The sequence below is a fragment of the Caretta caretta genome, chromosome 2 (genome assembly GCF_965140235.1).
Source record: "Caretta caretta isolate rCarCar2 chromosome 2, rCarCar1.hap1, whole genome shotgun sequence".
Lineage (NCBI taxonomy): Eukaryota > Metazoa > Chordata > Testudines > Cheloniidae > Caretta > Caretta caretta.
In genome coordinates this window covers 127,616,968-127,905,325 of record NC_134207.1, presented here as the reverse complement: position 1 = coordinate 127,905,325, position 288,358 = coordinate 127,616,968, and the positions used below count along the sequence as shown (strand labels likewise).

General features: G+C 39.8%; 1 protein-coding gene across 2 annotated transcripts; it reads right to left on the bottom strand.

Annotated features, from left to right (window-relative positions):
* Nucleotides 1–123,922: 123,922 nt before the first annotated feature.
* CDH9 (cadherin 9) lies at nt 123,923–252,210 on the bottom strand. Of its 2 annotated transcripts, XM_048839668.2 has the most exons (13): nt 251,916–252,210; nt 249,353–249,450; nt 215,751–216,074; nt 175,102–175,396; nt 152,646–152,765; nt 151,175–151,342; nt 147,142–147,329; nt 144,478–144,731; nt 142,002–142,138; nt 140,522–140,643; nt 129,320–129,437; nt 128,839–129,090; nt 123,923–124,934 (listed from the first exon to the last, which is right to left on the bottom strand). In XM_048839668.2, exons 3-13 carry the CDS (start codon nt 215,976–215,978, stop codon nt 124,447–124,449), a joined length of 2,370 nt encoding a protein of 789 aa, XP_048695625.1. In that variant the 5' UTR covers nt 215,979–216,074; nt 249,353–249,450; nt 251,916–252,210; the 3' UTR covers nt 123,923–124,446. The 2 variants fall into 2 exon arrangements, with proteins under 2 accessions (XP_048695625.1, XP_048695624.1); XM_048839667.2 differs by lacking the exon at nt 249,353–249,450.
* Nucleotides 252,211–288,358: the final 36,148 nt, after the last annotated feature.

Below are 288,358 nucleotides of genomic sequence, written 5' to 3'. Positions count from 1 at the left end.
TTTTTACCGTAAAAGAAAAGTCCTATACCATTAAATGAAGATGAAATCACTAGATCTGTAGAAATTGCTGTAAAACCTATTAAATTCAATAGCTAAATGATGTCCTTTCTATATTTAATCAATTTATATAATTTTATCACATGGCTATTGTTGTCTAATACGTTCTATAGAATGGTTAAAAAAATTTAAAAGGTTGCCACTCTATAAAATTCCATAGGATGCTTTTATAAGAATCATTAATCTTTGTTCAGATAGTTTTCAAGGTACATTGACAGCTATATAAACTATTCATAAACTATTCTTTCTTAACTTCAAATAATGGTAATTAGTGTATTAATATTAACAGATTATTACAAAGGAAAAAAATTAAATTCTGATTTACAGTACTTCAACCATTTTTGCTCATTGTTTGTTTTTTTCCATTTCATTCAATTTGGACTTAAAAATAATACTAGTTTAACTTTTCTAAATATTTTCATTTGCAAGTTAATAGCGCTGCAGCTTTTGGATTTCAGTTTTCTTTAAAAACTGTTTTCATGGCACTTGTTAAACATTTTCTTATCATTTCTGTTGGACTTGGATTTTACCAAAGCTCGGTTTTACAAAATTTAAATTGTCCCAAACTTTATTAAATTAAATGCCATTAAATTTAATGCAAAATTTAAATTTACATTGTCCTTTTAAATACCGATCCTTATCATTCACGTGCAACTCCTGCATTGCTCAGCTCCATGAGAAACACTGTCATATAAATAATTGACAGGGGCAGATTTAAGGGTCAGATCATGGTCAGCAAACATGCAGCATGGGGCCCAATGGTCACGTCACATCATGTTACATGACCTGAAGAAGGGCATTTGACCAATGTGGCTAGTATCTGTGGTTGCATCTGTAATATATAGTAGTATATTTTCTAGTATAATTTTAGTATAATTTTCTACTCCTGCCATATCATTATTTGTATACTTTATTTGCAGCTTGTTGAGGTTGGGTCCATGCCTTTAGTTTATGCACTTTTGTCATTTTTGTGTATTATGTACCTAACAGCAGACCTTAATGATAGTAATGACAAGACTCCTGGTCCTTATAGTGCATAGTTGGATCCATGTAGTTAGTGATGGAAAAGACATGTTAGATCATCTTATTTTGCTTCCCTGGTCCCCTCGCTTCTTCTGGGACATTGGCTTAGATTAAATTTCATTTCAGTTTAGTAGCCAGTATATCTCATGGATTTTAGCCAAACAGCCCACAAGAAGCAAGGGAATTAGGGATTAAAACTGGGAGAAGAGAAAGGAAAATACACTTGTTTTTGTGTTGTTTTATTATTTGATACTGATCATACCAAGACTGTCAGATTTTAATTTGATTTATTACTATTACTTTGTTTATCTGTTCTCAACCAGCAATTTAATATTTCAGTTGGCCAATGTTTTCAAAAATAGGTGCCTCAAGATTGACTCCTAAAACCATACTTCAGTATGCAAACAGATGGCCTGATTTTCAAAAGTGCTGAGCACCCAATAGTTGTTTGTGACTTCAGAGAGAGATACTGGGTATTAAGTGGAGCTGAGTTAAAATTGGAATTGCTGTTCCTCAGAAAATTCTGATTTGGCACAAGCTCTGGTAGTGACGAAGTTAAATGTAGTGCTCAAATAGCCAACCTCTCATGTAACATGGGCAGTGGGGGATTAGTAGGCGCCCTGGCCAGGCATGCATCAGCCTCATTAGCAGCGTACAGTTGAGCTGCTGTGGGGAGGGGGAGTGATATATAAAGGAGCACAGAAGGGCTTATCAGGCAAAGTCTGTTTGAGGGGAGTGGAGAATGGTGAATGACACAAAAAGTAGCTTATTGTTAAACATCCAGTGAGGGAAGAGGAACAGTATCATATGTTTAGATGACTGTTTGCACGATGAGTAATGCATAGTCAGTACCTGAAACAAACTGGTTACAAACAATTTACAGGCTGCAATTTCTTTGCTAAATGATTTAGCATGCTCTTAAAGTTAAGACATATGTTCTGAGACACTGGGATTGGTTTGCAGACAGGAGAAAAAAAGGCTAACTGAGTTGTATGATTTAATTTTAAATGAACAATTAGACCACCTCCAGAGCTAAAAGAACCACCAGGAGATTGTTGCATCTTCTCTGATACAAGTTATACCTCAAACTGTTTCCTCTGGATTACAGCTGATAGAAGCTCGTTTGTCTCTGAGGCAGGAGGAAAAAACGTAAATTCTTACTTTTTCAGCTAATTTGAAGTAAAAGTCTAATGAAGATGAGACAGTGTGTAGCAGGTGTGGTGGAAGGTCCTTAGAAACGATGTGGGGCACCAGTGCCTGAACTGACTGTGGCCCTCCTCCTTTCCCCTACCCCCACCACCCGAAGCCCTGTCTCCTTCCCCTTCACTCACCCTTATGGCCAGTAAAAGTGGCCTCTTCCCTCCTGCCCTCCTCCACCGCTACTGGTCCAATGCCCCTAATTTTCACAAAAGTTACCTAGTCAAGTTAAAGACCATGATGGATCCTAGGGTTTATCTTAACCTGTTAACTCATGTGAAAAATACTGCCATGCTGCCTTGTCTTGACTAGATTTTACCTGACATTAAGTACCAAAAGTTCGCTAATTCAAAATAAGAATACACCTTTGCTTCTAGTGAAGATGTACCCTGAGCCTACACTGGGCAAAATATTTATAGATATAAATGTTTAACTTGCATTTATTTGAGGTCAATAAAGTTGTGCACATGTCTTTAACTAAGGCTATGTCTACACTAGCACTTTTGTCTGTGAGAAAAACATTTGTTGGGGGTGGTTTAATTATGCAGGCAGAAAAGCCCTCTTCCCATCAGCATAGAGTGGCTACATGGGAGACCTTACAGTGGCACAGCTGCAGCGATACAGCTGTGCGCCTCTATAAGGTCTGTAGTGTCACCATAGGCTAGGCATATATCTCTGGCCTGTCCAGCCCATGTAACACTGACCCTTCTTTGATACATAGTGAAGTATGATGAAGTGATAATAAAATATGGATAGGATATAGCTCACTCACAGTTTTATTTTAATGACAGTATTTACTGATATTTTTAATGTTCCTCAATTTTAATAGATGCAGGAAAAAGTCAACCCACCTAAATTAACATGACTTTAAGAGGAATATTACATAGTACAGGTCTTCACCTCAAGTCTCTGAATATATTTTGCTTCACATCTGAGGTTTTTTGAGATGTTTATGCTATGAAGAGTGTAGCTAAATTTCTTCACTCATTAACTGAGTTCTAAGTATGTGTCAATGTTAATTCTAATTGGGAGTGCTTAGCGATAACTAGTTATGAATACATATTTATAAGGTCAGTGATAGGCCAAAGGTACAGGCAAAATGTAGTCTGGAGTCACTTGTATATGATATTTTGTGATTACTCAGCTGCAAAGTAAGTGCATGAATTTAAATGAAGCCTTTTAGCCTACTTTATTAACCACTGATTTAGACCTAGTTGGTTCTATTTATCTAGCATATAGAAATGTTGGTCAACTTTCAGTTCTCTCGTTTTAGCACTTGTGTAATAGAAGTATTCTTCCTGCTCCTGATTTCATGGACATTAATGGGAAGTCTACCATTGACTTTTGTAGGAAGAGGATTGGGCCTCAGTTGTAAAGTATGGTATGCAATTCCTTAAGTTATGGCTCAGAATTTGTTTCGACTTTTGTGACTTCTTTTGGGAAAATTCACCATCAAAAAGTTAGAGAAAAGAGTCTGTAATTGCTAGTTCTTTTCATCATTTAGAATTCAGGGATCAGATTAAACTTTCAGTTACCCCAGTGTAGTTAGCCTGTCTTACATTAGTATTAAGAGAAGACTTTGATCTTTCCATTTTAAGGGAATCTGCTTGCCAAGTCTATATTCCTGATCATCTATTTTTCCGTTTTATGAACAAGCACATAATCAGTGTATATCCAAGCATTAATTAAAGTGTCTAGTACAATTTGAGTTGACTTTAATTATCTTGTGTTTACACTTTTAAATGTCATAATTGTTCCATGTGGCTAACCCTATTGCCAACCTGTTCCACCTGCTTCTTCTGTTTACACATTATGAAGCATGTCACTAAGCTCTTTCCAAGCAACAAATAATAAAATTAAAACACTTCACTGCATCAGTGAAATAAGAAAATGCAATAAATGCTAATAATATTTTGCACTTTTGTTTTGTTTCCCATCTCAGAATGTCAGAGCACTTTATTAAACCTTAATTCATTTTTACACTAGCCCTGTATGGTGAAATGGCTTGCCTGAGATTACAAGCAAAATCTATGCCAAACCTTGGAACAAGCTCTACATCCCTGGTCCTCTAATCTTACTCTTTAGAAACAAGTCACTTGAGTCATGGCCTCACAACAAGTTCAAGATATCAAATCCAAACTGTGATTTAAGTATACCTGATGTGCAAACAAAGCAATACCGTTCAGACCAAAAGCCATTTAAATATATATATTTTATAAAGGATTTGTTCCATGCAGCAAAGTCTCTTATCGAGTCCATCACCTTCTTGATTTCATTACTACAATATTCTCTTCTTGCCTCTCATGGGGATCCAGATCACCCCATTCCAAACAAAATGCAGCTGCTGAAATCTCTTCCAAGTTCATAAAAAGATACAGCCAGGTCAATCTTGAATCCTCTCCATGAAACAAAATTCAAGTGTCTTGTTGTCTTCAAGGTCCTCCCTAATTCTGCATCTCCCTACTCATCCAGCTCATCCAGCTCCTTAGTCTGTTATGTTATGTTGTATTCCCCCCTCCACCATTTGATCTGTTAATGAAACCAACTTTGATGCACTGTTTGTTGCCTCCGTCCCTATATCTATATCTTCCCAAAAACTATATCTGTTTTTATCTTTTACAGTGTAAGTTCTTTATTTCTGGGTCTGGACATTCCTTTTTCTATAGAGTGAGTCATTCATTTTGGAATGCTAATGTATTAATAATTGCTGCTACTTTGAATTGCATATTTCCTATTTTGTTATAACTGATGTGCTCTCGGATTTGCAACAATACATTATGGAAATAAATCAAAATATTATATTGTATAAATCCACCAAACTTTTTTACTATTATATATACTTTATTTTTTATTTGTTTTATGATTTTTTCAAGATAAAACAAATATATCAAAATATCAGATTCATCATAATACCCCACATAAGTAAAGAGGGTTAGGATAAAGCCAGGAAAAGGGAAGCAATATAACACATTAAGCATAGGTCTTTAACAGTCAGCCCAAATCACTTTGAATTTTTTTGGCATTCCCTTTCTATGGAATGCCAGTTGTTCATGAGCTGCAAGATCCACCATATCACTCAGCCAGGTATCAAAGTTTGGTGAGAATTGACTTTTCCAGTTTTACAGAACTGATTTTTTAGCACCCAAAACTGCACTTTGGAACCATGCCGCCTTGTTACCAAGTAACATCCAAGTATCAGGAATATATCCAAGAACAAAACTTAAGGGGGAGGGTTCCAACTTAGCATCCAATATCAAATTGGTCCTTTGACCCATTTCATACCAGAAATTCTGGATACGGGGCACTCCCAAAACTTATGAGCTAATATAGCGCCAAGAGTTACATTTCTAACTGTGGCCAGAATTGATAATTCCCATTCAAATTAGCCTATGTGTGGACCAGAATATTCAAAAAGTGTATTTTAGGTCTATAGTTGCTTTTTTAATATTAGCTATAATTGTATTACATTGGATCAGAGATAGTTGAGTATCCAAATATCTGTTCCAAAAAACTCTGAAGTTATCCATCTTTGCCAGAAGTGTTTTTTTTTTTTTTTTTTTTTTTGCCAAATCATGAAAGGATGCTGCTGGTCAAGTAAATCCAGGAAGTTTCCTCCAGAATAATTAAATTTCTGGAGGTTCTGGAGCTCCCAGTGCGTCTAGTCCAAATAGATTCATAAGCCTTAACTGGAGATATTTCCATGCTTTGGAGCAGAGCAAAGCAAATTGTTGCTGAAGATCTACAAATGGTTTTAATTTATCATTGTCAATTAGCTGGCAAACAGACGTAATTCCTCTGTTTTCCACAAATTTTAAGGATAGGATTGCTCCACAGGATCATGTCTACATGGAAGGATGGATGGAAGCAGAACTTTCTAGCCAAGTTTGACGAAGCTTGCCTCACAGCCATTATTGTGGGCACTCTGGAGCCATCAAATCTATAATTATTTGCCACTACAGTGCCTGAAGGGAAGAGAGGGTATATCAATTCTCATTCAATCTAAACCCAAAGGTGAGGTTTCTGTGATCATACCTAAGATCCACAAAGATGCCTGGTTTAACAAAAAGGAGATATGCTATTTTTTTTTTCAAATTAGGAAAATGAAATCTGCCAGAAACAGGGGAAGCTTTAATTTTGTTCAGATACAGTCTAGATTTCTTACCCTATGCCCTCAAAGGAACATTCTGAAAATATTATTGAGTATCTTAAAATAAGAGTGAGGAATAGAAAGAGGGGGACCCCTCAGGACTTACACATTTCTGGGATTGACATTTATTTTCAGTATATTAATTTACCTCACAAATTGAGGATTAACAAACTCCATTTCCCCAAATTGTTAACCACTTGGGCAATAATGGGTTCTATATTTATCTGTAAGATGTCATGATTATTATTGAGAATCAGTATTCCTAAATATTTCATGTCAGAGGTTTGCTATTGAAAGTTCTAATATGAGAAAAGGCCTTCATGAGCATATCTGTGAATGCCTCAGATTTCTGATTTACTCCCAAATCAAACAAAAAAGGAGAAAGGGGAAAGTCCTGCCTCAGATCTCTCTGTAAGGGAAATAGGGCAGAAATAATGCCATTGGTAACTACCTTGGAAGTTGGGTTAGAGTAAAAGCTCAATCTAAGGAATAAATTGGTTACCAAATCCAAATTTTTCTAACACACGAAAAAGATAGTCCCAAACTATGTGACCAAAGGACTTTGCAGGATCTAAAGAAATATCAGCAAAAAGGGTTCTTTAGAATCTCTTGAAGGGACAATAATATCAATCAGTTGGCATATATTATCTGAGCCATGTCCATTATGAAGGACCTAATTTATGTGTATCATGTGTAAGAGAACTTTGTCCAATCACATAGCAAGAGCTTTAGTTAAAATGTTAGCATCACAATTGACTAAAAAAACTGGCCTTCAATTATCACATAGTCCAAGGTCCTTCTCAGGTTTAGGAATAAGAGAATTTATAGCTTATTTTAGAGTAGGTGGGAGCGTTTGGTCATTCTTGGCCTCATTGTATGTATTTAATAATCTAGGTATTAAAGTTTCCCAGAACTTTTTGTAAAATTCACTTGGGAACCTGTCTGTGCCAGGAATCTTTCCAACCTTCATTTCTTTTATAGCCTGAGTCATCTCTGTGATTTTTAGAAGGGCATCTAATAGTTCCTTCTGAGAGTCAGAGATCTGTGGCAGGGACAATCCACTTAAAAAGTTTTTGAAGGTGTCTTTACTGATTCCCTCTTCATCTAAATACAGTTTTGAATAAAACTGTTGAAGATGATTTATAATATCTGACTGTGTTGTTTATAATTTATTGCTACTGTCATGAATAGCAGCAATCTTATTTTTGTTAGCCTTCTGCTTAAGTCTATATGCCAACCGATAGCCAGCTCTCTTGCCAGATTCTCAGTAGTTTTGCTTCAAACAGAACAAAACAAGCAGCCTTTTGAGTCACAACTTTGTTGATTTCATATCTTAGATGATTTAGGGTTCTGAGTTTCTCAGTGTGGGGGACAGAAGCATAGTCTCTATCTAAGATCTTAATTTCTTTCACAAGGATATCAATTCTGTTATCTCCAGTTTTTTTAAAAGGTGTCTTAAGAGATATTACAGCCTCTGATGAAGGCTTTAAAGACTTCCCAAAATGTGGCAGCTGATGAAGCAGTGGAGGCATTTGTTTTTTTGTTCTTGTTTTTAATTCTAATTAAAAAATGATGATGTATCAAAAAGGACAGGTGTGAGTCTCTGCATTTTCATTGTGGGTGCATACCGGGGGGTCTTCAAGACACGTGTAGAGGAGCATGGTAAGACATAGCATTGGTACCAATATCACAATCAGTGCCAGAATTTATCAAGTCTTGTGATACTAAGAAATAGTCCAATCTTGAACATGTTGAATGAGCTTCAAACAAGAAAAGAAAAGAAAAGAAAAGAAAAGAAAAGAAAAGAAAAGAAAAGAAAATTCTGTAGTCTCTTGCTGTAGGATTTCCAAATCTTCACACATCATGTAAACCTAAACCAGGCATGTATGAATGATGTACCTGACACGTATTAGTGTTTCCATGTGGCAATGAAGAAGATTTATTCAGGACTGGGTCTAGAGTTTTGTTAAAATCTTCAGCTATAATAATAGGATGGAGGCCTATACCGTTTATAATTATGATCATCCTGGTTTGGCCTGTAAAGATTGACAAAGACAATTATAGAATTGCCATTTTCAGCCTTTAGAATAGTAAATCTACCCTTACTTTCAGACTTTGTACTCAAAATATTAGCACTCAACTTTGTATGTGTTAGTATAGCAATGCACCTCGCTTTAGAATTAAAGCCACTAGAAACTGAAAGGCCTACTCAATATTTATTCACTTTACAAGCTTTAAGTTTTGTCAGACATGTCTCCTGGAGCATAGGAATGTCACCGTTCAATTTTTTAAAACATTGAGTATATATATATTTGTTTAATAGGGTTATTAAAACCCTTTTAAGCCAGGAGACAGGTTTAATTATTGTAGCCATCATTATTAAAATGTACTGGATAAAACATCAAGTCGCTTTGTGAATAAATGAGACATTGCAGATTTTCTTCTGCAGCATACAGTTCTTGAATATGTAAGCAGCAAATATTATATAATCCAAGGGTAGGTGTCACTTCCTGATAAACACTGTATAGATGTGGGAGGGGGACAGAAAGGGGAATTGAATAAGTATTAAAAAAATAAAAGGAAAAGAAAGCAGAAAGAGAAATACGTAAGTACCATATAATCAAAAAGAATTTGTTAAACAGACCAAAAATACACACTTGACACGGGGGCAAGGGGAGGGAGAGTGGCTGGATCAAGTGAAACATGGAGATCCTCGCAGGCCTGGAGACACAAAGATTACAACTCTACTGATCACCTATTACCAATAGAATCTTGATACATTAGTTCAGAAAAAAATCACCATCTAATAGAGCAATGATAAAAACAAATTACTAATCAATTGATTGATTTTACACTGGTACTTCTTTCTTGTGAGTCAAGGCAATAGGAAGTAAATTGATAATAACCCTTCAGCCCCAATGAGAGAGGGGGGAAAAAGACAATTAACTGTCACCCATCATAGAGATACAATATCATATCTCAGAGAGCAATACATAAATGCCATAAGGTTGCAGCATTCCATAGATGTTCTCCACTTGTGAGGGAGAAGTTTGCAGAATTTTTGAGGTATTCTTCTGCCTCCTGAGGGGAATGGAATGATACTATCTTCTTGCCATTCTTAATATGGAGCAATGCTGGGAGTTTTAATTAAATTCTTGAAATCCATCTTCCTGGCCAAATGTTTTGCTTGGTTAAAAGCTTCCCTCATTGCAACCATATCACAGGCTTAAACTTAAAAAAGCAGTATTTTAATTGCTGGTTCTCCCATAACAGCTCTTTCCCCCTACATGCCACTTCACTTCTGTAATATAAGCTCCTTAATGGTAAACTTCAGGAATTTCACAATGAATGTTCTAAGGCCGATTTCCTGGAGCTGGCTTGCAGGTAAGGGCCAAGAGTGCCCGTTCTATATAAAAAAGGAAAAAAAAATCTGGCAGATCTAACAACTTATTTAGCAGTGAGTACTCTGTGAGTAATTTCCAGAACAATTAGCTTTGTCTTAATAGTCTTGATATCATTAAAGTTCTCTATAACCTCTAATTTGTTCTCTTTGAGATCATCTTCCACTTCATAAATTATGTGTCCTGCTTCACCTATCTGTCTGGATAGAGCTTGTGTATTCTGAATCTTACTCATGGTGGTTTGTTAGGTGGAAAGTGTAGATTTTCTTTCAGCAGTATTGTTACCGTGGTTCTTAAAACCCAAAGCTCTTAGTAAGTATTACTCTTGGTAAAGTGGTGACTGGAGACAAATCAACGGAGACACAGCCGGCTGATTGATAGGTGGCTGGCACAAACAGTACAATACAAGAGTGCCTTCACTTAAATCTACATTTTATTTTAGTTTCAAACACGTACACATCCGCAACAGGTTCATAAAACACCCCAAAAATCAATAATTACCAAAGTCTTTGAGTGGTACAACAACAGCCATCTGACTGGAATGTCTTTCAGCTGCCACTGGGGACCCTAAACTGTGTCCATGAAGTGTCTCTAAAGAGTCATTTTCTCTCCTTGGTTAGTGTAACAACAACATGTCAATAAAAATATTTGTTCAGCAAACAACTTCAAAGTTTAAGCAAGAGGTTTCCCCAAATCATTCATTAGACAGATGTGTTTTTGCAGAGTCCACATGTCTTGAGGGCCCTGATATAGATAATCTTCCTGTTTTTTTCCAAAAGACATACCTCAGAAATTTCGACAGATCTTATCAGGAAGGACAGAGGGTCAGGGTCTCCCTTCGATCCCCTCCCCTCCTGGCTTCTTGCTTAGATATGCTAAGGCCATTCTAGAGACCTGCTAAGACCTACTGATTTAGCTGCTTTTGACAATAAGGATGATAATCAATATTGCAGTTATTGGAAGCAGTCCAGGTTTTTTGCTGGTCCACCAAGATCTCCCTGTACAGTATCTGTGGCTACCTGTTATAGTACAACCACCAGCTGTGTTTCATCAGGCTCAGGCATCATTTTGTTTGTGGAAGGTGGGCGGGCAGCTCTCTGTTTTTGTTCAGTGCTTTCAGATTCAGAGAAGAAGATGTAGAGCTAGACAGCTTCTTGGGGGTTTTAGCAGTTGGACGCAATATTTCTCGGTGCTTGATGGTGGAATTTAGGGGGGGATGTTTGGGGTTTCCCCGTGGGCCACTTCAGAGCTCAGCAATATACATCTACCTCAGACACAGAGCACTCTGGTGTCCCTCCTATATACTTTAAAGGTAGTGTCCAAATAACAATGTTATCAAGCTGGGGATGCATCAATTAGAAGTAATGGAGGAGGAGAAGGACCTTGGAGTATTGGTTGATCACAGGATGACTATGAGCCGCCAATGTGATATGGCTGTGAAAAAAGCTAATGCAGTCTTGGGATGCATCACGAGAGGTATTTCCAGTAGGGATAAGGAGGTTTTAGTACCATTATACAAGGCACTGGTGAGACTTCACCTGGAATATTGTGTGCAGTTCTGGTCTCCCATGTTTAAGAAGGATGAATTCAAACTGGAACAGGTACAGAGAAGGGCTACTAGGATGATCCGAGGAATGGAAAACTTGTCTTATGAAAGGAGACTCAAGGAGCATGGCTTGTTTAGCCTAACTAAAAGAAGGTTGAGGGGAGATATGATTGCTCTTTATAAATATATCAGAGGGATAAATACTGGAGGGGAGAGAAATTATTTAAGCTCAGTACCAATGTGGACACAAGAACAAATGGATATAAACTGGCCAAAAGGAAGTTTAGACTTGAAATTAGACAAAGGTTTCTAATGATCAGAGGAGTGAAGTTTTGGAATAGCCTTCCAAGGGAAGCAGTGGAGGCAAAAGATCTATCTGGCTTCAAGATTAAACTCGATAAGTTTATGGAGGAGATGGTATGATGGGATAACATGATTTTGGTAATTAATTGATCTTTAAATATTTATGGTAAATAGGCCTAATGGCCTGTGATGGGATGTTAGATGGGGTGGGATCTGAGTTACCCAGGCAAGAATTTTCTGTAGTATCTGGCTGGTGAATCTTGCCCATATGCTCAGGGTTTAGCTGATTGCCATATTTGGGGTTGGGAAGGAATTTTCCTCAAGGGCAGATTGGAAGAGGCCCTGGAGGTTTTTCGCCTTCCTCTGTAGCACTGGGCACGGGTCACTTGCTGGATGATTCTCTGCTCCTTGAAGTCTTTAAACCACGATTTGAGGACTTCAATAGCTCAGACATAGGTGAGGTTTTTCGCAGGAGTGGGTGGGTGAGATTCTGTGGCCTGCGTTGTGCAGGAGGTCAGACTAGATGATCATAATGGTCCCTTCTGACCTTAGTATCTATGAATCCTCTCAAAACATGAGCCAGACTAGTGTTAACTTACTTCCATGAAAAAAAAAAAAATAAAGGTAGGGATGCAAATAAAAATGGTGTAGAATAGGCAAAGAAAAGGGATTTTTTTTACCCATTTCATGAAGAAGAATGGTATAAAATATTCAAATAGCACAAAAAAGAAAACAATTTTGATGGGAATGGAAGAATCTTGTGAAGGTGGTGGTTTTTACAAAAATCTTAGAGTTTATTAAATGTTTTTACAAAAATCTTAGGATTTATTAAATGTGTTGTTTCAGAATAACAGCCGTGTTAGTCTGTATTTGCAAAAAGAAAAGGAGGACTTGTGGCACCTCAGAGACTAACCAATTTATTTGAGCATAAGCTTTCGAGAGCTGTAGCCACAAGTCCTCCTTTTCTTTTTATGAAATGTGTTCACATTTGCCAACCTTTTTTACTTGTACTTTGAACTGTGTGGGTTTAAGTGGTGATTCAATTTAAAAGAAACAAACTTTTATTAATAGCTTAAAAGTACTCTCCCATCTACTGTATGTATTAGTAATATGTTCATATGATGTTCCAGTGTCCTAGGAATTTCATTCATGATACCTGAATAGTGCTGTTTGAAAACTTTCCATTAAAACTGTCTTCCAACAAAATTACATTTAATTAACGCCCCAATTTTCCACTGAAAGTGTCTGCTTTTGATGGAAAATTTTAAACTTTTCATAAAGAACTAAAACATCTGAAAATTAAAAAAAAAATCTTTTGGCTGAAAACCAAAAACTTTTGGCTGAACTCTTAAAAAAACCCAAACAGAACAGTTTGGAAATGTCATGGGGTGACTCATGGATAAAGTGTTAATGGTACATCGTGCCCCACTCTCCCCTATTTGCTGGGCTTCCTGGCTGGACTATATATGTCATGATGCACCATGGCTATAGGACTCCCATGATGCTCTATGGTAGCTCTGCAAGTGGGAAGGCCACAGTGCACCATGGGAGATGTAGTTTGGTAAAGGAGCATTGAAGATAATAGGGAAATAAGATACTCAAACTACAACTACCAAAAGGCACTGCGATGGCATTTCTAAATTGAAAGTTTGCAGTTTTCAGCCACAAAAAATCAGTTTTAATTTTTTTGCAAAAAGTGTTTTTTTCTGTGGGAATTCCTTCCCCAATTTTATGTCGAGCTCTACACCTAAAATTTTCAGGAGTCAAAATGTGTAGGGTATAATAAAATGCTTGTGCAAGATTCATTGCCATTCTGAGTAGAATTCAGTCTGTTTATCAGGACCAAAGAAGTCAGTGGAATGAGTGTTAAATGTGATGAATAGTGTTTGGAGTGAAGAGAAAAGTCAAAAAGCTGTTCTTTTGCTTATTCAGATGTCTGTTACTGAGGGGGGAAAAAATCCTCCACTCTCAGAAATATACGTGTGTTGCTGCTGTGTCCGAAGCTGGCAGGAGTAACACCAGCAACCATTTTTTCAATGTACCATTTTCTTTTGTATGGGTATTTTGTGATGCCCTAAAAGTATAGTAGTTTTTTTAAATTTTAAAATATGGTCACTGTATATATTAGAGATAGAGGAACCTCTGTCTGTAAGCACCCTACAAGTGGGTGTGTATGTATTGTTCATTAGAACTATTCTCTCTCTTCCTCTCCTTGTGTTCTCAAACTCTATGCATGTGCTTTTCACCTTATTTTACTTTTTTTCTTTTCATCCTCTCCAAAGCAGAATGCAAATACAGCAAGGTTCAAGTCAAACTTCCAGACCCAGGATCTTTGAATGGGTTTGAAATGAGGCAAAATGAGGGTTCCCATCTCTAACTTCCAGTTTATAAGAAAAAGCATGCCGAACAGCTGGAAAAAATCCAACAGCCAAATGATTTTCAGAGTGATATTTTTTGTCTAAAAGGATGGTACAGAATTAACAATTAGCAACTCTTGTTTATTTGGCAAGTTTAATTCTATTTGGGTGCATATAGAAGAAAAAGCCTATAACAGGAACTATGTACTTAACAACAGTTTGGAAGACAAGTAAGTTATTTTTATAGATCTCAAAAAGCAGGTTTTATGGTTCAAATGTCTGGATTAAATAGCTTAACATTTTAATAGTAATTTGAGAAAAAAACCCAGGAATTTGCAAAACTGTAAAAGAAGCTAACGAGAAGACAGATTTACAAAATATAATCCACACCATCTGGGACGCCTATGCAGCATTGTCTGCTAGATTCAGAGTGATTATGTTTGTGAAAGGTGCTGAATTGGCAGCACTGGGTATTATATAGTCACCATCCATCCTGAGGTCCTCTGTGTGTCCAAAGGAGAGTGATAGTGTGGTCTGGAGTGATACAGCCTCTGTGTTGAGCCAACGGTATGACTCAATCCTATCCTACAGTGACCAGCTGTAAGGTGAGAGGGATAGTCCAGTCTTCCGTCTCTCTGCCTCCATCATTGTGGTGGTGCTTTCCATGGTGTAGACCCTCGTTATTTTCTTAGACATACTGTCTTCACCAGAGCAGTACTCATTTCATTTTACCTGTGTTTGATTACCATTGAATATTCTAAAAAAAAAAAAAAAGTAACTTTTTGTGGCATTAGAAAATTAGATTGTGTTTTATATGGCATATATGAATGCAAAATAAAATGTTTTAAACAGTTGTAACTCACCCTTTGTCAGTGCTCTTGAGTTACAAGTCTTTCTTTTAGATCATATCCCATCACACACAAAGTCAATGAAATCCTTCTGGAAAATCATTTCACTATGAGTGGCTGTTGTTCCAGAACTGGTCTAAATCCACAGAGTACTGAAACACATACCTTGTTGCACCCACCCACTCCCCCACAACCAAAGAAATTCAAACTTAGATCAGCTGCACAAAATCAAAATGTGCAAAGTGATATGGCATCTAGTGCTAAGAGAATGTCAAAAGGTTCAGAGAGCAGGTAAAATTTGGATATTATTTTTGGCTGGAAATAATCCAAGAACAGATTTTTTTGATCATATTTCAGCACTTCATATGCCATGTGAAAATGAATAAGTGTACCAGAATGAAAAAAAAAAAAAAGGTACCAATTCAAATATTACAGACTCTCAAAATTTAGTTTAGGTTTTCATGTAAAAATGGGAAAAGGTGCATGGCTGAATGGGTTATAGTTCACATGTAGGTAGATGTTATAACGATAGGTGCTACCAAAAGAGAAAATAAATATATGTCCCTAGTGCATTAAGGCCTTTAACCTGAAAATCCTTGTATGACACATTTAGTGTAGTTACAATTATTTTATTTATTACTGTAGTACCTAGGAGCTCCGGTCATGGACCAGGACCCCATTGTGTTAGGCACTGCACAAACTGAACAAAAAGACAATCCCTGACCTAGTTTGTGCCATAGTGTAAGGGCAAGAGGCTACATATTAATAAAAGCAACACATATAGTCCTCTACATTGAACAGAAGTAAATGTCAACCACCTTCTCCATCTTCTGCCTTCCTCACAAAGCAAAAGAAGAGGCATGGAAGGTGAGTTGAGAAAGGCCCATACATTATGCTCACAGTGTGATTCCCTTCAGAATGTTTTCTCTTTATCGTGGCCCCATCACTGGACTATGTCAGCTCCTCCAGGTCTTTTAAAAATAATGACAAGAAATGAGGTGCTGAGATATGTGCGCCTGTCTTTTGGGTTTCATTTTTGCTATGGGGCACAGGACCACTGAAAGCTGTGCAGTAGAGCTTTCTTAATGCAGCATCAGGTTTCCCTTGGACTTCATTGCTCTGCACCCACAGGATAAGATCAAGCTCTCCATTATCTATCATTTACCTATAATTTCCTTCTTCTTTGTCAAAACCTCAGCAGTTGAAGTTCTTTGTTTAAAAATGAACACATAAATTGTTGATGCTGTCTTAATTGTAATAAGATCCAGTCTTTGCTCGATCCTAAATTAAGTTGATGAGAACTAGAGACAGCTGCTTGTCCACTGATTGAAACTTCTGTATGATTTTAAAATGATAGGTTTTTTTTAAATGACATGTGTGTAAATCTAATTGTAGTTATGCATAATTTTCAAACAATATATTTATTTGGAGTGTGGCTATGCAGCCACGCTGCCATCAGAGACCCTTATTCTGCAGAATGTACATCATTCTAATGCAAGAGCTATAATAGGAGGGTGCATGCTAACATCAAAACTTCACATCAGAGTGTGCATAGACAAAAGTTATGAGTTGATTTCCAGTTTGAAGATTTAGAGATTTGGCCAGTACCAGTGACAATGGTTTGCTCACCACTTGTTTCCAATTTTCCAGTCCCCGTAATGAAAAGGAGATAGGAGATAGGAGGAGACACTAACAGTGGTATTGAAAGATAAATGATTGAGGGAAGTGATGAAGGTCCTCAAAAGTCATACTGAGTTAACAGCTCACTCTTAACTCAACCTGCAGCTTCTTTGCCTCCTTTCATTCCCCCTTCAATCCAGACATGAATTTAGCTGTCATAATCCCCTGAAGGTTCCATAAACTGTGGATAAGCACTCATGTCAAAGTCATTTCTTTTAAACTTTCCAGTTCCTGGGATAAACCCAGACAGCTTTGATGCCTGGCTTCAAAACCTATTCTATGTAAGGATCCCTACTATAAAAACAATGCGGAGGAAAATTGGAAATTTGTTGGTGACTCTTTCATACTGGGGTCAGTCAGCAGCAGCAATTCCATGAAATCTGCTAATGGCTCACTATGGGGGAAAGAGAAAATGTTATTGCCTGCAAACTGTGTTACCATAAACCAATACAGAAAACCTTTTTAAACAGAAAGATTTTGATGGAAACCTACTGAATTTCACTGTTCCTTGGTAGTAAGTTTTAAGCTTTCAAAAACAGCTTCTCTGATATCTACTGTCTGTGTTTTCATGTGTATAAGCTTGAGCTACTAATTAATATGTGACTGATGCCACATTCTGAAAAAGGAAAAAACACCCCACATACTATACCCACCATTCCTTGGTTCTCTAACAATCACTTTCGTTCCCCTTTCTCTTCTCCCCCTGAAATCACATTTTTCACCTGCAACTCATTTTTCCCCCTCAGCCATTGTCCACTGCTCAATTACTTTGGATCCCCTTTCTGTGGTTTTCTTCTCTTTATTCCTCCACCCTTCCTACCCATTTGTCTTTCCAATTCATTGTACTCCTTTTCTGCCACTCGTAAACCACTTCCCTGCACCATGTTCCACTGGCTTCAACTTCCTACCATGTTAGCTCTTTAGGCTGCTTAGAATAGGTTCCTTTTCAACAGTTGCCCCAGTTCAGTATGGGTTCCCAGCCATAGACTTTCCAGCTGGCAGACTCTCTACCTGTCTAAAACTCCAAGTCAGCTCTCATCCTAACTGTCACCCAGCTCAAGAGAAGTGGACACCTCCTGCATAACTCTTATTTTAAAGAGGGCTCCTCAGAACTGTTATAGTCAGTATGTCACATTGGCAGAAACTGGCAGAAGCACATAGGCCCAAATCCTCAAATGTATTTAGGCACATAACTCCCATTGATTTCAATGGGAGGTAAGCACTTAAATACATTAGAGGATCTGGGTTACACTGACTACAGTGTCCCAAAATAAGGACTGGGATGGATCTTTGGTCTTTATACCATTTTGTCCTATAGCATTTGTATGTTTTTCCTAGTGTTCTTCTGACAGCCTTTGTGTATCTAGCATTTTTTCAGTGAAATTCAGAGCCTGAATGTAAAGGACCAGCAGTGGGTGTCCAACACACTAGCTATACAGTGTAGCTCTTTGAAAAGATGTCCATTGAAAAGATGAGAAATAGATGTTACATTTTGCTTTTTCATGGTCTTAATTTAGAACTTCAGTGCTGATGAGACTGAGAGAGCTTATTTTCTTAATCTCCTGAGCTTATTTTACAAAGGGCTGGAGAATTTGCAAGACATATGTCTGTTCAATTTCTGTCTGTGCCTGAGTCAGCACCTTGGTTTTAGGTTCCTTGGAATGAAAACCAATCGGAGCCTACTTGTTCCCTATAAGCTATCATTATTTATTTTAATTATGTCAGTAGCTCCATAACTTTGCATTTTGCTTTACAGAGATTTTTAAAAGACATGCTTCCTTGCACCAAGCAGAATACACCAGAGACAGATAGATGAGGAAGATAAAAAAGGAAGGTGAAGGAATGGGGGTTAAAACAAATAAAAGTATGAGTCACATTATATTCAGAGTGAATTTTATGTCTGATTTTAAAACAGCAGATAACACAGAAATGGAAGTTGGCAATGATAAGATGTGAATTTTGAGAAGGGGTCTGAAGGACGAGAGATGTCATTCCAGGTGTGGAAAAGGGCATGAAGACGACAATTGATGGAGAAGACAAAGGGAGGGACTAAGTGAGAAGAGTGGAGACAGTTCAAGGCATGAAAAAGGAGTGATGGAATGCAATAGAGGAAGGGTCACAGCCTTAAAAGAGAGGACAAGGGATTTAAACTTTATGCAGAAAGTGCCAGGGAGTTAGACAAATGACAAGGATGGTATGGTCAAAATGGCAGTGCAGGGAGATTATGTCATTTATGACTAGATAGAAGGAAGAGGTGAGTGTCCAGGAGGCTGGAAAGGAGTGGGTCACAGCATCCCAGTAGAGGGAGCCATTATATGAACCATGCTTTGGGGACAGAGATGGAAAGGAAGGGGAGGAAATATATCAAATTATGAAGCAGGTCCTCAAGGGATCCATTCTGAAGCACTTGGAGTAGAGGAAGGTGATCCTGAATAATCAACATGGATTCTCCCAGGGCAAGTCATGTCTGATCAACCTGATTGCCTTCTATGATGAAATAACTGGGTCTGTTATGTGGATATGGGGAAAGTGGTGGACGTGATATACCTTGACATTAGTGAAGCTTTTGCTATGGTCTCCCACAGTATTCTTGCCAGCAATTAAAAAAAAGTATGGATTGGATGAATGGATAGAAAACAGGCTAGATAGTTGGGCTCAATGGGTAGTGATCAACAGCTCGATGTCTAGTTGGCAGCTAGTATCAAGCAGAGTGGCCTAGGGGTCAGTCCTGGTGCCAGTTTTGTTCAACATCTTCATTAATGATCTGATGGATGGGATGGATTGCACACTCAAAAAGTTTTCGGATGATACTAAGCTGGGGGGAGAGGTAGATATGCTTGAGGGTAGGGATAGGGTCCAGAGTGACTTAGGCAAATTGGAGGATTGGGCCAAAAGAAATCTGATGAGGTGCAACAGGGACAAATGCAGAATCCTGCATGTAAGACGGAAGAATCCCATGCACTGGTACAGGCTGGGAACTGACTGGCTAAGTGGCAGTTCTGCAGAAAAGGACCTAGAAATTACAGTGGATGAGAAGTTGGATATGAGTCAACAGTGTGCCCTTGTTGCCAAGAAGCCTAAGGGCATATTGGTCTGCATTAGTAGAAGCATTGCCAGCAGATCAAGGGAAGTGATAATTCCCCTTTATTTGGCACTGGTGAGGCCACATCTGGAGTATTGCATACAGTTTTGGGCCCCCACTACAGAAAGGATGTGGACAAATTGGAGAAAGTCCAGCAGAAGGCAACAAAAATTATTAGAGGGCTGGGGTACATGACCTATGAGGAGAGGCTGATTTAGTCTGCAGAAGAGAAGAGTCTGCAGGCTTATTTAGTCTGCAGAAGAGATGATGGAGCTAGGCTGTTCTCAGTAGTGGCAGATGACAGAATAAGGAGCAATGGTCTCAAGTTACGGGGGGGGGAAGGTCTAGGTTGGATATTAGGAAAAAACTATTTCACTATGGGGGTGGTGAAACACTGGAATGGATTACCTAGGGACGTGGTGGAATCTTGATAAAGTCCTGGCCTGGATGATTTAACTGGGGTTGGTCCTGCTTTGAGCAGGGGATTGGACTAGATGATCTCGTGAGGTCTCTTCCAACTCTAACCTTTATGATTCTATGAAAGGCAGCAGAGAGACTGAGGAGAATGAATATGTAGAAGAGTCCCATAGACTTGACAAAGAAGCGGGCACTAGTTACACAGTCAAGTTACATCTTGCCACTATATCTTCAGGTGCTTGACTTATGATGAGACCCATTTGTAATATTCAAACTTATATCCAATTTTGTTGCTGTTTTTCTAAGGTCCTTTAAATTTTGTTTTTTACCTGCATGTAAATCACTTCTTTAATCTCATGAACAGTTTCTCTTGGACAGTTTCCCACACTGGAGCCATTCATATACAAAATTTTCTCTTTGGCAGCAGAAATACTAAGAAAAGTACACAGATTTGATTGATCTGGACATAAAGAAGTACCAAAAGAAGTGGAAATGGATGATAATACAATTGCCCCAAGAAGTAGATTTAGAGTGGAGTATAGTTATGAGATAAGATCCCATATATACCATATCTGAGGAATGTTTCAATCTTGACATTGTAATGAGGATGATTTCCATTTGTGCCATTTCCATTTCAGTTACAATAATTGTCTCACTGGGAAGTTAAAGATGTCAACTTCTGTAATTGATACTTGTCTTTGACACCTGAGCATGACACTAGAATTGGCATTGTCCAAATATTCCATAAAAGACTATTATTATTCACAGGCTAAATACTGCTCTAACTGAATTTCTGGGACCACATTACCTGCTGGAGTAAATAGGTGAAACTCAGTGGAGTTGTGCTTATTTACACTACCGTATGATTTGGTCCAGGTGGCATTTTGCCATCCAGTTCTTCAGGAAATTGCAGCACCCAGTGTTTAAAATATTCAGGCCTGATTAACCTATCATTCACACCAGTGGAGCTCCATTGAGTTTGATGAGGTTAGAACCCATTTGTAAGTGAGGGGATAATCCGGCCCACTTTTTAAAAAAATTACATTAATTCTCATTAGAGAGGATCCAGCCAGATTTGGAGAACTGAATGTTTGGAGTCTCATAGGTAGCAAGGAATAAACAGTTACATTTGCATTTTGGGGGTGGATACATATTTTCTACTTGGACCTGTGACATTTCATTGCTGAACTTTCAGCCTTTCATTGCTGAACTCATAATAGATTTTACAACTTGATCTCCACTGCTTTGGATCATATATGGACATCTGCAAAGGTGGTATAAAACACTACCATTCTGATCTGGTAGCATTTTATACTCCTTTAGCATTAGTATAAAGAACTGCACACTGTGTAAAGTAGTGAAAAAATGCTTTCAGTCTTACCACTAGTGAATTGTACACACTCTACACCTTGAGATGATTCTCCTTTTCTGCAGAGTCTGTATCGCTAAAGTTAAACTGGCTTGCTCTGGGAGGTGTAAGCACAAAACTGGGAGGAGGATGGTTAAGAAAAAATACACACAGCACATATTTTCAGTCTTGGTGCCTTGGTAAAGTTATTGTAAGTGGCTGATATAAAGTACAACTGCACTGAAGCGGCTGTAGCTACAAAGGCAAAGTTGTTGTATGAGAACCTCCCTTGGTAACAACATATATCAAGGCCACATTCTGCCTCTGCTCCTCCGATGGTAATTCACAGCAAGTCATTGCTTTTCATGCTCTCTTCCTTGCACTGCCTATGTTTGTGTTAGTTCATTGTCTGGATTATAGACGATGGAAAATGTATTCTCTTTGCCTTTATGGAATGTGGAAGGTCACCTTCCCAGAACACATTTGTACAGAGACAGTGTGTATTATTGTAGCTGCATTGGTCTGAGGATATTAGAGAGATAGGGTTAATGAGGTAATATGTTTTATTGGACCAACTTCTGCGGGTGAGAAAGATATGATTTCAATTTTCTTTAGATCTTTGTGTAAGCTCAAAAGCTTGTCTCTTTCACCAACAGAAGTTGTTCCAAAATAAAACATATTACCTCACCCACCTTGTGCTCAGGCTTTGGGCAGACAGGAACTGGGAGACAGAAGAGAAGGTGGCAAAGCAGCTGAGGTGATTGCTAGCAAAATAAGTGGGCAAGTGTCACTTTGCAGGCTAATAGGACAGTATTGTACTAGCACAGACTTTAGGTAACTTTTATTACAGTGGCTGTAGCATGGGAATGAGGACTTTTCCATTCAGTATTTGCTTTATTTGGCATTTGCCTGTACCTGTTTTCACATAGTCAACTGAGATTCTTTTTTACTCATGTACTCTACAAGTTCTCCCAGTAGCAGTGATGGGTCCATTTGTTCAGGGATCAGAAATACACCTGTAAGATACAGAGACAAGGGAACAAATAGAAGGAAATGGGGTTATCTAATCGTAGTATAAAACAGACACCGAAGCAGATGTTTTTTCTCCAAGAATCACTTATTTAGTTGATTACCACATCCCTGCTAACTCTCCCAAATGCAGGGTTGCCCTATTATAAGAACTTTTTCCTCAGCATGCCTTTTTGGAGACTGCCCTTTAAATTTGCCAGAGCCAAGCAGCTGCAGCCCTAAGTAGCCATTTTGCAACTGTTCTGGCTTGCTGTAAGTCTCTCTCCTTCAGCCGGGCAAGTATCTTTAAGATTGTTATCTTTTTCCTTTATTATTCCTTTGGAGATAATACATTCTTGCAGGGTATAGTTGCTGATTGCTCAAAGGAGCTCATGTCAGCATTTGTACATTTTTTGTTGTAAAAACTATTGGAGAATCAGGTTGGTATAATTTTAGTCAGTTGCACCAGAATTACCGGTGGCAGTTTTCACATATGTCCCCCAGACTCAATCTCCAAGGGCTTATTTTTAACCTGGAGGTATATTTGATTGATAAAAAGTTATGTTATTCTGAAAGTTTCATCTAGACATGGGGCTGGGTTTTTATTGCAAGGTTATATCAACTGTCTTCGCCTCATGGGAAATTGATTTAATTAGAATAAAGTCTTCCAAGTTGAAGAAATAATAAAGATTCCTGTCCTTAACACTTTGCTGCTCTGTGGATATAGAATCTATAGGCACCCTTCAAAGTATTTTGAAGGATTCTACCATTCCTAGTAGAATACCCTGTTATTCTTTCAAAATTGTAGAAATATTTGTGTGCCTGCTCTACATTTATGAGGCCCGTTAGTGTGTATGGTTTATCCTTTTGGTAAGTTTTATGTTTCTGATCATGAACAGAGTGATGACACTGAAGAGGTTACCTTAAAGGAAATAAATAAAGGAACATAGGAATTGCCATACCAGTTTAGCCAAGTGGTCTATCTAGTTCATTATCCTGTCTCTGGCAGTTGCTGATGCTTCAAAAACCCTACACTGGACACTTATGGAATAACCAGCCCCTGGGGGAAGCTTCTTCCTAACCTCAAGCATTCAGTGACCAGTTAAAATGCATTTGTTGGTTTTGTTTGGAAATATAAGCTTGTACAGCAGGTGGGGGGAGACAGCAGTGGAATCCCTATGTGTAATTTTCACTATTTCAGAAATTGTAGTAGAGGCAGCATCTCAACTTTCTCTCTCTTCTGGCTACTAACCTGAGTCAGCACCAAGGCAGCAGCTAATTCTCCCGGCTTCTTCTTATGCACCAAGTTGTTTTCCCGCTTTCATGTGCAGCTGATAAGCTGCTCCTTTCAAAAACTAGTCTCTAGAGTATGCGGCCACGTTGTAAACAGCACACACATCATTCACAAAGTTCAGTGATCCTTATAGATTCTGCTTACTTAAGAGATGCATCAGCAGTTTGCTCTAGTAGCGGTCTTAGGTTATCAAATGAATAAAGGATGTACCCCAGCGGTCCTATGCACAGATTGTGTAGACCTGGATTTTAGAAACAAAGGCCATGTCTAGACTAGGAATAAAAAGGGATGTTTTGAAATGTGTTGGGGGAAAACGTTTTAACTAAAATTTTAAAAGGATTCTGGCCAGAGCAAGTTTTTTTTTTATTACATCTGTTAGCTGGTCATGATTAGCCCGAACAGGCAGAGCTAAAATGTAGTCACAGGAAACAGAAGCGATAGCTTCACTTAAGTTACAATGGACTTAGTGTGCTTTCTTCTGGATGTGGAACTTCATAAAAAAGCCATCTGCAATAATGGAAGAATATCTATTAGATGCTGACTGTTTGTGATGTGATAAGTGTGTAATGAGGGGAGGGAAATTCATCTGAAGTGGTTGAGAAGCTAACATGTTCTATATCTTTAAAACTCTACCTAAAAATGTTCTCAGAAATTAGAAATGTCAGAAGCATCACAGCTGCTCATCTCAAGCTGCCTAAAACAGTAGCCACTTTGCCATTGGTGGTGGCTGTTGTTGCTAGAGGCACCTGCTATTTTGATTCTTTTTTAGGTATAGATCATTTTAAAATGCAAGCGGTGTAAATGCCAAGAGGCTGTAATGCTGATAGTCCTCATTCCATGACCTGAAGTGCTGTTTTTTTGCTTTCTACTCAGAGATCTCTCTCATCTGTGTAAAAAAATCGGGGACCTGAACTGAGAATGTTTGCTCATCTGATTAGGCCTTGCAAGTAATGTCACTGTCTTCACATGAAAAAGAGTTTATAGGCATGAGCCTGAGATCTAGGAGGTGGCTCTCTGATTCACCTCTTCAGATGCTTCTGTTCAGTCTCATAAGTCACTTGCTCTCTGAGTTTTATTTTGGTTTTATTGGGGTGGGGTGGGGGAAATGAAGGTGGAGGGTCACTGCTGCTCTTACCGCCCATCTATTTTCCTTGTGAAATTATCAGCGCACACAAGTAAACCCCTAAGTTCCAGTAAGCTCCTCTCACTCTGCCATAGCAACACCTTGCTTTCTTTCTGACTTCATTTTTTTTATTCACCGTTTAAATGTACAGTGCTACATTAGATGCAATTTGAGGAGAATGCATGATTTTTAAGGGAAATGCACATAATATAATACAGAATGTAAGTGAAATAACTGAAAAAAATAATGGGAAATTGGCTGAATGGAAGGAGAATCTCACCCTAAAACTTTCTGATACATTTGCAAAATGGGTTTTAGTTTTACTATTGATTTTCTGATATTTGGCCAGCTCTAATATCTGCCAAAAATAGCTCTTCACTTTATTGCTAGCCCAAGTTCAGTCCAGATTTCATTTATTTATAACACAAAAATAAAACACTACACAGTGTCTGTGGAATTGGTTATGTTTATTCTACATCTCAGTAAAATCTCTGCTCCACAAACCCAAGGCAATACGATTCTAGTTTGGAACCAAGTTCAGCCTATGGGCCCATTTCTTTCTCTCAGATGCATGTGCATGACTCCTATTGATTTCATTGGGATCAGCCTGTGCTCATTCAAGCACAAAATTTGGCCCTGAATGTAAAATCTAATGGCACAGTCTTAAAGGGGATATTTGATGGCTGCAACAATGATAACTGTGATCCCACTGCCAAAGGCTGTGTAAGTTAGTCTGGTTCATCAACCAGCCCTGAGTTACAGTGACATGTTCAGACTTGTGTTTTTTTAATATTGTTCCTTTGTCCTTTGGTATCATTGGGAAAGTAGCTGGGGAAAGAACACTAAAATTACGCGGCTGGTGTGTATAGCTACATGGGATCAAAATGGCTCAACTTCTCTCTCAAAAAGTGGATCCAGGGCAAAATGAGACATCCTACTGAAATAGTGGAGCTTCACTCAGAGCACAACACATTGTTGCCAAAGAACTGCACTGGCTGCCTAGTTCTTGGTAGAAGTGGAAGGGTTGTATTTGTAAGCAGTGTCAGGATGAGCTCCACCCTGACATCTGGTGGTGAGGTGTGGCAGGTTGTGGAAAAGAACTTCAGGGACTGATCTCATTTGCATAGGCACACTCACCCCACCTAGAATGAGGCCATAGCTGCCCAAATGGTCACTTTGGCTGCTGTGGGATCCCCAGTGTCTCTGTTATTGGGGCAGGAAGAATAAATTGTTATTACCCTGATTATGGACACTGTGCTTGGAACTGTACTTGGCCTTTTGTTATGATGGAGGGACTCACCATCAACTAAGTAGCATTCACTAGGCAAGGGACATGGGTTCCAAAACTCTGTGAATGGAGAGAGGCTGGGGACAAGTATTAATACTTGGTGGCATGGACCCCTTGGTGAGGGCCTTACATGCTAATTGCACTTTCTCCTCTCTCCACTGTGGAATATCAGAGCTAATTTTGATTCTATTAGGAGTCTAGTTACAGGCTGCTGAGCTCACTTTGGGCTAATGGTGCACCAGCACTGAGGCTCCCCTACTACAAACTGAATTCACCAATGAGCTGAACTGCCTAAGAGCTGAAATCACTGAGCGTTGTGTTAAGTAGTGGGGGAGCCTGAAGATATATTGTGGAGCAGTTTGCAGGATGGCTGGAGTGCCTTGTGGACAGGCTGGTGGAGCAGTTCATAGGACGGCGGGGGCTGCTTGTGGGCCGCTGAGCGAACCAGTTCGTGGGGCAGTTGGTGGAGTGGAGCGGAGGCCTATGGAGCTGTGGGGCAGTCAGATTCAGATCATATAAGGTGCCCCTTACCTCTCTCTCTCCACCCCCATCTCCACCCAGGTTGGGAGGTAAAGCTCTGCAGATAAATTTTCGAACTCTGGGGCTGCCCTGACAGGGACAGAGACTTTTGGGTCATTGAACTTTTGGGACTTTGGGTGATTTGGGGTTGCTGGACTCAAGAACCAAAGGGAAAGGGCATGCCCCAATTTGCTTGGGGTAGGTTTTTGCTCATGGGTTGTGTTATGAATCCTGTTGGTGGTGTTTCCCCAACAAAATGCCACATTGTTTCTCTCTGTTATTAAAAGGCTTTTTGCTACACTCAGACTATGTGCTCGCCAGAGGGGAAGTATTGCCTCTTGGAGGCGCCCAGTGGGGGTGGTATATATTTGTCCCAGGTCACTGGGTGGGGGCTCGAGCCGGTTTGCATTGTGTTATTGGAATGGATCCCCTAGATATTGAACCTGGCCTTTGTTGCTGCCAACTCTGATGGGCAGAAGGGTTACATATTTAAACCTTTAAAGCTTAAATGCTTTCACACCAAACACCTGAGACAGTTTCTTTCTCTATTATATCATTCTTCTGCAATTGTAAGCTGGTGCTTGAGCTGGAATCTCATCCTATATGGGAGGAAATTGCTGTCCAGGTGTTATCTGCCATGACTTCTCAACTCGGTAGTTCTCTTCCCCCTTTATCATCATGATTTGTTCTTCTTGACATTCTGCAAAGCTTTTTGTTTTTCTTCAGGGATTTAGGGAAGAGAGACTGACATTGGGTGGTTGGAAGGTGGGTACTGTGTTTGTCTGATGGTAGATGGTTATTAGACTGTGTACTGGCAGCACTATTGATTTTGAATTCTACTTTAATATAATTAATTTTAAAAGGGTATTAAAGGCACGGGTGTAGATGAGTATTGATGGTTTCCTAAATTAACTTATTAGAGCCAAACTTTGTCTCATAGGTCCTATACTTCTAATAACTTATGTGGATTTCCCCTCATTTGTGATTTTGGTCAGAAAGACCTGATGTTTACACCTTTTGTTGCTAGAAGGCTCTGAGTGGCCATAATTTTCAATATAGTGACAGCTGCGATATCCTGGATGGTTGCAGATTTTTTATAATATCTACAAAAGAGCTAATGTCACACCAACTTTTAAAAAGGGCTAGAGAGAAGACCCTGGCAATTACGGGCCGGTAAGCCTGACTTCAGTACTGGGCAAATAGGTTGAAACTGTACTAAAGAAAAAAATAGTCAGACACATAGATGAACATAATTTGTTGGGGAATAGTCAACCTGGTTTTTGTAAAGGGAAATCATGCCTCACCAATCTACTAGAATTCTTTGAGGGGGTCAACAAGCATGTGGACAAGAGGGATCTAGTGGATATAGTGTATTTAGATTTTCAGAAAGCCTTTGACAAGGTCCCTCGCCAAAGGCTCTTAAGCAAATTAAGCAGTCATGGGACAAGAGGGAAGGTTCTCTCATGGATTGGTAACTGGTTAAAAGATAGGAAATAAGGGTAGGAATAAATGGTCAGTTTTCAGAATGGAGAGAAGTAAATAGTGGTGTCCCCTAGGGGTCTGTACTTGGCCCAGTCCTATTTAATATATTCATAAATGATCTGGAAAAAAGGGGTAAACAGTGAAGTGGCAAAATTTGCAGATGTTACAGAACTAATCAAGATAATCAAGTCCCAGGCAGACTGTAAAGAGCTAAAAAAGGATCTCTCAAAACTGGATGACTGGGCAACAAAATGGCAGATGAAATTCAATGTTGATAAAAGCAAAGTAATGCACATTAGAAAACATAATCCCAACTATACATATAAAATGATGAGGTCTAAATTAGCTGTTACCACTCAAGAAAGATCTTGGAGCCATAGTGGATGTTTTCAGAGAACTATCCACACAATGTGCAGTGGCAGTCAAAAAAGCGAACAGAATGTTGGGAATCATTATGAAAGGGATAGACAATAAGACAGAAAATATCATATTGCCTCTATATAAATCCATGGTATGCCCACAATACTGCGTGAAGATGTTGTCGCCCCATCTCAAAAAAAAAGATATATTGGAATTGGAAAAAGTTCAGAAAAGGGCAACAAAAATGATTGGGGTATGGAATGGCTGTCATATGCGGAGAGATTAAAAAGACTGGGACTTTTCAGCTTGGAAAAAAAAACAACTAAGGGGGGAGATGATAGCGGTCTATAAAATCATGACTGGTGTGGAGAAAGTAAATAAGGAAGTGTTATTTACTCCTTCTCATAACAGAAGAACTAGCGGCCATCAAATGAAATTAATAGGCATTAGGTTTAAAACAAACAAAAGGAAGTATTTTTTCACACAACGTACAGTCAACCCGTGGAAATCCTTGCAAGAGAATGTTGTGAAGGCCAAGACTGTAACAGGGTTAAAAAAAAAAAAACTAAATACATTTATGGAGGATAGGTCCATCAATGGTCCATCAGGATGAGAAGCAATGGTGTCCCTAGACTCTGTTTGCCAGAAGCTGGGAATGGGCTACAGGGGATGGAACATTTGATGATTACCTGGCATTGGCCACTGTCGGAAGGCAGGATACTGGGCTAGATGGACCTTTGGTCTAACCCAGTATGGCCATTCTTATGTAGTGTCCTACCCTGAGTAATACTTGAGCTACTGAAATGCTGTTGGCAATGTTCCCTATTCCTCCTCCTGCAAATAAGTGCTTAGAAATAATTGCTTAAAAATTGTTGTTGAGTTTATAAAGAACAAACCACTCAAAACCCATCAGTACAACAAACTGCTTATGTTTTATCAGGAGGCTGTACTTCTTAAATGTTGCCTCACCTTGCTGGCTGAGATTCTCCTCAGAAGTAGGGAGAGATATTTTGTTTTGGACTTTACTTGTACGCTCTTCACCATGAGCTCTCCTGTTCTGCTCCTTTTTTATAAGTAACAGGCTCTGCATGTATCTTTTATTCTTCTCTAAAGTTATAGGTCACTTGTTGGTCGAATATATAATTGGTTGAAAGGTACAGGAATATGTAGTTTATTAATTATTTTGTTGTTTTGCTCAATCTGGAGCCTGGCATGGAAAATAATACCTATAAGGATAACTTTAGACCAGAGTTCTCAAACTTTTACCTGGTCTGGTCCACAGCTCAGAGCACACACAGCACTTCTCCCAGAACCTATATTAGCCTACTACACCAGTTTATCCCATGGACAAGTAATGTTAGGAAAATATACATTTTTAGCTGTCAATGCTACAGTTGCCAACCCTCCAGGATTGTCCAGGAGTTTCTGGGAATGAAAGATTAATCTTTAAGTGATGAAACCACCAAGAATACATCCAATCAAAATTGGCAACACTAATTAATGTGACTTATGTGCTGCAAACAAGGAGCAGAGGTTGGCACCATGTGACAAGTCACTCTCTATGGAACACCAGTAATCCTCAGTCCAAGTCAGAGAGCCATTGGCCCCGGCAATATGGTGTGCTGATTACTGGGAAGTGTTTGAAATTCTGGAAGTACAAATTGGTTTCTGTATTATGAGCATATCCTCAGTGCAGAGGAAAGGCCTAACAATTAACTTTACTTGTAACCATGCATATCTTCCCACTTGCAGACTTTTTCACGTTTTGGTGTGCTCCATGCAAGGATTTACAGGATCAAAGGCATAGCATGTACAACACTTGGAGAACCTTCAGGGACTAGAGCAATGAGATATTTTTCTCACTACCCTTTTTGCACAGAAGAAGGGTCTGCTGCTGTTCCAGATACCGACATAGCTTTTGACAAGTAGAAATGTAGTGTTCAACTGTTGCCAAACAAATCGAAAAACAAAAACCACATACCAACTTACGATAGTGTTTCCATCTCTTCTCCCTCATGTTAAGCTTTTCTTGGTGAGAGATATAGTTTATAAGCCATAAGATGTTGCAAAAGTTAACCTTCTGCCATTGCCATAAGGCAAGCAGTATTAAAGTATGGGGAAGCTATTATAAATAAAGAGGAAGAGAAACTCGATCTGATGTGCACATGCTATGAAGACACGTCTAAGATCTATCAGAAACTAGCAGCTAGATCAGGAAAGGCAACTGGTCTCATCAATGTTATTATACAACTTTTCAGTCTCGCCAGTAGCTTGGCAGGTAGCATATGACTTAAATGAAATGAAATTTGGAGCTAACCAAAACAACAGTGGTGCAAATGAGCATGCTTATGTGGAATCTGAAAGGAGAGCTAAATGTAATGGAATTGCTTGATATTAATGTTGTTTACGTAGAGGCTTCCATCAGATGTGGGCCCCATTTTACTGGGCACTGTATGAATGGAGAGTCAAATTTTCAAAGGGGCTTGACACGGACAATTGGGGACAGGTTTTCAAGACAGTTTACTCCTATTTAGGCATCAAAACAAGTGGCCAAACTTTCCAAAGAACTCAACACATTGGGTGCTGAATGATTTGGAAAATTTGGCTCAATTTATGGGTACATGCCCCCTCCCACCCTTGATAATGTGGTCCTGAGCTTTTTTAAATATCTGGGCCATAATAAATGACGCTCCCTGCCCCAATGAGCTTACAAACCATATAAGATATCACTGAGTGGAGGTATTACAAGAGCAATGCTGCTACAGCAGTATGTAATGGCAGGCTGCATTAAGCCTAAGAGAATGTGAGCAATCTATGCAATAGTAAATGAGAAATGACAACATTGAGGTTCTGCTTTAAAACCTAAGCTAATGTTCTTTAAGTTAAGAACATTAATGAAAAAAGGAGGAAATAAAGCTACAATGCAGAACTACATATATTGCATGTTCTTTGTACATGCCAAAAAAAATCTGTCTTTGCTGTATACAGATACAGATGGCAAAACTTAAATACTCAGTCTTTTCCTTAACTCACCTAAATATGTCACCCAACAGGTTCTATTTAACTAAAGAATTAATTGAGAATTGTATTTCTCTTACAGAGAGGAAATGACTCTGGATTGCTAGAGAGACATCAAACCTTTGGTGAATTAACAAACAGTGTTTATAATGAGCACTGTTGCTAGCTGGTGGAAATATGATATGTAGTTTACAAATGATCAGATAAAATGGGTGCTTCCATGTTCTGTAAATGATAACATTAATTGAAGAATTTTCATTTATCTCCAAACTAGTAACAGCCAGCAGCTATTCAGCTGTCCTTGAATACAGGAAATGCAATGCATTCAACCAGTTTGTATGATATATTGGGGCACCTTTCAGTCTCCTCACCTGGAAGTGAGATCATGTTAAATCTCATAAGTTAAAAGGAGGGTTAGACTGAAGGTAAACCCAGGGTGTTTGCAGGAAGATTATGTAGGTGGCGTTCTTGCACTCAGCAGGCCATTTTTCTCAGCTATAGTATTTTGACACTGCATATGCCAGGCTCCCTCAACCCATCTGTGGTCACTCTGGAGTGCCTCAAAGATCCATTTGTTCTACTTCTTCCAGGTATGGTACAGTGACTTTTAAGTTCCACATATGAGGAGCTTCTGGAAAGCAAAGGGTTGAGGTTATTTGTCCATTCCTTCTCTTGCATACAGAACTATAGAGTAGAGGATGCCAGAAGAAAAAAAAAAAAACTCTTGGTTTCATTCCCTTTGTCCTGGCCCATTTAAAGCATACTCCATTGCCTTCTAGAGTACACTAGTCTCAGGTCAAAATATTTTTGTAAAGCCTAAATTTAGGCTATTACATCTGGATTTAGGAATTTGCTTCACTGATTTTTCAAAGCAACTACAACTGAATTCATATCAGAATTCCAATGGGAGGATTCAAAGAAACAGCATGCCTTATATTCTGTTTTCCCGAAGCCTATATAGTCATATATGTCAATGTAAAAGTGGATGTAAAATGCTACCAAATGAGATTTTTATACCCGCTTTGCTGTGGTGCCTTTGTCTAAACAAGGTGCACATAGAGTTAATTAGGCCCATTTTTTCTATTTGACATCCACATGATATTTGTGATGCCAAATAGCCATACTTTTCACTCTCAGCCACCAAAGCACATGTATTTGACTAATATAAATCGGAAAAATGAGACGCAATGTAACAACTTACAGACTTGTTTGAAAATTCTATGGCTCTTATGTCTGTGAAAGGCTCATATAGGTGGAGTCACTTGTGGTGTGGAATAAGCAGTGTGTGTCCTCAGCCATGCATAGATTGGGGATACACAGGAAATGACACTGGACATCCTGAAGGTTTGTATCCAAATATAAATGTTTGTATGCTGCCTCATAGCACCCCCACAACCTCTTGCAGCCACTGACTTCCCTCACTGAAACCTGCATCTGAGACTTTAATGAGGAGGTCAGAAAGCAAGCCGTGTAATTAAGGCAACTTAGGTCATCAATGACTCACAAGATTGTTTTGGTGTCCATTGTGTATCACAAGAGTAGTTGTTCCCAAGCTCTGTCAGTTTCTTCCGGTCATACTTTTTTCATCCTGACATAAGTGCTCTGCTGAATGGAGGGGTTAATAGCAGCTATGCAATGGTAGGGGATCTTTACTGAATACTAAAATTGTGCTTGGCTTCTACAAGCACATTGGGACAGGGAACCTGCTTTCCTTTGTTATTGTTTCCCTTGATTACACAGTGCAGTTCTGCATGAATTTTACCTATGTGCTCTCCTCTGCACAGAGCAACAGAGTGGAGCAAATAGACTGTAGACAGTTAGTTTAAAAAAATGCTTGCTGAGATGAAGATTTCAGTTCTCAGTTTTTCATGTCCTCTAGCAAGCCTGTGCTAAGAGATGACTGCTGAAGCATGACCTGCATATTCCTTTTAGGTCATCATAGCCGAATGATCTCCACACAGACTATTCAACTTTCAGATTATGCATTGGTCAAGTGAATACTGCCTTTGAAACCATGTCAGTTAAAAAGGTTAAAATTTTCTCTCTTCGATTAAGACTCATATGTCCCTAGATTTAGATTTCCACCAGTACCATCAAGTATTCTGTATTCATCATATGTAACTGAAGATTTTTTTAATAAAGTTTGGAAGCAGTCTTTCTTAGTATAAGCTTATCCCTCAGCCTAATATAACTTTTTCCCTTTTTGGTGGTGGTTTTTTGTTGTTGTTGTTGTTTTGACTACTACTTCTAAGCTTGTTTGTATGAAAGTTTTGTATAAGCACAACATTGTTAATACAGTTTTTCAGTTTCAACTATTTTGAAAAATTTATTTTCGCTTTCAACCATCTAAAAGATGCATGTGCATCCTTGTTACTTTTCATATGCCCACAAAATCCCTATCCTCATGAAAATGTGCACTTAGATGTGATAACATCAGCTATTTTCCTATGCAATAGTTAATAGAACCACATCATAAAACTGAAAGTTTTTATTTATTCATTTTACCATTTATGTGTTCACATAAAGCTCCCTTAGACTACTCTGGACCATTGTAGTGGTAAATGACAAATGAAATTACGACACCCTTTTTTTATTGGTGCATGTTAACCAAACTAGTACTAAAGCTGTAAATTTATCTGTTACGTTCACTGACAACCATCTCAGTAAACAGTTCTTTAAAAAAAAAAAAAAAAAAGGCAAGAGAGACAAGATAAATTATTAATATTTTATTTTGTGGCAGTAATAAAAATCATTAAAATAACAAACTGTGATACTTATTTATATTTATTGCTCCCTTCCCAACCTATAAAAAAAGTTCCTTGGTTTATTTGTCAAATTAAAAAAGTGTTTTTAAGGCTGCTCTATAGAGTAGGTTTGCAGTCTCAGCATAATGTAGTGTTTAGATATGTCAGTACATTTACAACTGCCTTTAAGTTGGGCATTAGCAGAGCTCCATTTCATGTACATCAGGATAAATAAGCATGAGAATGGGTTACAAAAATAGTAGAAGTACGGTCGGATGTCTATTTGGCAAGAAATGGAAAATACTTAAATATAATAGAATCCACTTAATGGTTTTTATATGTCCATCAAATGGTTCTGCGTCACTTGCCAGTTGAGACAATGCCAGGTTTAGAAAATCTTGCTGGCATTTGTCCTTTGAGCTCAGGAAGAATGACTACACTGAAAACTGCCTATAGCTTTCTTTTCAATATTGTGCATGCATGCACGTGCACATGTGTATATATAATAGTACATTTAGTACATAAACATTTTGGCGTGGCTGATTTCTCCAGAACTGAAATCATTCTTTGTGAGTCCTGAGCAGAAAAAAGACATTTAGTGTAAATACTTTTGTCTTTTTGTTATTGCTATAGATTTTTCCATAGTCTTGCAGATTTGGATAGCTAAAAGACAGACAGGAGGAAGCGAGCTTGCCAGACAGATTGCTCCCCTGCACTGGAGATTATAAACTAAATAGGATGTGGTGTTTTAATGGGATATAGCACATTTTATCTACAGGTCATTAGTTTGAATTTAGGCCAGGATGCTAGTGACCCAAGGTAATTTTCATCAGACAATTGCTCGGTGACCTTTAAATTGGTGTTTTCAGCCCATTTTCTTACAAACGGGGTTGTAATTCAAGATGGTCAGTAAGTGCCATACTTAATGGCAGTCTGAAAAAGTGTAAGGTTTAAGTGGGCATGGAGTGAGAGCTACCCTTTCAACCCTAAAGTTTGTTCCTCAAGGTTACATTTGAAGTGCGTTGGCTGAGAAGTGATTGTGTACCTTGCACTGCCAATGCTGTAATCTTTTTGTGTGTGGCTGAAAGATTTCAGTCTCTAGTCTTGTCATTTTAACACTATTCCTCCCCCTTCCCTAAAAAAAATAAATGCAGATAAAACTTTAAAAAGTCAACTCAGCCCAGTCTATATTAAATAAATGTATTAGTCTCAGTCCAGTTCATAATGGATAGTTGTCCATGTCAGAAAGTCACCATCCCAATTGGCATTAATTATGACCCTTTTCAAATGACTTGGCAGTTCATCAAATGGCTTTGAAAATTGACTTGCACTCTCTGCCCTATACCCGAGCTGAGACACGTTAATGGGGTACTGGGGGGAAGCTTGCCTAGTTGTTACCAGTGCTGAGTAAGGGCTAGATTCCATTACTCTTAGAAGGAAATTGATGGGAATGCATGTGGCTTAAAGTGCCACTCATTGTGAGGAAGAATGGCCAAATCTGACTTTAAGTAAATTGCACCTGATGTCCATCTTCTCTTACAAGTATTTAATTCATGAACAAACAGTGTTTCAATAACAAATTTTAATATAATCTAAAGAAAAAATCCATACAAGATTGACAAGTATCAGCCTACTAAATTGAACAAATGAGATGTTTATAAGCACAAGGGGCCAGTTTCTGTTGCCCTCATTTTGAGAAATGCCATATTTCCCTGGTGGTCCTTTTGAATTCAGTTGTACTACCCATACACTAAGTGAGTAAGGGTGTCAGAATGTCTGTCTATATACACAACAATTTCATTTGTAATGTATTTAGAAATGACAGTGACTTTGGATTCCATTATTTGGAGAGAAAGAGAGAATCTCCCAGGAAAGTTTAGGAAATTTCAGTTTAGCCTTTTGCTTAGGTACCCTTGGTCCATTTTAAGGAAGTGTAACCCATGGTGCTGTCTAGGAAACACCTCCCTGCCATAATAGTGGAACATGATTTGATTAGACACCCCTCTCATTAGAACAGCGTGTATAGAATGTTTAGACATTCAAGTAGGATGCTATTAAATTTTAAAACTGTGTCTGATTCACAAAGATGCGGATTCAAGCAACCTCATACTGTTCTAAAACAAAAGAGTATAATTTTGAGATGGAACTCATAAAAATGCATGTCTTAATTATTCAGAAAAACAGAAAAATAAATACCAATAAGAAGCTTGCAAGAGAACCCCCATTGGCTGTGTACCAATTTATTTGTGCTCCTTGGTAAAGTATAACTTGAACACTGATGAATCTGTTGAGCCCACACTGGTGATTAATACACTTTTGTGAAGACCAGTGGCCCAAAATGACTTTCCACAGTAGAACAAGATTAATTCTCTATTCAGGGTGGAAGATCGCATACAGTAAACATGTGGTGGTGATGAGGCATGAGTAAGGGAAGAACTGAGGGATTATCTTTATCATCACTGTTGACAGCTCATCCATGTACTGCTTAAAAATAGATTTAAAGCCATAGCCAGCATTTAGGTGAACAAAGCTGCTGCACAATAACTTTTTCTTATATTTAAATAGTTCCCATGCTCATCTTAATGGTGACTATTTTGTGTTTGGTCTGCATCTGTTTTACTCTCTAATTTTCTGCAACCCGAATCTTTTGAAAATATGCGTTAGAGCTGGGTTTGGCCTTTTATATTGTTCAAGCTTAGTCAGCACTTTAGGAAATTATGTCCACAGAATCACTGCAATCGGAGATGAAAACTGTACTTGATCATTTGTGTTAACTCATTTTATGGAGAGGGCTGAATTCCATTTTGAATTATTCTCCGCAGGCTGCATTGCAAATAGAGGATCAATCAACATGTGTTAAATAACTATTAAATGCAAAATTCATTCCAAAGACCACTATCCATTTTAGTGCAATGTTACTTTTATAAATGAAGGGCTCAATCTAGAGGCCACTGAAATCAAAGAATGTCTTTCCATTGATTTCAGTGGGCTTTGGATCAGGCCCTTAATGAACAAACAGGGAGTTAAGGCTCTCATAGTAACCTTAGTTCACCACATTGCATCATAAATGTATATCCAAAGCTATCTAGTAGATAAGTTCATTGTGTTTATGGCTCAAGTGCAACTCCACAGTTTATTAACAATGTATTTATGGGTACACTCATTAATAACATATCGTTATCACTCTCTTGTTTGGGACAGGAAACCATTTGGAACTTGATAACATTTGATGTGCAAGACTTTTTTTTTATAGCTTTACATCTGCATCATTTGATTTCTTTATATTGGATATAAGGTATGTAAACTAATATTAATGAATGGTAAATGTACTATATGTTGGGTTATTGATTTCATTTTCCACTTTAATACCTTTTCTAGTAGAGAATGTTTATACAGATACTTGTCCCATAAAATTATAATGAAAGTTATTGCTTTTCTTCCTAGATATGAAGCCAAATTCTGGCATTAAGATAAAACAAATAAATGCTCATGTGTGCAACGGAATATGTATCTTATATAGAGCTTGATCTTGTGAGGTAGTGCCCAGTTCCCTCAATTCTGTGACACAGCAGAAGATGCTCAGTACTTTGCATGTCCATGCCCATGCCCACAGTGCATATCATAGCACATTTTCAAAGTATGGGTGAACTTGTTCAGGTTAAAATAAAATCCAACTCAAACCTTGAGCAGAACTCAAATCATGTCAGGAATCAGGGCCTTCCACAGAGCCAATCTCCAGACAACCTAACATGTGCATCTGGCATGTAGTATCTACCTGATTGCCTATTCTGCCTGACTGGTTGGAAGTGTCAGAAGACCAGCTCTTAAACTCAACAACAGCAGCTCAGTGGCTGATCAAAGCATTCAGCCACAGCTGTGATAACTCTGACTCCTGCCTTGTTCCTGTCTTGGACCCAACCCTGCCTTGCATCATTCCAGGTGACAGACCCTCAGCTCTGATGTATGACTTCTGATTTTGGCTCTGACCCTTGGCTCTGGCATTTGGCCTCTGAATCTGGCTATGACCCATGGCTCTGATTCCCGACTATTGACTCCTGCTCTAACCACTTGGCCTGACTCCTTCTCTAACCACTGGAGAAAACTGCCCATGTACTGGTCACTGACAAATGGAACCTTTCATGAAGGTTCAAAATATTCAAAGTATTATTTCCTCATTATTGTTCATTTTCATGAATATCCAGATTTCTTCTAGCCAGGTTTGGAAGTGAAAGTCTAAAATACAAGAAGAGGGATTTCCAATCAGACTGAGAACAGGGAACATCTTGGCAATCTCAGAGAAGAACCTGTTTGGTCCCATTAAATTTATAGCCCAGTCTTGTAGGGAGACATTGATAGGTCGGATAAGGTTCACGTCAGCATCCTTACATGAAAGCGCTTTTCAACCCCCTCACTCTCTATGGTTGGCTTTTTGTTTTTGTATTTTCATGTTGAAAAAGGATTCACAAATGTATGTTTTTGGAAACGTTTGGTGAAGATATTAATTATTTCTTTAGCTATTTCACAGAAATGCAGCATAATCTGCTTACAGTTTTAAACCACAGTGATTTAATGCCTGGAATTAACAGTAAGAAGACAGTATAGCTATCAATAACATTAAGATGAACATGGATGGGTCATTGATGAGGGCTATAATTCACAGACTAACATCCTGTCAATGGTGAAGAAAGAAAAGTGGGAAACTATTTTACTTCAGATAGTTAATCTATCAACACCCTAAATTTTATAGAGAAAAATAATACAACTGAACAAAAGGGAGAGAGATATTCAAAGTATGAGGGGAAATTATGTTAGAAGAATTTTAGTGGTATATTCAATGAGTTATGCAGATGCAATATTAGACTAGGACAGATATATGGGATGGGGAAATACTTCACAATCTTCCTAATCGTTTTTATTAGTTTGTATATGTTTTGGAATGAGCTTTTAAAAATGAAAGCCTGTTTGCCCTATATGAATGCTAAAGACCTCATTTTTGATATGAATAGGGTTTTTATTTTATTTTATTTTAATTTAATTTTATGTGTCTCCTTAGCTAAATGTTCCCTTCCTCTACTGCTGAGCAGTGTGTTGTCTCCTGGTTGGTTTCCATCATCCACCTTCGTGGTGTTGATACAGTAGTTGGGATATAAAAGAGATCGGAATACTTTGGGATTAAATGAATTCTACAAATGGAATATATTTTATTTTAGTGTTGTTTTAAAACTCTGTCGTCTTAACTTGAAATTACTTCAGACCCAGAAAAAAATGTAACATTTGTATTACTTTGATTTATGTTTGTAGCATAATATAAAATTCAAAATTTTGCTGGTCACAAATTTGGCTGGCAAATGAATGGTTTTTTGTCTGTACCTGTGCTCTGTCATAGGTCTCTCTCTCCCTGTGTGTGTGTGTGTGTGTGTCTTCCACTCCACCTTGGGACCTCCTCTGTGTTGCCAGCAGTCTTCTCCCTCTCTATTTCTGTTTCATCTGGACACATTGTTTTCCCTTGACAGTGAATTGTAATGACTGAGAGAACTGTCAGAGTTGTATTAGACACTGAAGTTCTCTCTGGTGCTTCTGAGAACAATCTAAAAAAATATAAGAATTCCTACTGAGCTCAATGGTGTGAAGAGTACAATAATACTCCATCTTAACTATGATTCATATCCCGTCCTTCGCTCATTTGTTGCACTTTATGGCAATACTGATATGCATATGTAAGCAGATAAACATAGACAAATGGTACTCTGATATGAAATTGTAAAATTGGACTGGAAATAGATTGTTCAGGAGAGCACATCTGTCATCATAAAAAAGATCTCTTGAAATGTAGTATAACAAAGCCATAAAACACTGAAGTTCCACAGGGAGCCGAGAGGCACTCACATGCCATGATGATTGGCTCCAGCATAAGAACCTTGGTAGGTATGTAAAAAGGAAAAGATTTATTGTTCACCCTGTATACAAGAGCTTTTTAGCATTGTATGTTCCAGGGTTACCTCTAAGAATAATTACATCCAAATAGTATCTGCCTACACACCTTTGAATGGAATACATAAAAGCCCTTTGCCATTTACTAGTATGTAAAGCATACAGTACAACAAACACAAGGCAAACCGGATCTGGCTTTTAAAAAGCTGGAGCGTGACTGCTGCATCTTGTACAAGGATCTGTATGCTTGCAAATACTTTACATCAGATCCTGGTTGGAAGCTGGCATTTTCAAAGGTCATGAAGCTCCTCAGCACTAGTCAATTACTGAACAAAGGGTACCACTGACAGTTTTAACACTGTGGCTGAATTAGCTGAGCACTTGCTGAGACAATCAAACCTTTTCACCAAAAGCAGCCTGACAAACTCTACAAGATTTCTGCCAAAAGTTTCAAAAATCAGACCACCATCACCCATAAACTTTCTTTTGCTGCATTTTCAAGGTTTTTTTTTTTTTTTAAAAAGGAAAAAATCACAATAAACAATGAGAAAACAGCAGTGTTCTCTATTGGCTTGCACCTTGTAAAGTTACGTACAGCTGTGTTATCATTCTGACCTGGTGGTATTTTATCAGTTCCTTGCACAAGTGAACTATGGAGCCTAAGCACTGATGAAAACATCCAACATTTCTAGTACTGTACATTGCTGTAAGTCGCTGGCTCAGAGGGCTATGGTATGCTACTTACAATCTTTCAATGGAGAGTGCATCATAATTACAAGGGGCAAAAGCAAGACAAAATGTTCTTTTAGGGGGGCAGGGGGCAGGAAAGGGGGAAAAAGTGAAGGAGATAAAAGGCCCAGTATTGGGGTTTAGTTTGTAGCACTGGATGTGTTTGCAAGGAAACATTATCAACTAATAGAATACGTGTATACAGATCATTGTGTGGTATTTATTTATTTGCACTAGAGATAGTGAAAAGGGGAAGCAGGAAAAGTCTATTAAACTTACAGTAGCACTTTTTATTTTTACTTATCTATGTTTCACCACCAAGCAGTCAGCTGTATGAGGAAATTGTTTTTATTGTTTTTTCCATCTGAGTTATATAGCTGACGCAGACTGACACAGAGGCTGATTCTGTGTTCTAAAAGCTAACTCTTGGCTATCAGTTTGTCATGGGTATGGGACACCAGATCCTTTGTATCCATGAGTAACCCATAATATTCAACACAATTTACATTTTGCTTGAAACATTAATGATGATTTGCACATGCATGTTTTCACTAGTTTATTAAACATACCTATTGCATGCATGTAAATTATTATTATTTGCATTCTAGTAGCACCTAGAGTCTCAACTGGCTCTAGGAATCCACTGTTCTAGGTACTGTGCATATACAAAGTAAGACTTTCCTTGCCTGTAAGAGTTGACATAATCTAACTCTTTCTGTTATATACAGACACATCCATGTACACACTCAGACAAATGTTGTTTTAGGTATAATAATTATCTAGAAGATGGTAACCATTTGTTGGCTTCCTCAGACAGTGGGTGATGTAAAAAGTTCATTCAATCGCTAGACAGATTTACCAGTTATATATTCCCCATTTTAAGCACAGAGAATATCTCTAAAAACAGAATGGATTTTTTAAGTCTACCCGCAATGTCTATTCATTTGTCTATAACTATTCATATAAGTAAAAATCAAAATTATATAAGAAAGACATTTTTGAAAGCACTCAAGCTAGTGAATCTGTCTACGAAGTAAGCTTCTTGTGTGCATGAAGTATTTTAAATGTGTGAACACAAAGAGGCAGGGAGGGGATAGGGTAGACCAAAAGGTAAAACCAGAACTGTTGCAAATTTTTTCATAGATGCCAGAATTCACCTGAAATCAAAGTGAGTCTGAATTCTATTTTTTTCCCACAAACCTCTGCCCATTTTCACCTTGAACCTGGGGTGATGGTGTTCAGACAGCCCTTTACCTCCTATGTGACTCACCCCTCCCAAGTATCCCCATCCCTGAAAGGCCCTTTCTATTATTTGTCTTTGGAAGAGGGATCTAGATGTCAAGCTGTCTGGAGTGGCTCATGACCATGTGTGCCAACCTCAGGGCAGACTGTTACACATGAACCCCAAACTGGCTGAGTGTTCTATAATTATATATCACCAACCAAGTATCAAGTGTGAACTCCTTAAGCACTATAACAGCCTTGACGTGGAATCACAGACAGTTCCCTTGGGCACTCCAGTCTATCCTGCCACATAGGCTAGCTATGCTTTGTGATAGATGATCCCTTATCATCCCTTATCCCAAAAATCACATTGATATTCAGGTTACTCCCAGTCCCAAAGAACTAGTCACTTACCCCAGGTCAATAACACCCTAGATGTCTCAGCAATGACAACACTTGTAGCCAATCCTATAGTAAACTCACTAAAGATTTATTAACTAGAAAAATGAGTTATTTACAAGTTTAATGTAGGTAAACTTACACACACACACACACACACAAATGAGTTGGACTTGGTTCCAAAAAGTAATGGAAACTGCTGTAATGTGCAAGTTTTGTATGTTCTTGAGACAGGACACTATCAGTAACATCCAGATCACTGATATTGCTACAGCCTAAAGACAGCTGCAGGCCCAGCTGGAGGCAGTTAACCTTTCTTTTTGGGGATTATGACCACCAGCATGGTAATCAGTGGACAAGCAATGTTAATGGGAGTATATAAGTAGACGGAAGAGGAAGCAAGGGGAGAGCTCAGAAAGAAAACTCAGAGGATGAGCTTGGGCTGAAAAGTGAAGTCTTCAGGGGAAGCCCCCCTTGCTCTAAGCCTGTATTATACTGTGATAATTTGTAAGGAAAAAATAAATACATAAATTGGTGAAAGGATAACAACCTGGTGTGTGTTTGTGATTGTGAGACCGTGCAAACGGGCCAGGCAGTGGAGTACACCGAGTAGTGAAGAGGCACCTTGTGACAGTCCTTTAGGGCTACCCCAAACTAAGTAGCTTGGGGTTCCTTTGCTTAAGCTTAGAAATACTGCCCTTTGCAAATTTCAGGCAGCATAATAATACAGTTCCTTCTTTTCATGGATATTTATTCCCTTCTCCCAGAGTTCAAACTGTGATGAGATGAGAGTTTGTGCATGTCCCCTCTTTGTGGGTGTGGGAGGACCAATCAACCAAGTCTTTTGTCCACTGATGTTTCACAATGGTTTCTCCAGTGTCTATAGGCCTTCTTTGGTAGGTCAGGAAACGACACCTCTTGTAGTAAACTAGCATTTCACATTTGGTAATGCCTCTCTCCTGACTGTCAGGGTTTCCAGTTACATAGCAAACACTTTTATAGTTACAAAGCAAACACTTTTAATGTTACCTTATAATACGGGCTCAGATATTATAAGCGAGATCAATTCTTGCAGATACCCATGAACATTTCATAAAGTCCAAACACTAAACGTATTCATACAAACTGAACATTCATTTTAACAATGGTAGCACACAGGTGTGCCAGACTTGCTTCCAACTATACACTTGTCAGTGTTCAGTGAGGCCTAGGGGCCTGGGCATGAGCTGTTGTCTAGTCTGCTAACATCACACCAAGCTCTACCCTTCTCCCATGCAGTCTTCCTGAGCCGCTGGCTCACTACTTGCTCTTTGGGGACAATGGGACACTTCCCTCTCAGAGTCTTTGGGTAATAACTGGTTTTCAGGTACTGCTCACAGTTCTTGCAATATCTTTGGAAGAGGGTCATAATGTGAACCCCTCTACCTTTGACCCTCTTACAGGGCAGGAGAAGAACAGGGACATATTTCGAATCACACTGTTAGCTGTTGAGGAATGATCCCTGACTATGGCAGAGATGACCCATAATCCTCAGTGCACAGTTGCTAGGGAACACATCCCCTCTAACATATCAAATGTTAAGGATGGTGGAATTCAAGATGAGGCAGAAGGCAGGGGCTACTGAGGACGAAGGCATTTTGCTAGAGGTTTGAGTTCATGCAGTGGCTGAGTTAACACATTTGTTTGTTCCATTGTCATTGTCTTTTAAATGGATTTTTAGTTCAGTTATTAAAATCAATAGGGATTGGAATAAACCAATAGAAATTATATCTGAGGATTTAAGAACTTGGAGCAAAAACAAAATCTCTATTTTGGGGGAGTTAGGTGCGAATTGTTTCTGAACATAGTAGTGCTCAGTTGTCCCTCCCCTTTATCTTACCTTGGCCTCTCAGTTTCTTAGGTGTCTTCTGAAAGTAATCAGCCCTGTCTGTGCCTCTGGTGCAGCTACCATGCCAACTGCAAAGCAGGGGATGGATCCTGTTCCCACTGAGAAAATAGCAAAACTCACATTGGCATATACTCTATACATCACACTCGGAATAAAAGCCTTATGCACTCATCTCATTTTGATTTGTTGGCTGTTCTCTCTTGGGTCTGAGTCTGCTGATTCATAAGACGTGAACTGAATCTCTTCACTGACATTGTATGGAAACACAGACATCATGATGACCTCCATAGATATCTATCTCATATATATCCCACCCATGCAACAAAGATATTGGACCTGGCCTACAGTTCAGTTCACTATTAGTACAGGGCACTGTCCTTAGGGTTACTGAGTACCCTTGAATGTTTAAATCTGTGACAACTCTCACTTCACTGCAGGGTAGACATATGTAGCTATTTTCAGCTGACATAATTATTCAGGATCAGATCAGATCAACCAACCACGCTTCAAAAAATCTGTCTCTCCTTACACAGCAAGCCTATATATTCATCTTCAAATTTGAGAAGAGCAATCTATCTCACACTCAGCTGATTGCTCATTTGGCAGTTGTCACAGACACAGTAAAAAGTACAGCATCTGTGATGGAGAAATGATTCTGGAAGCTCCATTCAGTGATCATCCAGGTGGTGTCCAGCAGGAAACATACATTTCTACTTTGCCTTCTTAAGTGTGATGGCATCAGGTAATGAGGCATTCTCATGAGTAAAGTGAAAAATGGAGTACTTGAAAAGAGTCATACTGGATAAATGGCTGAGACAACAGCTCTTTATGCACCATTAAGTCAGGGCTCTAGACCATGTGAAAGATACTTTGAAGTGGTGGATGATAAATCAAAGAACAGCAGCCATGCCTGGTACTAGACTCACAGACTGGAAAAGGATGTGAGGGACATCTCAATTTAAGGCATTTGTTCCAAAGAAGGGGTAGTGGAGGGGGGAAAACCAGCATAGTTTTCCTGCTACTCAGCAGTCTGACATGTCCTTCTGAAAATGCAGTCTGTTTTGAAAGAGCAACATATCCTAATGACAGATAGCATTAAACCAATGGCATCCCAACAGGAAATATGGGAACTGGAAGGATATGCAAACTCCAGAAAGCAATGATGCTGTTGCAGTGGGCAAAAGCCTGCTCTATACATTTGACAGAGTACAGTTTGTCCAGTGCCTCTTTTCTGTTGACAATGATAAAATGAGAAGTTGTCCCATTCTGTCTATAACCACCATAGGTTTTCTGAGCCAGTGAAAACATATTTCCATCCATCCCTTCAGGTCAGAGATAGAGCTGATATTTCTTTGAAGGTATTTGAGTACTTCTATTGGGACCACACTGCTTGATTTTTAAAATGTAATTAATTAATTAATTATTTTAAATAAAAAGTCTGCCTATTGAGTAGGAAACTACGAGGAAAGAAGGTCTTGGGACAGTTTTACACACTTTGTGGGTTTCAAAAGCCTCTATCCAAAATCTGCAGTTTTGGAACAAAGTCACCTCCTATGTAAAGAGAAATCATGCCTCAGCAATCTATTAGAATGCTTTTAGGGAATCAACAAACATGTGTACAAGGGTAATCCAGTGGATAGCGTGTACCTGGATTTTCAGAAAGCCTTCAGTAAGGTCCCTGTTCCAAGGCTCTTTAAGAAAAGGAAGCTCTAACCACACACCTACACAAAGGCTGTGAGCAAGGTCAGTGTAGAGGACTTACTCCAGCTTCACTTTAATCGGAGAGGCGTCCACTAGGGGTATCTGGATGGTGGTGTTCCTATCCCCTAAAGACTCCAGAGCAACTGACAAACAATCCCTAAGAGTTTACTTTAGACCTAATAGCAGCACATTTCTCCTACCTTCAAATAGGAAGAACAGAATTATAAAATTGCTGCATTCAGAAAACATTTTTCAGCACCTTGATAATACATACAGTCAATCAGAAAAAACTGTCCAACACTGAGTGACATCAAACATAACTCACTATTCAGTTAAGCATTTGGTTTATCAATCACTCATGAACCATGTGCATTGTGTTAACTCAGATCATACTTGCCTTCTTGCCAAATGCTATGCCAGATTTTTGACTACATAAATGGATATGTGTGATGTGCTTTCATTCCCGCTCTGCCAATTTAACTGCCTTCTCTTTTGAAGAAAAGAATGATGGGGAGGGTTTGAACACATTTTTGTGAATTTATATGAAAGTCATTAAAAGTAGCTATGTTTGCTAGGAGAGTGCATAGGTTTAACAGGGTAGAAGTCAAAGCTTATCATATTAATCGGAAAACTAACTATTGGAATGGCGTGGTCAACAAAGGTCAGGCACATTGGACAAGAAGACAAACAAGCAGCTCCAATGGTGACACTACTAGCAGCCCATAATATTAGAGGCACGAGCCATTGCTTTCCACCCTCAGAGAAATAGGAAATCAGACTCCACAGTGGGAAAACTATGCAAACAAAACAAACTTTTCTGCACTCAAACTCATCACTTATTTCCAAAAGTTAAATAATTAGCATTACATCTCAACTGGATATTCAGATTGTCACATTATTTGACTGTTTAATACATAGTTTGCTAAATAATCCTGGTAAAACTGATTATTTAATGAGCAGGACATATGGCAACGATAGTCTGACGATTGGAAACAGCATATTATTATAACACTTTATTCTGTACATTAAAAACTGACAAAATATTGATTGCATATTGAAATGTATGGGAGACATGCCACTACCCACCAATCCTCTTGGGAAAAATCTGAACCAAAAGAAAAAAGACTGAATACAACATATTAGGCAAAATCCTGACCATGCATTGAACTGGCAAGGAACAAAGCCAAACCAGATAGGAGTCATATTTTCAGGGAGTGGAGACATTAGCAGCAGCTGTAAAACTGTTTTACTTTCACCAATCCCAACCCCTATTCCTAGTTTTGGAATCCCTAGCTCCATGCTGCTTTATGGTTCCAGGCAACTTGGACCAGTCTGATAACTCTGAAATAGAGTTACCAGCTTGTGAGAGGGACCCACTGGGGATGGAAGTAGAGAAGGACAGCATAGTCTCCTGAAATCTTAGTGGTATGCCCACCCACAAGTACTGTTTTATTTTTTCAGGATTCTGAGTGAACACTGCTCCCTGAAACCCTCTAATTTTCCTCTTTTTTCACTCTAAAGTTTCCTCTTTGAGTGTATACTGAAACCTCGGGAATGCAGTAAACTTCTGTGGCATCTGGGCAGTTGAGAGGAGGGTCAGAGTTAGTGCCAGTTGAAAATTTTCCATCTAAACAATTTTTTGAATTGAAAGTTGGGGGTGGGGTGGGGGAGGGTGACTAAATTGCTTTGTCAAGTGTCAGCTTTTTGAGGAAAACCTCCATTTTCCATTTGAAAAAGGACACCCCAAACCCCAAATATTTAGTTTAAAAACCAAAATATTTTAATTCAGACATGCTACCACGCTGCCTCATGGTAGTTGTATCTTGGTTTCCTCATATTCCTATTCTTCTCTATGGTCCTAGCTTCCCAGTTGGACTACATCTCCCATGATGACACCTGGCAAAAGAGTCCTATGATGCACAACCTCCCCTCACCAAGAGGAAAGATCATAGTGCATTATAAGATGTATCTATATCTATCTACCTACCTATCTATCTATCTAGTCCAAGTAGACTAGAGGAGGAGAGGGGGAGGAAGCATGATGTAACCATGATGTAGTCCAACGAGGCACCATAGCATATTTTTGAATTGTACAATTCCTGAATTGTTGTATTTTGGGTGGGGATTTTTTGTGTCTCCCTCGTGCATCCCTCCCCTCCCCCCAGTCACAATTTTCCTCAAGGAAAAGTAACATTTTCCCATCTAACTAGTCAATTTACAAACAGGACTGGTTGAGAAGGCAGGGAACTCTCTCTTTTTGGGCGCCATAGTTCCAGGTACAGAGTAGCTGAGGAACTTCTATGCACTCCCTGTTCTGTTGGTCTGATTCTCATCAAAACAAGGCAGTCTGGCACAAAGTTCCTCTTCATGATAGAGAAGGGCCTGAGCACTTTGTAAGATATGACCTATAAATATTTATTCAGTAGAAGAACTGGTAAATGTGTTTTTAAAAAGGACTTGGTGCTGGAGGAAGGGACCGAGGAAATGAAGTGAAAAAATTTAATCAACAAATAATGAGCCAGCATAAGAATGAAGGATAACCAGACATGAGCCACGGTATAAAAACACATCCCTGCCATGAATGAAAGCACAAACGTAACGGGAAAAATACATATGCAATTATGAACAAATAATTTGAAGAACCACATTTCAAAATGTAGAAATGTACAGTGTGCTTGAAATGGAAAAAAAAAAATATCCAGCATCATGAAGCAGACATACATTTACAAGAAAAATCCAGAAATCAAAACAGAAACTAAGAGGCAGATTAAAAACAGCCAAAGGCTTTTATATCTTCTTACCATTGGCATTGAATGGAGGATAAGACTTCATGTTTTAAAACTCTGTTTGTTAAGTCTATATCACCATGACTCGGGATAGGCTTGTACAATGTCTTCTGTTCCAGGGATTGTTTTCAGCATAAAGTAAATTTTAGGCTAATTTCCTTTTACTTAAGTTACTTTGTACTTTTTTTCTATGTTCTCTTTATTTTAAAATAAATTGCACTATCCCCTGTTATGTTGCTTGAAAGAAAAATGCCAAAGGTCGAGGTGTTTTAAGCAAGTGGATATCAGTGATCCCATTCAGATCTCAATCTGAGCAAAGTGGCAAAGTTTGGGACTGTTCTGGCCAGAACTATATCTACTTTTAGCATGTTATTTATGTAACAGACAATTAAAGAATCAAGTCGGTAACTGGATGCATATCCAGTTAACTATATGAGAATGAGATTGAGTAATACAATTATAAATCAACACTTCACCTAAATGAAAGAGCTATAAAATAGCCCTGAGATTCAACTGCAAAGCAATTAACCTATTAGATTTATCCTAGAATCAAAGGACTGGAAGGGACCTTGAGAGGTCATCTAGTACAGTCCCCTGTACTCATGGCAGGACTGAGTATTATCTAGACCGGGGTGGGAAAACTTTTTGGCCCAAGGGTCACATCTGGGTATGGAAATTGTATGGCGGGACATGAATGCTCATGAAATTGGGGGTTGGGGTGGGGCCAGACATGATGAATTCAGAGTGTGAGAGGGAGTGTTGGGGCACGGGGGATGAGGGCTCCGTCTGGAGGTTTGGACTCTGGGATGGGGCTGGGGATTAGGAGCTTGGAGTGCAGGAGGGTGCTCTGAGCTGGGGTGGAGGGGTTCAGAGGGCAGGAGGGGGATTGGGGTGTGTGTTGGGGGGGAAGCTCAGGTGTGAAGGCTCTGGGCAGTGCTTAACTCAGGCACTTGCCAGAAGTGTTGGAATCCCTACTCCAGCTCCTACATGGAGGTACAGCCAGGTGGCTCTGTGTGCTGCCCTGTCCGCAGGTGCCACCCCTGCAGTTCCCATTGACTGTGGTTCCTGGGCAATGGGAGCTGTGGGGGCAACACTTGGGGCAAGGGCAGCATGTGGAGCCCCCTGTCTGCCCCTATGCACAGGAGCTGGACTGGGACTTGACACTGCTTCTAGGAGCCATGCGAAGCCACAGCACGCGTGGAGCGTGACAAGCCCCTGACCCTGCTCCCCGGCTGGAGTGCCAGAGCCGGACAAGCCCCAGACTGTGCTCCCCGGCATTAGCTCAAGGGCCAGATTAAAATGTCTGAAGGGCCTGATGTGGCCCCCGGGCCAGTTTGCCCATCCCTGATCTAGACCATCCCTGACAGGTGTTTGTCTAACCTCCTTTTAAAGATCTCCAATGATGGAGATTCCACAACTTCCCTAGTTAATTTATTCTAGAGCTCAACCACCCTGATAGTTAGGAAGTTTTTCCTAACCTAAACCTCCCTTGCTGCAATTTAAGCCCATTGCTTCTTGTCTTATCCTCAGCTGTTAAAAAGAACAATTTTTCTCCATCCTCCTTGTAACAACCTTTTACATACTTGAAAACTGTTATCATGTCCCCCTCAGTCTTCTCTTTTCAGGACTAAACAAACCCATTTTTTTCAATCTTTCCTCCTAGTTCATGTTTCCTAGACCTTTAATAATTTTTGTTGCTCTTCTCTGGACTTTATCCAGTTTGTCCACATCTTTCCTGAAATGTGGTGCCCAGAACTGGACACAATACTCCAGTTGAAGCCAAATCAGTGCGGAGTAGAGCGGAAGAATTACTTCTCATGTCTTGCTTACAACACTCCTGCTAATACATCCGAGAATGATGTTTGCTTTTTTTGCAACAGTGTTACGCTGTTGGCTCATATTTAGCTTATGGTCCTCTATGACCTCCTGTCATAAATATAAAGGGAAGGGTAAACACCTTTAAAATCCCTCCTGGCCAGAGGAAAAACCCTTTCACCTATAAAGGGTTAAGAATCTAGGATAACTTCGCTGGCAGCTGGCCAAAATGACCAATGAGGAGACAAGATACTTTGAAAGCGGGGGGGGGGGGGGGGGGAGAAACAAAGGTTCTCTCTGTCTGTGTGATGCTTTTGCTGGGAACAGAACAGGAATGGAGTCTTAGAACTTAGTAAGTAAACTAGCTAGATATGCGTTAGATTCTGTTTTGTTTAAATGGCTGAGAAAATAAGCTGTGCTGAATGGAATGGATATTCTTGTTTTTGTGTCTTTCTGTAACTTAAGGTTTTGCCCAGAGGGATTTTCTATGTTTTTAATCTAATTACCCTGTAAGGTATTTACCATCCTGATTTTACTGAGGTGATTCTTTTTTACTTTTTCTTCTATTAAAATTCTTCTTTTAAGAAACTGAATGTTTTTTTCATTGTTCTTAAGATCCAAGGGTTTGGGTCTGTGGTCACCTATGCAAATTGGTGAGGATTTTTATCAAGCCTTCCCCAGGAAAGGGGGTGTAGGGTTTGGGGAGGATTTTGGGGGGAAAGACATTTCCAAGCAGGCTCTCTCCCATTTATATATCTATTAGACGCTTGGTGGTGGTAGCAATAAAGTCCAAGGGAAAAAGGAAAATAGTTTGTTCCTTGGGGAAGTTTTAACCTAAGCTGGTAAAAATGAGTTTAGGAGGTTTTTGTGCAGGTCCCCACATCTGTACCCTAGAGTTCAGAGTGGGGAAGGAACCTTGACATGGTGGCAGAGTGGTGGGATTAACTTGAAATCATTTTGACATCAATTTGAGATTTTTTTGAACCAGAAGCACAGATTTTTTAAAAAGGACATTTTTTTTTCCTTTGGGCTGCTGGAAAGCAAGTTTTTAGCTGAAAGCAGTTAAAGGTTTTTTTTTTTTTTGTCTCTGCTTGGGGACCAGAGCAGAGACAAAAGGGAATTGTCTTTTGTGAGCTCGAGTTTTCTCTACCTAAAGGCAGGGTAGTTAACCTCCTGCAGGGAAATTCATAAGTCTTCACAGACCTGAAGAAGTTTTTTTTTTTTTTTTTTTTTTTACCTAAAAGCAACTAGTGGGGTTTTCTGCCTATTTGCCTGGAGACAAAGGTGTTAGGGTTTTTTTTTTAAGGATTTTTCTGTAGGCTGACAATCGCTATCAGAGAACATAGGTATCCAGACAGCACAGCAAAATTTCACAAGCCAAGTTTTTTTTGTTTTGTTTTATTTCTAACTCTCGGGTGTAAAGTTAGTTAAAAACAGAGAGGCAAACATGACAAAGCCCAAAACAGAAACAGCCAAAGAGGCTGCCCACAGGAGAACTATGGAAACAAAGGAAACAGAATGGAAGCATGCTGAGGAGGAAAAGGAGGCTGCCCACAGGAGAGAAATGGAGGCAAGGGACAAAGAACTGGAGGAGAAGGAAAAAGAGAGGAAGCATGCACTGGAGATGGAGAAGGCAAAGGCTCAGCAGAATATACCAACAAACCCTAGCAATCCTTCCTCATGCAAATGGAGCAGTTCTTAGAGGGTGTTCCTGAGGAAATAGAAAGATACATCCTAGATGGGAAGCCCAAAACTGTAATCGAGGTGGGGGAGATTGGAGCCAATGGGTGGAGGTGGCAGAAAAGAAAAAAACTGGTCGCAGTTGGAGCAGATACCAGAAGGGACAACCTCAGACCACACCCTACTACCGGAGGCAGCCCAAGGCCCCAACTACCCCCCAAGGAACCCTCCAGACACCTTATTGTCCCGCCACACTGATCTCCAGCAACCCCCCTCGTCCCAGTGACCCGTCAGCTGGACGATGTTTTAAATGTAACAAGTCGGGCATGTAAAGTCCAACTGCCCCAAGAACCCCAACAGTTTACAGTTCATTGCACTGGAATCCCACAAGAGGTCCTCAGGCCCAGATACTTCCCAGATACCCTCGGAGCGGAGGGAAACTGTGAGTGTGGGCGGGAAGAAGGTCACCGTGTGTAGGTGAGCACAAGTGTCGGCTATCCATGCTTCCTTAGTGGACCCCAATTTAATCAACCCAGAGATCCAAGTGATGATTCAACCCTTCAAGTCAAACTCTTTTGGCTTGCCTACAGCCAAGTTGCCTGTCCAGTACCAGGGCTGGTCAGGAACGTGGACTTTTGCAGTCTATGATGATTATCCCATCCCCATGCTGTTGGGGGAAGACTTGGCCAATCATGTGAAATATAAGGCTTGAGCATCAGTGGTGGGTACTTAGTCTCACAGGTTGTCAAGGCTCCTTCCCCACTCTGAACTCTAGGGTACAGATGTGGGGAGCTGCATGAAAGACCCCTAAACTTATTCTTACCAGCTTAGATTAAAAAACTTCCCCAAGGTACATACTTTGCCTTGTCCTTGAACAGTATGCTGCCACCACCAAGCATTTTAAACAAAGAACAGGGAAAGAGACCACTTGGAAACGTCTTCCCCCAAAATACCCCCCAAGCACTACACCCCCCTTTCCTGGGGAAGGCTTGATAATAATCTTCACCAATTTGTTCAGGTGAACACAGACCCAAACCCTTGGATCTTAAGAACAATGACACATAAAACAGGTTCTTAAAAGAAGAATTTTAATGAAAGAAAAGGTAAAAGAATCACCTCTGTAAAATCAGGATGGTAAAATACCTTAAAGGGTAATCAGATTCAAAACATAGAGAATCCCTCTAGGCAAAACCTTAAGTTACAAAAAGACACAAAAACAGAAGTATACATTCCATCCAGCACAGCTTATTTTACCAGCCATTAAACAAAAGAAAAATGCATTTCTAGCTACATTACTTACTAATTTAACAGGAGTTGTAAGGCTGCATTCTTGATCTGTTCCCAGCAAAAGAATCACACAGACAAAGCAAACCCTTTGTGTGTCCTCCCTTCCAGATTTGAAAGTATCTTGTCCCCTCATTGGTCATTTTGGGTCAGGTGCCAGTGAGGTTACCTTAGCTTCTTAACCCTTTATAGGTGAAAGCGTTTTGCCTCTGGCCAGGAGGGACTTTATAGCACTGTATACAGAAAGGTGGTTACCCTTCCCTTTATATTTATGACAGCAGTACTCCTTCCTAGGGAGTCATTTCCCCTTTTGTATGAGAACAACTGATTGTTCCTTCCTTAGTGGAATACTTTGCATTTGTCCTTATTAATTTCATCCTATTTTCTTCAGACCATTTCTCCAGTTTGTCCAGATCATTTTTGAATTTTAATCCTATCCTTCAAAGCACGTGCAACCCCTCTAACGTTGGTATCACCCGCAGACTTATAACTTTATAACTTTCTGTCATTATCTAAATCATTGATGAAGATATTGAACAGAACTGGACCCAGAACTGATCCCTCATTATGCCCTTCCACCATGACTGTGTACCAATGATAACTGGGAATGGTTTTCCAACCACTTATTCGTCCACCTTATAGTAGCTTCCTCTAGGTTGCATTTCCCTAATTTGTTTATGCAAACTTAACTGCACAACAAAATAGTGTAAAATCTACTTTAGTATCTGTGTAATAAGTGTCCGACTTAAATCAAGAAAAAATATTTAGTGTTGAAGTTGAAACTCTAAATTTCTTTATTTTCTGAAAAAAGGAAAGGAGTACTTGTGGCACCTTAGAGACTCACAAATTTATTTGAGCATAAGCTTTTGTGAGCTACAGCTCACTTCATCAGATGCATGCAGTGGAAAATACAGTGGGGCAATTTTATACACACAGAGAACATGAAACAAAGGGTGTTACCATTCACACTGTAACAAGAGTGATCAGGTAAGGTGAGCTATTACCAGCAGGAGAGAAAAAAAACCTTTTGTAGTGATAATCAAGGTGGGCCATTTCCAGCAGTTGACAAGAACATGTGAGGAAACAGATTAACAGTGCTGTTACTCTGAAACCTGTCTTTATTTTCTGAAGCTCGCTAGCCTGACTTGATGGTGAACTGTCAGATCAGATTTTCAATCTTTTGTGCATTTTTCTCTATAAAGAAGCCTTTAAAATTTTGAAATTCCTAGTAATTGATAAAATAACAGCCATTTAAATGCAAATGAATACTACATGTAAAAACTCAGGTAGAATTATGGAAGGCTGAATATTTTTTCTCTTTGTATTTCATATCAGTAAACACCAATGGAAAATTCTTAACTGCAGAACCAAATAGTGTAACATTTAGGATTAAGGTTCAGCTGTATCTAGAGAAAAAATGTGACTTTGAACATCTTCCTTCTTTTGATACAGTGTGGTTTGTGACGGCTGACAATTCACGCAACCATACCCCACTGTAGAAGCCAAACTGAGGAAGTCTTTTACTCTAATGATCAAGGGGAGTGGGAAGGTGAACTGCAACCATACATTCTGGGGGCATGAAAATGTGTTTGTTTTTGATATTACTGTTTCATTCAATCATAGTACCCGTCTGTTTTTGCAATTTTGTTTTTTCGCCATTTCTGTCATGTAGTTGTTGACCCACATGTTATCCTGTAAAATGTGCGCTCAATAAGGTCCCTTAACTTCTTCCTTTAATCTCATGGGCTTTCTCCTTTAAGAATTTGATGTGTAGTAGTATTCCTGGACCTTTCTCTAAATAGTCTTTACATATTTCCTGTCATTCATCCTCCCTCAAGTTTCTTATCTAGACTATTTTTAAAACATTTAGTTTTCTCCGTCTGAGTCCACTTAGAACACTTACAACAGACTAGTAAAAATAATTAGTAAAGTAGTAAATAGCCTAGAAGTAGCATTTGTGGAATTTTTTAGGAGTTCATATATGTACATGGTTTTCTTTTTGTAAGAGACAGTCTTAACTCTTCAAAAAACAAGAGTAGAGATACATTTGAACTCCTAAGATTTCCTCTGAGATAGTGTCAGCACCGATGATTAATGGGTTCAGGGCGGAAAAATGCTGCTTGCTGTATTTATTATTAATTTTTAAAATGAATTTAAACTTGGTGAAAAGTTCTTGATTGAGCTCTCCAGAAACTGAAGATCTCTATTTTAATAGTTCTCTTTGTATTACAGTAGCACCTAAAGGTGTACCAACCTATACAAGGGCCACAGGCCCGGCTTCCTCCAGGCCTCGGGGATGCTCAACCCCATGCTCTGCCTCTACCTACCATCTTCACCCAAGCCTGCACCTCTACCTGGACTCTTCCCGCCCCTCTCCACTCCAGGCTCTGCCACCACACCTTCCCTCAAGCTCCTGCCCCACCTCTTCCTGCTTAATTCCATCCCCTCCCCGAGCATGCCCCTGCCACCCTGACTCCCCACCCCAGCGCCTTCTGCAAGCTGCAAAACAGTTGATTGCAGCAGGCGGGAGGTGCTGGGAGGGAGGGGGAGGAGTTGATTGGAGGGGCTGTCGGCAGACAGGAGGTGCTCGCAGGGCGGGGGGAGGGGAGGCAGGAGCTGGCTGCTGGTGGGTGCTCAACATCCACTAATTTTTTTTTCATACGTACTCCAGCCCTGAAGCACCCATGGAGTTTGTGCCTATGACAAGGGACCAATTGTGCAAGGCATTTTATATATTTATATAAGAAACAGAACTTGCCTGGACAAGATTAATATCTGAACAGAAAAGTCAGGCAAGTGGTGGGAAAAGTGAAATGTTATCATCCTCATTGTATTAATGGAAATCTGAAGCATGGTGAGACTGAAGTGGCTTGCCCAGTTTCACACAGGAAGTGTGTGGCAGAACCAGAAACTGAACCCAAAACTTTTGAAGCTTTAAGCACAAATCATCCTTCCTCACTTATCAAAATAGACATAGCAGAAGTGCAGATCTTCTCACAGTGCCCTGCCAGCCTGCTTCAGAACTGTGGCCTGGGATAATATAAGAGGGCAATTGCAGTACTGGTGATAAGTAACTTGATATAAGCATCTTGCCTAATTTCTTCATGCACATGATTGGGAAGGTAAATGGATTAGTAGGCTAGAGACAGGGTGTCTGTACAACTTGAGATAAAGGGGAACATCCTGGTGCTATTTACAATGGACAAGATAAGTCTGGAAAGTAAGATGAGGCAAAGAGTAGGTTGTGCCTGCAGAATGTGTGGACAAGGCATGCTATATAGGAATTGATTCCTGCAGAGTGACCAAGCCAATGCAGAAGTGTGTAATGCAATGTATAATTAAGAATGTGTGTGTTATTGGTGTTGGTAAAAATGCACATAAGGAAAAATTTTGCTGTGTAATTTTGGATGTGTGGTATGCCCTATACCCATCCCCTATGCTTGAGTCTAATCAACTCTGTATAGCTTTGCTGTATGCCAAACAAATGAAACGGAGTGACGAGACTGGAGTCAAATTGAGTTCTTAGGAAACCAAGTGGAAAAGGTCTCAGTAAAAACCCCAACAGTAATATGTACTAATGACAACTTTAATTAAGCATACTTACTTAAGGTGTGCGTACTTACTGTAAGAATGTAATGGCATTATTGTGTTCTTGCAAATGTTATCCTTTCTTATCTGATCTCCCCTTCCACTCCCCCATTTCTTTGCCATTATTTGTTGCTCTCATTCACAGGATCATGTCCGAAATTAGATTACAAGTTTTTGGGGGCATGGGATATGTGTTTGTATTAGTTCTGTAAAGAACCTAGCACTTTTTGGGGCATGATATAAGCAATTATAAAAATAATCATGATTATTATCAAAGTCAATGTGGGTTACTCAAGCAAGTGCTTACCAACATGAAAGCAAAGATTGCACAATCAGGGCTTTCAAGATTCTATGGAAGAACTTTCATATAGAAGACAAGATACAGATCACCAAATTGTACACCGTTCAATTCCACAGTAGCATGGTAATGAAGCATAGCCAAATCATAATAAGGAAAGTGGATGGGATTTTTGAGGACGGCAAAGGGCGTAGGATGCAATTGACTTGAAATGGGAGTAAATCTTGCAGACCCCTTTGAAAATTTCATCTAGTGACTTTTATAGAGCTGGTTGGGAATTTTCTTTGTCAGAAAATGTTGATTTCTTGAAACTGAAACAATTCGCAGGAATGTACCAGTTCTGATTAAACTTTCATTGAGGAAGGTTCTCAGGTCCAAGATGGAATTACAGGTCAAAACCAAAGAGAGCTCCACCCTAGAATAGACATTAGCCTGCTGGTGTTAGGTTAGACAAAGGTGTTAGGGTTTTTTTTTTAAGGATTTTTCTGTAGGCTGACAATCGCTATCAGAGAACATAGGTATCCAGACAGCACAGCAAAATTTCACAAGCCAAGTTTTTTTTGTTTTGTTTTATTTCTAACTCTCGGGTGTAAAGTTAGTTAAAAACAGAGAGGCAAACATGACAAAGCCCAAAACAGAAACAGCCAAAGAGGCTGCCCACAGGAGAACTATGGAAACAAAGGAAACAGAATGGAAGCATGCTGAGGAGGAAAAGGAGGCTGCCCACAGGAGAGAAATGGAGGCAAGGGACAAAGAACTGGAGGAGAAGGAAAAAGAGAGGAAGCATGCACTGGAGATGGAGAAGGCAAAGGCTCAGCAGAATATACCAACAAACCCTAGCAATCCTTCCTCATGCAAATGGAGCAGTTCTTAGAGGGTGTTCCTGAGGAAATAGAAAGATACATCCTAGATGGGAAGCCCAAAACTGTAATCGAGGTGGGGGAGATTGGAGCCAATGGGTGGAGGTGGCAGAAAAGAAAAAAACTGGTCGCAGTTGGAGCAGATACCAGAAGGGACAACCTCAGACCACACCCTACTACCGGAGGCAGCCCAAGGCCCCAACTACCCCCCAAGGAACCCTCCAGACACCTTATTGTCCCGCCACACTGATCTCCAGCAACCCCCCTCGTCCCAGTGACCCGTCAGCTGGACGATGTTTTAAATGTAACAAGTCGGGCATGTAAAGTCCAACTGCCCCAAGAACCCCAACAGTTTACAGTTCATTGCACTGGAATCCCACAAGAGGTCCTCAGGCCCAGATACTTCCCAGATACCCTCGGAGCGGAGGGAAACTGTGAGTGTGGGCGGGAAGAAGGTCACCGTGTGTAGGTGAGCACAAGTGTCGGCTATCCATGCTTCCTTAGTGGACCCCAATTTAATCAACCCAGAGATCCAAGTGATGATTCAACCCTTCAAGTCAAACTCTTTTGGCTTGCCTACAGCCAAGTTGCCTGTCCAGTACCAGGGCTGGTCAGGAACGTGGACTTTTGCAGTCTATGATGATTATCCCATCCCCATGCTGTTGGGGGAAGACTTGGCCAATCATGTGAAATATAAGGCTTGAGCATCAGTGGTGGGTACTTAGTCTCACAGGTTGTCAAGGCTCCTTCCCCACTCTGAACTCTAGGGTACAGATGTGGGGAGCTGCATGAAAGACCCCTAAACTTATTCTTACCAGCTTAGATTAAAAAACTTCCCCAAGGTACATACTTTGCCTTGTCCTTGAACAGTATGCTGCCACCACCAAGCATTTTAAACAAAGAACAGGGAAAGAGACCACTTGGAAACGTCTTCCCCCAAAATACCCCCCAAGCACTACACCCCCCTTTCCTGGGGAAGGCTTGATAATAATCTTCACCAATTTGTTCAGGTGAACACAGACCCAAACCCTTGGATCTTAAGAACAATGACACATAAAACAGGTTCTTAAAAGAAGAATTTTAATGAAAGAAAAGGTAAAAGAATCACCTCTGTAAAATCAGGATGGTAAAATACCTTAAAGGGTAATCAGATTCAAAACATAGAGAATCCCTCTAGGCAAAACCTTAAGTTACAAAAAGACACAAAAACAGAAGTATACATTCCATCCAGCACAGCTTATTTTACCAGCCATTAAACAAAAGAAAAATGCATTTCTAGCTACATTACTTACTAATTTAACAGGAGTTGTAAGGCTGCATTCTTGATCTGTTCCCAGCAAAAGAATCACACAGACAAAGCAAACCCTTTGTGTGTCCTCCCTTCCAGATTTGAAAGTATCTTGTCCCCTCATTGGTCATTTTGGGTCAGGTGCCAGTGAGGTTACCTTAGCTTCTTAACCCTTTATAGGTGAAAGCGTTTTGCCTCTGGCCAGGAGGGACTTTATAGCACTGTATACAGAAAGGTGGTTACCCTTCCCTTTATATTTATGACAGCAGTACTCCTTCCTAGGGAGTCATTTCCCCTTTTGTATGAGAACAACTGATTGTTCCTTCCTTAGTGGAATACTTTGCATTTGTCCTTATTAATTTCATCCTATTTTCTTCAGACCATTTCTCCAGTTTGTCCAGATCATTTTTGAATTTTAATCCTATCCTTCAAAGCACGTGCAACCCCTCTAACGTTGGTATCACCCGCAGACTTATAACTTTATAACTTTCTGTCATTATCTAAATCATTGATGAAGATATTGAACAGAACTGGACCCAGAACTGATCCCTCATTATGCCCTTCCACCATGACTGTGTACCAATGATAACTGGGAATGGTTTTCCAACCACTTATTCGTCCACCTTATAGTAGCTTCCTCTAGGTTGCATTTCCCTAATTTGTTTATGCAAACTTAACTGCACAACAAAATAGTGTAAAATCTACTTTAGTATCTGTGTAATAAGTGTCCGACTTAAATCAAGAAAAAATATTTAGTGTTGAAGTTGAAACTCTAAATTTCTTTATTTTCTGAAAAAAGGAAAGGAGTACTTGTGGCACCTTAGAGACTCACAAATTTATTTGAGCATAAGCTTTTGTGAGCTACAGCTCACTTCATCAGATGCATGCAGTGGAAAATACAGTGGGGCAATTTTATACACACAGAGAACATGAAACAAAGGGTGTTACCATTCACACTGTAACAAGAGTGATCAGGTAAGGTGAGCTATTACCAGCAGGAGAGAAAAAAAACCTTTTGTAGTGATAATCAAGGTGGGCCATTTCCAGCAGTTGACAAGAACATGTGAGGAAACAGATTAACAGTGCTGTTACTCTGAAACCTGTCTTTATTTTCTGAAGCTCGCTAGCCTGACTTGATGGTGAACTGTCAGATCAGATTTTCAATCTTTTGTGCATTTTTCTCTATAAAGAAGCCTTTAAAATTTTGAAATTCCTAGTAATTGATAAAATAACAGCCATTTAAATGCAAATGAATACTACATGTAAAAACTCAGGTAGAATTATGGAAGGCTGAATATTTTTTCTCTTTGTATTTCATATCAGTAAACACCAATGGAAAATTCTTAACTGCAGAACCAAATAGTGTAACATTTAGGATTAAGGTTCAGCTGTATCTAGAGAAAAAATGTGACTTTGAACATCTTCCTTCTTTTGATACAGTGTGGTTTGTGACGGCTGACAATTCACGCAACCATACCCCACTGTAGAAGCCAAACTGAGGAAGTCTTTTACTCTAATGATCAAGGGGAGTGGGAAGGTGAACTGCAACCATACATTCTGGGGGCATGAAAATGTGTTTGTTTTTGATATTACTGTTTCATTCAATCATAGTACCCGTCTGTTTTTGCAATTTTGTTTTTTCGCCATTTCTGTCATGTAGTTGTTGACCCACATGTTATCCTGTAAAATGTGCGCTCAATAAGGTCCCTTAACTTCTTCCTTTAATCTCATGGGCTTTCTCCTTTAAGAATTTGATGTGTAGTAGTATTCCTGGACCTTTCTCTAAATAGTCTTTACATATTTCCTGTCATTCATCCTCCCTCAAGTTTCTTATCTAGACTATTTTTAAAACATTTAGTTTTCTCCGTCTGAGTCCACTTAGAACACTTACAACAGACTAGTAAAAATAATTAGTAAAGTAGTAAATAGCCTAGAAGTAGCATTTGTGGAATTTTTTAGGAGTTCATATATGTACATGGTTTTCTTTTTGTAAGAGACAGTCTTAACTCTTCAAAAAACAAGAGTAGAGATACATTTGAACTCCTAAGATTTCCTCTGAGATAGTGTCAGCACCGATGATTAATGGGTTCAGGGCGGAAAAATGCTGCTTGCTGTATTTATTATTAATTTTTAAAATGAATTTAAACTTGGTGAAAAGTTCTTGATTGAGCTCTCCAGAAACTGAAGATCTCTATTTTAATAGTTCTCTTTGTATTACAGTAGCACCTAAAGGTGTACCAACCTATACAAGGGCCACAGGCCCGGCTTCCTCCAGGCCTCGGGGATGCTCAACCCCATGCTCTGCCTCTACCTACCATCTTCACCCAAGCCTGCACCTCTACCTGGACTCTTCCCGCCCCTCTCCACTCCAGGCTCTGCCACCACACCTTCCCTCAAGCTCCTGCCCCACCTCTTCCTGCTTAATTCCATCCCCTCCCCGAGCATGCCCCTGCCACCCTGACTCCCCACCCCAGCGCCTTCTGCAAGCTGCAAAACAGTTGATTGCAGCAGGCGGGAGGTGCTGGGAGGGAGGGGGAGGAGTTGATTGGAGGGGCTGTCGGCAGACAGGAGGTGCTCGCAGGGCGGGGGGAGGGGAGGCAGGAGCTGGCTGCTGGTGGGTGCTCAACATCCACTAATTTTTTTTTCATACGTACTCCAGCCCTGAAGCACCCATGGAGTTTGTGCCTATGACAAGGGACCAATTGTGCAAGGCATTTTATATATTTATATAAGAAACAGAACTTGCCTGGACAAGATTAATATCTGAACAGAAAAGTCAGGCAAGTGGTGGGAAAAGTGAAATGTTATCATCCTCATTGTATTAATGGAAATCTGAAGCATGGTGAGACTGAAGTGGCTTGCCCAGTTTCACACAGGAAGTGTGTGGCAGAACCAGAAACTGAACCCAAAACTTTTGAAGCTTTAAGCACAAATCATCCTTCCTCACTTATCAAAATAGACATAGCAGAAGTGCAGATCTTCTCACAGTGCCCTGCCAGCCTGCTTCAGAACTGTGGCCTGGGATAATATAAGAGGGCAATTGCAGTACTGGTGATAAGTAACTTGATATAAGCATCTTGCCTAATTTCTTCATGCACATGATTGGGAAGGTAAATGGATTAGTAGGCTAGAGACAGGGTGTCTGTACAACTTGAGATAAAGGGGAACATCCTGGTGCTATTTACAATGGACAAGATAAGTCTGGAAAGTAAGATGAGGCAAAGAGTAGGTTGTGCCTGCAGAATGTGTGGACAAGGCATGCTATATAGGAATTGATTCCTGCAGAGTGACCAAGCCAATGCAGAAGTGTGTAATGCAATGTATAATTAAGAATGTGTGTGTTATTGGTGTTGGTAAAAATGCACATAAGGAAAAATTTTGCTGTGTAATTTTGGATGTGTGGTATGCCCTATACCCATCCCCTATGCTTGAGTCTAATCAACTCTGTATAGCTTTGCTGTATGCCAAACAAATGAAACGGAGTGACGAGACTGGAGTCAAATTGAGTTCTTAGGAAACCAAGTGGAAAAGGTCTCAGTAAAAACCCCAACAGTAATATGTACTAATGACAACTTTAATTAAGCATACTTACTTAAGGTGTGCGTACTTACTGTAAGAATGTAATGGCATTATTGTGTTCTTGCAAATGTTATCCTTTCTTATCTGATCTCCCCTTCCACTCCCCCATTTCTTTGCCATTATTTGTTGCTCTCATTCACAGGATCATGTCCGAAATTAGATTACAAGTTTTTGGGGGCATGGGATATGTGTTTGTATTAGTTCTGTAAAGAACCTAGCACTTTTTGGGGCATGATATAAGCAATTATAAAAATAATCATGATTATTATCAAAGTCAATGTGGGTTACTCAAGCAAGTGCTTACCAACATGAAAGCAAAGATTGCACAATCAGGGCTTTCAAGATTCTATGGAAGAACTTTCATATAGAAGACAAGATACAGATCACCAAATTGTACACCGTTCAATTCCACAGTAGCATGGTAATGAAGCATAGCCAAATCATAATAAGGAAAGTGGATGGGATTTTTGAGGACGGCAAAGGGCGTAGGATGCAATTGACTTGAAATGGGAGTAAATCTTGCAGACCCCTTTGAAAATTTCATCTAGTGACTTTTATAGAGCTGGTTGGGAATTTTCTTTGTCAGAAAATGTTGATTTCTTGAAACTGAAACAATTCGCAGGAATGTACCAGTTCTGATTAAACTTTCATTGAGGAAGGTTCTCAGGTCCAAGATGGAATTACAGGTCAAAACCAAAGAGAGCTCCACCCTAGAATAGACATTAGCCTGCTGGTTAAGACAGTGGTCATGGATTTGGGAGATCCCGGTTCAAGATTTTGCCTGATTAAGATGAAAGAATTGAAACTGGTCTCCCACACTCCAAGTGAGTGCACTAACCATTGGTTATTTTGTAGTGGGTGTGTTTGTTTTGTTTTGTGCAAAATACTTTGAAAGATCTGTTTAATCCTGATGAAAAATGGAATCATTTTTTGAAATCTCAAAGTTTCCCTGGATGGGAAAACTGTTTATCACCCAGCTCTACTTTTATATTGTATTTTCTATTTTCCTATAGTAATGTGGAACCATTCTCCTTTTTATAGTCATTTCTAGTTCTAATTGTAGGGGCTTTCGTAAATGGCAAGATGAGGAATATGATATAGAAAATATCCATGTTTACAATGCTAAAAAGTGAGCCAAGAAACAAAACCAAAATCCCAAATCCACTAGCTGGTTATTCTCTCCTTTGATCTCTTTAGTCCATTTGATCTTCATTTTTTCTTTTGCATTCTAAGCTTTTGGGACACAGACTGTCTTAATTTTGTGTCTTGTACTGTGCTAAATATGTTATCACAGTTTAACAAATAAAAAAATAATATGCGTGCAAAATATTATGACATAATTAATCAAATTATTTGATGAATGTTATTTAACCCAGCCTTATGACAGGCAACACTCATTAGTTAAGTCCTAATTATATCAAAGGTAGAAGAAGCTACCAGTTATAAAACTGACAACAGTTATAAAAGTTTCTCATGAACAGGCATCTGTTATTGGTTTTGAGATTCAAGGACAAAGACAGAAACTTTTAATGATAGTAAGAAAGGTTGCTGCTTTCTACTAATTTGGCACAGATAGAGAGATTAGACAGTTGATTCAAATAACAGATTGTACAAATACAGTAAGGATACAAGAACAGGTCCTCATGGTGATGATGTATGTGTTGCAAAGAGCGATACAGTCTCTATCTTTGTATTAAGCAAAAGTAATTGCTTTAATCAAAATAAGTTTAAACAGAGAAAACACAGAGCCGGCACACACAGATCTCCAAGCCCAGTATTCCACCAATCTTGGTTTAAAGTGATAGATATTTTACAGCAGAAAGGCAACAAGTGCTTAATGTGTTGTTCAGATCTATTGCTTTCTGAAGCAATGAAACTATGAAGGAGGTGTTTATACTCCCTCCAAAAGTAGTACCATGTCACAACTGGGGCCTTGTGTGGGTATCCAAGCAGGGAGAGTGTCCTGCACAAGGGCCAGTCACAGTGCTAGTCCCTGTGCTTGTGTGTGTGTAAGGTGCTCCTCCCTCTGTGTACCCACTGGGGTGCATACTGCCCCAAAAGGGGCAGGCAGGGCAGGCCATAGCTGCCTATATACTGCTCAAAGACGAGGCTGAGCTCATTGGAATGAACTAATTGCACAGCCTCTGTATTCACCAGAGAGCTCAAGGAGGGATTGTGCTTCAGAGACACAAGCCCTCTCAGCGCACCCTTTGGAGTCATGAAGCTGTATATTTGCCCATAGCCCAGGCTATGCCTTTCTGGCACAATCTAGTCCTATGACTGCTCTTACTATAGGCTATATACCTTGTAAACTATCTCCTTAAAGCTTTCCAAAGCACCTAACCTAAGAGCTAGTGCCGCGGGCAGAAAGGTATATCAGGGTCTGATCAGTTTGCCACACAGCCATGACTAATTTTGGTTTCCAAAGCTAAAGAAGTTCTTGTCCTTAGGGCCCATCAGTTAGGATTGGTAGACATTTTTCTGTTTTTGTTTTTTTTTCAAAAGAAAATTGGCTAAATGAAAACTTTTGTGTGAAGTGTCTGGCTCGGTTGAAACATTTCAGTGTTTGGCAGTTTTTGGCCAAAAGTCCATTTTTTTCTTGGTGGGTTTAAAAAAAAAAAAAATTTCCTGCCAGCTCCAACATTCATTCTCACAAGCAGATGTTTTGAAGCCAGCCTCAGAACCTAAACTAAGAAAACTCAGTCTTCCTACATCCATGAAATCCACTCTATTAGTAGATAGCACTGTGGTTTCTGTGAAAGATGAAGTGGTTATAGTAGTCCCTGATGGCAGAGAAAAAGGCTGTGTCTAAAGTGCCAGAAAATTAATTTTATCCAGTAGTCAGTGAATAACCAATGCAGTGTGCAGAGTACCAGGATGATGTTCATCACATCATCTAGTGTTGCTTAGCGGAACAGATGGGCTGCTACTTTTGAACCAGTTGGAACTTTTTCACAGCTGGTGTTGTCATTCATAGAAACAGTGCACTGCAGTACCCAAGCCCAGCTGTCACAAATCTGATCACAGTGGCCACATCATCATCCAATAAGATGGAGTGTTGTCTCCTGGCCAGTTACAGACAGAAGAAAGCCAACCCAGCAGCTGTTGCTGTTTGTGAATCTGATTTCAGTGCAGAGTCTAGAAGGAGTTTCTGGGCTGTGCCCTATGTTGATGGGCAGAGGATAAGTTCCCTCAGCTGAAGGTGATGATATGGTTTTTGCTTGATCTTCAAATAGTTTGCTTCTTCCTACCAATTCAGTTTACATTGTTTCTAGTTTCAGTTTCGGATAGCAGGCTTCCATCTGAAGACATATCCCAATTAGCAAGGTAGCTTTTTGGTATGGGGATAGTAGTAGTATTTTATGCGAAGGATAAATACAAAGTTGGGTCTTATCAGTATGTTATGCATGTTTAAAAAGTGCAGCATCTCTCAATCTCCCCTAAGTGTTTTACATATCCATTGAATAGGGGAGAGAAAAGATTACATAAGATCATAGAATATCAGGATTGGAAGGGACCTCAGGAAGTCATCTAGTTCAAGCCCCTGCTCAAAGCATGACCAATCCCCAATTTTTGTCCCAGATCCCTAAATGGCCTCCTCAGGATTGAACTCACAACCCTGTGTTTTAGCAGGCCAATGCTCAAACCACTGAGCTATCCCTCCCCCCCATTAGTCTGTAAGGCCCCCACCAGAAGGCCCATACCACCAAGTATTAATACCTGTCCCCAGCTGCTCTCCATACCTGTCCCCAGCTGCTCTCCAAGATAAGTGGCCCTCCACAAGTGTGGGCTGTGGGTGTCCATTTTGACCCTCTGGGCATGTCCTGAGGCCAAGGGTTCCTATCTGCTTTTCCCTGCCAGATATTTGAGGAGCGGGGCAGGGTCTCTCCCTCTCTGATCAGTTTGGAGAAGCAATTACCATTGACAGTATTACCTTTACATAGTCCTTGAGCTCAGAAGAAAGCCATATTATGTCCAGATCCTACATATACACACACAGAGCTGGGGGGACATCCCTCATAACTTTTAGTCCAGTGGTCAGAGTATTTACCTGGGAGAGGTGGACACCCAGTTCAAGTCTCCCCTCCACCTGAGAGAGAGAAGGGATTTGAACAAGTGTCTGCCACCCCTCAAGAGAGTGATCTAGCCACTGGGCTGTGATATTCTGATGAGGTTTTCTCTCAATCTCTCCTTTTGAAGCTGTTTCACTGTGGATTATTTTAAAAAGTCATTGGCACAGGAGGATTGGGTCCTTGAGCTCCCACCTCTCAGGAGAGTACACTTACCACCAACTACAGTCATTCTCATGCTTGTTCTGTCTCTGGCCCAATGCTTCTTTCATTATTTATCCTCTTCTGCCCCCAAACTTGGCTTCTTGCTAAAATAGTATAGGCACCTAACTCCATCAGAAGGTTTGCAGCTGAGAATCCCAACCAAAGACAGGTGCCTCCTTTTAGCCCAGATTTAGGCACCTATCTCTCCTCATTCATTGTGCAGGAAGCCTAGGTGTCGAACTCAGGAGTTGTAAATCCAAGTGATTTTCTTAGATGTGGCAATGCTCAGTGTAACCATGCATAAGTTCTGTCGTGAATCTAGCCATTAGTCTTTCTGTGCCTCAGTTGGGGATCATGTCACTTTCTTACCTCTTGAAGGTGTTGTGAGAGTAAATACACTGAAGAATGTGAGGCACTTCAACACTCTGGTAATGGATGCCAAATAAGAATCTAAGATAGACAGGAATCATAGTGTCCTTTCAGTGAGACTTGACTTATTTTTTCTTGCTGCTTTTCTTAATCTAAAATAAATCATTTTTACCCTTTTGCATATGGAAAAATTAGCAGTATTCATAGATTGGTGTTTGGTTTGAGAGAAAGAGAGGCCGAATAAACTGGAGGATCATGAAAGATTATCCCCCTGCTGTATGTGTCCAAAATAAAGCAATAGCACATGAACATTGGGCCTTAAGACTGAGATATTGGAATGACATCACATTAGTTCCCAGTAAAAGCATTAACCCAATGTCACTTCTGCAAATCCTTTTAAATTAAGAAAAGCAACTTTAAACTCTGAGTGACTCCTCAAGGAACTGACAACACAAAGCACAGACCAAACCCACTTTATTAAAGACTGTCCTATCCAGCACAGTTGGTTTTACATCAAAAGTGTTCTCAGTTGAAAAGATCACTAACACGCCACAGTGTATAATAGCACCAAAATACAGCAAGATGTGTCCTGCACAGCTTGCTTTACAATATATTCATCTTTAAAAAGTGCTTAGTCTGTCTTACTTCTTCCTTACAGCTTACTTTATCATTACTTCTTCATTACAATAAGATGTTTTTAGTGATACTGCCCTAGATGAAGCTGATGTCCAATGCATAACTGGCACAGTAACAGGCTATTTTGATTTTAAAATCATTAGATTAAAAAAAAAATCTGCAGCGACCTGTGCTACGTAATACCTTTCACTAACGTAGCCAGCATTATGGTGAGATAGAAAAGGGATTTTAACACTACAAGGTTCCTTCCCCACTCTGAACTCTAGGGTACAGATGTGGGGACCTGCATGAAAAAACCCCTAAGCTTATTTTTACCAGCTTAGGTTAAAACTTCCCCAAGGTACAAACTATTTTACCTTTTGTATTTTGTCCTTGGACTTTTTTGCTGCCACCACCAAGCGTCTAACAAATATAACAGGGAAAGAGCCCACTTGGAAAGGTCTTTCCCCACAAAATCCCCCCCGAGGACTACACCCCCTTTCCTGGGGAAAGCATGATAAAAATCCTCACCAATTTGCATCGGTGAACACAGACCCAAACCTTTGGATCTTAAGAACAATGAAAAAACAATCAGGTTCTTAAAAGAAGAATTTTAATGAAAGAAAAAGTAAAAGAACCACCTCTGTAAAATCAGGATGGTAAATACCTTACAGGGTAATCAGATTCAAAACATAGAGAATCCCTCTAGGCAAAACCTTAAGTTACAAAAAGACACAAAAACAGGAATATACATTCCATCCAGCACAACTCATTTTATCAGCCATTTAAACAAAACAGAATTGAATGCCTATCTAACTAGATTGCTTACTGACTTTTTACAGGAGTTCTGACCTGCATTCCTGCTCTGATCCCGGCAAAAACAACACAGATGGAGAGAACCCTTTGTTTCCCCCTCCTCCAGCTTTGAAAGTGTCTTGTCTCCTCATTGGTTATTTTGGTCAGGTGCCAGGAAGGTTGTCTTAGCTTCTTAACCCTTTACAGGTGAAAGGGTTTTTCCTCTGGCCAGGAGGGATTTAAAGGTGTTTACCCTTCCCTTTATATGTATGACAAAGGCAGACTTAAAATATCAGGAGCCTGATTCTCCTTCATAGCCCCACAAGTCAATTATCACATCTGAGGCACAGTTTACATTTGACAAAAATTTTGCAAGTTGTATCTCATCACCTCATATTACACCCCCAAAAGGTGTCCCTTTATAGTCTGGGGGGGATGCCGTGCACAAGGCCTACTTACCTTTTGGGGTGCAGTTTGGCCAAGATCCCTCCAAAAAGATGTGGACAGAGCCAAATCCCATACATTATCCACCTCAAAGACCAGCATAGTGAAAAGGTTATGTTACAGCTGGTCAAGCAGGCTTATCTTGAACCTTAGTTATCCTGTACATGGGACCACAAAATATAAATATTGATCTTCTTGACCATTGACAAATTCTGGGCATCTGTGGCAGATGTACAGGTGATTAATATGTCATATGTTTTAACACTGACATATATATATAGTGGAACCCACATGTGGGTCAAGTTGTGTTCAGGAGTATGCAGCTGAGACTGAGTGTACAAGATTTATCTCTAACTAAGTCAGACATTTTAGGGATATTATTCCTGTTAATTATACCGTGATTCTGAAGACTTCTTGAGTGAATGTAACCATAAACTGGGTTTTAAAGGCATCAGTGAGGAGCAAAATACTATTCTTGAGCTGATAGATGTGCACAACTACAGCTGAAATAATACTCCATTGTTAGACATTGTGCACAGTAGCATAGTTGTATGTTCACATCAGTGTCAGCTGAGCTTTTTCTCTTGCTCTTTTCTAATTTACTGCATTTATCAGGGGATTTTATTTCTCCTGGGATCTATAGATTTCACATTATCCAGCCGTCTTCTATGATTGTGCTGTCTGTCTACCTGTTTCGCCCATTGCCATCAGCTGCTACTATTTCTGTCACATTCAGTTGCTTACGATGTGATGGACATACTAGTGTACATGCTGGGTCTCCCAGAGCTGTAAATGAAGGATCCTTTGCAACATTTTATAAATATTGCTTTTTCCTGTTGGGGAACATCCACCCTCACTGAAATCAACTGTTGGGTATTGGTCACTTAGCATATTTCTATGGACTTGATGAGGTGACAGAATACAGTTTACAGTTTCCTATTTTGGAGTAATTTTTTAAATGTTCTTTCACCCCCCCTCCCTTTTCCCCTTCTTGCTTGGTTTTTCAATCCCAAAAGGGATGACTAGGCCCCAAAAAAATTTAAACCAGATTCATGATAGGGCCTTACTGTTTGAGTTTCAGTCAGTGTCACTTTCAGAGATTTTGACTATGTTGTTTGCTTCATATCACAAACAGTGCTGTCGATTCTTGTTCATGCTGACTGGTGCAAACCAATGTAGAATTTTTGGAACTATTATAGCAGGAAGTTGCACTGTTAGACATTGTTTTACCAGTTCTTTTTAGCATGTGAACAAGTTTTAGTGTTTGAAGAAATGTTGTACTGTAGTTAGTTTTGTTATGCGGTAATCCTTTGAGGAAAACAGTGGAACATAACAGAGTTTGTGCTCTACTTTAGATTTTATATTTGCGGGCAATTCTTGGGACATAGTAGCTTTTGGGGCACTGGACATTGGTGTGTGGGGCTGAGACTTCTAGAAGAGGGGGTTGCTTGTGTGCTATTTATGACAGCCTTTGTCCCAAGAGTGGGATAAATAAAACAAGCTGCACTCAGAGTATACCCTGGCTCCATGTGACAGATTTCTCCTCCACCAGGAATCCAACCTGCAAGGCCCCAGAATTCTGCATCCATTCAGTAGTTTTTGTTATAGCTTACATTTTTATTGGCTTTCGAGGAGTCAGGGACATGTGCCATTTATGGTGTTTATATCAAAAGTAATGATTAAATAAATCAGTTCACTTCATCAGAAATTTTCTCTACTTATCTTGGTTGAAGATGTAGTGTAAATATTTTAAATAAGAGCTTTCTTACTCACACTTATCTTCTGCATGATCCTTCAGTATTGTCACAAGTCTACTTCTGTTCATTACTTCACAGTATGTATGAATTGAGATGATTGTAATGTCTCAAGGTCTCTGTTACAATCTCATTTCAGACTGAAGCAGGATGGGAAATTGGTTGTGAAAAAGAATTTCACCTAGTTTAGGTACGAAGCTCCTCCTCACTGATGTACAATCAATACAACCTCAATTAAGTGAATTGGGATTTCATTAGTTGTAACTCCTATTAAAATCAGTGGGACATGCACTCCTGCAAGCAAGAGTATTACTGATTACTAAGGTTCTAACTGAAGGCAGATTTTGGCCAAGTAGAGAGTTTTTAAATGGTGCAGTTCAAACACAATTCCAAGCCTTTGTATGCTTAATATTTTGTTTGTGTGTCTCTCCGAAAGTATGCTCTGTATTGTTTACTTCACATTAATTCAAGTATAGATTTTGTGTATGTGGGTGTATGTATGTATTAAAATGTGGATGAAATTTCAGAGAAATCTAAATACTGAAATAATGCTACTAACTGCTATTTTGTTCATATGGTATTACTGTTATCTTCATACATTCATTATTTGTACTCTGACCCCCACTTCTTGCTTCCAAGAGTTTGGTGGATAGTCTGGAACAAAAATTTGATCAAATAATATTTTTAGCTCCTGATTCAGAGCAAACATATATGCATAAAATCAGTGGGACTTAAGAATATGCATAAGCACTTTGCTGAATTGGAACCTCTATGTTCTTTTGTTTCTGTCTCTGTTCTTGTACCTTGCTTCTCTCTTGATAGTGGTCTATGCTATTGGCGCACACATCTATCACTCGCCATTCTGACATACTAAGTTGTATTTAATCAGCATTTAAAAGAATAAAAGATATCCCCAATCTTGGGTATATTATGTGCATTACTGTAACCTAGCATATTTGAATGATACAATTTATTTGTGTAGTCATGTAAGAAATATTTTTTTCCATATTAGGTGCTAGTAAATTCAGATGTCGGGCACTGTCTATTCAGCACTAACTGATCCAGGCTCCAATTATGTCAGAAAATGCCTTACCTCTCTACCATCTCAAAATACCTCGATTCTGCAGAAACCCTTGAGTTTGTCTGCTCCAAATGTGAAGCTAATTGATGCAAGGGGCAGTTTGTATTGTGTCACAGGCCTTCACCTCTGGAACTGGCTTTCAAACCTGGCCATTTTTAGTTTATAAGATCCATCTCTTCAGGCTTCCTACTAATTACAGAACTTTGGTAAGACGAGCCACTAAGGAACTCCTGTCTGTGCTCCTTTTTAGGGTAGTTGATTTTGCTGCTGTTACAGCAGTGGTGTAAACTTATCCAGTCATGCCCCCTTTACCATTCATGGAATTTGTTACACACACACACACACTGCAGGTTATCTGAAGTAATGCCTTATTTCTAGTGCTTCCTTTAGAGCTGGGAGGCTGCAGCTGCTGGCTGGGGCACTGCCACCCTCACTTCTGCGCTGCTGCTAGTAACGGTACTGGCTTCAAAACTGGGTGGCTGAAGAGTGGCGGCTGGAGGCTGGGGAGTTCATGGGAGCTTGTGGCACAGGAGTACTGTTTTTTTTTATCTCGCTCCCACCCTGCCCTGCAATATCAACTCTATTTTTATCCCGCTCCCGCTATTGTGACGGTGTGTTCTGTGGAACCCAGGGGATCCCAGTTTCTTTGAGCCCCCAAGCACAATAGTACTAGAGATGGGTGAGGCAAATAATGCATTTGCTGAAGAGCATGCATGTGATAAGCTGTATCTAATGAGCCAAATGTTTCCAAATAGCAAATGAAAGACATTTGGGGGTGCACTGAGAGGTCAAGAGTTAATGGCAGAGGCTAGATGGAGATTTACAGGTGTCCTGAGAGAATTGTAGACAATCAACTCTGTCAGTTCTGATCTACCTGCCTCTCTGATTTTCCAGTCGTTCCTCACTTGGTTCAGGATTTTTTTATAAGCAGGTTGCTGCTCTCAGAGGGGAAAAAAATCTCCTTATTCTCACTGTTGTCAAACATTTTACACCTACAAAAAAAACATTTTAAAAGTCCCTTTGCAAAGAATGTGTTTATTTTTTTGACACAGGAGGATGCGGGAGGGCAATCAAAGGAGAACGCCTCTGTCAGATAAATGCTTATTTCATCTCCTCTTGTTTTGACATCTATCTCTGTGTAGGCCATTGCATTGTGTCTGCCTTTTTTTAGTGGGTATAATGCTTGAAATCTCCAGTCTGATATCCATACTTTAAAAAATGAAAACAAATCTCAGTTCTCTTATCCTCTTAGCTTGCTCTTGTGAAGCTGATACTGACCCACTGCTCTGCCCTTTGTAGAGAATGTTTAAGCCCTATTACTTTCTCACTAATTTCTTATGACCAGCTTAGTTCTATTTTCTTTAATTTTTTTTTCAAATCTGAAACCTTTCTCATTGTTTTACAAGTAGGATGCCTGATTATGAATATTATTGGAATCTTAATATTTTGGTATTCAACCATCTTTAGTAGAGTCTTCACACTACATTCATATATTCAATATATGATGGCAATTTTCCATTTGCATTCCTGAAGTGAAAGAATAATGTATAGATATTTTGGATGGTCTATACGTAAATTTTTTTGCTGGCATAGCTATTTTTGTTAAAAGTGTGTGTGTGGGGGGGGGGGGGGGAGAAATCACATCACTAGCTGATATAACTATGCTAGCAAAAACTCATGTCCCTTTTCCAGGATAGCTTATTTCATTTGGGAAATTGGTATAAGCTATAGTGGAAAAATAACTGCTTTGCCAGTATAAGCTGTGTGTTCACAAGGGACATTGGTACAGCTGTACTGGCAAACCCTTTATAGTGTAGATAAGGCCTGGATCTGCATAAAACCAGCAGCTAACAAATTTACGTCATCTGTAAAATATCTATATTGATAGAATCTCTGAAAAATACTTTTTCACAGCATTTTTCACAGTATAAGTGAGTGGACTTAAGCCAAGAATTACAATTTCCTGTAAAGTATAAATAGTTACATTTTAAATGCTTTAATTTTAATTGATTCATGATAGCTGAATGCTAGTTAGATGACTATGTAAGTTTTTTAGGGTCAAATTCTCGGAAAAAAATAATTACTGGCCTTTGTGCTTACAGTTGATGCCAGTATTGTTCAATTCATTATGCAGCTTCCATAACAAAACCCACTGGCAGTGACACTGCCCAGAAAGCTGTCATTCAATATGGCATCAGGCACTTGATCTCCATTAGGATGAGGAGTCAAGAAAGTTGACCTAGCAATGAATCTTTGAAAACCTTTGTGTTCAGAGGTCCCAGAACTTCTCAGAACTGATTAAGTCCCTCTTAGAAACTGCTGCAGAGTTGCAATCTATTCTGCAACATGTTGAATAGGTTAATTCCCATTGATTTTTATGAGATCCGTACCCATGATAGTAAATGCTACAGCCAGTAGTGAGGAGTCGCTAGTCCAAGCTCTTATAGTGCAGATTATATCCTGTAAGGTGAAATCACCCTAACTTCTATTAAAATTAATGCCTTTGAGCTGGCTGAATGCCTAGCACCTTCTTCTCCATTTCTGATAGTGTGGCTGCTTGGGGTCATGGCCAGTGGCTGCCCAAAGGCCCCACCACTCATTAAAAGTGATCTTCATCATAAGGAAGATGGGGGGTCTGTGAAGAGAAAATGCAGTCTGTGGCTTTATCAGCTCCCCACCCAGAATGGGAGATGATGCCTGCGTCTTTCTAGTCCCACTTCTTGCTAGCTCCCTCCCTCCCTTGTGGTAACAAGATGTTGTTACACTTCCCCCCCCTCCCCCATGAAAATCCTGAGAATCCCTTACACATGGGTACCTTGGAGAAAAGTTGGACAATTCCCCATAAAAATGTCCTATTCCTCTTGTAAATCACAACATCCAGACACATCAGTAACTGTTTACATGTTATTTATCTCTAATCCATCAAATCAGGGAGAATAATATTGAAGCAATGTCAGTAATTTAAACTTTAATTGTTCAAAAATCCTGAATTGCTTAAAATCATGAGAATTTTAAAAATTATGTATCTATTCTTCTGCTTTTTATTTCTGAGCTTTTAGGGTACACTCTGGCCATGTTTTTAGGCTTTTTTTCTGCAACCATCAGGGATAAAAACTTTATTTTCCTTTAAATGAAAGCTGAAATACTCACATAATCACTTGACTGCAGAGCTGGGCTTTAAGAAGGACACAAAATATTATTTAGTCTCTAAGGTGCCACAAGTACTCCTTTACTTTTTGTGGATATGGACTAACATGGCTGCTACTCTGAAACAAAATATTATGAGATTCACAATAATATTGTGAGAATTGGTCTAAAGTGTGTCTCTCATCCACAGTTAATTTGATCTTACAATAGTATGGACATACGCACGAGGGGTTCTATTAGTCTAAATCAGTCACAGAAATTCCACAGTGTAGCAGCCTCAACATTAAAGAATCAAAGAGAGCTGCTGTGTTCTAAAAATGTATCCTATCTCAAAAGCCATTCTCAACTTCACTGCAGTACTTCCTCCCTCCTTTTCTCTGGACTGGCTTCCCGTTACAGATTTAAAGAACCAGTAACAAGGGAACTTATCCTCACAGCATACTGCTGGTCCCTCTTGTTGTTACCATAGGTTAACATGCAGCATATGACCTCAGCATAAAAATAATGGAGATGTTTTGAGCCAAAATATAAAATATTGTAAGAAATGCAAGCAAGAAAGACGTCATTGGCCTGAGAGAGCGCACTATGTCAGTAAAAAGGAATAATAGCCACGAGGCTGTTCTGTCCCACAAAGCTTCAGTTTATAATGTGTCATCTTGGAGACACATCAAAGAATCACAGAATATCAGAGTTGGAAGGGACCTCAGGAGGTCATCTAGTCCAACCCCCTGCTCAAAGCAGGACCAATCCCCAACTAAATCATCCCAGCCAGGGCTTTGTCAAGCCTGACCTTAAAAACCTCAAAGGAAGCAGATTCCACTACCTCTCTAGGTAACCCATTTCAGTGCTTCACCACCCTCCTAGTGAAAAAGTTTTTCCTAATATCCAACCTAAACCTTCCCACTGAAACTTGAGACCATTACTCCTCGTTCTGTCATCTGCTACCACTGAGAACAGTCTATATCCATCCTCTTTGGAACCCCCTTTCAGGTAGTTGAAAGCAGCTATCAGATCCCCCCTCATTCTTCTCTTTTGCAGACTAAATAATCTCAGTTCCCTTGGCCTCTCCTTATAAGTCATGTGCTCCAGCCCCCTAATCATTTTTGTTGTCCTCCACTGGACAATTTTTCCACATCCTTCTTGTAGTGTGGGGCCCAAAACTGGACACAGTACTCCAGATGAGGCCTCACCAATGCTGAATAGAGGGGAATGATCACGTCCCTCGATCTGCTGGCAATGCTCCTACTTATGCAGCCCAAAATGCTGTTAGCCTTCTTGGCAACAAGGGCATACTGTTGACTCATATCCAGCTTCTTGTCCACTGTCACCCCTAGGTCCTCTTCTACGGAACTGCTGCCTAGCCACTCGGTCCCCAGTCTGTAGCAGTGCATGGGATTCTTCTGTCCTCAGTGCAGGACTCTGTTGAACCTCATCAGATTTCTTTTGGCCCAATTCTCTAATTTCTCTAGGTCCCTCTGTATCCTATCCCTACCCTCCAGCGTATCTACCACTCCTCCCAGTTTAGTGCCATCTGAAAACTTGCTGAGGGTGCAATCCACGCCATCCTTCAGATCATTAATATGTGAAACTATTTCCCCCTCATCTTTGTATGATTAGTTTCTCTGTGAAATATTATCATAAATAGAAATGTGACAACCTACCTGCAGTAAAATCAGCTTGACATTTGTTGTAAATGTAGTACTAGCTAACACTTGTAATATGGCCAGTAGCATTGTCTGCTGGCATTATTAACTTTATTCCTGCAATATATCTCTGTAGTTTAGATATTGTCACAGGACTGCCCAACAGTTCTCTTGAGTAGAGCTGGTGGGAAATTTTTTTTCAACACTTCTTTTTCCCCACAGCGAAATGATGATACAGCAAAACTGAAACTTTTCTCAAAAATATATCTATTTAAACTAAACTTTTGTCAGGAAGAGTTCTCATGTCTTGAATGTGTGGGGGTAGGGGAAGAGGTGTAGGACTCACCCCCTACAATAACCCAGTGGTTAGAGCAACTACCAGGGATGTGGGAGACCCCTCGTTCAAGTCTCTGCTCCAAATATGGCATTTTGATATATCTGTTTTGTTCCAATTTGAAACAAAAATAATTTTAAAATCCTCAAATTTTTCACAAAATGGAATTCTTATTTTCTAGCCCATCTTAGTCTTGAATTCATTGTGCATTTGACTGAAATAACTAGTATCAGGAAAAAAATGTCCTATTGTTAAAGCTATTAAAAACAACACACATAAAGCCATGACTTCATGCAAACACAAATGGCCAAATATACAAACAGTGGGTAGCGGACAACCCTCAAAGTTGTTTAACCATGTTGTTAACATGTCATATGTCAATCTGCATTCCTTGCCAAAAATAAATAAATAAATATTTAGGCTACATATTCAAGGACACAAAAAATCTGGAAATGCTGAGTTTAGGTTGACTGGTTAAACCTATCTCTGTTCCTTCAGTGAGAGTTAGGATATGGTCTTCAAAGCTTTTCATCTGGTCCATCCAGTTGCAGCTTCTTTCTTCAACCAACTGACAGATCTGTTGCTGTATTCTGTCAGGTCACATCTTCATTTCTATTCCCTCTGTATGGATCCTTCTGCTTCCCTGTATGGGGCCTGATCCAACATGCACACAAGTGAGGGGACAGACTACCATTTACTTTAATAGTCATTGTAATGAGGCCATTGTGCCTCCCCACTTCTTCCTTTTGCCCTAACCTCAGTCCCCGCCTGTACTTGATCTAGCTCTTCCTACTGGATCACAATGCCACATGTATACGTCACTAACTTCTCCTTCCACTTTTGTCCTCCTCTGTTCCTGAATTTTAAAAAAAAATCAGGAATGAAGGAGCAATCCATGATACCTGTTTGGATGATGAGATAAAATTTTTAGGGTGTGTTACAATTTTCATGTTAGTTTTCTTTCCACTACATAAACAGGTTCATACTTTATCCAACAAAATCACTTTCTTCTAACACTGAACGTGGAACATATTTAAAATAAGGAAAACAGTATAATCCCTAACACAATTCTTTGCCTCTGTCCCTCTGCTTCATTAACAGTTTATTTTTGTTTGATTTTTTTAATATTGGAGAGAGCATATGCTCCCCCCCCCATTTAGCTAATTTCAGTTTCCTCTTGGTTAACCATGCGCAGCCTAAATAAGTAGCCTCTGTTTAGGTGACATACACAGAGGTTGGCGGGGAGGATGTGTGTGGATGGAATTGTCCCCATAACCTGGAGTGAAAGCATGGAATATCTCTGCAGCCGTTCTGTGGTTGTTACTGGAGTCTGTGCATTGCTGCCACTTGCCCTGTAAACTGGATTTGTGGCTACTGGATCGACATCATTCATGGACTCACTGGCTAGACCCTGCCAGTCTCCATCTCTCCCATGAACCCCCTTGCGTGCTCCTATGGTGTTAGCAACTACAGAATAGCACTTCATGGCTCTCAGGAGATATGGAGCCACACCTTGCATCCCATGTGTCTTGCCTTTCCCCCTGTGCAGTGGAACCACAGCACCTCAGCCCTTGTGTGACCATTTGAAGGGAGGCAGTTTAGCCCATGAGAGCAATTACAAGATTTGTATTCAGTTCAAACACTACTGTTACGCAGGACTAGATTTTATTCTTGATGGTATTGAACCTGTTTTCTTTGCATTTGAGTTCCAGCTATGTCATGTGAAGAATTACTATTGGTGTGCTATCGATTTAAAACTTAATAATATGTTTGAAGCTTCACTTCTAAAACTGCAGTGAAAACTGATGTTTCCTCCAAAACTGATGGTAACAGATATTGTGTGAGTCCAAGGGCTGAAGGTGAAGGGCTCAATCCTGCTTCCACTAAAATCTATATCACAACTTTGATCTGTGTCTGTGGGAGCAGCCTCACAACACAAAATTCTACCCTGCCCTCAGAAACATTTGTGCAATTTCCACTGCTGTGTATGAGAGTCACATGAATGTATCCGAAACAGAACATGGCCTAAGAAAACTGAATATAATAGTGCATCACCAGCACAGCAAAGGGCTCTAAGTACATTTTACTTCATAGTGCTTGTGTAGATGAACTACAAAATTTTATTGCAGTCTAGTAAATTTACCCAATATGCCCCATGACCCAAATCTTGGGATTTAGCACACATTCTACTGCTGAAGCCTCTGGAAGCTGCTTTGTTGCCTGATTGCTCAACCCACCTGCAACCCCACCCAGTGATGAGCTGCCAAAATCTTAACAAACGGGTTCCATTCTCACCCCACGAGGGGATTGTTGCCCCCCCCCACACCTCCCGGGACTCCTGTCCATTCCAACACCCCGGGTTCCTTGATGCCCCACCCCCAGCACCCCTGCCCAATCCACCCCCCTACCCTGTCCCCTGACTGCCCCCAGAACCGGGAAGGAGGGTCTCGTGGGCCACCGTAGTGGGTGCCCATCCCACCCCTAAGAGCCAGAGGTACCTGCTGGGGGGCAAGGTGGAGAGTTCCGGAGGTGGTTACCTGGGGCAGTTCCCAAGAAGCATCCGGCAGGTCCCTCTGGCTCCTAGGGTCAGGGGAGTGTAGCTAGGGTGGGAGCAGGGGGAGCAGCCTCTCCCCCACTGATCACATCAAAAGTGGCACCTTAGGCGCCGACTCCCTGGGTGCTCTGGGGCTGGAGCACCCACGGGGAAAATTTGGTGGGTACAGAGCACCCATCAGCAACTCCCGGCCCCAGCTCACCTCATCTCCGCTCCGCCTCCTCCCCTGAACCCACCGCCCTGCTCTGCTTCTCCGCCCCCTCACCCTGCTTCCCGCGAATCAGCTGTTCAGCGGGAAGCCTGGGAGGGCTGAGAAGCAGGCAGTGGCTTCCTGCTCAGGCTGAGGGTGGCGGAGGTGAGCTGGGGCAGGGAGTGGTTCCTCAGCACCGCCCCCCCCAGGTTACCTGCTGCGGAGGGGGCGGCCCTCCTCACGTCCCCCCGCCCCAGTTCACCTCCACCTCCCTGGGCCTGAGCGGGAAGCCACCACCTGCTTCTCAGCCTGCCCCAGCTTCCCGTGCGAACAGCTGATTCGCGGGAAGCCTGGGGGGGGGCAGATAAGCAGAACAGGCCAGCGCGTTCATGGGAGAAGGTGGAGTGGAGGTGAGCTGGGGCCGGGGGAGGGGCGGGGAGCTGCCGGTCGGTGCTCTGCACCCACCAAATTTTCCCCATGGGTGCTCCAGGGCTGGAGCACCCATAGAGTCTGTGCCTAAGGCGCCACTTTTGGCCGGTTACATTTAGAAGCCCTTTTAGAATTGGTTGTCCCTCGCGGAACAACTGGTTCTAAAAGGGCTTCTAAATTTAAGAACCGGTTCTAGCAAACCGGTGCGAACCAGCTCCAGCTCACCAGTGACCCCACCATTTAGTTTTTATGAGGTTGTTTCACAGATAACTAGTCATAGAAGCTGACTGAAAATATTTCAGTGGAACAGTGTTCTGTTGGAAAATGCATTTTCACTGAAATCGAAACTTTTGCATTAACATGATGATTCCAATTAAATTTTTGATGGGGAGAAAGTCAAACTGATTTCTTCTACCTTTCACTTAAATTTGATAATATTGAAATGATTTCTCCCTTGTTGTATTACACACAACATTTTAAATTATATATTTAATATGACAACATTTTGATATCAGAATGAAGCTTTTTTACCATATTGAAATGAATTGTTTCTGGGCTGATTTTTTCCCCATTCCACGAGAAATTTCAGGCAGAAGAGAAATTCTCTTTGCTGACAAGTTCTAATACGCATCAGTCCCGTGTAGTCCAGATTTTGTCAGATAGGTACAGCCCTCAGCAAGAGGCAGCTGCGCTTCCTCAAGGGGAATGCAAGAAAAGCTAGTGCCTCATGCTGCACAGTCTGTCTGAGTGCTCTGCTGTGAAGGGGGTGTTCAGTCGTTCTGGTGTGACAAGCCCCCTCCATGCAGGGCCCTAGAAATGCACCAAAGGTGAATTTTCTCAACTTCAAATTTTGATCTTGCTTCTGATTTTGTGTAGCGCTTAAGCATGTGACATTTCAGCTCCTTGAAAAAATGTTAGCTAAAGATATGGGAAGTGAAAATGGGATTTCTAAAGGAATTTGTGACAAAGCCTTAAACCAAGTTTTCTCAGAAGTATACTTGGTTTATATTCCATTACCTTGAAACAACTGTTTTTCCCGGTGCCTTCAAATGTAGAGTGAATATACCTTAAAGGTCTCCAAAACACAGATGGAACTAATTATTTCTACACTTGTTATAATATCTTATTTGTTTGTACTATACAAATTGAAGAATGGCATAAATATCCATTTATAGGTGCCTACTAGATTAGCTAAAGATTATTTCATTTGTACTGTACAGTTAATTTCCCCTATAGATGATCGCTTCTCCCCACCCATTTTGCTGGACACAATACACTCTACATCTTTCTCTCATCACAAACTCCTAGCCTTGTTTTTGCCTAAAAACCTTTTCCTCCTGCTGAAATCACCGCTCTCCTTACTCTGGACAGTGCTTATATATAGACAGATAGATAATCAACAGCCCTAATTTTATTTATATATATAAAATTAGGGTTGTTGATTAATCGCAGTTAACTCATGTGATTAACTCAAAAAAATTAATCGCGGTTAAAATTATTAATTGTGATTAATCAGAGTTATAATTGCACTGTTAATTTCACTGTTAAACAATAGAATACCAACTGAAATTTATTAAATATTTTGGATGTTTTCCTACATTTTCATATATATTGATTTCATTTACAACACAGAATACAAAGTGTATATTATTATTTTTATTTCAAATAATTGCACTATAAAATGATAAACAAAAGAAATAGTATTTTTCAGTTCACCTCATACAAATACTGTCAGGCAATCTCTTTGTTGTGAAAGTACAATTTACAAATGATTACAAATTTGTAATAAAAAATAAATATAAAATAAGCACTGTGTACTTTGTATTCTGTGTTGTAATTGAAATCAATATATTTGACAATGTAGAAAAACATCCAAAATATTTAAATATATCACATTCTATTATTGTTTAACAGTGCGATTAATCGCGATTAATTTTTTAATCGCTTTACAGCCCTAGTATATATTTATTTATATATATAAAGTCAGTGCATTTCATATATGTGTGTGTGTGTGTGTGTATAATTAAAAAAATCACCTCGAGCCTCCCCAGTGGCTTAACCACTCACGCTTTCCCACAGCTCCAGCCTTTTGTACAATCTAGGTTTATAGTTGTCTGTTTAGGGACACATGATAGTGAAAGCAAACAGAGACATAGGTTTTCCAAGGTTTCTAAACACAATTACTCTCTATTATATAGCAGAAAAGATACACAGATACAGACAAAAATTTATAAAACCTTATGTGCAGTTTTCACACCAGCCTGGAGCATTCTCTGGGCATAGGCCAGAGTCGCCTGGGGTATTCGGGATCCTTTTCTGTGGCTAATGGCTTCTTTTCCAAATTACTGAGTCGTGGGGTGGGAGGAGGTATTGTTTTATGATCTCTGTGTGTATATAAAGTCTCCTGCAGGTTCCATGGTATGCATCCGATGAAGTGAGCTGTAGCTCACGAAAGCTCGTGCTCAAATAAATTGGTTAGTCTCTAAGGTGCCACAAGTAATCCTTTTCTCTCCTCCAAGTCAGCTTCCTTTAACCCTGATTGGTTCCACAATCAAAAACCATCCACTATTCACAAAAGCATGCCCTTTTTGTTCCTCTCCCTTCCCTAAGTTTCCTCATCCTTTGCATCCTTCCTCTGTTCCATCTGCATTTATAAGTCCTAGCATTAACTCCTGGTTTCTTTGTTCTGCCTCTTGGGGATTTTATACTCTTCAAATCCCAGTCCCCTGCAGAGAAGTTGGAGAAAAGTGGCTTGTTTGTCTCATTGTTCTGTCCAAGCCAGGTGCATTTCCTAGTCGATGTCAAAAAGAGGGGCTGCTCCCTTGCTCCTAAACACAGGGCTTGTCTTCACTACAGCTATAAGTCCACCTAAGTTATGCTACTCCGGCTACATGAATAAAGTTGGAGTCAACGTAGCTTAGGTCGACTGACCCCAGTGTCTTCACTGTGCTGCATCGACGGAACATGCTCTCTGGTCGACTTACCTTACTCTTTTTGGGGAACTGGAGTACTGGAGCTGACCGGAGAGAGCTCTGCCATTGATTTAGCAGGTATTCACTAGACCCGCTAAATCGATACCAGCTGCATCAATTGCAGCAGCGTCGATCTCCCCAGTAGTGAAGATGAGCCCACAGTAAAACAGACATAAGAATACAGACAGTTCATAAAAATCAAATTCTAATTTATAAGGGCTTGTCTACCTTGAAATGCTACAGTGCCACAGTGCAGTGCTAGAGACTACCTATGCTGACGGGAAGGGTTTTCTCATCAGCATGGGTAAATCCACCTCCTTGAGAAGTAAGTAGCTAGGCCCATAGACTAATTCTTCTATCGACCTAGCACTGGCTACACTGGGGGTTAGGCCGCCATAGCTACATCTCTCAGGGATATGGATTTTTTATACCCCTGAGAGATATAGCTATACTGATGCAAGTTTTTAGTGTAAACCAGCCCTAAGCTGTACATAGTTTGGTTCCCCAAATCCTTCCAGTTTCTATCAACTGTTTGGTAATCACCCACTGCAATTCTGAAATAAACTTTTTCTTGTATCCATACTCATCCATTCTGATAAATAGACTGAAGATAGTATAACTGTATGGTATCCCCAACCCATTCCCAAAGTCTGTTTGTGCTTTTTTAAGGAACAAACACTAAACAGCACATGAACTTTATTATGATACCTTCTTCTTCTTTTTTTTTACGGAAAATTTTGAACTGAAGAAGTTTGAGCAACTGCCAGACATTTTAAAGTAAAAGTGGAGTCATCTGAAACCTTGCTAACAATTTCTGCTGGGATTGCATTTTGTTTTGAAAATACACCATATGAAATTTCTGCAAGATTCTCCAGCTGTGCAATTCCTCCCTTTCAGGAATTTGCACACAAATAAAACATTTAGTTGCCATAATTAAAGGTTTATTGCACTGCATCCTCTACTGCGAATCCCAGACTGGAATCACTTTTATTTCCTACCACAATAGACTCTAGTAATAATCATTATTTTCTCTCTTCCCACTTTGCTATTCTTTCCCCTTTGCGTATTACTATTCTCTTGTTCCCTTTGAGCACTGCTGTTATCATATTCTATCTCTGTTTAGGTATAGAGAAGGTATAATGCTGTAAAAAAATGCCTGGTACGTTCAACTCTAATGGCAGATTGCCCAGAAAGATATTTAAAGAAAAAAAATAAATTAAGTAAAGGAAACACTTTAGAGAGTATTGTTGACAGAAAGTAGGGGGTGGAAAGCCACGCAGTTAAAGACTTTCTAAATTAATAAATGTTATTTGAACTTCAATCTTTTTTCATTGTATTTCATCCTTTATTTTGAAAGGGGGAGTTGGATTCTTAAAAGGGGAAATAGATGGATTATACAATTGTAAACGTTAGAGAAGGGAAGGTCCTACTAGGCCATCTACTCTGTCTCACTTCCAAAGCTAAATTAGTCCCTATGGTCTATGTATTTTCATATACTTTGTCCAGCTCACTTTTAAATGAATTCTGAATAGGGCTTCTTTTGGGAGAGAGTTCTTCATCAAACACAGATCACTAAAGACAAAATGCTCTTGACATTCAAACTAAATTTACCATTGCTAAATTTCATACTGCATAATTCTCATTTTTTGTTTTACTAAATTAAAGGCATTTCTAATGATCCCATCCCTTTTAATACATTTATAAAATAAATTGTACTGAATGTCTATAGTGATCATTTCTAGTTTTCATTCACAGAGAAAACAGGTACTCAAAACACAGTAATGCAGCTGGATGCTCTGAAGTACTATTTTCTGTATTTTTTTAAAGCATGTTAGCTGCATTTTGTTAAACACAAAGAGAATATCTGTAATTCCAGCATCTGATCAGGGTTGTACCAGACACTGTATTAAGAGCAGATTTTTTTTTTAAATTAACACAAAGGATTTCTTCTTCTACGAGCAAAGTAAGAAATGGTGCTAGCCTTACAATGAATCCTTTAGACCCTGCATAAGTCTAATTGATTTTTAGTGGGAGTTACTTCACCTATTGAGGAGAGAATACTCACCTTTGTATGTTCAGCAACAAAGAAGCAGCCTCCATTTCTGTGTTACTAGCGGCAAACAATAGTTGGTTTCTTAGTACAAAAGAAGAGAACTCTTTTAATAGAGGCTGTTTATACTCAGAATCTTGATGCTGTCAAATTTGATGAGCTAAAATCTACCACCTCCACTTTCTCTATTGCTGGTGTCATTGCAGGCTTGTAGAAAATGAAGCAATGGATAAAGTGTGAATCTCAGTATACAAAGAAGAGAATCAAGGCTTAGTCCTCGAAGATGGACAGCAGTTCAGGAGAACACTGCAAATGTTACCATTACAGTCCCTAAACTATTTAAGACAAATCCTACAGAAATGAGAAATGACCAAGAGGAGATCCTGTATAGTATCAGCATCAATATGCCATAATATTACAAGCCAGTATGTACAGAAATTTCTCAAACAAATGTAAAGGATGCAAGTTTCTTCACATTGTCCGTAATACGTTTTCTTAAGAAATAAAAGGTAAAGAAAAGCAATGCAGATAGTTTCTTATTGTATTAAGAGAACAGTGATTTATTTGGTCTGGCATGTTGACTCCCACAGTAGCTCAATGCATCAACCCGCATGTGTGACAACTGGAACAGGTAAACACTTCCATTACAATTGTTGGCTATCTATTGAGAACAATGTGCACACACTCACATGGCAGCAGAAGTATGGAAATACTCAATCTCCTATAACACAGCTCTGCTGTGAGGATGTGACCCTAACAAACCCTGAGTGCCAACTGGCAAAGGATTCACTATTCTGTAACAGCAACTTTTATCAGGCCTGACAAACTCACTACATCTACCAAACTGCTATCATATTTTTTCCCCCTGAAGGGTCATGTGAGGTATCTAATGGAAATTTATGTCATACTGATCCTCAGTTGATGTATGTATGGATGACATTTAAGAAGTTGTATGTGCATATTGAAAATATATTTTAGGATCTGTCCCTCAGGCAGGGTTGACAGTTTTTCCTAGACAAAGAAATGTTGATTTATCTGTCTGCCTAGATGAATTAAGCATTGTAAGCCAACACAACGGAAACACCATTTACAGATGTTGACCGACAATGGGACGTGAACTCAACAGGGGAGAGCACACCAAAGTCTGAACTCTAAGTAGTCATGCTGTCATTGGTAACAAAGACAATTAACTGTGGGAAACATAAGGAGAAGCAAAAGTCCATCTTGGTTTCTATTTCACTGAGGAACATGCTTGAAAGATGAGGGGTGACTGGTGAATGTTTTGGATCCTGGTTTGACTGAAAACTAGCAAGATCTGCAGAAAAAGCTTAGATGTGAGGCTTTTGATGAAAGGATTATAGCCTGTCAAAGTTACATTTTAGTCTAGTAAAAGCATGGTATGCTTTTGCTTTATTTGTAACCTGTTGTTCTCATTACCCTTGTTCACTTTCTCTTAAAATCTTTACCTTCATTAACACAATTTACATTTGTTTTCAGCATACTTAGATTACAGTGCTGTGTTGTTATATTAGAGCTGATACTCAGTTGAATCAATCAAGCTGATGTGTGTTACTATTCCTTTGTGAGTAGCAAACCTGGTAATTATTGTACTGACAGGGGCTGGACACAACAGGAGGATGCTTCTGAGATGTTCAGGGACTGAGGACATACCAAGTATTTACCTGCAAGGCAAAGTGGGGACTGGCAGATCCCAAAGGAGAGTGCTTGGGTGGCTGAAGGGCTGGCAGTGTCAGGGAGCTGACATCAAACTACCATAAGAAAGACTCACTTTCACTAGAGGCAGGAGGGTAGAACAGCAACCCACAGTCCTGGACGCCCCAAGAAAGTGTCACAGAGCATGAGGGCAAACGTGACCTATAATCCTCTATAGGTTCGTTACCAATCAGATGCTAGGAATTACAGGTTAACCAATCTTAGTGACTCTGGTCCATTTCTGAGCTCTTCTGCTTAAAGGATAGTTGGCAGATGGTGTGGGATTGGAAATGTTCCCCCTACTCCTGCTGTTCCATGTTGGGGCAGTGCATCCTATTTCTGTTCTTGGGAGAATTAGGGTACACCGCAGAAGCTGATGGTGAATGGCCAATTGGCACTTCTAGAAAACTAGGGGGGAAACAGCTGAGTCAAGGTTAGCGGCAGTCCCAGGGTTCAGATGTAGGAAGGTGATTTGAAGGTGGACGGGAACACCTATTGAGAGGGCAGAGATGTGATGGATGTTTGGAAAATGAACCTTAGTCCATTTTTGCAAATCATTCATCATTGAAAGGCCAGAAAGGACCATTACAATCATGGAATCTAACCGCCTGTATAACACAGGCAATGGACTTATTCTTACCTACCATATATGAGAATACTCTTAAACTCAATAGCTTGTAGTTGAACTAGAACATATATTTGATAAAGACATTCAGTAATCACAGTAAGGCTCCAAGGGATGGAGAATTTACTCCAGTCCTTGGTGATGTGTTCTAACGATTAATTACTCTTCTAATGATTAATTTCTGTTTAATGATTAATTACATCGCTGTTGATAATTTATCTTTTTTCCACTAGGACTGAATTTTCCAGGCATTTGATCTAGTTATGCCTTCGTGTGCCTTATTAAAAAGCCCTCTAATACCTGATGTTTTCTTCCTGTGTAAATACTGATAAACCATGATCAAGTCACCTCTTACTCTTTTCTTTGATAAGCTAAATTGCCTTAGGTGAGAGTGTATTCATGAATCTGGGCTGGTGTTTGTTTATACACAAATTCTTTAATCCACCAGGATTTCAGATAGATTTTTGGTTCTTTGTGAAAATTTAATGTAACCCTGATGCATAACTTTAGTGCCCCTAACAGGGTATTCTTGAGAAACCTCCATACTGCTATAATGGCTTTTGATTTTCTCCTTCAGGCAGTTTCCATCTAATTTGTTCATGTTCCTTTTTCATGTTTTATACCACGGTATCATCTCTTGACCACCGAGAGGGTGATGGTGAAACATGAAGACATATCATGCTCTAAACCTTTCTCATTAGTTCAAATTCATCTCAGTGTAAACTCCATTGAAGCTGATAAAGTTACATCATGGTTGCATTGGATTAGACACAAGGTCAAATACAGTGGAGAGACAGTTTTCAAACAGTTTATTCTCAGGAAAGTGTTACCTGTAATATTTCCATGGCCAGCACTCATTTATACTCTCCCACTTCTCCAGAAAGGAGGAAGAGGTCTGTTATGAAACTGTCCATGATAGAATGCTCCCTTTAGGCTATGGGGATGAATGTGAGTCCAATAGCCCCCACACTCAAGTGGGTACTGAGCGGTGTCTTTCCATTGGGCTGGTGCTCAACCCTATGCCCAAGGCCTCTCGACCATCTTATCTCCTCTCAGGGTCCCAGGTGAGACCACAAAACAGGCTGCAGTCAGCAAATGAGATTAAAAAAAAGAAAGGTAAAGAAAAACCTGTAAGCAGTCCTCTTCAGGAAATGGGTCTCTCTTACTTCAGAGGAGCCCAGGGAGTATTACTGCTGCTTCAGAATCACTGGGGTTCCAGTGGAAGTCTTTTTTTCCTCTTCAATTCAGGGATTCTGCACCCTCCTTCTCTCCTGAGTGGAGTTCCTTCCTTTTAAATCCCCCTGCAATCCTAGCATATGTGGGTGTGGTGGGGCACAGTCACACCAGCCCAAAGTAGCTCATTAACCCCTTCAGTACTAACATGAGATTCAGTGGCAAATATATTGTCTTCAGGATTGAGTGCTACTGTTTCTCATGAAAAGAAAGTCATTCTTCACAGCCCAGTGAAGCATCTGGAAACTATAATGACAGGTCCCAGTATTTTATCTGCTGGTTAGTGTCTTTCATAGTGTGAAAAGAAAAGTACTTGTGGCACCTTAGAGACTAACCAATTTATTTGAGCATAAGCTTTCGTGAGCTACAGCTCATTTAATTGGATGCATACTGTGGAAAGTATAGAAGATCTTTTTATACACACAAAGCATGAAAAAATGGGTGTTTACCACTACAAAAGGTTTTCTCTCCCCCCACCCCACTCTCCTGCTGGTAATAGCTTATCTAAAGTGATCAGTCTCCTTACAATGTGTATGAAAATCAAGGTGGGCCATTTCCAGCACAAATCCAGGGTTTAACAAGAACATCTTGGGGGAGGGGGGGGAACAAGGGGAAATAGGTTACTTGCATAATGACTTAGGCTTGAATAGAGACTGGGGGTGGCTAAGTTAATTGTATCCAATTTGCAAATGAATTCCAATTCAACAGTCTCTCGCTGGAGTCTGGTTTTGAAGGTTTTTTTTTTTTTGTAATATCGCAACTTTCATGTCTGTAATCGCGTGACCAGAGAGATTGAAGTGTTCTCCGACTGGTTTATGAATGTTATAATTCTTGACATCTGATTTGTGTCCATTTATTCTTTTACGTAGAGACTGTCCAGTTTGACCAATGTACATGGCAGAGGGGCATTGCTGGCACATGATGGCATATATCACATTGGTGGATGTGCAGGTGAACAAGACTCTGATCGTGTGGCTGATGTTATTAGGCCCTGTGATGGTGTCCCCTGAATAGATATGTGGGCACAGTTGGCAACGGGCTTTGTTGCAAGGATAGGTTCCTGGGTTAGTGCTTCTGTTGTGTGGTATGTGGTTGCTGGTGAGTATTTGCTTCAGGTTGGGGGGCTGTCTGTAGGCAAGGACTGGCCTGTTTCCCAAGATTTGTGAGAGTGTTGGGTCATCCTTCAGAATAGGTTGTAGATCCTTAATAATGCGTTGGAGGGGTTTTAGTTGGGGGCTGAAGGTGATGGCTAGTGGTGTTCTGTTATTTTCTTTGTTAGGCCTGTCCTGTAGTAGGTGACTTCTGGGAACTCTTCTGACTCTATCAATCTGTTTCTTCACTTCCGCAGGTGGGTATTGTAGTTGTAAGAATGCTTGATAGAGATCTTGTAGGTGTTTGTCCCTGTCTGAGGGGTTGGAGCAAATGTGGTTGTATCGCAGAGCTTGGCTGTAGACAATGGACCGTGTGGTGTGGTCAGGGTGAAAGCTGGAGGCATGTAGGTAGGAATAGCGGTCAGTAGGTTTTTGGTATAGGGTGGTGTTTATGTGACCATCATTTATGAGCACTTTAGTGTCCAGGAAGTGGATCTCTTGTGTGGACTGGACCAGGATGAGGTTGATGGTGGGATGGAAATTGTTGAAATCATGGTGGAATTCCTCAAGGGCTTCTTTTCCATGGATCCAGATGATGAAGATGTCATCAATATAGCGCAAGTAGAGTAGGGGCGTTAGGGGACGAGAGCTGAGGAAGCGTTGTTCTAAGTCAGCCATAAAAATGTTGGCGTACTGTAGGGCCATGAGGGTACCCATAGCAGTGCCGCTGATCTGAAGGTATGCATTGTCCCCAAATGTAAAATAGTTATGGGTAAGAACAAAGTCACAAAGTTCAGCCACCAGGTTAGCTGTAACATTATCGGGGATAGTGTTCTTGACGGCTTATAGTCCATCTTTGTGTGGAATGTTGGTGTAGAGGGCTTCTACATCCATAGTGGCCAGGATGGTGTTTTCAGGAAGATCACTGATGGATTGTAGTTTCCTCAGGAAGTCAGTGGTGTCTCGAAGGTAGCTGGGAGTGCTGGTAGTATAGGGCCTGAGGAGGGAGTCTACATAGCCAGACAATCCTGCTGTCAGGGTGACAATGCCTGAGATGATGGGGCGCCCAGGATTTCCAGGTTTATGGATCTTGGGTAGTAGATAGAATATCCCCGGTCGATGTTCCAGGGGTGTGTCTGTGCGGATTTGATCTTGTGCTTTTTCAGGGAGTTTCTTGAGCAAATGCTGTAGTTTCTTTTGGTAACTCTCAGTGGGATCAGAGGGTAATGGCTTGTAGAAAGTGGTGTTGGAGAGCTGCCTAGCAGCCTCTTGTTCATATTCCGACCTATTCATGATGACAACAGCACCTCCTTTGTCAGCCTTTTTGATTATTATGTCAGAGTTGTTTCTGAGGTTTCATAGTGTACAGGCACCTGAGCGGAGTGTGATCTGTGACTAAAGGAAAGCGGTTGCCTCATAAATAATACTGTAGGGAGTGCATTGCCCATTTTATCACCAGCACTTTGTTCTCTATGAAAGAGCATATCTTTTATCAAGAAAACAGCTTCCAGACTATATAAAGTACCATGTGTTCTTCTCCCTCCATCTCCTGTGAATTGACTGCCTTTGGTCCTCTATCTGACACATCGGTTTTCAGGATAAATTATTTTGAAAGGTCCAGATTAAAAAAGGCAGGCTCGAGACATAAACACTCCATACAAAGTCTTGAAGGCCTTATCACAGGCCTCTGACCAGTGGACCTTCCTAGGACATCTATTCTTCAAAAGAGGCCAATGAATGGGTCTGAAGTGGAGGCAAATCTTGGTATGAATCGCCAACAGAATCCCAACAGACCGAAGGAGCACATGTTTCTTCATCATGGACACTGGCTAGTCTCTCAACACTTGGACCTTGTTGACTAGTGTTTATAAATGCCCCCCTCCTATGATTGCTGATGTTGCACCATTTGCTGCTGCTGTTGGGCAGCCTGTTGCTGCTAGTTCTCCGTAACCCCCTTTAATAATCAATCCAGATCCATTCTTAAGCAATGTCCCTTCCCTTATACCAGGGATGATCAATATGCCTGCATTCTCCACCAATTGTCAACCAATCTGTCTATGGTAGGGCACATGGGGAGTGCATACACGTGAGTCCAATTACTCCATCCTGCCCCCACTCCAGAGAGTGCAGCGGGGTATCTTTCTATTGGGCCAGCACTTAACCCTCTGGCAGGGGCCTCTCAACTGTCTCATCCCCTCTCGCGGTCCCAAGTGAAGCCACAAAACCACTCATAGCCAGCAAACAGGGTTGAGCAAAAGACAGGAAAAGAAAAGCCTGTAAGGAGCTTCTTCCAGGATATCAGCCTCTCTTACTTCAGAGGGGCCCTGGGATATCACTGCCACTTCAGAGTTCAATGGGTTTCCAGTGTGAGCCTCAGTCCTTTTTGCTTTTCATCTCAAGGGACCTGCACCCTTATTCTGGATGGCAGGGGCTCTGTCCAGGCTGGAGAAGCTCAACATGGTTTCCCCATCTGAGTGGCATTCCCTCTTTTTAACTCTGTATGGAGTCCTGGCATGATTCACAGGTGCGTAAGGGTGGGTTGTCGAGAATGCCAGCTCAAAGAAACTTTTTAATCTTTCCATACTAGTGTGGAGTTTATATACCCCATTACATGGTCATTGTGACTCCTTTGTGTCCATTCATGATCCTTTGTGGAGGATGCATCCTACAGGATGAGAACAGTCCACGTTATATAAGACACATACCTATTAGCCTGGCATTTGTCCTTTTTTAAAAGCATTGTGGTAAGTTTTGAATTTAGGAATATGCATAACTGTTAAAACAATCTTTTATTTTTTCCACATTTTGCATTTTATGAGTGATATAATCTGAATGCCTCTGTCTTACATATTGCACAGGAAAGTTACTTTAAGCATTTGACACTTAAAAATTGACCCTACCAATGGGACGTGAATCTTTTTGAATATAGTCCCTAATGTTTTTTTGTAACTAAAGGCACTTAAATGTATAATTCAAATGCAAGTAGGTGGCTATATTAAGAGAGCAATTCCATCATAATCATTCTATGTTAGCATGTTAATGCTACTATCTTTTAGCATTTCCCAGAATTTTCTCAATTGCTTCATCCATTAACATCTTTCTAAAAGCCATAAATATTCTTTAAGAAAGCAAAATGCCATCTAGAAGCCTGTAATTGCTATCATAAAAATAAAAACAATCCATACAGCATTATCAACTAATGTTCTTAAAATCAAAATGTTTGACAACCAAAGTGTACTTCCCAGTGGCAAAACATTCAAGGCGTTCTTTATTAAACAAAGTCTTATTTCTGCTGATGCAGGAAGTGTGCAATTTCAGGAGGGTGATGCTAAGCAAAGGGACATTTGGCATAGTTTTCATAACATTCTTGAACAGAGATGTGAGAGGGTGAGCCCTGTGAATATAAAATTTTAAAAGCCTTTTATATTTTAGAAAGCCTTTAAAACATTTAAAGTTTTAAAGGCTTTATAAAATTATATAGAGAGATTTTAAAGAGGCTTGAAGACCCTGTTTGGAAACATCAAAGCAGATGTCCTGACATTTTCATATGGTGGGAAAGGAACAAAGGCAGGGAAGCACGTGTGGTTTGGCCTAACAAGTAAATAGCAGCAAGGAAAGAAGGAGCAAAGGTGTGTTTTCAGTTGTCCATCTGGTTCACGTTGTTACCCATCTTCACATTTATTTTATTGCTAGTTAGAAAGTAGTCAGTGGGGGGTGGGATATTAATTAAACTATGATATCCTCTGAAAGACAAATGTACCAGCTTTAGTGCTCAGATGCCTCTAATTATCATATTGTAAGTGAAAGTGCTGAAAGCTTAACATTTTAGTGAAGTTTGGCAGGGTTATATAATATAAGCTGTTGATAGGTACCTGTAACTTGGACTTGATAGACTGTGACATTAAAAGCAACAGCAGCACACCTCTTGCCTTCAGGCAAGAATTGTATGTGAATTTCAGACATGTTCCAAAGGGTTTCATAAATGTTGCATACAATATGTCACAAGAGGCTCATTCAGTGGCACTTGACAATTCAAAGTGTTCCTCCCGTTTTATAAATACGAGTGTACTTCTGAATTTAAGATCCAAATACTTTCCCACTTCTAAACCATTCAGAATTACTAACAAAATTAGAGAGCTATTATCTGAGCTTGTTCCTTTCTCTCTCCTTTTGCTTTTAGGAGTGCTGTCATTAAATTTGCTCTACATTTTAATTTTGACCTTTTTTTTCCATAAAGGACAAATAGCCATGTTCCTGTACTTTAAAATAAATCCAAACTCCTCCTGCATGAAGCTGAAGGAAAACTGGCTATAGAGAAGATCAGTTTTCATTGTCTGTGCAGAGAGAATCTATATAATCTCTCTCTCTACCCAAATCACAATCAATTCCCTCTCACTGTAACTTATGTCTGCTTGTTGCCTCACTATCAGTTTGCCCCCAATCAGTTTTTGAGAACTAATGTGTCTCACCTGGTCTCAGGGTGGCACTGGCCATTTATGAAGGCCATTTACCAGTGCACCTGTGAGTCAGCAGCAGACAGGGGCTGAAAAAAGGCACCTGGGCCATACGAATGGGGAGAAACTGAGACAGTGGAGGGTTCGGTCAGGGAAAGTTCAGATGAGAGCTGACTGGGAGTGAGAGGTGGCAGGTGAGAGCTGTCAGAGCCAGGACAGAGGAGATAGTTCTTGTGGGAAGACTGAAGGCAGGAAAGCAGCGAGAGGCATTTCCTGGCTGGCATCACCAAGCCAGGGCTGAAATCCAAAGAGCACCAGAGGGAGCTGACTTTTAGGTGGTAAAGCTGGAGTCAAGGGCCAGAGAGGGCTGATGGCAGGAGACTAGTGGAGGAGTTTACCCTCTTATGTCTCCTGGGTGGAGAAGACTAAGGGCCAGGGTGCGTGGGGGATGTTCCCTGGGTGAGGATGAACTCCCAGAACAGTAAGCAGGAGGTGTAGGTGGTTCCTGCTAGGAAGAATGAGATTGCACTCCAGCTGGAACGGCTGGGGTAGCTGTTCTGGTAAAAAGACAGGAGAAGATTGATAAAGAGTGTGTAGTGTGGGCTATTCTGATGGACTAGATGATGTGGGGTTTTAAGGAGCATATGCAGTGTGATAACTGGGCTACGTTTTGGGACCTTTGTTATGGACTATTTGGGCTATATTTTAGAAATAAACTGGCCCCAAGGAGTCTACTGTTGAGTCAAAAGAGAACATCATGGAGTCTTTGGGATCCCTACCAGGGGCAAATGAGGTAGGTATGCTGCTTCTGCCCTAGCCTGCTACTGGAGGGTACTCCAGGAGGGGCCACCCTATAACACACACAGACAAATCATAATAAATTATCCCCCAGCTCACATTCCTCTCACTGTCAAAATGAATTCTTCCTCACCAAAACAGTCACGTCCACCCTCCACTGAAACTCCATTGTGTTATAGCCTTTGATATAACCATGGCTGTCTCCAGCTTCCAGGTATTTTCAGGTTGTCATGCCAGTATTCTCTTCCCTTTCACTCCGACACTTCTACATACAAGGGTCTTTCCTGAGTACTCCTCCTTCTACCCGCACCCTATCTGGAGTCCTCCTGGTCTTCTCCAACCGCCCATTCAAATGTCCTCTCCAGCATTCCCCTTCTTCTATCTCCCTCATGGCCCAATGGCACCGAGTTCTACAACTACTGTGGTGGCTGCAGGGTGCCAGCTGATGGTGATGATTCATCCATGTCCTAGCCTGGTCTACTCCTAAAACTTACGTTAACCTACATTGCTCAGGACAGTGCAACATAATTAGGTTGACCTAACCCTCACTGTAGACACTACTAGTCAATGGAGGAATTATTCTGTTGACCTAGATACTGTCTTTTGAGGGGGTGGATTTACTACAGTGATAGAGAAACCCTTTCCATGGCTGTAGCAAGTAGCAATACTATAGTGCTGCAGCACTTGCATTGTAGATATATCCCTAGTCAGATGATGGTGGCTAGTCTGAATCTGTCTCCTTCTGGTGCCCTGGTGCAAGGGGGTGGACACTAGGACAATCCTCAGCAGTCCACCCTGTTGACAGCTGCAGATGCATGCATTTACAAAGAGATAAAAGCAACATGATTCCAGATCTATGTTTAACTAGTTATGAAGTGAGATACACTTGAGGCATAAGAATAAATTGTCTCCATAGTCAGAGTTCTGAAGTACTGTTAATTAAAAGCAACTTGATACTTTTTAGTGTGAAATTTGTTTTGGGGTTTAGGCTCACTAGGGTATGAAGATGAGAGACCCTTAGAATTTTTAGTTAATTAAGGGCTGAATTCTGCATTATGGGGAATGCTGTCTGGGAGGTGTAGAGTGCCCTCAGAAGAGGGGCTCAGCCACTTTCAAGATTGCACCATTTATGAGTGGTCGTTAGCTTTCCTTTCCCTTCTCTTTAATATTTTTACATTTAAATATAGTGATTTTTATCCTGAAGGATCCCAAAGCACTTATGAACTATATAGCAATTACCAGGTACTTTAAAAAAGTTAATTCAATCTCAATATAATCCTCTTTAAAAGACTTTTTACATTCTAGCTGCCTTTTGGGGCTTGTACAATTGCTACATATTGTATTTAAAAGCCTTATCCTACATTCCTTTCACAGCTATAACTCCCACTGAAGTAATCAGGAGATGTGGCATTCACAAGGAACACAGAATCATAGTTGAGTGTATATTTCCTGCAAGCAGACCTAGCCTGGTAATACCTAGTTTTGCCTTGAAAAGTTATTGTAAAGTTCTAAATCTCTCAACAGTAAGATTACACTAAAGAAGTAAATGTGTAAGACAAACAGTAAAGTACCAGTTCTCTAAATAAACAATCTCACCTATTGCCCAGGTTATTCCACAGAAAGACACCTCACAAGGTAGAGATAATTTATGGTATGACTTTATTAAATAAACTAACAAGGTATAAAGGAGATGAATTAATATAGGCTTTTCAGCAAATTATGGCTGTAGCCAGAGAGCCTGACCACATCCCTTCTCCCAAGGGTTGATAGACCAGAGATACCCTCTGGCTCATGCAGGATTCTGTGTGCAGCTTATACCAATCCATGCCGTTTCACATAGTGAATGTTCAAGTTGCCAGTGAGAGAAACTAGGGGTGATTTCTGTCGATGAGTCTCTCTGTAAGCTGCACACTGAATCTCACATTTCTGGGGAGATGTTTTTTTCTACCTATCTTCCCATCCAAAGAGCCAAATAAATATATCCCCTGTGAAGACAAAGTCCACCTTTAAAGTTGTGGCATAATATAGTTGAACATGTGTCTGAAATGAATTCTGGCATGACATGAACAGAGAAGAAAGCATGGTGATAAGTTACTGTAGCAACAACAACAGCATCATACACTAAATGCCAATATGATCTCCCAAGGATAAGGACTAAGTGATTGTCCTATGCCCTGCTCCTACGGATGTGGGTGGGTAGAATGCAAAATCTCTTTGCAGAAAGAGGTCAGCCTACATGGCTCTTTGCTCCTCTTTCAACTTAGCCTAAGGCAGGGGACAGCTACTTCCCAGCCAGTAAGAGTCAGAGTCTTAGTCTGACTTAGTCATGCCTGACATGAACGTGGTCTACTATTGGTTAGGAGGGCAAGGAGGTTACCATCCAGGTTACCCACCCCACCCTCCCAAACAAACCTAACTCATCCAGCCACCACCCTGTGAATGTGTGTAGAGAACAAAGGACAGGAGGGGAGGGACAGGACAGCGAAGCTCAATTTGCAGAATAAATTGAGGGTGGAGATATATAATGATGGCCAGTCTTAGGGTACGGTTATAGTGCAATTGGAGGTGTGACTGCGGCATATGCAGACATACTCCAAGTAGCTGGAATTTAGCTAGCTCGAATAGCACTATCAATGAAGCTGCAGCAGCTCAGGCTGTACAAGCTTGCCTGGAACTTGCCTGGGTATGACTTGAGTGGCTAGCCCAGACCCCAAATAGAAAATCGCAAGGGAATGTTTGACACCACAGAACTCTTTTTTTCATTAATTGCTGCAAAAAGCAAGACAAAGCCCTCACTCCCCACCATGTTCAATATGTGGATTTGGTTGAATAATGTGGCAAGACACATTACAAAATAAATATTTATTCTGAAATGCCTAAGTGAGAAAGAAAATGCATGACAAATCCACTGTTTCTTTATATAATTTCTCTACAATTTGCTAGCTATTATAATGTTTTGAAATATTTAGCATTTTCTCAGCATGAGGACAGTGGCAAGGAAAAAAATACTTCGTCATTGTGAAATCCCAGACAATTTTCTTATGAGCTGTGACTTCATGTTAATGTAAGAAAATCTCTGCAGTTGCTCGAGACAGAGCTTGTAATAACCATTTCAATCACACTAGAAAATAGATCCTGTTAATCACACTAGAAAATAGATCCTGTTAAACCAACTTGATTTTTTTTTTAAGTTTGGTGATAAAGGTAGTAGTGATAATGTAATATACTTAGACTACTTTACAGTGTTCGTTTTAACATTGTCTGTATTTATATAGCTAAATTTAAATGTATATATCTAGGAACAAAGAATGTAGATCATACTTACACAATGGGGAATTCTATTCTGGGACACCGTGACTCTGAAAAAGAATTGCAGGTCATGGAATATAATCAATGACCTCGCAGTGTGACACTGTGGCCAAAAGGACTAATGATGTCCTAGGATGAATCTTGGTAGAAGTTAGAGAGATTATTTTGCCCCTTTATTTGGTACTTATGCAACTGATGGTGGAATTCTGTGTCCAGTCCTCATGTCCACAATTCAATAAGGATGTTGAGAAATTGGAAACGGTTCAGAGAAAAGACACGAGAATGATTAAAGAATTAGAAAACACGCTTTAATAGTGATAGACTCGAGGAGGTCAATTTATTTAGCTTAACACAGAGAAGGTTAATTTGTGACTCAGTTACAGTCTATAAGTACCTCAATGGGGAATAAATATTTAATGATGAGCCCTTCAATCTAGCAGATAAATGTATAACATGATCCAGTGGCTGGAAGTTAAAAATAGATAAATTCATACTGGAAATAACGTGTACATTTTTAAGACGTGAGGGTAATGACAGAGTAAGATAGTATGTTTTGAATAATGATATTCTCTAATAAATGGCTCATATAAAGAACAAGGAACTTGTTACTGAAAGCAGCTGGGGGAGTTATCCTGCAGCTCAAGTGTTTGAAACATGTATTGGAGCTGAAGGACAAGCCTTCTGGTCTTCGTTTCCTCTGAATGACTGAAAAAATATACAATAATGATCCACCTGCAGCACACAGACTCCCTCAATAGTCTGTTTTAGCTCCAATGTACATGTGAAGCCTCATGGCAAGGTCATTTCTCAACATAAGGTAGAGAGCAACTAGTATTCTGTTGATGCAAAATGTTATTTTTTTCCTTGGACCCTGAAGGTTTGGTCTCTCTGCTCTGGAGAAATGTTTGAATAACAGTATCAGCTGGATGTGCCAGATCTATCTCATATAGTGATGAGAGCTATGGAGAGGAACTTAATAACTCTATATTCAGAGGAGTGTCTGAAGGATATTCAGTAAATAATACAATGGGTCACACATTGTATGATGAGGCTAAAACAAAATATTGAACAGCTATCCATTCAGTGAGCACCATCCATCCTACGGCACTGAATGAAGCTAGGGTCCTATGGCAAAAATAGCATGCGGTCATGTAGTTAAAGATTGTATCTTAATGCATACACACAACAGCGCCAAATTAGGATTGCACAAGCAACCTTAATTATGGCACTTCCTAATTTTAAAATGCTCGACTTTGCAATGTTATCATTCCATTAATGTTGGGTTTTTCACTGTAATTTAGATCTGCAGTTACACAGCACTGTTATAAATAGGGTGACCAGATGTCCCTATTTTATAGGGACGGTCCCGATATTTGGGGCTTTTTCTTATATAGGCTCCTATTACCTCCCACCCCGTCCCAATTTTTCACACTTTCTGTCTGGTCACCCTAGTTTTAAAGAAAGCGAACTAATCCTACATAAAGTGCTGCCAACATAGCACTGACCAACCTTGAAACAGGAAGAAATATACATTCCTCTAATATCAATATAACCTGTCTGTTTGAGCTTGTCAGATACTAGAAAAATGGTGTCTGAACATTCAGCTGAATTCTGAATGGCTGCTCAGTTCAGCCATGTTCATGCCTCCTTTCCCCCTCCCCAATGAACATTTGAACAAAGAGGATTTTATTCAAACATTTGGGGAATGGCTATTGCTCATTCAAAGATGTATTCAGATAAAAACCAAAGGCATATGTAAATGAATCAGAGCACTTCTGTTATTCATTTGTGGCTAATCTTCATTTCTCTGGGTTAAAAAAAGTTTGTCATCCAATCAGCAACCAGAAACAAAGCCAGGAGACTTAGGTGATTGTTTATATATTATGAAAAATGAAAAGCAAATTTTAAAACAAATCATGTGACATAAATAAACAATAGTCAAAGTAACTGGATTGTGATTATCTACAGGTTGAAAGTTGTTCATCCAAACTATTGGTTGTGAACTTCACCATCATATACACAAGCCTAGTAGTTAGAGTAGTGGAGTGGCACTCAAGAGTTCTGGGTTCCACTCCTGGCTCTGCTTCTAGCCAGCATGGTGACCACTTCACCTCCCTGTACCTCAGTTTCCCTGTTTATATAGTAGGATAGTGATACTTTGTAACCCATTTTGAGATTTATTGTTGAAAAGCACTATATAAGAGCGCTGGGGTCATGGTATTATTGCTTAGGCCTTGTGTCAGCCTTTTGCATGATGCTAAATTTAATCCTCAATAAATACTTAGAAATGACAAATACATTTGCAGTAGTCAGGATTCAGTCAAGAATGACAAACAAGGCTACATTGATTGATTGACTAAATTATTTGCAACAAATCATTTGACCATCTCTCCTGTCTCAGTTGTATAATACTATAAGGATTGGTGACATTTTATTTTTTAATAAAATGTCTATTCTATTTTTTAATTTTACCTTTAAATATCACAAGCATTGGAACTAGCAGGCTGAAAACCTCCATATTTTTGAATAAAATATGTCAGTGGTTACAAGAAAATAAATCTTTATTGGTTATAGGGTGAGCACACAAATTTAAATAATTAAATACATTGGTGTGAAAACAGTTGCCTTCAGATCCTAGAAGAAGGATGGCCCAGTGGATAGGACCCTGGCCTAGGAGCTGGGGATCCTGCATTCAAGTCTCTTACTCACCACAGATTTCCTGTATTGTCTAGGGCATGTCATTTCGCCTCTCTGTTCCTGAGTTTCCCATCTGAGTAATAGGGATAATAATTCTTTCCTACCATGCACTGAAGATCAAGAGGTGCTCAAATGCTACATTAATGGGGTCCACATAAGCAACTCATAGAGAGTTTGCTGAATGTGAGAGGATGTGCTGTAAGTGCCCATAGTGAAAGCAAGGTCGACCTAAAGGACCGACTGCCATGACCTAGTTATTGCTATAATTTATTATTACTGTATAAATCAGATCTGGAATACTATTGGCCACATGGTCAGCATTCATTTGATCATTGGGTATGCTTATAGATTTGCCAATCGTCATTTCTATATTGAAAAATCTGAAATAACAAAGTATATCCATATGGGTTTTATTTCTCATGTTAGTGGATTCTTCCTCATTGAAACAAATCCTTAAGAAAAGAAGTGGAGAGGACAAAAAATATCTATGTACCAATGGTAATCTCTAGCATCATTCTAGTACTGCCCGTCTCCAGTGTGCAAAATAGATTTGTTATAACATTGTTTTTTATTAGGCAATGTATAAAGCAAACACAGAAGCTCACATTTTCATCATTTTATGGATTGGAGAGTGATTTTCCTTATATCTTGTGCAATTTTTGTGTTTTTAAAAAAACCCCACCAACACACATATACTACATACATTTTCTAGATTATGTATATGAAATGTTGCACTCAGCATTGTTTTCTCAATAACATATTTTTGATGACTGCTTTTTAGCAAAATAAATGATTAGTTCAGTTGAATGACAGTGTGACAACAATAAACTTCTGCCAATTTACTGGCTTGAGATATAACTGATGAATACTTAAGAATCACAGTAACCACCAAAATTGTTTACAGAATATAATAGAAATGTGTGTTGAGAATTCACTCCTGTGTGTTGTCAGCCGTCTAAAAATCTTTTTATTTAAATTTTATGTTATATATATGCTGGTTTAGTTACCTGTTGTGGTGTTATAGTGTAAAATGGGTATAAAAGTAGCATGTTAGGACCATACCAATGTGTAGTTCTCTTTATCTATAAAGTAAAACAGCATAATTCATTAAAACAATAACAGCTAACAGCATAACACCATACATGTGCTTACCAAGTTAAACTGCTCTCTCTAATGTTAATCATGATTTAACATAAACACATCTGTAAAATTGCTGCTATGGTTGCTGATGCTATGGTTGCTGATGCTATGGTTGCATATGCTGATGGTTACTGGTTTACAGCTGGTCCAGAAAGTGTGGCCCTGTTTTGTAGTATTTATACAGGTTAGTTCTTTTTTGTTATATTGCTTATTAAATTGTTGCTGCCTGCTGTCTTTTATCCATGGCTTCAGTAGTTCAGCAGGTTTTTTCATCCATTTTATTGTAATTTCTTCATCTAACCAGTAATAATGCTAATTACACAGAAGGCTTTATATCATGAATGACATTAGTAAATAAATACAGAATGTATACTTCAAAGAGGATGGAGCTAGGCTGTTCTTAGTGGTGGCAGATGACCGAACAAGGAGCAATGGTCTCAATTTGCAGTGGGGGAGGCCTAGATTGGATATTAGGAAAAACTATTTCACTGGAAGGGTGGTGAAGCACTGGAATGGGTTACTTAGGGAGGTGGTGGAATCTCCTTCCTTAGAGGTTTTTCAGGCCTGGCTTGACAAAGCCCTGGCTGGAATGATTTAATTGGGGTTGGTCCTGCTTTGAGCAGGAGATTGGACTCAATGGCCTTCTGAAGTCTCTTCCAACGCTCATCTTCTATGATTATATGAAGTGAGGAGAAGTAATTATGTTCTTACAATATTTGAAAGCATTCCCATGATATTTTACCAATAATCCTGCATTTCCTATATGCTACTGCTTTTTATTAAGGGCATAATGAACCTACTTGAATGTGACACCTAGGGCATGTTTTTGACATCTTGGCTTTGAATTTTTGAAGCCCTTTTGAAAGTAAATATTAAATTTGCTGTACATTAATATTTTAGAACAGTGTGTTAATTATAGGCTGAAATTCAAATTAGCTATTTTTAGCTATCCATATTGACTCATCAATTGACAATATCCATTAATGCCCACATTTCCAGTGACCTGGAGTAATTTGACGTCATAAAAGTACTGCCGTCACATGTCCGCTATGGCAAATGTTATCAGAATAATCACTGGGATTCCTTCTGGGCTGCAAAACCTAGTTTATACTTTTTCTTCTTTTCCAAATACTGGTGATCCTCACTTCCTCTTCCATGCAATTCCATGTACAATTCCCATCACCATTGACTTAGCATATCGTGTCCTTACAGTCCAGGACAAGGTGTTTGCTTCAATTTAGGATTACTTTAATTTAGAATGACTTTTTTTTCACAATGTGCATCCACTGATCCTTTCTTCTTCACTTTCCTTGCCCTGCTGTGAAATTCCTAAAATCCCCCAAAATAAGATAATTACCTCTTCTCTTGATATCCTTCACTCTCATTGTTTGGTCCTGGCTGCCCACTTTTACTTCCTAAACACAGAGTCACTATTCTCTACAAAGCTGATTCTCTGGCACTCCCCCAGTTCTGTAAAATCAGCCATTGTTTATCATGTACTTAAAAGCTCTTTCTTGACATTAAAACATTGTTCAGCTACATTGAAAGGACAGGAGACACGCGATATGGATTTAATCAGGCTGCAACTTTATCATTAGATGTCTTGGACTACCTGTCCGATAAAAACGTACAGCGCAGGCACTTCATTCAAATATGTTCATTCAAATAACTACCCGGGGCTTCCACTAGCCCTGCTTCATTTTCCACCTAGGGTCCCCCAGCCAATCCATGATTTGGACCTTACCATCTCCCCCCCCCCTTCCTCCCTGTCCCGCATACAAGGGTTAAGGTGGGCTATAAGAAAGGGGAGAAATCGCTGCCATACCAATCATAGGAGCCCTGACCCTCCACCCCCATTCCATTCCTTTAACCAGCATTTCCTTTTATGTCCTTCACCAGGCAATTTATTTGATCACTGGATGCCTTCCCTATGGAGTTCTTTCACTGGACACCCACCCCACACTTACAAAATAGTTGTGACATACAGCATAATCCCCTTTCCTCCTTTCTATAATAGGTCCCCTGTGGCACCTGCTGTGAGGAAGGTGAAAAAGCCCGTTCCACCTAAGCCAATACAGAAAATTCCTTCCCAACCCTCTTAAAAAGGAGAGGCTAATGCAATGCCCACAACAAGTGCTAACACAACCTGATATTTGCACCTCTAGGGGAGCAAGGATGGATGCTGCCTTGCTTGCTTCCTGGAGAAATGGCTTCTAATTCCAGGGTGTGCACCTTTTAAAACCTTCTGCCCTTACATTCCCAGGGGATGAGTCAGTCACCAGCTGACCCCTATGCACTTTTTTGCAGCAGTTTCTGACCTCTCCCCCTCCCCCAATACAGCACTGTTACCTTCCTCTGGTAAGCCTCCCTCCCACTTCAGGTGTGGTGCAGTCATTATATATTTTCCTTTCTCATTGAAGAGGAACTACCTCTAATGTGTCCAATTTCTTCTCAAAAGGGTGTTCATGACCCAGTTCTGTTTAGAATTTGCTGTGGCTACCATGGAAACTTCCCCAATGTGGTTAATGACGCCTCACTTTCTGCTAATGACGACTCTTTGACCTCTTTCCACTGTTTGACAATGTTGATGACTCCATCCTCCTGCATAGCCTGCATAGCAATCCATCGCATGATTATGTTTCCTAGTAATCTAACCTTTTATTCGCCATTTCCAGTTTTGGATCCTCCTTTTGTGCTAACATTGCTCCTCTCTGGCATCAAGCAAAGCTTAATTCACGATCTTCCATGTTTCCATGTCTGTCTTCCTTCTTATCATCTTTACTCTGGTTTAAAAATAACTGTCACATTTATATTGACTGTCACATTATATATATGCATCTGATGAAGTGAGCTGTAGCTCATGAAAGCGTATGCTGAAATAAATGTGTTAATCTCTAAGGTGCCACAAGTCCTCCTTTTCTTTTTGTGAATACACACTAACACGGCTGCTACTCTGAAACCATTTATATTGACGTTACTCAATTTTATAAAACTTTCAACACCTTGAATGACACCTTTTCCCACTCTGGGTGGGGCCCAAATATTATGTTATAATAATAAATCGGATAGTTTCATTCATACATTTTAATGAAGAAAAAGGATGTGACCTCTGGTATTAAAAATGCTGTTAAAGTAAGCATACTGAAGGGGGTTAAGATCCTCTCAAGTGAGCATATAGTAGTTGTAGAGTGCTTATATTAATAACCAATTTCTTAAAGGACTGTAACTGCAAAAGGTAGCTTTACTCTTAGCTATATTTAACTAACAGTTGTAAATATCCTCCTATATGTATTTCCCTCTACATATGTTATCCATGGGTACTCTGATGTGCTGTGACACACAATATATTTACTGGAAATACTGCCTCTAGAATGAGCTATAGCTGAGAGTGACATTCACTGGTCCAGAATCATTATTTTCAATGGTTTAATGAACAGCTTTTGGCAGTGATGCAAAACCACCAGAAAGGATGAAAGAATTATGATTGTGCCTAAAAAGCTAACAAACTTACTGTTCCATCCTGCAGCCTACAAGACTTTTCCAACATCCAAAGGTACCAGAATCCTTTTCATAGTGTGCTTGAATACAGATTTGTCTACCATTAACTGATATTAATATAAACACTGACCTTTATTACATAGTATTTTGACATTATAGAACATGTGTATGAAAGAAAATAGTTTTTAATAACACCTTTATATACATCTCAAATGACAGTATGAAGACTTCACAGAACATATCTTTAATAAATCTTCCTTCACTAATGCAAAAGTGAAAACTTTACACTAATTCATTATATTTCTCACATATGAATTAACAACAGGCTATGTAGCACAATTATTTCTAGGTGAATGATGGCAGAATTGTATAGTAAGTTTAGTAGGGATTCAGATAACCCCTACAGATGATATATATTTACATTTAAATATCTTTGAACATTATTTCTAAATAATTAGTTATTCAGTGAGCACAACTGATAATTATTACACTGAAGCTTTAATGACAAAGGTTGTGCATATTTTAATGTAATTTGAAATAGAGAAATGAGAGTAGATTAATAAAGAAAAATTGTAGAATACCATCTTACTTGTGAAGAAATTTTAGAGATTGAGAAATAAAAACAGCTCTTCAGAAGTCCAATAGTGAGATCAACCCAAGTTTTTCAAACTACAGTCATTGTCATCTAACCCACTGTGAAAATACAATACCCACAACGATATTAAATGATGTTAGCATGAATAATCTTATTCTAAGAAGTAAACAGTGAATTAATGTTACCACATTATATTATCTTATTACTAGAGATGTATAGACAGTTAAGATTTAGAAATATATACGCTTTGTCTCCTGGTCTAAAGTAACTGACTTAAAAATGGAAGGTTCAATGTGTTCTATTTTAGAAAAGATGCTAGTACCTGCAACACTATCCACAGGGGCACACAACCATGGTTCATATTTACTGGAAAGCAAAGTAAGCTGACCAAAATCTTAGGAAGATCCAACTCATTGAATTCCTATGTACCTGTTCAAAATCTTACCCCAATTAATCTATTAGAGTCAAAATTTACATCAACTGTTCATTGGCAAATATAAATCATGTTCAGAGTCAGACCACAGACAATCTGCCCATCTCATTTTCACTAAACCTTCCTTAATTATACAGCTATGGAAATGGCTCAAGTGGCATGACACCCCCTCAGAGGACTATTTCCCTACTTTGCCCATCTACCATATGCTAACCAAAGCAAGTTAACTGCATTGTATCGGCACTCAAATGTTGGATCTAATGCTCCTGAGATTTCCACCAGTGTAGTTCCATTGGATCTAATATAGCTACTTCTATTTACACCAGTATGAGAGGATAATGGGGTCTATTCTGTGCTATTCAGTTCTAAAGAGAGTTGAGAACTGATCATTCAGTTTGTTGCCTTAAGATGTGGCAGTGTGGAAGTTGTCACTCCTTATTCCCTATAGGGCCATGTGGAGGGAAGACTGTTATATCTTCCAAAATCCTCTAAGCCGAATATGCCTTTTTTAACGAAGTACAGTGACTTTATTTGGATTAGAACAACAAGAAAAATAAAGTAACTGCAAAAATACATCATGGTAGCACCATGAGAAAGTCTTTTTTATTACAAGCTGCATCCAGTCTTCCTGTCCCATTCCTATGTTCACTCTCCAACTTCCAAATCTAGCTGCATCAGCTGCTAAGTCCTTTTAATTCGGTCACACAGAAGGTTCTAAACCTTAGGGGTGCAGTCACCACACACAATCAACATTTTTTTAAAGCTCCATACATCACAATCTCCCCTGTTACTTTTAAGTGATACATCTCAATTTTTGAATGCTTGCGATTTTAGTTTGTTCAAAAGCAGCTGTCAGGAACAGCAGCTGTCTCTTCCTCCACTACTTCATTTACCTTTATAGATTTTTTTATTGTCCCCCTGCCATTATTAAATTAAGTTTCTGCATTAACACAGCCATTGGTACTACCCTCTCTAGTTCAGCAAAGAAGGATAACAATTTTCTTTCTTAGAATGATGTCAACTAATTTTCAATTCCTCTTCTATTTCTGAATCTTTTCCTAGTAACAACTGGTCAATATGTTCACTGTGTCTCCATTTCCCTCTGCTAGTGATGTCAGAGTTGATCGTTAAGAAACAATGCCCCTTGTTTCAGAGTAGCAGCCGTGTTAGTCTGTATCTGCAAAAAGAACAGGAGTACTTATGGCACCTTAGAGACTAGCAAATTTATTTGAGCATAAGCTTTCATGGGCTACAGATCGATGAAGTGGACTGTAGCCCACAAAAGCTTATGCTCAAATATATTTGTTAGTCTCAAAGGTGCCACAAATGCACCTTGTGTTATCTTTGTGGAAGCCTATTTTGTTGATTTAATTGATAAAAGCAAGTTTGCAAGAATATATTCTTCCTAATTTTTCTCTGTCTTTCTTACGTGTGTGCAAAACAGCACTCTCGTTTTTCATTGATGTTAGGTGACAAGTAGTAGTTCTAGTGTTCTCTTAGCAATGATCCAAAGTAGCTTTGAAGTTCCTTTTTTGGAGTGATATGGGTTAGGAGGGGCAAATTCCTATTTACTACTTTGACTGTTTGGCTACAGAGTTTACTGTCACACCAAGTTAACAGGGCAGTAGCACTTTTCAAAATGTTGATATGTTTCTTCCTTAGGGTGGATTATTTTTAATAACAGGTTACAATTTGCAGAATATAGTAAAACTTGTGGAAAAAATGATGAAACCATAAAATGAACAATATTTTCCCACCCACATTTTTGTCTTGTTCCTGATATTAGGACAATATTTCTTTCTTAAATATGCCTTGTATTTCAATGAGACCATTATAATCTCCATTCAAATTTTCCAGCAGTATCCCATGCCACTCAGATAAGCAGATGGATTGTACACTGGGATGTCAAAAAGGGGGCCCGGAATGTGTGACTTCCAGTGACCTCCATGCCTTCAACCTGCAGTGGTCAGGAGCTGCAGGATCCCCAGCTGTCTGTGGGAGCAGGGAGATGTGGGGTACCTCCTCCTCCTCTAGCAGCCCTTAGCCACCACAGACACCCCACAGCTCCCAGCCTCCATGTGTAGCAGGGGGACCCCTGGAGCTGCAGGTAGCAAAGATACCCCGCCAGCTCCCAGTTGCTGCAGGCGGCTCCTAGCCCCTGTGCAGCTGTCCTGCTTCAGGTGGTGTGGGGACCTGAAGATCCCCATTTTGCCATGAATATTTTTAGTGAAAGTCACGGACGGGTCACAGATTCCAAGATTTTTTTTCTTTTTTGCCCATGACCTGTCCATGACTTTTACTAAAAATATCCAGGAGAAAATTTTAGCCTTACTGATAACTAGAGCTGGTTGGGAACCGGAATTTCAATTCCATGGAAAATTCTGACATTTTAAAAATAAATTAGTTCCAAATCAGAACAAAATTCCAATATGGAAATTTCCAATGAAACAAAATGTTTTTTTTTTTAATAAAAATCATTTGGGGTCCATTAAAATGTTTTGTTTAAAATAAAAATGTTTAATTTTAATTTTGACTTAAAAATGTAAATATTTTTATCATATAAAATAAATTTTGCAGTGAGAAGTCATTTCTGAATGAAAAATCCAAACACTCCACTCCAAAGATGCTGTTTTGACATTACAAATATTATCAAAAATGCTTTAGTTTGATTTGTTTCTAAATGAAATTTTAGACATTGTTGACATTGAAAATTGACATGTTCCTTCAAAAATTGAGATTTTGACAAAATTCAATTTTCTGAAGAAAAATGTTCTATTAGAAAATGTTCAATTAGCTCAACTTATAACTTTATTATTATTTATGCTTACTGAATACTGCCCATCTCAGCTTTCAAAATCTTGATTCTGGCCCCCCAAAACAATGTGTTTAGGATAGAAATTATGAGAATTTAAAAACAATAAAAGTTGAGTTCTTTTTATTTGTCTTCTGCTTTTTGAGCCTTTATGGATTCATATTTTCAAGCTATTTTGTGCACCATGAAACCTAGAAATTTACTCTTCCCTTAAATTCTATTGACAATCCTGTGAAGCGTGAGATATTTGGAAATATATACAAACTGTAAGTCATTTATCTTTCTGTACTTTTCATTGTCAATTCTTTATGAATGTCAATACAAATATAATCTCTCTCACACTCACAAAGCTAAGACATAATCACATCTCTACAAGAGATGAGGATCTAAAAAAAAAATCAAGTATCATGAGACTTCTGATAAAATCATGAGAAAGGACAACACTGACTAACACTGAATGGTATTTATCTCTCAAAAGTCAGATCAGACCCTCCTCTTTACTGAGCAAGAGGGTTAGTATCCAGGTGATCTATGCCTTAGGTTGGTTAGAAGAGGAAACTGCTGGAAATTGCTGCTTCCTCTGGGCCTGTTATTGAGGTGGGGCACATACTCGTCCTGCTCAGTTGGTCGACCATAGGTTTTTTTTCTCTGCTGACTAGCTGGTCATATTTTTCCCCTCCTGATCCACTCATGGGGTGCTGAAAATATTTTATGCTCTGACCAGCAAACAACATAGGGCCATACCTGTTTCTCCTCATTTCCTACACTGTGGAAGGTGGTGACATTATGAATTTGGGGATTCATAGATAAGGAAGGAGCAGCTAAAGGATTTAACCACGGTGAAGGACACAGCGGGAGGATTTTATCCCACGTCCTCACAGAGTTTTTAAAAATGATCCTGTTGATGTTATCCTATTCCTTCCCCTGCCAATTTTCAGTATGGGACCATTACTGGATGGCAGAGGAGACAAGACCTATGCCTATATAACCTACTGGTGAGCGTGTGTTACAGTTCCCGCACTATGCCCAGTTGACAGAGGATATGAATCTGCTGCAGCCCTAGTTAGGGAGCCATGACTCTTTACCTCAAGCTGTAGCAGTTCACACACTTTTAGCTCTAGAGGTCCCCTGTTCAGTGTGTTGGGCAAGATGGCAGAGGTCATACTCAGAGAACCAGAGCAGGCCAATGTGCTGGAAGCCAGTCATAGGGGCCAATACCTTAATAGGTCTTTGCCTACATAGAAAAAAGTACTGTTTTTTTCATATTATTTTTGTTATTATCTAAGTTTCCTGGTACAATAATAGCAATATATTAAAATACATCAAAATTTCATATTACAAAGAAATTCAGAATGAATAAAGTGAAGGTCCATCATGGAATACTAATATTGATATAAGTGTGCATAAGACAGATTGTACACAGTGTTGATATTTAAATTTCCATATCTGACATATCAGTGAATTGTTTTTCTTTTATTACATCCAGAGAAACACCACATTAAATGTACACTGTTAACAGCTGATTCATTGAATGCCATGTCTAATAATGGTCAAAGATAACCAAATTGTTTTATATTTTCTTGTAATTTCTGCTGCATAATGCTGAAATTAGGGCCTATGAAATACCGTATTTCTATGTTTCTTGGAAGTGGAGGAAAATATACAAATACCACATGCTGGGCTGATTCAAGCATTTCACTATATTAGCATAAACATTTCTTTTTGAAAACAAATGCATAAAAAGCACAGCAGGATTGTAAATCTGGCATTTACACACACAGCTTTTGCTTATGTAGTATTAATAGTAAACTTGGGCTCTTCAAAGAGAAACTCACTGTGGCTTCATACAGGTGTAGGTGTCTGTCTGCACAGAATCTATGCAGGATCAGGGCCATGTCCCTCAGTAGCTTTTCTTAAAAATAATCTGCTTTTAGAACCATTTGGTATCATTAATATTAGTTGTTGAAAAGTCCTTCTGGGAGCTCTGTATTCCCCTCCTGCCTTATCAGGACTATGTTCTGTACTACGTGGTTGCTAGTGCTCTGTCCAATTTAGTTTTAATTTTATTAGGGATTTCCTTGTTTAATCATAATGGGATTTTCACCCTTGTTCCTTAGAGACTATTCTACTATCTAACAGATCTCAATGATAGGATGTTGCTTTTTCCCTCATACTCCATTGAAGTTTTCCCTGTCTTCATTTCATTGCATTCAAGGATAATCCTACATTTTTGACAAATTTTGATGACCTTCTCTTTTATTTTGAGTCTCTTTCTCTGGTCTTTTGTAATTTTCTTAGAATTATATTTTAAAGTTCATTAATGTGAAAAGTGACTATTTAAAAATGACACTTGTTTTTACTTGCCTTAGCATTTTAGAGCCCATACAGGGAGCAAAAACTAGATTATTTTTCAGCTCACAATGAACTGAAGTTGTATGAGTTTTATTTTAAAACTTTTTAATACATTGAAATAAAGAATAAATAAATGAAACTAAATTCTAATTTCAGAAATACTGCTGGCAATGCTTGAGCAAAAAAACAAACAATTACCACCCCCTCCCCCCCCAAAAACCCCCCAACAACAACAAACCAACAACACAGTTTGACTTTCTGATTCCATGCTGAGTTTGAGCACTGATAAGAATCAAAATAATCCTTTTACTAATATAATGAATTGATATGAACTTGAAGTTATTGACAGATTAGAAATATAGAACCACCATTTGTTACAGTTACGTATCAGTCTTAGAATGAATTTCCAACAGTGACAACAATATAATAAGATCAACATTTGGGGAGAAGGAATTATACCAAAAAGTAGCTTCGTATGATTCTAAAGAGGGATTTTTTTATTTGTATAAGCTAGTAAAAAAGAGTGTTCAGGTTCTTCCATCTTGGGAGACAGTATAATCTTATTTTGACTACAGGTGATACAGATTGTACAAGATTAGCTGGTTTTATAAGACTTCTACAATCTTGTGAGCCATGAAACCAGATCCTGAAATGTATCCCTTCCAGTTTTGGATCCTACCTGGAATCAGATCATTGGGAGGGATTCAGTTACAAGGATCTGCTTTTGATTACTGGGTAGACAATTGTCTATCTTTATCCTTTTCCTCAGTTTGATCATCCTCTCTCCTGAAGGCCAGAAGATTCATTTACAGTTTGAGAAATGTTTCATTTCTTCTCTTTTTTTGTTGCCAACTTCTGCCATTATCTTTTCATCCTTATCAATATCATTATCCTCTTAATCCTTATCAATATAATTTGATCCTTCCATTTTTGTCTCGATGTAGCCTCCTTTTGTGATTTATTCCAATGGTTTCTAATGTGTGGTCCTGTAACAGGGCACAGGTGGGCCCCTCGAACTTCTGCAGCTTCTGCACCCACAAACCAGCCAGAAACCTCTGCTTTGGTGCAATCACCAGTGCTTTTTATTTACACTAGAAGTTCCCACCACCTTGTAGCTCCAGACAGCATCAGGCTTACAGCCTCAGAGACTGCTAGCTTCTGCAGCCAGCAGGGGAGAGTGGCCTCTAACTCCCTGTTAGTGGATTCTGAATTATATAACTTCTGCATAGATCAGCTGTATCTACTGGGTTACTTTACATAATAAGTTTAGCAAGGTCAATGAGAGTTCTGAGGTTAAATTGCATCCCCTAATTAATTTAATAAAAGCGTCCCTCTGGTTGAAACATTCACCTCTCTGACTATAGAGACATGGGACAATTAAAAATACAAAAGAACAAAGCATCCATACTTGGGGGGTGGGGGAAATCTGGCTTTTTCTAGATTTTTGGGGCCAGAAGGGATAATCTGCTCATCTAGTCTGACCTGTGTTTCGATAAAGCATATCTTCCAGAAAGACATAGATTTTTTTAAATGAAGACTTCAAGAGATGGAGAATCCACCACTTCGCTTGATAACCTTCCAAAGTAATGAGGGAAGTAAGTATAAGATACCATGTATGAAACACATTGGGAACACCTTTGACTGAGCAAACCTTTCTGCTGTTACTGTAATGGTATATATTGTGCATGTTACCCAGATACCAATAATGTGCAATAGCTACACCTAGTTAATCCTTTATTTTTCACTAGTTTTTTTTATTTAAAACATATGTCCACTTGTTTTACTCCATCTTCATCATCATCATCATCATCATCATCTTTTTAATCTGTCATAAAATTGTATGTACAGACAAAACTGCAAATAAGGAGGGGTGGGGGAAGGCTACCTAACCTGTTTTCATAGATCCAATCGATAACTAGATTTCCCCAGCCAGCCCCTCAACCCAGCTCCCGCTATGCCTTTCCTGTCTACTGCCTTCTTTCCCACAGACTCCAATGCCCACGCTCCTTAGACATGTGAAATTCACTAGACAGAGTCCTGATCTCTTTACTTGGTAAGTTATGTGCAGCTAGGTAACTGTCTGGCAGGCCATGTTAATTCCACAGCTGGAGAAAGAGCCTCTCTAGAGTAGCCACATGTTCTGTTTCTTGGAGAATATTTGCTGTAAGCCGCATTGCTTTTTCCACTTCCAGCTGTTCCTGATCTCAGAGAGGGAAAGCAATCCAGCATATTCTAAAATCAAACCAGTAACGTGTTTGAGTTAGAAAAGAGTAGTAGTACACATCTATGTATTAAACAGTATTGGGCTTCGTTCTCCTCTCACATATATTAACGTGACACCCTAGACCTCAGTGGAGTTACGTCTTATAGGTTTTAAGTTTACTTACAGTTTACTTCTTCTGGGTGCTATGATCAAACCTACTGACTTCACAAGAGCTACCTGTGGTGTTTTAAAGTATTGTGTGTGACTTTAGAGTCACAGGCTAAGGATCACTCAATTCGATAGTAAAATGTATTTAGAATAGATATACATTATAGGCTTAATAAATATATATTAGCCTCTTTTTTGGTGTAAAATACCTTATCTCTTCATTTAGCAGCCACTGCTTTGATTAGATTTAATTATTTCTATTTTTCCGTCTACATTTATGGTTTCTACCAGCATAGTTTGTGAGCACCTTTTTGCCCCTGATGGTTTAAAGTGAGATCAGTTTCAAATCAAGAGTGCTTTCTCCTAAATGTAACTGTTTTCCTCTGTGGCTTTCATAGTAAAGGTGAATGAGAAAGATGCAGGTTCTAAATGAAGATACAGACCATTGCAAATGTGTTTTTATTTATTAAATATTTTAGATTATATTATTTTATATTAAATATCAAATATTTTTAATTATACTGACACTTGGACCTAAAAGTACATTATGTCCTGTATGGAAAAGACCAAGAATACTTTGTAGAAATGTATAAACTTTCCATAGGTGCTTTGAATTAGCTTATATAATTTAATATAGAAGCACAGTATTCTGGTACAATCATTTAAAAAACTATAAAAAGGATCTCTTGCTTAAATTCTGTAACAAAATGTATATAGAATACAGAATACTATTAAGTATCTGTAGAACCCACTCAATTTTATAGAAATCTTCCATATGTGATTGGTGAAATCATCTTCTAATTTGTATATGTCCATCCAGTTTAAATACCACAAAACTTTTTTTTTTTAAAAAATATGATAAAATACATACCTAAGGTGAATTAAGAAACCTTGTGCCAAATTTCCAGACATGAGTTAATATTTACAACCAAACTTAAGACCTTTCTGAAAGAGGGTTTATACAAACTGGGGCTTTGGGAGGGAGAGAGAGAATAACTGTGTTAGGAGGAGGTTATTGTTTCCTGTAACAAATCACATTGCAAGACTTTATGACAAAATCACATATAATGTTCTGTGTTGGTATGATGGGCTACATCAGCAAGTCAGTGAACTTGGAAGTGAATTACTGTTGGTAAAATCTCCCCCTTACTGGCAGCGCTCCATAAAGGTTGTCTGTGAAACAGTGCAGTGCTGGCCACACATCAGTGTCAAGTACTCCGGCACCACAGGACAGAATGGCTGAGGGCAGTCAGTGCACCATGCAGAGAAAAGCACTCTGTTATTCCTTCGGAAGAGATCAAAGTTCCTTCTGAGTATGTTGTAGAGGACAGTATATGCACTACTAGGTGAAGGAGCTTGTTCTTGCCCTTTAGCTGGCAGGCCAGCCCCTTAGGACGATGGTACACTGACATACACATTCTATACTCCTTGAGTACTGAGTTGAAACAGGTCCTTTCAGTTGTATGGGAGAAATGGGGGGAAGCCTTTTCATGTGCTTTTTTCTCTCTGTACATCCACACAACAATGGGCAGGGTTTAGTCCTGTAGGTTTGTTATAAAATTACTAGCTGGGCACCCTTGGGAACTTGGTATTTTTTCTACAATGAGAAGATAATTTCTCATCTGGAAGTTAAATTAAAAGAGAGGGAAGAAATCATAACAAAAATGACTGTTTTTACAAGGATTGAGGACCAGCTGATGCGGAGTTCCGCAACCTGATATTGTTCCACTATGTTCCCCTTCTGCCCCAATGTCATCTTCTCTGTCTGAAAGATTAACTCGGGACTATGCTGCTTCTGAGTGAGTTGCAGCACAGTGCCTCATCATTGCTGCTGAGTTGCTATATTCTGTGAGCTATCTGAAATACTGTCCATCTCCCTCTCTCTCTGGAATTAAACACTCCTGGATGGGCCTTAGAACACACATCAGTTCAGTTGCAAGGCACCAAAAGAAGGCTAAACGCAGAAGCATCATGGTGCTGATGATAGGTGTGGATATAGATGTGGGCTGTCTGGAAGCTGTGGGGCAGCTATAGATTGGCTGGAAGTAAAGTTAGTAGTTAGGGGAGGAAAGGATGGGCATCCCCAAACTACCCCAGATACCAAACTATCATGCTTGGTCCTAGCAACAAGCACTCTGTGCCCCCCTCCCAGCAGCTGAAATAATGTTCCATATCCCCTTCAGTGACAAAAATGCCTAACATGCCCCCTCTTTCACTTGCCATATTCTCCACTGCATTCTTTTCCAGGGATAAGAGCCTCTAAATCATACTTCTAGCTACCAAAACCATTGACTGCATTCTCCATGAAAATCTTCCTACTTCCTATTCCTCCTCTAGGCTTATTTTTGGTTGTGGTCCTTGACAATATATATATATTTGGATCCTGTACTGGTCAATAGCAATTCTTGTTCTGTTGTAAGGGGTAATAAACTGATTCTAATGCAATCTAAGTGGCGGCGAATAAATCTAAGAGAAAATTGAAGGATAAAACCCTAATGAACAGCACTGTTATCCTTTTACACCCACCAAAAAATCTGCAAATCGGGGTTTGTGCAGGCTCAGCTTTTCATTCTGCCATAAGAGGAAAAGGAAGAAATGCTTGGCACATCAGCTGTAAAAGCAATTGCATTTGAAACTATGTATATTCAAAGCATAAATAGGGTACATTAATATGTTATGACTAGAGCTGTGCAGAATTTCAAGGCAAAATGAACAATAACAGGGACTGTACCTATTTTTGAGTTCATGGGGTTATCATGAAAATGTATTTGCTGCTGAAGAGTGTCACATCTGCAGAAACATAATTGAAGCTGAACAATAAGCTTTTTGTACTCTTTGGATTTCTGTGAAATTATAGTGAAGATGCAAATCCCAACTTGCCCATAGCTGGAGGTATTTAGGGGTCTGGTTTCAGACTCATCTCTAGTTTAAGAGACCATTATTCCGAGGAAACTTGTACAGTTTAATATATTCCATATCCTGACAGGCCATTATTCAATAACCAAACATGAAACCACATCCCTTCCTTTCATCTCTAGTATGTACTTAGCTGAACATACATTGTGTTTTGCTGTTCCTTTGGGCCTAGAAATTGTCTTTACATGGGTAGAAGTGGCCCCAATATTTCCTTTTGGTTAACTGTTGTATATAAAATAAACACACACACACACTACTAACTTGCTTTATTCTCTGAAAAATTGCTGGTGCCACCTTCCTATCCAGAATACACCACTGTCTTATTATTATTATTTTATTTTATTTTATTATTTATTATTTATTATTCTAAGAGTTGGCTGAATTATTTCGTACTTTGAAATTTCAAGAAAAGGGGGAAAAATGAATTGTTTTTGATTTCCACACACATGCACACACACCCTTTGGTGCATTCTCTCAATTCCTTCCCTCCCCACAAAGGAGAAGAAAACTGCTAAGAGACGCTTCTGTATGTAGTTCTTGTAGGTCTTACTTTTGCCCTGTTCAGGTCAATGTTAAAAATCCCCATTGATTTCAGTGGCACAGGATTGGGCCCATACAGCCAAGTCCTGAGTTAGTTAGGCTGCATCCTGAATTTAGGGGTTAAATAAGGGGAAAGCATGGGTCAGCACAGCTTCACTCCTCTGCTGAAAATAGGCTGCAGAGCTCCCTCTCCTTGGCTGATATGGTGAAGACAAAAGAGGCAAGGGAATCTGAAGACACAGCTACGGGAAAAGCTGGTGCCTGATTTAGAAGTTTCTGGGGTACCGAGTCTTCCCAAGGGATTGTAGGTGGGGCAGCAGCACCTATCATGGAAGAAGAGGTCTCTTACCATAGTTCTCTAATAAACTTTTCTCCTCTAACAGACAATTAATCTGTCTCTTCCACCAATTCCCTTTCTCTCCATTTAAATAAATGACATTAAGATCAACAGCAACATCTACGTACGGACATGGGGACTAAAACTTGTGTCTTCGGAGCCTGGACCACCTGATATTTCCCACAGGAGGAAGCACTTCCTCAGGAACTCAGAGTGACAGTATTCTGAGGCCAACCGTCCCATTTAACCCCAGAGGATGCCCCAGGAAGTTGTCTGGGCAACAACACAGACTTTGAGTCTGCTGTGACTCCAGACCTTACCTTGTGTCCTGATCTCCGATCCCAGCCTGACTCTTGCCTGATCCAGTCTCTACCTCTGACCAAAACACAGCCTGGCCTCTGCAGCAACAATAGCTTGACTTCTAGTGGTTCATGAGATCTGTCTTCATGGCCTTCCAGACCATATCACCCCTCAGACCAAGGCCTGCAGTTCTGGCATGAACTACTCTGCTAATTGTGCTTTTATATCCTCCACATACCATCACCAGGTAGATGGTACCAAGTATTAGAGTAATACCTATGATGCTTTTGTCAACTATCACCAAGATAACTGGTTCCCCCTCCTTTCTTATGCCAATTCTCATACAATAATGCCGACCACACCTCCATGGGGCAGAGTCCTTTCCTCGCAAATTATGGAGTCTACTCTCACTTTCACCCAGCCTTGCTCGCAGACTCCCTGAACCCAGCAGCTGCTGACTGGGTCCAATGAATTCTCCATATACAGGAGGAGCTTAAGACATGAAATGGGACTATAAGCGATATGCAGACTGTCAATGCCAGGAAGTCCCAGCTCTCATGGTAGGTCAAAAGGTCTAGATTACAGCAAAACACCTCCATACAAACAGGCTGTCACTTGAGCTAAACTACCAGTTCTTTGCACCATTCCAGATTTATCAGCAAATCAACCCTTTCATCTTTCAGTTGCAGCTCCCTCGATCCCTGAAGGTACACCCTCTTTTCCATGTATCCCTCCTGAAACCTTACATAGAGGACCCCTTTCCTGATTGGTTCCAACAACCTCCCATGCCAGTCTAGCTCCAAGGGCTTGAAGTATATATAGTCCTTGATATCCTCGACTCTGAACTGCAGAGTGGGAGACTCTACTACCTAATAGAATGGGAGGGCTATAGGCCTAAAGAATGCTCCGGGGAATCCACTGCTAATGTCCATGTCCATTACCCTGACCTGGTAAAAAAAGGTTTCATCAACAACACCTGGATAAACCAGGCCCAGTGCCTGCCAGGAGGAAGGGTGTGCCTGGAGAGGGGGGTAATGTAAGGATTCAGGGATTAGAAGCTGGGTCTGCAGAGCTTGGGATGGCTGACTTTCCCACAGTGCCACCAGGAGGCCATGTAGAGCCACAGCTAGGGAGAATAAGCAACACAGGAAGTATTGCCCAAGGGACCAAGACTGACAGTACCCTGCAGCCCTCTGATTGGACAACCATCCTATTTAACTCTGGAGGGTGCCCCCAGAAGTTCTCTGGGCAGCAAGACAGACTTTGCACCTGCTGCAGCTCCAGACCTCATCTCCTGATCTCTCGTCTCTGATCCCAGTATGACCCTGACTCTTACCTCCTGACTCTAGCCTGCTACTACCTCTGATCTGTGGTCTCTGACTGGAGCCTGACCCTGACCCTGCATCTAGCCTGGTACTACCACTGATCTGTGGTCTCTGACTGGAGCCTGACCCTGACCCTGCTTCTAGCCTGGTACTACTGCTGGTCTCTGTTCTCAGCCTGATTTTGACCCCAACTCTTGCTTTTTGAACCCATCTGTAGCAATTCCTCCGAACTCTGCACAGACTACTGTCGCTGACACGTGGACCCCAGCTCAGCTGTAACTGCTAGGCAATACTGACAATGCTCCCTTACAGTAAGACAAAACTGATGACCTCTCCCTTTTATTTTTGATCTACTTTAACCACTGACTGGCATTATAACACAAGTAAGATTTCCTTCAAAGTCAATGGGAGTTTTTCCTGAGCAAAGCTTTCAGACTTGATTCAAACAAAATCTTTGTCTCGTGACTTCAATTTGCTTTGCGATTGTCATAAATATAAAGGGAAGGGTAAACACCTTTAAATCCCTCCTGGCCAGACGAAAAACCGTTTCACCTGTAAAGGGTTAAGAAGCTAGGATAACCTCGCTGGCACCTGACCAAAATAACCAATGAGGAGACAAGATACTTTCAAAGCAGGAGCGGGGGAGAAACAAAGGTACTCTCTGTCTGTGTGCTGCTTTTTCCGGGACCAGAGCAGGAATGCAGGTCAGAACTTCTGTAAAGGGCTAATAAGCAATCTAGTTAGATATGTGTTAGATCCTGTTTTGTTTAAATGGCTGATAAAATGAGTTGTGCTGAATGGAATGTATATTCCTGTTTTTGTGTCTTTTTGTAACTTAAGGTTTTGCCTTGAGGGATTCTCTATGTTTTGAATCTGATTACCCTGTAAGGTATTTACCATCCTGATTTTACAGAGGTGGTTCTTTTACTTTTTCTTCAGTTAAAATTCTTCTTTTATGAACCTGATTGCTTTTTCATTGTTCTTAAGATCCAAGGGGCTTGGGTCTGTGTTCACCTATGCAAATTGGTGAGGATTTTTATCAAGCCTTCCCCAGGAAAGGGGGTGTAGGTTTTGGGAGGATTTTGGGGAGAAAGACATTTCCAAGTGGGCTCTTTCCCTGTTCTATATTTGTTAGACGCTTGGTGGTGGCAGCAATAAAGCCCAGGGACAAAAGGTAAAATCGTTTGTACCTTGGGGAAGTTTTAACCTAAACTGGTAAAAATAAGCTTAGGGGGTTTTTCATGCAGGCCCCCACATCTGTACCCTAGAGTTCAGAGTGGGGAAGGAACCTTGACAGCGATACATAGCATCAACAAAATCTTTAAAATCCTGGAAACCAGAAGTTAAGGGGAAAACATCCTGCATACCTTGCAAATTCCATATTGCTTACACTCCAACTTTAAAGCTTTCATTTCCCTTTCCAGTAGATACTATAGTAGAAAATAATGTGTACCCCAACTTCATCAAGTTGACAACAAACGTCAACACTGACCTCTTATGTCAACAGATGTGGTTCTCTCATTCCATGCCCCTGGGAAGTTATTCTGCCTTGAAGTTGCTGAGGTTGCCATTACAATTTTACATCTGAATGTAAATTTGATTAATTTGGAATATATAGTACTACTACACGCAACTATAACCGTCCCTTCATATGAATCATCAGCAGGATTTGAACCCTGTAATTTCTGATCTACCAGTCCCATCCTTAGCATCTGAGCCACAGGAGTGACCTCAATGTAAAGCAGCCACTAATGTGCACCTGACACATACTTCCCTGTGGATTATACACTTATTTGTTGAATAGAAGCAGAGAAGTGGAGATTAGGGATCCTGGATCCTATCCTTCGGTATGGGAGGAGAGTACAGTGTAGTGGTTACAGATATAACCAAATCACACACATTTGAACAAAGAATTTGAAAAGCAGCATGGCTGAGTAAATAAACTTTGGGTCTGGATTCTGTTTGCAGCTGTTCCCGAAGTGACTCTGTGTAATCGTATTGTTAACATACCTGTGTAAGGGGTGGGTAGATGCAGTCGTAGCACATACTTGACTGCCTGCTAGGTTGGGGTTCATAGTCTTGGTCACTATGAGGGTGGTGAAGTGCACAGAAATACAAATGGGAGAAAAGAGATTTGAACTTGTGGCCTGACAGTCCAGAGAATTTCTCTGAAGTGACGGCAGCTTTTGGTGAGGTTCTCTCTCATGTCAAAGTTCCAGATGTTAATCTGTATTACAACAGCAGTTCTGTCTTCAATGCAAAATACAGTAGGCTTGTCTTGGCGCATATATTTGCAGCTATTTTCAAATGTTCAAAATAAACTCTGTGCAAAAACGCTACCTATCTACATATAATACTTTGGAAATTGTCACAAGTGGAGCAAAGCCCAGAGGGCTTCAAATTTCTTGGAAACAAAATCCAAAAATAAACTGAGGCATCCCATTGAAAATTTAAAACTACAGTGATTTTGGAACACTTAGTACTTTCTCTGTATATACTCACTTATCAAATCATGTTGAAAAATTGAAATGCTACACAAACTTTACATTCTTTGTTTTGCTTTTTGCCATTTTATGAGGGCTTTTTATTTAACAAAATGAAGGTTTAAAACTTTCTAAAATGAAACCTTTGCTGCAACCTTAATTAGCGTGTTGCAACTGGTTCCACCTTTATATGATGCCATGTCATCCTGTGATGTCAATGAAAAATCTCCATTGCTTAAAAACTGATTGCACAGTATTATCCATAGATTTATGAAATGCGTAAATGTGTTCTAGGTGATAAAAATGTATTCCATGCAATTTGCTAGGGTATTTTATCTGAAGGAAAACTACATTGAAATCTTTTAAAACTATTAAGGTTTTTTTTTTTTTATTCCTGTTAACTGCCCTTCAGTTTAAAAAAAGAAGAAGCATTATTAGCCTTAAAAATTGCCTTAAAGAGAGAGAGAGGAAAAAAAGAAAAGATTAGCTTGGAACAGACTTTCTTGGATTGCTGACATTTGCTTTCTCATCAAAATATAAAAAGCACAGTGAATTTGTTTTTGCCTGAATAACATATCTACTGGAACAAACCTTCATGGTTTCTTCAGTCCTCTGTAATTCATGTATTTAATTCTTTTATTGGCCAACTGCCAGTAAATGGGGATGCTGGAGGGGTGGAATCAACAGTGAAACTATATGTTGATGCCTTTGAACAGTACAATGTTGAAGTAAGACTACATTTATTTATAATCACCTGTGTTTGGACTTACCCAGAAAAATTGCTTTTTATTTTTTTCTACACTGTAGCTCTGTCAAAGAGAAACGCATTCATGTTTTTTTTTCTTCTCTTCATTTTACAGTACAGCCATTATTCTGAAGTAAAGACGTTAGTTTGAAGAAAAAATCCATACAGCATATGATTCCTCCTGTTCAGTAATTTATGACTGGCAAAGTAAATGAAATAATGTTTTTATAAATACTAATTTATTTAATAAAAATACAAAAATATAAATATGCATATATAAAAATATCATGATGAATCAACACAGACATTCTTTAACTCAATAAATATGGCAGTAATATTAATTCCTTTTTTTAAGGTATACTTTTTTCAGATTATGTTACAACACGGGTGCACAATCTCCCAGCTAGTAATAAATGTGATGCAAAGCAATTTAAAAAAAAAGTATAAGTTTTCCATCTATTTATTATTAAAGGCACAAAAAGCCTTTTTTTAGTGTCTTCTCATTGTCTGTGAGAATCTTCCTTCAGGGGTTTTTAGGCAGAGAGGGTGAAGTATAGATTTTATTTTTATATCTAAATCAATCATATTCATTTACGTTGACTTATTGATTAAGCAAACCCTTACTAAAACAACACTTATTTTTTGTATTTTTTTCCAAGTAAGAGAGTGTAGGCCACTTTATCTAGTAACATAGACATTACCTCCACTAACACTGACCAAGTAACAGATTACTTTCTCAGTCTCGGTCACTGTCATCCCCACCATACATGTCTGCCAGCTTTTTAAATCGAGGTCCCCAGTCACTGAGGTAATCATAATCTTGGTTGCCATCCATAGTAAGTGATTCCAAAGAGCTAAGTGAATTTGCTATAGAATCGTTCCCTTCATAGGCATATGTCGCTAGTGAATCATAAGGGGGTGCGGTTGGGTCTAAATCATTTTCCTTTAGCCTTCGTTGAATAAAATCTTGGACATCAATGTTTTCCCACAGAGGTGCAGTCCTCCTTATCTGAAATATAGTTTCTGGGATAACATCTCTTCTCATCTTACTTTCTTCTCTTGCTTCTGGATTCCTTAGTGTTCCAATGTCAAAAGCCTGGGTATCTTCTTCTCCACCTCCTTCATCATTGTAAGTCACAATATTGTCTCGGACATCATCCTTTGAGATTATCAAGGGCTCTTTCTTTCTCTGCCTCTTCAGTGCTGCAAACAGCACAACTAAAACTGAAAACAAATAGATAATGAGATGCAGTGTAGCCTAAATAATGAGATGAACAAAATAGTTAGCACTGAAATGGAGTTAATGCACATTTGCAATGGACAAATAATTTTATAACTGAGAGAGAATGTTTGGAAAATAGGGGAAAACTACTGTCTAACAATAACAAAGTGAATGTTGATTCAGATATAAGAATTACAAATATATAATTTTAAAGTTAGGTTAAAGTTAAGGAATTGTATTATTGATTAGAATTTGCATTTTCAGCAGGAAGCAAAATCTTGTTCCTAATGTTTGTCATTGTGTGGTTCCACACTGGAGAGGAGGTTTCTTTGATCATAGTCCCTAATAATGTTTAGTTTGTTTCATTTCTGTTCTGTGGTGCTTGTCATGCAGACCTTAGGGGTAACATTTTCACAAGTGAGTGTATGGCTACACCTGTGCTGCTATAGCACTATAGTATAGACCAGGGATGGACAATCTGAGCCTGAGAAGGAGCTAGAATTTACCACTGTACATTGCCAAAGAGCCACAGTAATACATCATCAGCTTCCCCCCCCTCACTCCTAGCACCTCCCACCCATGTGCAGCCCCGCCAATCAGCGCCTGCCCCTCCCGGACCTCCCGATCAGCTGTTTCATGGCATGCAGGAGGCTCTGGGGAGAAAGGGGAGGAGCGAGGGCACAGCAGGCTCAGGAGAGGGCATGGGAAGGGGTGGGGTGGGGGCAGGGTCTGTGGCAGAGCCAGGGGTTGAGCAGTGAGCACCTCCCGGAACATTGGAAAGTTGGTGCCTGTAGCTCCAGGCCCGGAGTTGGTGCCTATACAAGGAGCCGCATATTAACTTCTGAAGAGCCGCGTGTGGCTCCGGAGCCACAGGTTGGCCACCCTTGGTATAGACACTTGCTACAGCAATGGAATCACTGCAATAAATGCACCCCCTTGAGAGGAAATAGGTAGGTTGACAGAAGAACAAATGGATATAAACTGGCCATGAACAAATTCAGGATGGAAATTAGAAGAAAGTTTCTAACAATACGAGGAGTGAGGTTCCGGAACAACCTCCCAGGAGGAGTTGTGGGGTGCAAACAACTTAATTTAGTTTTAGGATAGAGCTGGACAATTATGAGTGTGATTGTATAACGGATTGCTTGTGATGGTAGGAGTCAGGGCTCAATAGCCCTGGGGCTCACATCCAGTTTGCCTTACATTCCCAAAATCTCATGCTTCAGGGTTTCAGCCAGCCATCTGCAGGGGCCAGGAAGGGATTTTTCCCTCCAATATATTCTGGGAGGGTTTTTTTTTATCTCCTTCCTCTGAAGCATCAGAGACGCCCATGGCTGGAGATGGAACATTGGATGTGGAGGAACAGTGCTCTGAGGTGGCACCAAGCATTTTCTCTCTCACATGCTTGATTGGTTGGTTCTTGCTCATATGCTCTGAGTCTAACTATGTCTAATCACTATATGTAGGGTTGAGAAGGAATTGTCCCCAAGGTCAGAATGGCAGGGGTCTTAGAGGTTTTTAACTTTCCTCTGCAGCGTGTAGGTGCAGGTGACTTTCCTTCATTATCGAGGTATAACTCACTTAATCATTTCCTTGTTATTGTGGGGGCCTCAGGCACTGGTGCACCTTGGTCCCTCCTGTTCTCTGCCTTTGGCACATCATAGTCTAGTCTCCTGTGGGCTGTAATGCTTTGGTCTCATTTGAGTTGTTGGATTTGATGTGCAGGTGCTGGGTGGTGGTGGAGGCCTGTTATATACAGGAGGAGAGACTAGATGATCTGGTGGTCCCTTCTGTCATTAAACTAGATGATCTGGTGGTCCCTTCTGGCATTATGACCTAGTGCTGTCTATACCTGTGCTTGAGTCATCTTAACTAAGTCTCTCAGGGGCACCTGCGTTTTTAGTGTAGGTCAAGCTTTACGTTCCTAAGGCCCCATTTTCAAAAGTGACAGGCAAAGTATAATACAGCTTCTGCTGACGTAGCTATGTTGGCCAGGGGTATGAAGAGGTGTGATCTCTGACAGGGTATAGCTGTGCTGACAAAGGACACAAAAATGCTGTTATACTGACAAAGATCACAGTTTTTGCTGGTATAGCTTATTTCACTTGGGAGATGGGGACTGAACCAAGCTACAGCAGCAAAAGTGGGGTTACTCTAGTGTAGCTGTGTCCACACTAGGAGCGTTTTGTTTGGATAGTATGCTGGTATACCTATACTGGCAAAGCTCTCCTAGTTTATACATGGCCTAGATCCCATTGATTTTCAGTGAGACTTAGGGCTTGTCTTCACAATGGAGCTAAATTGGTGTTGCTGCAATCGATGAAGCAGCATCCGTTTCGCGGGTCTAGTGAAGACATGCTCAATCGATGAGAAAGCGCTCTCCCATCAATTTCTGTACTCCTGCTTAATGAGAGGTGGAAGCAATCTGACAGGAGAGCACTTCCCATCACATAGCATAGTGTGGACCCCACAGTAAGTAGATCTAAGCTACATTGGCTTGAGATAGGCTAACGTAACTTAAATTGCGTAGTTTACATCAACCGGCAGCTGGAGTGTAAACCAGCCCTTTGGGTCCTAGGTGCCTAATTCACTTTTGAAAATAGGAATTAGGAGCCTAAGTCATTTAGGCTTTTTTTAAAAAAAATCTTGCCCTAAGAAGCTACAGTCATTGATGCCAAAACTTTTATTGACTTCTGTGCTTGCAGGACTTGGTATCTAGGTCTGTACTAACAGCCACTTATATAAACAACTGATCCTGTTGCTTTAAGAAATACTAGTATAGCAATCTTCACCTTTGGATGGCGTAATTGAAGCTGAAGTGTGAACCTCTGCAGCAGGAGCTAAAGGACTAAGACCAGTAGCTAGGAGTTACAGCACAGTTAGGTCATCTGTGGATCAGATGTAGAAATGGATGCCTAACTCATGCTAAGAAGTAGGTTACATTTGTGCTCAGCAAGATGAGCCAACTTATACATGAGCACTGGTGAGTAAAAGGAGGAGAGGGCATGCTGGGGACAAGAGAGAACATGGCGAGAAGCTATATGCTTAAATGTGATCCACTGAATGGAGATGGTGCTACAGTTCTGTTCTATATAGTTTCTTTGTGTGTGCAGCAGCCATTTTTAGATTTTTGTTCAATTTCCCCTGTTAGCCAGGAATAGTGGTTAGTCAAGTATGTTTAAGAACTTCACTTATAAGAACCAGAGGCATTTATGAGGGCAGACCCCTTATTTATATGCTTATAAAGGTTCTGTGAATTAGTATCTTTCACAGTCAGATGCTTAGTGCCTCTTACATAAGCTGTGCATGGCATTCATGCTGATTTACCAGCTTCCAGTGCCTGCTTCCTCAGCACTTTCTCCAGTTGTCAAAGCCCTCCTCATCTCCCCAACCCCACCTCACCAGACTTCATCCTAGATCCCTGCATATCTTCTGATGTCCCTCCACTCTCTCCCTGTTCTTCTCCCTTCCATGCCCACCAGTTACCTCCTCCACCCCCTTCCACTTGCAAATGTCTGAAAGTTACTCTCTATATATAGCTCTTCCATTATATTTTAAAATATAGAAAATATAAATGACTTAATAACTGGTTTAAATGTTAATTTTTAAGTATTAGGAGGCTGATTCTGTCATCTGTCTGCCTATTGAGTAGTACATTACTCAACTTCATTAAATGGAGGACTACTTGTCAAGTAAGATAATACTCTGCATGAGTAAGGATAGCAGAATCTAGTCCTACGTTATTATTTGCCTCATATCACATCTTAGTAAAACAGTGACATTCTCATCCCAGTTTTCAGCTTTCTTTTGAGTAGTTGTAATGACTTACAGTCCACATTCAAACCCTCCTATTCAAAAGCAGTTAGTGTGGAAAATGGCCACATATAGGTCACAAGGATCACTTACCTAACAGTATAATGATGCAGAGGAGAATGGCAATCAAAGCACCCGTGCTTAGGCCAGCTGAAAGAAGCAAGGCCTCGGCATTACAGGACTGCATGTTCCCCCGGCTATCACAGGCACACACTCGAATTGTCAGCGTGCCGGTGCTACTCTGGATTGGATAGTCATTGTCAAATATTAAGACTGGCAGGAGATAGGTACTCATTTTACTGCGACTGTATCCATTTCTTCTTGTGAGAATCCCTGCCGTGTTATCTGAAATGGAGGAGCAGAATAACTGTGTGTGACAAAGTGATGTGGTCTCTGGCATGGGGGAAAACAGTGAGTTGACATGCTAGAGTTGCCAACCCTCCAGTATTGCCCTGGAGTCTCCAGGAATTAAAGATTAATCTTCAATTAAAGATAATATCATGTGATGAAACATCCAGAAATTCATCCAACCAAAGTTGGCAAGCCTATGACATGCAGGACCAGAGTTGTTTACCTTTGTTGTCGACAACAGAGAAGTTGGGATGAACTGCAAATTCGGGCACCAACTCAAAGAAGAATTTGTGGCCTCGAGGAGGCTCATCTTTGTCCACAGCACTAACAGTCTGGACCAGCTATAAGGAAAACAAGGTGTTATGTTCTTAATGGGTTTTTTTTGTTTTTAAATAAGATAGCATTTTCGTATAGCATATTGTAAAATACTCTATGCAATTATATTTGAAGAAGCCACCCAGTGCCCAAGAGTAAGTGTGCTGTGTGGTGGTCTCACGTTAAAACAAGAAGAGCTTCTGTTAAACACATCAGCTCTTTCATTTTTAACTTCACATCCACTTAACAGCACACAAACAAGGGTCTGCTCCTGGTGGCAGCAGGCAGCTTTCTATTCTAGTTAGTTCTCAGTGCCCTGCATTGCTGTGTGAAGGGTGCCCCTCTGGCCAATCCAGCCTCCTCCCATGCCCTTACATAAGTCAGCAGCTACTTCACACACTGTGCTCTGTAAGTGGGAAACATGGGTTCAGGTCCTAGTCCACATATTTTTTCTCCTGGAGATAAAGTTAGAATATTGCAGAAGCAGAATTCTTAGATGTTGGGGGCTGGGGGAAGGAGAGGGTGGAGAAATCTCTTGCATCACCTTAAATGGACACCTCTGGTTGTGGAATGGCACTGGTGGAAAAGAGAGGGCAGTCAAGATCAGTTGTGAGGGGAAGATAGTAGCCCTGTCATAGGGCCATGGGAGCCAGCATGCATAAAGAGGAGGAAAATGTTAAGGGTTCCTTCTGGAATGCAGAAGACTCCCCTGCGGAGCTGGTGCTAACGCACTGGAGGCCTTAAACAGGAATATTTTGCCCCTCCTCCCCACAATACTAAAACAGGAAAATTCTTATAATAAAAACTGAATAGGGGGCCCCTTGAGCTGATCGGGGCTCTAAGCAATGCTTAGTCTGTTTATGCTTAGCACCTGCTCTCTCCCCTGCCACATTAAAAATAATTTTAGAAAAAGAAAACAAGTACTCTGGTATTTTGCAGACTAATTTACGATGTTGAAAGTTGCTAAAACTGGGAAAGCGAACACAGTAAGGAAGAGTGAGTTCAGTACCGATATTATATTAAGCATTGTGCAGTTATAACATGATGTCATTACATTTACTATGCTATAAACTGTGATCATTCATATGTACGGTAAAAATGAATACTGGATTGTTTACATTCACTAACTATTGTAGTACCACAGAAATCCAGCATGTTTTGCAATGTCCTGCTGCCGGAGTTGTGGCTCTATCCAAAAGGAGAAGCTTTGGGCTTAATCAGGTGTCAGGATAGCTCAGTGGCATGAGTGAGTGGGTGGATTTCGCAGAGAAAGGATTTGTGGCTGGACTCCAGAATAAGTCTCAGCAGAAAACTCTCCTTACCACTTCTTTACTCCTGGGCAGAGAGCTCCTCTAGCACATGCTGTGAAGATGGACCTGCTTTTTATGATATTGCAGTGTGCTGAGTGCCTCATTTGAGATGATAAGTGTCTCCATTGTACTGGGCATCTTCCGCTTCCACTGACTTCAAAGGGGTTTGTTATCAAAAGGTTTATGCATGCAGCTTGTTTCGCTGAGATTTCCAGAGCACATGCATAGCATTAACTGTCCAAGCAAAAGCAGTAACTGCTAAATAATACTATCTTAAGCTTTTGTAGCAATTGAGTTAGACAGTTCCCTTAAAACACCTTTCTGAATATTAATTTCAATGAGAATTAAACACACACATTCAATATTTTATATAGTTATTCTGTTTGGGACCTAACTTAGACTCTACTGACAATACAGCAAGAAAATATAGTAAAACACTAGATGAATAGTTGGCTCTGGAGTAATTTAATTATAGTCAGTAGAGTTACACTGTTGTAAATCAGGTGTGAATGGAGAATTTGGCTCATCAACTTCCTTGGCATTATTCCTCATTTACACCAGCGTTGGGGAGATCAGAATCAGGGTCTTTATGGTTTCCTGTTATCAGAACAGAACCTGTGAGGGAATTCATGAATGTCATATTCCTTCATGATGAACAGAATATAGTTAAAGCAGGATTATGCAATATTTCTTAAAATTAATGAGGCTCTCAAGAACACATTAAGATCTCTACATTTTGAAAGCAATTAGGACCCTGACACTTGGGGAACTTTTTAAATACATTTGGCCAAGTTCACACTCTTTACAAAGGAGCTCTGTTGTCACGTCATTGAACCTGTAATTCCACTATCACTTTTTTCTCTAAATATTCCCAGTGTTGCTACCACTGCTACTGGCAGTAGCAATGGTGGATGTGATAGTGTAGGCATGGGTTTAGGTAGCTACAACATTTTAAGCCCCATGTCGCCTAAGCCTACAATTCCAGTGCCATTATAGCAGAAATTCCTTATGGTGGAAGGCTAGCAGAGTATCAAATTGACTGAAAAAAATTTCCTCCTGAATTTTTGTAGAGGTCTGAAGGACAATGTGAGAACAAAAACATCAGGTAGAAGAGAGAGAATTAGAATAATGTGGATATTCGTCCAGATATTGCTAGGAAACATCCCGTAAGAAAATACCCAACTAGAATAGCTACCAAAGCATTGTAGCTGAGTATCATGTGGCTTTTCAAGATGTAATCAGTGAGATGTTTGTAAGATCCACATATGATTCCCTTCAAGTGAAAATAATATCAAGAGTGGACAATTGTGGCAGAAATAGAGGAACCTAATTACACTAAAAAATTATTGTGAGAATAATTCTGCAGAAAAGGGAAAAAAAACAACCCTTATTATTTGTTAAAGGTATTGGTTGTCTTGAAAAGATGGAAGAATAAAGGGGGGAAAATGAAAAAAAAAATATTGCAGGCAAAGTTTTCCAAAACAAACAAACAAAAAATAGAAACATTATGAGGTTAGCTTTTGTAGATCTAAAAATCATGAATAAAACAGACTAAAGTCAATCCTAGATGCAAAAATTAAAGAGATTTAGCCATTCTGATTTTTGGTGTGGTAGTGATACTGTAAAATCTAGGGCACAATGTTTTGCTATTTAAAGTTTGTGGTATAAAATGAAATACATGCTTTTTCCATTTTGAAACAGTTCTGAATTTGGAGTTGTACTCACGCTTCACAGAGATTTCAGAGAGATGTCTGACATTGTACGATTTATGAGAGTTTTTTTTCAAGAAAAAAGAAAAGGAGGACTTGTGGCACCTACAGCTCACGCAAGCTTATGCTCAAATAAATGTGTTAGTCTCTAAGGTGCCACAAGTCCTCCTTTTCTTTTTGCAGATACAGACTAACACGGCTTCTACTCTGAAATTTTTCAAGAAAGCGACTTTTACTCAACTCAAATGTGATTTCAAGCATATCAGACCTATTGAAAAAATGCATTCCTTTACGTTTAGCTGGCCTGGTGAATGAACTCAGATTGAAAAATTCAGCATTGTCAGTATTTCTACCTTTCTTAGGAGAATCAGTGTGAGGCAGCTCGTTGGGATTTATAGGATAAATTCCCATTCCTGAAGGGATCACTCAGTTTTTCAAGTGCTGATAATGTAAACCTGGGATGTCCATACAAACACTTCATTTTTATATCCAGCACAGAGTAGTTGTACAGCCATTTAAACAATGTAGGCCGAGCAGTGCAACCTTTCTTCATGAGCACTTAGGCCCAGATCCTTGAAGGTATTTAGGTCTCTATGTGATTTCATAACTTTGAGGATCTGGGTCTTATTCCAACCGAAGTCAGAGGGACACCCCATGAGTGAATGCTCGCAGACATGAGGTGGGGTTCCACAGATGTGTAGGTGCTGGAACTAGAGGTGCTGTGGGTGCTGCAGCACACACCGGCCTGAAGTGGTTTCCATTATATACAGGGTTTACAGTTTGGTTCAATGGCTCTCAGGACCCCAACTATACAGATTGTTCCAACACCCCTGTACATTCGGCCCCTGTTTATATATCTGTCACAGAGTGCCATCTCTTTTTCACATACTGCAGATGATTTCGATGCTACGGTGTTTTCTTCTCATTGCTCCAGACTACTGTAATTGTAAGTCACTCAGCATGCTTTAGACGATTCTCTTAAAGGCAGAACTGAAAGTTTCTTTATAAAAATCCAAGTAAGTCTTTTGTATGAATATGCATGAAGGCAATGGGCTGGGACAGAAAATATAGCAAAATGTTTGGGGAAAATATATTTACCATAATATTTTAACAAAAACTTGAGACAGCCAACACGTCCATGAGATGCTTGGCACTTTGCCACACACATGCCTTTTCAATACGTCACTGTCAGTGTATATTGGTTATCATTATGAAACATGACACCTTTCTTTGAAAACAGCAGTTTTCATTCCCTTTGCATAAGGCAGCTGTGATGTCACTTGCTATGAAACCAGGAAGATTCCTGAGGAGTTCAGGGAGGCTAATTTATTTAAACAGTCCCTTCTTTGGAGTTTTCAAACAACTCAATTAACTTACAGCATAAGTTTTGTACTTTGCAATAATGATAATGTATTCTTAACCTGGGGATGCTTAACTGTCATGGCTTCCGAATTTTGCTTTTGTTCTGCTACATATTACGGAGCTGATTGGAGTGTAGCCTTGAATTCAGTTGAATGATTTGAGCTTTAAGTTCTAGTAATTTGTGACTTTGCCTGAAATGAACATAGATATTGCATAACACTAGATGGCTTTTCAAATGTCTACACTATTGTTTGTTTCTCTCATTGACTGTTTGTGAGATATCAAACATCAAAAATGTTACTAGTCCCCTGATTGACCAATTTTTTATTAACTTCAGCGTAGGGGTATGTCTACACTTACAGTGGCATGTAAAGTACACACACTGCCTGCCCTCCTAACACAGGTATAAATAGCAGGGTATATACCCAACGTGGCTCTCTACACGCCCAAGCAGTGCCTCCCACATCTATTTTTAGCAATGTAGGGTCCCACTACCATCCTATTGATAAAGACTTTCCCTGCTGTCTCCCCCCACTACTAGAGCCTTTCACTGGCACGCTGTCATTACAGAGTGCAGTGTGCACACAGCCTGCTTTTCATTTTGTCATGTGGCTACATGAGCCCTGCATGCCACCACTAGTCTAAACAAGGCCTAGGAGTGAATATCACAAATCTCAAACCTTCAGTCACGGTATTATCATTTCCTGACATTTGTTCATCTAGTTATGTGCTGCACATATTTTGTCAAGGGTCTGCCACAAAAATCCCCCCCTAAATCCATGATAAACTATGAAAAATATGCTGAGGGGGAGATTGTCATTGGACTTTGCTGAATGCGTAGGAAGGAGGGCACAAAGAGACTTTCCTACCATGCTCCCCTTGGGATGATGTGACTCCACTATCCCCTGAGTAGATCAATCATAATGGTAGGTGGGAAAGATGAAGATGTAGAAGAATCTGGGAGGGACTGTCCTTTTTTAGGAATTCTTTCTAAAATATCTGTCCTTTGATGTAGTTTGATGCATTTTGAAGGCAAATGATTTACTCATCAGAAGTTGGCTCTAACCCCAGAGATAATTACCAACATGTCAGAGGTCAGAAAATCTTTCCCCTCTTCCTCCGTTTAAAAGGATTGCTGAGTTTTAACATATCACCCTACTAAGTCAATGGATGCCTACCCATAATTCAGCTACAGGTCTGTACAACAATGCATGATCAATATTTATCAATGGTGTCATGACAATTATGCCTTTCCCTGCTCCTTCCCAGCCTGTGGAGAAAATACAGAATAATGAAAGGAAAAATATCATCTTCCCAAATAAGATGAGCTCTATCTATGCTCTGATGTTTGGGAGCTCAAAAATGGCAAGAGAGAATATAGCACCAATGAGCAAAACAGTCTAGTTGTTGATCATTATTGTTAATGTGGTCTCAGCAAATATAGGGAGTTGGATGAGTTGATATCCTGGAGTTGAATTTTGCAATCATTGATTCATTCCATTGCAGTTCCATTAAGGTAAAACTCCCTGGCTTCCATGGAGAGAATTGCCTGACTCTGCCCCTAGTTCAGCTCAGGATCATGTACTGCTCTTAATGAGCTCATAGAATAAGGTTGTGAGAGGCTCTTGTGCAAGAGCTTTCCACAATAGCAGTCCTTGTGCTTCTGGAGCTCCATCACAGAAAAAGTGACACTTAAAAGAGGACAAAGATGAGTTGGGGCCAGGATCCTGCTGCTCCCACCTTAGCCCACATTACCAGTCTGTGGAACAGATCTGGAACTCATCCTAATGGATGAAGCAGAGGTTATATTTCCATGTGAAAAAAGCAATTCTAGAGATGATGCCCTTCCTCAATAGACTCGCTCATCACTGTCGCCCCTGGATATTGCAACTCTGTACTGCTCCCCCCCACACAGCTGCATCATATATGCCACAATCTACCCTCTAATATTGGCTGACATTGAACACAGTTATTGTAAGTTGGCAATGGAGAGGAATAATTGATATTTCTGGCTGCTTCCTGATGTGAATGAGATTTAGAAAGTGGTGTGATTAACAGCTAAGCTCAATTAAAAGAAAATCTTAAAATTAACTAAATATATTTATCTTCTCTGTCTAGCCCTCCTGCTGTGACCATCAGCGTTAAATGCACTGATGTGGTGCAACAGGAAGCAATTACAATTCTAACAGGTTGGCTGCTTTAGGTGAGCTCTAAAATAAGGTAGAATAGTATGAAATGAATAATAGTATATTCTAATATATTGTACAGTATGCGCTATCATACAATAACAGTATTGTACAGTACATTAAAATAGGCAACAAAACTGAAGACTATTTGGAATATAAATACTATGTCCAAAATGTTCACGTATGTGCATTTAAATCCATAATTATATTCAGACATCTAATTAAAAGTGACTTGATTATAAAGGTGTTGAGCCCTTGCAGCTCCCAATGAAGCCAACTTTACATAAGTGCCTAAATATGAATTTGGGTGCCTAACTTTAGATATCCATGCTTGAAATTTTTTACTTGAATCTCCTACTTTCCTGCAGCCACAGAAACCTGCAAATATCACATCCCTGCATATGTAACAAGTCGGAGGCAGTACTTTGGGGAATAATATTTGATGCAGATAATGTCTGTAGCATTACTACTGAATTTGCCATTTGGGGAAAATAATTTCTGGAATTACATGCTGAGCTCATGCTATTTGGAAGGAGCATCTGAATAGCTAAATACAAGGCCTCTGACAGCTACTTTTTTTTAAATGCACACATTTGCTCTAAATCTGCTCTCTTCCTTTTTAGCAACGTAAAACTTGGTGGGGATGTAATGGGAAGAATGTTGACTTACTAGAATCCACACAAATGTTACCCAAAGTCAAGTAAAATCTTTAAGCTCTTAAATATTGTGACAGGGTCAGGACAGTTGGCTACAGGAGAGTAATAGAAAGCAGATATATTAGCCTCAGGTTAAATAGGTCACTTTTCCCTGGATAAGGTAACAGGGAAAGTTCCAGAACAATCAGGAACCTTCTGGAGACAATTAAGACAGACAGGCTGATTAGAACACCTGCAGCCAATCAAGAAGCTGCTAGAATCAATTAAGGCAGGCTAATCAGGGCACCTGGGTTTAAAAAGGAGCTCACTTCAGTTTGTGGTGGGCGTGTAAGGAGCTGGGAGCAAGAGGTGCTAGGAGCTGAGAGTGAGAATGCGGACTGTTGGAGGACTGAGGAGTACAAGCATTATCAGACACCAGGAGGAAGGTCCTATGGTGAGGATAAAGAAGTGTTGGGAGGAGGTCATGGGGAAGTAGCCCAGGGAGTTGTAGCTGTCGCACAGCTGTTCCAGGAGGCACTCTAGACAGCTGCATTCCACAGGGCCCTGGGCCGGAACCCGGAGTAGAGTGCGGGCCTGGGTTCCCCCCAAACCTCCCAACTCCTGGTCAGACACAGGAGGAGTTGACCTGTACTCTGGGTTCACGAAAACGGCCAAACTGAGGGCTGCCATGAATCTCGGAGACAAGCAAATCCACCAATAAGCGCAAGATGCACCAAGGTAGAGGAGGAACTTTGTCACAATATAAATAATATAGAAAGATCTGAGGGCCAAAAACAAAATGGAGGAAATAATAAAATAATAAAACAAAAGTATATAAAAGGGATAAAAGTATCTATGTAGATACATCTTGGGTGATGCCGCTTTAGTCCTTTGTGCTCCTTGAGAATCACATTGTCTCAAAATTTCTGATTGTTGTCAACCAGGTGATGCAGGGGCAGAGTTAAGATTGTTTGAGTGATATTAAATGAGCTTAACTGTACTTTCTAATACACTGAATATATTATATTTTTTGGGGGGGGAGGAGGCAAGGTAAGTAGTCCCTCACATTAGAATATCTAGATTTTCTAACACTTGTATTTGTGACCAAACAGCAACTTCAAAACAGCCTTCTCTTTGAAGGCTTAAACTTTTTGTTAAGTGATAAATTATGTTCAACCTTTACTCCAGTTTATCTAAGGTTTCTGAAGAGGAGTGATCAAGTAGATAAATCAACTGCAAAATGCAAAATATTTGTCTCTAAAGTATTATTGCAGAATATGAACTTGAAGAATCAAAAGGAAAATGTAGGCAGTTAGTCAATTAACTCCCATGGAAAGTCAGTGTCCAACTCCTACTAAGTCTGATAGGTCACTTTGAAGATCCGAGCCCTAATTTACACCCAAAGAATGGGAAAGTGTTGTGAATTACACCCACACATTTAGTTGGGAAGCTAAATTGTAATTTGTGCATTATTGAGTATTCCATACATTTGGCGTTTGGAAAGGTATCATTTAAAAGGAGGTGACAAGTAGCCAGTCTGGGTGGAACTTGTTCTGTGACCATACCCCCAAATTTGAGTTCCCTCACTCAAAATATTACATATGCTTAATCTTGCTTTGCTTTGCCCAGTTCTATTAAAGCTTTTACCATGACTCACATTGATATCAATCACTGAACTGAGATTCTAAAAATTATTTGTCCACAATCTTGTACTATACAAAGAGGTTTTGTTGCACAGACAGAAATCTGGTCATATACCAGCAATACAGACTTGCTGGCCAGAATTATCTGAATGTATTTCTGTTGAAAAAGTAATTAATACGTTATAAAATAAAACTACCAGAGTACAATAAACAGTAATTGGATGAAATTTCTAAGCTCATTACATAGATCTCAAACCTTGGTCACACATGAAAATGTATGTCACAGTGGTATCCTAATTATAAACATCACATTATTTTGTGACAAGGTGTACCATTAGGCTTAGAGTTTCATGTGTTTATTTCATTATCTGTTATAATTCCTACCATTATTTGCATTTAATTTAGTATTGCTGTTACTGTATATATTATTTTACTGTATTATGTGCATCAAAAGTAATGAAAATATTTGTATGAAAAAGAATCATATTGGCAGTGAAAGCCCTTGATACAAACCAAGGCAATTCCGTTCAAAGTATGTTATATTATCCTTCCAACTCACGGCCTGGCTCATACAATTGGTGACACTGGGTGAATAAAGTGAACAGAATGTGACTCAGTTGAGCCATTGGCTGCACATCTGCCACCTCTTTTTTTTCTTTCCTTTTCCAAAATAACATTCAAATGTGCTTCGTGTTTCAATTGCTACGTTACACTCAATCTGTACTTCCTGACGTTCCCTAGTTTATAAGGTGAAATCTACACATACAGAGCTTACCCACAGGGCTCTACACTTTTTCTATCATGGGCTTCTGCCTCTGAATACAGTCTGGCCCTTAACTTTTAATTCCTTAGAAATCCATTCCATACTGAGATATTTTTAATGCAATGTTTCCACACAGAGTGAATGTTTATAGTGAAGGCATAACTCTGTGAACAAAGGTGTTAAAAACTGAAATGTCAACTGACCCCATGATAAACAGAGAGACAAGATTGGTGAGGTCATATCTTTTATTGGACCAACTTCTGTTTTGATAATTGTTTTGGGTTCCTCGAATGATCATGGAGTATGTTTCCTGATTTTTTTTTCTTCCCGGTACATGGCAGTATGTGATGAAATTGGTCCAATAAAAAATAGTACCTTACTCACCTTGTCTTGCTAATGTCTTGAGAGCAACACAACTACAACAACACTGCAAACAGCAATGGAAGATAACAAATTTTGCTGTTTGAAATGAAATCTCCACAACATGAGGAGAAAGGAAGCAAAACTTACCAGTGACATCTACTTCATGAGTAAATCATAGAATCATAGACTATCAGGGTTGGAAGGGACCTCAGGAGGTCATGTACTCCAACCCCCTGCTCAAAGCAGGACCAAACAAAACATCATCCCCAAAGGACTCAAATCTATAGCTCTCTGACCACTACATAAACATCGAAGTTGTGCAATAAAATCTACCTCACACACATTCTCTCTCTGATATCCTGAGACTACCATAGCTACAACAATGCTGCAACCATCCATAGTAAATAGAAGATTGTAATAATTACAATAGTAATAGTGCAGCAAAACACACATATCATGGATATAGAGAAATATTCTATCTACCTGGAACTTTTATTCTCTTTTCTCCAAGCTAGTGAATTGCTTCCTCTTTAAATCTGTTTTAGTTTATTAAAAGGATGTGTTGATCCAGTTTGTATAAAGCAAGAGCCATCCTGGACCTTTGCACAAATTCGAATCTAACACAAACTGAATCTTAACCAAGGTCTGATAAAGTTGACATATCTTTTTAGCTTTAAAATTATAGTTCCATACCACAATTTCTTGTTTCTGTCAGGTACCATAAATATGTGAGATTTCCAAAATTGGATTTTTGCATATTTCAAGTTATCAATAGATCATATAATGCTTTGGTAAGCATGCAGACAAGAAGAATTGTCTAAACATATGAAATTTTAGTGACTTATCCAGGACTCCTTCTATAAAAGAGATTTGTGACGAAGGCTATTAAATCATTACCTAAAAATAAAATATTGTGTATGTGTTATATTAGAGCCAAATCCTGCATTCCTTGTCCACCTGAAATGTCTATTGAATTTGGAAATACAGTCAGAAGATTTATTATTTATTATTTTTCATCCATGCGAATCAAGATTGTCATGAAGATGTTAGTCTCCCTTGTGAGTAACTCTAGAAATGAATAAAACACAGCAACAGAAGATACAGGCATAAATTTGCTGGTAGATTAAATATGCATTTACCTGTCCTGCTTTTGCATTTTCACAAACAAAAGTTTCATAATATTTAGCAAATTCTGGTGCATGGTCATTTATGTCTAAAATCCTGATGAAGACAGGTATCTGGCTACTTTGTTTAGGATTATCTGGAACAAGAAAATAATTTATAATTTAGCTAAGGAATAAAAGGATTGGAAAGATTTACAGTTCATGTAAGAGAAGTGAAATTATCAAGTATATTTCATCTAATTTCTCCCCTACCCCACAACATAAAAGAAATGTTCATATCTTTACAGTTATGTTCAGTTTTCTACTGGTATATAATTTAATATAGTTAAGACTCATATTTACATTTTAAACCCATTACATTATTTTTAAAAGAAAAATGTTATATTAAGGCAAAACTATCTCAGTCTAAATTGATTTGCAGTTGAAAACAGAATTTTAAATTATCCAACGTGTCTGGCTTGCCAATGTATTCCAATCAGCAGTGAGTGTATACATGCTTATTTTCTGGGATCTGTGTCCTAAAATGGAGTTGCTGAGGTTAATCCAGGGGGGATAGATATATTGTATGGATCAATTCAAAGCCCTGTCTAGCTACAAAGGCAGGAAGAATGTATCTGACACCTTTGTCATTAATGTGCCACTCCAAGTAACCTCCTAGGCCAAACCATAGTCAATGGGATGAATAAAGTGAAGCAAATATTGGCAGTTGGGCCTGTGTTTGGAGAAAATAGTTTTCTTAAAGAAAAAATGGTATGGCTCTTTCTAAAAGATGGTCTGTGTATCCTATATGCTCATCACAGCTCATACAATGTTAATCTCACTACTTCCCAAAGTGAAGGAAGAAGTTGTAAGGAGGAGAAAAATAGTGTCATAGAACGTATCACTTAATCAATTGTGGTGTGCCACTTTGGAAGATACAAGGTCAGATTTTCTTTTCTGCCCGGGGGGAAGGGTAATATATTAACTTTACAGGCCTCTAGTTGTGACTGGGGCTGGGTTGATCTCTGGCGTAAATTAGAGCAGTCTGAAGGCCAATCTAATGTCTGCCCATGGTCCCAAAGGACCATTCTGATGGTCTGGAATTGCTGGAATGCTCTAACCATGCCCTCATTTTCTTATAAATTTCCCTTTTCCCCTAGAGGCTGAGGGAGCAATGTAGAATCACTATGCTGGCTCTGTACCAATTTATGCAAGGGAAATCCTCAGGAAGCCAGTTATGTTGGCTTTGTGCTGCTCTGCACAACTGAAATGGACCTGAATTTTTTTTTTTTTAACTATGGGGAAAAGTAAGAAAATCATGAAATAATAAGTTTTTAATTAAAATTTACCCCTATTGAGTTTTCTGGCTTGTAGTTAGCAAATGATATGCTTGGCTGAAATTTTTAAAGACAGACAAGGGTGAATCTGGTAAAAAAATTTAAAACAGAAATTTGTTATAGAATTGCCAAATTTTCATGTTCTAACATTCTCTTCAGATAAGCCATCTCCAACTCACTGATTTCAGTTGCTATAACAGTGATATTGTGCCAGGGGTTTTCTTCCCGATCAAGTGGCTTTGAGATGAATATAGACCCATTTCCTGAATAGATGTTGAATATTCTGTCGAGGTCAGTGTGTCGATCCACAGAATATCTGTCAAGAAATAATACAAGTGTGTATCACCCTCTTCTATTATATTTTCCAGTTTTGCTTACTAACCACCATTAAATGCTTCCAGTTTTACGTTAGGAAAGGCTACCTTAAAATTTGCAATATGGTATTACCTAAGGTTCCCTGTACTTACTATAGGGAATAACTAGTGCAGAGTACTGTAAATATTGAGTTAAGTTATTTAAGACGTTGGCTCTTTCTGAAAGATGGGGTGTAAACTCCATATGCTTAGCATAGCCCATACAATGTCAGTTTCATGGCATTGGTCTTAAATAGGATTAAAGGGTAACACATCTGTATAGGAAGCTATTCAGTATGAGTCATTTTACAAAATATATTTTAGCCCAGAAATATAACAAATTCTGGAATGATAGTGAGTTAACTCAGACTGAATTGTCTTTAAGATTTTCACAAATGATTAGAGATTTTGGATGCTTCAGTTTTTTCGGTGCTTAATCTCAGACACCATCACAGGAATTTAATTTCGGTAACCATTGAGCATCCGCTCTCTGAAGACAAGGCACCTTTGATTTTTCTCAGGATGGGCAGAAAATCACTAAAAAATATTTTTTAAATTTTGGCTTTTGCATTTGTTGAGCTCTCTTTTCCTTCCAAAAAGATTAACTTACATTTATAGTCATCCTCTGATCTAGTGAGCTAGTGACCATTAGCCACAAACCTGTTGCGTGAAGAGCGTATGCGTAATTTGCTTGCTGACATCATTTTGCCCAAAAATGTGCACGTAGATCATTCAGCGTTGTCTCACTTTCAATCAGAAATGTAGCTGAAGCAGGTTTCACAATAATTTGCATGGTCTATGCACTAATGTACAAATGGTCAGTGTTATGCATGTCAGTTTAGACCAGGGGTGGGCAAAATTTTTGGCCTGAGGGCCACATTGGGGTTCTGAAACTGTATGGAGGGCCAGGTAGAGAAGGCTGTTCCTCCCAAAATAGCCTGGCCCTGCCCCCTATGCACCCCCTCCCACTTCCTCCACCCTGACTGCCCCCCTCAGAACTCCCAACCCATCCAACCCCCCCTGCTCCTTGTCCCCTGGCCACCCCCTCCCAGGACCCCCCGCCACTAACCGTCCCCCTGGACCTCACCCCCTACCCAACCCCCCCTGCTCCCTGTCCCCTGACTTCCCTGACTCCTATCCACACCCCCGTCCCCTGACAGGCACCCTGGGACTCCCAAACCTATCCAACCCCCCTGTTCCCCATCCCTTGACCGCCCCCCTCCAGAACCTCTACCTCTTATCCCCCCCATCCCCTGACTTCCCCCTGGGGCCCCCTGCCCCTTATCCAACCCCCTCGGTCCCCGCTTATCATGCCACTCAAAGCACCAGGACCGGCGGTCATGCTGCCGCGCAGTCTAGAGCACCAGGGCAGGCTGGCGGCCCTCACAGTTGCGCTGCCCGGCAGGAGCTCATAGCCCTGCTGCCCAGAGCACTGGCTACACGGTTAGCTGAGGCTGCAGGGGAGGGTGGACACCAGGGGAAGGGCCAGGGGCTAGCCTCCCTGGCCGGGAACTCAAGGGCCTGGCAGGACGGTCTCGTGGGCCAGATGTGGCCCACGGGCCATAGTTTGCCCACCTCTGGTTTAGACAATAATAGCAGATGCGCTAACAGTTACGGCAGTAGCACAAGGCCAAACATTTACCTCCTAATTGTTATGACTTTCTCACAGTAGTTTCCTATTTAATATGCTGTACAAATGTTGATCATTAAATAGTTAAGAAGTAGAACATGGTAGATGGTGTATCTCTACAGGGGATTGTTTCATTCACTGGGCCTGTTGCAAGGTGTGATGCAGAATGCTGAGTTCCATCGACCCGCAGAGATGCATGTTCATCCAACAGAAATCACCGTCTTGAACATCTTAGATAAGCTGGCCAATAGGGACAAATAAGGTAAAATAGCATTGCCCTGAAAATGATATATGCAAGAGTTCTGCAAAGCAGTGTGTGTTTGTTATAATCAGGCTTATACACTTTTGCCTGACCCCCATATTTTTCCATTTGAAAAGACATATTGTGATGTATTAATTCTGTTTGCCATCACTAGATCTCCATAGATATTTGATTGCTCAATTTCTTTCCACTTGATCACTGTAGGCCTGATCCTATAATGTGCTAAGTGCCCTTAACTGTCACTTCACTCATTTGTGTCCTCTACTGTCACTGAGCTCATTTGGAATTAAAGCTGCTATTTACTGCTGAGGATCAGACCATATGCCATTTACTTTACTACATTTCGAGAGAAAGATGAAATGAGCATCTACATCAAAAGCATTTTACACCATGCATGAACTGATATTTACTTTATCGCATTCTTGGTAGTATCTGGATCTTGAGCTATCACTTGCCCAATGATAGTTCCCTCCTTGGAATCTTCATCTACTTCTATTATATAAGAGCTCCTGCTGAACACTGGAGGTTCGTCTATGTCTTCCACAGAAACTTTGATGAGAGCTGTGTCCTTAAATGGCCCCAAGTGGAAAAAGCGTGGGTCAGGATGAGTATTGGCTGCCTCCACTCTTAAGGAGTACAGCATCTTGTTTTCAAAATCCAACTGCTAGAGAGCAAATGATAAAAAACTGGGGTCAGTTTACAAGAAATGTTAAAAAAAAAATACAGCACTAAAATAATAGGGGCAGGAGTTATCAGGGACCGCATTAGCAGGGTTCTTACATGCACATACTCAACTCATCAGTCACAGCAATATAGAGCCAATTATAGATGACTAAGGTACAGGACAGGGGATTCTTCATCCTATTATGCAAAATGTAGCTTGGTAATAGTGATTAGGAAGTTGGTAAAGTCACTTTCTCCTTTCATTGAATTATAGAATTGGAAGGGACCTCGAGATGTCATCTAGTCCAGTCCCCTGCACTCGTTGCAGGACCAATTATCTAGACACTTCCTGACAGCTGTTTGTCTAACCTGCTCTTAAAAATCTCCAATGCTGGAGATTCCACAACCTCCCTAGGCAATTTATTCCAGTTCTTAACCACCCTGACAGTTAGGAAGTTTTTCCTAATGTCCAACCTAAACCTCCCTTGCTGCAATTTAAGCCCATTGCTTCTTGTCCTATCCTCAGAGGTTGTAACAACCTTTTATGTACTTGAAAACTCTTACCGTGTTTCAAAGCAATTAAAATCTGCTATACTCTAGACATACAATAATGAACATATTCCATATTGAAATCTTGTAAAGGGGATTAATACTAGTGATGGGAAAATCTCAAAGGCATCATCATTTGGGATAGGCTTCTAAAGGCTTGCATGTTGAGCCTAAATTTATATAAAATTGCTTTTTAGAACAATCAATCCAGAATATTAGAGCTAGAGCTTTCTCATGAGTGTATTTTTGAATTTCCTTATTATGGCCAGTGTTAGGAATACCATGGGAAAAAAGCTTTTCTAATGGCAATCTGATACATCAGATTTGAGATGAAACTTGGAAGAAGGGCAGAAAATGGAAGGAAAAAGGTTTTAGTATGAGTGATGTGGGTTTTCTTAAAAGGTTTGTTTGTTTGCCAGACTTTAGGTTGGTTTAGCTATGAGACTGTGTCCATCAATAATTACATAATTATGAGAGTGGTTAGCTTGGTTTTACCATTTATATTCTATGCTGTATTTCATCTCTTACAAATATGTATATTGTTTTTATAGGATTCTGATGCAAATATTCCCCATAAACATGATTTATAAATCTGTATTTATAATCTAGTACTGGGTCAATCAAAGGTGGAATAGAATGAACTATGCGGGTCTGAGTTTTTTGTAGATCTTGACTATGATATCCAGCATATTGTTGGATCAAAATAAAATAAAAATGAGTTGTTCTAGCTCCAATTTCAACTTTGATTCACATATTTGTTATATTAAAAAAAATTACATTAAAATAAGTTAAGGTTGCAAAGTCGAGCACTCAGAAATTTAGGAAGTACCAGAATTACAGTAGCCCAGACACATTCACTCAGCCTTATTTTGCGTAAAAATGTGAAAATAATTCATAATTTTTCCAATTTTTTTCATTTTCAAAATGGGATTGCCGATTCTTTATCAGAAGCACTTTGCAAAGGTTCTCAGCTGATGAAGCTTAAATGAGTTTGGATTTATGTTCATATCTAATTATGTACCTGCATGCAAGGTTTGGGTTTTACGGTTTTATTCATATTTTCAGGGGTTCACATGTTCAGTAGAAAAAAAATGAGGCTAATGGCTGAAATGGAAAGTATCATGAGTTACCCCATATGATCTGTCTCAACAGCCCAAGGACAAACCCAAAATAGTGTGAACTGTAGCCTAAAATGTGTATTCAAATAACCTCAAAATAGTTTTCAATATGCTTATCTGGCCAATTTCAAGCCCTAAAGAATCACAGATTGTCTGTGAATTCAAGTTCTGTATATTCCTTTTATCTGAGAGCACCTGTTGACATGTCATGTAACTGTTAAGGTATGATGGAAATAGGGCAGATTTTAAGTAGGCTGGAGGTTTGAGTTGAACCTTTCTTGCAGCTCTAGAAGAAATCCCTCAGTGGAGAGACAGGAAGGCTATAGGAGGATAGGTTATCTATGGTGGGTTAGTCTCTTTAGAGGTGCGAGTTCAGCAAACTCAGACCTTCAGGCAAACCTACAACATTTTGTTCACCTCAACACCTTGTGAACCTCGCTGCAGAGTTCAGATGTTGAACCCCTCCAGGTTTTCATGCCTCTACTTCAAAACTATTGTTTGTGAGAGTGTCTCTTTGATAGACAGCAGCTGTTGAGAATATTGCTTTATGTGAAATGACATGCCAAGAAAATTCCCCCAAGCCTTGGGAATAACAATAGCTGATGAAAAAAGAGGACAACAAAACTAATACAGTTTCTCATCAGGTGACCCCAGGTAAGACTTTCCTTTGCCCTCCCCCTTGAGGAAAGAAAAAACCCACCTGGAGTGCTAAGTGTAATAAAAAGAGAGGGAGGAAAAATAAACCTTTTTGATGGTTATAATCCCTTCCTGTGTGTCCTTGTCAGTGATGATATCAAACATGTCTGATCCTTCCCCTTTGGAAATGCTATATTCAATCTCAGCATTTTCACCCACATCGAGGTCATTGGCTTTTATTCTGCCGAGAGGAGTCCCAAGTGATGCAGACTCAGGAGAGCTGAATTGGTAAGTACCTGGAAAAGTTAAATCAAACTTTTTTTTAGTCTTTCATCTCTCTAAATAATGCCTTTTGTTTCCCCTAGATTTTTTTTCTTTCAGTTGCCTTGAAAGTTGAAACATTCTAAGAAAAGTGCTCTTAGTCATCAGGAGTAAACTTTAAAACAAAGATGACTTGACTGTCAATGAAAAGTTTTGTTGTTTTTTTTAATGAAAGTGTGACACTTCAAAGGCACTTAGTACTGTATTCTTTATGTACTTTTCTTTTTGTACTTCAGATGAAAGGAACATAGATAGAAGCACAATAATACAGCAGTGATTATGACCCTGAGTAGTTAATGGATTTATTTATTTTGTCTATCTTCTAAAGACGTTTTCAATGATTGCAGAAGTTATTTTTTCTCTAGGAACCACAGTTTTCAAAACAAATAGCGGATCTGAGGAAGAAACTAAAATACAGTAGACAAGGATTTCTATTTTGAAATTGCCTCAAACAGTTTTAGTGTGTTTTATGTGAGATGTAAGTTTTTCATGGAAACACATAATACAGATATATCACAAAAAGCAATTGAGATGTGTAATATGTAATATTCCTGCTAACTGCTTGAACTGTATGAAATTGTACAAATGTGTTCAGATTCTTGAATTAATTCACTTTGGACACGTTTGTTTTCATGCCTGATTTCTGTTAATGCTTGTGGAATCAGGTTTTACTAGCCTGGATGCTATTGACAAAGGAATTTTAACCTTGCACATCTTAGTACAGAAGGTAAATTTTAAATTTATCTTTTCCCAGCATATGTACCAAAAACCTAACTGTAAAGTTAGGCTCCTGCAGAACAGGAATAAAATCACATGAGTCTTTTGACTAGTCACAATCAGGAAATATAACTTGAACTTCCATTAGCAAGATATGGCGTTAAAATAATTCTTAAAACAGTGTTGGCAAATACTTAGTAGTAACAAGAAGGTGTGAGAAGTTTGCAGACATTTTGCATGCCAATTTGTTGAATATTTGTTATCTGTCGTTTGCACAGCTCACTTAGTTACTAGCAACATGCCACTCGTAACAATTAGAAACTGGAACCCCGTAGGATATGTTGTGAAGCCTTGCCTGACCAAGACAACCTTGGTGAAGGCAGTGTGCCTGAAGAAGATACAATCCCTATTTGAGTGGTTTAATGAACAGACAGACTGTACAAGCTACACCAGCCTATAGCAGGTACGGCCTATATCACTTGATATGACTAGTTCTCCTCTAACGATGCATCCATGGCCTTTCTCTTCTCTCTCATCCATTTTGTGTCACACTGAGAGAGCAGTTTCTGAGTTTTCCCAAGTACTCTGATTATAACAGATCCTTGTGTGGGCTAAAGAAGGTTAAGTGAGTGTCTATCCCCAGTATCATGCACCCAAATCACAGTCTCTGACTCACTGGAAATGTCTTATCTTTAGAGATTTGTGAAAAAAATGGGTGATATAGTATGATGCTGAATTGTATTTGCTGTTAGAAAGTCAACCCTATAACTGAAAAATTAGCGGTGGGCTGCAAACCAGTAAGGCTGCAAAATTCATGTTACTCTCTTACAACAGGCTGAAAACTGTTTAGAAGTTAGATCTTATGACAACCAGCCTTCAAAAGTCTGACCTTTTCCATTTGTAGGCTTATCTAAACTTTTCATTCTGGCAATTGAGCCAGAAATCCTAGAGGCACAAACTTAGTCATGACACTTCAATTTTCCTCTGACATGAGAAGTCCAGAAATATCAGGGGAACACCTCCTTTGGGTGAGTTTGATTCTGAAAGCTGTCACTGTAATTGAGATGATGTCAGTGACCTGCATATTGTCAGCATACAAGATAATCAACTTGGTTTAGGGTATAATTCAGTTCCTGAAGTGTCCATTTTTTCATGATCATATGGTACAATTTTGTAAAGCTCTTGCCCTTCCTATCATTTATATTGTGCATAGCTCAGGTCTACTAGTTGTGTGCAGACAACTGTACCTTCTTAAAAACCTTTCTTTAAATACTTAGTCCAAGCCATGGTGGCTTCTCGTGAGAGTCTGTCAATTTCCCTTCTTTCTGGCCTCTCAAATAAATCAAATTATTTTTCAGTATTTTGGAGTTCATTCCTGTCTCTTTCACATGCAACTTCTTCCTCCCCTTTGGGCCTAGTTTCCCCGTATCCTATAGCCTCACATAAAGGGAAGAAAGGGAGGTAATTGGATACAGGAGGAGCAGATTTTTAAAATCAGCATCCTTTGGAAACATGCTCCAGTTCATGACTGTGTGAGGAGGAATGAAAACCTGTAGATTTTCCATCCATTTCTTGATTTGCAGGAGGAGCAGGAAACCAGCATTCTGGGAAGCAAGGCAAGAAAGGGGACTGGTCATTACCAATGTTACAATCATCTCAGTGTGTCCAGCCCAGATAAGGCCTTCCATATCACCTTCTGTGTTTCAGTGAGGTTTAAGCAGTGCACTGCATAGGGCCTTGTATGTGGCCTTTGCACTGGTGTAACTTTCACTCTAATTAAGGGCCTGATCCAAAGCCCATTCAAGTCAGCATAAAGGCTTGCACTGATTTCAATAGACTTTGGACAGGTCCTTTACTAACCTTGAAGACTACCAGCAGGAACAAAGGCTCCAGGGTTTCAGATGCCAAAGTTACATTACAACTATTTACCATTACATAGCCTTTAGTTTTAGATTGCAACTCCATGGCCAATCGTGTAATTCAGTGCAAAGAACTATACCCCATCTTTGGGTTCAACATCTCCAATCTGATAAAACCTCATGGACCATATTATGCTATTGATTTATTTTTTAGCAGAACTCCCTGTTAAAGTCAAATGGGAGCATTCTGTTGAGAAATAGGTGGCCTGAGCTTGCCCTGTGAAGGTGGTCATTAGGTTAGCAAACTCACAACATAATAATCCATTCTGGACTGGGCGACAAGGTATTTTTCCTGTATTCATCACCATGGTATCTGAGTGCCTTACAGGTTTCCATAAATCCAGAAAGGTGGTCTCTAAATCAGCCTTGATGTTTGTTCAGTCTTTGGGGGGTCTGATGAGAGTGCAAGCAAGGACCCCAATCAGAGCCAAAGGCAATAGTAATTGAATAATGTGGATATTTTCCTAGCAGATACTGAACTGAAACTCTGAATTATTTTCATATAGCTTACCTAACAGTCATCAAGTGCTGCTTTTATCAACTTTTGATTGCTAATCAGTTTGGGATCAGATTTAAACCAGCAGTCTAGGATTAAAGGGTCCACATCACATTGCACATCCCCTCTACCATCCCACTTTCCCTTGGTTGCCAGTTTTGCAGCCTAAAGGGTTTTCTTTCAAAAATATAATCATGTAAAATATGGGCCAGATTATCAAAATTACTCAGCACGTGCAGCTAGGGCCAGATTTTTGGCACCTAATGAAGTGGCCAGATTTTCAACAAAATTTAACCACCCAGTAATGCCCATTATGAGGACTGGAAAACCAGACCACTTATTTAGGTGCCCAAGTGGGTTGGATACTGAGCTATTTTGAAAAGCTGACCTTGTATTTTACAATGTATTTGCTGTAACAATAAATTGTTTCAGACATAACATTGCAATTACCATGGGTTATTGGCTCCTGTTGAAATTATTTTAAGGGTTTGGGAAGTAAGTTTATTCTGCTAAAGAAGTTTGTTTGTCTTTTATTTTTAAAGTGGACTCCCATGTGCTTTGACAAAGCTGCAGCATAAGCAGACACAGCAGTGCAGCTGTAGATGTGAAAAAGTATCCCAGATGGTGATGGTTAAACAATTTTAAAGAAGCTTTTTGAAACACAGCAGAACTATTAAAGGCTCCATACTCTGGGGGAATCGAGGCGGATTGTCATTGACATCAGTCAGTGTGATGTTCACCGTAGTGGTCCCTGATAATCCTCCCATCTGGCCTCCCATGTCCTTGGCCTGGATGACCACTTGGTACTGCTCCCTGTTTTCTCTGCTCATGTCTGGTAAAGCAGTTTTGATTATTCCTTGGATAAAAGAAAAGAGGGGAGAAACAAAAAACACTTTAATCCCTGAGTTTTAAAATGTAAAATATATTGTACGGATGTTAATCCCAGGAAAACAAATAAAATTGAAAGTGTATTCAAATAAGGCTTTTAATCCATGACCGATTTAATGTGATTGCAAGAAAAGAGAGAAATATAGCAGTGCAATGATTCAGTGTTTGGACTGTGCTAAATCCATGTAATTATCCTTTTGATGAGGAAAAAAAATGTTAGGTTTGTCACATTAACGAGAGCTTTTCAGGTATTTTCCCTGGCTATTATTTTGATAAGGTTATTAGCTCCAACCCTGGAGTGGTCTCTGTATTATACCACTTTTTCATTAACAGGGCAGAATTCTGTGTTATCCTGGATTCACTATTTCAAACTTCAGTAGATTCATAGGTTTTAACTTCAGAAGGGACCACTGGGGTCATCTAGTTTGACCTCCTGGATAACACAGGTCACTGGATTTCTATAAATTAATTCCTGTTTCAGGTCCACTAGCTGTGGCAGAACTAGAACATAACTTTTAGAAAAAAACATCTAATCTTGAGTTAAAGATTTTTTTTAGGGAGAACTCATTACAACTCTTGATAAATTGTTCTGTTAGTTAATTACCCTCAATATTATTTTTGTGCCATATCTCCAGTCTGAATTTGTTTAGCTTCAACTTCCAGCCACTGGATCCTATTATACCTTTGTTTTCTAGATTGAAGAGCCCTCTATTATCAGATTTCTGACCCCAAGTAGATAAATATAGACTGTGAGCAAGTCAACCCTTAACCTTCTCTCCGTTAAGCTAAATACACTGACCTCCTGGAGTCTTTCACTATAAGTTATGTTTTCCAATCTTGTCGTCATTTGCAGGGCTCTTCTCTAAACCCTCTCCAATGTATCAACATCTTATGGAAGCATGAGCCCCAGAACTGGACACGGTATTCCAGTAGTGGTCTCACCAGTGCTAAACACAGGTATAAAATACCCTCCCTATTCCTACTACTTTAAGAAAATAAAACTTACATTTTATGGTGCTGTAGGTTCACTGCCTTAATAATATGGGGCCATATCACACCATCAGTTTTCAAGCAGAAATTAAGAGGGTCTTCTGCTTAAAACCAGATAAATAGTCCATGTTCATTCTGAGTTTGGGACAAATATTAGACAGTACTTGAACAATTTAATTAGCATTTTTATAAAATTGGGTATAAATACTTGAGTGAGAAGGATCTTTATCCCTGTGTGTATTTCTGTAATTATGACAAGTAAGACAGAAAGGGTTGCTGACCTGTCTCTGGGTCCACTGAGAAATATGGCTGTCCCTGGAGGATGCTATACACTACTTTGGCACTGTTTCCATAGTTGGCATCATCCGCATCTGTAGCTGTCACTTGAATAACAGAAGTTCCTGAATAGGAACAAAAACAAAGAATCTATCACATGAAAAGAGATAATTTAGATCATAAGGCTGATGTACACATTTTTCTTCTATTTATAAAATCTATATAATGACCAGATGCATAGAACAATCAGAACCGGCACAGAATACATCAGACTAATCCAGTGTTAACAAAATAATTCCTTCTCCATGCAAAATTAAAATAAAATGTAAAACAACACATTTTACTCAGAATTAAAAAACAAAACAAAATAAGCCTCCCTTAAACCCATCTTTCAGAAAAAAGTCTGGGTAAACAGATAGGCCTTGATGCATGATCTGAAAGTCCAACACATCATGAGTTTATTGATCAAGGGGCAGCAAATCCAAGATCTGAGGATTGTCCTCTGAAAACACTCTGCTCTCAACTGGAACATGTCAGCTAATCTCAAGTGGTGGCCACAATGATGAGGTGGTCTCTGAGATGCAGAGGACCCATGCCATAAATAGCTTTATACAACCAATACACTGAATTGGACACAGATTAAGATTTAAAATCCTGTGAAACACAGGTATAAATGACTTCTGTGCAAAGCACTAATAAGTACTATAAAAGGGAAAAAATGTTTGGCACTAGCTGTTGTTTCTGAGCAGATCAGTAACCCTTTTGGAAGTTTGGGGGCGAGGGGGAGGGACAAATGAATGGATAAATGCAGTCAGTACAGAATCATAAAGTAAATCATTAACTCCTTGCCAAATGCAGATGGAGAAAAACACCCTTTTGGCCACATCTTCTTTCTGGATATCCTGTAGGGTCTCCAGATCCTGAATAAGAAAAGGTGTGGGTATACTCCATCCATGGAAGGGGAGATATCACCGTTGTCATTTCCTATAGTTGCCCCCCCCCATCCTCTGTCTCATCTAGGTTGAGCTTCAGTCAGCTACCCTTGCAGCAAAGCACCAGTCTTGACTAGACACTAGGAAAAAGTTTGTCCACATTATCTGGGATTGATGGAACAGAGGTGTTCTATAATTCCTTTCAGTGCTTCACGCATGCATTAAGCAAAGGGAATGACAGAGCAGAACTCTATGGTACTCCCATATGGCAAGGCCAGCAGGACAGATACTGCTACTCGGTCTTGTTAGATGCAACTCTGTTTACCATTGTGATATGGCAACAGTACCTACTGGTTAGGGCATTGTGAGTGGCATGGTAGAAGACAGGAAATATTTCTTCCTCTGCAACAAAAACAAGTAGTAAAATTATAAAAATGCTTTATGTCACAATCAGTCAAACTCTGAGGAGAATTTCTGCCCCACGCTCTTTAGATTTCTCTTTACCTGCTTAATCTGTCAAAGGTCATCTATAAACCAATGAGAGCTGTAAGGATAATGCAGAAGTAGGGGGTGTTTAAGGATAACTGTGTCAGTAAAGGGCAGAAGATAATGAGAGCATCCAGCCAGTCTGTGGATTAAGTAATTCACAAGGTGAACAAGATTCTTTCACAGACATATGTAGAACATAACTGGTCTCATCAGATGCTGAATTGAAAAAGTAAAATTAGGCCTCTGCCACCACAGGGGCTAATATGGCCCTTTGTTGAAGGAAGTTTGGTGCTTTACCCCCACCCACCTCCTCCTGTCCCAGTTACGAGGTAAGATCCAGATCTCAGTTCAGGCTGTGTGTACAGAACACATTCCCAACCAGCAACTGATCTGCATCCCTATATGCTTGCTGCAGTGGTGTCTAGGAGTTAAATAAGAACTGCAGAAAACAAAAACCTATTGAGGAGGATGAATAACTCTCTGATGTACTTTGTGTTAAATTGTAGTCCGAAACTCTAAACATATATTTACCTTGTTCATCAAATGTGGGTATTTGGGGAATGCTTTGGTGAAAAGGTGAACCTTGGAGTATAGCTTGAAGATGATTTCCTTAGGGAAAGTGATCCACAGGTGAGGTCTGGCTTGTGTTGAGAAACCTCTACCTTATATTTCTTTTGAGTTTATTTTTGCTCTCTCAATCATTGGGACAGTCAGACCCAAACAGGGGGAAGTTGCAGAAGGAACTGTAACCTATTCGAGTCAGAGCTGGGTAGACCAGTATCAGAACTTGAATTGGATGTGACACAGAATGGGGTTCCAGTGCAGTTTGTGAAATACTGGTGAAATATGCTTTCTTTGATTTGTACCATTGTGCAAACTGGCCACTACGCAATGTATCAGCTGCTGCTTTCTAGTGAACTAATTGTCTAAACAGGAAAAGTGAGTTACAGTATTCCAGAATGGAAGGCTGAATGGCCTCTACAGCAGTCAGAAAGCTTCCCCACCTGCACCCCCAATTCCTAAAACAGAATAGATTCATAGATTCATAGATACTAAGATCAGAAGGGACCGTTATGATCATCTAGTCTGACCTCCTGAACAACGCAGGCCACAGAATTTCACCCACGCACTCCTGCAAAAACCTTTCTTGTGAAAAAAATATTGTATTTTTGACATTTTGTCCCAGTTTGGGACATTTCTTTTATTCAAAACTGCACATTATGTGGCAAAAAGGGATTCCCCTTTTTTGGGTCAGCTTTAATCAGGAGCCACATGCAAAACATAAGTAACTGTTGCACAGTACAACCCTACCTCCTCTCACAAAAGCAACCCTCTTTCCCAGACAAAACCTATAATTCATTCTATTAGCATAAATCTCCCACCACTATGGAGGCAGTATTTCATAAATACATGTATTTTGTAAATGTAGGGATGATATCATTCTTGTCCTTTCTAGCATATATGAGATGTTTTCACTTTTCTTTTTTTCTCCCCAAAGCTTTCTTTTGTATGTTGAAATGAAATGCTCTCCTCAATTGCATTACTAGGACTTGTACTGAAGGACCATAAGGCAATCTTACCACATAGACAGATGTAATATGACTAAGCTGCTGTATATTTAATCTGTCTGAAATACTGTGTGGAGTAAATGCTCTTGCCACTAAATATAATGCATTTACAATAATAAAATAATTCCATAAAGTCTAACTGAGAAAGAATGGCTAAAACTGAATAACACTGCTAACCCTTGCCATCCTGCTGTTCAGTACTTTGGAGTATAACAACTTTCAGTACAATAACTTTAGTTTTTGTTTGGTGGTAATTATGCCTCTGATGCCCTGCTGGCAAATTTGAAAAACATTATAGAGGGAACAAAGAGCTGGAAAAGACAGAGTGATGTAGTTTGAAATGTTGGTATGCGTACATGTCTACATGTGTTTATCCTTTCTGGAGACTGGCTCCTCATCCCTGTCCTCCCAATAGGTACAGCCTAAGGAAGCACTTCTAGCATAACCATACCATACCAATGATGAGACAATCAGAGAAGGAAAGTAGTCAGATTAAAGCATGGCATTTGGGACTTTTTCAGTAATTAAAGAGAGACAATATAAAATGATGGGTCTTCCATAAAAAATGAACTATAACTATCTGAGTGTTTCTTTTTCATTTTTTTTTCAATGTGCTGTAAATATTTACAAGCAGAGGAGATGCTGCTCTAAGTTACACTCACTGCCAATGGTCTCCATGGACTGAAATAGCAACTGGCAATCAGCACAAGGCTGGGTTTCTTGCATATGTCATCTTTACTCTGGCTGCACCTCTGTGCTGGCAGCAGTGAGGTGTGTGGTGGCGGAGCCGATAGGGATACTCCAGGTCTGTTGCCAAAATCTGCAACAGTGGGGCATGAAGTATAGCAACTATATCCTTTGTATATCCTTGAGGTTGCAGATAGTCTCAAAAGGAGCCAAGAGGATGAGACTGACTGGATAAAATGTTGGACAAAACATTTTTTGTCCAAATTGTTTCAATAGAATAGTAAAACAAAACAAAAACTAAATTAAAGGTCTTGTTTTGTAAGAGAAAATCAAAATGTTTCATTTTGACATGTTCTAAAGAACATGTTTCCTTTTTTTCAATTTGAAATGAATTTTCACGTTGAAAATTTCCTTTTTATTTTTTTAAATTAAATCCTTAAAAGATCAAAATACAAATGAAGCATTTTGGATCAAACACAGTGTTTCATTTGTCACAACATTATTTTTTGTACTTTTCGGTTTGCCGAAAAGTTTCCCTTTGGGTCTGCCCAAAACAATTTCTTTCAATGTTTTTGGAAATGCCAGCAAACAAACAAACAAAAAAAAACAGTTCTAATTATAACCCCCTTCTTCCCAAAATGCCAGCCCAAAGAATGGACCTGATGCAGTGGGGGAGCAGGCTACACCTTGTGCACTAGGGAACTTGGAAAGGAATTGTTCCTTCTTGATTGTTCTTGCTGAGATGCAGTTGTGTGTAAGCCCTTAATGTGGGAAAGTGCCTAAATGCCACCATATGGCTCCTTATCAGTAACAATTCAGATTCATAAAAGAGAGAATATCCAAATCTAATTTCAACTAAGTTTTTAGGTGAAATTATAGTTTTCAAGAAAATGCTGAAGCCAACAGCAGCAATCATAGCTGTGTAATATCTAGACAATCCCACAACACGTCAGTTTTTTTTTTTTTGTGTGTCTCTGGCAGAGCCCTGAGGATGTTTCTTTTTTGCACAGTTGCTTCTCCTCATCTTCAAAGCTCCCCATTTTGTCCAGTTCATTTGGCCAACAAAGACTTTATGGAAGCTTTTTGGTGACCCATAGTTCCTTTACTTACATCAACTAAAAGGGTCACTATTGAGAGAAATGGGATGCAGAAAACCCCTGCCATCCCAGAGCTTGGATGCTTAGTCCCTGAGAAGGAAAGCAGCATAGTCCAGTGGATAGTGCCCTAGGCTGGGACTGTGTTCTACTCCTGATTCTATCACAGACCTGCTGAGTGACCTTGGGAAAGACAGTTTTCCTCTCTATGCCTGTTGCTCCTCTAATCCTTTGTCTTATTCCTCTATTTAGACTATGAAGACCGACAGATTGTTGACTCCTTCTATGTGTTTGAAAAGCAGCTAGTACAATAGGGCCTCAATCTTAATTCTAGCCTCTAGATTCTACTATAATAAGAATAAATAATGATCTCTGCAGTGCCCCCAGCCTTTAGCAACCCAGGACATGACACACTGTAATCAGAAATCAGCCCTGAATCTCTAACATGACAGTGAAAATATGGTGCACTATTATTAGGACACCAGACTGACCTTACATTTGTTTGATGTGAGGACATTTTTGTCAGCTGAGAAAACTCATGTTTGTGTGTTGATAAAGCCTGGTTCTGTAAACATTAATATAACTGTGGCAAATAATCATTTTCTATGTGACTGCTGTAAATAAAGATATTATTGTTAACTAAAATTTACATTAATGCGTGATTCATGAAAGCATTTTGCTGCTGTAGTAGTTAGATACTGTGGATTTTGTGGAAAAGATAATAAAGAGCTGTAATTTGAAAGAGAAATCCAAAGTCTGAAGCAGAAGGCAATGCAGCAAATTCCAGGGTTATCCTGGTCATATGCATTGTGAAATTAGACCAGTCACATTAAGGTTTGTTTTTTTTTAAAACAACAAAATAGTTAGCTACTATTGAGCGTAGATGATTGCAATCACTGAAAGAACTTACTCTATTATTAGATTTAGGCATTTTATCATCAAAAGTCTTCACAAACTTTGGGTTCAGTCCTGCTGATGGTCCACATATATAATCTTCCACGAGGAGATGGGGGTGCTCAACACATAAGCGAATCAAGCCACCTATTGATTATGGGACATGCCATAAAACTGCTGAATGGGCTTGAACACATTATTTCATCTCTGTTTCCCACCCCACCATTCATCAGTCTTGTTTATTTAGGCTATAAGCTTTTTGAGGCAAAGACATCTCTCCCTTTGTGTTTCTACAGTATCTAGCACAATAGGGACCCAGTCTTGGTTGTGGCCTGTAGGCACTACCATATCATAAATTATGAAAATCTTGTTTAGGTATTAACAATTGAAAATGTTGGTCTAACTGACTTACCAAAGGGCACATAGTGAATCAGTGTCAGAATCAAGAGCTCAGTAAAATTTTTCAAAAGTGCCTAAATGTAATTTTTAACAGTCACTTTTGCACTTAGGAGTCTAATGCTATGTGTGCACTATAAGGCAGGAATGTGATGGCCAGCTCATGTACTCATACTCGTTCTAACTGCAGTTGGGTTAATGAAAGGGTATGTACAAGAGCTCGGAATCACAACACAACTCATACTGTAGACATAGTCTAAAAGTATGTCTAGACTAGAGCTGGAAGTGTAATTTCTAGCTTGGGTAGACATACCAGAGCTAGCTCCAATCAAGGTAGCATGCTAAAAATTGCAGTGTAGCCATGGCTACATGGGCAGCAGGGACATGATAGCTGCCCTGAATACATACCTAGCATTTCAAATGGGCAACACTGCTATTTTTAGTACACTTGCTTGGTTAAAGCTAGCACTGGTCTGTCTATCCAAGTTGGAAATTACACCTACAGCTCCTATGTAGACATACAGTAAGTCTCATTGAAAGTCTGTGAGACTTGTGCTCTTAGTGCCTTAGTCACTTTGAAAATAGGACTTAGTCTTTTACATCATTTAGGCTCTGTTGAAAATGTCATCCATGAGCTCAGGAGTTCCTGGTTTCCCAGTCCTGTGCTTGAACTATAAAGACTCACTTCCTGTGCTCCTCTGCCCTCACCCAATCGGCTATATTAAAGAGGTTTGGATTATTACATTGGTGTTATGAGACAATAAACCTTCTGATTTGCTCCTCCAGTACATTGCACTATTTGTCATGCACTATTTAACATTTGCCATGGGGCTGAGTGAAGTAGTTCTCATTGGGGCAGCCTTGTGATGGGAAGGTCTTGAAAATCTGTGAATTACTGGCAACAGTGATATTTTATGGACTGCATTTGCATGCATGCATCCATGAACGCTTCAATGAACAACAAGTTGGCAGGTATTCTGACAAAACTGATTAGATGTGGGTGACAGGTATTTTAAATGTTTTAATACACACACAACTATTGTACAAAGAGCAATATTCTTATTCCCAAAGGGCTTGATCACACTTGTTCTTAATCTTAAAGCATCTTTTATATATATAGATAGGAGGTTAATAGAGACAGCTGGCTGAAAAGTGATTTGAGAAATATTTTGATATGAGGTCACATAGAAAACTCAATATGAGCTTGGAGATTGCCATTGTGGTGGAAAAAGACACTACTAGTCTTGGATTCATAGACAGAGAGAGCATATGAAAGCCAGCAATGTCACAATCAGAGCTGTATGGGAACAAGAATTTCCATTTTGATGGAAATTCCACAATTTTGAAATTTGTGTTAATTCTGAATTGGAACAAATCAAAGAATTTTTAATTTTTTTGCAAAATGAAATTTTTCATTTTGTGTGCATTTGTTTTGGGTTAATTTAAATACTAAGTTTTGAGGAAATCAAAATGTTTTGTTAGGTTTTTGACTTTTTAATTTTCAGTTATATAATATAATATCATCTAAAATAAATTTTGAAACAAAAAGTTTTTTCAATATGAAAATTCAAATGTTTTGTTCCAATAAGTTTTTATAAGCTCTAAGCAGAAACAGAATAGAACATTTAGACCTTATCAGAACAATTTGTTTTAAATGAAGTTTCATCAAAATCAACATGTTCCCACAGAATGTTTTGATTTCAATGAATCAGCATTTTCTGACAGAAAAAAATTTCTATTGAAAAATTTTTCATCAGCTCTAGTAATAATGCTGTTCTAGATAGTCTTGATGCAGCCTCAGTTGGAATTTTGGTCTTGTAGTGCTATTATATAATGTGAGCAATTTCAGTCCCATATTATAACAGTATAGAAAAACTAAAGAAAATAAAATTTATGCCAACAAAGCAGATACAAGGAGGAGATTGCAGACACTAATTATATAGGATCAGATTCATTCCTGATGTGACTACATAAGTATCAGCGGAGTTGGGATGAATTTGACGCATAGTCTCAAAAAGAGAACTCAAGGGGAACATGATTATAGAGTGTAAACAATATAAATGAAGGAATATAATTTATTCAGAGCTGTAAGAGATGAGGATATTAAGATGTGCAAACAAGTGGTTCTTGGGAGAAATCCTGAGACGTTTTGAGTAGAGATTGCATTTTTCGGCTTGTGGGCCTTTCAAAAAAAAAAAAGTCCTTTTGTGTTGACCCCAAAATTGGGGGGGGGGGAAATGTTGTGTTTGACCCAAACCAAAATGTTCAATTTTTATTTTTAAGATAGATTTGCAGTATATTTTGGAATGAAATGTCACTTTGAGTCAGAAAATTAAATGTTTCATTTTGAAAGTGTCAAAACAAAACATTTAGATTTTTTTTTTTGACTAGGACATTTTTTGATTGTAAAATTCAGCAAAAGTGACTCGATTTTGCTAAATGTTTCAGATGACTCAAATCTGCTTTTTTGGGGCGGGAATGTTTTGGGCAGAAAGTTTTGCTTGGATTTAGTACTGAGTGCTTGAATTTCTTACAGATTTTATGGGCAGTTTCAGAAGCCCAGCACCCCTGTGTCTGCCCTGTGAAGTGTGAAAGCTACAGACCCCTTGAATGAACTGCCAAAAGAAATGGTGGAAGCACTCTTACGGCAGATACTCAGGAACAGGATAGATAAAACATTATTGGGAACAATATAGAAAGTACTCCTTTGAATAAGCTGGGGGGTCAGACCAGATGACCCACATCAGCCCTTTTTTACCTTTCTGTCTCTGATTCTGTGAAGACAGTGCATCAAACTATAGACAAGGGGGAAATTTCACTGTCATATGGAATGCATGCTGAATCACCATCACTAACAGACCACAGACGCATGCTCGTGCAATAATAATGTTGCTGTGTTCCTACAATTTATTTAGTACATTTACTCCTATTATTAGTTTTGTCTCTGCGCGCTTCATTGTGGAAAACGATTATATTAAAAAAAATTAAACTGTGTGCTAAACTAAAACTGTTTTTAAAACGAAAACATGCTAATCTAGCAACAGCAAACCTAGTAATGTACAGACTTTTATATTTTCCCCCTTACTTTCAAAGCCATTTTAATGTCTGCATTAGGAAAAAGACCTAGATGAACTAAGGGGAGAGATGCTCCTTTCTGATGCTTAGGTCAGCATGGTTGTGCTGCAGCAAAGCTGATGCCAGATTCTGACACCATCACTAAAACCACAGAGCACCTTAATCTCCGAGTCGCAATCAATGGGACTGAAAAAAAATATATTGAAAAAAAGGTTCTACGCAACTTAAGTGAAGATGTCAGAATCTTGGCTCTTTGTTCCTATGCTGTGATTAGTCTATTTGATGTGTCCTTTATCGTCACTGAACACTGAAAATTGTGTTCAAAGCATCTTTGTCTATGCTGTGTTCTGTGTGATGCTTCATTATGTTAATTTACATTGTATTAAAATAAGTTGCAGCATATTGTTTTGCGCCGCACTAAAAAACAGATCTTATTTGCACACTTTGGAAATAATCTAATTGTAGGGGACGTCTGGTGGATGGAGATTGCCTTTGTATTCTGCTTACAAAATGGACACATTTGATATGCTTCATTTTAACATGCTGTTAGATAATAGGCCTGACATTTTCAAACTTGGATACGTAAAGTTAGCCACTGAAATTCATACTCATGCACCCAAAATTAGTGGCATTATTTTTCAAAAGGGTTAGTTTCCATTTGACTCCAGTGAAAGTTTTGCTTAAGTAAGGACTGCAGGATTTGCCCCAGGCTTTGAAGGATGGAGAATAAAATGTGAAATATAATATAATTAATATATACACGTGTGTGTGTGTGTGTATACATAATATAGATGTGTTTTTATCTTTTTTTGGAAATAGTTTTTGTATTCAGATATATTTAAAATTGGACTAGTCAATTCCAGTTTGTGCCAGAAACCTACTAACAACTGCTGCTGAGCCAAAATGCAGAAAGGAATGTTTCCAAAGTAAACTCTGAGGCAGGTTAGAATTTAGTTTCATAAAATGTTTTTCTGTCCGCAAAGACTAAATTATGAATTTTTGTGGTGTGGAGCGCTGGGAAAGGGGAGGACTCTGTAGTCCAATACAGCACAGAGGGAGACATTTTGTTATCGGTGTAAAAAAAAAAGGAGTACTTGTGGCACCTTAGAGACTAACAAATTTATTATTATTAGTCTCTAAGGTGCCACTAGTCGTCCTTTTCTTTTTGCGGATACAGACTAACACGGCTGCTGCTCTGACACCTGTTATCGGTATAATATTTCCAAGTGTCCCTAGACAGCATGGTGTTTTTCTATCCTGTTGCAAAGGTATTTCTTGAATGGTCCTGTTTTGTTGTTGGATGGGATATGACTCACATATGTCTCTCTCAGACATAAGTGATTAGCACTGCAGGCAGCGGTAACTAATCCCAACCATTGCAATCTCCAGCATCTGCAGCCCAGTAAAGGCTGTTCCCTGCATGGTTACATTGCATTGGGGGTAGGTAAGTTGCTCCTTACACTCACCCCTCTGGCATATATCTTCCCATGAACAAGCTTAATTGGAGCCATTATTTGAAATACCTTGTGAAGCAATGGGTTAGCTAGTTGTAGTTCAGATATTATGTAAGGAAAATGTGTTTGTGATGCTAACAACAGGTCACAGTCTTGGCCTTAAAACATGTCTGTAGTGCGAGAGAAAATACTGGCCAGAACAATGAATCTGTTTTCAGAGTACCTATGGGATTTTTACCTGTGCATCAATCAGAAAGGGAGAGAAGGAACCTTGATTTAACATCTTATCCAAAGGACGGCATTGCTAACAGTGCAGAATGTATTCTCTAGTATCCCCGTGCAGTGTCAGCATTAGATGTGAGCAAAAAATGCTGATGTGTTGACTTCAAGCCAATCATATTTTTGTCCAGAGGTTAGAGTTTTATATTTGAACAAGTACTCAAGTAAAACTGAGGAAAATTGATACATCAAACAATTTCTGAGCATAAGTATGATAAAAGCACTTTCAACATGAATATAAAGATCTGAGCCAGTCAGCTGCAGAAACACTTTCTCTTTTCTATGCAGAAATAATGGGAAATAAAATGACCCAATAAGATATTCACACAAATGGTATTACAATATATTATATGAGGGAGATAAAGAGGGAAACCACACATTTGCTATCAGTCATGGTTGGAAATTTGTACACTTGCTAGGATTGAATCTATCTTTGTAGGTGAGGACCTCACAGTTTGTAATGTATTAATCCTCACAACCCTGCTGTGAGTTAGGTAAGTGCTATCATTCCTGTTTTACTAATAGGAAGTTGAGGCACAGAGAGGGTAAGTAACTTGCCCAAGTTTACACAGGCCATCTGAAGTGAAGCAGAAACCTGAACTCTCGTCTCCCAAATTCTAAACTAGTGCCCTGACCTTTGGAACAGATTGCAAATGCCATTTAAACACACTGGAAAGGAAGGGTTACAAAGTTATGTTTTTCTCTCATCCTTCTGCTTCCATGGAATAAGTTATTAGGGGAAAGTTTTCATCATGGGGCAAAGTGATATAACTAAGTGCCTCTCACTAATATCAGCTGGGAAGTGCCAATGAGCACCTAACTCCCTGGGCACTTCTTTGAAATCTACCCTACTTTATGGGAATGACACCTGGTTATTAGTTACCATACTTCAACTCCTGTGCCCCCTCACCTGATAAGCTGTTAGCGTCCCCTCCTACAGAAGGATGGCTTAGAGATTCTGAGTTTCAGGTCTGAATTACTTGGATTAGTTAGCACTAGTGATTTGAATCTCTGGAGTGTCGATTTAGCACTTTATCTTTCTGAGGGATATAGAATGGACACTGAATGCACTGTGTTCTTTCAAATAAGACATTATAAAAACTAAGGTCCTCTACTTGTGTGCACATTAAAGTTCCCATATTATTTTTTGGGAGATGAGGGTTTACTCCAATATTACTAGCTAAGTTCCATCCCCTCTCCTCTGCTGTACTAGTTTTCCATATGGTTGCTGTCGTTCTATATTGGAGATTATTACAATCCAATGCTGGGTGAAAAGATTCATGTTTATATAAAATTAGTAAAGCTTTACAAGAGGAAACATGCCACAGAAATGAAATATATTATTTTAGAGAGAGAGATTTTTTAGAAGTAGAGCTAGGCAAAAATAATCATACCCCCAAAGAAACTGGTAAAATTATTACCAATACTTTTTGGTACCAGATAGGAAAAAGAAATACTTGGGTCATTTTTGGTCAATTTCACCCTCAAGGAAAATCAGTTTTCAGACAGAAAATAAAGCAATTGCCATTTTTTCACTTTCTAAAGCTCCTATCTGTCTGTCTGTCTGTCTAGTTGGAAGTAAAGGTCAGATTTGAACATACTGTAACTTCTTCTGCTACTTGGTCTCAATCCAAACACAGAGATCTTTACTAAAATGGAGGGTCACTGGCAGGAGAGGGAGTGTCTTTTGCACAATGGTGGAAAAGATTAATCAAAGAAAATAGCAAATATATTAAATAAATATCTAAGATGTACATAAAAATCAAACAAAATCAATATAAATTAATCACTTTAAGCTAAATGCTCCAGTTTCCTTTTGGTCATGTAAATACAAGGCAAAGGGATAAGTGCAAGAAAGGGGTGAAGAAGCATGTATTGTATAAGGACTTGTCTTCACCATGGGGAGATCAACGCTTCTGCAATAGATGCAGCAGGCATCGATTTAGCAGGTCGAGTGAAGACCCACTAAATCAACAGTAGAGCGCTCGCTGGTCAACCCCAGTACTCCAACTCTCTTAGAAGAGTAAAGAAGTTAACCAGAGAGCGTATCCTGTCAATGGAGCGCAGTGAAGACTCCGGGGTAAGTCAACCTAAGCTACATCAACTCCAGCTACATTATTCACGTAGCTGGAGCAGCGTAACTTAGGTCAATTTACCACATTAGTGAAGAAAAGTGCTAAGTCTTTACCCCCCAAACCTGCAAACGTTCCTGTATGTGAAAAATGCATAGTCAGCGCTCGACCAGTGCTTCTCTGCCTTCCCAAGCTATCCATATATGTCCAGACAGTTATGTGATATGTCTGTGAATGTATGTGTTATATAATTTGAGAGCTATGACCTCAGGCCCTTCCCTGTGTCAGTAGTTCCTTGGAGTGTGATAATTTGGAAATTTTTGTAAATCTACCTTCTCATGGGTTTTCCCATGTTTGCCATGATCTATCTCCTAATGTCCCCAAATCCTCCATTTTTATATCATTTAATGCATCTAATTATTGTAGCTCAAAAGCCCTTTTGGCGTTTCAGTAGGAAAAAAAGGTAGGCATAAGTGGACATACAATCTGTACAAAGAATAAATCCTTGGCCTTACAATCAAATCCATGCAGGAGGATCTTTATGCCTGCACAAAATCCCACTGAATTCAATGCAAAAGAGTCTGTCTGCACAAAACCTACAGGATCAAAGCCCGAGGCTATAAGCTCCTTATGGCAGAGATGTCATTTTGTCAGTAAAGTGCTATTCACATTGTATATGTCACTGTATACATTATTTAAAATAATTATAATTCAGGAAGAAATAAGTATAATTTGAGAATACAAATGGGACTAGAGAAGTGAATAACAAGGCCTCGGTGGATTTTTCCCAGTAAAATGAAAAAACATAACCTGAAAAATGGAGATTTCCCCAACTAAGAATATTCTTCATCAAATTTAGTACACAATATTAGCAATGAGTCCCATATAAATTACTGATGAACATGAAGTATTAAGTTACTGTGTAGAAAGAGCTGTATCAATACTAAAAAAGTACTCCGATCCCTGGGAAAAAAACACATTTAACTTGTTTTGCACATTTGAAAATGGAAATATTTTGCTTTCTTACCTTGATATTTTTAAAAAAAAAATTGAGCACAGAACTGCCATTTTGCTTCAAATATTTTTCTGTGAAAATGTCAAAATTTCTCTCTAAGAAAGATTTGTATAATGAATACTAAAGAATCCTTAATTTAAAAAAAACAGGAAAAATGTAAATATAAAAATGTAAATATACATATACAATATTACATACATACAATTGAGGAAACTACAGATTTTGACACTATATAGTGGATTTGAAACTCATTTGAAGTTGCAAATACCAACTGAAACCTAATTCTCACAAAACGTGTCATAGTATTGTACAAAATATTCTGTCTACAATATCTATACTATGCAGTGTGAGAGTTTGGAGTGCAAAGGCTATATCTGACCACAGAATGTGGTATATCACTGTATGAAAAAGTCATTTTTTCTCTGCACTCTGGTTGCTTTTCTTTTCATGCTAACTCAAAGCTAGGCACACTCCTCCCTCCCGCCCCCCCCCCCCCCCACACACACACTTAACCAGAGCATATTTTGTCAGCTAACACTCCCAGATTCTTAATCTAATAGAAATGGGTTTTGTAGAGCATAACAAGGCCATGAGGCTCAACCTTATTCCTTGCCCTCTTGCACCTGAGACTGGGAAAAAAGTGTTCTATGTAGCATAAAAATGTAAATATTCCTTGATGGAATTTTACACAAATCTTTAAATTAATTCTTATTGACTTTTAAGCAAACTCAGAAATAGAAAACATGAGGTTTATCATATGTCACCGCAGCTTTTCCTGTAAGAGTTTCAGAGGTGGAATAACCAATGTCCCCTGAGTTATCAGTAGCTATGATGACACAATGCAGAAGAAAGGTGATGGGAATACTCTAAAGCAAACATTTCAGTGTAGTCTCATTGAAAGCTATTAGGGAGCATGGTACTTAGGCTTTGTCTACACTGGCATGTGAAAGACAAAACTTTTGTCATTCAGAAGTGTTAAAAAAAACACCCCCCTGAAAGACAAAAGTTTTGCCTACGAAAAGCGTTGGTGTAAAAGATGCTTTGTCCAAAGGAGCGCTCTCCTGCCGACAAAGCTAACATCTCTTGTTGGGGATGGAAGTTTTTAGTTGGCAGGAGAGCTCTCTCCTGCCAACAAACAGCGGCTATACCATGCGCCTTTTAGTGGCACAGCTGTAGCAGCACAGCCATGTTGCTAAAAGCTTTGTCGTGTAGACACAAAGTCTGTCTTTTGAGGGAGATTATGCACATGGTGAAAAGTGATAATACTATTTTTAAAACAATCATTCCTCCTGTTTATCTGAGTGTGGGTGTGGCTGTAGCAAGTGCATGTAACGAGAGAGAGCACACAGCCCTTAGTTGCATCTGTTAAATCTGACTGACACTAATGGAGTTGACAGATAAATGAACGTAGTTTGACTTTATATTACACCTATTCTTATTGTGAAAATGAAGTCAATTTGAGGATTAAAAAATATATTCTGAAGGATGTTTACCAACTGTATATTAGAGATTGGTGAATGACGAAGACTAGAAGCCTTTCCTGCTGACATTAAGAGGACAGGTAGAGAAGTGTGTAATATTGACCTAGTTCAAGACCAATTTGTTTCCAACCACTTTACTGCTTCTACTGCTAACTTGTCTTTTCACAACTTCCTTCAGATGTAACACTTTCTTTTAAAACTTCAGAAAAGTCACTTTCATGCTGGCCTTTCCTTTGATAAACATAACTTTTATCTGTGATTGTGAAAGGTAAGAAGATAATAGACCAGATATAAATATATACACCAGTATAACATACATTTTACCTTTTCCTTTATAGATTGTCTTGAAAAGCCTCAGTTGAAATGATATTGCTGAGTTTATTTTCAGTTTCCAATGTGTACTTAATAAACCTTTGATTATGCAGGTTGGAAGGTACTACAGGTTTTTTAAAATCTTTGGATGCTTCACAGAATACTTTTCTTGTAATATTTCCACGTTCCAATGTGGTGCAAAGAATAATCACCTCCTTCTATGTAGAAGCTGAATACTTCATCCTAAGAAGGACATCATCAGTCCTTTGTGTCCTTTGGAATATCGGAATTGCCATATGAGATCAGGCAATTGTTCCTTACAGTCTAGTGTACTATCTCTGACAGCAGCCAATAGTCAGTGGTTCAGAGTAAGGTGCAAAAATCTCCATAATGGACAACTATGGAATACATGTCCTTAGGGGAAGTTTCTTTCAAGCACCTATAAGCCACTGGTTCCCAGTGGATTCCACAGTTTAATTATAATATGTTCAAATAAATATATATTCCTCTTGTCCTTCAAGCTTCTTTCTTTCAGTTTGTTTCCCTTTGCTTTTGTATTATATGAGCGGTTAAATAGCATCACTCAATTTGTCTCCTCTAAGTCATTCATTATTCCATATAATTCAGTATCTACTATATAAACTGAACAGTCCTAGTGTGAAGTCCTGTTCCCATTGGAGATACAAACTTTTCCGTTTCTCTACATGTAGAAGTATCTCCAAGTCTCTGACCATTTTCATCACCCATCTCTGAATTCTTCTTTTTCTGCAGTAGTCTCTACTGAGACTTGTTGATCAGAACAGAATATTCCAGGAATGAAATCATGGCCCTATTGAAATCAAGGGAAAAACTCCCTTTGACTTCCTTGGGGCCAAAAATTAATGTTCATTGTTTTGACAACCATTGATTTATAGTGTGATTATAATAAATTTTTCAGAGCTTCAGTTTTCATTTGCTGTCCCATTACTTATGTATCCAAGCATTTTGTTTTGATTTGCCTTTACCAAAACTGGCTAGCTTGTCCCTATTGCATCATGTTAGACTAGGTGTTTTATAACTCGTTTAAATTCTTATTTGAATGCATTTACATTGTACTTGAGGAAGACTCACTGGTCTGTAATTCCTATACTCCATCCTAATATAGTTACAACACGTATTGCCCTCCAGTCCTTCAGTATAGAGGTTGATTTCAATGAGAAATTGCTTTTTGAGTTTGTGTTATTGACTAACTTACTCATTTATAAAATGTACCTCTGTGATGATTTCATGTTGTTCCTCCTCCATATCAGCTATATTTTCTATTCTCCTCTTTACTATCTGATGCAGAGTTACCTTAGTAATATTGGCACCCCTAACTGATCTCTGTCTTACTTGAGTGTTCCTTGATAGTTGGTGAAAAGAAAAGGAGTACTTGTGGCACCTTAGAGACTAACAAATTTATTTGAGCATAAGCTTTCATGAGCTACAGCTCCCTTCATCGGATGCATGCAGTGGAAAATACAGTGGGGAGATTTATATACATAGAGAACATGAAACAATGGGTGTTATCATACACACTGTAACAAGAGTGATCAGGTAAGGTGAGCTATTACCAGCAGGAGAGCGGAGGGAGCGATGGAGGGGACCTTTTGTAGTGATAATCAAAGTGGGCCATTTCCAGCAGTTGACAAGAATGTGTGAGGAATGGTGTGTGTGTGTGTGGGGCGGGGGGAATAGTTTTACTTTGTGTAATGTCCCATCCACTCCCAGTCTTTATTCAAGCCTAAGTTAATTGTATCCATTTACAAATTAATTCCAATTCAGCAGCCTCTCGTTGGAGTCTGTTTTTGAAGGTTTTTTGTTGAAGAATTGCCACTTTTAGGTCTGTAATAGAGTGACCAAAGAGATTGAAGTGTTCTCCTGCTGGTTTTTGAATGTTATAATTCTTGACGTCTGATTTGTGTCCATGTATTCTTTTACATAGAGACTGTCCAGTTTGGCCAAAGTACATGGCAGAGGGGCATTGCTGACACATGATGGCATATATCACATTGGTAGATGTGTAGGTGAATGAGCCTCTGATAGTGTGGCTGATGTGATTAGGCCCTATGATTGGATCCCCTGAATAGATATGTGGACACAGTTGGCAATGGGCTTTGTTACAAGGATAGGTTCCTGGGTTAGTGGTTCTGTTGTGTGGTGTGTGGTTGCTGGTGAGTATTTGCTTCAGGTTGGGGGGCTGTCTGTAAGCAAGGACTGACCTGTCTCTCAAGATCCGTGAGAGTGATGGGTTGTCCTTCAGGATAGGTTGTAGATCCTTGATGATGCGTTGGAGAGGTTTTAGTTGGGGGCTGAAGGTGATGGCTAGTGGTGTTCTGTTATTTTCTTTGTTGGGCCTGTCCTGTAGTAGGTAACTTCTGGGTACTCTTCTGGTTCTGTCAATCTGTTTCTTCACTTCCGCAGGTGGGTATTGTAGTTGTAAGAACGCTTGATAGAGATCTTGTAGGTGTTTGTATCTGTCTAAGGGGTTGGAGCAAATGCAGTTGTATCGTAGAGCTTGGCTGTAGACAACGGATCGTGTGGTGTGGTCTGGATGAAAGCTGGAGGCATGTAAGTAGGAATAGCGGTCAGTAGGTTTCTGGTATAGGGTGGTGTTTATGTGACCATCACTTATTAGCACCGTAGTGTCCAGGAAGTGGATCTCTTGTGTGGACTGGTTCAGGCTGAGGTTGATGGTGGGATGGAAATTGTTGAAATCATGGTGGAATTCCAGTCCTTGCAACAAAGCCTGTTGCCATCTGTGTCCACATATCTATGCAGGGGACACCATCATAGGGCCTAATCACATCAGCCACAATACTATCAGAGGCTCGTTCACCTGCACATCTACCAATGTGATATCTGCCATCATGTGTCAGCAATGCCCCTCTGCCATGTACATTGGTCAAACTGGACAGTCTCTATGTAAAAGAATACATGGACACAAATCAGACGTCAAGAATTATAATATTCAAAAACCAGTCGGAGAACACTTCAATCTCTTTAGTCACACGATTACAGACCTAAAAGTGGCAATTCTTCAACAAAAAACCTTCAAAAACAGACTCTAATGAGAGACTGCTGAATTAGAATTAATTTGCAAATGGATACAATTAACTTAGGCTTGAATAAAGACTGGGAGTGGATGTGTCATTACACAAAGTAAAACTATTTCCCCATGTTTATCCCCCCCACACACACACACACCGTTCCTCACATGTTCTCCCACCCTGACTATCACTACTAAAGGTTTCTCCCCCGACCCACTCTCCTGCTGGTTATAGCTCACCTTACCTGATCACTCTTGTTACAGTGTGTATGGTAACACCCATTGTTTCATGTTCTCTATGTATATAAATCTCCCCACTGTATTTTCCACTGCATGCATCTGATGAAGTGAGCTGTAGTTCATGAAAGCTTATGCTCAAATAAATTTGTTAGTCTCCAAGGTGCCACAAGTCCTCCTGTTCTTTTTGCGGATACAGACTAACACGGCTGCTACTCTGAAACTTGATAGTTGGTGGTTTCCCCCCACTTCCTAGTTTACACAACCCTTTCCCCTCAAAACTTTAGCATTGTCTCTGTCACAAAGTTCCCAGTTCAGTGCCTGATAAATTCAAACATCATCTTCTCATCAACACACTGTGACTTTGAATTTGGCTGTGTACTTGGAACCAGACACATTTCAAAGAAAGCTATAGCAGAGGCCCTGAACTTCAGCCTACTTTCTAATCTAAATTTAGCTTTCAAGACTTCTCTTCTACACTCCTCTAATTCACTGATACCCAGTATGTACCACAGCTAGTAGAGATATTGCATATGAGGCATAAATTAACTCAAATGCATGTGGATAATACAAATAATATTTTGCTGTGATTATGACAAATGTTATTTCAAGAAAAAAATTGATTGTTCTGCATGGAGAGATAAAAAGGAATTAATATAGGTGATCAGTAAATCCTAGACATTGAATTGCAAAGAGGTCATTCCTACTTAAATGTCATTTCCATAATGCACTGGTTACTCAGTTCAGCTCACATGCAATATAGACCCTAGCCATATAGGTGGGATCTGTGCCATTTCTAGTTGCACAGTCAGTTTTCATGTATTCATGTATTAATGTACCTTCTATATTTTGGCTATGCTTTCTATCATTATCCCTTGTTGCTGTTTTTTGTTGGTTTTTTTATGCCTTTTCTGTCTGTGCAATATTAATTGGCTTAAATTTATGTAACTTGATTTAATTAGATAGGAACATAGGACTGGGAGGGACTTCTAGGGTCCTGAAGATCAGTCCCTGCCATCTCAGGCAACCATATCATATAATCCCATTCATAAATTGATTATGCTCCATCTTAAAACAAGTTAGGCTGTTTGCCCCCACTACTGCTACTGGGAGGCGGTTCCAGAATCTCACTCCTCTGATGGTTAGAACCTTCTAATTTCCAGGCTAAATGTATTCATGGACAGTTTATACTCATTTGTTCTTATGCCAGCTTAGTCCTTTAGTTTAAATAGCTCCTTTCCCTCCATGGTGCTAACCCCCATGACATATTTATGGAAAGCAATCATCATCCCTTTCAGCCTTGCTTTTGCTAAGCTAAACAACCCAAGTTCTTTCAAGAAATCCACAACTTTCACACCTAATATGCTAGTCACGGAATGGTTTGCATGATCACCACATACCCTGCTGACAGTATTTTGAATTATCAAATTCCATACTGTCAAAGCCTGTCTAAATCTCATAAGTGTACTCCAGTCTCCTGGAAAGCATATCCCATCTAAGGAAGTTTACCCATTCAACCCACATTGGTTCTTTCCCAATCTGCCATCTGCTTTCTGAGCAAGAGGAAGGGAGAAAACTGTTCTAAGTTGTGCCCTGCCTACAGTGTTTCTGTTCAGTGTCTTCAGAATCTGGCCTCTGTCTGCACATCCCATCAATCAGCTCTGGCCTCAAGATGCCGTACAGTAGTGAGGTTCTGAGGGCCAGGGTCTGCTTACACCCGTCATACACGTATGTCATTTGGACACAAGCCAAGTGGTCAGGCATTCTGCACAATAAACTGTTTGTCTGCTTTCAACTGATTTTACTTCAGTCCACAAACAACTAATTAAGCAACCTACTACCCTTACTGCCAAACTCCGCTGTGCTCATTCTGTCAGAGCCACTCTCTGAGCTCCAACTACTGTAGCTATATAAATTTATATTTATATTACCACCATCACCATAGTCTCTGGATATTTCATAGACAGCAGCCTCCACTGCCAAGAAACTGGATCCAATTCTGTTCTCTAACATTCCCTACTGACTCTAATGCGGCTGTACTGATGTACATTAAATCAGAACTGGGCACTTTGTTTTTGATGCCAAACTATTCCAGTGCAGTTCTTTCTTTAGAAATAAACTTAAAGTGAAAAACTATAGATACATTCTCAAAACCTGTTTTCTTTACAGACTTTTATCAAAATAAACCTCACCTCACAATTGGAAATAATTCTGTTTATTCCCTATTTTCCATATCTCTTTAAGAGAACCATTATTTGTGTTCTTTATAGCTCAGAAACTAATGCAAGAATTCCCCTTTCATGTCAACAAAATGAAGTTTTCTCTAACGCTTTCATATTTGTGCTACTGTTGCCAAGGACAGTGGTGAATTTCTTGAAGTTATTTTGAGAACACATGTATCTGTCAGAAATTGTTATTGGTACTTTGCCACTCTCAACAATGCCATTTTGCAGAGCTGATACAGCAGATCATGATATTAAATCACGGTGATTAAGCACAGATAAATCCACAACAACCAGTTGCCCCACTTTGCACGTGTGCTTTATATTCACCCAGCTCTGTTGGAGAGACCATCTCTATTCAAGAAACAATTAGACTCTTAGGTAATTATGAGAGCTTTTGATGAATGCCTATAGTGGCATGCTGGTGGATAATAGCTAAAGCATTATATTACACAAACAAAAAACGGAGAATTATTTTCTTTTGAGAACATATTCCTCACCCTACTATTCCTACAAGCACTTCATGTTTTGCTTTTCAATGCTGCCATTGTGAATAGCTGTAAAACATTTATTTCATTTAGAAAAATCTCCTTAGACTGAAATAGTAATGCTTTCCTTTCTCCCTCCCCCCTCCCATATGTTTTATATCTTGACAGAGAGAGACAGGTGGAATGTTTTTGTGGGGGTGGGAATGAGCAAAATGAGTTGAGGTATTAATAAGAACACATTTTGGTACAAAATGATTTCTTTACTTGTATATTTACAGATTGTTGTGTGTCAAGATGCAGAAATGTCCAATTGATTGGAATGTTAATATTCCTATACAAACACTAGTTGGACATGTTATAGAAGTGGTATTTTGAAGTGATGCAAAAGTAGCTGGTAGTAACTGATAAGACCATTATGTATACATTCCCATTTTGCTGTGACGAGTTTAAAACAGCCATAAAGAATCCCGTGGTATGGAAAAAGGCATGAAAAGTGGATGAAAATGAAACAAATAAGCAAAACCAGGTTTCTGATCAGGAGTGATACGTTCCTGGCCACAGGAGTTATTGAATAGATAGTCACAGAAGCTTGTACTACTATTTAAATACACCAAATAACAACCTCTCCATTCTACTCAGGAGTTACTTTTATCCTAGAATCCCCAAAAGCCATTTTATATAAGGATAAGTTATACCTACCAACTCCAGACATTTCAGGAACACTGGCGGTGTACATGTCCTTTGTAAATTTTGGTTCATTGTCATTGATATCATGGATTTTAATGATAAATTCAGATTCCGGCTCCACTTGTCTTCCAGTCTTTCTGTCTATAGCCTTGGCACGTAGCACATACAGGGACTTTTCTTCTCGGTCCAATTTCTTTGCAGCATGAATATCTCCTGTATTTTCATCTATAATGAACAGACTGCCAGCCCCATCTCCTGTTAATATGTATTTTAAATTTCCATCTCCTTTATCTTGGTCAGTGTGTAGCTTCAGGGAGGTAGAAAAGAAGAATTCTATAAATATATGTATTGTTATTACAGACCAAATCATTTAGCATATATGAATAAGTCTGTACAAATCTTGACTGTAATTGGGGTCAGCAGTGGTTATCTTCTGTCTCACTGTTGGAAAAATTACAAATTTGAGACTCAGTCACACACATAAAATATCTCTAAACAAATTCATAAGGACACAAGGGAATGTAGAAGATAATACAGTAACATTTATAATAATCCAATGATAACAAAAATGATGTTTCTTTCAACAGTCTGTCCAGAAACCCAGAGAAGTCTCATTATTGAAGATAAGAGACATCTAAAACTCTCAAGTCCTTTTTGTAAGATAAAATTAGGATTTATGTGTAGAATAGAACCAGTTGCTTTATATCAGTGATGAACAGATTGGTGTTAAGGATTAGAGTTTTCTGAAATTCCCAAAAGCACATGTAAAAGTTCTAACTGAAGAACCTTACAGTTTTATTCAATTTTTTTCTTGAGGGTCATCTATCTCAGTTAATGATTTACTCCCTCCCCCCATCTCCCACCCTCTGGTCCCCCTATATACAAGAAACAATTTTCAAGAACACTAGGGGGTAAACTTTCAGAGCATTGCATGGAGTTTAGCAGCTCTCTTCCTGTTAAAATTAAAGGGATGCCACATGGCTAAATCTTTTATTCTTATTCTTCTCATCCTCATAATTCAGCATATATGGAAATACATTTCCTTTTTTAAGGACATCTGTAATGTGTAGTCAGCACAGTTTTCATCATCAAGAAATCCCAACTATGTTGCATCCTACTGGCATCTGACAAGGATTTGATAACTTGATGCGCCATGATATTATTTTGGTTAGACAAAATCACATTAAAAGAAAGATTCCTTCTGTCCATTTTTAAATGGGCACTCATCAACCTTAAAAAAAAATAACACTGCATGTTATAAGTAGGTGTTCTTCAAGATCTAGTTCCAGAAAATTTCCTCAATACTATTTATTTTTCTGCTGGTATGTTCATGCTACCACGCTTACTCTTACAGTTTCTGTCTCCACATCTTCTGCTGTTACATCTTCCTAATACTCTGACTGGCTGGGTTCTTGCCAAAATGAGGAATAAAATATTAAATGGAAGTTACTGATTTTTAGTAATTCTAAAAAATGGAGTTACTGATACAAAGGGTCACTGTACTGAATTCTGCATTAAGTACCTATTTATTTTCCTCTTCCAAGGGCCAAAACCTGTTCATTTTACTCATGTTATCAGTGTGGCTTTGTTTACAGTAAGACAACTAGATGAAATAGTTACGGTGTGATGACAATGCTAATGCTACCTGTTTCTGATCTATACTATACTTCAAACCATTGGTTGCATGACTGTAGTTAATGGCTACTAACATTTCTAAGGTTTACATAGTACAGAGTGAAATCTTTACCCTACTAAAATCAATGGAAGTTTTACCATTGACATCCATGGGGTCAGGATTGCACCCATAAGTGCCTGATCCTGCAATTACATCAAGGGAAGTATGATTCGATCTGTACAATGGGACGTCTTACATGAGCAAATCAAGCAGGATATAAGCTATAGTATAAACGTAGCATTGGCTCAATGGTGAAACCCATATATATATATATATATATATATATATATATATATATATATATATATATATATATATCCCAATCTCAAAATCAATATCTCAAAATACCAATATGGTATTTGGACTTTGTGCCTGTGTACACACACAAAGTCCAAATGCTGTTTTGATATTTTGGTATCCACTGTATGTGGAGTATAAAGAAATGCCATGCAGAAAGATAATTTAAAAAAATATTGGTCATGATACATTTTATTTCAAGAATAAAATGGATTTATCTGAATGCCTAGGTTAAAGTAAATCAGGTTGATGTTAAATAAATCAGAGACATTGATCACAAACAGGTCATCAAGTGCTATTTCCATGCGCACTGTTATCTTATTTTATCTGTAACGTTGACCACAGCTACATATGTGGAACTTGCGCACTCAGTTTTCACGCATTAATAAATTAACATACTTTGTATATTTTGGATATACTGGTAATTTCTGTCATTGTCCCTTGTTTCTTCTTCTCTTTCTTGTATCTGTGCACTGTACAAGGTATATAACTGCTGGCTTAAATTCATGTAACTTTTTTAGTGATTATTTTTCCTGGTAGATGCTTATTTGGAATTCCCAGGCAATAGAATATGTGTATATAGGTTCAGACCTAATAGGACTATTTATATATCTATCTGGGGCCTGATCTCACATCTGCCTGCATACAATACACCTGTTGGGCCTGATTCTAGAAGTGTTCTGTATATGCAGCTCCCACTAACTTCAAAAGAAGTTCTACCTGTGGAAGGCTTTCACATCAGGCAAGAAATCCTGGTCCTATTAAAGTCAATGCAAGTTTTGCTGTTGAATTCAGTGGAGCTAGCATTTCACCCTAGGCTTTCATTAAGTAGTATCATAGGCAGCTTACATGCTCTGTGCTTTTCAAATTATTATTTTCACTGTTATTTTTTAAGTTAAGGACAATTATTTTAATTACATCACTGATGAATCCTTAAGATCCTTAGGGCCAAATTCAACCCTGATAGAAGTAAATGCAATCCCACTGAAGTCAATAAAGTCACTGAAGTCATTTCAATCTTCTGTGCTGCCCGGCTGCATCTGGTAATTATATTACCACGTCAATGCAAGCTTGAATTCTTATTCAAAGATCTAAATACTAAGATTTTCTACACAGTATATGATCTTCATTTGAAGAATCCTTTCATGGGTGGCTTAAGCATTTTTTAATCTTTGTATGTTTTGCCAAATAACTCTGCTTTCAGTATCTTCTTAAATTATTCAGATTAAAAAGAAGTTTGTACTTTATCTTACCTTGTAAGTGTTTTAAGTCAAGCTAATAACAATAAAAACTCAAATTTACATAGTGCTTTTCATTACAGTCCTTTTCAAACAGGAAGTGATATACAATCTTGACACTGAAAGATTGCTTCACCCACCTCCTGTATTCAATATCTGCAGCTGTTAAATTAGTGGACAATGACACTATATAACAGCATATGAACTAGAGAATGCCCACTTTTATCTTCATATCTTCTATGTTGTTTTCTACCCTGGGAACCCACTCCTTTTTCTTGGGCACTATCCAACTCCCTCTAAAGTTAATGGAAAGTCAAAGTTGGATTTGGCCCATTGTTCTCCATGTGACTTTCCTCTCCTCATTCACATCCCTTCTTGACATACATTTCTTTCATGACTCCTTTCTTTGATGATCCACCAGTCGTACATTCATTTTTAATTAAAAACAAAATAGAAGGGACAGTGCGTAGAGCCCACTTGATGTTTTGACCATCAGTCTTCGTAGTAGGTATATTGAACTTTTTTCCTTTATCCAATTGAGACTGTAAGACCCTTGGAGAAGGGATTGTCTTCCTCTATGTTTGCATAAAGATCAACACATTGTTCGATCTCAATCATTGCCAATTTGCCAATTTGCAACTGATGGACACCTGCATGGATTCTGATCCACTAGTCCACCTATCTAGCTTCTTGGCAGACCTTGTGGTGGAGAGGTTGGAGCTGGTGGTTCCTGTGCTTCCAGGGTCCTTATCTTCTCGGCTACCTGCCTGGCAGGATACTGAGAAGTTGAAAAGCTTGGGATCTCCAGTTACTAGGATCCTGAGGAGCCTGGAAGCCCAGAGAGCATATGTCATTTTGGAAACATCAAAATATTTCCGCTGTGGGAAGGTTTTAGTGTTCCTAAAATAAAATATTATGGACTTACATGTCCACACACAAAAAAAGTTTTGAGATTTGTACCAATGTGGAAAAACAAATTTTCCAAAAACGTGACTTTTTTTGTGGACCTGGAAGTCCCTTTCCCAGGCAGCTCTACAAATAAAACATCCCTGTGAGACTGCATAGAGGTATTTAAATAGAGAGAATGCAATTACCCAATTGCATATTTTATTGATTTAATATTCCTTTTCTTGTAAAAAGTGTCATGGAGTTTTTAATAGCCCGACGTGATCCCGAATCTCAGCCTTACCGCTTGCATAAAATACAGCACATCCAGTAGCACTGCAACAATATCACCACATCAGGGAGAAACAAAGTACTTTTTTAGGGGTCTTCCATTCCACTTTTGAACCCTTCTTAGTAGATAAAATCTAAAGGGGGTCACAGCAGAAGGTAATATGTAGGCAAATATTAGTTTCTCAATCTTCAGATGCTCTTATAGATCATTATTGTGAGAATGCTAGCCTACTTATAGAGAAGGAAGAGATTTAGATAGCATGTATATACTTTGTATAAAAATCCATGGACTCTTGGATGATTACATTACACCTCGACTGAGAACCTTTTTGAGGAATGCTCATCACTTCCTTAAACTTTTCTTTTGGACATAGGAACTTGATGCTAAAATTCAGAAACTCAGTGAAATATTTCTAGGAAACAGTAAGTCAGTTTTATTTTTATTACAAAGCCCAAAAAGCAAGAAGGTTTAACATGGTTGTACATTTTATTTTTTATGTTTCTAATTTTGAGCTGTTATGTTATTTTTATAGTAGTTCCATAATTTTCCAAAAGCATATTATTCCATTGGAAAATGCTATTTCCTTGAAATATAATTTTTTTGTGGGAATGTGTTAACTTCAACAATTTTGTTTAGAAAAAATAATTTGAATAAGATGAAAATGTTCTATTTCAACCTTATCAGAATGCAATGTTTTGATTTTTCATTTCAAATGAGATTTTTTGAAATTTTTATTTAAATGTTGCACTTCAATACGATCAAAATGTTTCATTCTAATTTTGAATATTATAGAATATTGTTGAGTAATTTATACTTTTTTATTTTATATTATACTGTCTGAAATCTGAATGAAACATTTTAATTTTCCCGAAGAGGAATATTTTGACCTGAAACAAACAGACACACAATTTGAACAATATGTTTTTCAGGAAATTTCATTTTTCGTTTGTTTGTTTGTTTGTTTGTTTGTTTCCATTCAAATCGCAAATGAAAACAAATTTGGAAATGTCAGAATTTCCAACAGAATAGAAATTCCAGATTTCAACCAGCTCTGTTTATTTTATGATTCAGCTCTTGGAAATATCACATGAACTATTTACAACAAACTAAACTTTTCAATAGTCAAAAACATAATTTAAGGAAAGATGAAATGAAATTAACTATTCCTTTGCACAGAGCCCGTCTTAAAACAACAACAGCTGGACCATTCCAACTTCTTTTTTTTCCTTTTTAAACGTAATACAGTGTTCATGAAAGATTTTGCCACCCTGGAGGGTAAAATCCTCTATCTATCTATTCTTTTATCACTTATAGCATTGACAGTGACTTTTAAAGTTTGCTCATGCTGCCTCTTCAATGTACTTTGACCCCTCCATAACAGTTAAGTTTCCTTGACCTCTCGTCTGAAACTAGTCACAAAGCTGTCAATCAGTTTCAATAGTGATTTTGGTTTTAGAGACCACCTGCCCACTAGGAATTGTGTGGAGACAATCTGCTCATTTCATGTAGACTACCAGGCAGTATTTGATGTCCAGACATTACTGATTTGGGGCTATGTTTGAACTGGCAGCCTGTGATAAAAGGTTCCATATCCGTTGGCATTGCTCTGTCAGTAACACTACTGGAAGTATAATCTGCAACACTATCACAACATAGTGCATCTTTGTTTTCTAGCAAATGTAAAAATCTTTCTACTTGTATTAAAAACTGCAGGAAAATTCATTTGCCTATGATAGAAAACATAGGAAACTTGCAGTATGATAGTTTTAGACATCATCATTGTGTTGTTTTTATTTAGCAGTTACCTGGTTTCCTCACTGAAATAAAATACTACTTTGTAAAATGGAGCAGTGGCACCATTATCATCTAAATGCAAAATGTACTGCATTATTTTTGTTAGAGTGGTTGCAGATAGTATTGTACATCTTTATAGCCAAATGAATCTACTTATAAATACAATTATACCAATGTCCTATAATTTAATTTTCACTAATCCACTATCACACTATTGTTTCTCTTTTACAAAAGTATTTAAAATTTGACATCGAAAATACTTCTACAACATTTCAAGATTCAGTTACCCCAAAAGAAGCCCACAGTGGGTCACATACAAATATGATTTGAAATATGTATGTGTTACAGACACAATATATTGTCAAGCTATTATTAAGATATGCATTTATTACTAAAACCAAGTAATAATAAGAAGAAAATAATTAGCCCAATCCTGTTCCCATTTATGTCAACAAGAATAGTGTTGAGCCCAACGCAAATGCCAGATATACATGCGTATAATTCATAAACTTTTGCAAATTCGGTATCTTGTGTGTGCGTGCGTATATGGAGTATATATATTTGGGGGTGTTCACAAAAAAAACAAACACAAAAGGGCCCTTAATACATTCAAACTGGTATATATATATATATATTTTGGAAGTAAGTAACATTTGATAAAATATTCAGCTCTGCCATTTATCAGCCGTAGAAATTCCTCCCTGTAGGAAGATATAGCTTTATTTGCTTCTACATGCTCCCTTTTCACTAGTCAGTGTTTTCAGTAATTAATACACTGTCGGAAATATGTCTGAATAAAGACATAGCTCAGACAATACACTTTAAGGATCCTGTTCTATTTCTATTAATATTATTCTCATTCAAATCTTTTTCTTTAGGTCTCCTACATGGCTATGTGGGTGCATCCTCAATGTGGTTTCTCTTGATATTTGTTAGACACAAAGACATTTGTGGTGGTGGGAATTAGCTGAGAGAATAATTGAGCATGCTTTGAAAATATGGAAATGGAAATTCCCCCTGAAACTACACCCCATCCCCACTTAAATGGGATAAGCGTACCTTTCAAATGATATTTTCTATTCTATCTGTTTCTGCAACATGGGAAATTCATGCACCATGCTGATCTATGAAAAAGTTGTTGCTTCCAGAAAACATCCAGTCAGTATAATCTTACTATGAATATTACTATTTCTAATATAAATTTGAGCGGAAAGATCTCAGCAGTTGGCCTCCTATTAATGCCACATTCCCTCTATATCAACTACTAATTGCGTTCACTCAAGCTTCACCCTTATCTCCTTCTGATAAGCTGATAGTAGTTATGTGGCCTTTAAGTGTCTGGACACCAGCAATATTTGTGGTTATTTTCCCTGTGTGTATTGTTAGTGTGCAGGAATTAAAAAAAAATACTTTCTTTACAATGTCTAAAAGGGTGTTGACGTTGTTGAAGGAGGAGGAGTAAGCCTAGTGTGCTGTAGGTATGATATGGCAGAAGGAGAAGTCAGGGTGTCAAAAGTAAAAGACAGCAATATGGCTACAGAAGGTTGCTGTTGAAGAAGGAGACAGCCCAATTAGAGGGGAGCAAGGAGATATTCTGCCTGTTTTCCCCTTACTGAAATTTCACCCTCCATATTTCAGATGTATCTAAACTGTACAGTAAGGACCTGATTATCAGCTCATTTATGTCTGTGTAACTGAGGAGTAACTCATGGAGTTATAAGGAGTCCGGTAGCACCTTAAAGACTAACCGATTTATTTGGGCATAAGCTTTTGTGGGTAAAAAACCGCTTATCTGAAGAAGTGTTTTTTTACCCATGAAAGCTTACGCCCAAATAAATCTGTTAGTCTTTAAGGTGCCACCGGACTCCTTGTTGTTTTTGTGGATACAGACTAACACTGCTACCCCCTGATACTTGACATCATGGAATTATATTGACATAAAATCAATGCAAGTGACAGGAGAACCAGGATCTAGGCTTCTACTAGACACAGGCAAATTATATAGCTAGATTTACAAATACTTACTGAATCCAAAATTGTCACACTTCACCTGAATCTGCAAAAGAGGGATCAAGAGGTTGAAAACCGCCATGATTCCCTTTTCAAAGCTGAAGAGTGGCGAGTCAATCTGGGGAACTTTGTTGGCAGGGAGGGAAGATACTTAGGGGATTCTGGGGTTAGGTTCAACTGGAGAAAGTACTGGGTTAGATACAGATCTGAGTGGATGTGAAGGTGCTTTTAGGGATCCAGGGTGATATAAGAATAAGCTAGAAATAAAGCCAGTTTACTACATGTCCCAAAATGCATTTTTGTTAATATGGGCAGATGGTTTATCACCTTTGCCTCTCTTTATATTGTGAGTACTGTGGACTGATTTACTGTGTGATCCTACACTCCCTGGATGCTCCTTTTTCTGTTTCAGCAATGGTTAGGGCTTGTCTACCTTTTCCACCTGCTCTTCAATGTATATCAGTAATGCTTGCGGCTTCCCTATGAAAAAAAAATCCAATAACTTGTAATAGAAAGCTACAACTTTTCCACAGTTTTTATTTATTGTACAAAATTACTGAGGGAACTATAACTGTTCTGTAGTGCTTTACAGGAGAGTTACGAGATTCTTTCAAGAGGGCATCACTCCCTATTGAATTCTTTAGTTTTGTAAAGTAATTTCATTGGAGCCTTATTACTTTCATCTCTGTTACGTCCACTGTATTTTACCATAAGATCTGGTTTGCTGTATGATTTTACTCTTATTTGCCCAATGTGGAGGGTAAGGTTTTGTGTGTTTGGACAAATAGTTTAACAATATTGAGGGCTGGCTTGCTTCATGGTCTTTTTATGCATTCTGGCACTTCTGGGTGTGTTTCATTGTGTGCTCTGATAAGATCATTTGTGAGAAGGAGCTTGGGGTTTGCATGCAGTTCATTTTATTCTCTTCCTGGTCATGGAAGCAAAGCAATAAATAATTGAAATGTAAAAGGAGATTATTATTTTGGGTTAAATCTATCACACATCAGTAGGGGAAACTTAGAAACTGAAAAATATACTGAGAAAAATGAAGCTAAAGCCCAAACCAACGATGGATTTGGTTTTGTGTTTTCATACAAAATATATCAGTAATGTAGGTGTTGCTGAGCCCTCAACTCAGTCATCTCAGCACATCTCTGCTCATTTATACTTCATGGACAATTTATATATTTGAAACAGGCCACGCAATTCAGATGGAAAACTGTTTCTTTCCCCCCAAAACACATTACATTCAGCCTCCTCGTTCCCGGTACATTTAAGGTTCAATCTGTAAATCTAATTTTTAGCATACAAACAATTCTGCATTGCTGTGGAGGAAGTTTTAGGCTTGGTCTACACTGAACAATTATATTGGCATATCTGTGTCAGTCAGGAGTGTGAAAAACACACCCCTGACCAGTGTAATGTCATGAAGTCAGCTGGCTCTTGGTGTGGTTGCCTTGCAACACAATGAGCTCAGGTGGCCCCAATAAATCCTTACTATGAGGCTGTGCTCCCTCATTTAACAGAAGGGCCAAAAAGAAAAAAAAAATCACCATTTAAGCATTGTAGCATCAGCAGCACAGTGGCAACTTAATTTGTCCTTCAACCACAGCTGTGCCAGACCTGCTTCCTGACCAGCTCTTGCTCCAATCCTTGTCTGCTGTGCTCCAGCCATAGTCCCTTCCTTCCTGAGAACTTCTGTCTCCTAACATTGTCTTCTTCCTCATCGTGCCTCTGGTTCTGCCTCTGGTTATTTTGCTCTAGCTGCTAGGCCAGTCTCCTGTTCTAATCACGAGGTCACACCACCTGCATCTCTGCATGTGTCATGTAACTATGTCAATATAACTCACAGCGTAGATGCAGCTATGCCAGTGTAAGAGGGTTTCCTGTGACATAGCTAATTTAATTCAGGGAGGTGGTATTCCTATACAGAGAAAAAATAAAACCTTTCTACATTGCCTGGCTAAGCTGGTATAGCTATGCCAGTACAGTCTCCATTGTGTAGACATACCCTTAGTCTACCTTTATAATGTTGCTTTTCTTATGGTTTAGGGCAAAAGAGTCATAAATATATAGTTCCAGATTTAAAACTTTGTTTAGTACAGTATAGCAATTCACTTAATATGAAATTATGTTAGATCATCTCAAAGCCAAGACATTTAGTGTTGTGGATGTAGGGGGGAAAAAGCAGCTAAGTAGAGTGCAAATTTGGTGTTCAGCAGACCAGGATATTCCTAAAGCCATGGACTCTATAGCGTCTTCATATTCAAACCACAAAGTGGTTATCTGGAGATGGGACCTGCAATCAAGTGGTGTGGTCAATGAGTTTAGTGTGGATGCTCCCTAGCACAGATTTTCAAACAAGTTCATATATTTTTGCATTGGTAGAGAGACTGCGTGGTCCCCAAGGATCACAGCCTGTGACATAGCCACTACCCAATACTCCTCCCTGGTTGTTCTCATTCTTATTTTCAGGGTAAATCTGCACATGAACGTGAGAGAGAAGGTGGTGATAGAAAAGGAGAGAGACTTGGTCCACAAATCATGAGAAATTAATTAAATTGCCATCACAAATACAGATAACATACAGTTGTAATAATAATTTGTGATCCCACAGCCAATCCAGAGACCTCACAGAAAATATCTTGAGATCTAGTTACAGGTAGGAAATAAGCCAGTGTTCCCACTGTAAGATTTTATAACTGCCCTTGAAATTTAAAGCAGTCAATTATACAGCAACAGCAGCCAATATTCTACTACATTAACATTTTAACTAATTTAAAAGTCTAAAGACAGCTTAATAACTGCAGTAGGTCTTCAGTATGGATTACAGTGGCAATATCTGGTTTGGTTTAATTTCCTATTCCTATGTGTTTAAGCAAAAGTTTTATGTATGTACTAAATGGTAATATATTTACCTGATCTGAATTGGTGACATCAGCACTAACTTCTTAATTAAACATTGCTAGTCTGTGTGTGATGGTAACCTAAGTGACTGTATATTAAAAAAAAGAAATGACATTTACTTTCCTTATCTTCTGTTTTCCAGCATATGCTTCTTGTGTACATCATTCCACTGTTACAAATTCTCAGAGTACTGTACTCTGAAATGTGTTGCCAATTCCTGCTTGAGTAGTTTCCTGCTGCTGGGGCTGGAGGGGCGGAAAATTGCCATTCTATTAGGACTGGCTGAAGAGCCTACTCAGTAACTTCTGAGTTCTTCTGATGTCCAAAATATTTGGTGAACTCACTTGCTGAGGCCAGTTTCTCCTTTCTACACTCTGGGGACAGGATTCTGGAGATCAGGGTTTTCCTTGGCCTCCAGCTTCCCCATTCAGCTGGCTCCTGCACTTCAGGTTACAGGGTCTCTGGGCCAACTCTGACGATGTGGCTGGCTCATTGCTTTTCCCTATACTCTGAGAATTGGATCCTAAAGCACAGGGTTTTCTCCTCTTTAACGTATTCCATGGATATATCCCTGGGTTGTAGTCCCCGAACCTACAGTACTAACCCAGCACAGTGTTTTGTGAAACAGTCTAGATTTTGATTTGCTTGTCCCGAGTCTTTGAATCCAGGCTTACTAGATATCAGTATAGTCCCCATGTATCTTCAAAGTTCTGAAATAATCACATCATGATACAACATGAAACAGTCACTTTAATCAATGATTGAAACAGGTAACTAAGGGAAGTGAAGTATCTGTGGCACCTTAGAGACTAACAAATTTATCTGAGCATAAGCTTTCGTGAGCTACAGATCACTTCAAGGGAAATGGTAAATTCATCATCACATGGAAATTTTAAATTGAGAGCGTTTAAAATGTCTTCCTAAAAGATCCCTTCAATGAAAAAATTACTGTGTGAAATTCTACAGCCTGTATTATGCAGGGGGCCAGACTAAAAGTTCACAGTGGTCCCTCGTGGCCTTCAAATATATGAATCATAAGGGGGTCTATGAAGGACTTCATTCCTGCGGACAAACTGTACAAGTGTGTGTGTGTTTGGGGGGAGGGGTAACTTTATGTCTTCAAATCAAGACTAGGTCTCTTTTCGGAAGATATGGTTAGTCAAACACAAGTTATTGAGCTCGATACATGTGTAACTGGGTGAAATTCTATGGCCTGAGATATACAGCAGGTTAGATTAGATAATCGCTTCTGGTTTTACAATCTGAGACTCTGAATATTAATCTATGTCTTCTGAACCAAATTAATAATAATTACATTTAGCCCAGAAGATTCTAATTCAGATTATTTCCAAACCATCCACCCACTTCTACTTTTCTATGAATGACCAAAATGTCCACAGATGCTCTAAATTAAATATTCATTGAAGCACTGATTTGAATTTACATCTCCCACATGCCAGGTGAGTGCTCTAAGCACAGGGCTAGAGAATCGTTCTCACTTTCTGATGCAATGATTATTCAACTATTTTGTACAGCATGGAAGATTGAGAGATGCTCTCACCAGACTATGCATATCAGAATGTCCCATAGTCCAGTGTTAGGACACTTTTAGGTGGGAAATTCAAGTCACTTCTTCACAGCAGGCAGAGGTCTCTCAAATCCTAGGTGAGTGCCCTAACCACTTGTCTAAAAGTTATAAGGAGGCCACCCCTTTGTCCCCCCATTATGTGAACAGTGCCAAAATACCCTTGGAATCTAGCTGGGAAAAATGGTTAAACTATTTGGTGAATTTGCATCAATTTCACAAATAGTTTCAGGTCAACCAAAATTGCATTTTTTGACAAATAAACTAGTCATCCAAAAAAGTCACAGAGCTCTAGCAGTTAGCCAACCATGAAACACTTTTCATGTATTTTTCTTCCAGAGTGGCTCTGTCCTGAAAACTGGCCCCAAAGGTGATGCTATTGTGTTCTATATTTATTGATTCTTGATTTCCAGATCAAACATGCTTAATTGATAACTAAGGAGATTTTTTTCCCCCTGAACTACTAGCTCTGCAAACTGAAAATAAGTTTTTAATCTAGTTTAATTCTATTAGCCCTGCAGAGCCAAAACACTCAAGAGAGTGAACTAGATTCTGTTTTTCTTGTGCATCATCAGCACACTTGTTTACTGTGTTTCAATGAGTTTCACTTGTCAAATCTATTATTGGAACTGAAGGCCTAAACAAACTGAGTTCTTTCCTCCCCGTTCTTCAAAACCAGTACTAAAGGTTCTGCAGGTCATATTTGGCCTTCAGTGTCACTCATGTAACCTGGCTGCCAATAATAGGTTTGCACAGGTATAACTTGAAATACAATAAACAGCTCCATCAAAGATACATAAGGAGGAGTAGAATCTAGATTAAACTGCATTGAAAAGTATTCTAACAGCAGCAGACCCGCTGGTTAAGAATATGCCATTTTTATATAGTCCTAGTTAACAGAACATCATATATTGTACAAGAGTTTCTGAGTGAAAAATACAGCAATTGCTTTAAAAAACAAATCAAAACAATGTCCTGCTATAACCCCTGGGACAGCTCACCAGTGCTAGTGGAAGAGAGAGCACTTGATGTGTGGTGTTGGTATTTTTTTTTTTTATTGAACCTTCTACTTATTGACTACAATGATATAACAAAAACAATGGAAAATAATATTTTCCCAAAACATATGCACAAATCAAGGAACAGACTGTCAACTTAATAAACAAAACAGAGAAAGCATTAAAAAACCACAGTTTCCTAGTCACGCTCCTAGCCCAGAGTAAGAATGCCATTCAGTGCTCCCATGCAATAGACAAACCCTCAAAACATTTTGAAGTGTTGTTCACTAAAGATTATTTAAAGAGTGCTTTGCAAATAAAACAACATAAAAGATTTGCTATTCTGACTGCCTCCTTTTTCCCTCAGTGCTCTCAGCACACCGAAGAGGGAATCAGACACTGCAGCCACTATCTCAGATGCACTCTCTTGAGTGCTGACTTGCCCTGTTCTCCTCCTAGAACCCCTCCTTAGCTGTATTACCCTTAGAAGCTTGAACAAGACAGCCCACTAAATCTAAAGCCATGAACATGTCATGGAGATTGGTGTGTTGAAATTGCAGGGTTTCAAACATTTACAATGTTCTTAGGGATTTTCCAGCTGAAGTGAGTCTCAGATTCTTTCAGCCATAACTGTGTGCTAATTATGATTTTTGCCTGGGATGCAGTTTCTTTAACAGGTTCTGTTAGATGACTTTGCCTTTCACAGAACAGTGTTAATAAATGGAACAACTTAAGAATTCTTTGACAGCCTGGTATTTAGGGATATATGGTCTCGGAATATCTCCTAAAGACATGCTACAAAGGAGAACATCTGTGCCTTACAGGGATATCTTGCTGCCTCTATTAGCAGGGGTACAATGTGCGGGAGGTAGGGGGCCCCACGTGGCCCCTGAGTGGAGCTAGAAATTTGGCCTAGTGTGGTGTTTAGAACTGGGAGTACTGGCTATTGGGAGCTGAAAGGACAGGAAACAGGAAGAAGGGGGGGAAGTTGAGGAGGCAGAGTGAGAGTTACCAAGATTGCAGCAGCAGCTTGGTAAAGAGATTTCCACTTTAAAACTAAAGTCCTGTTTTAAGTTTGTAAGTACCTTGCCTTGGTTGCTACAACATTTTGGTGACGAGGATGGGATCTTCTGCCTCTGAACCCACCTGCACCCTTTCTGCAAAGCCCAGGTGAGCCTCCAATTGCTTTTACTGTTTGGATCCATATGTTTGAGACTTATCTGCTTGCAATCAGTGCTACAGAGATTTCTAAAGTAAGGAAGCGTGCTCTGCTAATCCACTGCCTTGGAGCAGAAGGGCAGTGTATATTTTACACTTTTCCCCTTGCAGATGATAAATACAAGACTGCACTCACTGCATTAAAGAACTTTTTTGTGCCAAAAGTGAATATAGTAGCTAATCGCTACAGATTTCGCCAGCATGAGCAGAAAACAGGGGAGACTGTAATGCAGTATATTGCTTCCCTGAGGAGTCTGATTGTAATTTTGGGAATATGGCAGATGAGATGATTAGAGACCAGCTCATTGAGAAAACAACCATGCTTCGTGTAAGAGAAAGCTTACTTCTAGAACCACAACTTATACTAAAAAATGCAATAACCATTGCTACTCAGATTGAGTAAGCTATAGCTGAAGCCAAAATAATGAGCATGGATACAGGAGGCACAGTCCAGGCTGTGACTTCTTTGCAGAAAAGTTCACTACTGCTTCAGACAAATGATTACAAGAGGAAACCTAATGAAAAACCACCAAATCAGCAAATTCAAAATATAGTAAAAGCATGCTTTTGCTGTGGATCCCCACAACACCTTGCAAGCTACATAGGCTGTCTGGCAAAAGTAGCTCAGTGCAATCATTGCAAAAAGATTGGGCATTTTGCTAAAATATGTCGCAGCAGCTAGTTCAATTAACAGGTGCATGCAGTTACAATTCCAGATGTTACTGTGCTGAGCAAAATTACTACTGCACATATTCCAGAACAAATAAAGTGCACTGTAAATGTTTCTATCATACCCTCAGGCAAATCACGCTCTATTCAGCTAATGTTGGACACTGGCTCAGCAGTCTCTATACTATCTGATTCCATCTATTTGCATTACTTTAAAGATGTGCCTCTTACTGAACACAACTTCACTTGCTGTGCTATTTGAAAAACCACATTTCAGTACATGGCTGCCTGCCAGCAATAGTTACTTTTGGTGATTGCTGTGTAACTGCAGAGTTCTACGTTGTCCACAAAGGCACTCCTATACTTGGTGGAGATTTATTGGCTGCTTTAAATTTCAGGGTAGTTAATGAACGAATTGATCTTCCTCAGCAAAGCACTCTTGCAGTACACACACCAGTTTCAGCTGGGACCCAACACCAGCTTGAGGAGAAACTTGGCTGTGCTTATGGGTTTCTGCATAAAGTTAAAATGCGGAATAATGTGATGCCTGTATGACAGAAATTACGGTGCTTACCATTTTCAGTGAGGGGAGCTGTTTCAGAGGAACTTAGAAAACTTGTTCAAGAGAACATTATTGAAGAGATTGACTCCTCAGAATGGGTTTCACCTACAGTAGTGATGCAGAAGAAAGTGAAGGCATTCACCTTTGTGTGGACTTAAGGGAGCCAAATAAAGCTATTGTGATTGACAGCCATCCTCTTCCTCACATAGAAGAAGTATTTTCAGAACTCCGTGGAGCAAAGATGTTTTCTACTCTTGATTTGCAGAGCGCATACCACCAGGTTATGTTACATGAAGATAGCAGAGACCTCACAGCATTTATTACACATGAGGGACTATTTCATTTTAAACGTGTTCCATACCATCTCGCATCTGCCCCGAGTGCCTTCCAAAAAATGATGTACTTGATTCTGAAGAATCAACATGGAGTTCAGTGCTATCTGGATGATATTATTGTGTTTGGAAATACTTCTGAGGAGCATGACAATAACCTGCAGTCTGTACTAAACTGCATCATCAAAGCAGGCCTCAAGCTCAATAGGTCCAAGTGAAAGTTTAGACAAATTGAACTCTCCTTTCTGGGCATACAACTTCACAGGCTGGACTAAAACCTGATCCAGATCATATCCTGGCAATTTCAAATGCTCCTCCTCCAACAGATTTGCAAACCTTATGTTCCTTCTTGGGCCTTACCTTCTGGTATGCAAAATTTATTCACAATTATGCTTCTGTCATTGAACTGTTACAAGAATTACTATGGAAAAGTTCAACCTTAGTGTGGACAATGGATGCACAAGCTAGTTTCAAAACGGTGAAAGACTTGATTATACATAGTCCAGTACTTGCACTATTCAGTCCTGCATTGCCCACAATTGTAACTACTGATGCTTCCGATTATGGACTTGGGGCTGTCCTCACACAACGTCAAGAGGACAACACAGAGAGAACTGTTGCATTTCCTTCAAGAACACTAAATAATGCTGAGAGAAAATATTCTACAGTCAAAAAACAAGCACTTGCTTGTGTCTGGGCTCCTGAAAAATGGAGAAGTTACCTGTGGAGCTGCATGTTCAAGTTGCGCACAGACCACAGCCCTTTGACGACGTTGTTCACCATAAGAGGACTGGGAAGAGCAGGATATCATATTGTTAGATGGTCTGCAAGACTACTCTGTTTCAATTATGAACTGGAATATAAGCCTGGAAACCAAAATGCGGTAGCTGATTGCCTTTCTCACCTGCCTTTGCCTTCACCAGATGGTCCACCGGAGGATGAGGATGTAGTAGTTGCACTTATTACAAGCACTCTCACTGCAGTTACAAGAGAACAATTTCAAGCTGCTTGTTCAGCGTGTCCAATTCAACAAAAACTACAGGAATTTCTGACAAAGAGATGGCCCAATAACTCTAAAAACCTTGACCCAGTTTTGCTGCCTCATTTTAGAGTTCAGGATGAACTCTATTTCTTTGCTTGATGGCTGTGTGCTACGAGGTACATACCAGCTACTTGTGCCAGAAGAATTACAGTCAAAACTCATACACCTGGCACATGATACTCATCAAGGAATTGTTAGAACCAAACAAAGACTACGGGATCTGTATTGGTGGCCAGGGATGGACTCTCAACCTGAAGCGCTCATAAAATCCTGTGTCACTTGCCAAATGCATGATAAGATAGCAGTGATGTGTACCACTCCATTACAGCCTGTTCCTCTTCCTGAATCTGCATGGAAAAAAGTGGCAATTGACATTGTTGGACCCTTTGATACTGCTCCAAGTGACTGCCATTATACCATCACTTTAATTGACTATTTCAGTAAATGGCCTGAGGTAGTGTTTACATCACAAATCTCTTCTGCTACAGTAATTAAGTTCCTCTCTTCAGTTTTTAGCAGGGAAGGTAATGCCAAAGAACTGGTTTCTGATAATGGTAGTCAATTTACTTCCCTGGAGTCTGAAACTTCTCTAGCAGAGAGGAACATTTTACACAGAAGTTCATCCCTATACTACCCTCAAGCCAATGGGGAAATCAAATGGTTTAACAGAAGTTTGAAAGACAGTTTGCAAACGGCTAAACTGGAAGGGTGATTGTGGATAACCTTCACTACTGATTTCTTGCAAGCATACCAGGCTATACGACATGCCACAACACAAAGATCATCCGCAGAGTTACTGCAAGGGAAACAGACGAATACTAAACTGAACATTGCTGGACTGTTAAAGGCATGACCTGATGCCCCAACCAAGGATGATGAACAGAACCAAGTAAAGTATAGGGCTTTCACAGACAAGTGGTGGGGTGCTAAGGAACCAAAGTTTGAGTGTGGTTCCTTCATTAGAATACGAAAACCTGGAATTTTATGCAAAGGGGACCATAAATTCACAGCTTCTCTTAAAATCATAGAGAAGAAGGGACCTTACACCTATCAACTTTCTGATGGGTGGGTATGGAATGCTTCTTATTTTCACCTGCCTATGCACCAAGAGGAGATTATGCCAACACCCAGTCTGCATGGGATGACTTCACCGTAGTATCAACACAACAAGACATTGCACTGGAACCGGGGCTTGAGAGACGGCTTGTCAGACCCAAACAACTAGCTGTCTGGACTAGAGACTATGTTATGTAGTATCTACACTGTTTTCAGTGTAATATTTCTGCCTACGGTAGTGTCTTGTTTCATATTTGTTCCTGTGGTTAGGAAAACAATGTTTATTTTAATTGGGAGAGTTTTTTAAGAGAGGAGGGAATGTGGTGTTTAGATGCTGCTTGTAATTATTAGAACTGGGAGCATTGGCTGTTGGGAGTCTGAAAGGACAGGAAACAGGAAGGAGGGGCGGGAAGTTGAGGAGGCAGAGTGAGAGCTACCGAGGGTGCAGCAGCAGCTTGGTAAAGAGGTTTCCACTTTAAAAATAAAGTCCTGTTGAAGTTTGTTTGTACCTTGCCTTGGTTGCTACACACCTCGCTGCCTCACTGTCATGGGTGTTATGAGCTCAAGCACCTGCTTGCCCCCTGCTACTCCACACACCTTTGCATTCCTTCTGGTGCCCATGGGTACCAGGCAGCGCCAGCCTCCAGGGAGAAGCAAAGCATGGGGCACCAGAAAACCCCAGTCCCCAGGAGGGTTGGAGGATTGGATCCAAGCTTTTGGTGCTTCCTGGGGAAGTGGAGATGCAGGAGGAGGAGGAGGTCTGGGGCTCCCAGAACTGCCTGGTCTCTGGCAGGGATGGTGCGCTTCAGCCTGACCACCTCTCTGGGTAAGAGCTTGGGATTGAGAGTGGATGTAGAAGGGGTAGAGGGAGGGCAATACCAGGGGAAGAACACATTAATTGTCAGTGACTTAGTGATTTTGCCCCATGTTGAGAAACCTAGAGCCTGATTTCTTGAGTACTTAGCATCTTGTAGGTACACTCATCTGTTCCATTGAGGATGATGAGTAAGTAGTAGTATTCTCAGTTTACTGGTGAGGAAACTGAGACAGAGAGATAGTGATTTGTCCAATGTCAGACAATGTATCAGTGGTAGATCTAGAATTAGATTTTCGGACATCTTGACTTCCAAGACAGCACACCTTTCTCCAGACTACACTGACTTACTGCTAGAAGTGCTGAGCATCCATCCACAACTCTCATTCACTTCAGCTGCCATTGCAAAGGCTCACAGTTTCTAAAATTTAGGGCCCAGGGCACTGAAAATGAGGAACATGCAATTTGTGTTGAAAACTTTGGTGACTTGTTCAGCATCACAGAGGAACTGTGTGATACAGGTAGGAATAGAAATGCATTATCTTAGGTGGCATTCACCTGCTTTAACCACAAGACCATCCCTGCTGTTGCCTCAATCTCTTTCTTCACAGCTACCTCAATTTCTAGTGTGAAAAAGGAATTGATCCTAAAGATAACAGCTTCATTCACTGCACAAACTTGATTCATTTCCTAAGCACTGAATGAGGCAAGGAACCTGTGGAAAAAGTAATTTGTGATCATGTATCAAAAGGCATATTCAGAAAGAGACCAACATAAGGTTTCACAGACAACCTTAAATCCTTCATTTCCTAACTTTTGAGTGGTTAGTTTTACAATTTGAATAATTTTATTTTAACATAGTTTTTGTTTGTAATTTCTTAGGGTTCTTTTTCTGAAAACGAAAAAAAATCAAAACCAAATTGGATTATGTGCACCAGTAATACACCCCTCCTTCCAATCAATATGCATCAGGAACAGGATCTGAACTCTAAATCTGAACACTGCAGCACAAGCCTCTGCTTGATCTAAAGGACTAACTTTGTGTAACTCACCTCAAACAGACGATTTATGGGAGTCCAGCAAAAGGCACCTCTTTGATCCCAGGACTATCCCGATGCCAAATTTCAAAGTTGCCCTTAAAATCATAGAATATCAGGGTTGGAAGGGACCTCAGGAGGTCAGATAGTCCAACCCCCTGCTCAAAGCAGGACCAAGGCCCCCAATTTTTGCCCCAGATCCCTAAATGGCCCCCTCAATGATTCAACTCACAACCCTCAGTTTAGCAGGCTAATGCTCAAACCGCTGAGCTATCCTTCCCCTCTGGATCATGGATCTGTAACAGCTTTTCCAAATAAGTTTGCAAGTTTTTGTGTTTTTTTTTATGGGAAGTTTTAGACAATGTAAATCTAGAAGTTGATGGCATTCCCTCTACAAGTGAAGTTCATGCATATAAATGGAGAATACGTAAAGAAAGTTGGTGCAGAGTTAAGGCTGAAACTCAGTTTCCATTATAATCTGACATTAGCCCCCTCTCTCAAATCACTCTCTCTCTCTCTCTCTCACACACACACACACAGAATCTTTGCTTCTGTATTAGTATATGAGGTCTAATTTTCAAGTTGAGTTTTTCCATGAGATCTGAAGTAAATTAATCAAGGGAGGGGCTCATAATTCATGGCATGTTAAAAATATAGCTGTTTATCAGAGGTTAAAGAGTTTTCTAACTCGTTTTGCCTCTATGTAATATAAAAACAGAAAGGAGAGACTTCAGCAGTTTCTTCAATTTGGACTGGTGTAACTGACAGCATAATTTTGCTCACACTAAATCTGTTTGCCATTGCAATACATATAAATAGGCTTGGAAGGATTAGATTTTTTGTGGTAAATGTTAGTCAATATCAATTTCACTGTAAATCCTCCCCCCTAAAAAAGACAACTTTTTTCCATCAATGATAATCAAAAATTACAGATAGGCAAAGTAAGAAAAACGCTGCTTGAGAATTTACTAGATTTGGATATTTACTTTGTATATATTTATAGGTGTGTGGTTGACAGTTTGTTTTGTAATGGTTATAAAGCTTTGTCTATTGCACTAAATAATTATTGTCTCACTTCTCCTGTTTCTGATTCACTCCATAATTTCCCCCACTGTGGAAATTTAATCAATAAAAAAGCTTAAAAGCCATAATGCTGCATAACTGAAAATTTAAAACAAAAAAAAGCTTAAAAATAAACATCAATGTTATCTGTTGAAATTATTTTAAAAAATGATTTCTGCCTAGTCCACATATAAAGCAACCCTTTGACTGTAGCAATGCATCTCTATAAGAACTGATTAGAGATTACAGATTGCTCTGCTGATTGGTGTACGGTATAGTGTTAAATTGACAGATTATCTTGGCTAGACATATCATATCACTCTTTGAGGCTCACTATGTTTCAGTTTTTTGTGGGCTGATTCATGCAATGGACAGGATTGATGCATCAGACGTGTACAGGGAGGCAAAGAAAAGGTTTGATATTCTTGACAGTTGCTTGTTGACAGCTTCCCTTTTTTCCCTACATAAAGCCTTCCTGGGAGAAACAAGAAGTTGCACAATACCACCATCTGAGGCAGACAGGTAAATTGCCCTTTTTAGGTAGTTACATGTTGATTTGTTCTGATGGGTTTCACACTCATTTTATCTCTAGATTGGCAGATACTAGAAAACCACAATACAGTCCAAATGCTTCCCCCTTTCAGCATCTCTACGATGTTGTAATCAATGTGATTAAATATAATGCAATGTGGAAAGCAGCTCAGGAAATGCCTTTTGCCCCCCCCTCCCTTTTTTTATATAGCATATGAGTGCCTGACAAGAGGCAAATGATACATCTGGAAATTTCCATGGTCTAACGCTCATTTCCAGTGGCTTAAACTTGCAGGAATAGGTGATAAAGCATTTTTATGGAGAGAAAATCTGGTCTAAGACAGAATGTGACCCATCTGAGGCCTTTGGAGAGTGTAATTATTTAGGGAAAATTCCACATTTTTTGAGTGGAAAGGGGGAAACTTTTCTGGGATTTATTGATTTTTTTTCTTTAAAGGTGGCTGCCTATAGCTGCCCAGGGACTTGGACTATTAGAATAAGACCCAGGGGAGATGGAATGCTGGGCAGAGGACAGGAGGAACATCAAAAATTGCATGATACATTTGTTTATCACATGTGCAGTTTATATCATGTATATGGATAAAGGTGGTGATATTAGCCTTGCAAAATTCTTAAGAAAACTTACCAGGCCAGACACACATCTTCCTTCCCCACACCACCCAAATATCTATACAATTGTGCATACATACACATATCCTTTGATTTCTCTCATACACATACCCCTTATATTATTATCATTTTTTATTTCTGTTGCAGTAGTACCCAGGAGCCCCAGCCATGGATCAGGAACTCATTGTGTTAGGTGCAGTACAAACATATAAGAAAAAGTTGGTGTCTTCCCTAAAGATCTTACAATTTAAGTAAAATATCCCTGTCTTGCTTGGGAATATGAAAGTGTTTGAGAAGGAGGCTGGGTTGAGCAACAATTGAGTTGTCTTCTGCTTTTCTTTTCTTCTTTTCCTTTTGCTGTACGTTTGTTTAATTACATTTTTTTTCTTCTGTAATATTTTTTGGGTTTTTTTTGTTGTTGTTTCCCATGTGCGGTTTAGTGGACTTTGCTCCCAATTTTGCAAACTCATAAGTATCTAACTAACTTACATACTTATCACCCCAACACTCCAGTAATCGAACATCTCATGCTATTTAATATATTTATCCTCACAATACCCTGGTGATGTAGTGAAGCACTATTATCACTATTGTACAGATGGGGAACTGAGGCACAGAGAGACTAAACTACTTACCCCTTTCACTTACCACTTACCTCTGCAGTGGGGGAGGTTTAGGTTGGATATTAGGAAAAACTTTTTCACTAGGAGGGTGGTGAAGCACTGGAATGCATTACCTAGGGAGGTGGTGGAATCTCCTTCCTTTGAGGTTTTTAAGGTCAGGCTTGACAAAGCCCTGGCTGAGATGATTTTGTTGGAGATTGGTCCTGTTTTGAGCAGGGGGTTGGACTAGATGTCCTCCTGAGGTCCCTTCCAACCCTGATATTCTATGATACCCAAGGTCACCTAGGAAGTCTGTGGCAAAGCAGGAAATTTAACTCAAGTCTCCCTAATTCTAGCCTTGTTCCATAGCCAATGGACATGCTTATCTTTATGCATGTGAATAGTCCCATTGAGGTCAATGAGATTACCCGTGAGTATGAAGTTAAAACATGCATAAATATATGAATGATAGGGACTAAACCACTTCAAACATTTTCAGGTTTTTTGAAATTTAGCTGAAATTACTTTTGCAAAACAATAATAAATATGGATTTGTTTGTGAAAAAAAATCTTTTTTTTTAAACAAGCTTATCAAGGGATTTGAATTTTTATAAAATGTTTCTATTAAAAAAATTAAACCAGCTCTTATCAGGATTTTAGTCTTCAACTCCTGGCCATTCTGGCATTCAGGGAAAGCCACCACTTTTGAATGAAAGCCCTAAGATTTGGAGCATAGCTGTGGTTTTAAAGACCTTGCTTCCAGGAAATGTTTCAATGAAGTGTTGTCTGTAGAAAACCCAGTTCACTGTCAATAAATAATACATATGCTCTAAGATTCTTGAGCAATCATGATTCTCAAATGAGCAAACCTGTTCATGGTTTGTTGAGTTTAGCTAATAAAGTAACTGAGGAGGAGACTGTTGTAAACTAACATTCCTTTGTTCATGGTTTACCTTTTTCCATATCAGTTGTTAAGATAACTATTTCCAAGTTCCTGTCTAGCACCATTTGGTAATTACCAGAAGGCTATTGATCTGGCTAGTTATGGTGAGGCTAACTGCACACTTAAAAACAGAACAAGTTGAAAAAGAAAATAATAAATTCAGATACTTTTGAAGACATATTTGTACTGCAGCTTTTTAAATAGAACTATGTTTTCATTTTTATTTTTTATGAAAAACAGTGAATTTTCATTTTCATCCTTTTCCCCTGTGCTTATTCCTCTGCCTTTTCCCCACTTTTTTTCTTCCACCCCATGCCTTCTATTTCTTTTCCTGTTTTGCCACTGCATGCAATATAGCATAAATGATACTTTGCTTGTTTGGCCAGTCTGGAACTTATGAAAGGTTGCACAGCTGTAAAAGGACAGTTGCAGGTGGGGGAAAAAGGAGGATGGTGGTGGAAAAGGACTGGGAGGACTAACTTTTTTCATTTCTAGTTTAATTTAAAAAACCCTGAATTATTTCCTTAGAATTGTGAAATTTAGTTTTAGGAAAAAAAGGTTATTTTTCAATGGAAAAACCATTGTTTAAAAACTTTTTGACAACTTCTGTGTAAAAAGATGCCATTTGATTGTAGTGCACATTAGGTGAAATGTTATGAATTTTCACCAAGAAGTCTTTATGAGATTGAATTGTGTTTTTAAATCCTTAAACATTTTCTAAACTATAAGCTTGAAAAGTGTGATTACACTGGTGTTGGCTCAACTGAATATGTGGCCTGGAAGTTTGGCACATTGGTACCAATATCAGGGGAAGAAATAGGCAGCTTTGAGGGAATTTATATCTGTGGGCAGAACTGAAGATGCACATGAGTTTAACAGGAGGTGTGTTTTGGAGTGAGGCTCAGTCATAGAGTTTAAACCAGAACGCAGCATCAGATCAAGTAGTGTAACCTCCTATATATCAGAGACCATCAACGCCACCAAGCACCCACACACTAAGCCCGACAACCGATAGGTCTTAGGATGAATCTGCATCTGAAGCTGTGCCGGGACTGGATGGGAGCAAAGTACAGATGCTCCTGAGAATGTTTCACATGTATCCATCCCAAGAAAGGGTGACACCAATTTTGCACTGAGAGATATGGTAGATACTAGGGAGAATGCCCCAAAAATTGAGTCCCAAAGTGCAATGGTAGCTCAGGATAAGCAATATAGATGTTACAGGTCAGTCTCTAGAGCGTGAACTGAAATCCAACAGTGAAAAGAGATCTTTAAAAATAAATTGAGTGATGACATAATTGCAAAAAAAGGATTCATCTTGGTTTTGAGGTTGGGGGGGGGGAAATATTTTAAAATTCTACTTGGCAAAATGAAGTTTCTGCTCAGTGCAGCACTTTAAGTGGTGTTAGGCACCCAGCACTGTGTCATCCCCTCAGTGCCAGCAGCCTCTCTCTTCTGATCTGTCTGGGGCTCCCTGCTTCAGCTCTATGGCTGAAGCCTAATGGGAGTGATGGGTGTGATGATGGCATCAGTGACTCTGTGTTCTATCACTTTGCTACTCAGCATATTAAAACAGAATACATCCTGGAAAATGCTAATTGTTTTTTTAATGCAACCAAAGGGAATTGTGGAGTTGATGTAAAAGAAAATTTCCAGATCCCAATCTGTTTTGCTTTATAGTAAGATGAAATACTCTACCGCTCAATTAAGTAAGAAAAAAAGATAAAAAATGTAGAAACTGATGGCTGAAGTGTGTGTGTGTGTCGGTGTAGTGTGGTGTGTGTGAGAGACAGAGAATCATGAGACTTTATATAGCAGCAATGCTGGGGGGTTAGTAACCTAATGAAATATTCTGTTTTCTCTTCTGTAGTTCTTTCTGCCTTGTCTCTCCCCTTCGTCTTGTCATGAGTACTGCTATCGTAAGCCACCTTACTTGTGGAACTCTGAACAGTACCGGGTTTACCATGGTGACAGTGGTCGGGCCCGCCCTGCACTCACCAGGCGGCAGGAAGTGGAGCGCCCCCAAAAGTCCAGGAGCCGGGGACCAGAGCGGAGCAGGCTGCGGTTGGGTCACTCCACTTCCTGCCATCCCATGAGTGCGGGGTCGGACCCGCCCTGCAATCACCGGCAGCAGGAAGTGGAGCGACACGGACCCAGCCCACTCCGGTCTGCTGGCTTGTGCTGGGGGTGATTTCTTTCCTGCCCCCACCAAGCCTGGGGCACAGATGGAGTGATGAGGAAGGGGCATGGGCTGGGGAAGCGGGGGCTGAGGAAAAGAGGCAGTAGGGAAGGAAGGGTTTGGGATGGGGAGGAGATGGGGTAGTGGGGAAGGGGCATGGGATGGGGAAGAGAAAGGGATGGGGAATGTGGGGGAAGGGGGAAGCTGGAGCCGAGCATACGGCATCCCCTTGGCAGAAGCTGGGGCTCCCCTGTTAAGCAGGCCCATCGATCCCTCACCCTGACCAGCCCTGCCCCCCTACATCTGTACCATCTCGATGAGCCCCCCAGGCATCCTCCACACTGTGCCCCAACCACCTGCACCTGGACCCCCACCCAAATGAACCCCAGCTCCCCTGCACCTAGAACCCCCATGCTGAGCACCAAACACCTTCACCTGGATCCCCTGCAGAGTCCCATTGCTGCTTCACCCCGCAATGAGCTTCTGTGCATCCAGATCTCCCACTCAGCCACCTGCACCCAGATTGCCCCACAGAGAACTCTCTTACCCCCACCTGGATCCCCCCACACTAAGTCTCTCTGCACTTAGATCCTGCTGCTGGGGTAAGCCTGGCACAGGGGGGCAGGGCCCCAGGTTGTTTCTGCGGCAGGCCTGGCCCTTGCACAGTGTCAGGGTTGGGTGTAGCCTCACTGCCGAGTCCCTGTCCCGGGGTGTGGGGCAGGGAGAAGCTGCAGGGTAATCTCCCACCTCCATGCAACCAGTGGCCTGTGCTCCCCACTGCCATGTTGGAGCCTCCACATTTATTTATTGACAAATAAAATTTTCAGAATTTTAAAATATTGTGCACAGAATTTTTAATTTTTTGGTTCAGAATCCCCTCAGGAATATGGGGTGCTCTGCAACTGTGATGGTGGGACTGTGAGGAAGCTGGTGGACAGTGGGGAGGTCTATGGGCGGGGGGCGCTGGGCGAGCTGGGTGGTGTGGAGGGTGCTGTGCAGTTGTGGTGGGAGGCCAGCGGGGGAGGTCTCTAGGAGGGATGGGGGTTGGGCATAGAGATCTGTGGTGGAGGTCTCTGGGTGAGGGGGCGCTGGGCATAAGGGTGTGGCACTGGGCAGGGGGGTGGTGTGATGCGGGCCCGCCCTCAAGAGGAAGGGGCATGCTGGCAGCATAGGGCTGGGCTGGGCAGGCCAGTGTGCGTCTGGCAGCTGCAAGTTTGTAAACAGTGCCCTCCTGCTGGGCTGCTCCGAGCCGGGCTGCTCCCGTTGCGCTGTGTCTCATTGCCCCCAGCCCGCCCTTCACTCTAAAGACTGACCATCTTGCCCCCCTGCACTTTGCCCCATGGGGGCCCACAAATATGTTTGGCACTGGGCCCACAAAAAGTTAATCCGGCCCTGTCTCTGAATGCTAACAAGTGCAGAGACGTAGAGAAAAGAATGGTTGTGTTTGAATATCTGTTGCAAAAGAAAGTTAATTTCTAAGTGGGGTTATCATGTTTTGTTTTTAAACAAGGGACACATGCAAATGTCTTGAATGTAAATGGCTGGTTAACTGAATGAAGAGAAGAGTTTTTTCTTAGCCAGGGATTCAGTATAAGTGTTGGTTGGGTTGATATTTTATTTCTGGTAAAGTGAAGCCTGATTCATCTGTTGTCATGAAAGTTGTTAAGGATAGGTCATTCATGGTTTGGGATAGTTTTGATCAACATTTTGAGTGACATTTATCCCTATGATGAAGAAGAAGAAAGGATTCTTCTTTAAAAACCTGAGTGGATTTTTATCAGACTGCCCATCTTATAATAGATTTTAGCTGGTGATTTTAATTGTATAATTTATGAGGGTTCTAATAGAAATCATCAAGACCTTCACCCATTATCTGCTAAGTAGCTGTCTTTTATTTTGCAAGCCAGTGTCCTTCATCTATGGAGGTATTTTAACTCTCATGTTGAGACAATATAGCTGGTTGAGCATCGCTACAAGCTGTGTCCTTAACAAGACTGGACATGTTTTATTCCTTTGAAAAAATCACAGAAATGTATTGTTAGTGAGTTTAACAGGATGGCTTGCCCCTGGGCTGGAGAGCCTGGGGCTAACCTACTGGAGTCAGGACATTCCCTGTGAAGGGCAGCATTTGGCTGCAGTAATGGGGGAGAGAGGGGAAAGAAAGAGGAAAATGGAAATGAACATGAAAATTTAGGAAATTGCAGGTAGTAAGAAAGGCTCCTGCAGGGATGACTGCAATACCAGAGGATCTAGAAGTCAGGGTCAGAAATTTGAGACTCCAGCAGGGAGTGGCCTGCCAAAACAGGAAAGGCCAGATGCAAGAAGGCCTGGAAATAGGGTGACTTGGAGACTGCTGGAAGGGAACAGTCTCCAGCAGGAAGACCTGGGTCATGGGGTTTCCCTAAAGACACCAGAGGGAGGAAAAGCCCATGAGTGCCCCAACAAGAGGGTAAAACTGATGGATTTTGATTTGAGACTTTGAATTTTATTTCGGAGCTTTACTTGTGTGAATAAACTCTGAGAAAGGGTGGTGAACGTATAAGACAAATCTGCGCTGAGTTTGTGTATGGAGCCCATTGAGGAATGTCTATGCTGCAATTAAAACCCTGTGGCTGGCCCATGCTGGCTGACTCAGGCTCCTGCGGCTCAGGCTAAGAGGCAGTTTAACTGCTGTGTAGATCTTTGGGCTTGGGCTGGAGCCTGGGCCTAGGAACCTGTGAGGTGGGAGGGTCTCAGAGCTCAAGCTGCAGCCTGAGCCCAAATGTCTATGCCACAGTTAAACTGCCTCTTAGCCTGAGCCGCAGGAGCCTGAGTCAGCTGGCACAGGTCAACTGCAGCAGTCTAATGGCAGGGTGTGTCTACACTACCAAATTAGGTCGATTTTATAGAAGTCAATTTTTAGAAATTGATTTTATACAGTCGATCGTGCATGTCCCTACTAAGCGCATTAAGTTGGCGGAGTGTGTCCTCACTATCGTGACTAGCATTGACTTACAGAGCGGCACACTGTGGGAAGCTATCCCACAGTTCTGGCAGTCTCCGCTGCCCATTGGAACTCTGGGTTAAGCTCCCAATGCCTGATGGGGCAAAAACATTGTCGTGGGTGGTTTTGGGTACATGTTGTCAGTTGCCCCTCCCTCTGCGAAAGCAATGGCAGACAATCATTTTGTGCCTTTTTTCCTGGGTTACCTATGCAGACGCCATAGCACGGCAAGCAGGGAGCCTGCTCAGCTCACCACTGCTATTGCGACCCTTGTAAACACCTCACACATTATACTGCAGTAGGTGCATACCTGGCTAAGACACGGCAGCACGAGGATGATTGTGAGGAGGACATGACACAGACGTTCCTGAAAGCATGGTATGTGGAAATCGGGACATCATGGCGGCAGTGGGGCTGGTTGATACAGTGGAACGCAGATTCTGGGCCGGGCAAACAAGTACAGACTGGTGGGACTGCATAGTCTTGCAGGTATGGGATGATTCTCAGTGGCTGCAAAACTTTCCTGGAACTCTCTGAGTTGCTTTCCCGCACCGTGAAGCGCAGGAATACCAAGATGTGAGCTGCCCTGACAGTTGAGAAGAGAGGGGTGAAAGCCCTGTGGAAGCTTGCAACGCCTGACTGCTACCAGTCAGTTGGGAATCAATTTGGAATGGGCAAATCTACTGTGGGGACTGCTGTGATTCAAATAGCCAAAGCAGTCACTGACATTCTGCTATCAAGGGTAGTGACTCTGGAAAATGTGCAGGTCATAGTGGATGGCTTTGCTGCCATGGGTTTCCCTAACTGTGGTGGGGCAATAAACGGAACGCATGTACCTATCTTGGCACTGGACCACCTAGTCAACCAGTACATAACCACAAGAGATACTTCTCAATGGTGCTGCAAGCTCTGGTGGATCATAAGGGACATTTCACCGACATCAGCGTGGGATGGCTGGGAAAGGTGCATGATGCTCGCATCTTTAGGAACTCCGGGCTGTTTGAGTAGCTGCAAAAAGGGACTTACTTCCCAGACCAGAAAATTACTGTTGGGGATGTTGAAACGCCAATAGTTATCCTTGGAGACCAAGCCTACCCCTTGCTCCCATGGCTCATGAAGACATACACAGGCAGCCTGGACAGGAGTGTTGAAAACCCGAGGGCATGGCCACTAGTTAAATCGAGAGAATGGAAGGCCATAAGGGTCGAGAAAATCTCCCTGCTGAAGGCCGAAGGGCTTCTTGTCAACCCCCCTTAATAGAACTCAGGCCTGGCTGGTTTAAGTAAGCTCTTTTGCTCTTAAAACAATGTTGCAGTTGTAAATAATGCCTCATAGTGTAAAGTTGGCTAATGCCAAATTAAAAATAACAAAAAAGAACCAGCTACAAGGCCAGACAGAATGTGCTAGTTGTTTAAGTTGCTAAAAATGCTTGTTAAAAATTGCAAAAAATAAACATTATTATAACCCATATAAAAAGGTAAAGTATTTGTGCAAAGCTTTAATTAGCTAATATGTAATGCAGTAGAATTAAAAAATATAAAAATGTATATAATAACCTGCTCTGGTGTGCAGGATTTAAGATTTATCTCCCTGTACCTTTCTTTAAAATTCCAAATAAACTTTTCTGCTTCTCCACCCCGTTGTGTTTATTGGGTGACGCACACTGGGCAACAAACCCCTGCTGTTGTTTTGCTTCTGGGCACTGGGTGCCGGCAACAGGAGTAAGGAGCAGTTCAACTATCGGCTGAGCAAGTGCAGAATGGTGGTCGAATGTGCCTTTGGACGTTTAAAAGCTCGCTGGCACTGTTTGCTGACTAGTTTAGACCTCAGCGCAACCAGTATTCCCATTGTTATTACTGCTTGCTGTGTGCTCCATAATATCTGTGAGAGTAAGGGGAAGACGTTTATGGCGGGGTGGGAGGTTGAGGCAAATCACTTGGCTGCCAGTTTTGAACAGCCAGACACCAGGGCAATTGGAAGAGCACAGGTAGGAGCACTGGGCATCAGAGAGGCTTTGAAAACCAGTTTCATGACTGGCCAGGCTACGGTGTGACAGTTTTGTGTGTTTCTCCTGGATGCAAACCCTCCCCCTTTGTTGATTTTAGTTCCCTGTAAGCCGACCACCCTCCCCCCTTTGATCACAGCTGGCAAAGGAAATAAAGTCACTATTGTTTTGAAACCATGCATTCTTTCTTTATTAATTAAAAAAAACGGGAGATAACTGATAAGGTAGCCTGGGTGGGGTAGAGTGGGGTGGGGGAGGAGGGAAGGCACATTGCTTATTGTAGCCACACTACAAATCAAAACTGTTTGAATGACAGCCTTCTGTTGCTTGGGCCATCCTCTGGAGTGGGGTGGCTGGGCGCCTGGAGCCTCCCCCCGTGTTCCTAGGCATCTGGGTGAGGAGGATATAGAACTTGGTGAGGAGGGAAGGCAGTTGTACAATGGATGTAGCGGTGGTCTGTGCTCTTGTTGGCTTTCCTGCAGCTCCACCAGGCACCTGAGCATGTTGGTTTGCCCCCCCCATTAGCCTCAATATTGCATCCTGCCTCTTCTCATCGTGCTCACTTAATGTTTTCCTGGACTCTGCCACTGAATGTCTCCATGCATTCAGCTGTGCCCTATCAGTGTGGGAGCTCGGAAAACATGTCATTGCGAGTGCAGTTTTTTTGCCTTCTAATCTGCGATAACCTCAGGGATGGAGGTGATGGGGGAGCATAGACACATTTGCATCTGCAGGGGGAAAAAAAGGGAGAGTAAAATTTAAGATGATACATTTCTGAGAACAAAAGGGAGACTCTTCCACAGTGAATCAAGCAATTCACAACAGACAGCACATGTGCTTTAGGTACAAGGTCACATTTTGCCTTTTATATTGCGCACCTGCCGGTACGGTGACACATCACACACGGCTGGGCAACAGAATTCAGTTTCCAGGCAGCCATGGTAAGCGGGTTTGGCTTCTAATGCCTTCATAACATGTGGGAATGTTTTCAAACTGCAGCATCCTCCTTTCCCGTAACAAGCAATGTCACTTGGGTTTACCATTTAAAAGGAGGGGCTGCGGTTTTTGGGTGGACGTGAGGCACACACCTGCCCCAACCCCTCCGCGTGGCTACTGGGGATGATGCCTTCACCCCTCCCCCCTCCGCGTAGCTATTAGCCAAGCGCAAACAGCCCAGCATGAACAGGGTCCTTTTACTGTTCCCTTACAACAATTCCCCTATTTCAACCAGGTGACCATGAATGATATCACTCTCCTGAGGCTAACACAGAAAGATAAAGACCGAATGTTGCTTGAATGCGACCAAAACCCAGGACCATTCATTGCCATGCTTTGTGCTGCAATGGTCCAGACTACTTGCTACTGGCTTGGCGTGGTAAAGTGTCCTCTTGTGGAGGACGAAATAAGGCAGCCCTTCCCAGAAACCTTCTGCAAAGGCTTCCAGAGTACCTCCAGGAGAGCTTCATGGAGATGTCCCTGGAGGATTCCCGCTCCATCCCCAGACACGTTAACAGACTTTTCCAGTAGCTGTACTAGCCGCGAATGCATCCCAATTCTTCAGGGCAAATCAAACATTAAACACTATTGCTTTTAAACCCCGTACTGTAGTTACAAATGTGCACTCACCGGAGGTGCCTTCTCTGCCTTCAGTGGAGGGGATCCCACCTTGGGCGGGTATTGGCTCCAGGATGATGAAAAGGTCCTGGCTGCCAGGAAGAACTGATTCAGTGCTTGCCTGCTGTGCATTCTCCTCCTCCTCTTCCTCATCCACAAAATCCTCCTCCTTGTGGTGTGACTCCCCCTTTGCAGGTGTCCACAGACAGGTGGTGGGGTACCCCCCCCCCAGAATACTGTGTAGCTGATCATAGAAGCGGCCTGAATGGGGCTCTGACCCAGAGCAACCATTTGCCTCCTTTGTCTTTTGGTAGGCTTGCCTGAGCTCCTTAACTTTCACGTGGAACTGCTGTGTGTCCCTGTTGTAGTCTCTGTCTATCATGCCCTGTGCGATTTTGGCATATATATTAGCATTTCTTCTTTTTGATTTGAGTTCTGCTTGCACAGATTCTTCTCCCCATACAGATTTAGTGTCTCCCATTCACTCCATGATGGAGCTCCTTCGTGATTCTGGGGGGACTGCATGATCACCTGTGCTGCTGAGCTCGCCACGCTGACAAACAGGAAATGAAATTTAAAAGTTCCTGGGGCTTTTCCGGTGTACCTGGCTAGTGCATCGGAGTTGAAAGTGCTGTCCAGAGCGGTCACATCAGAGCATTCTGGGATAGCTCCCGAAGGCCAAGAACATTGATTTGCATCTGCACTACCCCAAATTCGACCCAGCAAGGTCAATTTTAGCGCTACTCCCCTTGCCGGGGAAAAGTACAGAAGTCTATTTTAAGAGCCCTTTAGGTCGACGGAACGGGGTTGCTTGTGTAGATGCATTCATTATGGGGGAGGGATAGCTCAGTGATTTGAGCATTGACCTGCTAAATCCAGGGTTGTGAGTTCAATCCTTGAGGGGGCCACTTAGGGATCTGGGGCAAAAATTGGGGATTGGTCCTGCTTTGAGCAGGAGGTTGGACAAGATGACTCCCTGAGGTCCTTTCCAACCCTGATATTCTATGATTATAAAATCAACCTAACATGGCTAAATTCAACCTAACCCTGTAGTGTAGACCAGGGCTGAGGGAGAAGTTATTAGCAAGGCACTGCAGAGTGACCTCTAGCCACAAGGATACAGCTCAGGACTCAATTGCCTTGGCTACAGTGTGTCATAACAGACAAAATTTCGAGAACTACGAGTGGTTTTCATTGCTGGAATGTTTGGCCACCTAGAAGCTCCTTTGTTAGGGTCTTGATATTTAAGATGTTGGGTCACCATAACTTTATGAAAATCAGGCCCATTTAAGGGGTGTGAAGTTGGCTGCCCAAAAACTGAGGAACCTGAATTCAATATTGTCTTTAAAAAATGTAGGTAATTATCACTAACAGACTATCTGATCATAGCCTGGTTTCATTTACTTTAGCTTTGCCTTTTCTGAAAGAATATGATCCTTATGGGTACTTTCTTTTTGTATTGGATGCATGCTTTGGGGTTTGTTTTAATGCTTTCTGGGGAGATTTGGCTAAATCTAGACATCTTCTTCTTCTCTTAGGCAACAGTGGGTGGTGAGTAAAGGTCACATGAAATGCTTTTGGCAGCAATATGTGCAGCAGGTAAATTGAACCTACCCCAGATCATGAAAGAGTCAGTGAAAGAAAGAATAGAAACCAATATCTCATTTTGTAAGCAATATGTTCTTAGGCTACGTGTGAGCCTGAATTATAGAAAACTGCTCTCGATTGACCTTTTGGATAGCAGCTTCCAAGCTGCACAAGTTAGAGCTAGATTTCAGAGGCTTAATGAAGTGCCTGCACCGACTCAATATTCCTTTGGACTGGAAAAGAAAAATACTGAATAAAAGATAATTAGCCACTTTAAAATATTATTGAGGGGAGAGTTATACGATCTTGTGGAAATTCAAAGATTTTCAGTGGGGATTTACTCTCCGAAGAGGCTGAACATGGGACTGAAACAAAGCAGTTTATGAAGGAAACTGCATGGGCCTCAGGTCTTTCCCGGATCATGATGCCTCACCTCTCTGGCTATTTCACTTTCTTTATGAACAAGTTGTTTCAAATTTAATAGAGAATGAGATCCTTTCTCTAGGTCCTTTTTGACTACCCCATGAGACTTACGTGTCATGGAATTCTATAGAATGGTTAAAAATCCACTATGGAACAGATCTGATTCTCTATTAAATTCTATAGATTTTGGAGTAAATTCTATAGAATTCTACCAGTTTGATCCTTGCTAAATTATATAGGACTTCATAATAGTTGCAGTGCCATTTCCCTAGTCCCTGCAGAGAAGTCAGGGGTTCTGCTCTATCCCTACTCTTGCATATAGATGGTGGGGTGGGGGAGTGGAACTGAGTTTTTGGGATATGTGTTCCTTCCCTGTAGAGGGCAAAGGAGATCTTGGGACCTGTGGACCCAATGGGTGTGATTTGTATTAAATATTTTTATTGTCCCCAGAATAACTCAAAAAAATGATTTACCCCCTCTCTTCTAAAGGTGTTTGTGTTAGGATTCTAACAAGGAAATCTATCCCAAGTATACACATAGCTGGGTGAACAACTCATAGTGAACAATTCATTACTACTGTGTTTGAGAATTGTCAAATGAATTTGACAGCTTTGCTCATCATTTGCAAGTATTTGACAAATTTAAGATTGTGGATTACTCAGATGAATAATGTGATTATTCATTTTGGTATTAGATACTAGATAGACCTTCTGGGTGACTGATCCCTTTAAGTGACATAGTAATGTTTCTATTCCCAGTTTGGATGGCCTAGCCTTTAAGTAGCTCTTTGACTCTGCATGCCTTACTTTTGCCTATTTAGATTGTAAATTCTTTTGGAGAAAAGCTGTCTCTCCCTGTGTGTTTGTATGCCGCCTAGTACAATGAGGCCCAGTTATCAGCAGAAACCTCTAGGCACTACCATAATATAATTGAGATGAAGAAGAATACAGAGAAGGGCAAGGTTAGTTTAGTCTGCCTTTGATCCTTTCAAGGGCAAAAGAACGGGAAGCTCAGGAGAGAAAGTGAGAGAGTAGTGAGCCTAGAGAATTTTAGGACATTTTAAACTTTTCCATTTTTGTATATGGACAAGTGTTATATTTGGCTGTATATGTAGATCCCAGATTGAAAAAAAAAAATACATGGATCCCTTTCTGACCAAGTGTGTGGGAAAGGGGAGAGAGACACATCACAGATATATTGACTGTTCTGCAGATTTACATTCAATTTTCTCTTGCCAATTGATACAAAATAATGGCATGTGGCATATGTGTCCTACTAGTGAAAGATACACTGTGGTCTGTGTCTCCTAGCTTGTTAATTTACACAGTGCCCTGGTTTTGGCCAACTGTATTAAATACCCCATATGTGTATCCTAATCAACAATATTTCCTATATCTGCCAAGTGCATTAACTGAATTTACTGAGCTCCTTTTTCTACCACATATCACCATTCACCACTGTTATTAACAAAAGCAATACAATAATAATTGGTAGGGCATGCGTGATCTGTTAGCGTACTATTATCTTATTTAATAGCCTCAGCACTAGGACAGGAAAATTTGGGTAACTGTTGTGTTTGTGGTGCATCCTATAAACAACATTACATAGAGCAAGTACGTTGATTGAATTGACTCATAGATTTAACATAGTTATTGTTACAGACAGCTTGTAGTAATTGTGTTCTTGCTTGGTTCTAAACACAAAGTGTATTGTCAGATCTCTTTAATAACTTGGGATTCCCCTGCTGTGTTAATATTAAACAGTGTCCCATTAATAACTACATTTGCTGGTTACCAGTGTACACAGTGAACAAGAGAGGTTCTCATAGTTCTGAAGTAGAAAGTGGTCTGCATGAGCCAAGAATGTATGATTAAGCCCCATGCATTTTCTAGGAAGTAGACCTAAGAAGGACACCACCAACAGGTTTCCTGTGCCTGTCTGGTACTGGCAAACCACAGTGCTGTAGAGAAATATCAGTATAATTAATACATTTTGATTGGCAAAAGCAGGATTGAGATGGGGAAATTTTGAATACAGAGGATGCAGTGAATGCTCTTGACCGGTCACAGGATGGTGGAGGGGGGGGGGGTTCATATGTTTGTGTGATGCTTATATGAGTGACATATTGCTGCTAATGCTCCTGTTGTTTTTGGTAGAGTTCTTGTCCTGAATCCTCTCACATGATATCACATCATATGGGATCCATCTTTCACATACCGGAGTCAATAGCAACATTCCCATTAACTTCAGTGAGTGAAGGATTAGGCCTGATTCTTGTGTGATACGATGTGATGCCCTCTATGTAATGTGGCAATTAATAACACAGCTTCTGATTCTGTTACATAACTTGCATATATTCACTGCAGTGCCTGTTTGAAGAGATGGGTTTGACTATATTTTGCTTTAGTGTAGCAGTTGCAGCCAATGACTTTAGTTTATTGTTCATTTATTGTGTGATGTTATGATTAACTCACATTATGTCAATGTAATCATTGTACGCTAAATTGAGTTAAGTTGTAGGATTATAGAAGTATAAGATTGATCAGTATTTAGAAGGGATAATTGTGTAGAAAGTATCTAAGGAAGGAAGGCTGAAATGCAAGACCTGTAGGCTGAGGCCTGTAAGATTTTAGCTTAGCTATTTTAGGCCTTACAGATAAGAAATGCTGACATAAGTAAGTGACCGAAGAATAACCCGATGCCATAAAATTATGGGAAAAGATGTACCAAGGGGCAATATTGCAAAAAAAAAACAAAACAAAACACAGTAAGAGTATTTTTTTTTTCTTACAAGATACCCAGCAGTCATGTTTTTCTAACACATGCCCTAACTGCAGGGTGCAATATATGTGTAAATGATAATGAGGTATAGTCAGAACCACATTATAAAAAGAATGTGCCCAGATTAGGAAAATTGAGTTTCCTATGGAAAATTCCAGCAGGAACCATCCCTCTACAAATGGTCACTTGACAATGCATCCATCAGATCTTAAGAATATCCTTATGGATGTGAGTATAACTATATTTGTAACTTGTTCTTAGGGCTTTATAGGATTTTTATATGCCTGAGTAATCACAACTTTAACTGTAACTTTAATAAAACTTGTAAAAACAGACTAGACCTTATACTTGTGAAATGTATGTGTGGTCACCATCCTTGGTCTTTGTGATCCTAGAGACTCTAAATCTGAAGCAAGTATCAGATGTGACTTTCACTCTGTTGAGCTTGAAACTGTAGCTGAACCCTCGGTGGTGTAACACCACATTACAAAATTCACTTTACATTAAAAAAAAAGGCTACACAATGTACAATGCACATGGGTGCATATGCACATACACACACACACACACACACACACACACTGAAGATAGAGCCTGGGAAGTACTGCTACCCTGTGAATGCTGCAGCTGCTGCTGGGGATAGGGAATGATAAGGATGGTTATTCCTCCCTCCCCCACAATTACCACCAACTCTTCCACCTTCTCATGGATACTGTTGATTTTATTTTATCGTTCTTCCTGCTTCTCTCCCTCCTTCCTTTTCCAACTCCTAAGCCACAGATGGCTTTTAGGAGATGGCTGTGGAAGCATGTCTGATGTGACTCCTTATGCAAACAGAGCTTCACACCAGTACTTATGGCACATTTTCTCTTTGGAAGTCTTCTTGTGAACAAACACAATCTCATCACTTTTAAAGAAGTGCCACGAGAATCCGGGCCTGACCCATGTGTTCCAGAGGAATCCCAGTAATTGAGACTCCATGAAACAAGTGTGTTGAAAGTTACTGTGGAATATGTTACAAGTGTGTTCAGAAGTAATGACACAAAATTGATGTTAGTTGGTGCTGCACTTAAAGTAAATGGGGATCCACAGGTATAAGTCAGGTCAAAATTTTAAGTGACATAAAAGCATAATGCTCACCTATATGAGATGTCTATAAATATAATGTTTAATATGTCTTTCATATGCAAGCAGATAGCACAGCCAAGTAATCCAGTCCCAGCCAATTCCTAATAACACATTGTTATGTCATAGGCAAAATACACTAATGTAGTTGTACATTATTCAGTGGGACTGATCAGAAATTGAATCCACTATAGAGAAAAATAAATATTAATTTTGTCAACTATCTGATCCTCTAACAAGTGTGCTTACAATGAGAGTTTCTGAATTCATTTCATTCTCTTTGTAATACAACATTATTATATTACTCTAAGAGTCCTTCAGTCTATGTCTCTCCATATTAAAGAAGGGCTGGCTAGGAATTCTTGCTACCGACTCGTCCCCATGAGTCTGAATAAAAGTGTTCTCTCCTCACATGTAACACAATTTGCTAATTGCCATCAGATTCAGAGACAGAATACTAAACTGAGACTTAAGCTTTTCTCAGAACAGATATTGCTCTAAGAGTTGTTTTAAAAAACAAAACAAAACCCTTAGATGACTTTCCTGTTTGTCACACTTTGGGCCTGCTACATCTCTCACACCATTTTTATGATAACATAACTGGCTGAAATGGAATTACTCCTGTTTTACACTGAGAGCAGAATCATGGCCATTATGTACATTGTCAGATCATGAAATGATCTCAGGTCTTAAGGGTAACACATAGTATGGGGTGTGTCTTTATTGGTCCAGTAGTGCATTCCTGAAAGTCAGTGGGAATTTTGGGCATTGAAGGAATGCACGACTGGGTGAGGTGGGCATACCATCTGCTGTAGATTCAACAAAGTTGTCCCTTCCTTCATAGATACATTTTCTTTTTTAAAGAGAGAGAGAGAAAGAGAGAGAGATTCAGACTCTGATCTCAGTTATTCCAGATTTATACTGGCATAAATCTATTGAAGTCAATCAAATTACTTTGTATCCACACGTGTGTGACTGAGGTCCGAATTTGCTGCAGTTTCCTATTTCTTGTTTTTTTTAAATGATTTTCCAAGACAGAGATTTCTGTTTTTGTGAAGGCCTTGCCAGAAAACAGGGAATGTCAGGGCAGATGGTGAGGCACAGCAAAGGCTGCAAATCTGAAACTCCTTGATGTAATTATCACCAGGAAAGGCAAGAGGTCAACTTGGAGTCACAAAGATTCAGTTAGAATTCAGGGATGCTGTTGGATCTAACAGCTGGAAGAGGACTCACTTTTTTTCAAGTAATCTAAGTAAAGATTAGAGTTTGTTTGCTGGAAAAAAGGCTGAAGATCTTTTCTTTTCTCAACCACCATTCTTAATAACATAATGTCTCCACTGTACATGGATAACATTTTCATTATTAACAAATGGAATTTTGTGTGCATCTAGTGGAGAATATATCTCTGCATAATTGTAAATATCACAAAAGATTGGGTGTCATTGAGGGAACCTATCTTTTAGCTCTCCCTTGTAATATTTATCTTTGACAACTGAACACGGACTTGAAATGATACAGTGATTGAAACACCCCCACAAATGTGTGTTTGTCTAACCAGGAATTAGTAATGTTTAGGCTGAACTGTTGCCATTTCATCACGACATCCCGCCTCCCAGTTCCTAACCCTTCTCCCTCAAACTATAATACATTATGCGTGCTTTGCTTTAGCGCTGATGAGAAAATAAGACCACCTGTTTTATATAAGAAATCAAGTAAGAAGAACTGTGCAAAGCACCACTTGTCTGATTTGTCAATCCTATGTGGTCTTTTAAATGCAAAGCTTACCTTGCCCACATACTGAGTATCTGGACCTGTGTACTCCTCCAGCAAGAAAAACTGATTCCACATCCAGCCACGTTTGCTGCGGTGCAGGGTTTTCCCATCATCCTGTGAAAACCCCAGTATCCTTCCTTTTTGTGAATTTTTGGTAGTCCTTTTGGGGGATGGTGTCATGTGAACCACATGAAGCATACAGGTCCAGAACAGAAATGACAAGCAGTAGCAAGTCCTCATTGTTTGCAGCTTTAGAAAGGACGCTGCTGGGGTCGACGTCTCTCCTGTTTCACCAGAACAAAACTCTTGAAAGGTTGTATTCCACTTTTAAAGGACCTGTGAAATGGACAAAAGTTTCTGGGTGAATTGTAATTGTCTCTAGATCAATATTTGTTAAAGTATATTTGCAGCCTGGTTGTTAAAACTGCATTCCTAACTTGCACATGCGGTTGGTTGCCACAGCTGCGCTTGTAAATCAGAAAACTGCACACACAAAAGGCCAGCACAGGAAATGGGCCAATCATTTGTACAACCACTGTATTTTAGTTTGTTACTAAAATTAGATTAATTTGTATGTATCAGGCTCTTTAAGTCTTCTCTGTCCTCCTCTCTCTCCCTCTTTTTCCCAGGTATATGATTTCATGCACAAATAATTGTTGAATCAGGTAATATGTTTCTTGATCTTAAAAATTAATCAGGCTCCCGTTATTTAGGTACAATGTTTAGCTGGGTTCTAAATCACAGAGCCAGTTCCTAGCTGCTACTATGATGCTAATGGAGAATCCACACAGAAACAAAGATTTCAATTTACTCAATCACATGGCTCACCTTGGCTTTGCCCCTGCCTGCTACTATCCCACCTTCCCCCTCTGCACAATGGTTCCAGAGAAGCTAAGATTTGCAGTGCAGAGAGACACACACCTCCTGTGTACCCACCGCCTAAATCCTGCCTTTGCTTATACAGTGGAACTGCATCAGTTCCTCTGCCAAGGGACTTACTCTGCTATAGATGCAGGATTTGTTCAGAAGAGCGTAAATGAAGAAAAGGGCCTCCTGCAGGTCCCCTGAACTGGGATTAATTATATTTATTAGATGAATTCTGTAAGATATCTATGTCCGAAAATTCCACTGGAGTCATTTTGCATTTGGAGTAAAGCTGATCTGAAAATGTCTCTCCCAACACCTCCCCACCCCTCAACCCCCCATAGAGAAACAAAATCAAAAAAGAGAAAAAAAGTCATTTTTGTTTAATTTTTCCACAGAAAATTTCAACTTTTCAATGAAAAATAAAAACCCTAAAAATCTAACCAAAAGTTGAAAATTTTCATTTGAAAACCAAAATGTTTGATTTGCAAATGCCACTGAGGTGCCTCATGGGAGTTCTCCTTCAGATGACCCACGGCGTCGTTCTCTTCCATGGGCTGGGCTCCCTGGCTGGACTACAACTCCCATGCAGCTACATGGTTTTTATTTTTTTCTTAACAGCTGCACTCCATTATGAGAGTTCCATGGCAATGATGCATCACGGGAGATGTGGTCTGGCTGGGGACCCTGCCCCAAAGAGGAGAATGAGGCACCTGAACTGCCATGAGGCACAGTGGCAACAATTCTGAATCAAAGTTGTGGTTTTCAGCCATAATTTTGTTTGTTTGTTTTGTTTTTCAGGTGTCTGTATTTTTAAGAAGTTAAAATGTTCTGCAGAAAGTAGACACTTTTCACAAAACAGTGAATTTAGCTGAAAACAAACTTTCTGTCAACAAACAGTTTCAGTGGAAAAGTTGATGAGCTTAATGATTATAAAGTTAGACTTGATTCTTCACCATGCCTGGCTAGTACAGATCCTTGCATCTGTGGGGAATCCAGTTTGTCAGTGAGCCTCTGCATGGACACAGGGATTCTGAAGCAGGATCAAAGCCTTGGTGTATTTTAGTTACTTCAATCAGAGATTTATCTGAGAAAGAAATGAAGGCTTGAAATATTTATCACTTTCTAGCATCATGTTTTAAAAACAAAAAGAAAACATTTTAATAGGTGTCTAATTTATGCAGAAAATTATAGTTATAATGCAGGAAAATTCTAATTTTCTTCATTTCTTTTTTTTAATTGAAGAATCAAAGCACACAGTGAATGAACTCTGATTTGCATAAAATCGTGCATGTACATAGATCTTGGCATAAATTAGAGAACATATTTTGTTTGAATTCTGTAGGTATATTCAATATCTCATTTTGTCTCCTGTTATTCTCAGTATGTTCCTGTTGAGTTCAGAGAACCATGGAAGAGCTCTCCTGTGGCTAATTTAACACCTGTAAATTCCCAACTTGTTAAGTGAAGAATGTGTCCCGTAATAGATAGTGTGTTACTATAAAACTCAGACTCACCTGACTCAAATCTAATGGAGTTTATTTTTTTTAAACCATTTATTTTGTTTTAAGTGACAAACTCATCTAAGTTTCGTTTTAATTATCAGCAACTAGAGCTGGTTTGAATTTTTTTAATGAAACAGTTTCTCATCAGAAAATCCCAATTTGTTGAAACCACATAACTTTGCAAGAAATGTTTCATTTTGTTGAAACTTTAATTGGGAGGGTTTCTCAGGTCCAGGATGCATTTTTGGAGGGTATCAAAACAACAGAGAGTGAGCCCAGATTAGCCAATAGGCCAGTGCATAGGGTACTCATCTGGGAAGCAGGTGATCCGTATTCATCTATCTGTTTTGAATCAGGGACTTAAGCCTGAGTCTCTCACATCACAGCTGAGTCCCCTAATCACTGGGCTATTTGCTAGTCTGGAGTGGGTCCCTCTTGTTTTTCACTTTTTTTTTTTTTTAAATTCTCAGTTTCATTCTGATGTGGAGCAGGACATTTATTGAAATCTCAAAAATGTTTTCAGGAAGGGCAAATTGTTTCCTGCCTAGCTCCATGAGCAACTCCAAATACTCTGCAGTGAAAATATATATTTAAATGTATATTCATTAAGCAACAAGAGCAATATACAACATTAAATTAGTTTCTGATCAACTTTTGGACAAAAGTGTTCTTGACAAAATCTAGGGAGTACATTTTACTTTCTGCTATTTTGTACTTAATGCTTAATTATTTTTTCATTTGTTTGCAGTGTTTTTGTAGCAGTGTTGTTCCCAGAATATTAGGGAGATAAGATGGGTGACGAAATATCTTTTACTGGAAAATATTAGTGAAAGAGGCAAGCTTTTGAGCTACACAGAGCTCTTCTTCAGCTTCCATCCCCCCACCCCCACCCCCCGAACCGAGGAAAGCTCTGTTTGGCTTGAAAGCTGGCCCAGAAGTTGATCCAATAAAATATATTTCTTCATCCACTTTGTCTCTTTATTTTTTCATGTCTTTCTCAATATACTTTATTATATTCATGGAATATATGGGCTTTTTCCTGTTGTTTATTGAACCCCCATACATCCACATATCTCACAACAGAATCTGCCTTCTGTTTAAGGCTTCTAGGATTACATAATTATTCCTCCCAAATCCACCTACTCAAGAAAACACTAGAAACTCAACATCGGCCAATACACTCTATTTCCAACGCAGAACCATGGACCAATGGAGATGTCTAACCCACTTAGCTAGGTAGTACGTAGGTTGAAGTCAACAGCAAGCTCTACCCATGAGTGAGGTTAAAGGCTGCAGCTCTAGGAATTTCTGCAATGAGAAATTCTGCCCTGCTAAGCAGTAATTCTTTAACAGAGGATATACTGGAAAGACTGTCTGCTTCCACATTGTATTCCAGTCAGGGCAGGAGTTAAATACTATAGTGAACTGGCTTTCTGCATGGTGCTGCCCTCTAGTGAATGGTTCACTGGGCTTGCTTACTGGGCAATAGGTCTTGTACTGTCAGCCAAACTCTTTCATCTCAATCGGTAGAGGCCTGTGTTTTGGGAGCTAATGAACCATGGATCTAACTTTTCCCATTGTGTGTGATAATATTGTAGATGTATGCATTCTCTGTAGAGTTAAATGTGTTATAATGGTGGAATGTTATAATGTCTACACTGAAACCAATAGCAAAACTCTCTGATTTTCAATAGGAGCAGCGTGGCATGGAAGTCTGAGAATGGAAGGAAAGGTTTTGTTTGTTTTCTTTCTAACTTGTGAAATGTACTGTGTCAGATACTATATTACAGCATCTATCCAGCATCTGTTGCTTGAGTCTTTCCCACCATCTAGTCAATCGATCTATCCTTCGTTTTACACAATGGAAAACACTTTATTTCCTTAGTTACATATGAGTTAAAGACATTATTTATGACACGCTATTCATATAGACACTTGAATGCACATATTGTGACCTGCATCCTTTCTTCAGGTTGCAAACCAGTTACATCTGATGCTCTTGAATGGTAGAAAATGAATGCTTTTTGCTGTCTGTGGAAGTAACCTGAAATCATTAAAATCTTCCAATGCAGTGAGTGAGTTTGATATCAAAGTCCTTAGGGAGTTCCAGGTAAATGAATTATCTTCATATGAAAGACATAATTCTCCTTAATACATTAGCAATTGAAAAAAAAAATCTTAAAGCCTTTTGAATGTAAAACATTCTATTTAGATTCTTGAGGTGTACTGTGAAATAAGGCCTGCTGGGATCAATAGCAGGGATTTGTTAGCAATGATGCCAATTTAAATGTTACTATAGCAATCACCATGGTAATGTATTTAATTAGTGCTGCACAGTCACTCACAAGCATGATATGCGTCTATTCTAACCTTCAGCAACTTTACAATAGAGCATGCAGAATAGTTTGTTTCAGTTGTTGACACTGAAATAAAGTTCCATTCCAAATGAAAAAATAAAAATAATGGAATATAGATGCATAAGCATGGTCCATCATATCTCAACTGACTAAAGTGTATGTTTATCTGCAGTAGAAGCACTAGATATGTCTCTCCTACGTCTTTACATAAAAATGATGTACTTCTTGTTCTTAAAGGTCCAAAGAATCTACAAAGCTGGGACACATATTTTATATAGGATACGCAGCAGTGTGGGCCTAATTTTGTAGTCGTTTCTCATGTGAGTAGTCCCTGGCTCTGACTTCTGTGAAACTACTAACATGAGTAAAGGCTGTAGAATTAGGTGTGAGATCAGTATGACTTTTAAAGAGCAAGGTATTTGTAGATGTAATGTGGAGTGCGTGTCCTTTTTTCCCCCTCCAAAATATAAAAGATGGGGAAAATACTAAAAAGAACAAAAGGGTGAAAAAAATAATCAATTAAAGTGTGTGCACTAAGAAGCCTAGCGGACGTGAGCCAAATCTAATGTCATTAGCAGAATACTTTGGGGGGTTTAGGGAGACACAAAAGTAGAATTTAAATAGATTTAATGGTGGTTATCACAGACTGTGAGTATTAAGGATCTAATGTTATACCCAGTGGGGTTAGTGGAAATATTGCCATTTACTTCAGGCGGAACACGATTAATGAACAAATTATTCCAAATAATTAAGAACCAGATTTTCAAGTGCTCAGCACCTACAATTGAGGCCAGATTTTAGAAGAGCTCTGATCTATTTAGGTACCTCAACAAGAGCCAGATGTTTAAGAACAATCAGCATCAACAGCGCCCTTTGTGACAAGAGCTGGTCAGTAATTTTCTGACAAAACAGTTTTTCTTCAGAAAATGCCAATTCAAGAAAAACAAAAATGTTTTAAGAGTGCGAGACCTACCCTGATAGCTAAGTACTTCCTTGGGAGATGCAGGGACTTGAACTTGAACTATAGAGTCAATCCCTCTCTCTGGCCAAGAGCTATTTAATTAGTTATACGAAGTGATAGAGCTTCAACAGGCGAGACTGAGAGTCCTTTAGTTTTTAAGGTCAGGCTTGACAAAGCCCTGGCTGAGATGATTTAATTGGGGATTGGTCCTGCTTTGAGCAGGGGGTTGGACTAGATGACCTCCTGAGGTCCCTTCCAACCCTGATATTCTATGATTCTATTATTCTATGATTCTATGATCCTGCCCCTGAATACCTGATAGCTGGTTAGGACACTCAGCTGGGATATGGGAGACCCTTGTTTAAGTTCCTGCCCCAAATCAGGAAGAGCAGGATGTGGATCTTACAAATCCCATGTTGTTCTGAGGTGAAAGGATTATCTCACTCTTTAATTGAGACACTTTGGGCCAGGTTTTCAAAGAAGTTCAGCACTCAATGTGCTGCTGAACTGTTTTAAATAGATGTCCCCTTACTTTGGTACTTATGGAAGATGAACTCTTTTTTGAAAAATCTGCCCAATATTGTGAATGCTGCACTGTGTTGAAATATTAGAAAGTCTATTGAATTCATGTCTATATCCACATCTATCGGCAAATAAATCTATGATGAATGGGGTTATTAAAATAAATATTTATCTTATTATTGAAATTAGAGTTAGCATTATATTTAAAAATACCGCAAGTCCTAGAGACATTCTAGGTGGAGATACTGGGCTAGGTTCAGCCATAAAATAGACTTCTTTTTGCTTATCCAAGGTTTCAGACCCTTGGTGCTTGAAATTCTTAGAGCTTGAAATTCCCCTGGAGGGAACTTGCAGTAGTTCAATCCCTGCTTCACTGAGCCACTACAGTCGCATATGTGAGTGAAGATGGCAGGAGGATATGTTGATTCATATCTGAATAGTTCCCATGGGTAAGGGCTTGATGTCCACTGGCATATCCCTAGAAGAGTGTGGCGGTGAAAACACCATCTTCCCTCCCCAACAGTGAATCTCTTTTGGGGAGCGGGAGAGTACACTTTTACCCCACTCTGAGCCCTGGTCTACACTACGAGTTTAGGTCGAATTTAGTAGTGTTAGATCGATTTAATCCTGCACCTGTCCACACAACAAAGCCATTTTTGTTGACTTAATGGGCTCTTAAAATCTATTTCTGTACTCCTCCTCAATGAGGGGATCCGTGCTTAAATTGAAATCACCGGGATGAATTTGGGGTAGTGTGGATGCAATTCAATGGTATTGGCCTCTGGGAGCTATCCCAGAGTGCTCCATTGTGACTGCTCTGGACAGGATGCACTGGCCAAGTAGACAGGAAAAGCCCCACAAACTTTTGAATTTCATTTCCTGTTTGGCCGCTGTGGCAAGCTGAGCAGCACAGGTGATCTTGGAGTTCCAGAATTGCAAAAGAGCTCCAGCATGGACTGAATGGGAGGTACTGCATCTGATCGCTGTAAGGGGGAGACAAATCCATGCTATCAGAACTCTGTTCCAAAAGACGAATGCCAAAATATTTGAAAAAAATTTCCAAGGGTATGATGGACAGAGGCTATAACAGGACCCACAGCAGTGCCACGTGAAACTTAAGATGCTTGGGCAAGCCTATCAAAAAAACAAAGAGGTAAATGGCCACTCCGGGTCAGAGCTACAGAGCACTATTTTCCAGGTCTGTCTGTCCAAGTCATCCTGTGTGCAAGAAGCAATAAGAGGCTATAGAAACGTACTTTAGAAGCTCAAGTGGTGTTAAAATGTTACTACATTTCTTTCTGTGTGTGTGTGTGTGTGTGTGTGTGTGTGTTGTTTGAATAGATAGTGGTCCCGATCTTGACGCCCGTTCTTCCCCACCTTAGTCTAGTCCCTTTTCACCACCCTGGTGATACAAATGTGCAGGAAAGCAGCCCTACCAGGGTAGCTTCCGATTTCCCCTATCTCCTGCCTTCCAGTCTGGGATATAGATTTGGTGAAGCTGGCTCTGTGCCATCCTCTCCGCTGGCATATAATGTGACCAGAGAATGCTGGGTAATTATAGGCTGTCAGCCTGCCATTGATCCCAAGCAAAATAATGGAACAGCTGGTAAAGGACTCAATCAATAAAGAATTAAAGGAGGGTAATATAATTAATGCCAATCAGCATGGGTTTTGGTTCAATAGATCTTGTCAAACTCACTTCATATCTTTTTTGGTTGAGATTACATGTTTAGTTGATAATAGTGCTGATGTAACATACTTACACTTCTTTAAGGCATTTGGACTTGGGACCACATAACATTTTGATTGAGAAACACGATCAATACAAAATCAACATGGTACACATTACACGGATTAAAAGCTGACTAAATGACAGGTCTCAATTTTTTTTTTTGTGAACGGGGAATCATTGAGTAGTGTGTTCCTTGTGGGATGGGATGGGTTCCTGGTGCTACGCTATTTAACATTTTTGTCAATGACTTGGAAAAAAATAAATCTTTACTGATAAATTTTGCAGATGACACAAATATTGGGGCAGTGGTAAATAATGAGGAGGACAGGGCATTGATATAGAGTGAGAAATCTGGGTTGCTTGGTAAACTGGGCCCAAGCAAGCAATGTGTTTTTCAGTATGACCAAATGTAAAGTCATATATCTAGGAACAAAGAACTGTATCCTGGGGAGAAGAAACTGAAAAAGACCCAGGGATCAATGTTGGATGATCAGCTGAACATGAGCTCCTGATACAACATTATGGTCAAAAGGGCTAATGTGATTATTGGACGTATAAACGGGGTAATCTTGAGCAGGAATAAGGAGGTTATATTACCTCTGTATTTCACACTGTTGTCACCATTACCGAAATTGTGTGTCCAGTTCTGGTGTCCACAATTCAAGAATATTTTTAATAAACTAGGGAAGATTCAGATAAGAGCCCTGAGAATGACAAGGATGGGAATCTTGCCTTATCCTGAAAGACAAAAGGAGCTCAATATATTTAGCTTAACAAAGAGAAGTTAAAGAGGTGACTTGTTCATAGTCCGTACATTCCTACATGAGGCTGCTCTAAGCTGTGTCTGGATCTGACTTGGCCTCGGGCAGTCCCACATGTTTAAAGCTACCTTTGTACCCCGTTGCCTCATGTATTCTGATAGACATCTGGCACAGTGGAATATTTGGCCCTATAGTTCCAAGAACCCAATACACTTATTGAAACTTACAGTAATAGTGCAGGGAATGTCAATATAAATATGAGGTTGAGATTTTGTGTCTGTCCTTATGTCTGTCCGGAAAGAATCTTTATCATAACTCCCTTCCATCTTCATAATAATTGTTCTGATGACTTGTGCATTTTCTTTGCTTTGTTAAAAGTGAGTTACAAAGAGGAAAACTTGTTATAGCCTACAACTATCACCGACAGTAGTTCATAAAAGAAAATTACAGTACCTCAGCAAATCCTTATCACAGACAGTGTTAATAACAGTAGTGCTTTGTACTCCTGTGGTACAGGTTGTTTCAGATTTCTTACACCTGCCTGCTGCCAGCTTTTATAATTCAACTGTACAAGCTCAGATGTTTGTTTAAACTAGTTCCTACTAAAAGTGCCAAATTGGTAACTCTGAACAATGAAGGTCTCTATTTAACCACAGGAATAGCACTGGTCCTACTAGTGCAAGCTTCTTATACTACCCCATCAATTCCTCATATGCCACAGTGATGGATGACCTTATAAAAGCCGGTGTAGAGAGTTAGGCTCTAACTCTGGCCAGGTGGGTTTAATTCTAGGGGTGAGGCAATATATCAGTCTTCTTATCCATTTAATCCTTGGCCTCTCTACTGAGACTGCATTTAATTGTACTGATACCTTTTTATGATTTGGACACTTGTTCACTAGCAGTGGGACTGAGACCGCTACCTCTTTCATCTAGACCACCAAATAGGCTTTATGTGACACTGAAAACAAATTTTGGCCATTGCCATCCTGGGCCACATTTGAACTGGTGACCTAGAGGAGGAAGGTTTTGAACTTCAGTCTGAACTTCTAGCTCAGGTTCTGATCTGCATTACACTATTATAGAACTTCTGATCTGTTTTACCAGTATGAATCCAGAGTACCTTCACTAATTTAGTGGTGTCACTCAAGATTTATCTAGCTCCCTGTCTCTCACTGCCCTTCAGAGTCAAATACAATAAAAAACAAAGGAAATGATTGCATTAAACCCTGTCTGGTTTCTCTGACACACTTTGGAAAACAGAGGGCCACATTCCCCAATGCAGTGCAGCTGCCTTGCTCCATCTCACCAGCATGATTGAGCCCCCAAACCATCTTAATTCACCCAGAGAGGATCAAAGTCAGGGTGATCTACCAGTGACGAAGAGCATTTACACAACACAACATTCCTCCCGGCTACATGCATAGCAGGTTAAAGGCATCATGTCTGAATCCTGCTCCATCACACTAATCCTCAGCTGTGGTTTTGGCCCTTGACTACTCTCAGGGCATGTCTACGCTATAGCCGCTACAGTGGCATAGCTATGATGCTGCCACTGCACCACAGCATAGACTCTTCCTACATCATGAAGGGTTTTTCCACCAATGTAGTTAAGTCACCTCTCCGAGATGTGATAGCTTGGTAGGCCAAGGGTTAGGTCGCCCTCAGTGTGAAATTTTTCCCATCCCTGACCAATGTGTCTAGGTTGACAGAGTTTTTAAGTGTAGACCAGACCTAAAATATAATAGAGGAATTAGCCCTATACGAAGAAATAGCAGTATCAACGGAATGCATAGGTAAGTACTACAGACAATTATGTTCAGTCAGATTTTCTCTTTCCTTGCTTTCCGTGGGAATGGATATTTTTAGGTGCAGTACCTGGGTGATGTCCCCATCCTCTGTGACATCCTAACCATTTCTACAGCATCAAATTGTAGAAATGATGTCACTATAGAATATTATGTTGTCAGGCAGAGGTTAAGCAGTAGAATCTATTGAAATGCTTTTACTGCAGCTGTCCCAAAAGAACGGTAAATTGTTCCTAAATAGGAGTCTCCAAGATGAGGGCTAAAGGACTTGGGTGAACAAGCAGCTGTTCATGGCAGCGAAAATACCTTAAACTGCCTGATAGTGAATGATATGACATTTTATAATAAATATTACTATTAGATATTAGTAATAAATAATAAAGTATATTGAGATGTTATTTCCCTGCTGGCTAACGTGTTATGAATTATTAATAACAGAGTGAAGGTAATGATATAGTGACATAATCATAATGATGCAATGTTGTAAAAGTAAAATATATAAATCTATAACATTCTTTAATAATATGACCTTTAAACGTTCAGTGGAGCAGTTGTGTGATCTGCTGTCTGGATAATAAAGGGTGCTAAACAAACCTTTTAACATGTTGTAGAGAAAGTGTATCTTTTTATGTGCACGCACACATTTTCTATAAGAATAATCTGAAAGCAGAAGTGGAAAAGTTCAAAGAGAATGTTTTAGCTGACACTCAAGCTGGTTGAAACTTTGATGAGAAACGGTCAAATTTTTCATATAATTTTTGCCAAAAAAATTCACATTCCTAGTTGACCTACAGCAATAGAAAGTAGGAAATTAAGAAAATTGAATGTAGTGAACCATCTTAAATGTGTAACTGTATCTCTATATTTATTGCAGGAGTCTGGTGGTGTGCTGCAAAGCCTAGGAACCCAAAATGCAAGTTAAGGATCAAATATAGGCCCTTTTATTTCTATGCTTTGGTAGTTCATGTCACAGTATTAGGCTAAAGATTTGAAGTAAATGAGAGCTTGGATTCTTACTTCACTGAGACCAGAAATTGGCCCTTAATTTAAATGATTAAGTTCTAACTTCATTTTGACTTTTTTTCCCTCTAAATGGCCGTTTATTTTACAATAATATGTATTTGTGCTAAGTTGCAAGCAGTCTTTTAATGTTATTCTTCAGGGGACTGATTCAAAACTCTTTGAAGCTTTCAAGGGGCCTTTGGATCTGGCTACATTTTATCAAACCTGGATTAGCCCCCTTCCCCTCACCCCCAAAAAATCTACAGTTGATTTATGTTTTAGTGATGTAGCTGAAGACAAAATATTAAGAGAGGGAGACAATTTGCCTTTTTTAATAGATTTATATATATATTGGTCTGAAAGGTAAGCCAGTTAAAAATGTTTCTCCATATACACTCCCTTGATACTCTTATTTTGAAACACAGCACATCCCTCATTGCAAAAATAGAGCTGTTCATGAAGATCTGTTACTTTTCAGTTTTTACAGTTACTACCATGCACTAATATTTTAAAACATTTCATTGAAAATGTAGTCAAAAGCATGTCTATTTTTATACAGTGCCCAAATTCTGTGTGCATTATGATTACATTTTACAAGAAACTGTTATGAAAACACATGTTTTATTCACTCTGTTTTCCACTGTCGTTAAATAGTACCTCAGGAAAACTTAGATGCCTGTATAATGTTTTGGTGCTGAGAATATACAGAGTTTTCTTACAAATAAATACTTGATATCCGATATCCAAAAGAGGGAGCCATAACATTGTGCTTTATTTTTCAATTTTATGTGCCTGTAGACTTGCATACCTTTTTCATTGTATTTTCAGTGTAAACATGCATTTTGCTTTGACGTTTTTGTTCTTATGTATTTATATACACAAACAACACAGTACTAATAATTTAACCAGTTAATTGATCTAACAGTTTTAACTAGAATTGTGTAAAAAAGTCACATTGAATGTCAATACTTGAATGAGAGCGGAAAATAACCATTATCTTGTTATAAGACAGAGGACTGGGAGTCAGGAGCTCTTTCTTGATTTCTTGACTCTGCCAGATTCTTCTTATGTGACTTTGAAAAAGTCACTTGGTCTCTTTCTGCCTCAGTTCCCCTTCTATGAAATGGAGAAAAATAATACTTAGCTACCAAACAAGGAGGGGCGGGGTGTTTGTGGGCCAAAAAATAAATTTGCAGAACACTGTTAGATTTTATTTTGGATGGAAGGTTCTACACAAGCGTCAAGTATTATTTGCAAAGTGAGACTTTACTTTGAAGCAAATTGTGTTCACAAATCTCTACCCACACTCTGAAAAATTTACCAAACATGGGCCGGGATTGTTCTCTCAGTTGGGATGCCAGTAAACAAAGGTGTCTGCCTTTTAGGAATACAATAGAGAAGTAGATAAATGTATAGTATTTTCCTAACTACTTCAGGAGCTTCTATTTGTTCCCTCCCAAATGCTGCTACTACTTTCAGTGAGCTCCAGAGTACCCCTATAGATAAGAAGAGGTATCCTGCAGCTTTTGACAGAAGAGGCGGTGGTGACAGGACGGACCCTGAGTTGTCAAATTGGACCCCTAAGTTGTCCAACAGATGAATTACAACATAGTTTTGGTTTGAAAATTTCTTTGAGAAGCAAACTCTGGCTGATTTTATATATCACCCATTCTTGATGCTCTTACATTATTTTTACACATAGTTTTAAAGGTCTTCCATGATGATGCACTGTGTGTTTGGAAGAAACAGCAGTACACAGACAGGAGAGTTATATAACTATGGTATTACAGAGTGGCCATGTGAAAAGAAAAATGGGTCCAAACGAAAACCTTAGTTTATAAAACCCTTAAATCTTAAGGGATAATTTCATACAGACATAGACCCAGATCTGGGTAGAAATCCAAATTTTGTGCCTAAAGCCAAACTCTCTAGTTAAATATTTATACATCATAGCCATATGAAATGGGCTTTAAAGGATAGTTTTTACTGTCCCTCCTTGTTGTTAATTAGCAATAGGTATTGAAATAAGAAATATAGTTTTTTTTTTCACTAATATTAATTCAAAGTTTCTAATTGTCAGCTGGGGAGGTAAGATCAGTGTGTTGGGTTGTGCACCAATACCAGCCCTGGTAGGGTTAATGAGGACTTTAGAGGCTAATTAGATTACCTGGTGTTACCTGACAGAAGTAGAGCAAGGATTAATTCAGAGGGGAGCCCAGCTGGGGAAGGTCTGGGACAGTACTACAAAGCTGGGGCTGTAGAAGGAGGAGTCTGCTATCACTCCCTAAGATGAGGGACATTGTCAGGGACAAGAAGGAAATCCAGGGGAAGAAGCCATGAGATCCTGCCCTGGAGTAAGGAGTTTAGCAAGAGTGTAGGAGAGGCTGAAGTAGTGTTGGGCAATAGAGTAAGTTCCTATGATAAACCCAGAAACTGGCAAGGGAAGGGAGAGAATCTGGATAGTCAGGAGCCATGGGACACAGCAAGAGAGACGGGCACTGAGCAGAAGAGGACTGCTGGTTTATAGGGTTCCTGAGCCAGAATCCAGTAGAGCAGGTGGACTTGGGTTCCCCTGCCAGACACTGATATAGTGGCACAGAGTTTGGCTGACCATTATCTGGAGATGGCATTTGGACTGTGGTCTTGTTGGACTCTGTAATGCCAGAAGTGGTGGGCTAAATGGGGACCTGGCCAGAAGAAAGAGTATTGCAGAATGAACAATTAACAGGTAACATTCTACAAGTCAGAAACCTGAATATTAACATGATGAAATACTCTGTCCCCTCTTAAAAATCAGAACAGCAAGCTGACCACATCCATCAGTGCCATTCATCACTCTGAGCTGGATCATACCCCACTAGATCCATATGAAGAGGTGGGTCTTCACATGCATATCCTCTTTTTATGTGGAAACTAGTGAAACCCTTAATGAATGTCTGGAATCTGCATTGTTGGAGGGGAGGAGTAGATGGGATGAGGTTAGAGGTGGTGACAAATGTTGTCAGCCCTCTAGTCATGTGTGTACCTCACCTAGAAAAGACATTAGCCCCCTCTGGTTTTACTACCTTTCAATTGTATGGGGGAGAGACTGTTACAGCCTAGGAAGAGTCCCTGAAGGTGGAGCTTCACTGCCAGAGAGGTGGGAGATCCCTGCCAGCAGCCCAAACCAGTGTAGAAACACATGGCCTTTACAGTGATGGTCATGGCTTACCACAGATGCACAAGGGTTGGGCTGGGGTCTCCTACCCTTTTCTTGGGTGAAGACAGAAGCCATGCCCCCCCTTCCCCAAAGAAGAATGTGAGGGATCCCCATGAGGAAATACCCCTTGCAGAAATTTCCCTTACTGGGCTCATTCCTCTGCCCTTTATCCTGGGAGGGAAAGACCTGGCCCGGCCCTACCTGTGGAAGGTCTCCTAATTATTTTACCACTATAGAGTGGATTACATCATTGAAATAACTGTTTCAGCATGGTAGAATGCGCCTGATTCTCAGGGCTGGATTAACTTTTTTCTGGACCCGGCACCAAAAACATATTTGTGGGCCCCCATGTGGTTGTGATGTGCCCTTTGCAAGTGTGGTCCTAGTGTGATAGCACCATTGATGCCATAGTAAATGTGGTATTGCCGGGATGGGAATAAAAACATTTATTCAAAAACAAAATAAGATATTTAAAGCCACACTGAGACCTCCACTCAGCCAGTAGAGAACAAACTGGGCTAACATCAATGTACCCTGAACACCACTGAATTTGGTTTGTGTGGGAGAGGGGTTGTTTGTTAGTTTTATCTTTTTTCTTTAAATACTCAGGGCCTGCTTGGGGACCTGAACACAAATGCTTAATTAGCACACTTATGAGCCATATTATGCCTGAATGTATCAGTCAGTGGTGTCTCACCTGCATTTCCCCCTCCCCCCCCCACCTTCTCCACCCAAAGTTATGTTTTGTAAATACATTTTTTGAAAGCTGCATTTTCTACTTTGGTACAATAATGTTTACAAAACTTTGGGGCGGAGTGTGGAGAGGAAAATTGCTGGTGCCCATCTTTTGCAGGGAGAAATGGCCCCTGAGAGAAAACACACTCTTTACCACAAAGGCTACCACAATCAAGCCTCAAGCTCCTATCCCAATCTTCACATCTGGGCTCTCTCTCCCCCTCCCCGCCCCATCCCTCCTACTGTCCCCATCCCACACAACTAACTCCATAACAAAGGCTCTCCTCAATCTTCCTGCTACTGCCCACCCCCGACACACACTTTCACCCCAGGGCTGTCACCTCCCTCTCTTCTACTACACCCCTCACAATGAGCCAACCCCCACCTTCAACCCAGATTCTACCCTGCCTCCCTTTGCTCCCATCACACCAACCCCCACCTTAACACCCCTTTCTCCTACACCCCCCACACAGAGAAACCGCCAGTTCACCCATTGTACCACAACTTGCCTCACAACTGCTCCTTTCCTCAAAAACTGGGCTGCGCCCTCTCCCCTCCCCAGAGTGCAAGGGGGCAGTTTTGGGCATTCCCACTGGCAGGGGGTGTGGCAGCTAGCACTGACAAGCCCCACTGTCCCCACCCTGCCCTGCTCCCAGGGACCACAGATAACCACTCCCACCCTGAAGTGCAGGATCAAGACGGTACCCAGGAGCCCCCGGGCATCACGTTCACTGGGGGGCTGCCCCAGTTCACCAACACCCCAGAAGAGTGGGGGAGACTCAGGGGTGGGAGGAGCCAGGAGCTCCAAGCGGGAGGAGAGCGCAGTGGGTTTAGCGCCATGAACCCTCTCCCTGCACCAGAGCATTTCCTTGCTTGGGGTTTCTCTTTGGTCCGCTCCGACAACTTCAGCTGGGGTGGCTGGTAGCATGGCATGGGGCATTCTGGGACTAGTGGTGCAGTTGGCAGCACTGGTCCCAGGGCCTCAGCAGAACACAGCAGCAAACTACAACTCCCTGCAACACCCAGTCCCTTTTGAACCTGTGCACTGCGCTCCCCAGGCTGCTGAGTGTCTCAGCTGGTGCCAGAAAGTTGCTGACTCTTCACATTGCTGGGCTGTGGCCCAGGCTGGATTAACCCTTTGTGAGCCCCTTCCAAGTGTGGGCCTGGTGCCACGGGAGCCCTTGTAAACCTGGTACTGCTGATTTGTTTTATCACTACACACACCACTGTCTCATCTCTCTCATTGTGTGGCTTCTACATCAATGCATTCTATTATATATTTCAGGTGTATGTCTCACATATGTTACTGAAACAAGTTTTTTTCTCATTTCCCCCTTAACTTATTATTTATTTGTATTACCATAGCCCCTAAAATCCCTAATCCTGTACCAGAACCCCATTGTGCTAGTTGATGTATGAACACAGAACAAAACCAACAGTACCTGATCCAAAGAACTTATGATTTAAGTAAAACACAAGAGACAATAGATGGGTACAGACAGGGCAGTGTAAGGGAATGGGATGGGATGGGATGGGATGGGATGGGATGGGATGTACAGCCAGGATGGGCAGGGCTGGTGTCTCTAGCCTCTGTTTGCCAGAAGCTGGCAATGAGCGCAGGGAATGGATCACTTCATTCATCACTCTTCATTCCCTCTGGAATTGGCCACTGTCAGAAGACAGGATACTGGGCTAGATGGACATTTGGTCTGACCCAGTATGGTTGTTCTTATGTAGGCTTCATAGAATCACAGAATATCATGGTTGGAAGGGACCTCAGGAGGTCATCTAGTCCAACCCCCTGCTCAAAGCAGGACCAATCCCCAACTAAATCATCCCAGCCAGAGCTTTGTCAAGCCTGATCTTAAAAATATCTAAGGAAGGAGATTCCACCACCTCCCTAGGTAACACATTCCAGTGTTTCACCACCCTCCTAGTGAAAAAGTTTTTCCTAATATCCAACCTAAACCTCCCCCACTGCAACTTGAGACCATTACTCCTTGTTCTGTCATCAGCTACCACTGAGAACAGTCTAGATCCATCCTCTTTGGAACCCCCTTTCAGGTAGTTGAAAGCAGCTATCAAATCCCCCCTCATTCTTCTCTTCCGCAGACTAAACAATCCCAGTTCCCTCAGCCTCTCCTCATAACTCATGTGTTCCAGTCCCCTAATCATTTTTGTTGCCCTCCGCTGGACTCTTTCCAATTTTTCCATATCCTTCTTGTAGTGTGGGTCCCAAAACTGGACACAGTACTCCAGATGAGGCCTCACCAATGTCGAATTGAGGGGAATGCTCACGTCTCTCGATCTGCTGGCAATGCCCCTACGTAAACATCCCAAAATGCCATTGGCCTTCTTGGCAACAAGGGCACACTGTTGATTCATATCCAGCTTCTCGTCCGCTGTAACCCTTAGGTCCTTTTCTGCAGAACTGCTGCCGAGCCATTTAGTCCCTAGTCTGTAGCGGTGCATGGGATTCTTCTGTCCTAAGTGCAGGACTCTGCACTTGTCCTTGTTGAACCTCATCAGATTTCTTTTGGCCCAATCCTCCAATTTGTCTAGGTCTCTCTGTATCCTATCCCTACCCTCCAGAGTATCTACCTCTCCTCCCAGTTTAGTGTCATCTGCAAACTTGCTGAGCATGCAATCCACACCATCCTCCAGATCATTTATGAAGATATTGAACAAAACCGGCCCCAGGACCGACCCTTGGGGCACTCCACTTGATACCGGCTGCCAACTAGACATGGTGCCATTGATCACTACCCGTTGAGCCCGACAATCTAGCCAGCTTTCTACCCACCTTATAGTCCATTCATCCAGCCCATACTTCTTTAACTTGTTGGCAAGAATACTGTGGGATACCGTGTCAAAAGCTAAAGGAGAGTTTTGGAGGAGGGATTTCATTATTGTTAATGAGGTAATTTTGTGGATATTTATGGGAATCATCTCCCAAACTTGTGAGATATCATGGGATAAAGCACCAAGCTACTTATTTGAAAATTTAACAAGTGGGCAATGGAGGCTGACACCATGGGTATAATCAGAGGTGGTCATTGATAACTGAATAGCAATTGAGAGGTGATAGGTTGTATGGGGATTGACTGTGAAGGGCTTTGAAAGTGAAAACAAGTAGATTAAGTTTGATTCAGTAGAGAAGGAGGAGCCGGTGGAGAAATTTAAAGAGAAGTGTAACATAGTCAAAGTGACTTGTATGTCCTTTGGGTGGTTGCTTCTCATCTGCAGACCAGGAGAATATTCTTTGAGTGGTACTTGTGAAGATCTCTGTTTGCCTCTTTGTCACACTGTTACTGAGTTATTCACATCCTAAGAGGAAAATGGCTTTGCTGTCCAGTTGTAACAGCTTTTCTGCATCTACTTGAGAATCATGATCTGAAAACACTTGATCAGAAATCCTGCATCACAGAGATAAATTTCATATGATGAATCGTTGTTTCATTAAGAAAATCTCAACACAAATGCACTATAGTACTCGGTGAAGATGTAACAGTCCTTTAAACTGTCGTGATCAATATGTGTGACATACTGAATATTTCATAGACATATCTGCAATGTGTGTGTTCATATGAGCTCATTAATGTGTTCCTCTGGTTCTCTCTTGCATAAGCCCACACCCAAATGGCCTTCATGGATGAGGCATGCATTTCTTTCCTTATGCTGCATGGAAGTTAATTTAATTAATTTTAAAATTACATTATCAACCATCAATATGAAATGATGATGATCATCACTAGAAATTTTTATTTCTTTCTTTGCCTCCAGCTATCCCTCAGGTATCATCCCTTTGAGAAATTCTAGTTCTGCAAGTTTTGGGGGGAGAAATAAGCAAATACATTTTGAACAATAGCTTATCAGTGTTTATGTTCACATTGTAACTCTTATTGTATAGCAACTGTGCTTTACCTGAAACTTTTGGATGCTTTCCTCTGTTGAAAGCTGCAAATGCTTTTTAGTGCTATTTTACTGATTTGTATGTAGACCATTTTTTCCCTATTATCCGCTATTGCATGACCCTAGTTATTTCTTTCACTGATTGATTTAATAACTTTAAATTAATCATGTATATTTACACCTGAAGTACTTGGTCTTTCGGTGTAACTAGATTTTTTTCCCCTCCTTCGGAGAGTAATACCTGGGATTTCCTCATGATTTGAACAGATCTGGTTTTTGTCTTTGGTGCAACTGATTTAGTAAAACAAATCTTTGATTTATTCTAGTTTATTATTTTGATTACATGAGATAATACCTGCAGTATACATTTAATCACTCATAATTTTTCACAAATTTTAATCCCTAATGCAGGCTGGTACCATACTCACAGTAGTAAAACCAAGTGGTCTCACTGTGAATTTTTATATTCACTCGATAATGATAATCCCAGTTACTAGCAATTTCTCCTGATATAAATTCCTAAAATTTTACTTTTGTTTTCTCTACCTCAGATTTAGTCCTGATTTTCTGGTGCAGTTTTTCTGGCAACACATTATCTTGAGCCCTCTATCAAGTTTAACAGTGACAGGAGCTTCATAGAGTTCAAAACATTCTTTTCTTTCCCATATTATTAACAAAGGACACTCTTTCAAAAATCAATTAATCTAATGCTGCTCTTGCATCATCATATTTTTTAAAATACATGTTACTTGTTTTGAACATTTTTTGCAAAAAAAATTGTTCTTTTGTGTGTGCAGATTTTCCTGATATGTAGAACTTTAGAGTCTTTTTTTAAGCCCATTAAAGTCTGTGGAAAGCCACCTATTGATGTCAGTGTTTTTGAGGTGGGACATTATTATATTTGTGTAATTTTCATTACAGTGTCTTCCTTAACCTTGCATTAACTGCTCACTGTCTATGTATGTCTTCTCATGAAACGCACTGTTTCTGGGTGTTGTACTTTTTTGAATGACACTCATATCAGTGGCTTCATTGTCTGACTATACCGAAAGAACAGGAGACACTTGATATGGTTTTAATCAGGCTGCAACTTTATGGTTAGATGTCTGGGACTACCTGTCAGATAAAAGTGTGCAATGCAGGTAACTCCATGATCATTCAGTATTTATCTGGGAGGCTTTCACCAGCCCCACACTTTTCCATCCAGGTCCCCCAACCAAACCATTGATGGGACCTTACTATCCCCTCCACTCTGTGAATTAGGGTTAAGGTGTTCTATAAGGAAGGGGGGTTGGCTCCCTGCTGTGCCAGTCATAGGAACACCTCCTCTGCACCCCCACCCTGTTCCATTCCTTTAAGAAACAGCTTTTAAAATCCTTTTCCAAGCTATTTGTCTGGTCACTGTATCCTTTCCCTATGGAGTACCTGCCCTGGACATCCACCCCATGCTTACAAAATGAGTTGTGAGATATAGCCTAATTCCCTTCCCTACTCACCATAACAAAGCACTCCCTAAACCCACTGTGGGGAAGGCAAAAGAAACCCGCACTCCACCTTGACCAATCTGGTGGTGAGGGAAAAATACCTTCCCAGCTCTCATAAAAAGGAGCGGCTAGTGCAATGCCCACCACAGGTCCTGAGAAAACCTGGTATTTTGCAAGCACCAAGGGAGGGGCGGTGGGGGGGATGCTGTCCCGCCTGGTCAGAGAAAAAGAGACTTGCCCCTTTTCAACTCTGCAGTCCTTCCAATCCCAGGGGATGAATCCGTATAGCCAGGCTAACCAACTCCCCTTTTGCAGCAGCCTTGAAGCCTCTCTCCCACCCCTCACCCATAAAATGCTATTCTCCTTCCCCTGGCAAGCCGGACCATACTCCACTTCCCCGCTTAAGGTGCAGTGCAACCATTTTCTTATTTGTTCATCAAGGTTTTTATCCGTGATTTAGTAACTTATGAGGCTTAAATCATTGCAAAATCTAGATATCTTAACAGACTCTTCTTCCAGCTGGGGTTATTAATACCACAGATGATCTTGGTTTTTCATCAGAGATCTGTTAGGGCTCCAAATTCACATAGTTTATGTTTAGTTTCTGGTGATACGTATCTATTGTCCTACATAGTTGCTATACACAAGTACACCTGACTTGATTTCAGTGATGCAGAGTGATGTCATGCAGAGTTAATAAAAATGGTTCTTGGTCTTAACTCTTTGCATGTATTGTTGTTAACTTCGGACCTCATCCTACCATATAAATCTAAGGATTAGCTGCATGTGCTGTATTTGTGCTTTCCCCCCTTACTGCTTAGCTAGATGTATCAAACCCATTTTTGACAATTTCTACTTTGAATGAATACCTCCACTCCTAGGGCCTTTCCACAACCCCACCCTCATTTGATGTTTCTAATTTTCCTAGTAGTCAAATACAAGTACACTTAGGCAGCTCCATATGTTAGACAGTAGAAGGTGTTACCTCAAATGTGTGAAAATACTAAGGGCCTAACTCTGATCTCATTGGTATCAGGTTTGCTTTCACTGATCATTTCCTATTACTTTGGTGGAGTTGCACCAGATTTACACCATTCTAGCAGAAAAGGGCTCTCTGGCTTTATTTCCCAATGTATAAAAGTCACTTACTTTTGATTTCAAGAAAGGGTAATGCTTTTGATATTAGAAGATTAGAGTCATATTATTTTTCACCAGCCAGTTATTCTCAGTGGGGATAAATGCCACATGGCAGAAGCTTGCTAATCTACACTTTGACAAACCATGCTTTTTATAACCAGCACAAAACACCTGGTGGTCCTCACAACCTACCCCATCCACCTCCATCTCTCAGCAAAGATTTAACAGCAGATGCTGCAATTATGTTTTATATTGCTAACACTTCACTATTTTTTACAAAATAGGCTTTATAACCCACATGTGCCTGTTCCTAAATGGCACAATATTTAGGAAATGTATTGACCCGGGGGAACTCAGAAAGATCAGTCCCTCCCTGAGTTGCTGGATGTGTATGGAGGGTGGTGCAGACTGCTCCCCATTGTGTATGTGGCCTGCTGTGGGGCCAGCCGAAGGACAGGGGTATGGCCTTGTTCCTAGACCTCCACACCTCTTTGGGGTGATGTGTGCCCTTCCCGACTTATACAAAGATCCCATCCTGGGAGCAACTGAATACAGTGTATGGTCTATAGAGAGCATGACTCTTCAGTCTTATGTTAACTTATTCTCCTCTTTGACGTTTTCATTTAATGGGTTTTTTAATGTATGGATTCACTTCTGTTTAACCTGTGCATATTTTTTTGCATTCGTTTTGTTTGGATTTGCTTTACAAGTAGTTTTAGAGAATGTTAAGCAGATGAACAATGAACATCTGCTCACAAAAAGGTGATGAGCAATGGAGCAATTAAAACCAACAATTGTTGTTTACTGAATTTTAAAAGACATAAGCAGAGGTTTTCAGGAGCTTTTGCTAGATTTCATGAATGTGGTAATAGGTGAAATCATTTCCACTATCAGGCACAGTGATTTACAATAAGAAATAATGAGATTCTACCTTTGAAATAATTATGAAGTTTTATATATGTTACAATTCCCCCAAAGAGAAATTTTGCCATGTTTACAGAATTGTCACTGTTTTTTAAAGCAAAAAATGTTCCTCTTTATTTGCTTATAGAAATGACAATCTTCTTCTGTGCAGAAGACTGAAAAATTGGGATGGAACCATAAACAAATTTACTTTCTGTGAAACTACTGAAGACATCCCTTTTTCACTGGTTTTGTCATGTGTGCAAGAATGATGGGGCTTTGCGGGCGTGTGAGGTGGGGGTATGGATGTGCACAACTCTAATTGCCACTTATGAAGGATACTCACCTTTCTGGGGATTTTCTACCTCCTGTTATCATTCAAATATTTTTTGTATCTTTGACTGAGGAATGTGTGATTGTCTTTTAGCTGCACATAAGAAAATAACTGTTGGTAAATGCAGAGGTTAGTGGAGAGCTTTTTATTATTAATGCCTATAATCCTCTATTTACCCAGACAACAAGAAGTAGTATAGCATAGATAGCAGCCTTAACAGCTTCCTACACCATTCATCATGTCTCAGTCTTGATCTGTGTAGACCAGTTTTAGCATGCCTATTTGTCTCTTTATCTCTGCTGATATTCCCACAGTTTAGGGGTGTGTTTTATGATGGAAACATTTGCCAAATAAAAAAAACAAACAACTAATGTCACCTGCCTTGATTTTTTTTACACAGAAAAGTCTAATTGCAATTAATTGGGAGGGTTCAGAGAAAAATAAAACACATTATAAAAAACACCCCAAACCTTGCATGGGTTACTATACTCCCTCCTTTCTTCCCTAGACCATGAAAAGATTAGAGATTATCTTGGTGATTTGCTAACACTTGCATTCAGATTTTAAAAGGGCATTTCAGTAGAAAATACCACAGACATTTCTGGCTCTGGGTGTACCAAGATGAAGGCAGTAGACTTGTCATTCACCAAAAGAAGAGACCAGGTTGCCTGACTGGCCACTCAAGGAAAAGAAGTGGAAGGAATTCTCTTTTCTTCAGATAGGGGTTTAGAAAACACCTGTTGTTTGGAGGAGATTATATGAGATTGGAAAATTAATGGATGCTTATCTCTGAAACTTTTCAGGTATATTCATATTGCATCATTGTTCTTCAGAGTGAGTCTGAGTCACTGGCACCTCTCCCAGGAAATAGAAGATTCAGAACTAACCTATTGGTTAGAACAGATGATGTGCTGGGAGTGATGAGTCAGGGTACATTCAATCCAATTATTGATCAAGCAGAATGGCATAATGGATACAGCACTGGACTGGCGGAAGACTGGTTCTATTCCCAGCTCTAGCACTTGGTCTACTATATTTTTGGGGGCAAGTCACCTTTCTGTGCCTCAGTTTCTGTGATAGTGGTTCCCAGAACTGTGAGCCACTGTGTTACCAGTTCCCTGACACACCATCTTGTCTGCCATGTCAGCGAACTCTTCAGGACTCTGTCCAACCATCTTGCCTAGCAGGTAACAGTCAGTGAACTCCAATTCTCAAATTTCCCAGACATCTGTTTGTAGTACTCAGCTTCTGTCACAAAATTTTGTCAAGTTTGCAGGACCCTTAAAGAGACAGTACACAGCAGTTTATTAGCTGGGATTGACAAACCCTCCACTTCAAACAAAACACCGAGCTAGTTTATCATAAAATTAAAACAAGTTTATTAACAACAGGGCATAGGATTAAGTAATACCAAAGAATAAAGAAAGAATAAAAATAAAAAAGGTTACAAACAAACAAAACTAAAATGTGCTTCTAAGACTAAAACTTAACTTAATCAGCTCTAGTTCAAAAGGAGGACTTAAAGACGATAAAGTCATCATGGAGAAACTAAATGAATTCTTTGCTTCACTCTTCACGGCTGAGGATGTTAGGGAGATTCCCAAACCTGACAGATCTGAGGAATTGTCACAGATTGAAGTGACACTAGAGGAGGTTTTGGAATTAATTGAGAAACTTAACAGTATCAAGTCACCGGGACCAGATGGCATTCACCCAACAGTTCTGAAAGAACTCAAATGTGAAATTGCAGAACTATTAACTATGGTTTATAACCTGTCCTTTAAATCAGCTACTGTACACAATGACTGGAAGATAGCTAATGTAACACCAGTATTTAAGAAGGGCTCTAGAGGTGATCCTGGCAATTACAGACCGGTAAGTCTAACATCAGTACCAGGCAAATTAGTTGAAATGATTGATAATAAAGAATAAAATTGTCAGACACAAAGAACAACATAAATTGTTGCACAAAAGTCAACATGGTTTCTGTAAAGGGAGATCATGTCTTACTAATCTATTAGAGTTCTTTGAGGGGGTCAACAGACATGTGGACAAGGAGGATCCAGTGGACATAGTGTACTTAGATTTCCAGAAAGCCTTTGACAAGGTCCCTCACCAAAGGCTCTTACGTAAATTAAGTTGTCATGAGATAAGAGGGAAGATCCTTTCATGGATTGAGAACTGGTTTTCATGGATTGAGAACTGGTTAAAAGACAAGGAACAAAGGGTAGGAATAAATGGTAAATTTTCAGAATGGAGAGGGGTCAGTCCTAGGACCAATCTTATTCAACCTATTCATCAATGATCTGGAGAAAGGGGTAAAAAGCTAGGTGGCAAAGTTTGCAGATGACACTAAACTGCTCAAGATAGTTAAGACCAAAGCAGACTGTGAAGAACTTCAAAAAGATCTCACCAAACTAAGTGATTGGGCAACAAAATGGCAAATGAAATTTAATGTGGATAAATGTAAAGTAATGCACATTGAAAAAAATAACCCCAATTAGACATATAATATGATGGGGGCTAATTTAGCTACAACTAATCAGGAGAAAGATCTTGGAGTCATTGTGGATAGTTCTCTGAAAACATCCACGCAGTGTGCAACAGCAATCAAAAAAGCAAGCAAGATGTTAGGAATCATTAAAAAAAGGATAGAGAATAAAATGGAGACTATCTTATTGCCCTTATATAAATCCATGGTATGCCCACATCTTGAATACTGTGTACAGATGTGGTCCCCCCATCTCAAAAAAGATATACCAGCATTAGAAAAGGTTCAGAAAAGGACAACTAAAATTATTAAGGGTTTGGAATGGGTCCCATATGAAGAGAGATTAAAGAGGTTAGGACTTTGCAGCTTGGAAAAGAGGAGACTAAGGGGGGATATGATAGAGGTATATAAAATCATGAGTAGTGTGGAGAAAGTGAACAAAGAAAAGTTATTTACTTGTCCCCATAATATAAGAACTAGGGGTCACCAAATGAAATTAATGGGTAGTAGGTTTAAAACAAATAAAAGGAAATTCTTCTTCACTCAGCACACAGTCAATCTGTGGAACTCCTTGCCTGGGGAGGTTGTGAAGGCTAGGACTATAACATGGTTTAAAAGAGAACTGGCTAAATTCATGGAGGTTAAGTCCATTAATCACTATTAGCCAAGATGGGTAAGGAATGGTGTCCCTAGCCTCTGTTTGTCAGAGAGTGAAGATGGATGGCAGGAGAGAGATCACTAGATCATTGCCTGTTAGGTTCACTCCCTCTGGGGCACTTGGCATTGGCCACTGTTGGTAGTCAGGCTACTGGGCTGGATGGACCTTTGGTCTGACCCAGTATGGCCATTCTTATGTTCTTGTTCAAGATGGTTTCCCTACTTACAGCAACTTCTCCAACATGGCTGGCTGTTCCAGCCAGAATTCACCCTTACAAAATGATATTGCTGGTTTCTTTGTTCCCTCAAGAGATAGCTAACTCTTGGGCAGGGGTTCCCAAACTTGGTTTGTGGTTTGTACAGGGTAAGCCCCTGGTGGGCCACGAGATGCTTTGTTTACCTGAGCATCTACAGGTATGACCGCTTGCAGCTCCCAGTGGCTGCGGTTCACTCTTCCCAGCCAATGGGAGCTGCGGGAAGTGGCGTGGGCCACCACTTCTCACAGCTCCCATTGGCCGAGAATGGTGATCCGCAGCTACTGGGAACTGCGAGTGGCCATATCTACAGCGCTCAGGTAAACAAAGCATCTTGCAGCTTGCCAGGGGCTTACCCTGAACAAGCCTCAAACCAACTTTGGGAACCCCTGCTGTAGGGGTTTGTGCTCTCTCTGTCTCTCTTTATAGTCCAGTAAACCTTTGAAATGTATTCTTCTGAGGTATTGGCCTCTTTTATTTGTCTGGAGAAAATCTGATTATCAGCTCCCTCCTCCCTGAAATGCCAGGTTTAAAAACATTTTAGGCTCATATTTCCAGCACATCTGTAAAGATTTTTGTGGGTTAACCGTACATACATCACACAAGAATATTAATAATCAATGAGTTATTAGTTTATACATTATATATTACATACCACCTTTTGGGTAAATGTCACGACAACAGTACCATCTGGCATTGGGGGTGCTCTTAGGGACACAGTTTCCCCATCTATGAAATGGGGATCATAATCCTGACCTCCTTTGTAAAGGGCTTTGAGATCTACTAATGAAAAGTGGTATATAAGAGCTAGGCATTATTACTAACAAATTGTTTGATTAATCTTTTAAACTTTCTCCTTTTGTACTGATAGTGTGTGGAGAGCAGCTATTCCCCTGGGATTTCTTCTTTGATATTTATTAGTGTGGGCTTGCTGCTCAAGGCTGCACACCTGAGGTAGCCAGCAGATTTTTCCCTTAGCCCAAAACATCTAGCCATCTCACCATAGTCTGATCCTGGCTAGGATATATTCCATAGGGATCTTGTCATGCCAATGTATTATGATCCGAGTACATGCATGGTTTACATGCTCTGCATACATTACAAACATATATTTTTACCACGGTCACCAGAAGTTCAGGATTGATTTCTTTCCTACTAACTGCTCAGGCTGACTAGCATGAAATTTAATTTGTGGCAATCAACTCGAGGTGAGGGGAGCATAAAATTAATGTGACTCATTTATGTTCCATTTCTGCAGCAATCTCCCCCTACTTATATCCCTTAATAGAATGTTTTATATAGCAGCTTTCACACTTTATAAAGCAGAGGCTAAAGCATTACTGTTGCAAACACTGTGTAGGCAAACTGTGTAGCTGTTATGCTTTCAACAGTGGTTCACTTAGCCCCTGCAATGGTGCAGCATTCCATAGTACTGCACCAAAATCAGGGCTGGATAAAGGTGATCCAGGACCATAGGCACATGAAAATTTGAGGCTACCTGTGGCTTCCCCCCTGCAGAGATGCCCTCATACCCTTGGAGTGGCAGTGTGAAGGTGCCCCAGTTCCTTCACAGGAGACCGTGGCATGGTAATCTCCTGTCCCTTTAAGAGAGGTACCAGGGCCCCTTCCTCCCCTTGTGAATGGAAGAGGTGGGCCTCTTATTATTTACATAAGTAGCCTGGATGTATACGTTTGGATGGATGAGGAAGTGCCCTTCTCCTCCTGCCCCATGTAGAGTCCCCTGCAGGGACAGTGCTGGTAGGGCCCTCCAGGGCAGTAGATCTTGGAGATAACACCCTATTGCGATGTGTGGGTCAGTTCACACTTCTCAGAGCTGTTGTTTCAGGCTGTCTGCAGACTAGGCAGATGTTACTGTGTTGGTTACACTTGGATCATATTTTTCAAGTTTTTCTTCAAAACCATGAAGCAAGTAATTTACTTAAAAAAGAAAGAAAGAAAGGCAAGACTCTCATTTTTATCAGAAGAACTAAGACCTTAGGCTTGGCACTATAGTGCCTATGCCTTGATTCAGTCCCAGACAAAATGTAAACTTTGAGCATAAATACTGCTCTTGGTTAAGAATGTAAAAGCCATGCATATGCCTCTATAACTGTTTTCCATCTGCTAGGAAGAGTTTAGGATCATTACAGTACAAATTTTGTCTTTATAACATGAGAACATCACTAACATGGTGCTATCAGCCATTGCTGTGCAGCTTTGCAAGGAGTTAAAGATAGCCAAAGACCTGTGTGACAGTACAATGGAATATCTGGAGAGCCATTGGGTAAATTTCACCCTACAAGTAATTTTCAAACAAATCGTTTAAAAATCAATGGGTTTCAGGGAAAACTATTGTTATCTAGAATTGGTGTGTCCATCTAGCCACAAAAAATGTGAGAAGCATATGCAATATGGGGCTGCTAACTAGTGTGTAGGCTCTTATGTGGAACATATTTGCACTAAAATGTAGCCATGAATTTGTTTTTTGTAAAGGCGAAAGTAGCAGTGACTAGAGATAATGTTGGCAGCGGTTTGCATTTGAATGCCAGGGTATCTCAGTCCTGATTTATAGCAACTTTGATAGTCCACTCCTTAGCCATTCTTTACCTAGATTCATCTTTTTTAAGAATTAAGTCAAATTGTGCGGTATTTTAATGATGTGCTAATGCTCACTAGTTATTAGGATGTGCCTTAATTTGGGCTCAATCATTGATCTCTAGGTGGGAAAGGATAATTCACTAATGTGTGTGTAGACCGGTGATTATGATGTGGTGTAGGGTATATGGTGAGGCAAGACAAAATGTAGTGCTTGTTAGGTTTTGAAATGATTCTTGAATGGCATGTTTGCATTAATGTTCATTAATATTTTAATTAATGGCAAAGGGTGCCTAGAACCCAGGACAAGCATCCTTCTGTTGTATAGAATTCCAAATAAATAATAAATCTGTGGTGCTGACAAACCCCTTCTCCTCAATCTTTCAAGCCCCAGGGAAACTTTTGCCATTACTGAATAATCACATTAAAGCAGAAGTTCTCAAACTGTGGTCTCTTGGTCTTTGGTGGGTCATTGAGCACTGGCAGGTGCTTTGCAGAAAGTTGACTGTTCACATGTGGCTGGTGCTCCCCATCCTTATTTCCAGACTCTAAATTACATTAAAAGGCAACTAAAAGTATATTAAATACTTTCGCTAAAATTCCTTTGCTATGTCGCCGGTTTCGTGTTTGCTGCAGGTATGTTATGCTACCATGAGTGGAAGGGTAGGTGGTGTCTGAGGCAATCTCTGTATTAAAATGTGATCCATGCTATGAAAATGTGTGAGAATCGCTCTTTTAAAGTGATGTGTGTTCCTTGTCTTGTTAATAATCTTATTAATAATAATAATTAATAATTAATTAATAGATATCTAGCTCTTTCTAGCACACTATGCCCATAGCGCTCAAATTGTTTTACAAAAGAAGTAAATATCATTATCTCCATTACACAGATGAGGATATTTAACTGCAGGGATGGGGACTAATTTGCCCATAGTCACACAGTAAGGCAGTGACAAGGTTGGGAATCCACTGGGCTATGCTGCCTTCTATAGAAAAGATATAAATGTCATCCAAAAATGTGTCTTAATCATGAAACATGAGGTGTGTCACATAGATTGTAAACTCTTTGGGGCAGAGGACCATCTTTTGGCTTTGTGCCTAGCACAATAGTCTCTTGCTCCATGACTTGGGCTCCTACACACTACCGCAATATAGATTCTAAATAATAAGAATAATTAATAAAGGATCAGAAATAAACATTAATTTCTAACATTTATGATTTTCTTCAGGCCCATATAATTTTTGGATTATTTTATTTTATTTTGCATAGGGAAATAAAGGTTAGACCTATTTCAGACATTGAAAGAAAGGGGGGAAATATCTTCCACAATGTGATATTTATTATAACTCCATGTGACAGGATTGTGCAATATTATTGTCAGACAGAGGTCATTTTAAACTGCCAGATTCTGCAACTCTTTCTTACTGGTGTGTACTCACAAAGGTAGTTCTATTGGCTTCAATGGGAGTACTCTGATTACTAAATGGTATTCAATGCCAGTAACTGCTGCAGAATCTGGTAGAATCTCTATATTGCCTTTTGATAAATAAGATTATAGAAAACTGCTTTTGAAACAACGGGTTTTACAAGAGGCTATTGGGTAATCCAAGGTCAGATTGATTTCCACAGGTTTCATAGAAATCACGTTCACATAAACAGACAAAACAGATGAGAAGGAAAGAGAGCAAGAAAGCAAGCATGTGTTGGTTCCTAATTATATTAAATGTGATATTTGCATTATCACAATATGATGAAGAGCAGCATGAATAAGTAAATAGATTCACTATTTGACAGAAGTAGCATTGTAAAATACTTAGGAAACCCATTTTAGTCTGATGCTTGCTTTCAATTAAATTTGATTTTTTAAAAATCATTCCTTCCATGCTTGGCTCAATAAGAATGACATGAGCTGGGATTACATTGATTCATTAAATTTATATGTCACCAGTTTTCTAGCACCTTCTGATCATATCATAACATGAAAATTCTGGATTTTAAAATCATCCAATTTGCTTTCATAATATCTAGGCATTATGTCTTTTATCTCAAATCAGATGTAATAGATGAATATTTTTCACCTCCTCATCAAGAGGTGAATAACATATATTAAATGATGGAAGAATGGGGGAAATGGAAGATATTAACCATGATGATAATTTGATATGAAGATTTTAGAGCCTGATACAAGGCATGCCTTTTAATTTGCATTTATGAACACTTATACTCTCACACTCACTGATTTTTTATTGTTAAGGAATGCCAAAAAGTGTGTTATTCATCAGCAGAAAATGTGGGGTTTTGGATCAACTCATTACCCGTGAAATTGATTTTCAATTTCCAAAACTGATGGGATAAATGAAATATGCCCGTATAAACTGTCAGATGGCATAAATACTGAGAGGCAGATTCTCAGCTGGTGTAAATTGATTTCAATTGGCTTCAGTGGAGCTATGATGATTTGTGCCAGCTGAGTATTTGCCCCTAAGAATAATATTGAGAAGTTCTACTAGTATAGTTAATAATGACTTCATATTCCCTTAACAAACATAGATACATTACCCATACTTTTTCCTCTTTCACTGATGCTTTCAGTGGTGTTAGATTACTGTGCAGAGTTCAACAGCTCTTCTTCCATGTGCTTAAATGAGCTGTTGAAAAATATTTTCTGTGTCTGAGAGAAAATTTGGGTCTCTGTGCAATGACACATGGCTTTTTCTTCCCTTGAGTAAGGTCTGTGGGGGTCAGAACAACGTGGATAATATTTAATAGCCAACAAATGTACACTCACACATTTGAGTCTTTATGGTTTGGCATTTTTGAAGTCAGTAGTTTATAACAACAAAGCCACGATGATGCCATCTTGGGACAGGGAAAATTGGGTCTAAAATCTAAGTTGTCCCTTATATTCTAGATACCCTGTTAGCAAAATGTATGAAATGTAAATAGAAAGCTGCATTTCACTGATTTCAGAATACATAAAGTATCATATATGGAAAGATGCTGTGCATTCCCATATTTCTGCTCTAGAAACATTGTTTTTAAATAATAGATTTTATAAGAGACTACTTAATAATTCAAGAGCAGATTTTTATCATGGAAAGACAGTGTTGAAATGGATAAGATATTGGACTGGAGATGCTGCTTGTATTTCTAACTCTGCCACTGACTTGCTGTGTGATCTTGAGCAAGTCACTTCAGCTTCTGGTGTGTCAGTCTCCTCATCTGTGACATGGGGATAGTGCTACCTTGTTTTGTCAAACCCCTTGAGATACATGGATGAAAAGTGATATATAAGAGCTAAGTCGTTATAATAATATTACAGTGCTTTTCACCAATAGATCTCAATGCACTTCAGAATCTGTAAGGTATTTATTCTCACAGCACCTCTGTGAGTAGAAAAATGCTACTATCCCATTGTACAGATGCGGAGTTGAGGCACAGAAACTTGCTCAAACTGTCACAGGAAGTCTGTGGCAGAGTAGGGAACTGAACCTGGATTTCCCAAATCCTAGGCTAGTGTCATAAACACTAGATAATCCTTTCTCCCCATTATAATTAGCAAATGAAACATGCCACTCCTTTCCATACAGGATTGAACAGTTATTTGGCTCTAGCACTTTCTGAGTCTAGAACTTTCTTCTAAGCTGCACCTATATATACATAGTATTTTCTATGGTCCTTATCCTCCCTTTATTGAAGTCAGTGATAAAATTCTCATTAATTTCCATGGAATTCCAAGGAGCAGAGCTTAGGTCCACTAGGAAGGACATGAACAGTCATCTGATCAAAATGATACTGTCTTGTTTAGTCACTCAAGAAAAAAATCTAGTGGGCTTCTAATGTGAGAAGACTTTAAGTTATCAGATCTTTTTACCATGGTCAATCCCTGAAAGACAACACAATAATCTGTTTTTTTATCCTACAGCAAAATTTGCTATCAATCTGATATTTGTTTAAATGTGAAAGGAATGAATGCTTCTCCTGGTATTCTGTTTGTTCAGGTTTGTGAGTCATTTCCCTTCACTTTATTTCTTCCCAAAATTACTTTTCATAAGCTCACACACACAAAATGCAGTCTGCTTCCACTCAGACATCCCTATTCATGTTCAAATATTTGTGCTTCTCCAGATACAATTTGCATGTATCACCTGCTGCAAGCCCTAGAAATTCAGAAGGCACTCTGATGAGAGCAGAAGCATCTTTGTGTAGGTTTTTGTTTCAGCAGCATCCTACAGTTAAATAGTACACACTGAGGAAATGGGGCATTAATACAATACTAGCCCAATTCCAGACTTGTTCAGATGATTTTCCACAAGCATAAAATTTCTTCATGAACTGTGAGAATTTGTGTGCAATGACTCTTTGAACATAACCGAGTGTTCATTTCCAATAAGGACTTACCACATCACTGAGCACTTGGAAGAATCTTGATTAGGAAGAAATAAAGACAGGATAGCAGTTCTGTATTTGAAAACAGCTGCTACATCTTTTGTGTCCTCCTAAAATCAAACCAAAATACCGGAAATAATGTGCCTTTAAGGGTCATATCTTGCCAGGTTGTTGGCAGTATTCCTCAGATGGAATTGAAATTAATCTACCACATTTCAACTTCTAAAGAAATTGATGTTCAGAGGAAATTTTGAACCATATTATTTACCACATCCACATCATACAGTTTTTGCCAGCTGAATACCTGTGACCTAGTGGCTGGCTAGACTTTCAGAAACCATTTCAATTTTCAAAGATTTCCAGACACAATCAGATGTTACTAGTAAGTTGTTTGGTTCTATTCATAGCCTTATGAATAAGGTCATAGTTAAGTAATTACTTTCTATTTGGCACCTAAACTGGGGAACTAAATTATTCTCATTGGTTGATCTAATGATCACAGAGTATTTCTGCCAGCCCAACATAACTAACATGCTGTACAGTATCCTTGTTGACAAGCATTCAGACGAAAAGAATATGCACACCTCTATAAATGAGCTGTTATCCTGAAGTCTGGATAACTGGAATTTTGGTCCAATTCACCAGGCAAGTTAAAAAGCTTCTATACAGAAAATATGAAGGAATCTTAACATAAGATGCACAGAGACTAGGATACGATATTGCCATACTTATTTTGTCTTTCAGCTTCTTTTTGTACGTATGTAATACACATTGCATTTTATTAATATCCCTATTTTAGCTTTTATCAAAATAATAATAATAGGTGTTATCCCTTCATGCAACCAAATGTATAACAGTTTAGTCCAAACATATTAAGAGAAATATATGTGTAGTCCAAACATATTAAGAGAAAAACAGAGACATGACAACTATATTGGGTACAACTTTGGTGGTTTACAATACTAAATAAAACAGACACACTTTCCTCAGTTAACATTCACATTATTCATCTTTTAAGGGCTGTGCTTTTGTTATAATTGTTTGGCTGCATAACATGCCTGTTCATGTAAAAGTCTCATGTTATTGCTAATAAAACATTACAACAGGTGACAACAAAATATAAGGCACAAGGTCTAAATGTTTAATTGTATATCTATTCATGTTTAAAATTTAATTAATATCCTTTAGAGGGGGTGAAAAAACCACTACCTGTCCTCAATAAACTCCACTACTATGACCAGTCTCATTAATAAGGAAGATGCTTGACCCTACTAGTTAAGCTATTTTAAGTGTTATACGTGAAGAATACGCATTGATTTTTAACTCCAGTGCATGGCTTACTCATATCATAAGAAACTTGAACTCAAGTACATTGCTCTGGGGCATGATCTTGCTCATATTAAAGTCAACTGCAGTTTTGCTACTGACTTTACTAGGAGCAGGATTGGACTCCTGGTTGTAAACTTGTCTGCTGCAAAAGGAAATTACCCTAAACGAGCTCCTATTCTATTATCCTGACTCATTATTTTAAACTGTCTGCAAGAGGATAAATTGGTACAGTATGCATACAGCTACAGTATTCAGACCACTACATTATTACAAGGAATATTGATTTCCTTAACATTGGTATTCATCATTCTTTGTTTGAGACTTGTGTGCTCACTGAAATTGAATTGATGTGATTGCATGTTTTTTGTATGTGTAAAAAATGTCATTTATCAAATAATTGCATTCTGCAGATTACTTTGAAGTCAAAATATCAATTGTGCCTTTCATTCTTTCTGCCTTGATTTCTATCCAGTTTGCTGTTTCTAAATATCATGTTGGCTAGGTAGTTAGTTAGCACTTCTGGAAAGTAGCCGTATACTTCAATCTGGCTGCCTTTGACTTACTGCTCAGAATATCCCAAGGAGCATTACCGTTACCTCTCCAGGTCCCTGAACCTTATGCTAACAGTCATTTTAACTGACCGTCAATTCTTCTCCTGTATCAACTATATATAAAATATGGATATTTTTCTTTTAGCCCTACAGAGATAGGGATTTTTTTCACTCAGTTTAATGGCTAAAACTTGCTTCTTGTTTATCCTTTTATCTAGAGTGAATTCTGACTAGATACTTTCAATAAAAATAGAAATCAAAGATGGGGGGATTGCAGCTAACACACAGAAGAGGAGAGAGACTAGCCTGCATAAAAATGTTAGGATATACTGGTAAAGTACAAATAAAATAGAACTTACTGTATATTGACACTGTCTAATAGCATAAAGCTTCCTAATACACATAAAGCAGTCTCTATGTATATATTGTAATATTCAAGGAAATTAACCAGGCATTGCAAGTTTTGTGTTTCAACTTTCAATAGTGTATTACAATATTTTTTATAACATAGTCTCAAAATCCTTCCCCTCCTCCCCCCCACCATTCCTTCTTATTCCAGAAAAGAAAAGAAACCAAACCAAACCAGAAAAGATAACAATCAAGGATCACTGCTGGTTTGAACAACTTCTTTTAAAGAAAAGTTTCCACTTTTTGCTGCCAGTAATTCCAAGGCTAAAGTAGGTTAATCCTCTTACCTTATTCACCAATGTAAAGTGAATCTAGCTTGGCTCAGTGCTGCACTGCTCAGTGCTGCTTCTCTGCCTGCTTTCCCTCTTGCTGCCTGTTACAGTAGCTCCACTGCTGGATCTAACTGGGGCTCCCTCTCTCCCAGCGTCACTTTTAACTCAGGCAGGCAGGGAGCTGAAGCCAAAGGGACTCTCTATCTGATTGGTTTCCATTCAGTGCCCATGATTAATAAGAAACGTCCCTCACACAGAGAGATATTGCTGCTGATGGAGCTGCAGTGCTCAACATGAGAAGGTTTGGGGCTGGGGTGAGTGCAGGCTTTTCCAGGCATACAGTGATTTGCAAGTGAATGCAGTGGGAGGGTACCGAGAGGAGGGCTTTGTCAAGGACCCCTTTTTGATAGAATGAGCCTCATGGTTTGAAGTCTCAGTTAATCAGCCCAGTTTAATCTGTTTTCAATTTTAATAATAAAGGTGAAGGCATGTCTGTAACCTGTAAATCATCTGGAGAAAAGATTTACCTGCATTATCTATCGTGATTCAATGCCATTTGTGCACACGCACTGAAGAATTTGATATTACCTGGTGCCAGTGCAGGGACAAAAGATTTGAAGTTGAAAGAAAGAGAAGGTGAAGAAGATCCCCCACCCACTCCCAAATTTACAGCTTTAGATTCATTTACAGAGATTGGTAAATTATGGGGGTGTTATTGCATCTCAAAACGCACATAATGCCACATTATTGAGAATGTTTCACTTGTCATGGTTAACAGTTCTAGCACAATTACTGACATATAGTTCTGCCAGCTAAGGGTAATCAAATTTCCTGCTTCACAGTGCAGTCTGATTACCTACAGGGGACAGGAAGGAATCTCTGTTCCCCACTTCCTACCTCCCCCAGTGTATGACAGTACATGTTTAGCTAGATATGTTCTGATTGGTTTTCACCTACATCTGAAGCATCAGATAGTGGCCTCAATAGACCACAGCACTGATGAAAATATAAATATAAACCCCATACCTGCGTCCAATCTTTTTTCGACCTTATCGCTTGGGAAGCCTGTGGCTTCAGCCAGGGACAGCTGAGGTTATTTCACTCACTGTCATAAGTTATGGTGACCATAAACTTGTAATGACCTCGTAGAGACTGTTACTCGTCAGGATCATTGATGCAGAATATGGTCCATCCATGCTGCAAATACACCCTTCAGTGGGCTTGCGGGGGTGGTGTAGGGCAACAGAGGAATATCCAAATGTCTATGTGGAGCACCACTGAAACAGCACAAAGGGCATATGTTCTTACTCTGGCTAATTTAGAAGTGTATTTCTGTTTCAGATGAAGAGATGCAAAAGTACCTCATATGTAGGGCTCTACCAAATTCACAGTCCATTTTGGTCAATTGCACGATAATAGGAATTTAAAAATTATAAATTTAATGTTTCACCTATTTAAATCTGAAATTGCAAAGTACTGTGATCGTAGTGGTCTTGACTCAAAAGGGGCGTTGCAAGGTTATTTTAGAGGGGTCATGGTATTGCCACCCTTACTTCTGTGTTGCTACTGGGCAGCTAGAGAGCAGCGGCGGCTGCTGGCCGGGAGCCCAGCTCTTGAAGGCAGAGCTGCCACCAGCAGCAGCACAGAAGGAAGGATGGCATGGCATGGTATTGCCACCCTTACTTCTGAACTGCTACTGGCGGGGTACTGCCTTCAGAGCTGGGTGCCTGGCCAACAGCCCGCCACTCTCCAGTCACCTCTAAAATAACCTTTCAATGCTCGTGCAACTCCCTTTTGGGTCAAGACCCCCAATTTGAGGAATGCTGGTCTCCCCCATGAAATCTGAATAGTATAGGGCAAAAACACACAAAAAGGTCTCTGTGTGTGTTCACGGTCTGTGACACATTTTTCGTGGCTGTAAATTTGGTAGTGCCCTACTTATATATAAGTAGTGACACCAGTTCATACGTCTGAAATACTATTAGGATTATTGGTTTGGATTTTCCAGGAAGAAAAAATCTGCTCATCACTGTAGAGAAACTTTACTAAAACAAAAAGCAGTGTTAAGATGACAATAAGAGGAGAAGCAGAATATTATACAGGGTGAATCTGATGACCTACAGGACTGGAGTAATAGAAATTAGATTAAATTTAATAGTCCAAACTGCAAGGTCAGGCACTAAAGGACTAACAATAAGAATTTCTGCTGTAAGCTGGGGGCTCATTGGAATACAACAGAGTGGTACTCAGTTGTACAACTGAGAACCAGAAAGACCTGGGTGTATTAGCAGAACTCAGAATGACTGTGAGGCAACAGTGTGGTGCAGCTGTTTGAAATAAATAAATAAATAAATAAATAAATAAATAAGGCAATGCAATCCTAGAACATATCAGGAGAGGTATTTCCTGTAGATATAGGGAAGCACTACTGTACAAGGCACTGGTAAGACCTCATTTGGAATACTGTATACAGTTCTGGTCACCTGTGTTCAGGAAAGATTCATTCAAACTGGATCAGGTGCAGAGAATGACTGCTAGGATGATCAGGACAATGGAGTGCCTACTTTATGAGAGGACAGTGGAAGAGCTTGGCTTATTTAGCCTAGCAAAATGAAGGCTATGAGAGAATATGGTTGCTCTCAATAAATATATCAGGGGGTAAACACCAGGGAAGGGGCTGCACTATTTAAGCTAAACGACAATATTGGCACAAGAACAAATGGATATAGACTGGCCATGAATACATTTAGGCTGGGAATGAGAAGGTTTCTAACCATAAGCGTAGTGGGGGCAAACAACCTAACTAGTCTTAAAATGGAACTTGTTAAGTCTATGAATGGGATTATATAATGGGGTTCGTATGATAGCAGGGGGCTGAAGTTGATGACCCAGGAGATCCCTTTAAGTCCTGTGTCTTATGTTCCTGTGTAGCTCAACCAGCCAAACTGAGTTCTTTAAAGAACAAAGAATAATTTACTTATGAATAAGTTCTTCCTTAATACCACCCACCCCTCATTGATTAAGAATCATAAAGCTTATCTTCACAGCAGGCTGTTTCTAATGACCCATTTCACTGTCAGAATCCCATTTGACATTCTTAAGGATCAGATCCAATACAAATCAAAATCAGTGACAGTCTTTCCACTAACTTCAATGGTAATTGGACTGGACCCTAAATTAACTAATTTCTACTCTTTGATACTATGCACACATACAACTCCATTGAAGTAAGTACCTGCATGTGTGTAACAGAAGTCAGATTTTGGCCCATTATTTTGAAAGCAAAGGTAAAAACAAAACAAAACAACAACAACAACAAAAACAGAAACAATTAATGTATCTTGACTAAACATGTAGAAAACAAGAAAAGTTTTAATAAGCACTTTTATCTCATGCTGTGTCTGCTTTAATTAACAGTAGAAATACTGAAGAGTTAGGTGATGGGATTCTTGTCTTCACCAGTTACACAGAATTATGTGTTCAATCAATAGCAAAGCAGAACAGAACATCTTGGCCCCAGTTCGGGGCCATATGCCATCTGCTTTTGATGCTCCATGGCACAAGCAGCCTTATGCCTGGTGGCTCTAGCATGTTTGAGATTTTCCCTGAATAGAAGGATGCTTGGAGGTGTAGAACCATCATATTGACTCCTGTGTGACCCCTGTACAGGTTGCCAACAGGGGCATGCCTGTCAAGGGTAGCCAGGGCTTCTTTTTGCCTCAGCATTCTTTATACCTTTTTGGGTATACTAACCTGTGCTAGGAGACTAGCCTCATGCAGAGAAACCCCAAGGGCATGTCCGTACACTCCTCCCATTCAACTCCACAAAGTGCTCCTCAGCCCTACCTGAGGATCTAGCCCCTTGCCTAAAGACAGCCATAGCCCAACTCAATACCAGGCATGCAGTGCTCAGGTGGGGAAGGTTGGTTCTCCAATGATGCCATATTTAAGTTCTGAATAAAACAAACAACGCTGTTTATATTAGCCTGTTCCTTCTCATATATTTTTATTTTTCAAAACATAGTACAGGAAGTACTATAGGGAAAAATGCTATGCCTTAAAAATAGACATTTTCTAATACAAACATCATACTATGATGATACACATGCTAAAAAAGCTTTATAAAATATACCATAAAGGGGATAAGCATCAATCAGGAAGACAAGAAGGAAAAGGTCTTGGAGAGCTTCCATATTGGTATAAAAGAAGAGCAAGCAAGAGCAGAATCTATGTGAGCACTATAACTTGTTGAAAGATACCCCAGGAGGCAGAAAAAAATAGATTCCTCCTTGTCAGAGTAGTCAGCAGCAATAGATATGGGAAAGCAGTATGTGTACCAAAGGGTGCAGCAGGATTTGCTTTGATTTCAAGCCAGGCCGTATTTTACAGAAGTTGCTTTGTGAAGCCTTTCTGGAATCAAGCCTTTTTTCTTCTTTTTAAACAGAAAGCATACTGAGCTTTGTTTGTTGGAGTCCATAGCAAAAACTCATAATAAGCCCAGTCCTGTGAGGCTCTGAGTGCCTCCTGACTTCAGTGGGAGCGGGGAGCACAAAGCACCGTGCAGAATCAGGCTGTCTGCTATGTTAAATAGGTTTGTGTTCAATAATTTTTTACTCCTAATTTATTAGTCTCTTGGTGTGTTATTTATATTTACTTGCTTAGGCAAATCTAAATTCAAATCAATGCACCAATTTTACATTTTCTACCAACATGCAGGATACCAGAATAGCCCTATCACATTGTTTCATTTTAATCTCATCAGCAGAGAAGCTCTTGGGCGTTTCAGCTACAAAGAGACCACATCCCTTTGGGATTTGCCATGATCCCATGGGCAGCGAGGTAAGATAAGGTATGGCAAGGTATGGTATGATCCCAATGGAAACAAGTCTAAGGGGAAAACAGTTCAAGAGAGTTGGCAATTTTTCAGAGAGACATTATTAAGGCCACAAAAGCAAAATATCCCACTGCATAGGAAAGGTAGGAAGTAAGGCAGGAGACCACACTGGCTTAAACAGGAGATCTTCAATGATCCGAAACTCAAAAAAATGCCCTACAATAAAATGGAAACTAGGTCAAATTACAAAGGATGAATATAAATAAATAACACAAGTATGTTGGGACAAAATTACAAAGACAAGGCACAAAACCAAATTAAACTAGCTAGAAACATAAAGGATGACAAAAAAAAAAAAACATGCTACAAGTATATTAGAAGCAAGAGGAAGACCAAACCAGGGTTAGCCTGTTACTCAATGAGGGGGGAGGGGGAACAATACCTGGAAATGGCAGAAGTGCTAAATGCTTTTTTATTTCAGTTTTCACCAAAAAAAGTTAGTTCTGATTGAACATCTAACATAGTGAATGCCAGTGAAAATGAGGTAGGATCAGAGGCTAAAATAGGGAAAGAACAAGTTAAAAATTAGATAGACAAGATAGATGTCTTCAAGTCATCAGGACCTTATGAAATACATCCAAGAATACTCAAGAAGCTGACTGAGGAGACAGCTGAGCCATGAGCAATTATCTTCAAAAAGTCATGGAAGGTGACAGAGATTCCAGAGGACTGGAAAAGGGCAAATATAGTGCTAATATATAAAAAGGGAATTAAGGACAACCTGGGAATTACAGACCAGCCAGCTTAACTTCAATACCCGGCAAGATAATGGGGCAAATAATTAAGCTATCAATTTGCAAACACCTAGGAGATAATTAGGAGACAAGTAACAGTCAGCATGGATTTGTCAAAAACAAATCATGTCAAACCAATCTAGTAGCTTTCTTTGACCCAGCCTTGCGGATAGGTAGAAGCTGTAGATGTGGTATATCTTGACTTTAGTAAAGTTTTTGATACTGTCTCGCTTGACCTTCTCATAAACAAACTAGGGAAATACAACCTAGATCGAGCTACTATAAGGTGCGTGCATAACCTGTTGGAAAACTGTTCCCAGAGAGTAGTTATCAGTGGTTCAGTCAAGCGGGAAGGGCATAACAAGTGGGGTTCCACAGGGATCAGTTCTCGGTCCAGTTCTCATCAATATCTTCATAAATGATTTCAGTAATGGCATAGAGAGTACACTTATAATGTTTGAGGATGATACCAAGCTCGGAAGGGTAGCAAGTACTTTGGAGGACAGGATTGAAATTCAAAATGATCTGGACAAACTGGAGAAATGGTTTGAAGTAAATGGGATGAAATTCAATAAGGACAACTGTAAAGTATTCCACTTAGGAGGGAACAATCAGTTGCACACATACAAAATGGGAAATGACTGCCTCAGAAGGAGTACTGCAGAAAGGGATCTTGGGGTCATAGTGGATCATAAGCTAAATATGAGTCAATAGTGTAACAGTGTGTTGCAAAAAAAGCCAGCATCATTCTAGGATGTATTAGCAGGAGTGTTGTAAGCAAGACATGAGAAGTAATTTTTCCACTCTGCTACGTGCTGGTTAGGCCTCAACTAGAGTATTGTCTCCAGTCCTGGGTGCCACATTTCAGGAAAGATGTGGACACATTTGAAGAAAGTCCAGAGAAGAACAACAAATATGATTAAAAGTCTAGAAAATATGATCTATGGGAGAAGATTGAAAAAGTTGGGTTTGTTTAGTCTGGAAAAGAGAAGACTGAGCAGGGACATAACAGTTTTCAATTAAATAAAGGATTATTAAAAGGAGGAGGGAAAAATACTTCTCCTTAACCTCTGGAGATAGGACAAAAAGCAATGGGTTTAAATGGCAGCAAGGGCAGTTTAGGATGGACATTAGGAAAAAAAAAAATCTTCCTAACTGTTAGGATAGTTAAACACTGGAATAAATTGCCTAAGGAAGTTGTGGAATCTCCATCACTGGAGATTTTTAAGAGCAGGTTAGACAAACATCTATCAGGGATAGTCTAGATAATACTTCATTCTGCCATGATTGCAGGGGACTGGACAAGATGACCTCTCTATGTCCCTTCCAGTCCTATGGTTCTATGACTATGAAATGAAAAAAAAATTAAGGGAAGCACCTATTTTAGTCCATAGTTCATCTCAGTTGCCAGATCACTCCTTCCTGTGTATAAAGCAACAGAGGAGCACAGTGGGACACATCATGGACTTGAGACTCCACAGTATTTACTCTAGCTTCCTCTCTGGAATGTTGGATGGGATAACCCATGGGGAGGCAGTGTCCATGGTTCTGAATTCCCACAGTTATCCTGAGATCTGGTGGGAAAATCAGGCTGGTCATTGCTAGTAACATTTCCCCATATATAGGGTGAAGTTCATAAGCTTTTTAACAGGCTCAGTGTTAGTGATATTTTATAAGGTGTCTCTTAATGTTCCTCTAATAAAGGAAAAAATGCAGAAAAGTCTGAGAACGGAACAGTTAAGAAGCACATGAATAACAACCTTCTTCAGACTTGCAAGAGGAAAACTGATAATTTTTTCCATTCAAGCACTGTACATTTTGACCAAAGTCCATAAAGCTCTGTGAAGCATAAAGAAACCAGATTGAGTTATCACCATTAATTTAAAAATTGCATGTAAGCTCTTCCATATAGTCTTCTAGTTAATCATATCAAGAGAAAACAATTAGCTCTTCTCCTAGCTTTTCTCCAAGGCTTCTGGTCTCTTCCTGTAAAAGGCATTGCATGATTTATAAATTAAGGAGAACATGACTTCTCCCTCTCTAAGATTGACAGAACACTGCTAAATCGGACCCAACAAGCTCTTGATTTTGGCTAGCCCTCTGTGTGGTACTCAGGGGAGGGGGGGCGAGGGGAGGGGCAAAAAAAAAGAGAAAATAAGAAACCAGCTGACCCCTTTGCACACCTATGCAAAAAGGAACCCCCATTCCAGTCTCAGAGTAGGAGTTACAGTACTAAAAGTGTCTACAAACTCCCCAAAGTAGCATGGTAGGATAGGGAGGAAGCAGCAGCAAGGTCAGATCATGGTAAGGATGATTATCTAATGTTAGAAAAGTACCATGCGACATTTACCAGCTTAAAACAAAACAAACATAAAATATAAACCAGACATGACATAATTTGCCACAGGACCAGTTGGTGTCAGGCTGGTAAGTCTACAACTTTAATGTATTTGGATTATCAGAGGCACAGCAGTGACTGTAATTGCTAAGATTAAGTTCCAATTTCAATTACAACAGTTACCCCCCCATGTACACATACCTCTTTTGTTGCTCATAATTTTCTTGAGATAAACTAAATCTTCTGGGGCTAACATTTCCATCCTTGTTGTCAACCCAGAGATAAATTATTTTGAGATAGTTGGCACACAACCAGTTGCCATTTTATTAGGTACATATGTGTGGAACAAAAAATCTTCCCATATGTTCCCATCAGAAACTGTATCTCTCAAAAGAAAAGGTTACAAATAGATTTTTAAAAGTATGATATGTAAGTAGGAGCCAATTTTCAACAAGCTCAGAAAAACAGCTTTAAAGTTCCAACTATTTATAACAGACAATGGTGCAGAGTTTGAAGCAAACTAAACTCTAATAATGTCTATGATTTCACTATTATTTATAGTTCCAAAACATGGATGGGAATACAACATGTTGCATATAGCTGGTGTACTATATTTATGCTATATCAGAAACAACATTGAATGATATGGCAAATATAAAGCTAAAAAGAGGAAGTTAATATAAAGGCATATGCATAAGTATGTAGAGTTCAGACTGAGGTTTTCTGTACCTTAACTCTGTATTTACGGACTTTCTGAGAGCTCAGTTTCATTAAAGCTGGATATAATTAGTGCAATTTCATTCCCCGACCTCAGACACCATCAGAAGAGAAAATTGTAAAGACACTTGCTCCTGCTATAGGGCTGAAACAACTTCATTAAAATGTTATTTGGCACGTACAACGTAGTTCATAAAATAACTTGATTTGGGGTTTCTGAATCCATTCTCTACTCCAACAAGTCCCATTTTCCTCATGTTCAGGGCATAGTAGGGAGGGACTGTGTAGATACTCAGAAAAAGTCCTGGGCAGCCCAACACAGTATGTGAGATGGTCACTGCTTTCTCATGTAGACTGCTTTGCTCATTGGAAATAGTGGTTTGTATCCAAGGTAGGTGAACCGCAGTTTTGTGTATCTCAATACAGGATCAGGTCTCCCTGGGTATTATGCAACTATATTGACTATAGGACAGATTTACAAAAAAGTATTTAGGAGCCTAAAGATGCAGATACATTCCTAGTGGGATTTAGAAAAATGCCTGAACAGGTTAGGCACTTAATACACATTGAAAGTCAATAGGAGTTAGTCACCTAACTAGTTTAGGCATCTTTTGTAAATTCCACTAGATGCCTATCTGTATCTTTAGGCTACTAAATACCTTTGAAAATCTAGTACAGGGTCCTTATGTTCAGGAATGGTTAAATCTGTTCAAATTTAACTGAATCTGAGAACTAGGTTTTAGAGAGACAAGGTGGGTGACGTAATACCTTTTATTGGACCATCATCTGTTAGTGAGAGAGATGAGCTTTCGAGCTTACCTCACCCACTCTGTATCTCTGGGACCGACATGGCAACAACAACATTGCAAACATAAGGTTTTTGGAAGTTCAGAAAAAAAGGTTTAGAGATTCCGTTTGGATAAATATTTGAGTACACATACAAACCTTCATCTGCAATGACTTTATAGTCTTGATCTTGAAAGTCTTCCCTTGGTGTATGTCATGTGACAATGGTAAAGAATGGCAAAAAAAAGTTTTTGTCTGATATCAAACAAACAAGGAACTTTATCAGACTAAAGTGACTTTATTATCCCTAACGCGACTTTGTCTCTGTTCTTATCTCTGTGTCACTGCACACCCGCTGGGCCTGACTCTGCTGTGCTTTATACAAAGTGCATATAAAATGCTACCAAATCAGATTAATAGCATCTTTGCTTGGGGGAAATAACTACACAAGATTCAACCTGGTGGGGAACCAGGCCCTCTGTCTAGTACCTGCCCAGTCCTCTTCGGTCTGGCTTCTGGCTGCTAAAGATGTAAAGAATCAATACAGATGTATAATCTTCCAAGTGCAGAAGGCTGTTTTGCTTCACTACCATTGCACGTGTCAGTAAGAAGATTAGTTAGATGAAGTCCTCCACCCTGCAGTGGTAGTATATGTTAAAACCACTGTTAACTCATTCCCATATCGAGTGTTGCCAACTCTGGTGATTTTATTATGAGTTTTGTGGCATTTGGTGTTTTTTTTTTAAGCCCCCACTCCTATGGTCAAATATTATGCAAAAATCTCATTTTTCACATTTTAAGTAAGTTCGTCGCCTTCATGGTTGTGAAGAAAAAGCTGGAAAATGTGACCCAAATGCACCCTAAAGTCTCAAAAATCAGAAGGGAAATTAAAAAAACCCTGAAAGTTTTACTATTTGTTTAAAATTTATCACGGTTTTTAAGCCAACCTCAGGATATTTTGGGCCCTGAATCCTGATGTTTGGGATTACTAGCATGTTTACTTGAAGAGTACAGAAGGAGTGTTGCTATTGATTTCACTGTATGAAGTCAAAGATCCTTATGACTGAATTCTGCTACTAAGCATGAGTAACTTGGTGTTCATGTAGGGTCACTGTCATTAATGTAGCTGGGGTAATCCTGTGCTCCAATTCTTTCCCATCACATCATTTTTTTTACACTTTTGAAGTTCAGTGTCCCTGTTCTGCACAGGATCAAGCCCAGTGTAGGGCCCAATCCTCTCATCTTTACCCCAGCCATCACTAATTGACTCTAATGGATGTTTTCCTTCACTAGGGATCAAGACATATGTAATTAATGTTTGGAACAATAGACATTTTGTAAGCAATTAATCTAACCCCAGCAGGATAATTTGAGAGGAGATTACCGTACTAGCACCTATTTAATGATGTCAGTCATCCTTTATGAATATCAGAATAGTGATTTTATAAATATAATATTGAACTCCAACATATTTGAGACCTGAATATTTTCCAGAAGGTTAATGGAAAATCCAGAACCATTGTAAGTCTGTGTGTAACCATGCACATATCAAGCTTCCTTAAAGCAAAGTTAATAAAACCACAAAATATTTACTAAAATGCAGTTAACAACTGTGGTAATATTCTGTCATCATGTAAGTGCTTTGGGAATTGGAAAGAAGAAGGAAAGAGATTTCAGAAGGGAGGACAATTTAGCAGAGGGGTAAAAATAAAGAGCTGAAGAAGAAAAGTGAGAGGAACATGTATTAGGCAATCTAAATCTGAGACCAGATCATCCTGGTCCCAGGCTGAGATACAGCAGTTTTGTGGTACATAACTTGCGTACAATATAGTGGAAGCAATATAAAATATATCAACAGATGCCAGATCCCAAGAGCTATTGAGCACACACAACTTTCAATGACTGTAATAGGAGCAGAGAGTTGTCTTGCATCTCATAGGAGAAGGGCCAGCTACAGTAGTGCAGTACACTGTTAGTGTGCTCCCAAAGATGGCTGACAGGGACAGCAAAACAACATGGTTGCTTAGCAGATAGAAAATCTACCCACAGGTTTGGATGATGCCAACCGTGAACTTTAACATGTTCCTGAATCCTCAGTGCTGACCTTTATTATGATTATTTATTTATACTGGGGTAGGACAGAGAGGCCTCCTCTGAACTGGGGCCATCTTGTGCTGGACACTCTAAAAACACAAAATAGAAGACAGTTCCCATCCCAATGAGCCTAAAGTTTAAATCCACAAGACAGACAAAAGGTGGGAGAGGAAACAGAGATGCAGAGAGATGAAATTATCTCCAAGGTTATCCAGGAGGTCAATGATGGAGCTAGGCAAAGAGACCAGGTCTAGGCTCCCAGCCTAGTTGCTCTATCCAATTGACCATGCTGCTGATCTGAGATCAACCATTGCAAGCTGTCAGCAGTTTAATTGTGGCCACATTGCCCCTGGCACTGGAAGAATGGAAGAATGAGAATTGATATGTGCCTTCTGTTCTCTCACACATCAGTCAGTACTCCAGCACTGTGCAGACTGCCAGTTTAATAGCAATCCTTTCACCAACAGTAGGATCCAATGGACACCTATACTTACATGCATGAATTTTCCCGAAATGACCACCGAGTTTAGAAAACCCTGTTTTGTTGCCTATGTCAACCATCCATGGAAGACCTCGGGAAATGCTACAATGTTGTCCTCCAGCATTGCTCTTCTCAGCCTTATATGCAGAGGCCAAATTACTTTGTTTCTTTATTGAGGCTGCTACAGCAATGATAATGCACCCCAGCTGTTTGAATTTTGAAGCACAATTAGGGAAGTTGCAAATCACAGTGCCCACAGAGGGATGCTCAGACCCTAGTAGTTTCCCCATTTCTTGCCATTTCTATTTTTTTTCTTCATTTTGTGCTGATTATTTATTATTATTTACATTACAATAGCACCCAGACACTCCCACTGAGATGAAGGTCCCATAGTCTTTAACAGTATACAAATACATAGTAAGAAACAGCCCAAGCCCAAAGACACTGCAATCTAAATAAACAAGTCTGTAGTATTATTACTGAGCTAATCTGTTCTTCACATCCTTTGTAAAAGACATACAAATGCTTGGGAACAAAATAAAGAACAAAACCAAAAAAATTAGCTACATGTGCTGTAGCAGTAGGGCGAATTGAAACAAAAAAGCACCTTGCTCTACAGCTATGGGTAGCATATAAGAATAGGTGATAGCTAACCCAAAATAATGTGTTACAACAGTAAAGCCGTCAGCAGCAATTTTCCCCTCAATTTTTCCACATTTTGTCAGCAATTATTCTAAATATTCCACAAGTAATGGAACAACAATTTCTATCATTTGCTACCAGCCCATGCCATTTCTGGATATTAAGCCTATAATTTCTAATGCAAAAATATATTGTGGTCAATTCAGTTAAAGATATTAAGCCTTTAAATAAGGATTATTGTTCCTAAATGTTGAATGAGGTATTTTGTTACTATGCTTCAATAACAGTTTTATCCAGTCACTGCCAAGAAACCATCTTCACTATATGTATAAAAATTGTTGCATTGCCTCAGGCATAAACCTAGCAATTTAGTGCATGGGTTGTTAATACAGTGAATTCTTTTCAGTTCTCTCAAGCTAAGTCAAGCATAGAGCAGAGGTTGCTGTAGAAAAAAAGAAGTCTTCAGGTTAGATTCCCTTGCAGCTTAGCATCTAGGAAACAAAGAATAACTTGTAGTAAGTATAGTGATTCCATTTGCACTACTATAGTCTACTAAAGGCTTGTCAGAATTTCCATTACAAGCCCTACTCTTGAGAGGTTTCACTTATAATTCAAAAGTAAAAAAGAAAATGTGTCCAGTAAAACTTGACTTGCAAGCAAGTTCTGAATCCAAAAGCAAAACAAATGTATATATGTGCTTTTTTGTATGTTTAACTTCTGAAATGTAACATTGCATTAATGTCTGTCTTTGAACCGAATACAATGCAATGCAATACAATACACAGATTCAATCATTAGCCCACTTTCACCCTGATTGTTTCTCATGAGTCTTCCTCTCTTATTGCTTTGTTCTCAGCCTCCTTCTTCTGCAAAATACAGGTGGGCCTGTCAAGGTTCCTCCCCCACTCTGAACTCTAGGGTACAGATGTGGGGACCTGCATGAAAAACCTCCTAAGCTTATCTTTACCAGCTTAGGTCAAAACTTCCCCAAGGTACAAAATATTACACCCGTTATCCTTGGAATGGCCGCTACCACCACCAAACTAATACTGGTTACTGGGGAAGAGCTGTTTGGACGCGTCTTTCCCCCCAAAATACTTCCCAAAACCTTGCACCCCACTTCCTGGACAAGGTTTGGTAAAAAGCCTCACCAATTTGCCTAGGTGACTACAGACCCAGACCCTTGGATCTTAAGAACAATGAACAATCCTCCCAACACTTGCACCCCCCCTCTCCTGGGAAATGTTGGATAAAAAGCCTCACCAATTTGCATAGGTGACCACAGACCCAAACCCTTGGATCTGAGAACAATGAAAAAGCATTCAGTTTTTTACAAGAAGACTTTTAATAAAAAATAGAAGTAAATAGAAATAAAGAAATCCCCCCTGTAAAATCAGGATGGTAGATATCTTACAGGGTAATTAGATTCAAAAACATAGAGAACCCCTCTAGGCAAAACCTTAAGTTACAAAAAAGATACACAGACAGAAATAGTTCATAGAATCATAGAATCATAGAATATAAGGGTTGGAAGGGACCCCAGAAGGTCATCTAGTCCAACCCCCTGCTCGAAGCAGGACCAATTCCCAGTTAAATCATCCCAGCCAGGGCTTTGTCAATCCTGACCTTAAAAACGTCTAAGGAAGGAGATTCTACCACCTCCCTAGGTAACGCATTCCAGTGTTTCACCACCCTCTTAGTGAAAAAGTTTTTCCTAATATCCAATCTAAACCTCCCCCACTGCAGCTTGAGACCATTACTCCTCGTTCTGTCATCTGATACCATTGAGAACAGTCTAGAGCCATCCTCTTTGGAACCCCCTTTCAGGTAGTTGAAAGCAGCTATCAAATCCCCCCTCATTCTTCTCTTCTGCAGGCTAAACAATCCCAGCTCCCTCAGCCTCTCCTCATAACTCATGTGTTCCAGACCCCTAATCATTTTTGTTGCCCTTCGCTGGACTCTCTCCAATTTATCCACATCCTTCTTGAAGTGTGGGGCCCAAAACTGGACACAGTACTCCAGATGAGGCCTCACCAATGTCGAATAGAGGGGAACGATCACGTCCCTCGATCTGCTCGCTATGCCCCTACTTATACATCCCAAAATGCCATTGGCCTTCTTGGCAACAAGGGCACACTGCTGACTCATATCCAGCTTCTCGTCCAATGTCACCCCTAGGTCCTTTTCCGCAGAACTGCTGCCTAGCCATTCGGTCCCTAGTCTGTAGCTGTGCATTGGGTTCTTCCGTCCTAAGTGCAGGACCCTGCACTTATCCTTATTGAACCTCATCAGATTTCTTTTGGCCCAATCCTCCAATTTGTCTAGGTCCTTCTGTATCCTATCCCTCCCCTCCAGCGTATCTACCACTCCTCCCAGTTTAGTATCATCCGCAAATTTGCTGAGAGTGCAATCCACACCATCCTCCAGATCATTTATGAAGATATTGAACAAAACCGGCCCCAGGACCGACCCTTGGGGCACTCCACTTGATACCGGCTGCCAACTAGACATGGAGCCATTGATAACTACCCGTTGAGCCCGACAATCTAGCCAGCTTTCTACCCACCTTGTAGTGCATTCATCCAGCCCATACTTCCTTAACTTGCTGACAAGAATACTGTGGGAGACCGTGTCAAAAGCTTTGCTAAAGTCAAGAAACAATACATCCACTGCTTTCCCTTCATCCACAGAACCAGTAATCTCATCATAGAAGGCGATTAGATTAGTCAGGCATGACCTTCCCTTGGTGAATCCATGCTGGCTGTTCCTGATCACTTTCCTCTCATGCAAGTGCTTCAGGATTGATTCTTTGAGGACCTGCTCCATGATTTTTCCAGGGACTGAACTGAGGCTGACTGGCCTGTAGTTCCCAGGATCCTCCTTCTTCCCTTTTTTAAAGATTGGCACTACATTAGCCTTTTTCCAGTCATCCGGGACTTCCCCGGTTCGCCACGAGTTTTCAAAGATAATGGCCAATGGCTCTGCAATCACAGCCGCCAGTTCCTTCAGCACTCTCGGATGCAACTCGTCCGGCCCCATGGACTTGTGCACGTCCAGCTTTTCTAAATAGTCCCTAACCACCTCTATCTCCACAGAGGGCTGTCCATCTCTTCCCCATTTTGTGATGCCCAGCGTAGCAGTCTGGGAGCTGACCTTGTTAGTGAAAACAGAGGCAAAAAAAGCATTGAGTACATTAGCTTTTTCCACATCCTCTGTCACTAGTTTGCCTCCCTCATTCAGTAAGGGGCCCACACATTCCTTGGCTTTCTTCTTGTTGCCAACATACCTGAAGAAACCCTTCTTGTTACTCTTGACATCTCTGGCTAGCTGCAGCTCCAGGTGCGATTTGGCCCTCCTGATAACATTCCTACATGCCCGAGCAATATTTTTATACTCTTCCCTGGTCATATGTCCAACCTTCCACTTCTTGTAAGCTTCTTTTTTATGTTTAAGATCCGCTAAGATTTCACCATTAAGCCAAGCTGGTCGCCTGCCATATTTACTATTCTTTCGACTCATCGGGATGGTTTGTCCCCGTAACCTCAACAGGGATTCCTTGAAATACAGCCAGCTCTCCTGGACTCCTTTCCCCTTCAAGTTAGTCCCCCAGGGGATCCTGGCCATCCGTTCCCTGAGGGAGTCGAAGTCTGCTTTCCTGAAGTCCAGGGTCCGTATCGTGCTGCTTACCTTTCTTCCCTGTGTCAGGATCCTGAACTCAACCAACTCATGGTCACTGCCTCCCAGATTCCCATCCACTTTTGCTTCCCCCACTAATTCTACCCGGTTTGTGAGCAGCAGGTCAAGAAAAGCGCCCCCCCTAGTTGGCTCCTCTAGCACTTGCGCCAGGAAATTGTCCCCTACGCTTTCCAAAAACTTCCTGGATTGTCTATGCACCACTGTATTGCTCTCCCAGCAGATATCAGGAAAATTAAAGTCACCCATGAGAATCAGGGCATGCGATCCAGTAGCTTCCGTGAGCTGCCGGAAGAAAGCCTCATCTACCTCATCCCCCTGGTCCGGTGGTCTATAGCAGACTCCCACCATTACATCACTCTTGTTGCACACACTTCTAAACTTAATCCAGAGACACTCAGGATTTTCTGCAGTTTCGTACCGGAGCTCTGAGCAGTCATACTGCTCCCTTACATACAGTGCTACTCCCGCACCTTTTCTGCCCTGCCTCTCCTTCCTGAACAGTTTATAACCATCCATGACAGTACTCCAGTCATGTGAGTTATCCCACCAAGTCTCTGTTATTCCGATCACGTCATAGTTCTTTGACATCACCAGGACCTCCAGTTCTCCCTGCTTGTTTCCAAGGCTTTGTGCATTTGTATATAAGCACTTGAGATAACCTGTTGATCGCCCCTCATTCCCAGTATGAGGCAGGAGCCCTCCCCTCACAGACATTCCTGCCTGTGCTTCCTCCCGGTATCCCGCTTTCCCACTTACCTCAGGGCTTTGGTCTCCTTCCCCCGGTGAACCTAGTTTAAAGCCCTCCTCACTAGGTTAGCCAGCCTGCTCGCGAAGATGCTCTTCCCTCTCTTCGTTAAGTGGAGCCCGTCTCTGCCTAGCACTCCTTCTTGGAACACCATCCCATGGTCGAAGAATCCAAAGCCTTCTCTCCGACACCACCTGCGTAGCCATTCGTTGACTTCCACGATTCGACGCTCCCTACCTAGGCCTTTTCCTTCCACGGGGAGGATGGACGAGAACACCACTTGCGCCTCCAACTCCTTTATCCTTCTTCCTAGAGCCACATAGTCCGCAGTGATCCGCTCAAGGTCATTCTTGGCAGTATCATTGGTGCCCACGTGGAGAAGCAGGAAGGGGTAGCGATCCGAGGGCTTGATGAGTCTCGGCAGTCTCTCCGTCACATCGCGAATCTTAGCCCCCGGCAAGCAGCAGACTTCTCGGTTTTCCCGGTCAGGGCGGCAGATAGATGACTCAGTCCCCCGGAGGAGAGAGTCCCCGACCACCACCACCCGCCTTCTCCTCTTGGGAGTGGTGGTCGTGGAACTCCCAACCTCAGGACAGTTATTCTATTCAGCACAATTCTTTTCTCAGCCATTTAAAGAAATCATAATCTAACACATACCTAGCTAGATTACTTACTAAAAGTTCTAAGACTCCATTCCTGGTCTATCCCCGGCCAAGACGACTACAGACAGACTATAGACAGACACACAGACCCTTTGTTTCTCTCCCTCCTCCCAGCTTTTGAAAGTATCTTGTCTCCTCATTGGTCATTTTGGTCAGGTGCCAGCGAGGTTACCTTTAGCTTCTTAACCCTTTACAGGTGAGAGGAGCTTTCCCCTGGCCAGGAGGGATTTCAAAGGGGTTTACCCTTCCCTTTATATTTATGACAGGGCCTTTAAGCGCTGCCCAAGCAGCTAGGCCAGAAGCACCAATTGCTAGCCTTTAGTGCGTCATTGGAGATTTTATTTACAAAAAACAGTTTGTGGGCAGCTAAAGAGGAGATCGTATGAATTAAAAGAATTTCCTGCATGGGCTGCAATGCATTGGACTCTGAAGGGTTTGTACTGTAATTGTGAAACCCGGTAAACTATAATTGTTGTGCAGAAGGATCACTCATATCTGGAATGATTTGATAATCATTTGTCTGGTAGATATATTCTCAGAATCCAGTCTGCATAATAACTTTCCAAACAGAAACACTTTTTAAAGCCCTCCCACAATGTATCACAGCACTTGAATGCATTGGAGTCCTTTGGAGAAAAACAGTACTGCATAATTTAACTGTATCTTTTAATATTTTTGGTACACTGAGTACAGTCTATTATTCTCTTCATAAAAAATCTGTTGTGATTGTAGAATATACAAAATAATCTGAACAGTTTCTCACACTACCTCCTCCTCCTCTGTGGTACCCTGAACTCTCCCTTTGTCCACCCTCAGGCCAATGTAACATCGGCCAAATCCTTTAGTTGCTCTGCTAGCTCACCAAAGTCACCTCAGTTTTATCTAGATTGAATTTTAACCAAATGACTTGCATCCATGTCCCCCCAGTCACATCTAGGTATTGGAGAGATGCTCATCTGCACTCTCAAGGCTGGAGAAGATGTCAACAGTGTCTTATCTGATCAATGAAGATCAAGTGAAGGGCTAAGTACATGCCAGGAGACAATCTATTGGTGGTTGTTATATTATCCAGGCAGCAAGTGTGCAGATACAGCTGTGGATGGGAAAACCAAGATGCTACCATAGGTAAATAAGGTGGAATCCTTATGAGCTCAGTTCAATATACACCACTCTCTGAGTTGGCCAGAGCAACACAGTTGTATCTTGTCTTGGATTACATCTGCTGAGTGTACCTAGGGTGATATCAGAGATCACAAAACCAGCAATGGAATACTATGGAGAGAGAACATCTTGGCTGAGTCCAGGATCTACAATCTGTGCTGACTGGGTAATAGTCTCTAAATCATAGGAAAACATGAGTTGGAATCTTTGATACCTGGGTATTACGGTTTCAGCTAATAAATAGTTCTCTCATCGCTGACTAGTATATGGGTAGCATTTTTTCCCCTGGACCCAAAAATTGGCCTCTGAAAAAATGAAACTGGTGTTAGCTCTCCCATCTTGTTAGAAAGGTCTGTGGCTGAACAGTCAGTAAAGAATTTGATTATATTTTCTGTGTCACTGATTTGCTTTGACCAATGGATTACCATATTCTTAAACCAGATTGTCATTCATTAGCCTAATGAAAAATAATACATGTTTTTAATATTTTTCTTAAAATATATAATAGTAGCATGTGTAAAGGGAACATAAACCCTTTCAGTTCACTTTGTGTGAAGTTGCCTAAAGTTGTTTGTGGTGATAAATTCCAAATCAAGATCTCCTGAGAAATCCCTTTATGTGTCATGAGAAGCATGCAGTTTTTGGCACATTACCATTCCACAGACATTAAATAACTACTTGATAATTTAATTCAGCCCAGACAGTAAGCCAGCTTCTCAAAGATAACTCTGACACACTTCCCCTTGTCACAAAAAAGAATCATAATCTCCTATTTAAATGCATTGTTTTTTAACTGACTTTTGTTGTATTTGGAGATTAAAATACACCAAGTGTATAGTGTGTCAACTGGTTACATCTTTGCACCTGTGTGTGTGATTTGGGGGGCAGGTTCATCTTGAGACCCTTTAAAAAGGGAACTGATTTTCAGAAACTACTGAGCATTCACTCTCAGGCACCAAAATCACCTGTCACTTTTGAAAATGTAGACCATATACTTGTATAAAATATACACACACACACGCTCAATATTGCCAACCCCACATGCTCAAAAATTATGAGTTAGACTGAAAAAAATCATGATTGTCTTAAAAATCATGAGGTTTAAATAAAGATAATACATCACATCATTTCTTACCTGCCTTATGATTTTTTTTTCACCTTTAATGGGAAGCCACCTGCCCCCAATATCTGTGTGATCTTCTCAGATTCAAAAGTCAAACTTAAATACACACAGAAATGCAGGCCTTCCTCTTAACTACACAGAGGGCATTCCATTTACCCTGACCTATCCCCTAGAGTGTTGAGAACTGCTTTACTATCCCGTGTATCTCCCTCCCTTGCTAGACAGAACAGTTAACTGCCCCACTCACATTCCCTTGGAAATCTGATGAGCTCAAGTTTATGTAGCTTCATTCTCCCCCATTCTCCTGTCCTCTACTAGCCCACTATATTTTCTTCCATGATATTTCCCTCCCTTTTGCCTCAGTCTCCTACCCAGCACATTCTCCCTCTCTTTTATTCCACAGCTCCATGTTATCTCCTAAGAGGTCACAATCCAAGAACAGACTTCACAATTTGGAAATAAAATACATTAGTAGATCATTGGCAATATTCAGTCATCTAGATGTAGACAGATGATATCAGCTGATATGCTTTTCTTGCTTTTCATGCTTTTATTTTTCTGCCTAGTTAGACTCATAGGAAGAAGACAAGTGGAGTGTTGATCATGCATTCATAACTGTACCTCAGTGGCTATGAGCTTTTCATCAGCCACCACACAAGCTCTCCACTCCTGTCAGCCCATCTCAGCTTCTTTTCCATGGGCTACATAACAGGACAGTGAGAGGTCTCATAGCTCCCCTCCAAAGGAATGGAAAATCTTATTGGATCTCCCAACTTCTACAAGTATATAGGAGAGGAGCTCTGGCAAATGCTAACACCTTTCTGCTAGAATGGCCATAGGAAGACTTTCAACAGCATCCTGGCAAAGCAACAGGAATGACCAGTGAAAAATCAGAAATCAGAGGTCTCCTGCAACTCTCTGAAGGATTTAACTGAGACGCCTTGGATATAAATGTCCTCTAAACATCAGCTTATTCACCCAACCCCCAAAATGAGCCAGCTTATCCATCCTTAACTTGGAAATCTGATGAGCTCAAGTTTATGTAGCTTCAGACTGTAAATACATTTAAAACAATCTTGCCTACTGTTTGAAGCATCAGCATGGAAGAAACAGGGTGGAATAAAATATTTTATAAAGTAGGATGGAAAAGAATCAGTGTTGGAACACAGCCCATTACTATATGTTTTTTAATAAAAGTTATGTTTAAAATTAAAAATAGCTTGTGAATTTCACTTTGTAATAGTTGCACTTATTATTCAAACCTACTGGTTATGGCAAAGTAATTACAAGCTTTTTCTGTACCATTGAAAGACTAGCCCATTTTCCTTTTTTTAATACTACTGTTGTCAATGTGTCATTATCATCACTTTCAAACTAACTACTTGTTCAAGGTAATATGAAAGTGCACTCTTCTCACACAGGAATATATTATAAATTACTAGCTCTTAATATGCAAAGCAGCATTTTAACACAGTATGAGCTTCAAAAGGAGAAATAATATATGCTAGTAAGAGAGACTGAAGAATGTTGTATGCAGTGAGACAGCACATTGTTAGATCTCTCAGTGAAAAGTATTCAAGGCTTTTCTTTTCTTTTTATTTTTGTGTAAGTCTTTTTACTTGTGCCTTAACAAATCAGGTGGCATCCTTCACACAGAAGCTGGGGGAGCATCTGAAGATGCCGTGGTGTGATGTAGACTACATGCTTTAGCTTTCAGATAGAGCATATCTCTCAATGATGACAAGTCAGTGTAAAGGCAATGAAATGAGTCAGAAGAAATACCATACTACAGGTACAACAAACAAAGTGAGGAGAAGGATGAAAGGAGAGGCAACTCTTTCACATAGCTATAGGTCAAAGAAAGTGGGTCATGAGTTTTGGGAAAATTTAATTTATTCATGAACCAGTGAAAACTTTATATTTGCTCACTAAGTTTTGACAAGGAAAATCAGCACTTCATTCCAGGCATGCGTATGCCGCAATCATGGAAAGGGTGTGATTGCAGATTGTATAGATATACATGAGCTAGCTTTCATCTAGCTCCTTGAATATGATAGCAATGAAGCTGCACTTCAACACAGGCTGTAGGAGCCCACCTGGAGCTCGGTGGAATTACTCATGCAGTTAGCCCCCGCTGAATATTCGCTGCCACAGCTTAACTGTTGCCAGTTACCCAAGCTAGCTCGGATATATCTACACGAGCTCCAATCACCCCCCATAGTTTCTATGTAACCATACACTCTGCCCTCTATACAAAATAGTATGTTACCATCTAAGTAATAGCATTGATTTTTAGTGTGACTACTCACAGAGAACTAATTTGCACCTTGTAGGCCCAGCCCTGGATTGTGGGTGATGTGGAACTGCAATGACCCAAGAGGAGCACAGGGAACATTCTCCCACAGAAAACTGAATGAGCTTCAAACTCTTTGGTGTATAGAGAAACATGTCCACTACAGTACACCACAGACCATGCACCACAACCTTAGCCTCCTACTGCATTTCATGCTGAACCAAACTACCCTTTCCTGATGCAACAAGCTACTACAGCAGTCATCCATGACTACTAGCCCTGGGGGAAAATAATCTGGTAAAGGGCAAAGGGGGATAGAGTTAAGATTGCATTGTGTCTTTGGTGAATGGCAGTTGTGGTAATGGGAAGGTATATCCCTTTGGCTAGAGAAGAGGAAGGTATGAAATGTTATGTGATTTATTTCCTTGCTTTTGTGGGTTTGTCAGGTATGTTGTAGGGGTAGTAACTCTAAATACTTCAGAACAAAATTTTATGTGTATTAATTATATATGTCTTTGTGTGCAAATGCATAATAGGCACACTAATTCCTATTGTTTTAATGCTACAAACATTTCCATTTGAAAGGGTCATTTTTTAGCTGTTTATAACTTTTAATGTCTTGCTTTTAGGCTGAACATTGGTAGGTTTGTTCTCAGCCAATAAGTATACTTAGAGAAAAGGAGTACTTGAGGCACCTTAGAGACTAACCAATTTATTTGAGCATGAGCTTTCGTGAGCCACAGCTCACTTCATCGGATGTGTACCGTGGAAACTGCAGCAGACTTTATATACACACAGAGAATATGAAACAATACCTCCTCCCACCCCACTGTCCCAGGACAGTGGGGTGGGAGGAGGTATTGTTTCATATTCTCTGTGTGTATATAAAGTCTGCTGCAGTTTCCACGGTACACATCCGATGAAGTGAGCTGTGGCTCACGAAAGCTCATGCTCAAATAAATTGGTTAGTCTCTAAGGTGCCTCAAGTACTCCTTTTCTTTTTGCGAATACAGACTAACACGGCTGTTCCTCTGAAACCTATACTTAGAGAGTTATGTATATTTGAAGCTTTGCTGATTCTAGTCAAAAGCACTAGAATAAAATAAACAAACAACAAACAACAAAACTTCTCTTTGCTCAAAAAATACATTTTTGTAAATTGTGTTTTTTGCTCTTATTTAAAAGTAGAGATGGTCAGAAACTGTGTTCTGTGGAACATTTCAAAGAAAAACCAAAAAAAAAGTTTTCATTGAAAAAAACAAAAATGGTCTCTTTTTTTTGGCTCTGATTTTTTTTGGTTTTCAGTGTTTTGTTTAAAAAAAAGCAAAATAAAAAAAAATGCTCTAGGAAAGCAGAAAATTTCCATTAAAATTTCAGTTGTCTCATTACCCCAATTTTCCATTGAAAAATAAAAAGGCAGTGTTGGGAAACTTTTTAATTTTTTTTATTTTATTTTAAACCCTAATTTACTCTTGCTTTTGCTTTTACCTTATCCTTACCCACATAGTGATGTGTACTAGGTCAACTATAACAGGGTTCAAAAAAGAACTAGATAAATTCATGGAGGATAGGTCCATCAATGGCTATGAGCCAGGATGGACAGGGATGTTGTCCCTAGCCTCTGTTTGCCAGAAGCTGGGAATGAGTGACAGGGGATGTATCACTTGATGATTATCTGTTCTGTTCATTCCCTTTGGGGCACCTGGCATTGGCCACTGTCGAAAGACAGGACACTGGGCTAAATGGACCTTTGGCCTATAATGGCCGTTCTTATGTATTCTCAATCTTAACTCCATTTTAACATAGTTTTTGACTGTGAATTATATATTACTGCAGGAGATATCCATGATCCTAGTAGTATTAGTATTAAAAGTTTTTATCTGGAGAGAACTCTTTTTTGTGAATAATTGACTCTTTCCTACGGGGATTTCCTCAAGGGTCAGTTTTCCTGTGAGACCAATAGATTTTACTGTTAAGAAGTTAAAGGCACCAGAGAAGCCCTGCCAATGAAATATGACTGGATTGATTTATAAGATTAGAAACCAGGGAAAGAGGAGAGAAGACTACTGATTTTGATATGGACCTAACTGTGTAAAATTAACTTGTAGGCCTCAATCTTGCAACTACTTATTCACATTCTCAATGTTACAAACAGAGGTAGTTCCTGTGACTTCAATGAGACTACTCCCTTGTGTGTAGTGGTATAAGTGCTTGTCAGATTGGGGCCCTCCGTCTTTAATTTCTGGAGGGGAAAAAGAATACCACGTGAAAGAACGACACTCATATTTCTATAATTAAAGGGGTGTCTTGTCAGTATTGAAGTTCATTAACAAGAGCTATTTGGAGACATTTGAACAACACTCACATAGACTATATCCTATGTTAAACAGTTCTAGCATCTGTAACAAGACTGTGCCCACTCTCAGTTTTTGCTGACATTAACAGTTACATCTCCACTCCAATAATCTCAGGAATTGTATCAGAGCATGTTCATTCAACAGAGCTAATCCCTGAAGCCAATGTGTGATTTTTCACTGAAAATGCGAATCTAAAGAAATAAAATGTCTGGGGGCAGCAAAATGAATTTGACACAAGTCCAAATGGCATCTGTATGATTACATTTCTTAAGAAAAGTAAGGTTGCACAAGCTACCAGACTTTTTGCCTTCAGTGCCTCATTGAAAGTAAAATCCTCACTTTTTCTGCAGCTAGGGATATCTGCCTAAACACCTGCCTTAGTGTTTTTGAATAAAATACACAATATGGTTTTGCCAAGCACTGGGACATTAGGAATGTGGCACTGAATATAACACATTCCATTTATTGAAAGAAGGAATTTAAAATGTCAGTTTACTCAGTCAGGTGAGAGTAATCCTATCCTAGAAAGTAATTAAGAGGGTTTACAGCTATTAGTTGTCTCAGGTCAGGGTGATTAAAGGAAGAATCCCATTTATTTAAATCAGTATGGGATGTTATTAATATCAGTACACCTGGGGTTTAGGACTTCACTGTCATACAATAAAGTGATTTTAGAATAATACTTTTCTATCTCAAATTATTTTGAATTATACTCTAATATCTTTTACATGCATAAATATTGATGGTGCATTTTTCTGGCTTTCATTCCCTTTTGCTCACATCCCCATCCCAGGACTCAACAATTTTTCTTTCAGGAAGATAGCTACAAGAATTAAATACTTGAAGCTGTATTATCACTCCTTCAGCCTCTGATCCTCCTGCTGAAATGATGCCAGGTTCCTGAGGAGAGCAGGGGAGAACTCTGCTTGCTTGCTTCAGCACCACTGATTGGGTGGTCAATGGGTAAAGCAACCAATCAGTGTGGGGGTGTTTCCCCCAGGCAGGGCTGAAATGTGCACCCCTCAACATGTTTGTCATGGCTGTGAATTTGGTAGGGCCCTAGTTATTTCACTGTAAGCACTAGTTAGTAGGCTCTGTTTCCTCCCCACTTCCTAGGCTACAGATCTGCCTCTTTGGAGGTGAAGATGCAGAGGAAACTAAGCAAGAAGAATCTCACAGTTTTTCCAACTGACTCATCCCCCTCCCCCTTGTTTTTCTTTTTTTTTTTTTCAATGAGAGGGAAACATTGGGCCCTGAGGCAGTTAATGAATAAGATAAGAAACCCAAAGAAGTAAATATCCTATCCTGAAATATTTCCACAATTGGTGGGTTAATTGTTGTATATGACCACAGGCACCTTCACTTTAAATTCACTCTGAGTATTTTTGGTAGGCTTTTCTGAATCTGCTCTTCATTAGCTTGTCAGAAATCCTTAATATCTTGCTGTGCAATGCAAGCTAAGCAACTAAGGAGGGTTCAACCCAAGTTAATATTGTACATATTTGGTTACAAAAGGCTGGGCTCTTTGATCTCTATAGTTCTGGGCAAAAGGAGACAAGGCAGGAAAATAGCTCATGTCAGGAGGAAACCTGAAGTGAGATATCTAGTTGTGGTGCCATTGGCTGTGTCTGTTATCTGCTGGCAGGGACAGTGTCAGAAAAGGTTTTGGCCTTCAGTTTGGGTTGGTCAATGATTCTGATATCATCAGTTTTCCATGTTTTGATAAATGATGACAATTTCAATTTTGAATGTATAATTGAGACGTGGCTTGATGTTGCTAGAGGATTTGATTTAGGGGCAGTTGGTTTCAGGTGGAGTTTGGTTCAACGTCTGCCAAAGGGGGATTGGTTGAGATAAAAATCTGTATAGATGATTTTTTTCTAATTCAGTTCAGGATTCCATAGCTATGTTATATCATAGGTTTTATCTGCTAGAGCTGGTCAGGAAAAAAATTCCCCTAAAAATGATGAACATTTTTCATTTTCATATAAATTCTTCAGGTTTTTGTTGAGAAGCTGAACTCCCTCAATCTCCTCCCCTCCCCCTCTGTTTTGGTTTTTAGTTGCTGAACCAAACCATTTTCAGTTTTCTACTTCTTGCAAAAATTTCCATTTCATTGAAAAATAATAATAAAAAAAAAGTTTAGACAATAACTTTTCATCCAGATCTACTGGGAACACTTTGAATCTGGTGTTTGGAATGCACTTTCCCCAAGTCCTGGACCCATCATTGGTTTGAGGTTAAGTGTCAGTAAGGCACATGTCTTGATAGTCTGCCCTCAGAGGCTAAAGGAATATGAAGGTGTCCCAAGAGCTCTGAAGGAGAATCATTCACTGTCAACAGTTTAGTAGGATTTTATAATGATCTTTCCATATTGATCAACAATTGATTGATTAACTACATTCCTCTTCCTTACTTCTGACCACCCAGGTTTACTAATTGCCTGCAACAGATGCATGAGAGATGGTGGTCCCAGCAGCAGGTCTTAGGTTTAGGCTGATCGGTTGCATCCAAGATATATATATTTCATTCTTATGGAATGGCTGTGTGAGATGCATATAAGTCTATCTGAGCATATGTTTTGGGAAGGCAGAAGTGATTGTGGTGTGTTTTTGTTGAATTTGAATGACGGGGAGATGTTTGTTCATTACATGTTTTGCTGTCTTGGGGTTGATAAAGTGGATGCACTGAAAAAGTTCCACTAGTCTGAAAGTTTTCAACACTTCAAATGGAATTCTCCACTATTACAAGTGGGAAATATCTCTGGAACCAATAGAATCTCTCATACGAGTGGACCTTTTTAGATGCATGAATGTGTGTGGAGTAGGAAATGTGCTGCTATGAGTTTTGTGGTAATTTTGTAAATTGTTTTTCTGAAATGACAGCAATGGCATCTGGGACTCTGGATAGTTGTTATTTTATTTATTTGGTTTAAATAAAATAAAAAAAAATAATTATATCCATAAAACTCACTAATGGTTCTCTGCAACCAGTCAGCTCTCTGGGTCTAGCCTGCAAAGATACCTCAGGCCTCCAAAGCTAAAGAGTATAAATTGCACCTTGTTCCAAGACATTAATTCCCTTTTGAAGTGACTGCATAATTCTGACTTCAGCATTCTATTAACACCCAAGTAAGGATAGACTCATAGATTCTGTCCCATATGTTGCCACATCAAACTTACGGCAATGAAGGTAAAAGGACAGGCTAAGCAGAAAGAAGAACATTAGAACTGGGTGAAAATTGGAATCTCCAATGTGTCAATATTTGTTTTCATGAGAATTAAGGATGAAAAGCTGAGCTAGCACATATTTTTATAGAGCAAATGTTCTGAAAAAAATGACGAAACATTTTGTCTTGGCATTTTCAATTGAAATGAAACATTTCAATATTCCCAAATCAAAACGTTAAGTTTCAGTGTGTTTTCATAGATTCTAACACTAAATTGAGATCATCTAGCCTGACATCCAGTACAGCACAAGGCATAGAACCAAACCTGAAACAGTCAGTTCAATATTAAACTGCTTTCTCTTTGGTAACACATTGTTTCTTGGGAATTGTAGTTCAAGTGCCTGATGCTCCTATTCACCTCTATAAGCAGGAATCCGAGGCCAGACCACATTTCCCATTGTGCAGCATGCAGCTCAGTCCGAGAAGATCCTCAATTGCATCATGAATGATGTAGTCTGGCCAGGGAGCCTTGCCCATAGGTCAGAATGGGACATAAGGTGCCTGAACTACAGACCCCATCAGGCAACACAGCACCATTGGAATATGCGGTATAATGTTGAATTGACTTGAGGCAAAATATTTCAGGTCAATTCAACAAAGGGGAATATTTCAATTAAGGTCAAATGAATCTGAAACAAAATATTTTTTTCAACTTCCTTTCCAAAAAATCTAATTTCAGCACAATTGAAACTTTCCAAAATAAAATTATGATTTTACTGAAACTGCATTTTCCTTCAAAAAATCATTTTGATTTTTAACCAGCTCTAATGAACATACCTTTGACTGAATGTGGCCCTAAAGTCTGGGAAATACAAGAGAGTCTTACCTGCCCTTTGCCAAGATGTTTTTTTTTTTCTTTTAATTAAAAAGTATTCAATGCAACCTCAGGAGAGTGGGACCGATTCTCTGTTGTCCTGCATCTTCTGTAGTCCTTTACACCTGTGCAACATAAGTGCAGAATAGGTTTAAAACAGTCCCATTCTAATTTGATAGATTTTTCTATCCATTTTACACAGGTGGTAAATGACTATACGAATGGCAGGGCAACAGGGAATCAGGATTAGTGAGTTTACTTAAATCTTGGAAAATATGCAATATATCATTTTGGAACAAAAGTTTCTTTTTTATATTTCACGGTTATAAACTCTTTCAGTGACAAAGTTTTTAAAAAAGTATATAGTGGTTATATCTCAGAATAATTATTTCCTTTGAGATTCCTGCAGGCCTTCTAGCTTCTGGGAGTTCTTGTCATAATGCTATAGATGTTATATTTTTGTCTCGCTACAGCTGCATTAAATCCACAGATTTTTTGTATATATTACTAACAAAATACATAGAAATAGATTCTGAGCTGCATCCAAACTGGGTGGGAGGCAAACTTAGCCATAGGCCAAATGTGTCGTCCTCAAATTCTGGGATCTACCAGTGTTTTCCTTATGTAAGTTAGAGTAGTCAAAGGGCTGCCCTGACTTGCGCCTTTTTACCCACAATCCCAAAAAATCATTCTGACAGACAGGAATAGCTATAGAACTAAGTACTTGCTCCTTGCATACACCGCACACAGACTCCTTTTCCACAGGGAAAATTCTGGCTTTCGAAATTGACAGTAAAACTGATTGAAAATTTTCCACTGAAATGTTTTTTGGGTTTTTTTTGATGGAATAGGAGGGTTTTATTTTTATTTTTGTATGGTGTTTAAATGAAAATGTTTGTGGAGAATAGTTTTTCATTTTTGGTCACCCATTTCTCTCCCTTTTCCCCTGTTTCTGTCCTCTCTCCCTGTTTCCCCACTGGAAAAGGGGCGGGGGAGGAAATAAGGGAGTGGAAAGGGGAAAAATAGATGTCTGAACACTAATTTTTTGTTTTGTTTTTTATTTTAAGAACAATCATGGGAAATGTGAAAATATACAAAAACTTTTCAAAATTTTCCTTGAAGAACAAGTGGTGATTTTTAACAAGCTCTACTAGACAGAGCAAGGGGCAAGAATCTGGCACATTGTCTTTACTTTCTCTTAGGGCTTGATTCAAATCCCTTGAACTCAAAGGCAATGTTTCCATTGACTTATGACAGCAGAATTAAGCTTTAGCTGAGAGGCCTAATACTTGCAGAATTTCACTATACTTGGACTCTGTTCTCCAGTCTTTTAATCTTATTTTCATTCATTTTCATTCTGCATCAGTGCCACTGTGGGAAGTGATCCTGTAAGCACTCACAAGCCAAAGGGGTCAATATTTGCATGGTAGTCTTGGGTCTTCAGAGGAACACTTTGGAAGTCACATTAGTGATTTAGTAAGCAATTCTGCCAACCTCAAACTTTCAAAAATCATGAGTCACATACCAAAATATCATGAGATTTTTAAAAAAATTATAATGTGGATTTCTTTGTTGGCCTTTTGGTTTTTGACCATTTAGAATGCACTTGGGTAACATATTTAAGCTTTTCTCTGCAACCATGAGGCTATAAACTTACTTTCTTTTTTAAGATGTGAGCTTAAAGCCTTACATAATCAGTTATCTCCAGGAGCTTGTGCTTTAAGTAAAACACCAAATATTATGAGATGAAATCATAAAAGTTGGTAATGCTGTACTGTAAGTGGTAGCACTTTTTCTTGTGTATCTGTACCTCATAAGGGTAAGGGTGTGGCCATGGTGAGCACCTCAAGGTAATGTGCTTGGTTTCCAAAACTGAGGTAATAACAAGTTATGCTTATTAGAGAACTCATATTAACCTGGTATAATGAATATAATATAATAAATATATTTTGCCCCCTAAATTGAATTGGCTGTGCAATTGCTTTCTGGCCTAGCCCCTTGTGAAATGTTGCTGTGCTCTGCTGTGTGTGGCATCACCCCAGAGGTGACTACAAATTCAGTAATAGAATATTTTGGGATATTTCAGGACATACATGTAGGACATGATTTTGAAACACCTCGGGACATATTTACTTTTCGAACATACATATAGCCAAATCTTCCTCTTGATTCCTGGCTATTGCACAGGGCTGGAGAAAGCAGGGCTGCATGATCACTCCTAGTTATGGCTCTATGTACCCCAGACTGGGGGTGGCCTGCCAGGTACTAGTGGAGAGAGAAGCTGGTATCAGGAGCTGCAAGGCTCTGACTTTAGTGCAGTAGCAACAGTATACTGGTTCTACCTTGTTTCCTTCTACTCTTTTACTGCTGAAATAACGACTGGAGGGGTGCAAGGGGAAACTATTTGTTGGTTTTGCATTCATAAAGGCACTGGTAGAGGACATGTGAGAGGCATTTCCTGGTAACAGTTGCAAGAGATATTACATTAGCTCACACGAGTAGGTAGAACTAGTCACATTTTTCTGATGGAACAGATTCTCAACAAAAAAAGTAATATTTTCAAAAATCAAAACATTCTGTGGGAATGTGTTGATTTCAATGCCTTTTTATTTATGGAAAAGTTGAAAAAATTGTTTTGACTTCTTCTAAACTTTGTTTCAATAATGTTGAAATGTTCTCGTTTGATTTTATTATTTGGTGTCATTTAGTTTTGACTTTTATATTATATTAAAATATTAATTTGAGTAGGATATCTATATATATCTATATATCCATTCTATACTATAGAGTGGAATGTTATTGAAACAAAAGATTTTGATATCACAAGAAAATGACAAATTTAAAACAAAATGGTTCTCAATAGAAATTTTTCATAATTTTCATTCAACAGGAAAGTTTGAAATTTCAGATTTTGTTCTGATCTGGACCAATTTATTTTGTTCTTGACATTTCAGAATTTCCTGTTGACTGGAAATTCCAGATTCTGACCAGATCTACAGGTAGGTCAATACCACAGCATAGTATCTGCTTGAATGAGAAACAGTTGACTCAGTTCCAGCCTCAGGGATGGCTGAAAATTTTTAAAATCAGAGCCAGGCTTAACACTGTGGGAATGCCTGCCACAACATCCCACAGTTCAAAAGATAAGGATTGCCTGTCCATCATTATCACACCACTCTGCATCCTCAGAATTTTGGGGAGCATTCATAAGACTTTTTGTGGAGGAGTGAGAGGGGGAATGTGATACAGCCCAAACTTAAGATTTATGTTATGATGCTATGTAAGCTTTTGTTCTAGAATATTTAAGTCTCTCTCCTCAAAGACCAGCGCTAGAAACTTACATTTTTAAATAAAAATACATGAAAGCTGAGATTCTCCTTCAAGGGGCACAAACTTTTTTAATAGCCAACCGACCGCCTCTAGCTTGTCAGTGGCTGGATCACCTTGCACATATTGCTCCATCTGCAGCTTCCACCACCCTGCTGCAACAGAAGCACACTGCTTCTGCTGCTAATGGGGATCTTCCACATATAATTCCCACAGTGCATACTTTAATTTCTTCCCAGTCTTACCTTCAGAAGTCTAGATGTCAGTGAGAACTCTTTCAATGTACCCTCCTAGCTATGTTCAAAAAGCACAGCTCCCTCTCTAAAAAAACAAATGGAAGCATGCTAATAGGTGAGGTAGAACCTTTTGACTTAGGCCTTTTCGTCTCAGGAGGTCCCTTTCCTTCCTGCTGGCATCAGTGATCAAAAGACCAGTGTCAGAGCATGAGAACCCCCTACTGTCATTCTTGGCACTGCAGTACTGACATTTTATTGCTTTTCCTCTTCAGCTGCAATATTTTCTCATGTAGCACAAACTTGCCGCTGATTCAGTCGCTAATATCAGCATGACCTCAGATGAAACAAACATAAACCAAATGCTGAGGGCAATTTCAGCCACAATCACAGGAGCCATCCCACAACAAAGAGAGTTCAGCTTCTGTTTTCTTAAGGGCAGCAATAATGAAGTTCACTCAGGGGTTGCAAGATGTAGGAGCATTAAGAGAGAATGTGATCCTAGATCATTTACTGTATCTTCTTTCTCCCAATTTTTTCAAATGCAGGTGCCTAAATTGTACCCATAAAAATATGCATGCAACTGTAGATCTTTCATTTGCATATGCAAATCAGGAACTTATGCATGCAAACAGGAACAAAGACATGCAATCACATAGATTTTTATGCAAATATTTAGTTGTGTCACCTCCTGTCCAATCAGAATAGAGTGTGACTAGCGACTTCAAGAGGACCAGGATTTGGCCTTCTGCATGCAAATGGGAATGCTGCATGTACTTTTAAATTTAGCTGGTGTTATTTAGGTTCATACATAAGGAAACTGTGACATTGTTGTTGTTTAATTAATTAATCTGCATACTTTTATGATAGCAGATATGCTTCTTATCTGTTTCTGATACTGTTTCCTATCAGAAGTTTTGGTAAATTAAGTTTCAGTTTTAAGCGATTTTCTCTTCTTAGGGAACATTGTCTGTACTCCAGTGTTAAGTAGACTGAACATGATTCACTGAATTAGTATAATATGCGCAAATGACGTCAATGAATGTTCATGAAGATCAAAATTTAAACAGGGAAAATTGTAGTCTGAGGACACATATTTAATTTATCTGGGTATAAAGTTTACCCAGGAATAAGTTAACATGAATTTAGGTCCAAAGGACATCATTGTTCAGGGGAAAGAACCACAATCAAAGTGACCATTAGCTCCTCCTTTAATATGCAGTATTTAAAGCAAAGGTCAAGATGTCTTACAATTCACATTTTATCTATGCATGTATTAAGGGGGGATTTGTCCTTTTTTATTTAATCAGTGTGTCTCAGAACACTTTAAACTAAATAGCAATTAGGACACAAATATTTTAAAATCTGCTTTTGAAAGCTTTCTAATGTAAGCAGGATGTAAATGAGCTCTCCCCTGACATCTACTGACACACTGGGGGAAAGGAAGTAAGGAGCAGACACAGACCGTATTTGCATAGATGACCCTACTCTGCTTAGGTGTTCGGCAGATAGATATGCTTTGCCAAAGTTATCAGTTTTGGTGACTTTTGGGGTATAATTCACTTTAATATTGAATGCAGGGGTAAGGAAATGTTGTTGTTATATGAGTAAAGGGCAGCAGAACTGTGATTGGCATGCCCTGATTGAGGGGGTCATCATAAACTGAACTCACTTGCCAAGCACCTCCGGGGAGGCTAGCCCCAGCACTGCCCCTTCCGCCCAGACCCCCCGCCCCCCCGTCCAGAGCCCCAAGACCCCCTGCCCCTCCCTCCGTCAGAGGAGCCCTGAGTGTAGAGTTGCCAGGTGTCTGGTTGTCAACTGGAATGCCCAATCAAAAAGGAACCCTGGTGGCTCTGGTCAGCACCGCCGACTGGGCCATTAAAAGTCCGGCTGATAGTGCTGTGAGGCTAAAGCAGGGTCGTCCCTACCTGTGCTGTCTCCACACTGTGCCCCGGAAGCGGCCAACAGGTTCAGCTAGTAAGCGGAGGAGGCAGAGGGCTCTGGGTGCTGCCTCCACCTCGAGCACTGGCTCTGTACTCCCATTGGCCAGAAACGGCAGAGGGAATTGTGGGAGGCCAGCTGGGCACAACGCAGAGACAGGACAGGCAGGGACCCTGCTGTAGCCCTGCTGCACCTCTGACCGGGACCCACCTGAGGTAAGCCCGCACTCTAACTCCCTGCCCCAGCCCTGAGCTGCCCCTCAAATCCGGAGACCCCTCCTGCACCCCAAGCTGCTCATCTCCAGCCCCACCACAGAGCCTGCATCCCCAACCAGAGCCCTCCCTCTCTCCTGCAGCCCCATCCCGCACTCCAAATCCCTCGGCCCCACCCCCCAGTCTGGAGACCCCTCCTGCACCCCAAACCCCTCGTCCCTGGCCCCACCCCAGAGCCCTCACCCCCTCCCACACCCCAACCCCCTGTCTCAACCCACAGTTCCCTCCTGCACTCCAAATCCCTCCACCCGATCCCTGCAGTCTGAAGCCCCCTCTGGAACCCCAAACCCCTCATCCCCGGCCCCACCCCAGAACCCCCACCTCCAGTCGAGGCTCTCACCCCAGCCCAGTGAAAGTGAGTGAGGGTGCAGGAGAGGGAGCCGCTAAGAGAGCGGAAATGTAGGCACTTAGGAGGTCAATGGGATTTAGAAGAATAAGTGCCTAAGTCATTTTGAAAGTGCGACTTAGCCTCCTAAAGACACTTGTGTCTATACTGCACAGTTAACCTGAGTGATCAGCACCCAAGTTAGCCTACCCCAGGTGCATGCATCCCTTCAGCAAAGTCCTAGCCGGGTTACTGTTGTCATACTAGACACACTGCTGTCCCTTCTCGGGATGTCTCTGAGTGTATCCTCCACAGGTATTAGGCCTTGGTCTTTACCTGTCCTGGAGCAGAATTCCACAATTCCCTCACTCTCAAACAAGAGTCTGGGTTACAGTCTCTAGGTACCAACTGTGACTAATTCAACTGAGTTTGGATCTGCAGGGAGATGGGACAGTGGGGGCTAGTGTCCCTGAAGTGGAAATATTGTGAGGCCTGATCAATGTTTCCACTCCTATAGTATTTCCTCTGTACCTGGAGAGGGTGTAAGATGGTATCCCAGGCCTCATTCCTCCTCTGGCCCAGCCCCTCAGAGCTCAGAGGCAGAAGTGGAGCCAGGTTTGGCAGGGAGTGGATGACTGACAAGAGCTGTGTCATTTCAGAGATGGTGGGAGGGCTGTTTCTCCTTCAGAGAAGAAGACATTTGCAGTTCTGTAAAAGAATCAGCCAGAGCAGGGAGCTGGGCAAGTGGTGCTCTGGGCTTCAGGGGCAGGGGAGCAGGGACACTTGGTCAGCTCCCTGATCTGGCTGCTGCTGTGCATAATTCAGTATGTCTGCACTGACTCCCCCAGCCCAGGTAGAATAATGGAATCATAGGGCTGGAAGGTACCTCAAGGATCATCTACTCTAAGCCCCAAGATGCAGGATTTGTTGTGTCTTAACCATCCAAGACAGATGGCTATCCAGCCTCCTTTTGAAAACCTCCAGTGAAGGAGCTTCCACAACGTCTCGAAGCAGTCTGTTCCATTGTCCTATTGGTTTACAGTTAGAAAGATTTTCCTGAGATTTAATCTAAATCTGCTATGCTGTAGTTTGAACTTGTTACCTCTTGTTCTGCCCTCTGTGACAAGAGAAAACAACTTTTCTCCATCTTTTTTTTTAATGGCTGCCTTTCAATATGTGAAGGCCTCTATCATGTAGCCCCTCAGTCTCCTCTTTCCCAAACTAAACATACCCAGTTCCTCCAGCCTTTGTTCAGATGGCTTGCATTCCATCCCTTTGGTCACTGTGGTCATTCACCTCTGGATCCTTTATAGTTTCTCTACTTCCTTTCTACACATTGGTGACCAAAATTGGACACAGTACTCCAGCTGAGGCCTAACCAGCACAGAGTAGAGAAGTACTATCCTCTCCCATGACTTGCATGATGTCAAAAATATAAAGGGAAGGGTAATCACCTTTCTGTATACAGTGCTATAAAATCCCTCCTGGCCAGAGGCAAAACCCTTTCACCTGTAAAGGGTTAAGAAGCTAAGGTAACCTCACTGGCACCTGACCCAAAATAACCAATGAGGGGACAAGATACTTTCAGATCTGG

Excerpts from the sequence above, each read along its gene's own strand:
- CDH9 (XM_048839668.2), bottom strand. The coding sequence starts at position 215,978 with ATGAGGACTTGCTACTGCTTGTCATTTCTGTTCTGGACCTGTATGCTT. Across the intron at positions 152,766-175,101 it reads TCCTGAAATGTCTGGAGTTG|GAACTTCTGTTATTCAAGTG; the intron begins GTAGGTATAACT and ends GTTCCTATTCAG. Across the intron at positions 129,438-140,521 it reads AAAATGCAAAAGCAGGACAG|CTGGTCCAGACTGTTAGTGC; the intron begins GTAAATGCATAT and ends TTTTCCTTATAG.